This window comes from Cavia porcellus, unplaced genomic scaffold, assembly GCF_034190915.1.
Source record: "Cavia porcellus strain 051 isolate PalLab524CR breed Dunkin Hartley unplaced genomic scaffold, mCavPor4.1 scaffold_24, whole genome shotgun sequence".
Taxonomy (NCBI): Eukaryota; Metazoa; Chordata; class Mammalia; order Rodentia; family Caviidae; genus Cavia; species Cavia porcellus.
The window spans coordinates 21,161,305-21,444,097 of NW_026947507.1; the positions used below are offsets into that span (position 1 = coordinate 21,161,305).

Below are 282,793 nucleotides of genomic sequence, written 5' to 3' on the forward strand. Positions count from 1 at the left end.
ACCCTGGTATCTGCCAACTAGCATGCTTTCATCATGCCAGTGAGTCAGCAAAAAAGAAATCACTTTAGCAGCTAGTATAATCAGCCTTTGTTAAATGGGGAGCTTAGATTTCTGCATGAAATATAACTCACAGGAATTATTTGGAAATTCAGGGTCTTTTGGTGATCTCTTGCCAAGTTATTTCAATAAACTGAAAAATTCACCAAAGATAACTAAACAAATACAAGGTAACCAGGTGTTCGCATCCCTCATGTTGCTTCATGAAGTACCAGAAAGTTCATCAGCTGAGTGAGCCAGTAAAGTCAACTCTCTGCTAATCTATTAGGTCTAAAAATGTGCCTCATGATTTCAACTTTATTCTTTAATTACTAATACAGTTGACTATATTAATAATATAACGTCTTTCATATTTTAGTTCATGTTCATGAAATATTTCCATATCTGTCTTTTATTGGGTTGTCAAGTTTTTTTTCTTTTTATTTTTTAAAGAAACATCTTGGCTATCAATAATTTAATTATAATGTTATTCTTCATACTTCAGTATTAAATGTTCTTTTTTTGTTTTCTCTTTGTTCATTTTTGTGAGATAGTTGTTAAATTAGAATTTACTCAAAAGTACATCTGACATTCATGGTTATATACTTTGTGTTATCTATCCTATTATGTAAACTCTTATTTTTTCTTTCCCATATTTATGAAATTTATTAAATCATTTATTTTAACATTTTAAGTTGTATGATTTTGTTATTAATTTGTAACTTTTGTCTTAGGATCATTTAAAGCTACACATTTTTAATTGCAGTTGTAGCTGAATTGCTTGTAGTTTTATAATTCTTAAAATACAAATATTTTCTGATTTGTAATATATATCTTCTCTTAATTTTAGTTCAGATATAAGCATTGTCTTAGAAGACAGCATTTTTAAGTTGGTAGAAACTTACTAATAATGTATAGTGTGCTCACTTTCTGTAGATGCCCAATGTCAATTTAAAAGTAATGCTTACTACAAAATTTTGAAATGCAATGTTATGTAACTATCCAACAGATCAAATTTGCTAGCTGTATTTTGAAAATTTACACCTTTTCTTTTAACCTGATTTTTTGGCAGACTGGTCAAACTGCTATATTCCACTAGATCCATAATTTTTAAAATGTGTTACATGTTTTAAACCTATATTATCAGAAAATTTGGAAATTTCACATCTTATTCAGGTAACTTTATTCATTATTTCAATATGTTTTGCAAGTAAATATGTCATTTTTAAAAATTTTGTTGAATATTAGAACGCCTATATATTTTTCTGTTTCTTTCTTTGTTTAGTATTCACTTGGTGCTCATTCTTTTCCTTTCATGCTAGCTTTTGAGACCTTCTTTTTGTCTTTAGTATTACATAACCTATGCTAGTCTAATATCTTATAGTTTAGTATTCTGTAGTCCTGAAGTCTTGAGAAATTTTGTTTATAAGTAATTTTGTTTATAAGTGTTTAGAATAACCTTTTCATTAAAAATTGTTACAATATTAAAATCATAACAGTAGGTAATACTAATTTTGTTCATATGTCAAACATGTTAAACATTTGTTATATGTATTTTAGAAGAGTGGAACTACTGGAAGATAGTCAACTAAAAAGCATTTTGCCTGTGGAGACTTCAAAAGATTCTTTGAAAACTAATGAAATTCTTTATAATTATAAGGCTTCTCAAGGTACAAACATTTCTGGGTAGAATGAATGATGTTTCATTTTAGCCTTATGGAAGTTTTTGATCTAAATCAGAAAACCAAGATGTGAAAAAAAATGGATAAAGACTACACAGAATAAATCCAGAAAACTCTTTTTACTGAAAAGCTTATCTACTAAAGATTAAAGGGGAGCTTTTTTAGTTGTCTAACTTGAGAGGGTAGAAAAATGATAGTAATTTATTCTTTCACTTAAAGAGAAAACAGTAAGAGTACCTAATATGTCAATTTCTCTTTAAATTTAATTAAGAAAAAACTGTGTGAGGAAGATTTAAAAAATATTCTTGACACGTCACTGAAACAAAGGAAAAGTTAAGAGACTTAAAGTAGGACTTTCAGAATAAATAAACAGGAAATTTTGGGAAAGGCTAAAATTAAAGGAATGAACATTTAGATCTTGCCCAATAGTAAATAAAAATTCTCACTACAAAGCTCTAGGCATTCATGTTAGTTTTTTACATTCCACTACTTTGAAATATCACACCACACCACACACACACACACACACACACACACACACACACACACACACACACACAAACCTTTCCTATCTTTAAAGACAAAATTCAGTGTAAAGGGCCATCGGAGAGAAGAGACAGAGAAAGAGGTGAAGAAGTAAAGAGAGAGATGAAGAGGAATAGAGAGACTGAGCTATGAAATGACGAAAACAAAGATCCACCACATGATTCTGTATGACCTAAATGTTCTGCTGCATTGTTAAATATGTAAGACAGGTTTAAAAAGTAGACAGCACTGTAGCACCCACAGCAATCTCTTGAGATTTCCCACTTTTATCATTTGAGAACACTCGTTATGACTAAAGGAAGTTAAAATTACACCGGTCAACGTCATTTGCTGACCAGAAGCTGGCCAGGCTTATATCATGAGAGGATTCTAAAAGCAGCTGATTCTTCTGTTCTCTGCTTGTGCCCATGTACAACATTGCCTTTGTTTCAAGTGAGTGGATTTATTGTGGATTCTTGAATTTCTGTGTAAGACCTAAGAGATAGGGTCATACCCCAAAAGACCCGATTTTACTAAATTCTGCATTTTGCTGGAAGGAAGGGAGGATCCCTCCCACCTGGTTCTGCTACCCAGTCTATCAGACCTCTGACTCTGCTCATTCTTATCCCTGAAGCTTTCTTTCCAAATCCCCCCAGTAGCAGTTTGGGCTTTACCTGCTCCCTCCGCGCTCGCTCACCCCGCCCTGTAAAATGCTGGGCCCCTCCTCCCGCTGTAAGACGCCTGTCACTCAATCCCGCTGTGCCGTCGCGATTGGCCGAAGAGGCAGATCGTCTAGCCCCGCCCCCGCCCCCCTTTACCGAGCTGGGTTTTTCCCAAAGGTGAAGAGTGAGATTCAGACGAGCGCCTCTTGGAGCAGGTGGACACAAGTATCCTCGGTTTGGCTGTTGCAGCTGTTCTTCCTCCAAACGAGGGGTGTGAGCCAAGAAAAGACAAGCATTCTGCCCCGGTTGATAGAGCTCCAGTGAACTGTTGCTCAGAACCTGGGCACTTTAAACACCTCATTTCCCTCCTTTCCCTGTACACATCACCTCACATGTGTAACCCCGTGTCTGTCTTTGCTGCTGCTTGCTCAGGACGGTAGAAGGGAGTTTGAAGCAGCTGGACCAGAGGGTCTCCCAGTGCTGCGGGGAGCTGTCCAGGGTACCGAAGCATCGCAGGCGCTGTTGCCACCTCCACCGTGCCAGGTTAGGCTGCACATTCTCATTTCTGTCTTTCTGATTTCCCATGCCCCGGATAAGACTGTTTTCAGGATCGTAAATTCCTCTCCGTATCATGGCCCACGACAGACACTTTCGGACACGAGTTTCTGGATTTTACTTCTGGGAAGCGACACTGTTACTAAGGTAGGTGCATTTGTATATTTAACAGTTGGAGAACTCATTAAGCCCATGCATTAGGATGCAACCACTTGTTAATTGATGACACACAGAAATTCGTAATTCGGATTAATTTATTGGAAGTATGACTTAAATTTTATTTTTTTCTAAAATTTTTCAGAAATCTATTGAGTCCTCAAAAATAGGTGATTTTCCTTTACTTTTTTTAAAAATGAATTTTATGTAATTTGATATTACTCTAGAAAAATAGTTTCCAAAGCCTAGATTTTGTTTTTCACCTCCTGCTTTTAGAATTTATAAATGAATATTTATTGTTTTACTTTCTTTTTAAAAGTTATGAAGCATTTATCAATTTGAAATGAGACATTATTAACCTTTAAAAGGCAGAGATAAAGAATATGAGGATTAACTGATCATATATATTCTGAACATTACTGATATATTCAGGTGTTAAGTCAAATAAGGAAAAACTATGGGCCTTGGAGGTACTATTTTCTAATGATCTAGTTCAGTAATTTATAAAAGCAAGATCACAAATCCTTGCACATGCTGTAATTGAAGAATTAACTTTTTGAAGAAACTCTTATCATGACTCTAGTAAATTATAAAATTATTTCATGACATGTCATGTTGTATTATTTTCCAATAGCATTAAATAGTTTTTTTTCTTTTTAACTAAAAGAGGATGCCAGAGTCTATACAGATAATTTGACCTCTGTTCTTAATCAAACAATGTATAAAATCAAAATAATATTCATACAGATTTTTAAACCCCCAATATACATTTTATTATCACCCCAGAATTACCATATAATTCCCATTTGTATGACTAACAAGCCTGTCAAGAGGGTTAAAGTTAGCTGATAGTGTACATTATATAAGTATATAAGTATACTTACTATTTCCATTTGAGATATGTGAATATTTTTTCAGTTAGCATTTTTTTTATTTCTGGATTATTTTAAAAATCATAATGCATCTCATAAACCATATTGGAGAATGTCATAATATTTTGATATACTTGTATAAAAAGGATGTTGTTCAAAAGGTTATCGTAACTCTTGTTAGTGACTTTATTCTGAAATAAGGTTTTGAGCTACTTTGAATCACTATATTTTCAATAAAAATATTGTAGCATAATTAAGTCAATTTACAATTTACAACTGCCAGAAATTTTACATTTATTGATCAATGTGTAAAGCTTTAATATTAATGAAAATTTCATGGAATGCCATACAAAGTTCATATTGTGACATTGAATTTTTACTGTAATTTCTTTAATATTTAATGATAGGAGACAATATGCATTCTTAATAAAATCATATTACTGTAGTTGATAATACTTAATAACTAAAAGATTTTGACCAAGACAATTTGTTCATAGGGGTAATTCACCATGGTATTTGTTACAGTATACTTCTAGATAGTCATTTTCATCTCTGTATCTTTGGATTTGAGTAATTCTATTAAAATTCACAAAACGATATTTTAAATTGATGGCCACAGTAAGAACATCTTCATTAATATGAAATGATTTCAATTAGAAATGCTTCTTATGGGCCTGGAATATAGCTGTGTGGCACACATGCCTGCCTAGAAAGCACAAGGTCCTGGGTTCAATTCCCAGTACAAACAAAAAAAGCTTTTATGACCAATACAAACATGCAATCTGTATGAAGGTAATACATCCAATGTAGATGTTTGTGTAATCGGGAATTTGGGATTCAAGTGTTCTTGTTTCTTTCATAAATCAAGTCAGACTTTTCCTAGATTAGTCTTTGATGAAAGTAGTTTTATCATTCGATGAAGAACTTTAACCATATGTAAAAATTATATATCTTCACTTTCAGTGATGGTCCTTGAAGCTTGATTTGTTACAGTAAAGAAAGAGAAGCTCCTTTATTGGAAAGGACTTACAAATTAAATGTCTTTAAGAAAGCTATTATTTTTCGTTGTTTATTAGTAATATATTGATTATTTAAAAAATGAAAAAATGAAGGTAAAGAGTATTTGGTGTTAAACAACTTGCTTATTTGTTTTTAAATTTAATTTAAATTTTTATTTTGAACTTTTGTTTTTACTTGGAACATAAAATTTATTCATATTTATGGGTCATAGTGTGATGTTTTGATAAATGCGTACATTGTGTAATGATCAAGTCATTACACAATGAAATTTAGCATATCAACAACCTCAAATATTGATCATTTCTTTGTAATGAGAACAAACACGATATTCTCAAATTATTTTGAAATATGTATTGTAATATTGTTAATCACACTCATCCTACTTGTTTATAGTACACCAGAACTAATTCCTTTTATCTAACTGTAATGTATAAAAAATAAATTTTTGACTAGACAGTATGAGGCAAGAATAATAATCCCAAATCACCAATGTTTATAATTAAATTATTTACTGGTATAAAAATTCTTTCATAGATCTTAAAAATGTCAAGTTTTATTAGGCCACATATATAAAATGCACACAAGTAAATTTCAAATTTTCTACATAAAGAGTCATCAAGGGAACACATTCAGGTGCATGGATCACAAATCACAAAGTGGAAGTTTCTATGTCACAGAGGCAATCAGCATAACCTGTCTCAGGAGTTAATCCTCTCTATATATTTATTACCAGCCCAAAGGTAGTAACTTCCTTGACATATAAGTGTATAAAAGTATATATTTCAGTCTCTTTTATTTCACTGAACACTATTTTATATAATTTAACATATTTCAGCATGTAGCACAAGTTTATTCTCATTATGGTATGATATTCTGTTATTGAAATATATCACAATTAATTCTTCCAAACCCTCTTTACATATTTTTTAGTTTCTTTAAGTTTTCCTGTGATTATGAAATACTTGCTAAATCAATTCCAAAAGCAGAAAAACTGTTAAAATTTCACTTAGATTCATTATTCCATTTGTTATTTAAACAAATTATGGCATATCATTTCAAAAATTATAGTTGCATATTCCAGAAATCATGATAATTAGAAACAAGGCATTTTCTTGGTTTATTTTAATAGGTGTTCATTTTGGCAATGAATCTATTAGTTTTGTTTTTGTAATGTTTTTGAGGATGAGAGAAATAATTTTTAATGCTTTGGCACTGTTTTCAAATATAACGTATTCAAGAAAAATGTACTTTAAGAAGTTAACTTTCACTATGATGATGATTTGTAACATGCAGATCTAGAAGCAAGAATCTGTATACTTTTAAGAATTATACAGCATACAATTTTCTTCCTTTCCTGTCTGAAAAGTCATACTTTATAGAAGAATTGCAGCCCAGCTCCCTAGTCAATCCCTTTAGCAGTTTAGCCAGCACACTCAGAATAGCTTGCAAAGTATTTCCTCCAATATAAAATTTGCTCTCCCCACACCATGTAAGTATGTACAAGATAGATCAGTCAATACTTGTTTCGTGTATAACGTTAAGCGATTTAATAAGATTCATTTACTAAATTTTGTGAACACACTTTTATACTATGCATAGTCAACTATAGACGATTAGGAAACTTCCAAATTTCCATCACCAACTTTACAGTCCAGAGAAAAAAAATGCAAAGTGTCAAGGGTCAAGAGAAACACAAATTACAATGCTTTAAGGAATATGAAGTAGAAAAATTATCAAGAATTTTTGGTGCTTGTGTGGAGCCATATAATACTGTTGCTCAGTGGTCAGAAATGAGATGTAAAAGACTATACTATGAAAAAAATTACATAGTTAAATGATATATTCATGGATAATGGTGATGATCAAAGTTAGTGGGAGAAATTCAGTGTTTCCTTTAACACTCTAAAGTATTCTAACAACTTTTGAATTGGTTACATAATAAGCCTGAAATAATATAGAGGAGTAACAACATATTTTCACAATTGATATGGATGAAATTTAGAGCAAGTAATTTAATTATAGTTGGATAGTCATTATTATAGGAAGAGCCCCATAAATTATAAAATATCTCTACAAATTCCTTTCCATTGGAGATAGTTTATCTCAAAATTAGTTGCTGCAGTATAAACTTAAAGTCCCAGCCATTCAGGAGGATGCCTGGAACCCAGAAGTTCAAGGCAGCTCTGGGCAACATGGAAAGAAATCATATTAAGGAAAACAAAACAAACTAAAAGAAACAAAAGGCACGATATAGTTGATAATATTTGGAACAGTAAAAACTATGCAAGAAATGAGACAAAAGTATAAGAAACTTTTAATGTTTGCTTTTTAGTGTTTGCTTTAATTTGAAAACTGACATTTTATTTAAAAAGTAATATCTTTTTTTCACATGTCAAAGGATTTTTTCTTAGTACATGTTTGCAGTATATAAAATTTTAAAAAATAACTAGAATCAAACAGAAAAATTAGATTGTTGGAAGAAAAGTAGATACTGAACTTAACTCGTGTTTTGAATTTGAAGTGCTAGCTCTGTGTTCTGCCACCAGTTAGGAAAAAGAGATCTGCATAGACTTAACTGGTAAACTTTAGATTTTACAAACAGTTTTAAGAAGAAACAATAGAAACACAGTTGAAAATGCATTCCAAAGAAATTAAGTAGAACATTTAAAGTAGGATCAAAAGAAGTAGTCAGAGACCTCAGAGCTAAGTGAGACTGACCATAAACAAGTATAAAGTAATAGTTTATCATAGTTTTATATTAAGTATCACAAAGACCAACTCTTATAATTAATGTATCTATCAATTTTCTATAGAACTTCCATTATTTTCAACTAGTATAATTCAAATTCATTAGTCTATAGTCTACAACTACAGATGATAAAGTTTAAGCACTTAAATTTTCTCAGGTGATATTAGCAAATTATTCTTGAGGAAGCTGAATATTTTATATCATAAATCATATAGGACATTACTCTCTGATCCTCTCAGAAAACTATTCTCCTATTCTTTTCCATACAATTGCATTTGTTCTTAGATTAACAGTACTTCATGGGAAGGAATATATACATAGGCACAGGTATACATTAAAATGTGTTTTATGTTTTAGTTTGTGGTTTTGTTTGGTTGTTATTACCCTGTCCTATTAGGAGAATGGTGAATGTCTAGCTTTGTATGGATTAGGGAACTGCTTAACAAAAGAGATGCATCACCTCCAGAGAATTGTGTCTGGAATGAAGGCAAGAATTCTAAGATGAAACCAACTGCTTAGCAACAAATGAAAATTGTGCGAAAAAAAAAAAAAGCTGTGTAGTCACAGAAAATGAAGTTCTTCTAACAACTGCATGGTAATAACACACATTTTCAGAAAACAATTTTCAATGCTCAAACACAGTCAGGAGGGAAAAAGTGATAGAATGGTATTGCTGTATTACAATACATTTCTAAATTTCCTTTGGAATCTCCATACTACAAATTCTTCTACTATAAAATATTATTAGTATTTTGTGGCAATTTAATGGCCAAAACTATTAACTTTAGTGGTACAACTAGAAATGCCATGATATCTAAAGGTTACTCATACTTTCTAGAAATACTTATTGCTAGAAAAATTTCCCATACAGGTGATAAAAATCAGTTATGACAGCATGAAAATATTTGCTATAACCAATCAGGAATTATGGATAAGCCTCACACCATTCTAAAATCATTGCCAGCATAGGATGATGTGGTTTAAGATGGTGGCAACTGGTTCATTCAACATTTTTTTTAAATTTAAAAATCTTTGAATAATATTTCTAACAGGTGGTCATCCTTAAACTTCAAAACTTCCCAGCAGTGAGGATATTATTACCCAGAAGGACAATATTCACCAAATGGTTGTAATACAAATATAATTCTAAATTTTCCTGGCTAATCCCATAGATACCCTCATAATACATTATACTTTCCTTTGTGAGTTTACACTTACTATGACATTCTTTTCTCATAGAAATTGCTCACACTATATGGTTGAGGTATAGCTGGAAGCACTAACATTTTTCAGGTTAGTACTCCATGCATGAAGCTTGGATGTTTCAGCTTCATAGTTCTGGAAATATTCTAAAAGAATCTGGAACTTTGGTAGGAATATATGGAGCACTCATTATGTTCCAGGAGGTATGCCAAGTACTAAGAAACAAGACCCTAACTTTTAATAATACATCACTGGAATTAAGGTATGACAGAACTTTCAAATTCATGATTTAAGTTTTATGCAAATTTTCTCTCCCCAAATTGTAACTCTTTTGGATATAGGTCACTTCTGAGCTTTGTTTTACTTCCCTGCGGTTTAATTCAATTCCGTGCATAGAGCACACAGAAAGCAAAACCTCAAATTGAGATGAGCTCTACCCATTTCTCTTCTTTTCTTCTATATTGATGAGTATTAATCTCAGCATCTCTTCTTTTACCCACAACCAGCACTTTTATATTTTTAATTTTGATCCAGGAATATATTCTATATTTGTTTATGTACTTTCTATATACCTACGCTTTATACATTAAAAAACAATATTTTTCCTCATCTCTTCAAGAAAATAAAAGTTTCTACCCAGGCATGTTGAGGTGATACTGCACAGAATAATGTTACTTTTCCATCATGACATTTCTCAGGTTAAAATTGTATAGTTTTACCGTTTGGGGTCTTAAAAAGGAATCAATCACATACTGTATTTCCTTATTTTGTGTTACCATAGTGCTTTGTTAAGTAAACAGAGCTGAACATAATTTATCTACAAAACTATTTAGGACAAGTTAATCCTAAAAGTCTTAGAGAATCTTAGAAATATCTTTTTTCCATAAATATATATGGTTCTCAGAAACTACTTGGCTTCCTATGAATAAATTTCGAGTCACCACCCCTCTTTACCAATGTCACTGAGAGCTGACTTTCATAAATTCATACAACTGTTCATAGCAAAATCTCATTTCCAGTAATTTGTTATAACTTAGATTCAGCTGTGCTTTCATTTTTGAAATTGGACAAGTATAGAAGTGTATAGTCCATTTCAAAATTAATTCATAGTTTTGCTAAAACAGTATTTCAACAGTTAGTGTGTAAGTGATTCATATCCCAAGTGTTCGGTCATTACTGGAGTATTTTCTGTAGTTAAAACCCAATTCTTGGGAGGAGTACAATAGCATTCCCAATTCTATCTCTGGGCTTAACACACTATCTTATACACCAACAAGACCACTAATTTTTGAAACGAAGCATTGTTTTTTTCCCAGATGCAACATAACAATTTTAAATATAAAATACTCTTCAGGCATATCAAAATACTATGCTATCTTTCTTTTTTTCTACTCCTCTGGAGAATATTGATGAAAGATTTGGAGTAGGCTCTTTATGATTAATTTTGTTTGTGGTAATATACTTCTTAGTCAACTCTATCTCCTTTTTAATGTTAAATTTTCTGTTTTCTAGAAAAATTGTACCATTTTGTCTATCACTTCACTATTCAACTATGCTTCACTTATTTCTACATGAAATACCTCATATTCTCTACTATTAGAAGCAATACTGAGCTTTCATTGTTCTGATAGCTTCTCATTTAAATATTGGAAAAATTATAAAACTTCATATGGTAATGGTTGTATCACTCACTATTTCATATGTAAATATGTTGTTAAATCAGTATATAACTTTTTATTGCTGACTTTTTATATGGCATGTACACTGGGAAGAGAAAGCATAACTAAATGAATACTCTAATTGCTAGTGAAATAAATTTCAGCCAAATATTAGTGTGCATTCTCAAGATAAACTAGTCAAATCTCTATTGTAGCACCTTTTCAGTTCATGGAACAAAATCACTGATAAAGTTTCAATTATCTAGATAATTTGGGAAACATCAGTATTATGTCATCTTTAAATATTGTTTATTCATTTATCTGCATTTAATAATTCAGTTTCAAGACAATTTGACAATTGTTTTGACACTTTCTTAAAATAAGTCATGAATAACTACCAATATTTGTAATAATTATAAATACTAAGAAAATGAATTTCTTTTTAGAATCAAAAAGATTATAAACGTCTAATGAAAAAGAATGAAATGTAAGTAGTCTTGAAATGTTGCTGGAAATAGCAGAAAACGGACAGAACATTTCAGGCACAAAAAGTATTGCTAGCACAAGCAACAGTTTCAATGTGAAGTGGAAGACATGGTGAAATTTGTAGTGACATTTCTACCACAGGCTCCCCAAACTGTCATTTGAAATAAATTCACACCTATACTATCCCAGAACTAGTTTCCTAGGGACAATTTTCAGAATTCTACAGTGTTGGAAAATATCAATAAAAAATTTAATCAAACAATTATCTCTACTAGAAAGCATTTCTTTTTCATTACTAAATTGTAAGGGAAGAACATATTTTCAAAAACTATATTTACTTGTTTGGTTAATTTCTCTATATATTTATATATCTGTATATATTTATATGTATGATAATTTCCATCACTGAAAAATCAGCTCATTCTGTATATTAGTAGCATAATTACTAAGATTTAACTAACCATTAAACAAAATAAAAATTCAAGAAATGATTCAGTTTTTCATAAATTTATATTATAAATGAAAGTATACCTTCATTTATAACGAAGGAATAAAGAAGGAAGCATTGATAAAATCCTAACCTCAAGAATATAAAAATAATGTACTTACATAAATGACTTCTTTATTAATAGTAAAACTAATATACTTTAAATGGTATTTCTATTACTAATTGATTCATTTTAAATGAGGCTTATATTTAGTCTATTAAAATACTAAGAAACTTATTTTTGTACAATTTTTCACTAGTTAGTACAATTAACTGAACCTTGTATCCTTAATTTGCCTACTTTTTTATTTACTGGGAAACATAAATGCAACAGAGGACAATACAGGTTGAAGTATTAGAAATCTCTCTTCTGCTTCACGCTGTTACTTCATAAAGATTTCTAATACTTGAAAAGATTCTGGACTCCTTTCTTCCCTCCTAAATCCTTAGAACTTAAGATAACTCTTCCTGCAAATCTTAAATAGAATCATCAAAGACACCAACACTGCTGCAGATCTCTGCTGGTGCTTACTGAGACGACAGCAGAGAATTATATTTTATAGGTAGCCTAAATATAACCCGTAATAATACACATGAGCTTAAATTTTTGCTCTACTTCAAAAGCTCAGTATGTATTGTTCCCTATGTGTTTTCATAGTCATTACATTTTTAATTCAGAAGGCCAAAGATTACACTGGAGAAACTTAATTAATTAGAAATAAATATCAAATTTCTGGAGCAACTAAAATTCAAGATTAAAAAGTACTAAAAATATGAATTTATGCATTTATATGAAGTAGCATATTTTAGATACTTTCTAAATTAACTAATCTTGCATTCTATCTTTTCACCACATGCCTTTGTGTGCACATATGATAACAGTAGGAGTTTCCAGAGAAGAATCAGGATCAAATATCAATTTTCTCCTTGAAGAGCTGACTGATCTTTCTTAGATCGAGTGACCATATTTAGTACACTACCTTTAAATTATATGTAGAATTGTGTAAATTAACAGAGTATATTTATAAAAATGTAATTATCCCTCAAAAAATATATACTTAGCATTACAGCTATGCATTCATTTTTAGCTTAAAATCAGTAGTTTTTATTTCAAAACATCTATTTTTATTTTTAAAATATTATAGTAATAGGTGTGAAAACTATTGAACTGGCAGAAAATAAAGTACAAAAAAACCGACCCTATATTGCCAGATTAGAATAGATTAGGTTTATTTGTGAGTAACAGGAAGTATATGATGTCATTAATTTACAAAGTATTTTTTCCCATTAATGAAAAGAAAAAGAGAAAATCTGTGGACCTGAGAATACTTCACTGGAAGAGGAATTTCCAATCCTTTTATCTTCTTCTTTTGCCATTTTTAATGTGAGAATTCTTCTTTGAGCTCTGAGTTAGAATGCCCTGATTCTAGCCCTCATAGTGGCTTTCTAGCCATTAAAACAGAAGAGATTTATTTTGAAAAGCACTTCCAAACCGTTACAGATTTCTGTTTCTCTGTTATGTTTCCATGGGAGCAGGTTCTGTTCACTCAGCTGTAAGTCCAAATGCCATCCTTACCTTCTTGGCAGTGCCTGCAGAGGAGGGCAAGGGTCTGCAGATCGTTTTGTATGCTTCTCTGTGGAACTCAATCTTTAAATGTATCAAAGGGAACTATTATGCGTGGGAAGGAGCATGATCAGATTGCATTTCAGATTATCATCTGGGAAGTAATAGGGAAAGTCAAGAATACATGTTGGTTGCGAGGAAGGGGAAAACTGGTGTTGGAGATGATAATTCATGGTTGATGCAATACTGCATTCAGAAATGGAGAAACTGGTGTAGCTAGGAAAGTGATAAAAATGTCAAAGCAACAACTTGTCCACTAATTAGATGCTAAAAGGAGAGAGAAGTGTGAGATCATAATATTTATAATATGATTTTTAGTAACTGGATGAATGATGCCATGTCAAAAGTGAAACATGAAATAATAGTTGCATAGATAAGAACCGTGAGTTAAGTTCTAGATTCTTGCCTGCATATCTTCCTACAATCGTCTATTCATCTATCTACGTATTTACCTATCTACTTCTATCTTGAATGTGGCACCTATGAGTAATCCAATTAATGAAAAACTTAGATGGAAATGATATAATGGAAATGGATAACTAAAGAGTGCAGGACCTGGAAATAGGTGAGACCGAGTGGCTAGAATTCTATGGCAGTATTTTCCAACACTTTTCATAGAAACGGTTCACGTATGGATGTTTCATCCAGCTGCAATGAACAACCCAGTCTGATCACTTGTGGGGATTCCTAGTCTTTGGGGTCCAGCTGCCTTAGCCTCTGCCTCACACTTGAAAGCTCAGTTTTGGATAACAGCACACCCTGAGGCATGCAGAAGAGGAAAATTCTTCATGGCACAGAACTTTGCTTTTTAATCAACACAAGAACCACAACAGTTTTGGTACTTCTTAGAACTACAAACTATAAATTTTAACAACAATTTCCTGCATCGGAATTTGTATTCTAACAAGCTCCCCAAGAGACTGATAAGCACATACATGTTTGAGAAGCACTGTTCTAAGAATATCATCTTCTGAGATGTGAGAAGAAGAGAAATTATTGGGGGAGGGTATAGTAGATAAGAGAAAAAGATCTAAAGGAGGGTATTATCTCAAAAAACAAATTGAAGCAAAACTTTCAAAAAGGTTATCAATTTCATTAAAATGCAATAGAGACAAAGAAAAATATGGACAACTTATTGCAACTCTTTTCCAGGGTGTCTTTGATATAAAAACACATGTATAAACGTGTTAGCACAATAATGAATGGTGGGTTAAGGAAAAAAAATAAATATAGTAGACTACTTGACCACAGTAGACTACTTGAAAAAGAAAAGATGAACATAGTTGAGATAAGAACTTCGTGATACTTTGTTTATACAATGGAAGGGAACTTGGGGCAGGGCACACATGGGGAGCCTGCTCAGGTTTGCAGTGAACCTAAAACTGCTCTTAAAAACAAAGTGCACGATTGTTTTTTAAATGGAATAAAATTTTAATTTGTTTACCATCTGGAGGGAAGAAGTTAATGAATTGGGAAATGATTAAGAAGAGATGGTAGAGAAGAGATAGGGCAAAGTCTTGAGAAAAAAATGTAAATGAAGGATTCTACAGGCAACAGTTGAAGAGCAGAGTTGGAAACAGAAAAAGTCTAGCTTTTGAGGCTAGATAAAAGGAGGTTATGTAAGCCTGGAATATATGAGGTTATAGGTACAGGCTTTTTAATTTCATAATTCAGTAACCGAATGCTCTGTATCTCTTTAAATTAGGAGGCAAGATCATCAACTGAGATACAGGTGAACAGTGAAGCAGACTGGTCAAGGCTGATGCAGCTAGGCACACAGCAGCACAGATGGTCCTCCTGTGCTGCTTACACTGTCATGGCATGGCTGAGCTGGGGCCTTCTGGACTGCTCAGTCCAGGCTCACTGAGAATGATTCACCCATCACTCTGAAAAAGATGGAGCTGAAACTCAGAGATAAGATCTTTGCTAAGCTCACACTAATTATGGTAATGAAGGCATAGAACCCACACCACCTAATTAAAAACAATATTTATTCATTTTTTTAATGAGCAATGCATTAACGTAGGGTAATAAAAGTGAGAAATCACTTGTGAAATCATGAAATGCGACTCAGTTACAAATCGCAGTAGGATTTTTGTCTCGTCTTTTCGCTGGGGAAATATGAGACTCAATTTCAAACATTTTAGGCTCTTTTCATTATTCAATACTTGAACATCCAGGTTGGCAATGTCGTTATATATTTTCCACTCACACTTCCAAACTATTTTCCTTTTCATTTTGAAATGGTTAGTTTCTTCCTATAAATTATCGTCGCTAGGGATTTTGTTGTACTTTACTAAAGGAAAACAGTTTCTGTCATTGGCTTAGGAAATCACTTCTATAATCGAGAGGTTGTCTGAGTCCTGTTGCTTCCTGGGAAATGGTAAACATTTTCTCTAAAAGAGGCATATAGATGGGAAGTTAAATAAAGAAAAAGGAAAGAGTAAATGACAGAAGAGAAGAGGGATGAAGCAAAAGAGGAAAGAAAGGTGAGCTGGTAACTAAGCTGTTGCAATAGCTTTAAATGTAATGTGAATATCAGTGATTGTATCTTTTGGACCTCTTCTCTGTCTGAATTTTTTACAAGAATATAATCTAGAAAACATTGTGAAGTACAGCATTCAAGGAAACTTGTGTTATACTATACTTATAGCTACATTTACTTTTTTTTTTTTTACCATTTTCAATCGTAAATACTTTTTTGCTTTGTTATTTGATTTTTCCTTTTGTCCTATGCTACTTCTCTTTCCCTAGAGATGGGCAGGCAGAGGCAGAGCTTCCTGAATCACAGAAGAAAACGCTTGGGTTGCTCTTTACAATACTTACCACAGAACCCTTCCTTTTGGAAGGCAGCGTTATCTTAAATATTGGTGAGGTGTGATAAACATATAGAGGGAAGTCAAAAGTTAAAAAAATTATTTCAGTGGAAAGCACATGATCATTAATCACCTACAAAATACTGACCCTTTTGTGGGACACATATGTTCCATCCTCTTCCACTTTCTGGAACAGTGTACGTTATTGTTTGCAACAACTGTCATGAAATAAAAAGAATTGCAGTGTGTCTACCTTCACTCAGTGACTTCTGACGTTTCCTTGAAGTCACAGTGACCAGGAGAGGTAAATGTTTTGTGTCCATTCAGAATATCCAGGCAGTTAGGACTGGACAACTAAAAGGACTCACAAAAGAGAACTCCAGAACTGCTTCAGAAAGTGTCAAGGAGAATGGAGTGAGTGTGTTCAATGTGAAGAGGAGTATTTTGAAGAAATTTAATGACGAGTTTTATATTGTAATAAATTTTCAAAAATTAAGTCTTTACCATAGATTTGTATCAAACTTCATGTAGTTATACAAATGAGAATATCTGCCATAATCTGAATAGCAATGTATTGCTGATTTAATGCTACTTATGAAAAACATTTATTACGAATTTTTTAATATTCTGTATACATCATTTTTATACTAACTATAACTCCACTTTAATATTATGTATATATCACTGTTTTCATCCAGAGATTCTAGAGTTCCTTGCTTTAAATGATCATGCTTTTTTTGTTGTTTTGTTTTGTTTTGTTTAGGTACTGGGAACCAAACTCAGGACCCTGCACTTGATTGTCAGGCTTTTATATCTTGAATCTTATCAATTTGAGAATTTTTAAAAGTGTACTTTATTCATGCAAGAAAAAATAGCTGAAAATAGACAGTAAAGTGTTCAAAATAAAACAGCATTATAGGGTTATTATCTCTTTTGTAAATGCTACAGTTGAAATCTGAAGCAAAACAGTTATTTCAATTAGTATTGGTCTTCTTTAACTGGTCAGATTATTTTTAGTGTGTTTTTTGAAGTGTTTCCTTCCCTTTTTTGTGTGTTTGTATAGTGCACATAGTGTCAGATTAAAATGAAATTTCTGGTGTTTTTTTTTTAAACCACATTTGTGAAAATTTTAAAAATCAAATGTGTACAGTCGAAAAGTATTTTGTCAGACAAGGTTAAGAAAATAAACACAATTCTTGATCACCTTTATTATCTTTGCTTTCATATAATCACCTTGAAATTATCACTAAAAGAAGTTTCTGAAATTGTATTTAATGATATTTTTATAAGTTACACTCCTTAAGGTATACTGCTATTTAAAGAAAAAATGTTATAAAGAAGAAATTGAACTTTAAATGATCCGCTCTTTATCAAATTTAACTCTAGGAAGACTCAAGAAACCATAGCAAAATAGTACCTAAGTGTCATCTGTTCATCTAAATCCACACAAAATATTATATGAAATAGTTTTTACCTCAACCTCAAAGTTTCTAGGCTAGTAGAGATTATGGTTTAGAAATACGTCCACAACATGAAAACCAATGAGTGGGCTCATAATAATTCAACAGAGAGGGGGGCTGGGGATTTAGCGCAGCGGCATAAGCACCTTCCTTGCAAGCAGGTAGTCCTGAGTTCGATCCCTAGTACCGATAAAAACGAAAAAGACCAAAAAAAAAAAAAAAAAAAAAAAAAATTCAGCGGAGAAGGAGTGATTTCTGTCTCAGGTAACCAATGAAAAGCAACACAAAAGCATTACAATTTAGCAAAAGAATTTATAAAATTCCCTCAAGCGAAATGCTGCAATCAAATTCTGAATGATCAGGCCACACGCTCAATTCTGAATACTGCTGTTATTGCTCCTATAATGCCCTGCCCCTTTTCTGATTAAAGGAAATACTGCAAGGCTTGTTACTTCAAGATTTCATCCTCCAAATTTTGGTTTGTTTGGTAAACTAACATTTTGTAAAGTTTGTTATCCAACAGCACACCATAATGTAGTTAGAACAAACTGGTCATTTTTCTATTGGAAAAATAAAATAGAGGTGGTAAAGACTGTACTCTGTGTGTGTGTGTGTGTGTGTGTGTGTGTGTGTGTGTGTGTGTGTTTTATCTGTGTTGAATAAATACAACTACCATAAGAATATTTCAAATGATAATTTGGGGTGAATGGTCAAGAATTAGGCTAACAGAAGTCTTAGGTAAAAAGTCTTAGAATATTCAGAGAGACAAGAAAACTCTTCTTTTCCTAAAGGTAGGAAACAGCAGCAGAACTTTTGGGAGATATTGTATATGCGTCATCTTAAAAAAATCACCTGCTACTTCAGTGATTTGAGAAGAGAGAGTTAATTAATATAGTGAAACGTATTTCTCCGAACAGATACCGCTGTGAATATAATTGACGGTTTCAGAAAAGCTGTGTTTGTAGCTGATACTATGATAGATGTGTAAAAACCACAAATTTGCATTTATAATTTAGAGTGTAATCATTATAAGCACTTAATTAAAATCACTTTAAAGTGTTTATGTAAATTTAATTTCACTTAGTTTTAATTACTCTGCTAATACACAATTAGGTTTTCAGAACAGAAATTCAGATAGCAGGTAAATTCCAACCTCTCTTTGGCCATCACTACTGTCTTTGTTATTTCTTTAGACATGATGGAAATCATTCAAATGTTTCCTATTTGATTATATCCCATATAACATACGGAATATAAAGGAATATTGAGGTTTTTTTCTTGTAGTTTTTAAAATTAAAAATGTTTTAATTAGGGGAATCCCGTATTCTGTGCATTTTTTTTTTTTTTTAAGGAGAGACTTCCACTGAGAATTTGTTCTGTGCCTCTGCATTCTGTCAAACACTCCATCCCAAAAAGAGAAGTGAGCCTCATGTTCAAAGGATTAGGAGGGAGATCTGGGGAGGCCAGCCTCTTTCTTTTCCTCTTTCCCTTTGGACTTTAATGTGGGGTTTGTGTGTATATTCCCAGCGCAGTATTAGGAAGTCAGCACACTCTCAGATATCAGACACTTGTGACCCCAAATTTTTAACCCTTTGTTCCAGAATTTATGTGCACGTTAGAGAAGCAGCTAGCTTTGGCTCTCACAGATGCCAAGAGTACAATAAAATATTGTTTTCTGCTTGCTACCTTTTCACTTAATGGTATGTCTTTACTGTCTGTTTCATAGAATGTGAAATGATGTTATTTGTACTACAACAGAAATCCAAATACAGATTATATTAGATATTTTAAAAGCACATTAATAATAATTTTACAACTGAAACAATTAAACAACTTTAACGATTAATAACAGTGTCGTTTTATGTTCTTTCTTATATAGCCAATAGTACCTTAAACAGTGCTGGGTCATTGTCTTAGTTACTTTTTACTCTGCTGAGACAAAATACCTGACACTGACACCCAAAGTTAGTGAAGGAAAGGTTTATTTCTTACAGTTCTTTGAGGTTTCAGTTGGCTGCAAGTGGCAGAGTAGCATTGATGGATGCCATTCATAGCTGGCTACAAACAATAAGGCGTTCAGGCAAAAGAGAGAGCACCCATCTTCTTCCTGCCATTTCATGTGTGCTGGCTCCACCCCTAGGCGGGTATAGCATTCCCACAACCAATCCAAGCACTAGACAACAAACCAATCACAAATGCTAGATTGGGTCAAGTCAGTAATTCATGAGGTTTGGGAGCCACTGACAAAAACCATGACAGTCATAAAGAAAATGACTTCATATTTTAAATAGAGGTAATTAATTTTTTTCAAAAATTTCCATGTAAACATTCACTATGCAAATTAGTGTATAAATTATAATATATAAGGTAGTTTTTGGAAACATATCCATCAATTCTTGATACTTGTAGACATCCTAAAATTTTACTAGTAAGTGTGGTATCTATTCTCAGTTTAAATGAAGTATTACTGGATTACTTGGGTTTCAGTATGCTATTTACACTAATTGTCCATTTCCATTTCTTTTTATAAGTTCTTTATTCATATCCATTAGCAATTCTTTCATGGATTATTTTTTGTAAGTTTTTATACTACCCACATATTAGTGCTTTGTTAGTTATCTACTAAATAGGTGAGCCAGTTAATTTCTTCATGATGTATCTTGTCATGAAAAAACTTGATTATTAATGAATTACTTCAATGATCATTAAATTTGAGCCATATTTTCTAACCCTGTCTTTAATCTATTTGCTTTTCCTTCTTCCAATATACAAATATTACATTTGTGCACTTTTTGTGTGTGTCTATGTGCGTGTGTGTGTGTGTGTGTGTGTGTGTGTGTGTGTGTGCTTATGTGTGTCTGTGTCTTACTGAGTCAGAGTCTTACTGTGTAGTCCTGTTGACTTGAACTCACTTTGTAGCCCAGGATGGCCTCAAACTTATGCAAGCCTCCAGCCTCAACCTCCCAAGTGTGGAGATATGCATCCATTATTGATATCTACACTGCAAAATGAAATGGTTCTAGGTCCTCATCTTATCTGACCCATCCGTGAGTGAGTGGCTCATCAACCCCTTTGATGATATACGTACTGTGACTGGTTTCCTGGACCCCACAGTCCACTGGTTTTCCTCCTGTCTGATTTATTGCGCTTTCCCATGGGCTTTGCTAATTTCTTTTCTATTTCTTTATCTGTTTTCCATTGTAATTGTCTTTTTCTGTTGTCTAATTCAATTGTCTTTTCATGACCTGATCTATTCTAAGACTTAATACCATATAGTTTGTGGCAGGATATGTGTATTTTGACAACGCTCACTGATAAGATTCTAAGTATGCAGTTACTTTTGTGAGTCTGGAGTCTGAGGAAGGGTATCAGGGTATCTTCTCAGGTTTAAAGGATAGATTATGCTCTGAGCATACAGATTTAATGCTAGCACTGTCTTATCTAGAACAACTTCCAATCCTGCAAACTCCAAAGCCCCATCCAGGTGTACGTTGTTTTTAAACTTTTATATTTCATTTTTACCACACCTTTTTTGTATTTAGACATGTTTGGGGATGCAAATACTTACCATTGCTACAACTGTCCATGTATTCAGTGCAGTGACTCTTTGTAGCCTGGGAGAAATAGGCTGTACCATTTAAGTTTGTGTAAGTGCAGCCTATGACATGGCTCGATGATGCATTTCACAGACTATCTCCCTGCTGTTAAACACCACATAACTGAGTACACTTCACCAGTCAGCCAACATAATTCTTTACAGATGAAAAGTGTGTCATGTCACATGTCTTCTCAATGCCTTAAAATCTTCCATCACGCTGAGTAAAAACCAAGTATGTCACCACATGCTTTGGTGCAGCATTTAACTATTTGATCTGCTTTCCCAGTACCCACTTCCTTCTTTGTTCAAGTCTCATAAATTCTTTCTATCTGGTGAGTATTCAGGCATGCACTGAGCATAGAAATTTATGGCTAACATATTCATATGCCTGGAATAAGTACTTCTCTCTCGGGTATTCATGTGGTCAATTCTCTAATATCTTTCAATGCCTAGATAAAATACCATTTTTCTAATAAGGCTCATCCTAACTGCTCCATTTAAAAATATAATACATTTCCTATATCCCATCACTCTTGATTGTCCTTTGTTCTGTTCTTCTCTCACATTTTTTCCAACATAACCTACATATTTAACTTATAATTTGTCATGCTTTTAGTTCTTTTTATTTCATTCTGCTACAATACAAAATCCATGCAGTAGAGGCTCATTTTGTTTATTGCAGAATTCAGATCCCAGAAGAGTTGTGTCTGAAATTCTATACTTTAAAAAAATATGTATTTAATGAAGAAAATGAGTAAGTGTGGTTATTGAATAAAATCAGCCTTTCTTTTTTGACTCTGTTTTGCTTATGAAGTTCTCTTTTATACCAAATAATAAACAAATTCTTCTATATTTCTAATCCTTTCCTTTGAAATCCTTTTCAAAGTAAAATATGCATGTGGTTTAAAAAATAAATGGTGAAGAAGGAATTTTAATTCTGTTTACAGCAGTCTTTGGTTCTTCTCTCAAATTTGGTTGTGCTTGTTAGAACAACCATTTTCAAATGCTTTTGTTTTCTTTACCCTGATGATCATTTCCATAAATCCAAGTAATGTTTTTATATTATTATTGATTCACATTTTCTTGTATTTAATTTTATAACGTTTCTGTCTTACATGTTTCTTTGATATACATTCTTCTCTCACACTATTATTCCAATTTTTTTGTCTTTGCTCTATAGTCCCAGACTCACAGCATTCCCTAACAAATCGCTTTCTTCAAGTTCTTTAAGGCTTCTGCATAGGTTTCATCTCAGGAAATTACACTGTTAATTTTCTAAGTGCCCTCAATTCCTTTCATGATTGTATTTCTTGGTTACTTCCTTATTTTCTTCAGCATATTCTCAATGGCTCTCCAAAAAGCATTTATGAGGTGATTATTCCATATCCTGTATTATGACTGCTTATTTGTTTTTCCTTTGATTTACCTCATGCCTGGAATAAGGGGTTAGAAATACTGAGTGAAATAACTTTTTTGACACTAGAGATTGACCCGAACTCCTCACACCAAGCTTTCTCTCAAACACTTATTTATTATTTTGAGACAGTGTCCTGCCTCAAACACTTTTTATTTATTATTTTGAGACAGTGTCCTCCCACTTTTTATTTATTATTTTGAGACAGTTGCCCAAGGTGGCATGGAACTTCCCATCCTCCTGCCTTGGATTAGCTTTGATTACAGGTGTGAACCATCACATCTTGCCTCATCCAGAATTTTTTTGTTACCTAGAATGTTTAAGGTTTTATTAACTGAGAGCACCCTCAAAGCTGATTACCAAGTTACAGCCATCCCAGCCTTTTGCACTTTACTTTTTTCTTCAGAATTCTTAAGGGCATTTTGTCATGTCCAATGTTTAACAATTAAATAAAAATAGACTCATTTATCTCCCAGTTCAACCTTCATTCAAATTAAAAATACTTGCTTTTTAAATATTTGGAATTTATTTTTCTTCATGGTGTAAAATAAGTAATTAGGCTGTATTACTGTTTTCCGAAGATTGCTGAGCATTTACATCTTGAATTTGTTGTAGTGATTATTTCTACCTGAAAGAGTCCTCCCTTAACTCCGTGTTCAGCTCACATTCTAATTTCATAGAAACTCTTTATTCATCTTCCTACCCTGTAAAGACTTGTACCTTTATCTTATATTTACAATATTGGCTAATTTCTTTGGAGAACTTAGAACCAAATCTAAATAGTTGGATAAGTTATTCATTGGTTGTTGTCTGTGTCTTCTACTATAATGTACATTGATTGGCCACGGAGACTTTATTGACATTTTTCTCCATTGACTCCAAAGTCTTAAGTATTTCCAGACGTGTATTTTTAAATATGTACACAAATATGCAATGCATAAAACATTCATACATACACATATATGTTATTTATGTGAAGTAAAATTTGGAAGCAATACTTATTTTAGAAATTTATTCATTTTATATTTCATAAGTCTTCCATGTTTTTTGTTTGTTTTGGTCTAATATTTTAAAAACTTGATAATTTTTGTTATGGGGAGTTGCACAGTTTTCCTAGAAGGCTCATATGTACAGTTGTTAGTATAATAATATATTTGTATAAAATTATAGATTTAAGTTTATAATTTTAGTTTTATATTTTAATTCTGTAGATTAAACATAAGACCCCTTGCATTGTAATACTCTATCACTGAGCAACACCATTAGTTATTAACTTTATAATTTTAAGTCTAATTCTTATAAATGTATAATTAAAAACTAAATATCTCACATTATGAAAAATGATTTATTGAAAATGTTAAAATAAGAAAAAGAGCTAGAGAAATGCTAAGCACCACCCAAGAAAAAACAGATGGTAGAATGGAAGAACAGAAAAAGAGGGGAAAATTGTTTGATGGAGAAAATAGAGAAAGCATAGAATACGTGAAGCAGGTTCAAAGAGATTACCAGGAAACTAAAAACTCTATCAAAAACTGGCATAACAGCTTGAAAGAAACTAAGGACAGACTATCTGAACTGGAGGGCAGATTTGTAATATGTGAGAATGAAATGAAAAACTTCTTAAAAGTAACAAAGAAACAAACAGAAATAATACAAAGACTAGAAGATGATAAGAGGATCCATAACTTAAGAATTAAGAACATAAAAAAAGAAGTAGGGACACAAACAAATGAACTACAAAAGCTGCTCACAGAAATAATCCAGGAGAATTTTCCTAATTTAGCAAAAGGTAAAGATACTCAGTTGTATGAAGCATACAGGACCCCAGCCATCTACAACCCAAACAGAGCAACACCCAGGCATATAATAATAAAAATTCCAGAAATTCAATACAAGAACAGAATATTAAAAGCTGTCAGAGACAAGAAACAGACCACTTACAAGGGAACACCCATCAGAATTACAGCAGATTTCTCTGCACAAACCATCAAATCACGAAGAGCGTGGGGGAAAATAATTCAAGCTTTGAAAGATAATAATCTCCAGCCAAGATTGATATATCCTGCACAACTTTTCCTGGAAATTGATGGAAAAACAAGGTGCTTCCAGGATAAAGAGGAACTAGGGGAATATGCAACCACCAATTCAACTCTACAGAGACTACTGCAGGATATTCTAAAAAAGAAAAATACAAAGAATCCAGAAATAGTGGCAGAGAGGCCACAATGAATGGAGCAGAAAACAAAATGAAGAAGACAAACTGACAACTAATGATAGAAAAAGAGCTCAACAGAAATGAGGCAGAGAAGATTGGATGATAGGAACAGCTATTTTGGAGAAAATGACATCTTAATAGGTAATACTGAGTTAGTATCATCTTGTTTTGAAGTCTCATCAAGCTTTTGTTCTTCTGTCTCTATTGGTCTAAACAGGTTGTATCTTATTGGGTTTTATTATGTATGACAGTATAAGCAAAAACTTTTAAAGACAAGGAGATTATACAGAAACCATTGTTCATTTTCTGTTAGTTGATTCTAAATACCCTGTAATGCTGTCATTCTCTTAAATGGTTTTACATTGTTTTGATATATTTGATGCTACAGTATATGAAGTTATACTCAAAGATTTCAAGGAAAGAGACAATATGGTAACTACTTTTATGTCAGGATTATCTTGTGGTGAAACACTATTCTGCTCAAATTGTTATGTTTTGATCTGCGCTGTTTTGCTGTTATGCCCTCTTTTATCTCAATCTCCACTTCATTATTTACTTTTTTATTTTTATCCTTTTAATTAAGGGAAAAATAAATAAAAAATAGCAGGATATATTATAGTAACCCACTTTGACTTTCCATTATCTTGATTTAAAGCCCTGTATTACTCTCACCATCTTGTTTTTGACTATTCTGTTTTGCTTGATAGTACCAGGTTCGAAAGTTTAGGCAACAGCTGTGAAGATAGTGAGATTCATTATGACGCCCATTCTGGTTGACTATTATCTACTTTTGAAGACCTATAATGTCTCCAATGTTTTGGTTTTGTCAGTTTTGTTCTTTACTGTTTTGTTCAATTTTATTATAACTGATGATAGAGGCAAATCTATTAGAGATAGTGGGAGGCATTATGGTAACCATTGTTGATCACCTTGTATTATGCTTTTACATTATCTATTATGGACACCCTTTTGATTTGATTGACTTTGTTCTGTTATGTCACATTTGGTTCTACTCCCTTCCAAAAAAGTAATAAGAACTGTGGGAGCAACAAAACACAAAATGTGTAATTGTCATTGTACAAAAGAGAGGAAAAGAAAGTGCTCTAAACGATATAACTGCATGTATATTTAAGTGTATAAGATAAATAATGATATCACTGAGTTTTGTTGGATCCTTGAACAGAACTGTTTGCAGTCTCACTGTTGGAATGTCCACTTTACAAGCTTTAATTTTGTGACTTGAACAATTATTTCTAAGATGACAATATGTAATCCATTAACTAGTGATTTCCTACTGTTTATTTTTTTCTGTAAATCTGTATAACTTATACCCTTTCTCTGCTTTTTTTTCTCCTTAAATAAAATTTAAAAAAAAAGAAAGAGAATGCAATTCCAAGGTGACTCAAATGGTTGATAATTTGAGAAAGTTTATTGTTACAAACCTTCAGGATTCTTTAGTGTCTTTAGAAAATCAATTTCTAGCTTCTCTAGCGTGAATAATCAAAAAGAGAGTAACCTGCAAGTAACAACACATATTGTGACTAAGGAAAGAATTTTGATTCTATTGTCGTTAAGGTAAATAACATTCAAGAGGGCAGAAATTTGTCTCCACCCTGAAGAGTTTCAAGAAACTTAAGTGAGAAACCCAAAACATAAACAAAGACCAATATAAAAGATGAATATTAGGATATACTTTTTCATATGAGAAAGGGTCAAGAGATGGATGGAGGGGGAAGGAAAGAGAAATAAAGGGGATGAAATAAAGAATTAAAATGTTATATTTTAGTACCAACTGCCCACAATAATGTAATCATTATGCAATGCAACTTTTTACTAATAAAAAATAAAATCTGAAAAAAAATTAAAAAGAAATGTAATGATTTTCAAAAATAGTCCAATCACTAAGCATGGCATAATCACAGGTCTTTGGGACACTGAGACAACAAGGTTGCAAATTCAAGGCCAGCCTGAGAAACTTAGTGACTTAGCAAGACTATGTCTCAAATTAAAAAATTGTTACCAATATAGCTTAGAACAAAAGTTCTAGGTTCAAATTACCAGTGCTAGACAAAGAAACAAAATAACAGTGAAAATAAAAACTTATCAGTGTCATCATTAAGAAATTATTTTTCTTTACAAATAGTACCAAACTAGGGCTAAATTGTGTGTGTTATGAGTTATTTATCTCTTAGATTCTTCTACCATCCACTGCTTTTAAAGTTATTATACCATACTTAACTCCCACCTGAACAACTGGCATTTTCTCCAAATAGGGATAGGAAGACCAAAGTCTGTAATGTGATTTACAAGAACCTGAGTAATCTGGTATCCATAGTACTCTCCAGACTCACTTGATATTATGTTGACATTCTCTGTTCTCATTCTAACACCATTAACACACTCTTAGTCTCTTGCATTTCCTGTGCTTTTTTGCATCTCAGATCCTAGAGTGCATTCTCGAAATTGTTATCTGTCTAGTCAATCTTTTTGTGTCTGAAATCCTGGAGTACTATCTTAACAACCACTGCCCCTACAACTTTACATTGAGTTGCTGTCTTTTGCTAAAACATTTTCAACCAGAAATTGAATTCAGTGACTGGGATGTGTCAATCAGGTTTTTTCTTCTATGACGTCAGGTCTAATATATGACTAAGGAGTCACTGTATTTCTATGCTTAATTTCCAGACACATTACTCTAGCTATCTGGTCTCTGTTACCTGAATTAGCTTGAGTGCATTTCACCATATTTTAATTCAAATATCCCTGAAAGAAAAGTAATAGTAGCAGAGCAAAAGACAAATTTCGACAGGAAAATTTGGCAGTTTTTTAAACATGTGTTCTGTTCACTGTATCATTTGTTTCATTAAGTGTATTTGTGAAAAACGTGTGCCACTTTTAGGTCTCTTTTTATGCTGATGAAAAGATGTCTGGTTTGCCATTGGCCTATTAGTTGCTGCCAGAAAAGAAAGCAAGATAAGTCTCCTGGCTAACTATTTATCTGGAACCTCAAACATTGTACCAAGATGCCTTCTGTTTTATTATCTTGCACACTTATCACATAATAGAAACTATTAAGTGTATTCCAATAAGTTCAATGTACTCTGAAACATTAATTTAATTTTCTTTAAAATGTCATTTCATCAGTACAAGAAGCTACAAATTAGTGAGTTAATTAGCTGTATGTAGCCTTTTATTTCTCTCAGCTAAAACAAACTGACATCAAACTATAAAGAAATAAACTATTACCCATGAGAACAACTTTAATGAAGCTATAAAACTTGTCTCAAACATTGCTAATATAAAATACCATGAATTACTAGGATTTCAAACATAGCATTTTGAAAGTGTTTCAAATGATATTTGTCCCAAAATAATTTTGTATATAAAATATATGACATAAAGTTTAAAAATAAGAAATCTCAAATGATTACATTAACTGAACCTTTGCCATATATTTTACTGAGTATATGACTGAATACTCTTTCCTCATCCTACCCTCCATAGATGACCCTATATTCTCCTCGTCCACAAACACAGTTTTACTCAAAGGACATATAACTCATGGCTAGTGGCTGACACACATATAGATAACCATATTAAGTATTTATTTATTCTAACATTGAATTTCGATACTACTGAAATATCAAGCCTGGTTAAAAAGACAATTATAATATTTCTGTTTAGAAACTTTCCAACTCCAACATTAAATAATAATTTTCATAAAACTCTGATGATTTACAGTTCCTCTTTCAGATTTCTGTACCTTTTTAAATTTATTTTTTTGTCATTTCTTATTATTCAATAGTATCATTAATAACTTGGGCAGAAGACAGAAGAAAAGAAATGTTGGACTTTCTCTAAGGTTAAGCATGTACTCAAAGCATGATTACTTGGCTAAATGAGAATTATTCTGATGCTTGACCACTCCCTTATTATATTTAATTCATTACAAAAATTTAGTTATATGTATGCTCTGAACTGCTTCTGAGGTCTTAAAGCGGTGAAACAGTCATGACTTCTGGTTAAATAATAAACCAAAAATAGCATAAGTGATAGAGATTAATTAATAAAAACTTTAAACTGACTATTGCAGTTGTAACAAGTGCTCTTAATGAAGGGCATATATTTGAGACATGTTAGCAGCATTTGCAAAATCAGAGATGATAGTTAAGGATTTCTGACATGATGCTTCAGTGTAGGTCATGAGGATGAATGAGCTAGAAGATCAATGAACACTACAAAAATGACTAGAGAAAAATTAAACCAGATTAGCCACAAAGAATACAGTGATGAATGGGTTGGATTATAATAAAATTATAAAGAAGACCTAAAAACGATGGATATGTAAAATAAAGAGAAGAGTCTACAGTTATCAAGAGATTTTATTCTGAGAATCGAAGTTAACTTTACAAAGAGCAGGAGTAATTTGGATATGACCAGTGTCAGATATTTAAATAGAGACATCAAGGAGGTAGTTGAACATAACAGCATAGTTCAGAGAGAGAAAATTGATGCATGGTTTGTAAAATCTAAGTATTCAGTGTAATTCATATCATATTAAAGTTGTAAGACTGAGTGAAATCAGAAAGGAAAACAATGTAATTAGAATGCTCCTGAAAGTTTGGCGGTAAGGTAATAAAGAAGAACCCCTCTTAATCTCATTAGAAATGAGATAACTTTAAAATAATAATCGTATTTCAGTTAGCACATTGCCCACTGAGGCAATCATCAAGATCCCAGTGGCCCATTACTTTTTAATTATATCTGACTCTTCAGAGGTATTTTAAAATAGGCCTTTTTATATTCTTCCTCTTTGACTTCCTTTTCAATAATTAATACCAAACAGTCAACTAAGACCTAATTCACTGCTGTCTTCACTGCAATCATTCTGTTTCCATACAGTATACTTTAGAATGAAATACTTGAAATGAGTATTCTACATATTCCCAATTGGCCCAGTTTCTTTAGCTCTACCTGTATTGAAGCATGATGAAGTGGGTAGCATGCTCGTCACTCCATTTCATTTCTTATTCATCAATCTGGAGCTTGTGTTACTACAACACAGCAAGTCTAAAATGAAAAATATATATATTTTTTTTTTCACAAGAAAGTATACCCTGCAGGACTGGTTAATGGAGCTCTAGAATGCATAGTAAACTCTCTAGTATACTCCAAACCTTCTCTGCTGCAGGAGTCTCTGCACTGAATTGTTCCCCCAGATGACCCTTTCCCCCAGTAGAAACCAGTTGCTGCAAACAGATGTACAGAAGCTTGCAGCCAAGATTTGCCATAACCTCAAGTAATTTTACCACCTACAATTTCATATTTCTCTCATATCTTTAGGAATATTTTTGAGACACAAACAGCTTTTGAAAAATATTAAAAATCACATAAAGACATCTATATTTAGTGGTCTAAATCACTTCCAAAGATGAACTCACTTGATCTTTTGTGAAGTATTTTTAATAAATTTTGATGTTCTATTCCAATATTTAATTGGTTTGGTCAGTCTTTAAGACATTAGTTTGTGAACTTTCAAGTACTGTGTCTTTATATAAATAATAGCATAAAATATTTGTTAGAAAATTCACTAATGGAAAATTATTTTAATTCTAACATAGTTTCCAAGAAAAATTAATAGTAAATGCAATACATGTTTTCTTTCCTTCAAATTATTTTAATCATTAACTTGCATAGTCAGTGAAAATTTATATCTGAATAGAAATTATTTCAAGAGTATGTTGGTCACTAAAATGATTAACTGCCTGTGTGTGTACATACTTTTCTGAAATTATGTATATATGCATATAAATTTTAAATACATGTATAGTGAATGTTTTTCTACTTAGAACTCTTCTAGGAATGCTGAAAACTTTGATATGTATCAGTAATCACTGCTGAATAAATAAATGAATGAGCTTCTACTCATAACACTCTTTCCATTTATAAAATGCAGTTTTGTGTAGTCCCATCCCTGGTGAAAAGTGCCATGATCTTTGCATAATATATTTGAAAGCAAATAAACTTGGAGATAAGAGAGTATTTCAAATGGAATTCATTGAGACTGATAACAGATCAAATTTCAGAATGCAATTATTGTAATAGACTAAATCCTAGTTTTGAAAATATGAAAATAAATATGACTAAAATGTTAATAACAATGAAAGACTCATCGAGAAATGACTGAGAATTATTAGTCATATTTAAATGACTAATAATAATAATGTTTTTATTACTTAGTTGTTAAAAGAGAATAATTAATGAGACTAGGGAGGGCTTCATAATAGAGGTTGAAACCAAGAACTTGTTTCTGTATTTGGTGGCAGAGGCTCACGAATGATCTCAAGTGATAATAGTGAATTACCTTGCCTCTATTCAGATTTTTGGTGTACTTGGAATATAATAGTTGGAACCAACACATAATTACTACTTTCTCTTCATGGTATCAAAAATACAGAAATATTCTCAGTAGAATTACATCACATTAACCAAATAATATTTTCCCATATGTTTATTCTTTAACTACACATCTCTGGAGTTTAAGGTGTTTCAAAGAAACATGAACACACACTACAGAAAACACAAATATCACATGCCGTTATCATTCCAATCTCTATCTTTGCTTGAGTTTAGAGCATAATTAAGAAAAAACTATACAAAATGTGCTATAATTCAGAGCTACTATTATAGCAACCACTCAAAAATTTAATACTTCATTCATCATTCTGATTCAATCATCAGACTGTAGTAGTATCACTCTGCAATTCATACATGATTTCTTAGCATGAGATGAGAAGATGTGATGTTTAGGTTTCCATATTGCATCTTAACTTGATATTAAATTATAATAAAAATAAATTGTTTTAGAAATTCATCAAGAAAAACTATTAGGAAAAGACTTCTTGAAACATAAAAACTTATGAATATAAAGGTTTAATACAGAAATTTTGTGTGGATATCCCTAAAAATTAAAATTACATTCATTTTGTTGATATTTGTAAGCCAGTGGGAATCTCAGTTCTACTTGTTTCTTAGTCTTTTTTAAAAAAAATGCTATATATTACTTATAAGTGAAAAAATGAGTAACAAAAATTTGAAATGAATTAGCAACACAGTATATTGTTATATATATTCTTTTTCTCCTGAGAGAAAATTATTGCTTCATTACTGCCACCAGAGTAATAATCACATAGAATTTCAACTGATATTCATTCAACTAATAAATTTTGAATTTTCATTTTAGGGTTTTATAAAAGCTGCCGTCTGTGTCCTTTTTGTCTTTATAGTCTAATCTTGACATTATTTATGAAAAGGATGTAGTTTTAAAAGCCTACAAAATACTATTATGAGAGGTAGAAGTACCATGTGAGTGAATGGTATTATTTACTGTAAGGAATATGATGCTTTAAAGCAAATGCATAATAAAACAAATATAAAAAGAAGTCTAGGAAGACAATGTTGGGGACAATACAGAAAAAATTGTGAGGATAGGACTTCTGTAAATTTTCTCCATTCATGCAGTGCAGAAATGGGCAATAGTTGAGAAAATTCTGCTTTCTCAGAAATCTGGCAATTAACTTTCAGCTTGTAATAATTCATGAAGTAATTCAATCAAGAAAAAACATCTGAACCAGGCATGGTGGTGCATGACCATAATTCCAGCAGCACTTGGAGACTGAGGTAGAAGGAAAGTTGTGAGTTCGAAGCCAGCCTGGGCTACATAGTGAGACCCTGTCTCAAAGAAAAAGAAAAGCAAAATAACAACAACAAAATCAAAAAATAAGTAAAGGAAAACATCAGATTCTTGGTAGGAACAATGGAGTTGCGGCACTATAGTTTACTCTATTTCGCCCGCCCCATAGTTCAGATTACATTGCAATCCAGTTGTGTTCCACTGCAGGACAAAACAACAATCTGGCTGCCACAAGTACAAGGATGAGCTTGGATAGTTGTAAGATCGTTCTTAGAGAACATCATGTACTGTTTGAAGCTTACTCGCTTGCTTTTTTCCTCTTCTTAACCTAGACTAACATGGAGTTTATTAAAAAGGAAAAATCCTTTTTCTTGGAAGACTCTATCAGAAATACTTAGAGAAAATTTCTTAACCATTATTTCAAGTAGTGTATGCTAGTGAAAACAAACATAGACTAACCAAAAACATTAAAAGGGAAATCAGTGGAAATATGTGTTAATGGGGTTTATCAATTTAGACTTCACAGAATTGCTTCAGAGAAGTCAATTTATAAAATAAAATTTAAAACTCTCAGAATAGTAGGGGTATAATTTCCAGAGTTGCCTCATGATATGATATGGTATGATGTGATTTAAAATGTCCAGTTTTTAGTGAAAGTTATGAGTTACATCAAAAGATTACCTACATATCTAGAAGGCCAAATATATGTATAGAGATTGAACAACTAAATTGGATGCTCCCACTTCATATATTGAAGTCCTAAACCCTAATACATTAATAGGTGATTTTATTTAGAGTAAGGTAAACAGGGTACAATGAAGTCATATAAGTGGTCTTAAATTTAGCATAAGGGATAACTTTATACGAAGGAGAGATGAGGCTAAACACACTGATGGGAAAGACCAGGTGAAGAAATGGAAAGCTGGACTTCTACAGCCAAGAGGGGAGGTCACCACAGGACACTAATCCTCCTGACGTGTCAGTCTCAGACTCATGGACTCCAGAATCAAGAGAAAAAATTGTTATTAAGTCACACTATTGTTGGTATTTTGATGTGACAATTTTAAGAACTAACTAAAGGGTAGTTGCAGACTCAATAAAACCTAAGAAGACCCTCTCAGCTTTGATGGGCCTTTGGGCCCTGTGCAAGTAGAGATAAACAAAATTATCAAGAGCCTGATTCAGTGTTGAAAGTACTAAGAACACAGAGCCCACTGCAGCACTAGAATTGCAGCCTAAAACATTAAGATATTTCCTTCTCAATTGATAACTGCTATAAAGTCAGAAGATATTTCTATGATGGCATATGCAAATCAATGCAGACTTTGCAGAATTGGTTCAGAAAAGTCAGTTTACAAAATAAAGCAACAAAATCCCTAGGAATAGTAGGGGTATAATTTCCAAAGTTGCCACATGTAATTTGAAATGCTCATTTTTAATAAAATTTCTGAGGTACATAAAGAAACAAAAATATATAGTCCATTCACAAAAAGAAAAACAACCAATGGAAACTCACCCAAGGAAGCAAAGACACTAGAATTTCAAGAAAGTAATTTAGCTCTTTAAAACTCATTTAAAGAAGTAAAGGAAACTGCATCAGGAGAACAAAAAAGAAAGTGCAACAAATCTCACCAAATAAAAAATATTAACAAACAAAAATTATGATATAAATGAAAAAATAATCTTGAGGTTGAAAAGTAGAGTAACAAAAATTGAAAACTCAGTGGATGATAAGCACTTCATTCCTATGAATGCTATACAAATATTCCCCCAAACAATATGCATTTATTCTTTCACAGTTTGGAAGGTAAGAAGTCAGGGCTCAAAATTAGCTCTGAGGGCTCAAAAACAAGTATAATTCCTTATCGCCAAAGGCTCCAAGGGAGAGTCTATTCTTTAAGTCTTCAGGCTTCTGGAGACTGCAGACATTTCTGTGGCTGGTTACTGTAACTTCTGCCTGCATCATGACATTGTCTATCAGGACAACTATACCTGGATACTTCTTCCTGCATAGCTGGCTGATCAGACCAACTCCTCCATCCAGCCCGTAAGGAGAGGCTTACAGCTCAGCAGGTCCAGTCACTTACTATTTTAATGAGAGGAGCCAGAGCTTTATAGGTAAATTGATATGTTCCTTTGTAGGAAATGTAGAAGCTTATCTTCTGATAACTAGAAAGGAGAGATTTCACAAACAAAATAAATGGTTTAGAAAGCTCCAACTTTCCTTTATAGTAAAGGAAAAGAAGTGTTACCTAAAACTAGAGAGGAAACCAGAGACCACTGAGGTGGTAAAGTTATTTTTATTTTTTCTTTTCTTTATTATTAGAATATTTTACATTAGAACAAACTTCTAAGTAATCACAATGACTGGGATTTGGGCTAAGAAGTTAGTAATAATCAACAATAGAAAATCATAAAAAAATTTTTTAAAGGAGCTTATAATATAGAATCACCAAAAAAAAAAAAAAGATACAGGAGAAGCATTTGTTTGGGGGAAAAAGCAAGAAAATAGAACGAGAGCCACTGAGGAAGTAAGTCTGGTTGTGCCCACAACAAACAGATCCACTAGCTGTACTGTTATATGATACTGTGCTTTTGGAAATACCATGTTTGCATTATAATTTTAAAAGTATACTGCATGTATTTTTGTGATAGACAAATGAATGTTGATCACTGAAGTCCTATTTTCACCACTAAAATTCTGGCAGGAGAAATATAAGCAGTTTCATATTTTGATGTTGACACGTTTCAGTGGTGACCAAAATATTTAGGGTTTAGCAATATACCAAGTTGAGTGACAGAGCCAGGAGAGTGTGACAATTGTTTAAACTCAGGGAAGCAATATTGACTTGAACATATGAGGTTCAAATAATGTGTACACTCAAACAGCTTTATACTAGTAAGCAAACTCTATGTAGAGAAAAAATCATTAGATCTCAGGTAGCAGGCCCAGGACTTTCGTGTTTCAATTCAGTTAAAAAAGAAGTAGGAAAGCAGAGCAGTCACAGCATGGTTTTCTAGGAGGACTGGCTGCAGAAAAAGGAAAACACTGTAATCCAAAGAATACAGGAACACTTTATCTGAGCGGAACACAGATTCTAATAACATCACAGCTAGGTGCTCAAGCATTGTGTGTTAACATCTCAATCTTGACACACAGATTCTAGACTTTATGAGAAGTACTTAAATAAGTGGAACGTTAGTCAAATCTGAATGAATTTAAAGGCACTTTAACTGAAGTGAGGAATATTATTTTTAATCCATTGCATGCACATTTTATTCATGCAGAGAAACCGTCACAAAAGCTAAAAGACGATTTTCCTCTCCTTCCAAAAAAGTAGCAAGTATATTTTCTAGCCGACTTTCATATTTTCTTAAGCCTCCAACACTTCAGATATTTAAAATTTTTTCAATAGGTATAAAATTTGAATAAACACCGACTTTGAAAGCCTTCTGTCTTTGGGGTAGACCTTGTTTCTAGCATTAACACGAAACAATACCATCTCAAAGAACTGTTTGAACAGATGTGAAACATTGTTAATTTGGCTAGAAACACAGTATCTGTCTAATTGTTATAAAGTGATTATATAATATTTGAAGTTTTCATCATCCTTAAAGACATTTTGACGTAGCACTTTAATTTTATTTTTTCAGGAAGCAGTTATTAGAATAGTGCTTGTAAAGACTGTCATTTTGTTCTCATCTGTAGTTTGGTTGCCACAAAAGAAACGAACAGTGCAAGATCTCGAAGCTCTCCAATGTCACCTTCAGACTTTCTGGATAAACTAATGGGGAGGACATCAGGGTATGATGCAAGAATCAGACCTAACTTTAAAGGTAATTATTCTGCTACTTCAGATAATGTTTAAAAAGTGTTTAATGTGATACATTTTAAAACTCTTTCCACCAGAAATTCTAATATTTATTTCCATCAACTTTCAAATATTTTGTTAGTCACATATGTATAGAAGGAGAAATCTAGTTTCATCTTCAGAGGTTTTTTAAAGATGTTCTCTACAACAACAGCATTTTTTCCCTTTCTAATAATTGTAATATTTATTACTTCACCATTTATTTCAAGAACAGGCACGTTCGTATACGACTTTTTAAAAACTTCTCCTGTCTGTTCCACAACAAACTTCTTTAAGGGTTGGTTAAAAAAAAAGCTTCTTTAAGGACTGGTAATAAACAATGTCATCTTTTTTGCTATTTTTTATGGTACTGGAATGGAAGCCAGATCTTAACACGTGCTACGCAAGCGCTCTGCCCCTGAGCTAAACCTCCAGTGTCTTCTTATCTTTTTAAAAGATTCCATGTTGTAGAGAATCATTTCTTCAGTTTACTTAATGGAGAAGAGACTAAATCAAAAAGGCCTCTTTTACTGTTTAAAACATTTTACTACCTAACAAATATTTTAATTGAACTTTTAGGAAAGTTGATAAAAACCAACAAAAAAGGACCACTTTTTATTCTTGTGTTTAATACAATGAAAAACAGCATAATTATACAATGAATATTTGACCTATCCAGAAGCATAATATATCCTGGAGTTGAATTTTAGGATAAAAAAAATCAGAATTTTACCTCTATACCTCAATTTACTTAATCTGTCTTGAAAATAATTTTAGGCAATAGAGATGATATTCCATTGAATTTAGTTAAACTATTTCATTGTTTTTCCCAATTACTATTCATTTTCCTTGTCTTGTGAGAGAAAAAAAAGAATTGTTAGTAATTGTTTAACAATTAGAGAGGAATAATAAAGGTCAAGAGGGGCTAACAATGAAAAGATAGTAGTAAAATTTGTTGGTAATTTATGACAAAAATTATGAATTAGATTGCTTCCATTTTAAATATGTTTTAACATTTAAATTGTAGGTTTCATTTTGTTTTGAAACCTTCAACCACAAATATTTTTAAAATAACAGAAATAAATCACTGATTATCATGCTGTGAAAAAAAAATGATACTGTCTTTGGGGGTATAATGCACAAATAAAAGAAAAATATCTCAGTTTTAAGATTCTTTATGAAATTGAAAGAGAGAATTATCCCTGCCATTAAGTTAAGAATTAATTTTTAATTGATCTGAAAAACTGGTTGTTACATTAGTATATCACAAGAAACATAATTGATAAGTAGTAGATTCATTATAGGAACTCTATAGTCAGGAACTCAAAAGTATTGCTTTTCTCACAGAAAATTAAAAAGGAAAATATATTATTTTTAAAAGTCAGTGAATATTATAAAAGCATATAATCTTAAAATATAATTTTAATGCAATATAGATAAATAAGGGGCCTTAGTGACTTTTCTGTTTGGTTAGAAATTTTACATCTATTTTAACATTTCATAAGTTAACAGATAATGTAAATTTTAAATCATTTATAAGACCAGGAATTTCTACAAGGATTTGGTCTTGCCTTAAATAAGTACTGATTCTTTTCTGAGCAAAATAGGTTCCTTGCAAACAAGCTGTATTCTGTTTGTTCTGAGGTCAGTAGATTCTAATATAAAAGATTCCATTTTGCCAGTATCCTTAAAGGGGAGGAAGAATTGATTTTTTGTTTTTGAAAATGTTACTTTGTATCCTCAATATAGAAACAAATGACCTTTCATTTGATTAAAAAAATGATAATATCAATTATAAAAGCAATTTACAGCCCTATTTTATAGCTAACACTCTGTCCTTTATCATCTTCCAAAAATCAAATGTTAATGACTGCAATACTCTCATAACTTCATCTCTAAATTAAGAATATTTTGTTTACTGAATAAAATACAATAACCAATTGAAATGAATGTGTGATTACTTGTTTTGTTTATGGTTAACATAAATTTAAATGCTAATGAAATAAATTCAAATGCGTGATTAGATGAAAGGACAAGAAAGATCAGTCCTAGTGCAGTCAGGAACCTACCTAGCGATCCATCTCAGAAGTGGGAGAGAAACATATCAAATACAGAAATATTAAATGAAAAATCTCTTCCCATGATAATTTTCTTACTTTTTCTTTTTTTTTTAACCAAGGACTTTTGTAAAGTTTCTTAAAGAAAAATATATCTTTTAAGTTGTGATCTATTTATGTATTTTAAATGTTATTAACTTGTGCCAGGCAAAAATAAGAATTATTCTCTTGTAGCACCATAAATTGGTCATGAGTGCACAGAGGACAGTATCTTCTCTCAAATGTTACTTTAGAAAATAATTAAACATGAAATAAATATAAATATATTTATAAATAAGTACTAATGCAAATTAAAACAGTTTTGGGCCTAGCACACTAAAATTTACTTTGTTTTTCTAACAGAATAATCCTCTTGTACTTAGAGTAGTTTCGATGTATTTAAAGATTTCTGAGAATCAGATTTCCCCTATAAATCCGTTCTGCCTTAAGGATAATTTGGTGGGGGTATAAAGAACTACTTCTAGCCAGGCATGTGGCTCAGCTGCCCAATGCTTGCCTGGCAAGAGCAAGCTCACGAGTTCAATTACCCAGTACAACAACAACAACAAACCTACTTCTAATTGTGTTGTATGTTAGTTATGGGTAAATGTAATGATTTTTAAAACTGTTATCAAGAAGGCATTTGTATCAGTCAATGTTTTACTAGAGAAACAGATATAATGCAAGATATACAGATGTATAAGAGATTACAAGGTTGGCTTACGATGATGGCCAGCCACAGAACTGGATGAGGAAGTGTGCAGAGGGGTGTCTGCACCCTGGAGATTACAGGTTTCAGTCTAAGGTCTGGAGTTCACTCTAGTGTCCTCTGCAAGCTCGCATCAAGAGGCTTATGGGTCTGCAAACAAGAGTTGAAAAGTCTACACCAGAAGGCTGAAGAATCGGAGGCAGATGCTGAAGTCTGGCTAGATGTCAGTAGATGAGGTACAAGCTGAAGACAAAGATAAGCTTCTCCAAAGAACAGAAGCCAGTTCATCTTTCCTCATTTCCCCTTCACACTGTCCAGCCTAGGGCAGGTTCTCTGTACCCTAGGGTGTAGAATTTCTGAGCTTACTCCACGAAGCTTCTAAAATTCTCGAGTTGACTTGATTGATCAACCATTACAGTACTTTATTTTTGAACTGGGGATAAAATTCACAACCTCACACCAGCCAAGGCAGGTGCTTGTGCCACTGAGCTAAATCTCCGACCCAACCATTAGAGCGTTTAATAATGACAAATGGTTCTAGAAATGATCTGGAAGTGTGCTAATAAAGAATTATCAAATAAATTTTCAGAGTTCACTAAATCACTTATTCACTCATAGAAATTAGAATTTTGCCCAATTATTATTTCAATAATTGGGGCTTGAAGAGAAGTGGTTTATGGAAATAACTATTTCTATTGTAATATATGAAAACAGTGAGTAGATGCCAATATTTCTTTCTTGAAATTAGAAAGCAATTAGTTATAAAACTTTTGTCAAAAAAAAAAAGAGTGACAAGGAAAGAAACCAACATATCACTGGGTATAAACCACAAACTGTAGAACTCTGATCAGGACAACTCAGTATAGCCGGTGGTGTTACTGATGTGAAAGGCTGGAAGGACAGGCATATTAAAGGGATTACGAGAAGACCCAATAATCTTTCTTATAAAGATTAGTCTCTATAATTCATTTGATAGATAGAAGCAAAATTATAGATATATGCAAATCTTTCTCTTTGCCCCCCCACCTCTGTCTGTCTCTGTCTCTTCTTTCTCTCTGTCTCTCTTGTGCCTTAGTACTTACAATTAAACTTTATTTCTACTTTTCACTCCACAAACTAAAAACAGTAAGAAAAAGTAATAATAGGAAATGCTTCTTTTTTTTTAGAACAAGAGTGAGCTTCATATATTTTCTAACTATTTATTAATCTTTAAAAGAGCAGTGATGATTTAGGATCATTTTAATTTTACTGACAAATTGACTATGAAGTGTGTATATCCCTTTTCTCCATAGTTTGCTCTACTATTGACATTTATTACTATAATTTTCATAATTGTTTGGCCAACATAGCATATTATTATTCAGTAGAGTACATAATTAGTGCTCATTTTTTATAGTATACAGTTTCAAAATATATTGGAAAATGCATAGCAACATGGTTGCACTATTTCTATATCATGCAGAATAATTTGTTTGTTCTTCAAGACAGTTTTTTTGTGGTCTTCTTGTCCTTTTGAGAGGGCCTTTCTCTGCAGTTCAGGCTGGCCTTGAGCTCACTTTGTAGCCCAGGATAGTCTCGAACTCACAACCATCCTCCTGTCTCAGCCTCCCAAATGCTGGAATTACAGGCATGTACTAGAACACCTGACTTGCTTTAGGACGTCTTTAAATCTCTAAATGTTCTTCTTTTCTTCCCTCTCAATTACTCCAATGCTTGACAACCCCTGGACTTTATTTTATCTCTAGAATGTTGCTTTTTGGATAATACTATGTGTCTTTTCTCTCATTGTTAAAACAAAATATCTGAAATACATTAAACAGGGAAAGATTTATTTAGTTTATGGTTTGTAAAGATTCCGTCTGTAATCCTTGGGCTCCAAGGCAGAGAGGCACGTGGCAGCGAGGCTACATTTCATGGTGGTAGAAGACAGCAAAAGCAACAAGAGCAAAAGAGGACGAGCAAGTCTCTTTTCCTCCCTTATACTGTATGCTGGTTACCTGCTGTCTGGCAGATGTAAGACTCACACTCCAATCCCAGCACTAAACAGTGAACCAGTCACAAAGTCTAGATTGAGCTGCCTCTGAAAATCTCATCCCCTGCGACGACAGGAGGCTCTGGGGAGACATGCAGACACAAACCACATTATGTAATTACAAATACACAGTAATGGCAGAATTTTCATATTGTTTTCTTTCACTTACCAACATGCTTTTAAGGTGCCTCCAAAATTTCTCATGTCTTAACAGTTCATATGATTTTTGTTTGTCTTTTTCATTTTTATGGGTACCGGGGATCGAATTCACGACCGCCTGCTTGCAAGGCAGGTGCTTATGTCGCTGAACTAAACCCCTAGCCCCAATAGTTCATATGATTTTATCCATGAATAATAATCCACAATAAAATTTAAATTAATTACATTAAAGAAATGTACATGGCTATTAATGTATAGAATTCTAGATGTTTGTAGATGTTGCTCAATTACATTCTTATATTTAACACTCTAAAAAGTCAAAATACATTTTTGTTTTTGCTGCTTGGCACATAGCCTATTATCTTCTAACTCTGGACACTTTTCTTTAGAAAGATTGTTGCTTATGCTAGCTTTTGTTTGTTTGTGATTTATTTCTAAAAAGTAACTCTTCTTTTAAAAGATATATTTTCCCTCATCATCTATTTCTAACACATTTCCTTCATCTTTTTCACCTTGTCTTGGTTACTTTTTCTTGTTGCTGACACCCAAAAGTAGGGAATAAAAAATTTATTTAGATTGTTGTTTTTGGAAGTTCCAGTAAATAATCAGCTTGTTCCAAGGCAGGGCAGCCCGGCACCAGGGCAATACCTCAAAGACAATAGCCAGCAAAAGCAACCAGAGCAAAAGAAGAGAAGCACAAATCTGTTTTCCTCCTTTATAATGTTCGCAGGCCACCCACACTCCAGGGTCAGTACAGCACTCACAAAATCTCCTTGCCCTGCTCTTGCACAGGATGGGGATGTTTGCACAGTAGGAACCCTGGCTCCCTGCTGAGTCTCTTAGTTAAACTTCTAAACTTCTCCAGGTGACATAATGCATCAGCCATAACACACTCTTTGTCCTTTTCCTCTACATGTAAGGTGATACTCCTTCAAGTCAATGATTTAATAATACATGTTACTTTATGTTTTTTAATGCTTAGGAAGACTTTAATTTTGTAATTGCATTTTAGTCTACTCACAATCCTTTTTCTCTTAAGCCATTTCTTTAAATAAGAAGTTGTGGTAGTTGAGTCACAAATATCTAGGCAAAGGTATGTTGTCTGTTTTGTGAAAAAAGTATAATGTCTAAAACTATCAGTGACATAAAGCAACAGTTTCTTTCCTGAGTTTTCTGATTGCATCTGTACATGTGTGTGTGTGTGTATGCACGTCTGTGAGAGAAACAGACTGAGGGAATAGTAGTGGGAGAGGAAGAAAGAAAGAGGGAGAGGGAGAAGAAGGAGAAGGGGAGGGAGAGGGAAGGAGATGGAGGGTACAGATTGTATTTCTGGGTGTAGTTTCTTCAGTTTAGTTGAGAGTTGAGTTTTGACAAGGTTTTTGTCAAAACAGAGAAAGTATTCATTTGAGGGACTGACAAGTGGTATTTTTTTCTAATTGTCATAAAGTTATTTCTCCTTTTTCAACAACAGGAAGCAATGTGTGTTGGTGTGCACTTGTAGCTCTAGCTATTCCATGACTGAGGAGAAAGGACGACTTGAGTTCTTAAGTTCAAGACCATCTTGGGAAACATAGCCAAGAGCCTGCCTGAAAAAATATCCATAGGTTTAAATACCAACCCAACAGTTCTCATCAGGAATACTGAAGACAAGAGGAAACTAATAGACCAGGGATGATGGCCTCTTCCTGCCGTGCTTTTCCTTTTCTGTGCCTCCTTTCTTTCTCAAATGGTCCTTGCCTTCACTGATGTTAGACTTTGTTACTTCATTTGTCAGCCATTTTCATCTAACTTCTATATTTTATGTCACTAAGCTAGAGTGTCCTCCCATACATTTTGTATTATAATTTTATTCTTATTTTTATTCAGGAGCATCATCTTTAGGTCTCCAGAGAGAAAGCTGTGCTCAAGTCCTTCATCTTGAAATAAATGCTTCTTGGTGTCATTTGGACTAAAGCGATTTTAAAAAATTGAATACCAATGAAAGTAGGCATAAGACTATCGAGTCCTGACCTAAATCCCTGGTTTTCCAGATGAGTGTATGGTGGAGATTAAATAAAAAGAGACAAATTGTATGATTTTTAGGGCTCCAGGATGGTCAAAACCCTTTAGTTGACCTCATGACTCTGAGGGCTATGACAAAGAGCTCTCTGGATCAGCCCATTTTTATTAGGATCAAGGACAAAACGTGAGGAAACAGAGGAAAGCACAGGAAATGAGCAGGGCCTTGGAAGTCACTTCAAAGACTTCTCCAAGAAGTAAATTAAGCCAATTTAGGAGAACAATCTTATCTCCTAGATAACATGGTAGGATTGAGACTCCATGTGTGAGATACCTGCAGCTGAGGTCTCTATTTACTTAATTAGTGTTGGAGCCAAGGTGTCTTCAGCTGTGGCCTTATCTTGCCCTCTGAGGTATCTCTGGCCTCACAGGCCACTACAGGCCTCAGCCAGGACCAGTGATTCATAGAGGTTCACTAACTATGAATCAGCTCCCATCACCAGGCAAGGGGCCGAGGCCTAGAACAGACTCACAGACAAACATAGAAAGCCAGTTAGTTAATTTTAAATCTTGCTCAGAGCCGCTTTGTAGTGGTCTCCAACATAAGACAACAAATAATTATTTTACTTTAATATTTCCCCTGTAAGTGCTGGATTTCACTTCTTTTGCTTGACTCCTGTCTTTAGTCTTCCATCTGGTCTCTTCCAAATTTTAGTTTATTACTACATATGTGTAATACATAAAGTATACACTTCTTGTGGGAAGTTGATGTGCATATGTAATTTACCTTAATTTCTTTTTTGAAAATTCCCTTTCTCTTCCCTACCTGCTGACTTCCTGTCCCCTGCCCCCTTTTTTGGTATAAGGAATTGAACTCAGGACCTTGTGCTTGCCAGGCAGGCACTTCTGCCACTGAGCTATATCCTTTGGTCCCTCTTGTCCCTTTCTTTAAATAAACGTTTAATAAATTTTAATAAATGTTTTCATTTTCTTATGCTTGCACATTCTATCTGCAGAATGACAGTCATAGTAAAACTCATTATCCACATTTTTTCAGGATAAACAGCATTTTAAAGGTCTTCTTTATCTATAGCTGTTCCTGTCCATCAATACACTATTGTTCTGGAATAAAAGTCACAATTACTTTTGGAAAAAAACATGCTTTCTAGTTGCATGTTTACATAATAAAAGGTCATTTTGAGAAGAAATATCCTTTGAATAATAAAACTTTCTGAAACTATAAATGTTCGTAGTTTCAAAGCTGGATTCTAAACTCTTATAATTTTAGTTTTTGTGGGATTTTTACTGTTTAATTACTCTTTCTATAGCAATTATTTCTTTTTAATTTTTAAACAATCTCCATCTACTACAAAAATTGTTTTCCCTGGATTACTTTAAGGCAAGATGGTTGATCTAATGCCCTAATACCTAAGTATGTACTATAAACAAGAACATTCTTCCAGATAACTATTAAAACACGAAGTTAGCATGAAGTTAGTGCTAGTGTCTAATTTCCAGATTTTCACTGAAATTTTATCAACTATATAAACAGTGACTTCATTACAAAAGGATCCAGTTTAGAATCACTGTCTCCTTCAGTCTGAAGCAGCAGTTCATTTTTCTGATTTTTTCATGATCTTGGTATTTTTAAATTATTTGTCAATTATCCAGCACAGTGTACTTCACTTTCCATTTGTCTAATATTTCAAGACTTGGTTTAGGTGCTACATCCTGGCAGAAATATCACAGGTTGCATCTCTTCAGATAGTAGATAATGTTGATTTTTACAGTTGATGACATTCATATTTGTATTGATATAAATGTTTATATTTTTATTTACTTCTCTGTTAGCTGCTGAAGACTATAAACTTGCATAACGTATCTCTAATTTCATGTATTTATTCTACCAAGTTTCCCTATTTCCATTCTTTCATCGGAGAGCAGGAACCTGGCTTCCAGCTACCTTTAATACAATTACTTCTTCAACCAATGTGTAGTGAGTCTTTCTGATGGCTGCTACTCCCTCTGATGCACAAGTGCCCTCCTCACTATGGTGCAACCCTGAAACCCTGCTCAGTTTCATTATTCTGAGTAGAGCACAGTTCGTCTCAAACTCTGCATTTGGGGTGCCCCCACAGTGATCCAATTTTCATCCTTCTCTGGTTCTAACATGCTCCCCAGGGCTGTCCTATGGTGGCACTTTAGAGCTCACTCCTGGAGTTTAAATCCCAAACCATGTAACATTTACCTATAGAAGTGCTTCCCTCCTGCTGTGGATCAATCACACTCCCCTCTGACATCTTTGGCACAAAGGCCTACCGTACCCTACCCATCTAAATCAGCTTAGAAATGCATTTCTAGGAAAAAGAAAGATTTGAAAGAAATAAGAAAGGGAGAGAATGAACTGAATTCTTCATTCAGTTCTTAATGTACTTAAGTAATTTTAAAACTGGGTTCAAGATCATCACATATATTGTGTCAATTAAAGATTTAAAAAATATCCTTTCTTGTGACTTGTGTGCACCTACCTAAAATCAAAATAAACCTACAGATTGAATTATTTTTAAATTTAATCTTCAATTTTATCCTGTATCTTTAAAAAAAAACCTAACTCTTTGATATACCATTATGTTAAGGGAGGAGAAAGGATTGAGGAAGCAAGGAATCAAAATATACCATGTACAGGTACAAATTCTCTATGGTGAATATGATCAATAGGAATATGTACAGTTTGCCAATCACAGTTAAAAATAATAATAATCAAATTTTTAAACACAAAAAATCCTTAAAGTTATTCTTATGAACGTTTGAGTGGTATGTTCATTAGATTATTTGCTAGCTTGGATGTGTATCTGTCTCATGAGCCCATTTTCCTAATACGAATGTTGATTTCCTCGCAGAGCATGGCAACGTACTTTGGTTTCCACCTTCCCTTTATCTCTAAACTTAAAAGCCATGTTTCGTTTAAGGGACATTTAAAAGAAAACCGCTGCTGAAAACATCTGCAACTACTGTTGTTTGCTTTTTAGGGCAGCCATGGCTAATGCAATGAACAATTTGCCATATGGATGCGATAGCAGTTATTTTCTCTGTTGCTAAACATAGTAGTATATTGAATGGATATAACAGCTTTTGCCTTGGCATACAGAGCTAACAGATTGTCAAAGAACTGCTAAGCAGGTGTTCACTGTGATGGCAATAGGAGATTTACAATCTTTTCTGAGCTTCTTTCACTACAAAAATTTTTAAATACATATGTCAATAGCTAGGATAAAAACACTTCTCCAAGCTGCTGTGTTGATTTGAAATGAACCCAGAAGCGTCAAAAGCAGAAGCCAGTACCTATAAAACACCATGGTGCTGTGACTGTCTCATTCTATGTAATCTCCATCCGCCTGTCCATGGTCTGGTCTGCTCTGTCTGCCCTGTACATTACTCTTTTGTCTAACTCTAAACGTTTGCCTATTCATGCATCCATTCCAGTGGCATGTTAATTCCTGCATTCTCGCAACAAGAATCTGTAAGGGCTCCACCGAAGTCATGAAAAAGTTTTAAAGAACCTGGTATCATATTGATGAGACATCATAATATAAAACAATGACTTTTATATCCAAATTGTTTATATGTTAATATATCAAAAATTAATTTTAAATCATTTGTGCATGTATGTTCGTGTGTGTGTTTTTTCAAGACAATGTCTCTTATTTTGAATTTCAGAATTAGGATTTGGTGCCCAAACGCATGACTCTACTTTCTTCTGAAGTAGATAATAAGCAGACAAATGAAATCCAACTAACACTTGCCTTACATATGGGCAAAAAATGTCTAATAACCCAACAGACAATACAGTTTATACAAAGCTGACACATTGAGAGTTATTTTACTTGAACACAAAGTTTATATTTTGAAAACAGACTAATAAGTCACCCACCAGAATGATGAGGCATCCTGTCCCCAATTATTAGTACAAGTCTAAATAAATTACTTATCTGACCTCTGCTATTCTATAGAAACATTATTTTCCTATATCACTCATTAACCTTTCCATAAGAAACTTCTGCTCAACTATGTCTCCAGTACTATATTTAGAAAAAAAAAAAAACAACAAGAATATCAAGGTTTTTTCCTCAATATGTTATGGAACAATGTTCCTTTCAGAAGCTTGCGGAAATATCAAGGTTACATCATATAGCACTTGCTTGCAAAGAACAGTAACTGTACCAGAAATGACATTGCCAATTTCAAAATCCAAAAGTATATGCTGAGCTTTTGCCTCCATTTTATTATTCATAATTTTATGGATAATAATTAAATTCAAAAGGTTGAGAAAAAGTAATAGAGAATGCCACAGCTTATCTTGTATTAAATGTTCATAGCAAATTAAAGTACAAAACACAAAGACCATTTTTCTTGCTAAATTAAAATGAAGAAAATCATTTATCCCAACTTTTATTTACTTCAGCCTCATCAGAGATTACCTTCTGACGGAGCTAGCAGTTGTTGAGTCACAGCTCCATCTTGGGTCATGTTTCGTAACAAGGAAGTATCATCACCATAATTTTATTAGATGGTGAAGCTATGTAATAGCAGTGCTCTTGTGTTTTCCCTTTTGTAAAGGGATGTAAACAGAGCATGATAGACTTTATTTAAAGCCAAATAATGTTCCCCTGATCCATATTACAGTAACCAGCAAGAGAAAATAGACTTTCAGTTAGTTGGGAAAGCAGGAGACTAACTCCTCCAAAAAAATTACTTGTTTTAGCATTTCAAGAATACCAGTCTGTATATATTTTTAGAGTTCATTATTTTAGTCCTATATTGATAACGAAAAAATACATTTAACAGTGCATTGTGACTTTGATGTAATAAAAAATATCATGGAGCAGAGAGCAATTTTATCTGTCCCATAGAGTGACACAGAAGATAATCGTCTCACCTTACCAGTAATATGTAAATATAAACAACGAATGGAGACTTTTAAAAGTCCTGCTCATTTTTAATCAAATAATTATAGAACCTCCAGCATGCAAGATTTTTCTCAGCTTTTTATATTCTTATGTGCTTACTCTTCCTATTTAGAAGAGTTTACTTTTTATATGTTTGAACTCTATGTTCTAGAAACATCCATGTTTAGCAAACTTCAGGCTCTGAAGTATCTAGCATCTACTCTATCTCATTATTGTTGTTCACCAAATTTATTATAAGAAATCTTACAAAACTTAGATCTTGCATTTTTAATGCTCTTCTCTATTTTTATATCTCTAAGCATATTTTTAGTTAATCTTTAGTCTTGTTCTGGTGATCACAGATGTTTCTTACTATGGAATCCCCTATGCCATAGTTTCCAAACATTGTTGTATATACCCATGATTTGGGGAGCTTCAAAAGTACAAATATCTTAGTTCCATTCCATACTAAGCACCTTATAGATGAGACATTCTCTCTCAGTGTACATCACTTGTCTCAGAGAACTATGAATCTAAGATTTTATTTTTTAAATTATTTTATTGGTTTATTTTATACTTCTACCTCAAATGACATTTAGAGAAGGAGTAATAAATAAAAGAACTTGGGGCTCAGTGGTATGGCACATTTCTACCATGTGTAACGCTCTGGGTTCAATGAACAGCAACACACACACACCATAGCAGTGTGTGCACGTGCACACACACACACACACACACACACACACACACACTCACATGCAGGGAATGGAAGGCATGAAAACTGCGCATTGCTTATTAAGTAAATATAAATTGAAACCTCAAGAAGAATTTGTAATCTAAAATTTTCTATCAAATATAATTATGACTATGAAGTCATAAAAAAGGACATATGTGAACAGAAGACCTCTCAGAACTTCACAATATTATGCAACTTTTGTTAAAAATTAATGGAAAATACATTCAAGGAGGAAGAAAAAATAAATCAAATGAAGAAAAGAATGGAGACCATGAAAGAATAATCTCATGAAAAAGCAACAGAATCAACTTCCAGTATGATGTTTGGGAAGTTATGAACGTCAAATGTAGAATGACTGCTTTGCAAAAAATTCTGTATTGTAAGTCCAAAGGAAAAATAAAGTTGAGAATAACTGATGAATCTCTACAAATGAGAAAAATAAAGTTGAGAATAACTGATGAATCTCTACAAATGAAACATAGTGCAAGACATTTCCAAGTTTATGAATTAATTAATATCGCATGTGGTGAAATCTGAGAAATCTTAAGAAAATGTACCACAAAAAAATATAATCATAGTACCTTATATAACTTAGCTGGGCATAATAGTTACACTGTATAATGATGTAAACAGTGAACATTTATCTAACAAAATAAGAATTTAACTATATTGGGCAGTGGAAAGGTAGAAAAAGATTTATGGACTGGGGGTAAGGAATGATGCATGAAAAAAGATAAATCCTTATCTGATATGTGAGTATCAGAACATATGCCTAAAAAAGGAACAGTACAGCAGCGAAGTAAATATGTTGTGTGGGGAAATTGAGAAATACTCAATGAACTTAAATTGGTTAAAATGATTTTGTATAAATGATTTTGTATAGAAAGAAGGAAAGGGAAAGGTAAGATAAAATGATACTATGCTTTTGTTCTAGCAAATTCTATAAAATAAACTTACCTCTAAATTATGTTCAAGTAACAAAAAAGTTTATATATTAGGGGGAAAGTCAACAGAAACTATCCACAAAAGGGCTCATAAGTTGGATTCAGTAAAATGGGCATTTACAGAGCCATTAAAGATACCTACACTAAGAAAACTGAGATCAAGGGAAGTTAAGGGATTTCTATCATAGTTTATGTCACTCTTCAAAGGAGCATCTGAACCTTGAGATTTTCAATCCATATTGTTTCATGGAAAGATCTCCTTCAGTTTTGAGTATCTGCATGCATATAATTAAAATCCCTTTTTAAAAAGGCCACTAATGAAAGCAAATGGATTATTTGAAAATTATTGTAAATAAGTATTCTAACATTATTGTTTTAATTTCTGTTTCAGGTCCTCCAGTTAATGTCACATGCAACATATTCATAAACAGCTTTGGCTCTATTGCAGAGACAACTATGGTAAGCATGGTTACTCATAACATGTTTTATACCGGATTAATGTATGTTCACATTAATGGGAACTTTTTGTTGATTTTACATAATTAAAGGATTAATACAATGAAATTAATAAATAAAATCAGTGGAAAGACTAAATTGTAATCAACTATAGGTAATAAAGTTTCATTTAGAAGTTGTAGGTTATAAAACACTTGTAAAAAATAAGATAGATTTTTTCCAGTGCAACAATCTAATGCCAAACCACAAAATAAAATTTTGCTATGTAAATTATTGCTTCTTCCAAAGTACTTTTATAGTAGATATAAGTAATCAGTAAATACTTTGATATTTAATTGTTCTATATTTTAACAAAGTTACTTATGCTACTATTTTAACTATTCAGTCGGGTCAATATTACAGCTTCTATCTAAACATTACCCCCAAAACCTCATGTAATCCTAGATGGGGCTTTTTGGAGTTGGCTGCTTTGTGAATATGAATTAAGGATGTGCTATAACTAAACTGGTTCATAACTAAGCTTTTATAACTAAACAGTTATAACTAAACTGGTTCTGGATTGGATAAGGGGAAGGTCCACCCTGGCTGTGAGTGATGCCAACAAAAGGCTTGTGGCTCAGGTGAAATAAAAGGGAAAGGGAGGCTTGCTGCTGCTGCCTCTTGCCCGCCTTACTGTGGACTATTTGACTTCTGTGATGCCCCTCTGCTGTGCCGGATGTCTCTGAGTGAGCCAGCTATGGACTGAAACCTCTATAAACTGTGAGCTTAAATGAAGCTTTCGTCCCTTAATTGTGACCAGCCGGTATTTAGTCCCAGCAACAAGAAAAGTAACCAAGGCAATTACCTTTTCAAATGAATAAAGTATTTATGTGAACAATATAAGGATTTTTATACCTAGATATGAAAATACTACTATATGCCTTAATATAACACTATAATGTAACAAGGAAGATTGTGTATAGTCAAGTTATTAAAGCCAAATAAAATAAAAATGATTATTACATACTAAATGTATCTTAAATTTTCTGTTTCTCTAAGGATCACATTGTGTTTCTTCTTTGGCCAAGCCTTTATTGAGCAATATAGCTTAGATAAAAAAGGAAAAATAGATACATGAAACAATGAATATTTGTGAAATTTCCTAGTAGTTAACTTTTTTTGAAACTATGTAAGATTGCTTATGAATTATCTATAATTGCATTCTATTTCTAAATTTAGAAAGGGTAATTTGCTTCAATTTTCAAAGTTGATTATAACTAAAATATGATATAATACTTAAAGATTTATTAGTTTTCAAAACCATTATTAGGGAATTATGATCATCTTTGCAAGTTTCAGCATCCCTCAATAATAAATTTTCTAATGGAGATAATTCATATGCAAATTATTGTGTGCAGGTTTGTGTCGGGGGGAAGAGGATTCCTCTCAATATGAAGACATTCAGGCACTGTTTTCTTTAAAATTCTGTTCCTATAATATAAGTAGTGTTTAATTATTTGGAAGCATTTTTGTGAGTCTGTTCAAACTCAGGTGATTATAATAAAAGGATTAGTGGAAAAGAACTAAACTCACATTTTAAGCATTATATAGATTTATTATATTTATAACATATAACATGAATGTACATGCCTGAGTGTAAATATGGACAAATACCTTTAACTTGATTATATTACCACAGTGTAATTCTGGTGCATACATATCTTTAGAGTGGTTATAAACTTGTTCAGGTTTGGTATATTCTAGATTATGATTGAATATCTACTTTTGATTTGTATCCCATATTTGAACATACTCAGACCAAATCATCCAAAATTGAGAGAATTACTGTTAGCTTTGTTCTACCAGCTCCCCAAATTTACAATCCTTGAAAGATTCTTATTTTAATTGCTTCTGCGTAGCAATTCCACTGATCCTATAAAATCCTAAAAGCCTTGAGATGATTTTCTGTATTTCTCTTTTGTGAGATTACTGCCGTGTAATATTTTCAACAAGCAACAGTTGGGAAGGTTTATAGCCTCACACATCTTTCTGGATCAGGGGGAAAGGATTTGGAACAAAGGGGCCTCATGAATGTCAGTTTCTGGTTTATGTTCTTTATGAGATCGTTCATTAGCCTAGCAAGGACATTGTTGTAACGCGCAGTCTATGACTGTTTCACCAAAATTTCTTCAATAATTTTAGAAGACTTCCTTTATAGGATAATATTCTACAAAAATCTTGCAGAAAATTGCTGACATACTCCCATGATGAACCTTGATGAGTTTTATTTTCTTTCTCCAGCACAGCAACTCTCTGCATTTTTATGTATGTTATCATTACGTATATCTTCTGAAATCATTTTAGCAACATATTTCACTGTCCTCTTCATAATTCATAGCAGCATAAGAAGCATTAATTAGCACCCCATAGTTTAAGTACCACAGAATTAACCATGTCCATCTTAGTATCCTTCTTTTCATTCTTTATACTCCTAAATATGTGACATTATATCCACCCAAATGGTAAGATTCAGTATTTGTAAAATTTAAAGCCTGTTACTTAGAATAGCTTTGATATAGTGTCCATTCATAAAGAATAGGGAAAATTGGAACTCCTGCCTGGCATATTGATGAATGTCTTTAATCTCAGCACTCTTGCAGACTGAGGCAGAAAGACTGCAAATTCTAGTCTGGTCTAGGCAATTTAGCAACCTAATGAGAGCTTGTCCCAAAACAAAATATAAAAAATCTTGGTTAGAATATCTCCAAAAGAAATTTTGTAAAATGTTTTCTTCCTCTTGATTAATTTAACTTTTTCCTGAGATCCAACATCACATCCCTGTAGCCCACAGCTTTGTTAATATATTTAAGTTCAGTTTTACATGAATATATTTTACCATATTTTTAAATCACATTCACATTTCTTACACTGAATATGCTTATTTCTGTTCTTCAATACAAATTGCCAATTCATTCAAGTCTATTAAAATGAAGTTTTGTTAGCTGGGATGGAGAATGTCCCACAAAGGCCTCAGGCACTCTTAGGTGGGCTTTTGGGAGAATGGTGGATATTGGGTCCCTAGAGCTAATGTGCTGTGAATGGATGGGATCTGTTGGGAAGAGGCAGGTCGTTTGGGGGCATGATTGGGAAGGATGTCTCTCCCTCCATGGGTCTTGCTTTCTCTCTCTGCTTTCTGGTCACCGTAACATAAGCACCTTTTCCGTGTTATGTCTCCCTGCCATACTGTTTCACTTTGGAGCCAATGGATGATGGATTGATGAATCAAAATAAACCTCTCTTCCTTTAACTCATGGATATCAACGACCTGTCCCAGTGACTGAGACATGCCTCAAATTATTTATAATCACTCATGAATGTTTTTGTGCCTGAGAAGTCATACATAACTAAAACTAAATATTTTCCTAATGTATAGGTGTACTTAACAGTGATCTTAACTAAGTCTTCAGGATATTTTAAATTCACTCCTCTGGTCAAACCTATAACCTGTTTCATCTTCTCAGTTTTTAATAACAGCTCAAATTCCATTTAAAGCTATTATTTGATACTTTCTCTAGAAGATACTCTGTTTCTGAAGCCATTTTATCAAATTAAGTAAATCCAAATTTTAATATACTTTTCCTCTTCCTGTGCCACTTTTTAAAATATTTATAGTGGGTTTTTTGATAGTATAGGCTCAAATTTCTTTTTATTTGTTAAATTCATCCTTTCCCAATATTTGTTGATCTAATTAACTTCATGTGCTAATCATTCTCACTTGTGTACAGTTTTATTTATTCTTAACATATAACCATCAAAAATTTTATTACGTATGTTAGCGAATCTTAACTTGTATATTTTCCTTATATTTGAATCATATGCCATCAGATAGAATGAGACTCTAAGGACTTAATCAGCCTCCATTATTACAAGTTTACAATTTTAAAGTAACTTTACAGTTAAATGATTTAAAATCTCTTGGACACCTTAGTCTTTTTAAAAGTTAACTTAAATAAGAGAACTAGTTTTCTAACATTAAAATCATCTTCTTTCTCACCTGCAAATATGGACTGAGGGACAGAGACACATCTGTCCTGCCTTTTGCACATGCAGTGACAGAAGGAGCCCGTGATTATTTCTATAATGGAAAGCTTATGATTTTCACACTCAGTCTTAAATGAAGCCTAACGATAAAAATCTAGGTTGAAGGTGTAGATAAAGCCTGTATGCTAGGGTAAAGCATGTGTGAACCTGACATCGCTAGGTGTGGTGGCACACACCTGTGATCTCAGCACTGAGAGGCAGAGACAGGACTGTGCCAAGGTCGAAGCCATCCTGGAATACACAGGAAGACCCTGTTTCAAAAAAAGGGGGGTTCTTTAAAAAATTCATGTTCAACAGCTTAGGCATATATGTGTAGCAATTATTTCAAATTGACTGCATTGGGGCTGGGGATTTAGCTCAGCGGCATAAGCACCTGCCTTGCAAGCAGGTGGTCGTGAGTTCGATCCCTGGTACTGGTAAAAAAAAAAAAAAAAAAAAAAAAAAACAAAAAGTCTTTAAAAAATTGACTGCATTGGCCTAACTGTCCAATTTCAAGAAACAGGTGAGTTGCCATTGTGACATTTGTTAAAGCTATAGAATTGCTTTGCTATATGATTTAAATCAATATTTACTTATTTAGTCATTAATTTTCACCACAGTCCAAAGCATAAACTTTTTTAATAAAATAAAAAAGGTCAGTTGCTTTAATGTGATGCTTTTCCAGGTGCTTGTATACCTAGATAGATGCCTGGTGCAATTTGAAGAAGTTATCTAAGGGTCCTGTACAAACAGTATGATATTTCAATTTTCCACACACGCGATACATTCACATTTTAGTTGCTACAATGAGCAAGTACATGTAGAAGCTGCTTTGAATTATTGAGTCAATAGATTTTCCAGAGATCAGTGAGAAAATTAGGCATAAAAACTGATTGCATGTCTGTATATATTAATGAAGTCTTTAAACTATTAAAGATAATTTTTTAAATTTTTATTCAAGTTTTACACATACAATGATGCACTGATAATAATATATGTAACAGAAATATACCTATCACTACCTTGAGAAATTAGACATTATCAATAAATTGAAGTTCACTGTTAATAACAGCCCACATTATTCCTTCTCTACTTTCACAAAGAGAGGTTTTTTTGGTACCAGAATCAAACTCAAGACATAAACAAGTCTGTATGTATTACGACAGAAAGCAAATAACCTCCTGACTATCCATATAACATTTGTAATTCTTTTTGGTTTTGTTTAGATAATCGATGCTTAAATGTATGGACTATTTTATTCATTTTCATTTCAGTATTTTACAATATAATTATTGAACATTTAGTAATCAAATGTGTGTGTATTTAAAAGATATTTATCAAAATACAGTAAGATGTTTTTAAGGAAAATATTTCTACTATTCATAAAATTAATGAAATATTCACTTGAGATCAGTGCAAGTATCTTTTTTGTTTTGTTTTTCGTACCAGGTATTGAACTCATGACTTTTTACTTGCCAGGCTGCTGAGCTAAGTCCCTGGCCCCCAGTGCATGTTTCTTTATTCTTAATTAAAGGTTTCCTCTTAACATATTTGCATAAAACACCAAAAGCACTCACTACAAAACAAAATTTGCATTTCAATTTATTCACCTTTGTCAGTTACCTTCAGCTGTGTTCTTGGAGGCTGTTAAGTTTGATCCTGAATACTATATGTTTTCATAAAGATTATATTTTTAAATCTTTGAAGTGATTTTTATTTCACAATACTTTGGATCTGCAAGACATTTGCAAAGGTAGTACAGAGAATTCTCCTAAAATTTGTCTCTAGTTTCCTGCATTTCATTTAAGCACTTCCCATGCTCTCGAAATATGATTTGCTATACTCATTTTATGTATTATCTATGTCAGTCCTAGATTAGTCATTTCATTTCTTCAAGGATTCTTGATAGCTACTGAGGTGTCATTGGTTCTAAGTCTTCTCTAAGATAAAACTTGGAAATATGTGTGATATATTTTTAAAATCTATATTCCAATCATTTCTTATTGAAATATGGGCAAAAAACACATTTTGAAAAACTGACACATATCCTAAGCTTGAAAACTTCATTCAATAGTTCTAACACTCTTTTGCCAACACTTTGTGGGTTTTCTTGGAGAATAAATCTCTTCATGCTAAGAGCTCAGTTGTACTTTCTTTCAAGTTCCCTTCAGCCCCTCTTCTACCTCATCATATAGGTTGAAAACTCCCATACAGTGATGAATAAGACAATGAAGAAAGGTCAATTTTGAGGGTTATTTTTTACTTGAAAACTGTAATGTTGTCCTGATTAAGAATGGTATTAACGGTAGGTTTGTCATAAATGCTCCTTATCAGTTGAGGAAGTGTTTTCTCCCACTACATTTTTGCTGAATATTTTTTATTACAAAATGGCATTACATTTTATTCACTACTATTTTAGTAACTACTAAAAGGTTGTATGAGTTTTCTTCTTTGTTCTTTTAATAGTACAGAAAATACTTATGGATTGTTAAGTAGCAAAGTATCCTTGTACTCCCTGTATAAGCTTCATGGGATCATAAGTTTTTGACTTTTCTACATATTGCTGGATTCAGTTTTCTAACATTTGGTTTAGTATTTTTGTTACCATCTTAATTTTGAATATTGTAGATTGCCTTCATTTTCTTACAATATTAAAAATTATGTATGTATGTACAATATCAGTAGTATACTGGTTTTAAAAACTAGTTAGGAAATGTGCCTTTTTGTTCCTCTGTCAAGTAGTTTATGCATAATTAATGTCATTGTCATTCATTTCTTCAACAAGTATTTGATGCCATCTGGGACAGCAATTTTATTTGTAGAAAGGTTTTAAATTATAAATTACATACTCGATTGGACACAGAAATCTTCAGGTTATGTATTAGGTCAAGTCAGCAATAGTTTGGCTTTAAAGAGATTTTTCTAGTTTCAGAATCTTTATCGTATCTTTGGGTGACTAATTCTTATTACTAGTCACTTATTATTAGTTTCCTTTTATAAATTTACAACTAGGTGCATTTTTTGTTCAGTTAGAGATTTTTGCTGCTTTCTGAATCTATGATTAATTTTTATATTCTAATAATATTATTTCATTTTATATTTTTGTTATTTTTTAAAACCAAATATAGTTTATACATAATTATAGTGCCTGTACTTCAATCTTTCTGTCGGATTTTTTATTCTTTTCATTTATATGTTTGTGTTCCATATTTCCATTTTTAATGATTTTGATTGGTAAATAAATTCCTGAAAATTCATAAATATCTCTAACAATCTACATTTTATACCAGAGCATTTGAGATTCTGCACTCCATGTAATCCAATGACTTACATTAAATTAAATAATTCAGAGTCCATGGTGACATTTTTTGTTATACTTTTTAGCTGTGGAGAAGCTCTACTTTCTCCTGATACTGATTTCTCAAGTAAACTTCAAAGATATCCTATTAATTTATCCAATTTCTTTTGTCTCAGTTTTCCTTCTCAGTATTTTGTTTAAAGCTATGGCCATCTATTTAAATTTCCTGATTATAGGCTTTATAAAATAGTATATTTGTCATTGTTCCATTAGCAACTAAAATAATGCTCCTTATGAAGACCACTATATATAGGTACTCATGTGCTTTAACAAAAACTTTTTAAAAGATGACTTTACTATTGTGTCCTTAGAATAAGTGGATAGCCTGTTGTTTTTACTGCTACTATATTTGTTGTTGTTTCTGCTACTATTATCTTTGCTGTTTCTGCAGTACTCGGTACCAGTTATTGTCTTATATGCAAGAATCTCTAAAATATTTCTTATATGGTTAGTTATACAATTAAATTAATGTTGGCTAATATTAATCAAATGATCTTTATTTTTTACTCAGATCTTCATGTGAATGTTACAGGGTTTTGTAGAAAAGTTATTTGTTTTTCAAACTGTGTTGATAAAATATATTTTCATGAAAAATGCTATTTTTTATAAATAATTCTCTATAAGAAATTAGAGCACTTAGTACGTGGTATTTATGGTGGTACAAGAATAATTTTTAAACAAAAGATATTAAGCTGTATTTATCCCCAACACTGAGAAGTTTTACTTGTAATTTTTTTCATCACAATTGGACAGAATTGTGTAATTTGAAGAAAAGTTCCATTTTTCTGCCCTTTTGTAATATTTACCAAATATGAGTCCTTGCTCTTTTCCTATTTGCAATTCATAGTCACTTTTTATGAGTGTCATAACAGCACCATTCAGTGACTATTCGTATTGTCCTTAACATTTATTGACTCAAAAATCTATTCCATTTCTTTTTTAAAATAGCCTGAAAGCACCCTGAAAACCTTCTAACATTGACATTGTATCTGTTAACATCTTGTCCCTCACTGTTTTATTTTTCTTAGAGTGGTAGTTGTAGCCAAACCAAACAAAGCAGTAACTTTAATCTGGAAGATTTTTAATTCCATGCTTGAGTAACCAGTGATTGACAGCATAAATGTGCTCTGAACTGTCATTTATAAGCATTAACCATTAATGGGTTTGGTGATGGAGGTGGCTGCATGAAAATACATACGAATGCATCTTACTCACCTAGGTGACCCTATCAGAAATATGAATAAATCTCTATTTAAAGTATTCATACACAAGATCTTCCTTATAATGACTCTGTTTCACAAAGGTACTGTCCATAGTTCTACCTCAGAAAGGTAAACTTTTGTGTTAAGAATATTACAAAGAATATGATTGTGTGGTTATTTTGCCATGTTGTTAAGCAAACATATGTTAAAAAGCTTATTTCCAAATTTATTGCGCAGTGTAATGTGAAACAAAAATATTTGCTAATGACAGCAAAAGGAAAACGGAGTTTTCAGGGTACTTTACCTCTATGGTTTCCTCTCATTTATTGGGCTGTTAATCTGTAGAGTTTCCTTTTGATAAGCAGATTTAGAAGTTAATTGCATTGTCTTTTGGCACTAAAAATATTTTGGATGGGTAAAAAGAAGGAAGATTCACTTAATTTAATTTTCCTGTCTATTCTAAAGGTTAATTTATAATGGAAAGTGAGTACGACCTGTAAGTAGATCTCTCTATGGGAAGATTCTATAGAGTACTTTCTTACCAACTCAGTCAGCCACTGTGTTGACCACCTAATAACACAAAACAATCAGATTTTCATGATCAGTTCATAGGAGTGGTGTTCATCATCATTATTTAGCATTATATACCTTTTTGTAACAGAATTTGGGTTTCCTGAAAGAATACCCTCTAAAATATCATTTCATCCTCTAAAACAGACAGCAGGATTGGGAATTGCATTCCATAAAATGACTGGCATTACTCATAATTTTTACTTGTCACAAATTTAGCACGTCAATTAATTTTAAGAACTTGGCAACCAATTTGAATTTCAAATAGCTCTGCTGCAACTGTGACAGATGAATGAGGTAAAGTTAACACTGAAGCTCTCTAGACCAGTTTAATAGCATTTTTCAGTTGCTGGGATGAGACTACCAGTCTGCCTACAAAACAACAATCCAACTTTCTTTGCTTCAGAAGGGCTCAAACAAACCAGCATGATAGGGACCTAGGCCTGTGATCAAATGCCCTGAAAAGAGAACAGCAACAGGTAGAGAGTGTGAAAGGGGTCTTACTATTTAGGAAGTCAATAGAAAATGGAAAATTTCTACTGAAAATGTACACACACATACCACAAACAAAGACACACTCACAGATTGCTCACACAACCTCTCAAATGAGTGTACAAGAAAAGTTTAAATAAAAGAGACAAGTGGCATGATTTTAGGGCTTGAGGAGAATCAAAACTAGCTGAATTTGAGATTCTCTGGGAGTGAGACAAGAACTTTTCTGAGTGGCTTGTGTTTATTTGGTTTTTAAACAAAGGAAGGGAACTGAGCAGGCTCTTGGGAGTCAGTACAAAGACTTCCCCAAGTAGTAAATTATGGTAATTAGGAAAATGATTTATCTCCAGGTTGGCATTCACAGCAGCAGTGAGATGCCTGCAGCTGCCATCTTTATCTAGTTAATTGGGGTGGAGCCAGGTGTCCTCAGCTGTGGTCTTATCTTGTCCTTTGAGCCACTACTAGCGTCACATGCCACCACAGGCATCATCCAGGACCAGTACTCATAAGGATTCACTTACTATATGAATCAACTGCCCTTCTCCAGGCCTGGGACAGACTCATAAATAAACATGGAAAATCAATTGGTTAATTTTAAATCCTGCTCAGAGTTGCTTCATAGTGGTTTCCATCAACACACTAATGTATCCCTAGAAAATGAGTTTTTGTTGATATAGGGGGATAAAACTTCCAACCTACTCTATGTCCAGTAGAGTTCGCTTTCTCTAAAATCAAAGAATGAATTTTAGGACAATGACAGTTAGGAGTAGAATATATTTATTGAGAGAAAGAAAGTTTCTGTTGAGAGAGAGCAACAGAAGGGTTCCGGAGTGGGTTGCCAAAGACTGTCTTTTCTCGGGACTTTTACAGAGTAAAATCACAAAGTGAGATGGGTCAAGGTGGGGCGAATCTGGGAACTCCCAAGGTGGGCAGAAGGTGGGACAGAACTACGATTAACCAAGGTTAACTGCTCAGGTAAAATTGATTAAATAGGGAAAATGAGGAAGTGAGTCAAGTAGCAAGCGGGCATGCTTAAAGAGCAGTGACTCTACCTGTAGGGGGTTGGACTGGTGAACCGTGGCTTCCTTAGGGCGATAGAGACCTATTTAGAATATCAATCCTTAGGATATGGGTGCATTTGTTTGATCTTTTGTCGGAAGTCTGGCCCACAGTGAGAGGTGTCTGTCTCCCCTTCAGTTGCAAGGTATCTGCTCTGCACTGGCTTCTTTGAGGACCTAGCCCTATCTGACTGCCTATAAAATTTCCATCTAACTCAGTTGCTTATAACAGTATTTGGAAATTTGATTTCCAGATGAAAGGACAATCATGTTTTCTCAGTCTCATTGAGGCGGCTTGATAACCTAAACTATTTGTTCTATGAAAAAGAAGAAACAGCATTGCTAGCACCAACAAATTACTATAATCCATGTCCAGCTTCTAAAAATGCTTCCTTAGTAGTTACTCAGACATCCTAAAGACTAGCAAAAGCATAAATGAATAATCTAGTCAAAATTATAGCCCTGGGTTAAAAAAAAATTATTGGGTTGAATTAATAAGAATTAATATTGTAGCATATACTAACATTAAATACATAAATTGCAAATATTCACAGATAAGTCCTGGACCACCTTCATCTGTGAAACCCATCCCCTTTATCTGTAGAGATTAATGAAATATTATTTTTCTCTTAAAGTAGAGACAAAGTTACAAAATGTTTGCTTCTCCATTCAGTCTTTCAGTCCTCTGGGACTCTTCTCTCTCCAGACCTTTGGAATAATGAAGAAGTCCTCCCTTCTTTCTTCCTGTGAACTCACACACATCTCCTCCACAAACACACAAAGTGCCCCGGCATTTCACTGTCTATCACAGGTAATTTAAAAATAACCAAATTCATCTCTTTCTTTCTTTGAGGTAATTTTGTACACTTTAGATTGTGTTTTCACTGCTTCTTTCCTTAATAGAATCATTTCTTACACATATCAAGTAGTTTTTTACTCTCCGAAACATTCAGTGATCATTTGCTGGGTGAATATGACCCAGATCATATGCTTTATATACACATTCCAAGAAGCAGCTACTAAAAAAGCTAAAAATGTGAATTCTAAATATATTTTTCCTTGTAACATACTGGAACTAGCTATAAAGATAATTGCTATGCCTCATTCCTCCACATTAAGATGATTAATCAAAAGTTGACAGCAGACATGAAAAGAAATGAATAAGTCTTACATTCATTTTTCTCTTCAGCTTTTTCTAAAGTGGAATTTTCAACCACATTTTTTTCATTATGCCTCCCTAAGGAGTCTTTTCATACATGCTTTTCCTTAATTGCCCTACTGAAGTTTTAATACTTCAGTAACACTGCATATTTTTATAGACCATATATATGTGTGTGTATATATATATACATATATATTTCTGAATTGTATGTAAAAATATCAAGAAATATTTTCATAACTGAGAATTTATTTTTGCTTCCTTAAAAGCAATATTGTCCAATACCGAGAATGTATACTCTGAAGATCTTAGTTTTAGGGGTACATATGAGTTAATTCACTCAAAGCTAATATTTTAGCTTTGAGGACAAGTTTATGCTTTTAACCATGTGCATAACTATTAGCACACATACAGGCTTGACACCAAATTATATTCTTTTAATGTTGTGTAAGATATTACTTTCCAGAGTTCATATATGTACCTGTACATACATACTTCCCAGAATAATTGTAAACACATTTAGACTTATTTCAGATTTATTTTCCATGCTGATAAAAAGAGAAGATTTGTTTCTTCTTTCTTTCTGTGATATCTGTATTTCTACTGCACTTGTGTAATGATGGTTAAATCCTATCTTGCACTAATTGATAAATTGTTTTAAAATATTTCCCATTGAGTTTATTCTTCAAGTCTGTTCCACTGGCAATAAATACAACATTGCCGTGATGGTTTCACCAGAGGAAATTTCTAGAAATGTATAATTTACTAAGAGATAATGTGGGAGGGGAAAGGAAGAGAGGAAAGAGAACCTTATTCTGAGTAAATTGGTGTAAAAATTTTTTTTTGCTAAGGAACTATGCGTTAGGCCCATGGGGGAGAGAGGGCCCCTCTATGAGATACTTTTAAGTTTTATCTGAAATTTTTTTCAATAATTAGCATACAAACCTATCTACTAATAAAACTTCTAGCCTAGAGATAGCAAGGCCTTTCATTTGTCAGCCATAGTATCAATTTAATTATTCAGAAAAAGTAGTTTCTTCCATAATGAGCTGTGCAAATATTGCAAGTCTACTAAACACATGATTTTCCATCTACAATTAAAGGTCACTGTAGTTCACATAAGTTTCCAACTCAGTCACAGTTATAACGACCATGCCTAGCTTGACCTAGGACTGAGTAATACTATTTTTTTATCTGTTACCTTTACAACTGTCAGCACCACTATACTTCGGGAACTCCTTTCAGTGGTAGTGTGTCTAGTTTACAGAGAAAAGCATCATGGCACTTTTTAAAGAGATGGCATATAATCCTCATCCAAAAAGACACATGAGACAAAGAATCATGAGAAATCCCTGGTTTGCAGATCATGCTTTAATATTGCGATTTGAGTATCTGCACTAGAATCAGCAGAAGGAAGCCCGTCTCTCAGTGCTCAAATCCTCCCTGCCTAAGGCACTGTTATTTACTGCTGCCTTTAGTACTTGAATTATGAAGTCATGAACTTAGTTTCTAGTGAGCATTAATGAAAAATGCCTTTAATTTTGGCAATGATTACTATAGATCACAAGTATACAGTCCTTTAATGAATTCAGATATGCATGGCCTTCAAACACAAAAATATCAGTTGAACAGTTCAAAATTTGTGTTCCTGAAATTACCTTAGTGACAAATAATGCTGCGGTAGGAAACTAGTAGTTGTAACTAAAACCATATCAGTCATTACACAGGAAGGGATTTTCGCCTAAGAATCATATGTTTATAAAAATTAATGGAAGGCTAGAAGAAAAAGATTATACCACATACTGTAGGCAAAGCTACCACTCCTGCTGAGTTAAGAAGATGGGAAATCAGAAAGCTGCTCCAAGAATATTTGGCTACGATATTTTGCTGAAATCAAGGAATTAAAAGATTAACATAACTGAGCTACAGTTATAACTAAATCATTTATGCATATTCCTGGAACATGGAACTAGTGACAGAAAATGGATATTCCATTGACACTACTGAACAAAAACTCAGTGTTAACCTATCACTCCACTTGAAAGCAGAAAGCTGGAATGAGCAGACCACAGTCCTCCAGAATTACATCTTATTAGTGATTCAGAAAGAACATCAAGATCCATAACTGTTCTATTTTTTCTTGTGAATGCCAGCCTTCCAAATGAATATTGAATGCCAGTCTTCTGCATAGACCACAAGTATCTTCAGCTTCCAAACTTGTCTTCTCGTTTATCTCTTCGTGTAAAAATTAGAAGCCAACTGTAGGACCAATAAAATTTCCTGTCACAAAACTTAAACACTAGCCCATATGAACACTAGCATTCTTAATAATATATTGAGACATATTACTCTCTTTCTACAAAAGATTAGTTCCCAAATTTTTTCTAAATCAAGTATGGAAGTAATTTTTCTTTCTTTTTTACCTTCATTGTCATCTTTTTTTTTTGTGATCTCTTCCTTTAAATATATCAATTAGCTGCCTTCCAAAAATTATGCTTTTTTAAATAAATTATCCTTCTTTTTTTCATAATTCAAATAGTTCAGATGGTTGTACATGATCCTATTCTCCAGTTCCTTAATGATTGCATTTAAATTTTGAAAGTTTCTAGGATAATTGATAATTGCAATGAGAAGCTTAATCTTTAATATTCTTGACCTCTTTATACTGTCAGTCATTATTGTTTGATCTAGAAAATTCTCTTGCTATAACCTCTCTGACAGAGCCAATACCTAATTTTCTAATTATGATTACTCCTTTCTAAGTATTTTTTCTTTTTATTTCTTGATTGCTGATTATACTCTGAGTTTAGTCTGAGGCATTGTCTTGTTTTATGCATCCTGTCTCTGGAACTTCAGCGCCTCTCTTGGATTTATGTCATCTAAGTATATGTTGGTAATATTTAAAACTTCTATGGCTCAAAGGTAAGGAATGAGAAAGTAAAAGAGCAAATTTAAGTGATATTGGGACGCAGTATCTGGAACAGCATATCATAATGCTTAAAATGAAATTAACTGTACAGTGACAGTGTATTGTAGCTAATAAATTTACTTCTCACATATCTGATCTGATAATCTTCTTCAATTTTTCAAATTTCTAAAACTCACCATATTCAAATATGTTTCTTTACCTGTGCACAATCTCACTGAATCACCCAGAAAACTGTACTCTTGTTCCTCTTATATCTAAAATTGTCTGTGAATCAAAAAGTTGAGTATTTTTCAAATCTGTCACTTTTTCACTGCTCTACAGATCACCTCTCACTCTCATGAAAGCAACAGTCACAGAATCTAACTCAAGTATTGCTCGCCTGCCAACCCAATCTCTATTGTGCAGCTATAGGGATCTTTCCAATATTCAAATAAGGTCTTATCATTTTTCTGCCCTCTGGGGGCTCTCAATTACTTTCTCTTGGAGCAAATTTCATATATCCATGATTTTCCTTCACCTATATAATCTGTTTCATCTTAAAACTAAACATTTATTTCTTTCCCCTTTCCATCTCCCAACCCACTCCTCATCCTAGACATGGCATGTGAACTTTTACTGTTTTCAACCATACAACATATTATCTTCCCTCTAATACTGATAATACCTGTGTTCAACTTTCAATCTACTCCTTGGATTATAATTTTGGCTTCACAAGAATCAGTTATCTCAAAAGAAATAATCACAGCAATTATCCTCCAGTAATTTATATCTGTCTGGAATAGGTAATAAAATGCCAAAAGACAGATTTTAAGAGGTGTCATTTATCTGTTGTAAAAATGAGACATTACAATTTACAAATAAGTCAAACTGCAAGACTCATTTTCAATCTACCTTCTTGTACTTTCAAAACAAGGAAAAAACAAATTTCTGGAGAGATATATATCTTCTTAAATTTCCTCAGGAGTTTAAAAATGTTTTCCCCTACCAAAGTCTACAGAGTATTGAATTCAGAGTGTAATATATTTTTTGTAATTTTTCCCCTTTCCTAGGGATATGTTATTTACCCTTGACAATTTTTAGTACCACAGTACATTTACTGTGAAAAATGTTATAAAACTTAATTCATTCTGAGCGTTTTCAAGTTGGAACTAGCTTTTGTGACCTTATATTTCAAGGCATATTTCTTAAACCAGTTTACTAAAAACATTGAACATACATTCTCCTAACACCAAATAAATTATGTGAGCCCCTGGTCCATATGTATGCAAATATGGAACCACTGATTCACTGTAGCTTATCAGCTTTCTAGCAAATATTTCTTAAATTTTAAAATATATTAAAATAAATACCCATTTGTTTCTTTTGAAAACAAAATTGTTCTCGTATATTGTGTTTTATCATATTGCTTTGTATTATTTTATTCATTTATTTATTTTTGGTACCAAGACTCAAATTCATGACCTCACACTTGCCAGATAGGGGCTTGTGCTGCTGAGCTATATCCTGGGCATACATATTGTTTAATTTTTGGTATCTTTTATATCAATATGCTTACAAAATTGTACTAGCATATTTATAGCTAATGTCTATCATTCTGTATATCTGAAGAATAAGAAACTTTTAAATTGAAAGCTGAAAAATGTCTATATATGAACAAATCATTTCTTACATCTTTTAGTTTGATTTTTAAAAATTTATTTACCTATTATTAATATTATTACATTGGTTTATTTTAAAGAAGAATTAAACACAACAAAACACAGCAGAACACTGGAAAACAATGTAAGAGACATACATTTCAAAGCAAGACAATCAGAGATCTTCACTATCGTATTATCTCTTTTTTTCTTCCAAATAGTTGTCCATATCTTCACGTAGAGAGAATTCACACAAAATAACATAGTACAGAACTGATCTGAACAAGATGGGGAAGGCATTTTAGATCTTCAAGATCAGACAATAGGGAAGTCAACAATGGCTGTCATGGTGTCTATCATTCTCTTCAAAATAGCTGTCCATACCTTCATATATGTTGAAATTAAACAAAACAAAACAAAACAGGCTAAAATCACTCTATGCAAAGAATAATAGTATTGCTGGATTTCACCTCATGATGCTATGGAATCAGCACTGGGTACTGTAGTGTCCCTTTTTCTTCCAAGTAGTTGTTCATTTTATCATGTGTTATATGATCAGTTTTCATAAATTGTTTATAGGTTCTACACATGCATGAGTCTCTACATGTATTTCTATTCTTCCTGTATTAGAGGTAAAATAACAAAGCAAGATAAAAAAACTTCCTAGAAAAACATGAAACGAAAAAATCATATAAAACCACAGTACAAGGTGATCTACAATGGTTACTGTGTCGTGTCTTGTTGTCTTCAACATAACTGCTTATATCAGGCATAATATAATTGAATATAGCAGTACATAACATTATTAAAAGCAAAACATTGCAGACAGTGTAAAACTTCAAAAACAGGTAATAATCAAACCAGAGTGGATATCCTAGTGAATCTTGTCATCTTCAGTGTAGTTGCCTATACTCTCAGACTTGATACTATCAATAATAACAGTTTTGAATAAAATCTGTCAATACAAAACAGTAATCTAACAAACCAGATTCAACTAAGATGAGTCATGATAAAACAGTGTAAGTTATACAGTGCTTCAGATTAAGTTAAATAGGAAACTATGGATGATTACAGTACTATATCTTGCTATTTTAGGAATAGCTGTCTGTGCCCTCAAATCTAGTACAAGTAGACAAACTGGAACAGAATATAATCCATCTAAACAGAACATTGTGAGTAATGTGGGTTTTAAATACTGATTCACTATTAACAATATTCTCTGCCTTCTTTTTTTAGTCTATTCCTACCCTTTAACTCTCACAGAGTGCACTGTGCATTTTGGGTCCCACCAACTCTCTCAGTTTTTAGAATGATGGCGGGGGGCAACTTGCTATTTACCTAAGTGGTTCTGGGCCTTTTCACTCCTGGACTTGATCTTAAGTTGTATTTCTTGAATTCTGTTCTTAGAATCCATAAGACTAAAATAAGAAAACATGATTCTAAGTTCTTCAAAAAAGTATTGGCACAATTTGCCATTGAAAACAAAAGAAAAAATAAATATTGAGATATACTCATATTTTAAACAAAAATTAACCTATATTAGACTACAAATCCATGCATGAAACTTGAATTTTTAAATTTTTAGAAGAAAACAAAAAATGGGAAAAAAGTATTTAGGAGCTTGACTTAGAACAAAGAATTCTTAGATATAATACCAAGTATGATTTAAAAATGAAGATTTAAAAATGGATAAATCAAGCTTTATCATAATGAAACTTTTACTCTATAAAAAATGTTACAATGAAAAGAAAAGATAAGCTATGATCTGTGAAAAAATATTTGTCAATTTCATATCCATAAAAAGAAATGTATCTACAATAAATGAAGTATTGTAAACATTTAATAAACATATTGATCAAGAAGGTTTAAGCAAACACTTAAATTTGAAAGGTATGTAAGCCAAGCGTGGTGGCACATGCTGGATCTCAGCCCACTGGGTGGCTGAGGAAGGATTGTGAGTTTGTGTCCAGCCTGTGCAATTTACTGATTTAAAAACAAGCTGTTTTCACAAAGTAGTTATTCAGAGCACAAGATACGAGCATGACAAATTCTCCAATCAATAATAGCACAAACCTTCCCTTCCAACAAAGAGACACTAATAGTACAGCTAATGGTACATTTTCTCCCTTGTCCCTCTCTTCCTCTCCCCTTACCCATCTTCATTCCTTTTTCATTTAAATGATTTCTCCCCTCTTCACAATATCTATTATATATTTTAGACCTTATTTAGTCTTTCAGCTTCTCACACCAGAGACACAGTATGATGTTTACAAATGTGATCTGACTTATTTCACTTATAATATGGTCTCAAGTTGCAAAAACTGACCTATAAAAATTCCAAGCTTATTGTTCTTTGTGGCTAAGTCATATTCCATTGTATAAAAATACCATACCTTTTTTCCATTCCTCAAATAATGAGATTTTGGGTTCTTTCCAATATTTAACTATTATAAATTATGTTGCTGTAAACAAGGATGCACATACAGTTCCATGGTATGATGTTTTTAATTTTCTGAGATGAGAACCAGAAGAATAGCTGGGTTGAGTGAGACCTCTAATTCTAGCTTTTTGAGGAATCTCCATACTGATTTCCACAGTGGTTGCACCAGTGTGCACTCCTGCCAACAGTGAGAAGGGTTCCTTTTTCCCCACATCACTTCTATCGCTTATTATTGGTTAATTTCTTGATGTTAGTCATTCTTTCTTGGATAAAATGGAATCTCAGGGTTGTTTTAATTTGCAACCTTTGAATGACCAGTGATATCAAATGATTATTTGCTATTCATATTTCATCAGCTGAGACATGTATTCATTTCAGATGCCCATTTTTTGTTTGGGTTTTTGAATTTTGAAGTTTGAATTTTTTCAGTTCTTTATATATTCTAGATGAAAGTACTTTTGTAGTTGTTTTAGTGTGTGTTTTTTTTTTTTTTGAAGTCCTCTGAGGAACAATTGGCTAAAATTTTTTCCCACTCTATGGGTTGTCTTTTCACTCTGTTAGTGGTTTATTTTGAAGTGAAAAGCTTTTTAATAAGATGATATCACAGGGGCTAGGGATTTAGCTCAACAGCATAAATGCCTGCCTTGTAAGCGTGTGGTCAAGAGCTCAATCCCTGGTACCAGTAAAAAAAATAAAATAAAAGTCTTTAAAAAAATGAGATCACAGTTGACTGGAGTTTGTTTATGTGGCTCCTCATTTTGGCTTATCACAGTGTCAAACCAACTTGTGTCTGATGCAGGGAAAGCTGAAAGTCTTAAAATCCTGGTAACCTCTAATGTTACATCATTTATTGCTAACAATGTCCTATTTTTGTCTTCCAACACACAAAATACACATACCATTTCCTTCTAGTCCTTGTTTTCTTCTGCCATTATAACTTTCTCTCAAAATATAGAATATTAAATAAAACAAATGTAGAATATTGTCATCAAAACCAGGTACAAATACTAATGAGGCTTCAAAGTGATTTCTTGATAACATTTTTTGTGAATCAAAAGACCATGAATTTAAGAGACAATTATTCCATTGGACAGTCAATACACAGAATTGCTATGGAACAAGTGCAACACAAGCTGTCATTCAAAAAGAGGCCCTGATATGGATGGAGTTTGAGCCCTACTCCCAAAAACAATATCCTGAATGCCGCAAACTTCAGTGCTGAAATCCTGAATGATCAAAATCACCTGTCTAAATACAGTCTTGAAATAAAAAATTCTAGAGAATACAAAACAAAAACTATTTAAAAGATTTATTTACATTTTTAAAAAGAGCTTCATGAGAAACATAAATACACAACAGAACGCTTCATATACCACATCGCATAATAAAACACACCACATATATATCTCTTTTTTGGCAAACACTAAGGTATTCTGTAATGATGCAGCAGTTATAAGCAGATGAACAGTATTTATAAGTAAACAGTTCAAAAATGAAATATGTACATATCTATCAATACAAATGATCATTATGTGCATTGAACTTTGTAATTGCAGTCCTCTAAAACAATGTAATAGACAACAAAAGTCTTTGATGAGCTAGACCCGAAACAGAGATAAATCTCTGCATGTGCAGTTGTTCAAAGAACCAAGATCTCAATAAATTTTATCTTCCAAATGCAGATGTGTGCCAGGGACATCTCTTTATTTATTGAGGATGTCTCTGTTTTCTACATATGTACACAAAGTCAACATTGGTAATGCACTTTTGTATAGTCAAATTTGCAAAGGAGCATTTAAAATTATTCCAAACCCTCTAAAACTCGTTACACAGTTTATAGCTACAGTATTGGAAATGATCCAAAGATGAAATACATAACATAGCAAACTAAAAGAAATGCTGACAGTTTATACAGATCATCTGCCAAATGGAATGAGACCAAGAGATGGAAGGAGGAATGAGATGGAGGGGAAAGGGATTAAAAGAGAATTAAGACATGTTGCATGCACGTACCAACTCCTCAGGAGAAATGTAATCACTATGCACTGCAAAAATAGACTAGTAAAAAAATGAATAAATAAAAGTGGCAAAAAACAAGTGAAATAAAGCTAGAAAAGAAAATTCAGTGTGTGAAAGAGTATGTTAGAAGGATAAATTATGGGCAAAAGCACTGAAGAGCTCTGTAAGAGCTGGCCAAGTTTCATGCTCATTACATTTGAAAGTCTACCATCAAAGCGAACAGTCGCTTTTTATCTTTTGGGTTTTGATTCCTTTGGATAATACATGCGTTTTCATTTTCCTTTCTCTTTTTTTCTTATGGTACTGGAGCACACACGCTACCACTGAGCCTTGGTCACTTCCCACATCGCACTGCTTTTTATCCCACCTTGACCACTCTGACTCATACACTAATCTCCTCTGAAAACACCCTCACAGGCAAACCCCTAATCCCTTTGCCAGAAGATTTCTAGGTGTTATATTCAGGCTGCCTAACACTGTACATGTATCCTGCATATAATCAAAAGCACTCCCCACATTCAGCTTTCTATTTTTCTTATAAAACCTTCTTAATATGAAGATTTTCCCCAAGTGGGATTGGGGTTTGCAGAATTTCAGCATTTGAGATTTTACTCTTTCAAATTTTTGATTTTCAAGATTTTAGAATTTAGAGATTTTGGATTTTAGAAATTTGGGTATTTCAGTGTTTAAGTGTTCATATTTGAGATTAGAGATTTCAAGACTGAGTCTTTTGTGCTTATCATACTGATGATTCATAGGAATTTTAGATTCTAGCAGGCATATCCTTCCAGTTAGATGATTAAAGCTCACTCTATCTCCTAGAAAGTGATTCTTTATAGATTTTGACTTCACTACCTGGGTTTCTTACTCATGTTTGACTCTCTGTTAAAAAAAAAAATGATCCATGTTTTGCTGTTGAATAACCTTATCCATTATCCCATAGAAAGTTGGGACTTTGCATTTTAAACTACCCTTATTATTTTAACTGAAGCTGAAAGACTATGATAGTCTAATTCTCTTAACATTTTGGCTGCTCCCTGTGATTCTTTACATCAACTGGAAATCAAGATTCTGTTGCGTAATACCAGTAACATCCTTAAAACCTTTAATAAACTAGTTAAAAAAATTCATGAGGCATCTTTTCAGTTTTCTTGAATCAGGAAGAAAAGCATCATGGCTACATTCTTGAAATCTTTACCCTAAACTCACTAAACAGTGAAGTGCAGTTTTCAAAATTTGGCTCAAAAATTGTCTTGATCAAAAGCAGCATTTCATTCGTGGAATTTCTTATTTCCACACTACTGAAACGACATTTCCTACTTGTCTACTACCACAGTGTAAGTGTGGATTTTTCTTTTTCATTCTTTTGTAGCATTTTTTTTCCTTATCCTTAAACTATAACAACGATCTCCTTAAAATCTTGCAAGTTTCTGCCTGCTTCCTGGTGCCAAAGTCAATGGCACAAATTGAAATTTGTTTCTTACCCGGGTATCTATTTCCAGTTACCTAGTTACATATCAGTTATTGCTGTATTACAAATTCTCCAAAAACAGTGGTTTACAAAAACATGTTATTGTGTTTCTTAATGCTGTCATCAGAAATTTGGGAAGTAGTTTTATCTTCTACATGATGTTGACTAAAATTGATATTTTTCATCAATGAAATGGACCTAGTAGCTGAGAAAAAAATAATCTGCCACCACAAAAATCACTTTGTTTTTGATATAGCCTCATTTACATTAAGCAGTATATTATATGTTATTCTGAAATACTTTGAGAGCTCTTGACTTGAAGGAAAGTTAGATTTTGGAGTTTTTTTCTTGACTTGTAAATCAGTATCAGTAAAGTCACTTAATTTATTCCAAGTGTTCTGATCAGTTAAAATAGTTCTCGGACCATGAAAGCACTCAAGCACAAATGACAAGGTATTTTACAAAGAAAATAATGTATCAATAGATTAAAAAATAAGCTAATAAAAACTATAATGTGAAAGTAGAATAATCATATACAATTATTTCCAAAAGTTTTAGCAACAAAATTGTGCTAAATCTACTCAAAGATTTACATTCAATAAAATACTAGTATCTTTGGGAAGTTCTATAAACTTCACTGGAACATAACACTGCCAGGTTGAAGATATTTGTGTGAAAGGTAAAAATGCATCAAAATATTATAATTTATCTTTTAGCTATAATGATTTATTAATTTAAAATGCTTTCAAATATATATGCACAATCTCAAATATCTATAAATATAGAAATATTAAAATAAGTGAAGTCTACCTGAGAAATAAATATCTACTGATTTACTATATTTTCCTTGTAATGATGGTTTGGTGGATTATATACATGTTATTAAGAGAAGCATAAACTAAATTTTCTTTTTTATTTTAAAGTGAATAAAAAAGTAATAAAATAATACAGAATTTCAAAACAAGATGATAGGAAATTATTGTTGTATATTGTTGTCTTCAAAATAGTTGTTCAGATTGCCAGATATAAGCATGCAGAACTGATCAAATAATATAAGTACTATTTCTTTCAATGAACTAATAATAGAATGAGTAGTACAATTATCTTAGCATATATATTTTTGCATATGTATGCATTTTTTTTCCTTTCCTTCTTTTCTCCTTTCTCCCATCCAGAAGTTTCTTGTCCTTTCACAATATCTGTTGTACCTTTTGGATCTTATTTATTATCTCAGTTTCTTATTTATTTATTTATTTATTTTGGTCTTTTTCATTTTTATCGGGTCCAGGGATCGAACTCACGACTGCCTGCTTGCAAGGCAGGCGCTTATGCCGCTGAGCTAAATTCCCAGCCCCGTATTTTCTCAGTTTCTTAAGTGACCATATCACTTGATGGAGAAGCAACAAACTTCATCTGTAATTCTCAAGCATTTCCATAAGTGAGGCTGCAACACTCATTTAATGTTTTTTTCTTTCTTTTTTTTTTCATTTAACACTTTCTAAACGGAAGTGATTTTTCTGCACTTTTACAATGCAGTGAATAGATTCACACAGCTTCTTGGTTAATATCCAAAACAATAAGCAGATAGTTTAAAACTATCCAACTTGCTCAGGAGAAAATATAATTCCAAAAACAATTTCATCTCACTAGAAATTTTCCAAACTGAACATTTTTCTTTTAATTTTGAACTTTTAGCATTTCATAGTTAAATGATTTATACTATTTAAGTTCACATGAATAGATTCCCAATGGATAATGAATAGTTTAAATTTCTGAAAATTTAAATATTAACTAATATTTAAAGTTATAAAAAATGTCATATTGAGAGGAATTTAAATTATTCTAAATAGAAATGGGATAATTTAATTTGCATGACCAATTTTACTACTGAGGACAAATGTGGAAACAAATCCTACAATAATTCTTTTCTTATATTTCCTTTGTTCATGTTTATGAAGCCATATCTCTTCACAAAATGTAAGAGCAGATGTATTAAGAAATCATTAAAATTGTGAATAAGAGTCTGAACATTACACAAAATAATAGATTAAATATAAAATGTATACATGTACATAACTAAATATCCTTTTATCTTTTAACTGAAAACACTTGAAAAATTTGATTAGTGTTATTTTCTTCTTTTGATAAAATTAGATGAGACATAGGCTCAAAATAAATCCTTTATTTATTAATTGTTCTGCAATAGTAGCTCTAAATTACATAAAACATTAAATAAGACCTAGTTGATGGGAAATGAATAGAAATTCCCTGACATGTGGCTATTGGTGAAGTGTATTTGTAATTCAAGATGAAGCTGTTAAGTCTTTTAAAATGTTAAGTATCTTGAAACATATATGTAAGACAAATGTTAGTGGATTTTTTCTTATGAAGTCCAAATTATGTCTAAAGAATTTAGTTTTATACCTGAAAATTAATATCTTTTGTGTGATATCAGTTATTGTTTTCATCAATGATGATGATGGAAGATTTTGATGGTTATATATATATATATATATATATATATATATATATCAGCAAACATACACAGCATTCCATTTTGAAATCATTTATGCATTTTACACACTTTACAGATATAACACTATAAGATTCTTCAAATTTCTATAAACAAAGGATCCCTATGTTCTTATATATATATATATTAAAAATATTGTAAATACTATGCTAAGTGAAACAAACCAGATGCAAAACGTCATGTATGATTCCACTTCCTTTAAAAAAAAAACCTGCAGCTTGCTTCAGTGTTCATTTAACTTTCAGCAATGGAGAATTATTGTATTTTTTAATGTAAATACCACTACTAAAAACAGAATACTATAGACAGAATGATATCTTTTGTTTTCAAAGACTATCAGTGTACTAAAAGGTGGTGCAGATAAAAAAAAAGCAAGGTGTCTCTTGGCAAAATTTCGGAGTAAAGTTAGCAATGTGATCCTGGAGTTAACTTGGGCTAAACTCTGTAGCAGCAAGAGCCACTGTGAGCATTCTTGGGGCAAACAAAAAAATTATCTGATACAAAATATCCAGAATTGGCAAATCTATCAGGACTGAAAACAGATCAGTGGTGTTTTGTATTGGGAGTCAATTACTGATAGTTACAAAATTCCCTTTTGGCTGAGAAAACTAATTTGGAATTAAATAATAGTGATGGCTACACAATGCTATTGATGTCACTAATGGTAAATATTAGGTGCATTGGTCATATTCATAACTTTTATAAAAACTACATAATATTTATCAGTTTATATTAGACATTCAAAGAAAGACACTAAATTGGAAGAGCTTTAAAAATATTTATTCTATGATACTGCTAATCTATTTTTTTAAAACTGTAAAGTTTCATTCAGTTTTCTTCAAAAGTTTTCTTCCTATTAAGAAATTCTTAGCATACAATGCTGATTTGAAGAAGAGTGTTGTGTTGATTGACAATAAAATGTTTTGAAAACCAAACCATACTTCATTTTCCCAAAGACTGTCATTTTATGATCTAAGTCATATATTCAGTATTGGAATAATGATTGTTCAAGGAAAGTCCAAACAAAAGCATATCAAGCCACATATTACTAAAAATACAAAGACCAAAGCTTATATGTAAATTATTATGTTAATTTTAACACAAGAGCTGAAATTAATATCAAGTAGCAATAAAATTAAACAAGTGAGCTGGCTCAGTGTTTTGAAGTAAGTGGGTCTGTGATATAGATTTCAGGTGATGGAAAGAAATAATGGGGATCTGGTTTCAACGTCTATGTTACCTAAACTAGAAGACACATAAATCTTCTTTTCCTATTTGGTGTAACACAAAAGGAAAAGCTTAAGTATTGGTAAGTGGGCAGCAAAGTGATGCAGGGAGTTGAGCCATTTTTTCTCATACCTGCAGGTTAGTTGACGTGACTTGCTGTGGAGAGTTATTCTACCTGGTTTTCTAGGCTGATGTCAAGAAAGCGATACTTGGTCATACAATCTGTGATCAAAAAGAACTTGAATAAGAACATGGTTGGTCATCAGTGATAGAAGCATATGGTTATGCAAGTGGGATTTTGTGGATCGCTGCTAAGAGAACAAGTAACTTGCTGCCTTACAACCAAACAACAGCATAAATTACTATTTTTCACAGCTAACAAGAAGCTACTGGAGAGAGTGGGCCTGATCATATGCTTAAGCCCAAAATCAGTTGTCCCAGAACTGAATGAACTATGTAAATGGAAATAAAATCCTAAATTCTGAAAAAAAATGTTCATATAGTCAGGATCTCTCCAGAAATTCTTAAATTGGAGTGGGAGTATTAAGCAATGTTATGTAATATCTTTAATTTTCAATAAGAATTGAAAAAGAAACTACTGAATGAGAAGTAAAAGTATTATTTCATGGATTCAACACTTTATGTTCTATCAATACTTCTTTTTTGTTTCTAGAATTTGTATACAATCAGGTTTCTAGAAAAAAATTTAGTTTAAAATGGTTCTTCATTTTTAAAGAGAATAAATATATGAACAATGAAGTCAGGGGGGATGTGAAGTAAGCATCTCAACCCTCCAAATAAAGTAAGGTTCTTTCCTGTTGGTTTAGTAACTGAGCATGAAAAGCTCTTTCCCAATAGGTCCTTATTTCAGAATCAGAGGCCACAGACAACTACCCTCCTTGGGTAGGTTCCTAGAGCAGATGGTATAGACAGCATAGGGATTTTATAGAAATGGTGTTAAAAGCAAGGATTCCATTATTATTATTGTCCTGTGTTTTGTGATGGATGAAAACCTGTGTTTTGTGGTTCTTCAGAGGTGGACAATCTAATAAAAGTAAACCAGCAAAACGCATGTTAGGGAGTTTGATAATTGTTCTTATATCTTTGATAAAGATGTATTATTTTCTGATCATTTTAAATTAACCAGGATCACTGGGTAGGACATCTTAGAATGGTTAGAAATCTGGGTTATTTTTCTATTTGGCTGTAAATCATTATTTTTCCCTTAAACATTTTACACTTTCCAATTACTTGCAAGGAGAAAAAAAATATTGTTAGAAATTCCTTGAAAATTGTCAGTGATAATACATATATGCAAATCAACCTAGAGATAGTTTCCTATCACTATTGCAACAAATAATAACAGATCTAGTGGTATCTTTTGAGACAGTCAAGTCTATCCACAACAAAAGACAAAGAATTCTGCACTATTGCTACTTTGGAAGATAAATGTGACACCTAATAAGCAGAGAAAAATAATAGCTGGTATGTAAGCAAAGTAAATTAAAATGGTTGGGTCTAAAGACCATCGTGCTAAGCCAAGTTAAAATTTGAAGTTAAATATGAAACAGTTCGTTGTTTGAAAAGATAAGATGGATACAGAATAATGGTGTCAGTGTATAAACATTAATCAAAGAATATACAGAACTGTAATATTCACTACAGATTTTGAACTTGACTTATCTAGAACATAAGTGATCTACTTCATCCAATACTGTGTAAGTAGGCTATGTGATTGCTTGACTCCAACCTAAAATTTGGCAAATGGCTACTGAAAAAATAATATAATAAATGAAAATTGATTTTCAGTTTATTTATATATCTTTGACCTTACTATTTTTCGAGAAATCTAGAGAAATGAAGTTTTCTTCAAATAGCTGTATTCTATGCTAGGGATTTAGCTTAGTAGCATAGCACCTGCCTGGCAAACATGAAGTAATGAGCTCAATTCCCACACACACACAAAATTTTTGCATTAATTTTGATTGTCTGCTTGAGACATTCAAAAATATAAGGAGAAAGTTATATAATGTCATATGTGGCATTTGTGTCCGTATGATGTATACAAACAAATACTACATGAACGCCTAGGTATTAATCTAATTTTTGTATAGACATAGAAATATATGTAGTTAGCTAGCTAGAGAGCTAGCCAGGTATAAAATTTGATTGATAAACACAAATCCAACAGAAGGAAGGAAATTATGAGAATAAAACAGCAATAAAATAAAGAAATTGTGAAAATAAAACAATAATAAAATAAAGAAATAAAAGTTCATTCTTTGAAAAGATAAGACGGGAAACCCCTTGGCCAAACTAATAAAAATGAAAACTATGGGTAAAAAAGGCGATACAAAAGTAGATAATACTGAATTATAGTGGATTATTAGAACTATTATGAACATTTAGTTTTCTATAATTGGAAAATCAAGAAAAAATGAATACATGTCTACACACATATGACCTGACAAAATTGAACAAGTGATATAAAAATATTAATGAATTGATAACAGGCAATGAGATTGAACCAATACAAAAAATCCCTCAAAGGAACATATACTGCTCAGTTTTACCAGATCTTTAGAGAAGGACTAACACTAATGCTTTTTAAACTATTTCAAAAAATAGAAATGGGAAGAACAAATGGTACCAAGTTCATTCTAGAAAACTAGTATCACATTGATATCAAAATCAGATGAAGATACAAAAAATTATTGATATATATCCTTATATGTATAGATACAAAAATGATTAATAAAATTCTTACAAACAGAATTCAGAACATTAAAAACATGACATACAATGATATAGTTCTCATCCAGAGATATAAAAATGATTCAACATATGTAAACCAATGAATGTAATACATAACATAATTAGACTGTGTAAAAATCAGTAAAAATCATCTCAATCAGATGCAGAAAATGCACTAAGGAAATTCAACATCCTTTCATAATAAAATCCCTAAAAAAATAAGAACATAAGGATCTGAATATAATGAAGCCTATGTATGACACACGTATAGCCAATATTATAATGAATGGAGAAAAACTGAAATTATGCGCTGCAAAATTGAAAATAAGACAAGGTTTTCACTTTCATCATGTCTGTTCTATGAAATTCCTGAAGATCAAGCCAGTAGATAAGAGAAAGAAACAAAAGGAATACAAATAGGATAAACAAAGTCAAATTTTTCCTGTTTGTCGGCAATATTTTTCTTATTTGTTGACCCTTATTAGAAGACAACCAAATGATTTAAGAAAATTTTAAGATCCAATAAATTCAGCCAAGTAGCAGCCTACAAAATGAATACAAAAGAATTAATAGATTTTCTATGCACCAGTAAGGCAAACACTAAGAAAAAATCAGAAAAGAAATTTCATTCATAATATTTTTTAAAAATAAAAAAGACAAAAAAGAAAAAGAAAAAAATAAACGAATAAATCTAATCAAGGAGGTGAAAGAACTCTATGATGAAAAGTGTAGAACATAAATGAAAAAAAATGAAGGAGACATGAAAAGAACATTAAAAGGCTATGGATTTGAAAATTTAGAATGTCTAAAATAGATATATTATGGAAAGGGATCTACAGACTCAGTGAAATTCCCATCAAGATTCGAAGGCCGTTTTCATTTACTAGAAAATAGAATGCTAAAATTTATATGTCATCACAAAAGATCTTGAACAACTAAAAAAATCTTGAGCAAACAGAACAGTACTGGAAGCATCACAATGTCTAATTTCAAATTGCACTACAAATATACAGTAAACAAAAACAGTATAGTAGTGGCACAAAAATAGATGTATAGACCAATGAAATAGCACTGAAGATGTGGAAACAAAGCCATACAGCCCCACTAAACTGTCTTCACCAAAAGATCAAAGACATGCCTTGAAAATTCTTTAACAACCAGTCCTAAAAGAAATTGAATATCAATATATCGAATATTGAAACTGGTTATCAGTATGTAGAATATAGGGAGAATATTTCTCTCCATAATAAAAATGAAGTCAAATTGGATCAAAGACATAAGTATAAGGACTGGAACTTTTAAACTGATAGATGAAAATATAGGACAAGCAGGTAAGTCATAGGCACAGGCAAAGACTTCCTGAAGAGGACTCTACTAGAACAGGAAGCTTCAAAATTTACAAATAGGAGTACTTCAAATCAAAAATCTGTTGCACAACAAAGGAAATAATAAAGTGAGGAGAAAGGCTACAGAATGGTAAAAAAATCTCTCCTAACACTCCTCTAATGTCCAGAGTAAACAAAGAAATCAAAATACTTAACACAAAAAAGCCTAATTAGTAAATAAGCAATAATACAAAATAAAATAAGATAAAATAAGTAGACACTTCTGGAAAAAGTACAAATGGCCAATAAGTACATGAAACATGTTCATTTTTTTCCCCTGAGGAAAATAAAGTTCAAAGTTATATTGAAATTTTCCATCACCCTATCAGAATGGTTATCATTAAAAAAAAAATGAGTCCCAAAGTTCCTAATGCCTATTAGCAAAGGAATCAACAAAATGTGCACATATATAATGGAATATTATTCAGTTACACAGAAAAATTATATCAATTTCAGAGAAATGGGTGGAACTGAAGACCATTACACTAAGTGAAGTAAGTTAAAATTGGAAGTTAAATATTGTACTTTTTTCAGATAAATAATTTTTAAAAATTAATTTAAAAACAGTAGGAAGAGGATCCGCGATAGAGGAAATGAAAGAGGAGTAATGAGATGATCAATTAATATTATATGCATATATGAATATACTAAAACTAACTGTGTTCTGTATAACTATATACTGATAAAAACTATGTACTGATATACTTTTATATATATATAATTATATATAACTTATACCAGTATATATACTTATATATAAATGTATAAATGTGAGTATATATTCTTTTATATACTGACATGTAACTATATATTGATATTATAAAAGGACTGAATTGAAATGATTCCTTTCCTAAAATTTTCTGTAAAATGTGTAAGTAGGAAATTATATTCAACAAATTATCAGAAAGGATTATGGAAATTAAGTTAGTTTTATTTATTCTCTTTTATTTTTCCAAAATTATGCCAAAACTTCCATTTTTCATTTTTCCAAAACTATTAATTTCATAGAACTTGCTATCTTAAACATGAGAAAATGAGTCTTCTTTGTAAAGAAGTATGTATGATCACTTTTGTAACATAAACACCTTTCAAGAAAATTTCACTAAATGTATTCTGCATGCTTTTGAGTAGCTACTAAAAGAAGCAACTTTAGAAAATGAGTGAGAAGGTTAAAATATTTTACTCTGCGTCTAATAAAAATCCAACATCATTATTACAAAAGAAGATAGTATAAACCCAAATCTCTCGACTGTTCTGTGATAATTTCTTTGGAGCTATATAGGCCTCCAAAGTATGTAGCTCATTGAAGACTCATGAAGAATCTTCTAACCAGAATGCCTGTTTTAGATATTGAGTAAAGACTGCAGTGTATGTATAGTTTTCAAGAATGTCAGTGGTTCTTGTTACAATTCAGAGAAGTCCAAAGAACACTACAAAAGAATTCTAAACATTTTTAAGACTTTATTTCTTATATTAGTTTTAGGTTTACAGCAAAAATAAGAGAAAGATACCAACATTTCCATATATTCTTTGACCTTACATATGAATTGCCTCCTCTTATCAACATACATGTTTTACCAGTGTTGTTTAAACTGATAAACCTACACTGATACTGTGGGCCCTTGGAAAGACTTTAACTCTCTCCCTCTCTGTTTCCTTTTCTCTCTGTGTCTCTCTGTCTCTCTCTCTCTCTCTCCCTTTTTCTTTCAGGATTACAGAGTAAACATCTTTCTTCGCCAAAAATGGAATGATCCTCGTCTTGCTTACAGTGAATACCCTGATGATTCTTTAGATCTCGACCCATCCATGTTGGACTCCATTTGGAAACCCGATCTGTTCTTTGCCAATGAAAAGGGTGCCAATTTTCATGAAGTTACTACAGACAACAAACTGCTAAGAATTTTCAAAAATGGAAATGTTCTTTACTCAATAAGGTAAGTCACACTTAAAATCTTAATTTCAGAGAAGTAGTATTATGACGTAATTTTATTGCTATCTTATTTTGTTTTACTTTTGGAGAGAGTTTTGCAAATTGTTTTAGTGACATCATTGTTTTACTTGAATTTTTTTAAGAAATATTTTTCCAAATATGGTTGATCAATGGTACAGTCTCAGTACCTAGATTCAGAAAATATGAGTAATTCTAAAAACATAGTTTTTAAGCAAATAACTCAGGAAAATCTTGGCATTAGTCAGATTAGAAGAAGCCTTAAAGGAAAATTGAAAGTAGCTGAGTCATACATACGGGTAAATTTTTTATGCATTTATGTATATTACCGCCCTTAAGCATTCATAGGTGAAGAAACGTTAAGGATGATTTCTCTGGGATCTATTTGATGTAGATAACTTTTCAGTATGTGCATTATTTTATCTTGGGGCTTCCATGATCAACCTTTTACATTTTTACTCTAATATCCCATTTTTATCCTTTCTAACATACTGAAAAGTGGTGATATTTTGATAAACTTTAAAGAAAGTGGGAAAGATATTTTAAAAATCAGTGTAGTGAAAGTGCTCAAAAGGAAATAACTGGGATAGGGGAGAGGAGAAAAGAAAGAGGGGAAAATGTTCTATATATCCTTGTGTATACATATATGTGTGTATAAATAGATACAAGATCTGTAGCTATACTACTAACCTCTGTTCATCAAAAAGAAGAATTATGTTTTCCTAGTCTGATGGTTAGATCATTTTTTATGCCTAAATCTTATAATCTGAACAACTACTTTCAAGATAACAATATGAAATATAAAATATATTAACTATTTAATTCCTTATTTCTTTTTTAAATTCTGTATAGTTTTGTCCTTTTGTTTTTAAAATTAAAAAATAAGAAATAAATTACCAAAAATATAAAGTAGCAAAGCCAAACGCAAAAAAGAAGAAAAAAATTGGTAGTATATAAAAATACACACAATCAAAGTGTGTATCACAATCCCTAGGAAAAAAATCTCATTTGCATTTTATTGATTCCTTATACATTTCGCAAGAGGCCACGCAATATTTAGAAAAGCATACAATATTATACTAATAATGACCAAGTATAAATATTAATTATAGAATTTCTTGACATTGCAACTTTAGAATTTATTCAATTCTTGCAGTTCATTAAACATCAAATAGGTATAGATTCAATCAGTCACTAAAAATGCTACATAATTATAGTAATATATTTGTATAAATAAATTTGTGTACATCTGAAAAATCCAATGACTACAGTAAGTATTTTCCACAGTTATTTTCTTAATTTAGTTTAATGGTAAAAACATGAAGTCAGTGGCAGAATTCATGTCACTTTTTTAGAACAGACAGAACAAATTCTATTCATAGCAAAAGGCAACTGTTTAACTTTTCATGTTACCAGTAACATTTTTTTAAAGGATTTAAGGTAGGCTTAATATTTAGTCTTTAGGCTAAAATTAACTCGTTGTGCTTCTCTCTTCTTCTTTTGTTCACTTTTCTTCTTATCAGGAGTGAGAAATACTTGGTTTTAACATTCTCTTCCTAATATCAAAGATGTTTATGTTTTGCCATGTTATAGTAAAAGATACATTAGTAAAATGAAAATTTAGTCTTAATACATCAGTTATTTTGAAAAGTCTTTAACAGAGTAGTTTTATAAATAACATTTCATTCTATGTCTGTTTCCTAGCTCTTCATTCCAACAGAGTATGCCAGGGTTTAGTTTTTATATTTGATGTAAATGTGTTTACTTTTAATATACTTACTGCTTCCTAACAGTAACAAGATGATATCAGTCTGCAGTGAACTGACATTTTAACCAATTTAACCATGCTAACACATGTTAATATTACCTGTGTAAGTAATTACTAACATAAAGGGGGATTTTAGATTCCCCCACTTATTAAGACCTGTGTCTCACACAGATGGAAACTTAATAGTGATAACCAGGTCTAAGCAAGAGGACACTGAAACTTTTTTAAAAAGTAATCAAGAAATAAGTCTCATAGTAAGAATTTAGCTTCTGGAAGGTAGAAAGTTATACACGTTTACATTGTACGGAAGTAAAACTAAAATCCATTGACACAGTGGCTAGGACCAACTTAAGGAAACTCTCAAACATGGACAAAAAAAATGCTGGCTTACAGACATTAGAAGCCAAAGAATACACAGGTGAATTCCTAGGATTGTCTTTTTGCCTCATATATTTCAGATTCTGGCAGCCTGGATAAATCAATAGCTACAGGAATAAAAAATGTTTTAGGAAAAATGTTATTTCTCTAGCCAGTCTCACACTGTGTTAGAAAAGGGGCAGCCTAGCAAGAGAGAAAACCTTTAAATAATTGCTCTATTTCAGTCTAATACTGCTGGGAAAAAGTGTGACCCCACCTCAAGTTCACACCCAGGCCATCAAGCTCAAGTGAAAGAACAAGCCTGGGCTGCTAGTCTTGCTAAGCTGTGACAAGGCATCCCACGCCTGAGCAGTGACGCTGCCATGGATAGAGGGACCTGCACTTTCATCCCCACTGGCTTGTAATGCCCCTCCTATGTGCAGTGTCCCTAGTGACCACATAGAAATCCAGCCCCACCTTACAGAAATGAGACACTCTCTCCTTCCGTTTTTGGCATTTCCAGAGTAGTCTAATGGAGAGTCAGGACCTTTAAACCATCCAGCAGTAATAAGATCTTTCCCATCCTGGTGTCAATGGAGACCACGCAGGAAGCTGCAACAGCCAGAGGCTTCCAGGAGCCTCTCTCCTCACACAGAGCTAATTAGGAAGCTGACTTCTCCCGCCTAGAAGTAACAAGGTGCACCCCTGCTTTGTCTTGATGGAGCAATGTCAGAAAAGCCCATTAAAATAGAAAATTTATATGATCCAGAATTTCAGAAAGTAATATCCTCCACAAAAATTGGTGCTTCAATCATAAAGACCTGAAATTCTCAAACTGAATAATAAAAGACAACCAACTGATGCTAACATGAAATTAACAAAGATATGAAATATTTGACAGTAACTTTAGCCATGATAAAAAGCTTCAGTGAGTACTTACAAATACACTTACTACAAATGAAATATTGGGAATCTTCAATAAAGAAATATAAATGGTATAGTCAAGTGACAAATGACAGTTTTAGAACTTAAAAATTCCTCAGGAAACTAAAAATTTCTAAAATCATCCAAAGAATAACCTTTTATATATAGAGGAAAAACAATTAGAAATAGAAAATTTTCTTCAGAAACCATGGGGACCAGGTTTTTTGACAGAAATTATGGTGATCAAAAACAAATAATACTTAGCTTTCAGGTGCTCAGAGAAAGGAATTCTCTTCCTAGTGTCTTGTACAGAGTAAAAATTTCCTTTAAGAATGAAGATAAGCTCATGACATTCTTAGAAAAAAGAAATCTAAGAAAATTAAGTCTGAAAGCATGGGTACGAAGTTTTCTAGCGGTGTGGATGCAACTCAGTGGTGCACGACCTGCCTGGCAAATGTGAGGTCCTGAGTTGGATTCCTGGTACAAAGGAAAACAAAGTTTTCTAAACAGAAAGAAATGCTAAAATGAGAAGCATAGAGATAACAAAAAAGGACAGAAGAAAAATATGGATAAAAACAATGTATTTTTATTCTTATCTTGGGTTTTAGACATTATACTTAATAATTGAAGCAAAAACTTAAACACTAATGTGAGGGAAATCAAATAATAAATATTAAAATATTTTTATAAGTACATAGTGAGGAATTAAAAAGAATAGTTAATGTTTAGTGTTGTATAGCATACATATTGTGATCAAATGACTTTCTATTACCTGGAAAGATAATTTGTTAACGTATATAAAATATATTTATCCAGTTCATTAATTCTATTTTTAGGAATTAAAATTATATACATATTCAAAACAAATGAATTTATAAAATATTCACTGCACCAATGAAGTGGCAAACAGAAACAGAACAATCAGCATTATGTCCATTAATAGAAACATGACTTCATACAGTAATATTCCTATGCCATGAAACACTGCATAAGACAGATCTAAATGTACTCACAAGAACAGCCAATAGACAGCCTATAAAATATGCTGCATATCAGATATATGTGAGATATGTGAGATGTGTGGGAAAATTAAAGAGAAACATTTAGTGATTTGTATTTAAAACACTTCTAAGCATATAAGCCTAGTTGTGTACATAAAAGATTCATATGCAGTCCTGAATTGCATGCCATTTTTGTCAACGGTTGATCACATTTATGATAGTGATCCCATAAAAATGATGAAACTGAGTTTTCATTGCCTAGTGACATGGTAATTATTATATGATCAAAACAAAACACATTGCTCATATGGCAGAAAGACACTGGAGCAAAAATTTAGCACACTAACAACTGTATAAAAGTATAGTACATATGATTATGTACAGCAGCTGTGTGGTGAACAATACTATCTAGATTTGTTTAAGGCCGTGTGTGTGTGTGTGTGTGTGTGTGTGTGTGTGTGTGTGTGTATGTGCTGAATATTTAACCATAAGTATTTTTGTGTTTGGGAAATGTCAATATGAAGACTGTAGTACTAATATTTTAGTTTTCCCTTCCTAATTAACATAGCAGACTATAAAAGCTAAAGGACTTTTTGTGTGGAGTTTCATGTTCAGAATATTTCCTCAAAACTTAAAACAGTTGACTCAGTCCTTCCTAAATGATCTGTCAAATAGAATGAGTCATTTAATTAAGGAGATTGTATAATATCAAGATTGACACTCTTCTAAAGTTAGTTGCTCTAAACCTAGTGCATTACATTAGCAATTATTAAAGAGCATTTATTATATTGAAAGTTAAATAACTTCGCTATGATAAGTAAAATCTTGTTACTATGTCTTTTAGAAATGTTCAAGAATGTTCTCCTTAGAGCAGAGAAATAGAATTCAATTTATGCTTTGTATAAATGACGTTACTCATTATGAATACTTCATATTTCTTCTAATATGTGGGGAGAAACTATAGAATAATGCAGAAGTATATCTTTTGGTTTGCAGTATGAATTCAGATGAAACAGATGGTCTCTCAACTCCTAGACTTTGCTATATCCTGGCTCACATGATAAAAGAAAAAAACTCGTTTTTTGTAAGTTGTTTTTGGAAATCTCACAGGGCTTTGAAATCTTCAAATGCATCACATCTTCAGTCTCTTTGTTAACAAAAATTGTGCTTGAAAAAAGTCTTGTTCAATTTACAAATGGAGCATCTGTGATTTTTCATGTGAGATCTGGCTTTCTTGCATGTTTATAAAAAGAAGCAGAATGTCCTGGAAGTGTGACCTATTGAACTGAAGCGTCCATCTGTATTTCCTCTTTAATCCCCCTAAAACAATGAAATGAACTGAATAAGAGATAAAAATGGTATTAATACAGAGGAAGATGAAAGTCCTGGAAAAGGCATCATCAACAGACAGACAAGTTTAGGAAGCTTGAAAATGAATGTTTGTGAAAATTGACCTAATCCGTGTATCAGAAACCTAAGCCAAAATGGATAAATCTCAGAAGAAAAAAATAACAAATATCTTTGAACTTCCAGAAATTTCAGGCAGCTAACTCTTTTGAAATGAGAACTAGGAAAGAGCTTTTGAGAGAGTGGAGAATTAACGTAAATTTTATGAAAATAATGAACCTCTGTTCCAAATCGCCTTACCCATGCCCTTCAAACTAACAACTGCCTTTCTGCCTTTTGACCTGGGCAGACGATGTTAAAATGTTCCTTCAAAAACTTCAGGACCAAGGACTCTAGGTACAACTGGTGCTTGTCATGAGCCGTATGAAGAAAATGAAGATGATAGGAAGACCCTACATGGAATGGTCATAGAACTAGGCAACTCTACATGATGAAAGCCAGACCTAATATTCCACTGAACAGCAGACAGAAGAATACATCTCTGGAGAAAGAAACTAACTTGCTCAAGAAAAAAGATCTACAGATGCTGACAACTGAAGAAGGTTTATTATCATGTCATTCTATAGTTAAGACCATTATTCAATAAGTATATACTATAAATTGAGATCCTAACAGTGTTCATTGCCTCATTCTTATAAACAGACATTTGAGGAAACTTTATTATTACTTTAAATCAAAGAACAGAAAAACAAAATAAAAAAGTAAGAAGAAAAGAAAAAGAAAATTTAAAAGAAATAAAATATGATTCAAGAAAACACAAGAATCCGAACAAAGCCAGAAAAGAGCCCTCTGGACAATTGAGACAATTGAATTTCATTCAATGAGTAAAATAGTTTTAGGAAAGAAAAAAATAAAAACATTCATAATTCATAGTACTTTAAGAACAATTAGTGATTTAAAAAAATGAAGTTTTTGCAAGATAAAATGAAGAAATCATCCTGAAAATATACCTTTAGACCTTGGGGTGTTTGAAGCACTAGTTAGAATATAGAAACTGAGACACATTAATACTTTAAAGAAAATAAAATGTTATATAAAGACAATAATTATAGTAAACTACAAGCTCAACTATAAATAATTACATATTCCTAACAAGTAAACATTCAGTATTTAACTATGAATATTCGTATAATAATTTGAGAATTGATGAAGGGCTAACTATTTATGGAATGTGATATAAGGGAAATAAGTTTCTATATTTCTCCCATAGGAAGCTAATGGTAATTTCATATCTATTAAAAGCCAAAATGATATTGCAGTATCTTGCATCTATGATCTTAGATGGTAGACAAACAGCTAAAGAATAGTTACCTCTAAGGAGATACAGCTGTAATAATGAACGCAACAAGCATAAAATTGTTTTTCAATGTTTTATAAAACTTTTTGAACTTTTAAATTATGATGATTTTAATTTAAATCTCATTTTAAATGAACACTTTTCAAATGAGGGGTTTCAGGCCAGACAGATGACTCCAGATTCTCAAGTTTGGCATCTTATTTACCTTGGTTTTAAAGTCAGTCTGTGTCTATTTCATAGATGCTGATAGAAGATGCAAGGCTCCCGCTGAGCCAGAGAAACAGGATTTCATTACTCAGTGAAAGTAAGCAGCAAGAATATGAACATATTTGCTTTGTTTCTCTTTTGTTCTCCAGTCTTGGAACAACACAATGAAGTGAATGTAGCATACTATGGAAGACAGAGTCTGGAGAACTCACTGCTTTAAATCAGCCTTCTCATGGTTCACGTGCACAATATTGCCTCATCTCTAGAAATTAGGACCTGAATAAACCATCTTAAGAAATGCCTCAGGAAGGAAGACAGGAAAAAGGAATGAAAAAGAGATGTATCTTGTATAATATCAACTTCCCAGGATGAGTGTAATCATTATGTACTCCAAATATATACTCCTAGAAAAATTGGGGGAGGGGGAATGCCTCCTTTAAAACAATATCAGGTCTTTGCAGTGTTGTTAGTTATCAGCTGTGATTTGGAGAAGTCTACTTCTGAAAGACTCATTTTTCCTTGTGTAATATAATAATACTAATACCTTTAAACCTGAAATAGTAAATATAAAACATTTAGCATGGTGACAGGGGTGTAACACATACTAGTTTGTATTCTCATCTTTCCAAAAAAGAAAACAAACCATATACACTCTAGTGTTTTCTACAAATCAGCACTAAATGGTCTCTTCCAAGTCTCTACAGTAGCCTCAGTTTTAGAAGTCTCACCTCTAAAATGGAGATGAAAAGATAATTATCATAACATCCCAGAAGCATATTATAGGTAGTCACATTATATACTCCTTACTTGACTGGTATAACTAACGCTTTCAGTTTTCTATTACAGAAAAATTACTGGTTTAAAAATAAAATAGCAAGAAGAAAGTTTGTGTCAAACACATAATGTATAGTAACTTCTCAAAGATTGTAGTAATAATTCTAATTTTATTTAAGCTAAAATAATTTTAAAATTTGATTAAAAAATATATTTGTGCAATGCATTTTAATTTTTGAACGTTGACAGACAATATTTAACCCAGCGAATCAAACTATTTTGTAAGACTTTAAAAAAAAATTCTGTTCGGTCAAGGGAAATTCATTTGCATTGTTATAAAATACATGTTGTAAGCCAAATTTGGCATGAAAGTAATTGTATATTTTTCTGAGGTGCTATATTTTACTCTTTTCAGATTCCTGAGGACTGTCATTGGTGCTGAGGTTGTTTTGCTAATATATTTGAGCTGATAATATTTATGCTTGCCTTCCAGGTCATATGACAACAAATCTCCAGAATTAGTACATCGAGAGTAATTCTAATCTTCCTCCTAGTTCTCTATTATTCTTCCCTCTTCTATGACATATTTATTAATTATAAAATAATTCATGATAAAATGAATTGCTCAAATATACAAAATGTTAGAGAAATTTTTTAAGTTTAATGACATTTCTCTAATTTCTTTTGGAAAAATTGTTACTTATGTATGATTTAACTCACATTTTAATAACTAATGGCATAAATAGACACAAATACAAAATATAAAATATGTGTGACTTCATTAACTATTTTTCAGAAAAATGTTCCAATGTTTTTGAGAGTCTAAAGATTAAGAGCACTAGAACTATACTCCCAGTGCTGCAAATTCTTCTCTAATAATTTCTGCTTTGTATTGCGAGGGAAGTTATTTAACTTCTAACTTTTTGTCTCTGTAAAATAACATAATATTGTTTACTTGCCTCTTAAAATATAGTATAGGATAAATAAGTTACTACAGAGTGCCTACTGTCACAAACTAAGCACTATAAAATATTAGTTACTATGATATTACAGAAAATAGGTCAAGATATTAAATGCTAGTTAGCATACTATTATCTTTATTATACCAAATTTAGAAATATTAGAAATGTTCTAATTTAGAATGATGATTTTTTTGTTTCATAAAAAGTCTACGATGGAGTTAGATCACATTTTAAAACTCAATTAGTGTTTGAGATATATATCAGACTATGAGCAATGCTTTTTTTAATGCAGTAATAAAATTTTAATAATGTCAACTGTCACACTAGATGATATTCAGTTTTTAAAGCATCACTACCTCACTCAGCCAAGATTTCTTAGGGAAAAATAAGAAACGCCACATCCTGTTTATGTGTCTTGTCTCAGGAAAAGGAACTTTGTGTCCTTCTTTCACAAGAAAACATCCATTTCAAAACAGTAGAATATGAGTAATTGTCTCTTGGGTTAGTTGTCTTTTGATGTGGTCAAATCATATCTTCAATTTATATGTAATGTTTGATGAAGAAATTTAGTATCACATGTACCAAGTTGACAAATACTTTTAATTAATATTCTGTTAAAGAAGCAATCTTATAGTATCCTGAAAAAAAGTCAACAAACAGAGATTTGTTCAGGATATGATTTATTACAGGAATTCTACAAACTCCGTTTTTCTTTGCCAAATAATTCCTTTCAAGTAGTATTTTTTTAAGAATTACATAATGACTCTCATTTTATGCCAAAAACATAGCCAGAGTATGAATTTGACATCACATGCATGGTGAGAGTGTGGAGAGGATTCTGAGAATTCTACTTACTTTCACACAAAAGGTCACAGAAGCAGGTGTTTGAAGCTAGCTGGCTGAAAGCCTTGGGTGTTTGGAAAATTGTGTGAACATTACAAAACATATGTCCACATATTCCTCTAATAAATCTTTTAAGAGGCAGAGAACACACTGCCCACTTAATTTTACAGCTGCCTTTTTAAGAGAATTTTGTAAATATACACAAGTAGTCAAAGGATGGCTTACCCTTGGAGAATCAGGAAGAAAACGGAATTTGAATATTGAACTCTATGTATTATTTTTGTGTCACAGCTTCTGATCCAAATGAATTACCAAAGGATCCTCCAAGGACACTTAAAATTCAGCAGCTCCTTTTGTCTGTCTGTTTATGTCTCTCAAACTATGTTAATTAGACCTAAGTCACCAAGATATTCACTGTGGAATACAAATCAAGATAACTTTATGTCTGTGATTGACATAAAAATGACATTTTGAAGAATGAAGTTATATTGAGTAGAATTTTTTCTCAAAGCTTAAATAATTCTTATGTATGATTTAATTCATTCTTCTTTGTGCCCAAACTTCAGAATTTGGGAGAGAGTAAATTGAGGGAGTCTAGGAGCTATGGAATTTACCACTAATCATTAATAACTAATATTTATTGATTATTTCTTATGTGTCAAGCACTTGTCCAATCATGTTATATATTTATCAATGCATGCATTACTCCCAGCAACTCTACAGAGAATACTATTATTAACTTAATTTTACAGATGAGAAGTACTATGCATGAGGTCACAAAGTTTAGGCAAACTAATCAACTTAGGATACACAGTAACACTGAATTTCAGTATAAATGCTTTAATAAATGAGGTTAAGAGGCTGTCTAGAGAGCTCTCAGAAAGGAAGCTTAGTTGAAGAATGTTGTATCTGCCTCTCCTGCCCTTCCTCTTTTTTCTTGTCTCCTTTTCCTACTCCCCCAAACAATTTTGGTAATACGCTTTTTTTGGTACTAGAAATCAAACTCAAAACCTTACATTTGCCAGGCAGGCACTGTGCCTCTGAGCTATATCCCCAGCTTAATACACATTTCTAATAAAAAATATTTCAAGAATGATTAATTATCTGGAATACCAACATACAATATACCAACATACAAAAACCCTCCCAAAATGGAAAAAAAGCCTTTGCAATGAGCAGAGCCTACTATCTAGGTTAAGCTTTATATTAGTAAAATAGGAAGTGTTTGATCAACGTAGAATTATATCGCGGACACTAGAGGGTTTGTTTCCTAACTGATGAGACCTAGTGAAGTGCTCTGCTTGCAAACTGGGAACCGGATTCTATTGACTGCATTTTCAAGCTCCCAGGTTCACTCCAGTAAAGACTGCTGGCTATTCACTGGCAACTTGCTCAGTTATAAAGTTGTCATAGAGGATCATTTCTCTGTACCCAATTATCCTACATTTAGCAGTCCAATTCCTCTTGTACACTTCCCTCTTAAAGATCTGCTAATGGAATTTAGTGGAAAATGCATCTTTTGACACTATTAATTTTATGGAAACCACCCTCAATCTGTCTCTTTTAACTGCTTTTTTAAAACTGTGCTCCTCTGACAGTCATGGTCCTGTCTAATGGAATTTAAAAATAAATTATCAATGTATAAATAAACACTATTCTCGGCCTACGCCCCTAAAAAAACTCTACATTGGTGAATAAAGCTATGGCTATTTCTTCATACCTAAATCAGAGAAAATGTCATCCGAATGGATGTTTAGTCACTACCAAAGCAACAAGGTTTATGCTAAGCAACTGAGAATTCATATGATGTTATAAATTTTCCTTAAAAATAATTACTTTGAATTCTTTCAGATTAACGTTAACACTTTCCTGCCCAATGGATCTTAAAAATTTTCCAATGGATGTACAAACATGTATAATGCAACTGGAAAGCTGTAAGTATGAAAAAATTACTTTTTATGCATACTATCAAAATACAGTAAATAGAATTTATGACTTAATCTACTTTACAATTTTTGCTCACGTTTTTACTGGATAGACATGTACTCTTTTAGTGAGTGTTTAAGTCAGTGCTATGAATACCTGCACTCTATACTGTGGAAAATAAACAAATTAAGAAATTAGAAATAAAAGTCTTTAAATTTGAAATAAAGTATATATCTCAATACACATAATTAAGATTAAAGGATAGTGAGATAGTGATTTTTATGTCTTGAGTCCCTACCACAGGCTAAGCACCTGTATAAGAAACAATAAAAATACACAGTGAATGGCTAAATTTTAAAAACGATAACAGTAAAAATACATTGATTTTAATCTCCCTGAAGATTCTTCCTGTAGCTCCAATGCACTCTACCATTCTTTCCACTCTGTGAAGCACTTCTAAAAGCTCTCCCCTTTGCAATATGTGGCCAAAAATATCGTGAAGGCTGCTGCCCAGTGCTGTCCGATGGCCAGGCAAGGCTGTTGAAAAATGACAGTGTCCTCATCCATCTCATTCATTGGATCTGACATGTTGCAGCTGAAGGCTCTTTTTCAAAGTCTAAATAGCCTTTCATACTCATGTAATTTCTTATATTTCCAACCATGCAGTAATGGTCAATCAGAATATAGAGTTACTGTGATCCAAATTTATAATCAGCTGATAATAAACTATCCAGTTCCCAGTTGTGCTTCTTCCACTAGATAGTATTTATGGTTTTCATTTTTACTCTGCTGAATATATTATGCCATTCCAGGAGAATACTCACCTTTAGCACTGTCTCAGAGATTTATCCAGTTTTTCCATGCTCTGCTAAAGGCGTTGAGAATGAATCCATACTTATCGCTGATTTTTGTACTTATAAATGAAACTTTCAGATGCACCAATGTCTTCAAAACACGTCCATAAAATCAACCCTAAATTAGAGTTCATGCTTGATTTTATGCTAAATATTTCTTTCTTGGAGCACTGGATCAGGAATATGTAAAAATCAGTTTGACATCTTTGCTGAGTAAAGGCTGAAGAGGGAGGGATCTTCCCAGTGAGACAGGCCCTGCAGTGTGGTGGAGGTGTCACTAGATGGCGGGCCCACCTTGTAAGGAACACGACGCATGGTACCCTGGCCATCCACTAGGGTTTTCCTGAAGAGAGTAGAAATACCTATTTCTCTGATACAACTTCTGCTTAAAATGTAAATAGTTTGTCTTTATAAGTACCACTTAAAGAGTAAATATAGATGTGGATAAAATGCTAAAGTAAATTAGAGGAAAATAAGGTAATTTAAAATTGGGAGGGCTATCTAGCATTAAAGAGGAACAGAGATGGAACATTCTCAGCAGTGTACACTTTCAATTGCACTATGAAGAAAAGTAATTTGAGGACAGGGGTTATTGGGTATCTTGTATAGCCAAAAACCAGACCAAAATAAAACACATGTAAAGCACTTGAGTGGTGCTGTTCAGGAATGAATGAACTGTTCAAGAATTAAGGGACAACAAAATTGGTCAGTACTTTGACTCTTAAAGATTAATTTATCAATGAAGTGAAATTTGCAATAGTTTAGCAAAAATATTAGAAGCAGAGACAAAATGAAATGATGTATAAGGTAGAAATTACAAAGATGTGAAAACAAAATTGTTTAAAAGACAAGCACAGACTATTGTGTTTAGCACATCAGAAAATTGACAAACATTGATTATGTCATAAGCTACAAAGAAAGATTCAGTAAAATCTTATGAAATTTTGAAGCCTTAGTTTTCACTAAGTGTTTTACATTTCAACACAACTTTGATGTATAGTTGTTGCCCGAGATAAATGATATCGAGTGACCTTCACAGTGAACATAAGTTAACTACTACACAGTCATTAATCTAACTACGAGGATGATTGCATTCGTTTACTGAACTTCTGATTCCATTGCATGATTCTTTTTTAACTTCATGAAATAGAAGGCTATCATTTCAAAAGACAAAACCGTGTTAGTATCAAGGTTTTATTGGTAAATGTATTTGTAATCTTTGTTGGCCAATAAGAAATAACTAATCAATGATTGAATAAGCATGCTGCCCACCTACATTATACTAGCAAAGGAATTTACAAATATGTATCTAGTATGAGGGTTAAGAGAAAAACTCAAGATTCTGGTTTTAGCTTTTCATTTACATCTCAAAGAACATTTAAAAAGTGTCAATTTTTCTCCTAATTGAAATGAGACATGTAGAATTTTGTAAGCATGGAAAAATTATTGGATAATCTATCACAGGCATAATATTGAATCAAACATAACATAGGACACATAAACTATGGTCACATCTGCAATGGGCCTACTTCTGTATGTCATATCAAAAGATGACAGCAAGTTTGCGAGATAGTAGATAGTGCATAATAAAAGGAAAAAACACCAATATGTAAAATTTGAAGAAAGTTTGATTATTTAGGATTTAAAAAAATTTTAAATGACTCAGTAAATTCTATCATACTATCTTCCACAAAGAATGCCTTAAATCCCTAAAATTATCCCCAAAATGGGATAACCTTGAAAAAATACAAAAATTTTAGAAGATTTTTGAAATATAGCTTAATGAATTTTCTGTATAGAAATTGCTAAAGACAGAGGATATTTTTGTGGGATTTTTGGAAAATAAGTGACAACAATAGATGGAAAATTTTTACTATTGACTTTTCCAGCTTTATTTCAGAACCAGGCTTGACATTACACAGATGAGTTACTCTGGGAGCTTATGCTAAGCTTAGCCAAGACAAAAAAAGGGTTGGTGATAATTTTCACACTTATTTCCTAATAATCTCTATTCTTATCCAAACTCTTTCATAATTTAAATGTTTTCATATTGTGCAAAATAACGTTATGCTTTTTGTATCCTAGTGTGAAGTATGGATGGTTATTGTTTTCTACGTATTTGTTTATTAAATCCTTGTCATTGCAGTGTTAAGCGAAACACTCCCACAACAAAAAATATTCACTACTGAAGTAGCTACTTATGAAATGAATTTTCCTTTAACTATTAAATACTCCATTCTACATAAAACCAGTAACGGTTATCTTCTAATCTGTCTACACTTTTGTAAATTGAATTTTTCTGATTATCAGATATTTTAACTGCATGGCAATATACTAAAAATATGATAGAGTTACCAATTTCATAAAAGATGTTCCAACAGTTTTATATCAATTATATGTATTATTTGATTGAATCCTACCCATGATATAATGAAATAGGTTTTATTTACAAAATAAGGTTTAGCAATTAAACAACTTGGCCAAGATCACACAGCTATAAAGTGGACAGAGGAAACTGTTAGGTTTTAATTACTTGCAAATTTCTTGCACAAGTGTTAATCATCTTTATCTGAATTCTGAGAATTTATATACAGTAATTATGGTATTTTAAAGTTATTTCTGCAAGCTAGGCATATACTTGCTTTCTTCTATGGCAAGGGTAGAGCTCCCTTCTTTTCCTATTTCCCCCTCCCCTCACTGTCTTTCTGTGTATTAATAGTGGCCCAAACTAAGACCTACAAACTAAGCCTCTCTCACTCAGTGGCAGTGCCAATCATTTTGTCACTCTTACAGTCAAAGTTTACAGGCAGTTGCAAAATGCTCTTTACTTAGGCTGTAAGTAGTTAGATAATACTACAAGTCAGCACTATGTCCCCTTTCTGTATTTATCCAATTGGTTCACTTGAATAAGTATCAAGTATTTTATTTTATGTTATTTTATTTATTTTACTATGTTTTCATCTATGGTTTTACCCAATAAAATATTATCCTGTTAGGTTTACTTGACAATTCTACTTTGATGATACATGTTTCTCCTGACTATTCATCAAGGGAATTAGACCACATACAATTGCTCATTCCAAAAAGGGAAGGCTTTAGGAGACTCTGCTATGATGCACTAGATATATTCTTGTTTTATTAATACAGAAAAAAATCAACAATTGCTGTGTCTGTCATCTACAAATCACTGAAATAGTCATCAATAATTGGTTATCATTAAGTTATTTTGAAATCTTTCTCATAAGTATAGCAATAGAACCAAATATCTTGTTGAGAAAATTACTTGTGCTGTCATTTAATATTCTGACAGAGCTGCTAATGAGAGCCTGACATCACAATGATAGGACACCGAACAGGACCTTTCCTTCGTGACCCTAGTGGGAGTTCTGATAGGTCACAGCTTCCTCCTGACTCACTTGCTCACAGACAAAGCTTATTCTAGAATTATATGTATTTATTGCTCGGCTTTGTTGTTTCTAACTCACTGAATCTACCTGTTAGTAATGGACTATATTCTCAGTTATTCTCTTAATAGCTTTGTAATTCTTTATCGCTCAGTTAAGACTGCTTTGCTTCAGCAGTTTAATATATAAAATATCTTCATGGCCTGTAATTTCATTTTTCTTCAGGAAGAAAATGCAGATTAAAAAGTTAATATTTTTCTTCTTATCCCCAGTACTCCTATCCTTTCCTTTTACTTACAGAATCAAGTGATCCCTTTCTTGTTTGTAATTTCAGTTTTCATCTGAGTAAAATGCATTGAGAAAATCCTTTTAAAATTATTTTGTATCCTTTATTGCTTAACTAACATGAAATAATGTTTATTTATTTCAACTGTGTACTTTTTGACACTAATAATGCCAGTATAATCCTAAAGAGAGAAAAAGTTATTCTCTTCCCTCTGCCTAAAATGTGTTTCCTGCAGATTTAAACATAAGTTGACCCTTCGCATCCTTCCCTCAAGCCATTTCTGACCACCTTGTCACAATTAGCTCTCTACACTCCTGTTGCTTCCTATTCCATTATATTATATTTCCTTCGCTATGCGTGTAACTCTGTGAAATGGCAATTTAACTGTTATGTTTACATTTTTATTACCTGCTCCACCCAACTCACTATATTGGCTCTCTCAACTCTTTTTATTACTGGAAAAGTTGGTTAAAATTAAGATAATCCTCTTTTTATTTTTTTCTTGTTAAATATGGTAAATACAAATGGCATGTATTCTACAATGAAGTTAATATGGTCCTATTATGATCACAATTAATCTGAAGATTCATTAAAGAGAACATCAGAATGGCTGCCTGAAAACTTCTTTTTGCTCAGAGTATCCGGGAAGGTGCCCATAACAGACCCATGAACTTTTCAAGGATTCACTTTCACTTCTGTGTAATACCCCAGTGTGAAATCACAGTAGTTTCTTAACCTATGCCATACATTGACAGCTATTATATTAAAGAAGCGGTGCAGGAAAATGTCTTCTGTCTTTCCATAAGAAACTATATAAACTATAAATATCCATTAAATTTTCAGAGGCTGAATTGTCTCTTTCATAAAATAAATGCCATTAGATCCCAGGAAAAGTCACCTCAACTCCAAGAATCCATAAATTATTTGAACACGCCAGATCAAAAGTCTAATATGTTAATTTAAGAGCATAGCCTCTAGAAACCATGGAAGATTCACAAAAAGGATCTAGAGGAAAACAAACTCAAAATCAGTAAACAAAAACAACAATAATTATCTGTAGTAGAAGTCAAATATAAAACTACCCAAACTAGAAAATAAGAAGAGAAAAAGAAAAATATGTGAAGAAAAGTTAGGGGATAATTATTTTAAATAAAAAGACACAAATGGTTTGGTAGAAGAGCTGCACGAAGAGGTAAGTGAGATCTGCATTGCCACCTTTTAAAAAGTCAAAACCCAGGAATTTATCACGATGGAAAGAGCTTGGGGTGCTTACATTTTGCCTGTCCCCGTGAGGCAGGCATGGTCAAAGACTTATTGGCAGAGTGATAGCATCCCTCTCACATCCTCAGAGATGTAGAAGTCTGTACAACATTTAAAGAGTGCCTTGTCAAATGGAAAGACTCTGAGAAGTCCCCAGTGAACTGTTCCTTCAAGTGCTCGGCCCCTAGAAATTCATTGATTTTTCTGAGTTTTGGGTAAGAGCAAAAAGCAAAAAGCCAGATGCATATTTAGGGAGTGGGAAATACAGTTAAAGTTGGCAGAAGTAAGGGATATTCACATTTAACTCTGTTAAAATTCTATTTTTAAAAAAATGTATTAGTATTTTTTGCAATACTTAATGAATACATTCATCGTGGGACTTGGTAAATTACATGCGTTGCATTTTCATCCTTGTCCTTCTCTTTATCCTTCCCCCGCCTCTCTATATCCCGAGGTCTCTCTCCCATCTCCCAAGGTCTGCCTCCATGTTTCAGGTCATTGTATCTTTTACTTTGCACTTTAAATAATTTATACACTGGATTTCTCAAGTGATATTTTACTGTATCTGATTTATTTCATTAAGCATGTGATCTCAATTGTACATCCATCTTCCTACAAATGACACAAATTTATCCTCTTTATCACTGAGTAGTACTCCATTATATACATGTACATATATAAATTGTTGATTTAAAATAAAAGAATTATTGACTTAAAATAAGTGTAATTTGTGAGTTATAAATATGAGAGGTTTCTGCAATGTTTTTGTACATAAATATGATACAAACATATTGTAAGTAGAAGTTAAATTTTTCAAGAATGATAGTTTTTCTAAAACAAATAATAACCTTACAAATTTTCTCATTATAGCTATTTTGGAAATGGCAAAATATTAGTGAGGAGTTAGGACACAAAAAATGGAAAAAAATTCCCTGGATGTGTTTACAATAGTCATTTATGATTACATTTGTATTCTCAACCTAAATACAATCACTGATTCCATAATCTCCATGGAAAACTATTTATGATATATCTGCTAAATGCAAAATCTCTCCTGGTCTAGAAATAGGTTTTCATATTCATATTAAATAAATCAGCATATAATTATCAATTTATGTTAGTTTGGAAATTTAAATTACAATATAGTTGGACGATTTCATAAAAATTATGTTAAAATTTAGCACGTGTAGTTAAAAGAATATAAACTTAATTTAAACTGAGAAGTTTTAAACTTCTTGTTCATCTGTGATAAACCACTTAAGGTTTTCAAATAATGACTTTTCAAAAATAACTGAGCTTTTTTGATATGGTATTCCCATCTAAAAGATATGGTATTTTAAAACATTCTAACAGCAAGGGTTACAGTATTTCTCACAGTAATGTCTTAAGTCCCCTATAAAACTATTTTCCAGAGTCATCAATAATTTTGAAATGTAACTTGATTTTAGGAGATGAAACATAATTATACAGTCTAATTATTTAGATATTTTTCTGTTTGAATACCATTTTCATTTTAGTTATATATATTATGTTTACTTTCTGTTCCATGTAATAGTCTGCTTTGGCTAAGTTTTACTAATAATCTGCTTTGACTAAGTTTTACTAATAAGTAAAAATATATAAATTTTAAGTGTTAGTACATCTGAAAGAAGCAACATGGCTTTATTCATATGCTGAATTATAAATTGATAATTTATAGTAACCTCTGGATTTCTGCCAAAGCTAAACCCATTCTGTTTTTCTTATACTGTATATTAAATATGAATTTTGGTGTTTGAAACCTGCCCATTACCATGATGATTACCTTCTTTTGAACCTTCAATGAATATATGCAATGTTAAGGAAACATTAATTAGGAAAAAATAATTGCTCCAAACTTTTATAATTTTATTTATTTTTTATAATTTTTTTCCTGATATTTAAACTATCAAATCATGTTCAAGCTTAAATTTCATAGCACTGGTAACCCTAACTTATGGCATTCTCACATGCTTCCAAAAATCAGAATCTTAAGTGGGACTTCTTGCTAAGATATAGACCCATCTCTAGGATTAGTTAGGCTTTGGTTCTTACTTTTAAGTAACAATGTTGAAATATCAGACTTCAAAAACCCAATAGAATTATCACAGGATCTTTCCATTCTCTACTCAGAACATTGTAAACTTTTACATATTGGTTGATTGATTTGGCCCACGGTGTCTTTGTTAGCACTGGGGACCTATGAAGAATGATGAGATTTCACAGATTTGAGCAGATATGAAACTTCAGCCTTCAGAGTGGGGGACAGACATGAGATGTTCTCCCACAACCTGAAGTTTCATTCAATATGAACAGCTATGAAGAAAACAAGACATCATAATAGCTAGTGCTGATTTAATATCATCTTGTTTTGAAGCCCCACCAAACTGTTGTTCTTCTGTCTCCATTGGTTTTATCATGTTGTATCTTACTGGATTTTATTATATGTGATAGTATAAACAAAATTTTTTATAGGCAAAGAGAAAATATAGAAACCATTGTTTGTTTTCCATTAGCTGGTTCTAAATACCCTGTAACACTTTCATCCTCTTGAATGGTTTCACACTGCCTTGATATGTTTGATGCTACAGTATATGAAGTTATACGCAAATATTTCAAGGAAAGAGACACTATGGTAACTACTATTAAGTCAGGCTATCTTGTGGTGAAGCACTAGGTTACTGAAATTGTTATGCTTTGACCTACATTGTTATGTCCTCTTTTATCTCAATCTCCTCCTTTTTAAAAAAATTACTTATTTTTTATTATTTTTTAATTAAGGGAAAAATAAAAAATTAGCAGGATATATTATAGTAACTTTTTTGATTTCCTATTAACTTGATTTGAAGCCCTGTATTGCTCCTACCATCTTGTTTTGACTGATTTTACTCGGTTCTGTTTGATAGTATCAAGTTTGAGGGTATCCACAATTACTTTGAAGGCAATAAGATTCACTATGACGCCCATTCTGGTTTGACTATTATCTCTTGAAGTCCTGTAATGTCTCCAATGTTTAGGTTTTATTGGTCTTGTTCTGTACTATTTTGTTCAATTTTATTATACCTACTGATATAGGCAATTCTTTTTAAGGTAGCAAGAGGCATTATGGTAACCATTGTTGATTACCTTCTATTCTGTTTTTACATCATGTGCTGTGTCCATCCTTTGTTTTGACTGACAGCTTTGTTTTGTCATATTTGGTTTTATTCTCTTCCAAAAAAAAGTAATAAAAACTATGGGAGTAAAAAACTAAAAATGTGTAAATGTTGTTTTACAAAAGGAAAAAAAGTACTCTAAAGGATACAACTGCAAGTGTGTTTAGGTGTGTTGAGATAGATGATCATATTACTAAGTTTTTGTTGGATCATTTAACACAACTGTTTGCAGTGTCACTGTTTGAATGTCCACTTTGTAGGCTTTACTCCTGTAACTTGAACAACTATTTCTAAGATGACAATATGTAGTATATTAACTAGAGATTTCTTACTGTTTTTTTAAAATTCTGTATTACTTGTACCCTTATACTATTTTGGTTTTTTTTTTTCTTTTAAATAAAAAAAGTAATAGGCTGAATCCTCTAATTGACTATAGAAATCCAAACAACTAAAACATCTTTTCTTCATTAAAATGGGCTTATAAACAAGTTCTTTTCTAATGTTAACTGAGTTTTCTCACAAGACTTTTAAAAACTGTTTATTTAATTGTGTCAATTGTATGAAGTTTTGAGAGATGTGAACAAACATGTTGGGGTCGGGGGGCTCTCAAAAAGAATATTTAGGAGTTATTAGTTATATTTTCACCTTTATCTCCACAGAAAAAGGGAAATCTTAAATCACCGTTATCTATTAGTGTCTCAGGTCTTCAAAAAGAAATTTAAGCCAAGCACATGTAAGATAATTGTTATAGGTCATTTTACCAGAAGGCTTGAGACACAATATAATTATTAAAAAGGGATGTAATTATTTAATTTAGTACACTTACAACTCAAACGAAACCACATGTCACAGCATGAGTTTTGGCAAAATAATTCAAATTAAATGCACAAATTAAAAATAAAGAGGTTTTACTTAAATGCACTTTGACATAACAGTTGTTCCTTGTCAGGTCAATAAAATTTACTTGAGTAATATTTCTCCTAGCAATGCTCGGCATGTGCCAGGAGTGAACAATTTCTTCTTTTTATTCTTTTTAATTCCTGCTGCAGAGCAAGAACACAAGAATTTGCAAACTGGGTCAAACTAGACATCTCTGTATTTTGACAGTTTTTGAGAAAGCTGGACCAAATCTTACTCCAGTTTACTTTTAAAACTAAATGTGCATCTATAACTTATTTATCTGTATCTAAACTCATTTTGAGCTAAAGTACATTCTCAGCCCACAACCCCCTTCTATATAATCCTTTTATATGCTACTATCCATCTCATAAAGTATAACACGATAACCTTTTGTTTCTTATGTAGTCCTTTAAGCTATTTTGAACTACTAAAGATTATCTGCTTTTAATATTGGTAATATACTTAAATGATGCCTTCAAAGGCAAGCCGTTATTTCTTTGTCTTTTCTTGTTTTAGAGCCATAGAGTGTTTCTTTAATGAAGCTGGTAAAATTTAAATTGCAAGACTAAATTAATATGTTTCTATTTGAAATTTTTTTCATTACTATGTGTTTGTGGCACATAATGAATACATTAATCATGGGAAATTGGTACATATACATACTACATCTTGATCCTCTGTCTCTTCCTCTTCATCTCACTCTGTTAGAAATTAGAAAAATTGAATAATTTTCAGCTATTGAACAATTTTCTCCCATTCAAACTAGAAAAGTTGAATAACAGAAACAAAAACAGTAACATATGCATTAGCCTCAACTCAGTCCTGCCCACTAATATTATCTATTTTTCTTTGCCTCATTACCAGCTATCTTTTATTCCCTTTATCTTTCTTCTATGTAATTCATGTGCAAGCGAATATACTTGCATATTTATGCATGTATGCATGTAGATATATATGATATATGATTATAAAGATAAAACATTTCAAACAAAAATATATGAAGTTTGGAAATATTTTTACATCAAATGCATGCTAACATTGTCTTTGTACTTCAGATTTAAGGTTAATTATGTATCATTCTATTTTCATCTCCCTGTTTTCTCAAAACCCATAACTGTTTTGTCTGTAGAATTTTTCAAACTTTTGCTCAGTTCTTTTTGAGATCATCCTTTCATTTTCATTTTTATAAATTATTGATATCATAACATTATTATTTCTCTCAAGTACAAAAAGTACAATATATTAAAATATACTATCATATACAATAAAATTATATTTTCATGTAATTATTATATAGTGTATGTATAATGTATAATTAAATCTGGTTTTTTAATGAATTGCTTTTATACATATCAATATTACCAAAAATGTCAATGTACTGTAAAGCAGAATTTTGATAGCAGGTTACATATACATTTTAAATACATTTATTTTTGTGTCACTCTTTTTCTCAATAGACAGGAATCTTTGCCATAAATTCTAACTAAAAGGCTTTTCTTATTGATTTGAAATATTTTTATCTTAAATTTCTTAAAGCCTAGTCTGCTTCTAGGCTCTGTTAGTAACATCTGGTTAATTTACAACTCTTAAAACCATTTACACACATAGTATTTACATATAGAATTACTTGCATAAGTAACCTTCTGTAAGGAAAATCTTCTTTTTTCTCCACAACTATCTTTGCCATCTACGTATTTTAAATTCCAGATTAACTTCCAATTGAAGATCATGTAGAAATTTTCATGTAAATTGCTTTAATATGATGGATTAATGTGGCAAAATATATTCATAAAATTCATCTTTCTATCTAAAAGCACATTTCACTATGTTTATGGCAATCTTCTTTATTGCCTCTCAATAAAATTTAATTATTTAAATTCTGCTTTTGTCTGTGGCACATCCCTATACTGACATTCATTTATTATTCTTGATAACAAAAATTTTGTTCGTGTTGATTTGAAATTAGAAGAAAACATTTAAAATATCTTTTCTAAGTGTATAAGATTCAATTTTTATTTTACAGTTGAGAAAGTGTTCAGTGGCCTAAGGTAAAGAAATAGAGTAGGAAATACTGTCAGTAAAATACAGAAAGAAGTTCTTAGTGACAGTGTTATAAAATAGAAATTTTTCCAGAGTGAGTGCTCAGAGGAGGAAGAGAACGGAAAGGAGCCTGTTTAGGGTCCTGAGGGCACAACAATTGTCTCATCAGGTTTATAATCAATAGAGACTGAGAACTGTGCCCTAAAATGGTAAAAGCTTCAGGGACCTTAGGGAGGCTTCGAAAATGGAAGTGTCCATGTTGTGTTTCTTTTTAGAGCTTCTGACAGAGAATCTCGCACTGTGGTCTGAGCCAAAACAGGCAGCCATAAAAAAATAATACCCTTGTGGGGTGTTGAGATAGGTTAGTGGGTAAAAGCAGATATTGGGGGTGTGGATAGACAAACCAAGTCAATATTGCTTCTTGTTTTCTTTTGTGGTGTTCTGTTACTTGAAATAGGTCTAAATGTCCTCGTCCCATAAGCATGTAGCTGATAAATTCAACTCCTAACCAATTCATCGTGGCATTTATAATAGAAACTTCCATTTCCTACTATTGTGGGAGGATGTCAGAACTAAGGCCGAATATGAGGACTGCTTGGATTCTGTGGCCAAAGCTCTGCATTACTACTGATATTCCCTGTCTGGAAACATGGAAGCACAGAGATGCCAAGAGAACTGACCATGCATTTGCCGTTGGTATAGGGCACAAGCCCAGACAAGGGCCAAACATTCTGAGTGAGGTGTAGAATACACTAGCAAAACATCATGGGCAGAAGGGGCTCATTTCTTTATATTTCCTTCAGGGTAGTTAAGCTTTTCCATCTCATTAGGGTGGCCACAAAATTTATTATCAAAGTAAATATAGCACAAAAAGTAAGAGGATGACAATCCAGTTTTTCAAATTACTGTAATGTGTTATTATTTATTTTTATAGGACGTTTTATATTAGTGGATGAGCAAAGTTCTAAAATTATTTAAATACAATTCTTTCTAAACACATAGAGTTAAAGAAAAACAATTTGCAGTATCTTTAAAGTTGTAATATTTATTATTAAATTTGTCTTTGTTTACACTATCTACTGGCCTTGTTGTATACACAATACATCAAACTGAGAAAATGTTCTTTTCTTGACTAGAAAAAAGAAAGAAAAAGAGAAATACTGAAATCCAGAAAAACTGAACAGCACAGACAGTGTTTCCATGTACACCAGAGTTGCACTGATATGTAATTATCACCCAGAGTCCATGATTTACATTAAGGTTAAGTCTTGGTATTGGACAGTCCATGGTTTTTTGTCAAATGCTACACTGACAAGTTAGGGACCCACCATTTTATCCTGCAGGATAGTTTATGTGTCCTAAATCTCCTACCCTATCTCCGTTAGTCCCTCCTTCCCTCAAATCTCTAGAGGCCACTGATTTTTAAAAGCATTTTCTTGATAGATTTGCCTTTTCTAAATGACATAAGTTTGGAACGCACAGTATGTAGCCTTTTCAGATTTCCTTTTTTCAAGTAATAATATGTACTTAAGTTTCATCCACATCTTTTCATGATTCATTGATCATTTACTTTAAAAACAAGATTTTTTACTTAGATTTTAAAAAAGATGTACATAGCAGTTTTATATTTATATCAAAATTGTAAAGTACAGTGTGTTCACATACCCTCCCCCTATATATTTATAACTTCCTATTAACAACATCTCACAACAGAGAATATAGTTATTATTATAGCTGCGAAACCTACATGGATAGATTATAATCATAGTCACCCAAACCTTTATACATTAAGGTTTATCCTACAAGGTTGAAAAAATATATTTATATTTTATACTGTTATACTGTTTACAGTATAGAGTATTTATACTGTTTTAAAAATCCCTGCTGAAACCTTTTCTATTCACTGATCATTTCATATCTCTATTAGTTTCCTTTTTCCAGAATGTTTGATAGCTAAAATACTGGCAGTCAATGTAGCCCAACTGCCTTATTTGTTTAAATAAAATGTATTTTAGGGTTCCTACACATCTTTTTATTGTTTAGTAGCACAGTCTTTTTTACAACTGGGTAATATTCCTTACAGCTTATTTAACTATTTATGTTTTGACAGACAACTTCATATTTCCTTCTAAGTTTGGGCAGATATGAATAAAATTGCTGTAAACATACAGACTTTTGTGTGGACTTAAGGGTTTTTCTCCTTCTCGAGACCTACAATTTCTGGATTGAATAGTAAAAATGTTTAGTTTTGTGAGAAATTTTCAAATTTTCTTCAAAAATGACTGTATCAGTGTTGCATTTCTACCAGCAATCAATGTGTAGTCCTGTTATTCCACATCTCCATCAGTGTTTGATTTTGCTAGCACTAAATTTCAATAATTTTCACAGGCATTTCCTGGTGTCTCTTATTCAAAACTTTTCAATTTGCTGATGACATATAAGATTTTTTTAATGATTATAGATACAGTTTTCCTGCTATGTGCAGACAACTCTTAATGTGTATATTTTACTTGGGGTTAAAAACAAACCCCACTATTTTTCAAAATAATTTATAATTTTATCTAAAGACATGGGGAGAAAATGATAATTGAGGAGTTTGCGTTAATTTAGAGGGTGAGGAATGATTCCTGTAAAAAGTATAATTCATTCTTTTAAATATTTCAAACTTCTTTGGTATATTAATTGCATATATGTTTTAAAACTTTGCCTTAGGGGCTGGGGATTTAGCTCAGCGGCATAAGCACCTGCTTTACAAGCAGGCAGTCGTAAGTTCGATCCCCAGTACCGGTAAAAAGGAAAAAAAAAAAGTGTAAAAACTTTGCCTCAAATTTAAAAAAAAATACATAATTATGTGTCATGACTGTTTTCTAGGTTACCTACAAAAGAATATTGCACATATTTTTTTAAAATTATAATTAAATTCATTTTAAGCACCCCATTCATCGAACCTATTGAAAATACCATAAACTTCAGGCTATCCTTTCCCTTGTGGGGTTAGGCAACAGTCTTGGTCGGTGGGGGTCTTAACAATGTCTGTTAGGCTATAATTACCATAATGTTGCTCCCTTGGCTGGGATAAGCACAACCATGGATCCTGCACACAGGCTATCACAATGGTACTGTCCCGTCTGGATTAGCCACAAAGATGACCTTCAAGAAGGGAGCACTTCAGATGCCTTTTCAAAAGTTCTTCAAGTTACATCTTCTTTTGCCAGCCCCACAAATTCTCATGGTTCTTTTAACGTTTCACCACTCTTCTGCTGCTACATACAATTAAAATAATCATTAAATGTTTTTACAAGCTTAAATCTCTTCCTAAGTTTTATCTTTGATTACCTTTATAAATTTTATGTCTTTACAACCATACTAAATATTTCTTATTCTTTTATTTTATAGTCATTTAATTATATTTGAAAGGCTATGTTGAATTATATCAAAGTTGAAGCTTCTTTTGACTAATACATTGAACATCATATAATATTCCTGACAAATGATCACGATATTCTGCTGGACAGAAAATTCTTCTTTACCAATCCACAGTCAAACAATTTCATATACTTGTTTAATTACCTGAATATATGTCTTTGTGTTTTCTATTAATTTCCTATTTTTATCTTTCTCTTTCCCAATAATTTTCTGAGATTCTTCTATAATTTCTTTTCTATATGTATTGTCTCTCTTTTTAATCTTGAATATTCAGTAACTTTAATTATCTGTAGAAAGGTGACTCTCAAATCTATACCAATAATTCTGGCCTCATGTTTAATATGTAGGAGCATAATTTCAACTATTATTCATACAGGTCAAATGTTGAACTTCTTAACATCAGTACAAATATCTCCTGTTATCATCTGAGGTTTAATGTGACCCAAAATGAGCCCATCACATTGAAACACACACACTCTTTTCCCTCTGTTTACCTCTAATTGAAATATTCATGCACCTGCTACATGCAACATACTAATTTAGGGAAGAAAAATATTTCATGGTTGAAAACTAGTAATAAAATAGTAAATTCCTTTCATAAATTTTAAATTCTAGGAGATAAGTTAGAAAAGTAAAAACTCCAGTGAATATATACAGTGTTAAATAAGAACACGTATCTTGGAGAAAATAAAAAGGTTAATAATAGTAGGCTTAATAGTAAATGTATCTTATTAGGTGGTCACTGAAAAGATATGAAATGTGAGATATAAGAAACCTGTGGCATTGCTATCTGTTCATAAATTAGCAACTAAAAATTTCTGTAACTTTTCGTTGCCTATAAAAATAAAACTAAGTGTCAATTTTGAAAAAAATGATCTACTGAAATGTTAACTCTAACATATATTACTAGTGAACCAACACAGAAAAAATAAAAGGAATTTTGTTTTGTTCAAATTCTCAGGAAGGCAAATAAATCTTTGATGTCTAAGACAATAGTACTTTAAAATGTAGTTGCAACATGACATTGAAAACTTTAGCAAAGAAATTTTCATACTCTTACTGTGAAATTAATTTATTCATCTTGCCCTTTATCTATGCATTGTTTTTAAAATCATGCTTTGGTCTTTTGGAGAATATAAGTTTAATGTGTTACTCAGATTTTCCAAGTGTATTTCACTATACAAAAACAAAACATCACATCCCACATCCGTTAATATCACCAATGAGCTCATCAAAAACTCTCTAAGTTTTGGGATATTATCAAATTCATTGTGTAATGACATTTTTCCAAAATACTAATTTTCCTTTAAATGATCAAAATCTATTATTGGCAACAAATACTGACAGTTATTTGGTGTGTTTACCTCCTTCATGTTCAAGAAGATGGTCTGCCAAATGCCCAGGCATAATAACCACAGCCTGACAGTCAGTTTTTCAAGTAAAAGTGATGTTTCATTAACAACAACAACAAAACTACAGCTGGTTCAGCTTGCAATTCAATCACATTGGTGCTATTCCTTGGAAGAATCATCATGCTATAAAATTCAGTTCAATTTTTTATACAGACTTCCTAATTTGGATTGTAAAATATTAAACATGCATTTAAATACCGGTCACGATTTAATAAAATTAATATTTCTTACTGCTATATTAAGGATCAAAAGGCATTTTTATATAAAGTGATATTGTTCTTGTTGCAAGATATGTACTGCTTAATCAAGGATCAAGAATGTTCTTAAATAAAAATAGTATTGTTTTTATGAGAAATAGAGCAGTAAAGGACACCAGCACAATCCGATATCATTCCCTTTATTTGTGCTAAAGCAATAAAAATATTTCTGTTATTGATTTTTCTATATCAAGATAAATGTCAAAACAATGAAAAGGCAAGGTATATCTAATTATGACTATAAAAGAGATTTTAACCTTGTGTTTTCCACAGAAGTATTATGTAACAATGATATATATGAAAAATAATTGTTGTAATGTCAGTCCCTTGCTCAAAAGATTCCCATTGCCTATTGTCACTATCCAGGTTACTTAGACAGGTAGCACTTACATCTTTAATCCTAGTGCCCTTGAGCCTAGTATTGCACCATGAATCAATCTTAATATCGCATACTCTAGATTCAACCACCTCTGAAAAAGCCCACCTCTGACTGCATCAGTCATTTGTGGAATATCTATAGATAAATCATAATATTCTACTCCTGATTCCCCTGAAGACTCTTGCTTATCCCTTCATGCATCTCTAAGAGTTGCCAACATCTTAACAGTTTTAGCATTGCTAAGAAGTTCAAGTCAAAAATCTCCTCCGAAATTTAAGGCAAACTCTTTTCTGTGAGCTCCTATACAAATGAAAAGAAAGTTAAACACTTCCAACACCCAATGACACAAGATACAGGTTTCTATTTCAAAAGTTACAAGCAGAAGAATAAAAAGTAATGAGATTAAAGCAAGCCCAAAATCTAGCAGGGCAAACATTAAGTCCTATAATTCCATGTGCAACATTTGAGGTAATTTTTGGCAAGATGTGATCTCCAAAGGGTCTCTACCTCTGTGGCACTGCTGGTGGTTGTGGCGCCCATGGATTCTTCCTTGGACCCACCCTGTGAGCTCTTTATAGTTTTCCTCCAATGTTATTGGCTTCTCCAAACCTCTGAGGTCTCCCCTGTACTTTTGGCTTCACACTCCCAGCTTTAAACACTGTCCTCTTAGAAGCACACTAGCCTTTCAACCATCCTCTAAAATCTGGGTGGAAGCTTTCCTGACACACAAGTCTTATATTGTTCATACATTTAAAACCAGTACCACATGAATGATGCCAAGGTCTGCTGTCAGCTGGAGCAGTAGCCAGGCTTCCCTCTCACTTGGCTATAGTGCCTGGATCACTGAACACTCTGAATCTCCTTCTGAGGAGCAAATTGTCTAATGTGCTGCTATTCTGGAACATGGTGTTTTGAGACTTCCTTGTTAAAGCAAAGTCTCTCCCTTTTGCAGTTTTGAGGCTTCCAATGGGGAAGTCCTGGTGCTTCTAGAGATGCCTTCATCTTCTCTATTCTCATGTTCCTTCTCAGCAATCAATATCTCCTCTGCTCTGTCTTTGCAATAAACAACTTTACTGGAGTTTCCTTTCCCACAACATTTTAAATCATTCTACTTGGCTCTTTGTGCTTGATTCTCAACATAAATCTGGCTAAAGGCCCCAACAGTGGCCATGCCACTGCCCTAGTATTAGACTTCCTTGACATTTCTTCTGCAAGATTAACTAGTTAATCACCCTTAAACTGAGTCTCAGGTAAAATCTCTGAACATGAAAAAAATGCAGGCAAACTTTCAGCCAAGGTATAGCACCTATCATCTGGAGTCCAGAAGCCAGTGCAGTTCTCCTTCCCAGCAGAAACCTCTTAAGCCTGGTCTTTACCAGCAATCTTTCTATCAATATTCTGTCTAGTCTTCTGAGCTCTGACCAGAAACTCCCATCAAGTACAGTCTAAGGCACTGAAGCCATACTTTTTCAGCTGCATTTCTGAACCCTTTTTACATGGTCAAGTATAGTCACAGCAATGACTCACTTCTTTGGTATCCAATTTTGTCTTGGCTACATTTCTCTCACTGCTGTGCCAAAATATCTGACAACCAAAATTAAAGGAGGGATGCTTTATTTAGTTCATGGTTTGTACAGGTTTCAGTCCATAATTGGCTAGCACCAAGGCAGGATGGCATGGCGAATGGAGATCACAGAGGAGGAAAAACAGTTCATATTAGGCAGAAGGTGGCAAAACAACACAGGGACTACCCTACAGCTCTTTCCTCCCTTGTATCTTACTGAAGTTACTTATGGTGGGTAGTTATTTAAGGGCACACTTTTAATGCTAGTGCCCTTGAGCCTAACACTGCACTATGAATTAATTCCACTGTCAAACACTCATATCTAGCCACCTCTGAAAAAGCCCCCTCCTTGACTGTATGAGGTTTTGGGAGACAGGGACATCTAGACACAAGCCATAACAATTTCCCACTAGGAATTTTAAAAAACCAAGCTTTTCATTCTAAAATGTACATTTTACACAACCTTATATTAATTATTCTGCTCATTTCATATGCTGTTTTATGCAAATTGACTCCATTCTAAATATAATGAATAAAACTATTACTTTTTTTACTAACAAATTAATAATTTTCAATTTCTTTCAAATGAATTTGCTGTTTCTTTTGCCCAAAGTGCTTCACCTTCCCTCACATTCTTTGAAAGCAAATAGGTCTTATCTTGCTTTCAAAGTCTAACTCAAGTGTAATAAGATACTTTGCATAGAGTTGATGCTTAATAAATACTTGTTGAAAAAATGAGTGCTGAACCATTCATTTACAGATTTCACCGTAGCTATCATGAGATTATTGCCTGAAGTTAATGTCTGAATAAATTATTTTTCTTTCTGAAGCTTATTGTAGCGTAAGGTGATTCAGCTCACTACTCTGATCTCATCAATCATTTGGTACTCTTCAATATTCCTAGACTTCTATAGAGATCTGTCAGCCAGTAGCATAAAGATATTAAAACATTTTGAATTGTGTGGAAAAAATTGATGATTTTAAAGTTTTTTGAAAAAAGTTTCTTGACCTAATACAATTAGTTAACACCCAATAAATCATTGCGAATTAAGAAATTTCCTCTGATCTTGACCATCTCATTATTTTCCTTCTGATTTCAACTTTAAATATTGCATAGATCATAATGAGGCAAAATAGTCTAATTAAAAATATCATGTCTAAATAATTTAGTGTGAATTATTATTTACCACAAAAACAAGATACATATGTTTCTATAAATTGGATCAGAGACAAATTAGAGCTTATCTCTGAGGGACTTTCAGGAAGCTAATTTGTTTTCACAGAAGAGTTTGAGAAAAATTTAGATTGTTAAAACAAAATGAAGTTTCAACTCACATTTCCTTTAATCTAAATTAGGACAAAAATCTCAGTATTTTACCTTCAGTGATTATATGAATTTTAAAAAATTTTAAGCATCTTATTTGATACCAGAGAAAAATTGGCACCCATTTTACTATTTTTAGATCACTTAGAAGAAATGTTTACCTATTTTCTTTCTAGGTAAAATGGTATTTTAATGGGCATATTAAAGGACTTGTGATTATTATCAATGAATAATTATTAATTGCAGGGTTTACTGAAATGCATTCTTATTTAAAGCAAGCTATTCTTGTGCTAAATGCAACATTATAAAATAGTACTATTGGTTTCCATATATATTCCAGACCCAAAAATCAGACAGATCTTCAGTCTGAATGACTTTATAAACTCTAACAAACAATGCTTGCTCTGTAACAAGCCATCACATAGATGTTACTACTACTATAAACTTTAGCAGCAGAGTCCCAGATAATCTAAAGAGGTCTGGTCACTGATATTTCTGCCATCGCCATCCCCAGGATATATAAGGCCATGCTGTTAGACTTGCCCAAGAGTCAATGAGAAAAGCAGATAGAGTCACAACCACTGCAACCCCTTAGATTCAGCTTTCTATGGAAGGTTCGTTCCCAGATACCGAGTGAATGAAGCTCCCTTCTCTACCCACTGCCCTGCACTGCCCTGAACTGCCCTGCAGTATGTGTTTATAGTTCTCATGGTCTTTTTTTCTAAAATGCAAGCTTGTTTTCAGGAATAATTGTTTGGCACAGGTTCCCTTGTAAACATCTTCATAGATAGGAACTTTTCTTCCTTTGATCACTTGACTTAGTTTACAAATCATAGCATAAGCCTCCTCCTTGCCACCTCCATGGGAGTTGTGCATCAAAGGACTCATTGACAGAGTGACTGTCATCCTGCCGTTAACTCCTAGCCAGTAGCTTTCAAGCATAAGTTTCCATGATTTCTAACTTGGAGGAAAGAAATACTAAAATTCTGCCCATTTAAGCTACCTCCCATCTAGATAGAAATATGATAATACAGTTTACTCAACATTGTTGACTTATTAAAAATTCATTAATTATAATCTGAATTCACTGATAGCATATGCAAGAATATTTTTCCTCCACAAACTGTACTTCAGGTGGATTTTCTTTGTAAGAAAAATAAGACATTTTTATTTAAAACATAATTTTATCCATTTGGGACTTGGAACACAGTGGCAGATGCTATAAACTAAGATAGCAATTAAATCAAGAAAGGTATCACGCAGTAGTTACACCCACACACATACACACAGAGAAATGTTATATTAGTTGAATCATTTTCTACCTAGTGTTAAGTTTTGGTTTTTATTGAAATAGCTATGACTAATTTGACAGAAGATGAGGGAAAAAAACCAAATTGGTTAAAACCAAATTTTAATTGCAGAATTAATGTAATTGCTCTTATTCCTTAAACTTCAACCTGTCAATGTGATATTTTTCATCTACATACTTCACACTACACTTTTTATAACCTGCTTCAGTTCCTGACATTATTTGACTAGTGTTCCACATTTTCAAACTGGAATCAGGTAATGCATAGTTTAATCGACAAAGGTGAGACAACATTGCTATTTTGTCACCTTGTATGACTACACGAGTATTGTTTTTCTTTTTTTTCTTTTCTTTGAACATCCTTTTCAGCTATTAATATTTATTATGTTTTGCTTAGTTGGGTACACAATGAATGATCTAATTTTTGAATGGCAAGATGAGGCACCTGTGCAAGTGGCAGAAGGACTCACTTTGCCCCAGTTTCTGTTGAAAGAAGAAAAAGATTTACGATATTGCACTAAACATTACAATACAGGTAGGGGGTTGATTATTCTTCTTTACACTTACAATTTTTGAATTTATGATACACAGAGGTTTACTAATTGTACTGCTAGTTTAACTATTTCAGCTTTATACAGCTCACTGTTTTCCGTAGAGACAGATCAGAAAATAGATGCATTTGAACCATATGGATGCATTTATTTATTGCATATTGTTATATAATTAGCTTATATGAGATCGAACAAATGCTTGGTGTCTAAGTTAGACTTGGTATTTAAGTTAGACTTAATTTTTGTGAAAAACCCATATTTACATAGAAATGATTCTCAAAATGTTATGCTTATAAAATAAAAGGAGTTGCTAGTGTATAAAGGCTTTATTTGTCAAAACTTCGTTTTTGGTCATATTTTTATGCACTTCAAGGCATTTTTAGCTAAGTACTTCCTACTCAGGCCAACACAGGAACTTTGTACCTCTCAGAGTAAATATCAGATGTAGTCACCAGCACTAAAAATTGACAGATTCATTATGACTTGTACATTTATAAAATCTACTTACTTTTCTTAACTGTATGTAGCCAAATAGTTAACCTAGCTATATATATCTGATTACTATAATTCCGCTGAACTGCCTACAATTAAAGCATCTCTCTAGTTTGATGAATGCATGGCCTTCATCAGCATCTGTCTGTTGCTCTTATCATTTCATTACAGTAAACTATGATTCATTTTGGCCTCAACATTTTCCAGAACTCTGATCAGATCTTTTACTCTATCAAGTCACTAGCCTTCCTCTTTTTTAAACAAATTCATAATATCTGTTCAAAAAGTCCTTGCCACTTTAATGCAAGTAGGTGATAGACATGAGCTTATTAGGGAGTTCAAGGTTAACCTTTTTAATACAAAGATGACAGGCAGGCAAGTCATTTGCTCAATCAGCTCTCTAAGGATAGCTATTCCGATACATTCCTTTTTAGGAAATGCAAAAGTCTCTAGAGTCTGGATAGTTTTCAAGAGCTACCTCAAAAATCCTCTTGCAAATTTGGTACCTTAAAGCAAATGAAATTTATTTCCTCATAGTTCTAGGGGTTCGAAGTCAGAAATCAAGCTGTCAGTAGAACCATACTTTCCCTGGAGACTCTAAGGAACAACCTCTCCTTGCCTTTTCTAGTTTCCTATTTCTGGCAATCCTTAGTATTACTTGGATCACAGACAAAACTCTGCCTTCCAAGTTACATGATATCCTGCTTTTATATTTGTGCCTCTGGGTCCAAATTTCCCTCTTCTTACCAGGTATCAGGCGTATTATATCAGGGCTCTCTTAATCCAGAATAACTTCATTTTAATTTTAGTACATCTACACATACCTTATTTCCAGATTAAGTCACATTCACAGTTTCCAGGTACATATAAATTTTAGGGACATACATTTAAGAGGTGAAGCACTAAGAGGTAAAGCAGTAAAGATTATCCTAGATGAACTTTTATGCAATATAATTCTAGGTTCTTCCTTAGCACAAAACAAATTTGCATATTTCACTGGAGTTATGCATCATTATTACAACTTAGGAAACAACCTACATTTACTTTAAGCAAAAAATTGAACAGGTGTTTTCTCAGATGGTATCACAGAAATTTCATAGCTTTCCTATCCAGGAGGTTAAAGTACCATAAATTGTTAAAAATTATGAGAGGATAAATATATCTGGCAAATTCCTCTATAAGGTAATTCCTATCCAATAGTAGGTAAAGATACATCTTTATATTCCTTATGCAAATGGAAAAAACAAAAACAACCCTCTAGGTTTTATGAAAAGCATACTTAGAAATACATTTTCCTAATAAAATACATTGGAGTTAAAAGTTCATCTACAAATGACTGCACAAAACCAAATGCTTTGCTTAACTTCATTTACTTGTTCATGGTCCAAAAATATATTTTAAGTTAGGCACCTACAACCTAATCTCCCCGAAATCTCTTGAAAACCTTTTACCTTTCTTCTTCTTGCTTGATAATCTATTGCTATGATGCATAGATGATGGATTTCTTTTGTAGAAATGGTCTCTGTTTTTATCTCAGAACCACACACAGAACATACATATGTATCAATGTGTACACTCACAGAAGCTATATATATGCATGTATACAGTTGTAAGAAATCTACATTGCTCACAAGCAATGGTATATACACATGTATGTAAACTTTTACTTCTAAATGATTTTTATATAAATACTTTTTAAAATACAGCAAAAATTTATTTTTCTGGAGAATTATATTATACTTAGAGAAATCATATCCAAGTGTTCAGTATAATTGCTACTAATTATATCATGAGATTATTTAGTAGATAATTTAACAGTGATGTCTTAATATATTTCATTTATTGGTCTATTTCCTTTATTTTTAATGAAAAATTTTAAATTTTCATGTTAAATATAGCTTTAAATCTCTAAATATTTCCACATATTTCAGTAATCTTTAAGGCTGCTATATTAATTTGATAAACAGATAAGGGAATCATAGGTGGCTTGGACATATTTCTGGTTGCTAGACATCGCAAAGTGGAATCCAGTTGTCCCCAAGCTTGTGAATATCAGTTGAGACTTAAATTCTAGAATCACAGCTACCCCATCCCTGTATCACTTGTGCAGTCTTTTGGGAACAAGTCACCTCAGCAGACCCATTCCCCTGAACCATACTTAGCAAGATACTGGCACTCTTCCTGGATATGGGCCTTTACTATTGTTCTTTTATGTTTGAGTCAGAGAATGTTACATAAAGAGAAGGCTCTTAACTATCTGATTCATCTTGCTCAAAACAATTAACATGAAAAAGAATAAAGCCAAATACTAGAGGGAAAAAATTTTAAAGGAAAAGTAACAAAGTAATAGAGATAGCAGAAAAGGGATTGAAACCAGAGGATAAGCAGAATATCGATTTAATGATAAAATATTGACTTCTGTTATCATAACAGAAGTAAATAACAGATAAATAAAAGCATAAATAAAATGTGTAAATGGATATAGTAGTGTGTTTTAAATTTATTCTCAAAGTTACTAAAACACACATCTTGTTTCATTGTCATTTAAGGAACCATTTGTCTTTGCTTGTATTCATCTATTAACATTTATTTTAAAATAAATGCAAACATCTCTGAATCAACAACTTCTAGTTCTAAATAAGTATTAAGAAGCCACAGAAACAGGCAATCTGTAAAAATAATTGATATGGTAAATGTATATTTCATTGCTTATCTCAGAAACAATCACTACCATCAAATGAAAATATAGTCTCAGTAATTTCACATTTAAACACTGTTCAGTGGTGAAGTAGAAGGATTATATAGTACTTCCTAAAAGATGTCACTCTCTTTGCAAAGCTTCTAGATACTAATAGAAAGTCAGAAATAAAATTTGATTATGTCATTTGGATTTCTTCAAAATAGTGGAAATTTTTAGGACAGAATCATTATGAAAATTAAATTATGATATTTGATGCCATATGGAAAATATTTTTTTACTAATCAATGTGTTTATTTTATGACTAACTAGGAAAGTTTACTTGTATAGAAGTACGATTCCATCTGGAACGGCAAATGGGATACTATCTCATCCAGATGTACATCCCCAGTCTCTTGATTGTAATTCTATCCTGGGTTTCATTCTGGATCAACATGGATGCAGCTCCAGCCAGGGTTGCTTTGGGAATAACGACTGTGCTGACCATGACCACACAGAGTTCAGGGTCACGAGCTTCCTTACCAAAGGTAAGTTCACTAAAAAGAAATGCACATATTTACACATATCCTTATAGAAATATCATAGTCAGATCTTTTCAATAGCATTTATATATCATTAGTGATTTTAAAAACAATATATTACCAAGCACAAAACATGGAAAACATAAAAAGAGAAGGAACATATTTCACAAACCAATGATATCTGCTCACCATACTTTGTGGGATGTTCCCCAAGTATTTAATCATTAGTAACAGTCTTGATGGGCTTAATGTCACATATCTGTAATCTCAGCACTTTGGAAACTGAGGCAGGAGGATTATTACTAGTTTGAGGCGGCCTGGGTGAGTTTAATACCATTCTCTACAGCACAGCAGGATCCTGTCCCAAAAAATTTTTAAAAATACTTTGTACCTTTGTACCTACAAGTTTATATAGACACTGAACTATATATTAAAATAATACATAGAAATATATAGGTAGATATTATAGAATATAGGAATATATTTATAGATGATATAAAGATTTTAATGTAGAAATATACTAAATATTTATTTAAGTGTAATTTACATGGCTTTTTAAAAGTTGACATAGTACCCCATTGTATAGATGTGTTATGATTTCCTCCCTTTTCCAACTATATATATATATATATATATATATATATACACATACATATATACATATATACATACATAGATAGATGTATAAACACACATGTATACACATATAGCTTTACACACACATTTCACAGTATTTTTTACTACTTATATTTAGAACTGGAATTTTGGCTCTAGTATCTGCAAGTATTGATAGGAGTGGGCAAATTTACCTCCAGCAAAATATGGCAATTGCTGTCCTAGAAACATTTGTATGAGAGCCTGAGTGCTGTTTCTGACCAAATATAGTATTAATCATTTTTAGAAAAATTTTTCTCCTTTTTTTTAGGGGGGGTAACCATATATCAATTGAAAGGAAAGTCTATCTGATTCCATAAATTTAGTCCTTGCTGAGACTCTAGAATTAAAATCAAACTAATTGTGCCCCCTGTAATGTTTTTAAAAATCCTATTATTTCCTTTTATAAGATACACCGAGTTAAAGAAGCTTTTCTCATGCATTTAGCCTCAGAAAAAAGAAATTATTTTCTTCTTATAACTTCTAAAAATTCATTTTATCTAATTTAAATAACTTAGTAAATCTTCAAACAAATATCACTGCTATTTTCATTTAAATGATATATTTCCATGCAGTAAAATTATGTTAAATTTTCTTGTGCATTTTATGCTATATACTTTCTATTCCACCTAAATTATAAATGTACAATCATGGTTCCATGAATTCTTTCCATGAATTGTATTATATGATTATTTTTTTATATTAAAATGCCTAAATAAGGGCCTGGGGATTTAGCTCAGCGGCATAAGTGCCTGCCTTGCAAGCAGGCCAGTCATGAGTTCGATCCCCGGTACTGATAAAAAGGAAAAAGACAAAATAAATAAATAAATAATGCCTAAATAAATAAAAGATAGTCTCAGGATACTTTATCACTAAAAGGTCACATTGTATGGGAAGAACATGATATTATGCAATATCCACTTTCCTCACTAAGATTTAATGATTGTCTTTCAACATATATATTTTTATTAATAGTCGCATTTTCAAAGTACTCTGTAACAATTCTTACTTTATAAAATATTTTCAATGTGAAAAATATATTTATGAGATTATAAGATTAAGCTTTCAGTGTTAACTTATATATGTATAAGTATCTCAAGGACTTACATGATATGAGAAATTCCATAGTCAATTTGTAAAGGAAATTTGCTCACTTATCTTCCTCATGAATTAAACTAAAATAAAACTCACTTGCTCTGTAAATTGTCAACCAGAAAGAAAAGAGTAAATTACATACTTTAAGAACTTCTATGAAGCACAGCAGAAGGCATTTATACATGGAAACTACTATTATGTCAAAGAGAAAGGAAATTTTGTTAGAAAAAGCAGAAACAAAGACAGCAATAAACTTAAAAGACAGAATGAGGACACACATTTCAAAAAAGGAAAGAAAAGTTTGGGATAAATTCATACTTTTCTCAAGAAATACTAAAAAATTGTTAAGGTGTTTATTTTATTGGGATTTCATAGAAGAAAGAAACTTTATTTATTTATTTATTTATTTATATTGTTTTTGGTATCAAGAATTGAACTCAGCACCTCATGCTTGCCAAGCAGGTGCTGTGCTGCTGAGCTATATCCCCAGACCAGGAATAAACTTTAAATCATGAACTGAAGTATATACATGGATGTATAAATGCAAAATCTATTTCTATTCATAGAAACAGCAGCCACTCAAGCACAATGGGAATAGTTTAACTCTCACATGAAAAGACCTGATTGGCAAAGTGATAATAGAAGCTGACCATGTACTCTTCAACTATCTTATAGTTAAGTAATGATTAAAAAAATACTCTAACAATATATTGTAGTCAGCTTCTTAAGAATTACAAAGCTGAAATTTCTCCGATATCTTGTAGTGCATTGGCCTCTGTGATGTCATCATGAATCAAGCCTGTCAGCCCAAAGCAGACTCATATGACTCATTTCATGAAACTTGGAATTACTTTACATTTCTGCAGAGCCTGCATCATGTGGTCTGAAGAGGGGGTCGTATACACCCTATTATCAATACTGTTTCAAGATTATATAACTTTCTGAAGATTTTCTTATATTGGATGCCTGGCAGTGATTCTGGAATCACCTTATAAAATACTTTATATGGAATAATTTACAGCCTTTGCTAATGGTTAGGTTTATTTTGGCTGCAGTATTAACCAGCAAAATATTTTTAAAAGGAATAAATACTCTGCTTTCTGTATGAAGATCAGAAAGAAAGAGCAGAACCAAAAGGAGAGAGGTTACCAGGACAGTTAGTATAGTGCACAGTAGACGATGCTCTGGCTAGATTGGTAGCAGCCAAAATACAGTGCCACAGGAGGATTTGAAGAGATGTAGATATTTTGGAGAAAACTTAGTTGGAGGTAAAACAGACAAGATTTGCTTGTGCATTGCATACTGAGGATTCAGAGATGTCAGGAGTCCAGCATGATATGAGGAACAGTAACTAGGCAAGAAAGTAGCAGTGACAATTATCACCTGGGAAAGCTGGAAAAAGATTATCTAGGCTTCTATTTTTGAACATGTGACACAATCATGTAAACGTGCAAGAATCTAAGCACCTTTAAACTTCTGAGTAAGGACACTCAAAGGCCAGACTTTATGAATACACTGTAAATGGTCATGAAGCAGATCAGAGGTGATTTTTTCTAAAAATGAAAAGAAATTCCAGAAATAGGAGAAAAGAGTGCATTTGGGTCAGCCCTTCTCCTCAACTGAAATTGACATATTTACCCAAAATTCTCCCTCTCTTCCTGTCCCAGGAACATCCTTAACAGAACAGTTAAGAGAGTTTGATTAAAGGTAACACCCACTCATCCTAAAATTTTCCCTTAAACTTTCTGAGATTTCCATATTATTTGACCATTTATTTAAATATGGAAAAATAATACTCCTTAGGATTAGGTTTTAACATGGAATGAAAATGGAGATGGTGTATTTTTATTAATTTTTAATGTAATTTGATTTATCATGATATGAGTTAAAGCCTTGGCACTAAGAGTTACAGATTTTGTTAAATATGCAGATAGATCAGGCTAGAGAAAATCAGGAGAGAAAAGCTCTAATATTTTTTGGAGGTTCTCAGTTGTCTCACTATTATCACAGTCTAATATAAGGTCCTCGGCATTAAAAGTTGTTTGATTCAGTTTCGTTGCACTTATTCTGCATAGCATATATTCCCCCCAAATATCAACCAAGTCCCTTCTTAGGTGTGCCAGGGATTGGCTGAGTTGGGGTGCTCCTGATTCTAAACTGAGGTGTGGCTCAGTTCTGTTCTCTATGTCTTCTGTCTTTTCCTGAGAGAAAATGTACAAAAATGAGATCAGAAACATGCAAAGCCTTTGGATAGAAATGGCAGAGTCACTTCTCTACTCATACCATAAATTATACCAAATCAATTTCGCAAACAGTGTTACAGGGAGGGGTTCTCCATCCATAGGAAAGACTTGGAGAAGAGAAGCATGAAAAGCTTTCAAACAAATAATCTTATCTACTTCAGAGTTATCATTTGCAAAACCTTTCTTAATGCTTTCTTAGACCATAATGTGGCTAAGAAAAGACTCAAGAAAGCCAAAAGAGGAGGAAAAAAGACATGAAGGCAGCATGGAGAAATTGCAAAGAAATTCGTGGGCTTCTCTCACTTTACCTCTGTCCCTATGGCTGACTTACAACACAGTTACCAAACATTAAAAAATCAAGCACGTAAAGAAAAATCAAGCACTAGAAGTTTCAAAGTTGACTAAAGATTTCACAGAAACTCGGGGAGCATACAGTGTATGCAAATTGAAAATTCTACACTAAAAGCTGTTTATTGTAAACAGTTACTTAAGGTTGTACCTCAATTCCGCCCATTTCTCACATTAATTTAATCTATGATACAGATCAACAGTAGTTTTTTGAGAGGACAACTGGACTTTTCTCTATTTCCATCCACAAGCTAAATCAGAAAATAGTACATTTTGAATGAGTATCAAACAAGGATTTAAACACAATGCGTGCATTTAAAATATTTACTAATGCTAAATTCTTAATTTGAAAAGCAAGAGAGTATTTAATTTTTAAGACTTTTAAAAGCACTCTAGAATTACTCTTTTAAGAACTGTATTTTCCCAATAAAACTAAATTAATAAAAATAATTTAAAATTCCATTTATCTATCTACAATATAATGAAAATGTTGGTTAGAAAATATAATAAACATCGCTTCATCACAAAATATAGAAATGGTTACAACTACAAGAAAATAAAACAGATGTGTTGTATGTTATATTTGAATATCATTAATATGTTAGAAGCATTTATATAAGATCTAACAGATAAGATAGAGGACGTGAAGAAAAATGGAAGACATATATTCCTGTTTTTTTAAATGCGATAAGTGAACATATGTTCTTAATCTTCTCAAAAAGGGACAGTACCTTTTGGTTTTAAATAGAGTTAAGTGGTATACATTTGCAACAATGTAACTGGGTTTATAGGAGCAGCATGGCAATCAGGTTTTCTTGCTAACAGAGAAATGAACAGCTAAAACCATCAGTAATGTTTTGGTCTGCACCATTTAACTATACTTGAAATGTCAGAAACCCAGAAGGCTGAAGCAGGAGAATTACAAGTTTAAGACCAACCTAGCCAATTTAGCAGGATCCTATCTCAAAACAAAATAAAAAGAATCAGGGAATGTAACTCAGCATTCTTTGGATTTTGTTAAAAGTATTCTGGCGCAATAGAGAAACAAAAGTACAAAATTAACAGGTTTATTTAGTTGAGGACCTCGAAGGAGCACACAGCCCATGGAGACTGGGCTGTCTCCTCCCACAGAGAGGCAGAGGGTTATATGACCTCTGACTGAAGTGGCTCAGGCAGTGGATACTGATGACATGTGAGGAACCAATCGGAATTCTCTGTGTGTGCAAACAGGAAGGGGAATTGCAATTAGGGCTGAAGAAGAAGCAGGAAGTGGTAAGCGTTTCCACTTTGGCCTTCTGCCATGTTAGACCACTGCCATAACAGTACAGTAACTTATACTAGGGCAAGAACCTTTCAGGTTTAATCCTCAAGATCAGAAAAATTAACAATTTTTACTTATTCAAAATATGACAATATAATATCACTTCAATCAACCTGAGTACTTATTTTCTTCTGTGAATAAGTATTTAATAAGTAAATTTATCTTTATAATATGCTATTTTCATATGGGCAGTATACATAATTAACCCTTTAACAATGTGGGTCCTACTAATCATATAGTTCCATATATCCTTATTTAGGAAAAAGAGAAGCAAAGGAGAAAGGCACAGAAAATAAAAGGATCATGTATTCATAGCTTCACATAATGCTTATGATACTGTACAATTTCATCACTAATATAAACACTATCAACTTTGTGAACAAATATTTCCTAAAAATTAGTGGGTCCAGTAGAAAAAGGAATTAATATCTGTGGTTGCATATTTCATTTTTCTATGTTTAATAGATTTACAGAAGTACATTAAGCTGAAAAATTAACATTAGACAAACATTTTACCATAATTGATATACTGTCTATATTTTCTTAAGGTTCAAAGAAAAATTCTGAAGTCTCAAAACTTAATATAATGGCCTTGGCATCAAAGTAAATTTAAAAGTGAGTTAAATAAACAATTTTGAAACTATTTTACCTAAAAATGTGTATACTTCATTTACTATATTCATGATCTCCTAGAATACTACTATAAACCCCTAAAAGATAAAAATAAATATAAAACTGACCCTTTGGCAATGAAAAAAAAATAGCAGTCCTAAAATCAGTGTTAAAGAGAATCTTACAGGCAGACTTTATGTGTCTTCCTGATTCCACTTTGTGGTTATAAATAAACCTCTGCAACTCTAGTCAAAAGGAAAATCAAGTATACGATCACAATAAGGATGATGCTACAGAAATACAAACATCCTGCATAAAAATGCAGTGGGGAGAGGTCACAAATACAATTTAACTTTGACTGATTAAGTTAAAAGGAATAATATATTACGTAATCTCAATTTAATATCAAGCTCCAAAGAAGTATTCCTCGTGACAATTACATTTATTTTAGTTTCATGTAAGTGCTAAATATAAGAAAAAGTCATGTATTACAGAATGAAGAACAGTAAAACCCGGTAACTCAAGTCAAAGGCTGAGACAACTGTGTGACCTTTCAAATTCTTTTAGCCTTTTTCAGTCGGACTTTCCTTCCCTGGTGACCAGACAAGTCAGTCAGGTTCAGCTGTAGAAATACTGCAGCTTTGTTAGGGTATGATTCTCTATTGCTTTTATCTGTTAAATTTCGATGCAAAATAGATACTGTGTTACAAGGCATCGTTCATTTGTTAAAGGTTATTAGTATCAAAGTCAGGATGAATTTGATGTCAGGACTGTGGAGTCACCCTCCAGGGTGATAAATGTCAGAATGTCAAAGATGACAGCATCCTGTCCTCTCTGATTCACTGCCTGGTGCCAGGAGCTCTCCTTCTGTCCTGTCAATGTCAGCTTCATTCCATTTTAACCTAGGTTTTAGAAACATTGTTTTAGTCATTTCTTCTGTTCTGATACATCTTTCTCTGGCTTTAGGTAATAATATCTGAAATGTCTTTGAGGTTAGTTTTTTAAATTTTATCAGTATATGTTTCTAACACATGAACTTTGCATTTGTCTTAGGGGAAGGTGTGTGTACATACCATGTCTTGATTCATTTTTATTCCCTTCCCCATCCCCTCAACACGATTAATATTATCTTTCCCATAAACATTACTAAATGCAAAATTTTACACCAAGGACACTTATAAAGGTAAGGATATTACAACATGTGCTTAAGCAATGAAAAATGAAAACTCACAGAGAGCTGAAATAAAACCTTAGAAAACAAGATCTGACAGAAACAGAGAAGCAGCATATCTCACAGAAAAACATTTACTTGTATGTCTGAGTTACTTGCTGTTCCACAACCAGAATTATTCGTCGTGTTTTACTTGACCCAGAAACTGGAGGAATTCAGGAAGATGCTCATTAAAGAAAGAATAGATAACCTGTTCAAAAGGCAGTTTAGCTAAATGAGAGAATTCACTATGATTTCTGTAACAAATCTTTTTAAAAAAGGTGAATTTGGAATGAGAAAAATTGATTCATTTCTAAATTGCTCCTAAACTTTGTGTTACAGAGTACTCATACCTAGTTTTAGATGAGACTTTTTTTAAGGTTGAAACTTGCACATTTTGGTTTAATTTGCATTCTTAAATTTAAGCAATGATGTTTGCTTCTTTTTTCTGTTTGTTTTTCATTAGTGCATATTTGTAGTCTGTAATGATTACATTCCTCTTGGGGGTTTGTATATGTACATAAAACATCTTAATTCTCTTTTCTTTTTTTAATCTTAGAGTTCGTATTTTACAGTTACTAAATGGACTCTGGTTTTTGTTTTTTTGTTTGTTTGTTTGTTTTGTTTTGTTTTGTTTTTTTCCTTCAGTATGAGGAATTTAATCCAGGGCCTTTTGACCTACATCTTAGCTCACTCATTCTAGTTCCTGTACCTTCTTACAATAGATTTTCTTACATTTGAACCTGATACCATAGCTTTAGGAAATCTTTGGCTGAAAATCAAACAATAAATTTTATTTGTCTTACCCTACCTATATTTTTTTCTGTAAAGAAGTAAATTTCGCTTTTTAATCAAGTTGCTTTTTGCTACTTAAGGTAGCATGAATAGTGATAAAATCATAATTCACACTTTTTTCTTGGCACAGAGCTAAACTGAACTCTCCCTGCCCACTTCCTCTGAGGTGGCAACAGTGTTGGGCAAAACTTTCTGCCTTTACTTGACCTAGAAACTGGGGGAATTCAGGAAGATGCTTATTAAAGAAAGGATAGGTTACCTGTTCAAAAGGCAGTTTTGCAAAACTAGGCATCTGATAAGGCTGCCTCTTTTAATGCCCTTGGATTCAAGGTCCATTATGGGTATTTCTGCCTGGTGAGTTTTGAATGAAGTGATTTGTGTCCTGCTAGCCTCGAGCATTTCTTAGCACGCAGGAGTTCCAAGCTCTAAACTGAAAACTCACAGCTGTCTAATAGGAGTGTTTCGGGCAAAGGTAATAGCTGGAGCAAAGCTGCAGAGGCCAGAGGGAGGTTATTCATTGCTTTCAGATCCAAAATTTAAAAGAAGGAAATTTTAATTAGAACATGATAAGCAAGTAGGAAGGTGGAATAAAGTGGCAATTATTACTGCATAAGCTCGGAGAGATCTTCGCGGACAGCTCCCATCTAATTTAGACCCTTTTAGCCCCAGTCCTGAGTCCCTCTATCTCATTTCTCTTTCAAATACTGTTGATGACAGTGATCTCTTTTACACATTTGAATTTATTGTACGTATACTTTGCTTGAATGTAAGTTCTCTTAATGGATCTTGGCTGTGTTGCTCATCCATGTACCTACTGTATCAAGAGAAGGTGGGTTCGCTGGTTGTATTCAATGAATATTCAATGAATATTTAATGAAAAAGTAAAAAATAAGAAAAGTAACTTTGCACCTAATTATAAAGGACTCTAAAGATTTAGGCTTTAGATTTTTTTTTTTTTTGCACTGAGAATCAAACTTATGACCTTGCACTCTGCCAAGCAGGAGCTGTTCCACTGAGCTACATCCCTGGGAGATTTCAGGCTTTAAATGAATGAGAATAAATGAAGAGCTTTAAATCAAGGGCAATATGATCTTGACTTGTTTTTGAAAATAATCACTATTTTGTCAAGGATGAATCTGACAGACTGGGAAACAGTATGTCTTAGATCAATGTTCTGGCAGTATGAAAAACACCAAGAAGGTATAATTTTTCACAGGACTGGATCTTTGATATGACAATGAGAGGACTCTGGGATTGGAGTGCAAATAGCTACAAATAGAATGAAGCCTTTTAATGAAGACATAGAGGAAGTTGTGCTTGTTTGCTGTTCATTTCGGGACATCTAGTACAGACATAGAATTCCTTTTTATTTAAATTTGAGTTGTGAGATACCCAAAGGGTACTGTCAAGTAAAAACCTTAGAGCTAATTAGTAGATGTAGATTTGAGAGTTGTGAGCATATAAGAGGAACAGCATCCACAGAGATCAGAAAGAACCCAGGATGCACCCAAAGAACTCAGGAAAGATGAGCATAAAGCAATGGAATGGGACACCCACAGAGAGAGAGAGAGAGAGAGAGAGAGAGAGAGAGAGAGAGAGAGAGAGAGAGAGAGAGATCCAGAAAAGATAGGTTACAGACACCAAGGGAAGACAATGCTCATAGGAGGTGGCTGTCTTTGCAGGACGTACATCTCCTGTCAGTGCATCTCATTAGTAATGCTTTAGGGTTTACTTCCACAGTCTTGTAATCTGAGTACTAACAAAGAGGAAAAACATCCTTAACATAGAACTCCAGCTCCATCATGCAATGTGGAACTTTTGGCCAGGGAGTCAAGAGGATGCACTAAATCGCAGTGATATTGCCCCAAAGGAAGTGGAGAGTGGTGGCTGACAAAAGTTAACAGGAATGCTGGAGTGCATTCCACGGTGAGGGTTGTATGCATGTGCTGGAATAAGAATTGGTGTCAGATTTATTTTGAAATTACTAAGGCTAGGATGCTAAGTCATACATTTGCTATATTTGGAGAGGCAGCTAAAGATGAGAAAGGCATAAAATGTTTGGTGAAGGGGTTCAGAAGACAGAATGAGGAGAGCAGGACATTAAGTTCAGTACTTGAGCTGTGCTGATAAACTCAAATGTTTCTGTGCCTGTTGTCAGTGAAATATTCACTGAATGAATCTGAAAATTATACTCTCTTTGGTACTTAATATCGTACATTTGGCTGTTAAAGAATGTGTATATGCATTGAGTCGTATTTCCAAAAATGATGTGCCCAAAGGCAATGTTTAATAATGCATAATGAAAACTGCATTATGTCTATTAAGACTGTATATTTTTAGTGATCCCTGGAAGTTTCTGGCAGAGTTATAGAATCTATAAAATTTAAATTTGTACTTTGTAAAACCAATATTTGTTTTCCTTTTGTGCTAGAGATTAAACTCAAGGCATTTTCCAAACCACATCCTCTGCCCAAAATTTACATTTAAAAAAGCATTTCACACATGGAAAATCTATTAAAATTATAATACAGAAACTTAGCAAACATTACTGTAATCATCGGATCAAAATTTTGTACCTCCTGATTGGGTACATGGAACAGGGCATTATTGGGGAGGAAATCTTACTTTAAAAAGCAAACCTTTCCTTTCTTTCTTGAAAAGAAAAAAATAAATAAATACACAAAATAGTTATACTAGTAGTTGTTATTAGTTCATGGAAAACAAAGGTTTGTGCCTATATTTGATCAATTTTTCATGCCTATTTCTTTTAAGATGAGCAACTACTTTGAACATAACACACAATGTCATTGCTGTTTTACAATCTTATATTGAAAATTTGTTTCATTGATTTTGTTTTTTCTTTAAAATAAAAAGTAAAAAAAAATTTAAATAAGTAAAAAGCAAACTTTAAGTGAGTCACTTGACAAAATAATTGGCTTTTATTCAAAAGTATCACAAAAAAGCAAGGAATGTCTGAACAAATGTTCCACAGTGCAGACTAAAGAAATATGACAATGGAATGCCAAATATGATCCTGTATTAAAACCTGGGCTAGACAGAAAAGTAATTAAAATAGCATAGGGCTGGGACAGTTGGAAAAATGGGAATAGGGTGTTAGAACTAGGTGGTAGTGTGTTATCAATGCTAAATTCCTGATTTTGTTGAGTACACGGCACCATGTCTGTAAATGATAACCAACTGAGTAGGGAAGCAGCACATGCATACTATACATCATATAATATAGTATAGTAAATAGTCAATTTTTTTGATACTGAGGATCAAACTCAGGACTGTATGCTTGCAAGGCAGGCATTTCTGCCACTGAGCTAAGTCTGCAGCCCCCCCCCCCCCAAGTCAAATATTAGCAGCTGAAGGAGTTGAAACTTTCTTTACTATTCCTATTACATACTGGTAAAATTATTTCAAAGTGGGTAGGAAATAAGCATCTAGTGCATTAATAAATGCATTAAAAAATAACTTTAAAAATCAATAAATAAGATAATAAAATTAAAAGCATTCAAAGTAAAAGATTCATAAAAGCATAAAATTAAAAAGTCATCAGTATTATACGTTTCAGTGTTACATTATACTTCAAGCATTATATTACCCTATCTTTATCTTGTGTATTACATTTGAGCTAATGACTAATTTGAAATATATATAGGTATATATATATTTATATATACAAGTTTTAAATGTAAAACTATTACATACAAATTGCAAACTCTGCTGAGAAAGCCTTAAAAATTGTTGATGTTCTTTTTTATTTTAAAACTGATACATACTTGAGACTAAAAGTCAGAAAGTATCAATTTTGTTCTCAAAGGAAGCAACAATGTAAGCCTATTTGGAACTTCTTCTTTCTTGGCCAGGTTTCGTATGTCAAAGCCATCGACATTTGGATGGCAGTCTGCCTGCTTTTTGTGTTTTCCGCACTTCTGGAGTATGCAGCTGTAAATTTTGTGTCAAGACAACACAAAGAACTTCTGCGATTTCGAAGAAAGAGAAAGAATAAGGTAAGTTACTGAGGACAGTGGGTTTGGTGGAATATCACTTTTATCTGGAACGTGATCTTCTTTGTATTTAATGGAGATGCACAGGAAAGAAATCTAAGGACTGACAACATATTTCTTATTTCTTTCCAGTTAGAACTTTAAGTATCACAGTAGCTTCAGGGAGAAAATGCTGACACCTGGCTGTATTCTAACAGGGTATATGGTAGGATGAGAGCCATATCAACCGATCTAGTATACTTCCAGGAATATTATTTTTTTTGCATCAGTGAATGAATTAGATCATCTCTTAACCCATAATGCCAGTGTTTCTAATGTTTTTACATGATACACAACAGATACAATTAACATTGTTCCTCTTTCTGAACTAATTCCCTTGTTTCCATAGAATATTCTTTATTAATATCATGATTATAAGTTCATACAACACTATGTGGTCTCTTTTATGCATATTTTCACATTCTTTGCTATTTCTTCATAAATATCATAAAATGCGCAATCAAATACTAGCCTGTCTTACTATTATCTGATAAAAGAAATTTTATTTACATCTTTAGGAAACCTGAAAAATTGTAGATGTAACTTTCTAACTGGATTTGGAGGCCCAGAATTGTTTATTTCCTTCTATTAAGCCTTGTAATGACATTTCTTTTCACCACCTCTGGGTTTTGACCACTCCCTTTCCTTTTCTGTAAGATAAGAATTTCTCTTGAACAAAAATCTCCAGTAAATTTACATCTTCTAAAGTTAATGTGCCAACTGACACTATAAACACAAACGAAATTTTAGAGCACCAAAAAAAGTCACCTTTCTACCTTATTCCTCCCTTTATTCATCTTATAATGTATCAAACATGTGGTAGGAAGTCTAGATGAAAAGTATGGCACACGTCTTGTATAAACAGGCACAGTTTGAGAATTCAGACACGTTCTATATTCATGAGTCACCACGTCTACTAGAGAAAGGAAGAGATGCTCAGTTGTGGTTCTTCTGTTTTATAGAATCAGCCTTACCAAAATTCTGTTTATTCATCTTATCACATATAAGAGTGAGATAAAGTATCTGATGCTCTTTATTCTTTAACTTTCAGAAAGGCAGAAAGATGAATTTTCTCAGTGACTAATATTTTGGGCAAATGTAGAAACACAAAAATATTAACCTCTTATTTTCTAATCACTATTTTAAAATTCAGAAGGCAAATGCAATGAATATAAAAAATTCTGAAGCACTTTTTAGTATAATAAAGTTCTGAAGCATAGAAAGTTGTCAGTTCTTCGAAAGTTCAATTCATATTTTGCATATATGAAAGTATTAATTGATACATGCGGATGTTAAAATGTTATTTGTGATTAAATTCAATTGTGTAATTTAAGTATATATGACTTGATTCTGGTTTTTCAATCCCTTCTGGTTCACTTTACCTTCCCACAGACAGAAGCTTTTGCATTGGAGAAGTTTTACCGTTTCTCAGACACGGTAAATTGACTTTCTTAACTCTACATGTAGGAATGTGATCATCAATAAAAAGCAGATAGCATATTCTGCACCTAGACAGTGTCTGGTGGGGAAAGACAACCTCTTTCATGTGTAAAACCACACAAATACCATTTCCCCTCACCTAAGAAGAAGACTCACTTTTTCCTAAGAATTTTGTTCTTATCTTCCTTCATTCATGTAGTCAAGTATTTAAATACCCCTAATGTAGCATGTATAATTAATTTAAATCTACCAAAGCCAGAGATTTGACCTGGGAAATTGTGTATCAATAGTCTAGCTTAAGAAATAAATTTTCTATGGTGAAATGTACTTAAAATGTAGTTCTCCAGATGATTCCACTATGTGGCCCAGTTAGGAATCCCTTCCATGAGCTGATCTGTGTAACAGATGATCTACCCAGTGTTATTATAAAATACTAATGTTTTATAATACATATTACTTAAATTCTCCTTTGAATTCTGTCCTTGAAAAATAATTTCACATAATCTATTTCCCCTTACTTGATTATATTGACTATAAAATTTTATTTGCGTAATCAAATGTATTATTTGCAATACATACTGATACAATAAAAATAAAGATATATATGTTACACTACAAAGTAGAGAGAGATACAGAGAGAGAATCTGTCTCTTTAGAAGACAAAATTATGCACCCAGTAAATAACAGTTAATAGTAATATAAGCTAAACAAAGAAGATATATTCTATTAGTTCTTGCTTTACAAAGAACTCTGCATGGACAATTATTTTTTTTAAAAAAGAAATAATATATTCACTATAAAGTACATAAATCTCATTTACTGTTTTAACTAAAAAGTTTAGACAAATCGTGGGATGGTTATTCTGAGTTTATGAAAAATATTTCCTTCAACCAACAATTTTATGAGTTCATCAAATTCATCATACTTTGATTATATATATTTTGCTTAGAGATAACAGAACACCCTAAAATCTTTAAACCAGCATTGCCAAAATGAGTCTAATAAAAGCTGAGATTATGCTTTTTATTTTCATAAATATTGGTTGATATGAATTTTCCTAAGTACTCCACTTTGGCAAAATAGGCAAAATAAACGAAAGTGCCTTACTATGGAAAGTTGGAGACCTCATATTAATAAGGTCTTAAATTAATATTATACAAGAGGAGACCTTATATTAATGCAAATATAATCCTCAGAAAGTCATAACTTGACTCAGCATTGTCTTAGGCATTATATAAAATGTTGATACTTTACTTTGTCCTATTAAAGCATCAGAGAATCCTTGGTCGATTGTTAAAGAATGGAAGTTTGCTGTCCTGTAGATTTCCCCACCCTACACTGTTGTCGCCTGCTGCGTGCTGATCTCCCACTGCGCCATCTCATGGATGCTATCCCAGTGCTGTGTGTGGGTGTCTGCATGATGTGAAAGTATGTTGGCTAGAAGTTACTATCCTCGTATGTCATTACTTGATCTTGGAAGCTTATCAAGTCAACAAAGTGTTTCTGAACATTTTATTTGCTGAGATGGATGAAATGGGATTGCCTTAATGCATTTCATGTAGCTTCCTCCACATTACGGCATAATAATGCAATGGTTTTCTGAAGGAAAACACATTCACGCATTTTTCTAGTAATTCTTCCACCTAATATCATTGATTAATTATTACCTGTGTGTGCAAATGAAATTGGAATTGCCCATTAGTTCTTCATTAGGAAATGATGATCAAATTTATGCCTTTTTAGGCATGATGATTATCTTTTTAATAGAGATGTATCATTGACTGTCTTTAGTTACTATAACTATTTGCTTGTCTATTTATATGCTATGTTACTCAAAACAACTTCTAAGGATAATGAATAAGCAACCTGCATATCCTGTATATCTTGTCAGCTCTATATTCTTAGAACCAACATGCACGTACACCAGGTTGGTTGAAAGGATAAAGATTTGTGGTTAAAAATAATATGCATTTATACATACAAAGTTATTCTAATGCCAAAATATCCTTTAAATATATAATATATTTCTGACATATTTTCTGATAGATACCTGAGAAAAGTTAGTTTTTCAAAAATTTAAAATCAAACAAGATTCTATTTGAATGACATATCACTGGTTGAAATTTTAATCTCATGAAACAAAAATTGTAAGATTATAATTACCTTCTGCAAACAACTATCTAGAGTTCATGTTAAACAGAGCTATTTATTAAAACCATTATATCCTTTTTGAAACATCTATTTATAGTAATGATATTCAAAGAAGTAATGTAATATATTTAAATTCAAATACATTATAGTGACTTCCATCTAAAAGTTAAATAAAAACTCAGCTTTTTTACACCTGGCATTGATAATTTAATAGCATACCACTTCGTAATTATTATTTAACACTGTAAATAACATATCATGCTAGAAATATATAGATTTTTAAAATTCTATTGATTTCTTTTTTCTTTAAAATGTTTTAATTATATTTTCATGATATTTTAGCAAAAAATTCATCTTTAAAAAATTTACATTTTGCCATTTATTATCACCAAAATATTCCTAAATCTAAGTTCAATATTCCAATCATAAACTTGGTTAATTTGTACCTAACTTAGACAGCATTTGTAATAAATGTAAAATTCTCCTGAAATTACATTTCAAGTAATTTAAAATAAACAATTGACTTGCAAGTGCGAAATATTCTTATCCTCATCTGTAATAGGATTATTTTAATACTTATACATCTAAACATTATAGAAATTAGTATACGTACATGAAACCAATATTTTAAACTAATGTATTAGAAAAATAATATTAATTTATTTAAATTTTCATCTGATCTCAGACTGTTCTAAATGATGAGCATGCTTCCCCCAAAATAAGCCACTGTTAATTTTACTAGCAACACTTAAAAATCAATAAGCTTTGCAGTCATATAAATGGAAATTAGTAGTTCAATTTCCTCTTTCTGCTACTTGCTCATTTGACAATAAAATTATACAAGCAGTTTTAAACAAAATCTTTGCAGTAATCTATTTAACATTTAATTATATATAAAAAAAAATTCCCCCACAGGTTTGTACTAAGAGACAAACATTAGCATAAACATGATCTATTTTACCCTGTTATGTCTTACAATTGGCTTAATCCATACTTCATGCTATCTCACGTGCTTAACGTTTTGGGACGACTCGGTGACAGCGTTCACCCCTTCGCTACTCATACACAGGTATGGCTTTTGTTGGCAGTGCTTCGTCTGGATGCTGTGTTAGTTCTTATCTCACATGTGTATCAACATATTATTTTGATGATAGAAATAAAGCAACTACTGAAAAACTATATCTACACTTTTGATTTTATATTTTTATATTCCTATTTATAAAACGAATTAAAATGAATCAGTGTTGGCCATAATTCTGTCAGTAAAACAAAAAGACACTTAGAAAATTACTTATTGTATGTTTTGTGTATAAATTTATAGTTCCAAATTTAAAAAGTGATAAAATGTTTTCCTATTTGAAAAACTGTACATAACTAAATGGCTTTTACATTTTTTATTGTCTACCATTAAATTACTTTGAGCACAGTGACAGTGTTTATATCTGGATAATTTCAGCCATGTCTTTAATTTTTAAATGAATCATATTATTTAATCCATTTTTAGTTAATTCTGAATTTATTAACTACCTATATTTAGATTTATGAAATGCTTCAATTTTTATGAGCTTCAAATATTGGATAACACAGTGTCTTTAAGTAAAAAAATATTGATAATTGCTTTTTCTGGCATACAGTTCATTTGAATTTAAACTGAAGGCATTTCTAGAAACTTCAAGTATCCAACAGGAATATTTGACTACTAACAGAAAAATATTCCCCTTTTTCTAAGCATAAATAAATATAGTTATATGACTAAGTTATTCAAAACTGAATTAGGTCAGAAAAATTAATTTAAAATACATTTCTTATTGTATTATTAATATAATAGCATAATATAATATATTAATATAATAACCAGCTATGAAAGCTTCATGGTTTATTGTTTAGGAGCAATCTTTCAAAGAAATACCAATAAGCCAACCACTGAAAAAAAAAATCCCGTGCTACTTCAGTGACCCAGGGATGTGTGCTGTCTTTCATTCCCTGACTACTACAGAGAGCAGACTTGGCCCTGTGACAAGCTTGGTCACTGCCTGCCAACAAAACTGAGATCCTGTTTCTGAGTGAGCAATTACGTGACTCCACACACATCATCTCATGGATATATTAAAATGTTCTTTCTATTTCATGAAACACTTAAGATGCTAAAGATCTTAAAGGATCTTAAATTTGATTAATATCCTTGATTGCATAAATTACATCTGTAAGTCGTACAGACTTGTGAAGCTAGAGAAACGAGGCAATCTTTGGATTTTTATGGTCTTTACATTTCAGTGTGACAGTGCATGAATCCAGTGCTCCCTGGGGAATAGGCCACTGAGAACACCCATTTCCCATAATACTTTAATGCTGCTTGGTTATTAGGGATTTAAAACATCTGACAGTAAAAATACTTAAGTTATTATTAGCATTTTTCTTTATATCGTTTCTATAATGATTATTATAAACAAATTATTAATTCAATAGTAACAATGAGTGTCTAGATGTATCTTCTAGCACCTTATAAAAACCTGCTAAATATTAAAGTAATATTTTCCTGAAGTAAGAAACTAAGATTCAGTAGTTAAATTGCTAAGTCAAGGGTATCCACATTTCTGACAATAAATGATGAATCCATGAAACTGCTTACCTGTAATAAATATTTGCATTTTAAATTAAAATCTTAAATTTGGTTAACATTTTATTTTATATTTATACTATGTACCTATGGTTATACAAAATAGTTTAAAACTATTTCCTATGATACATATATTGTTCTAATTCAAATACCAAACATTAATTTTAGGCTACAGATGCTCTTTGATACCTTGGTTTCTACCACTGCCAGAAAACAAATAACAGAATATTTTAAAGATAATTTAGTATAGAGATTAAAAGCCTTCTTCTTTTCAAATACAAAATTAGGAGGAAAACCACTGGTCATAGATTTGTTAGTGAAATCATACTCCAAAAGCTTTTTTTTTTTTTTTTTTTTTTTAATTTAAGGAGAAAAAGAAAAAAACAGAAAAAGGTACAAGGAATACAAAATTTAAAAAATAAACAATAAGAAATCACTAGTTAAAAGATTACATATTGTCATCTTAGAAATAGTTGTTCAAGTTACAAAACTGAATCACATAAAGTGGACTTTCAAACAGTGAGACTGCAGTTTTGTTCAATGATCCAAAAAACTCAGTAATATGGTTATCTATCTTATACACTTAAACATATATGCAGTTATAACCTTTAGAGCACTTTCTTTATCCAAATGCTTTTGAAAACAATAAAACACACTTCAAATATTGAAATATGTATTTGTCCAAAGACCATTTCCTGAGATAGTCTAGCTCTTGAACAGAATTTTCAAAGAGCAAAGATGTAGGTGTATCCTTACCTAGAGCTGTGGGATTAGATTTGAAAACAGAAATTATATAAAATTGGAATAGTACAGAAGTCACAGCAGAAAACTTTCTTCACAAGCAACTATTTAAAATACAAATTTGTAAGAGTTACATAAAATTCAAAACATTGCATCACTACAAACTTAAGCTGACTGAGTTAGCAGTATTTTGCACCTTGGAAATGTCTGTATCGTAATCAGCAGAGTTTGTTGGAAATGCAGATTCCTGTGACAACTTCAGTGCTAATGAGTAAAAATCATACGAGACCCAGAACCTTGATTTCCTCAATCTCTTTCTCTGATTCTGGACAGATGTTAGATGCAGACCACATTTTAAGAAATGCTGTCTTGGCCTAGATTATCATTATTGCGAACATATAAAACTGTGTTATTTTGCATCTGTTACAGGCTTTCATGCTGGGCTAATGCTACGTGAAAGTGATTTAAAAATATAAATATTTTATGTACTATTAAAGAGCAATATCCAAATATTCACTGTCCTTATTCTGTACAGCTGAATAAGGTTACAGCTTTGATAAGGTAGTCTTATTTATGAGACAGAAATAAGCTTTAAATTCATGTATCATTTACTTAGTTTTACAAAAGATAAGAAGCAGGAAAGACAGAAGACAGAGCGTCCTCATCTAGGAGGAGGCCTCAGAGCTACCAGTAGGTTAGACTGTTTCCCTCACCACACAGAGCTGAATGAAATTTCAAAAAGCTAGATAGAGGATCACGAGCCCCAATAAGCCCTCAGAACATGCTGATGGAATCGTGGGTCCAGAACAGTTCTATCAGGTAACACAAAGACAGACTTGTGAAGGGGGAAGACAGTTGTACAGCAGCACTGCACCCCAGCTCTACGTGTCTGCTGTCAGCAACCAGAACCTTTCTGAGTCATTTTTATTACTGCACAGACACACGCGTTCTGCACGCTGACCCAGGGGAGCGGTCAGCCTTTCATGTCCCGGTTGTGTCATTTCTCATTAATAAGTACTCTAACTGCTTATCCAATATCTACTTAAACCACCAGTCTCTGGTTGAATAGGATGTAGTATGTCTTTGCTATGTTTTGCTCTTTGGCCCATTTCATGCACTGGTTTTGTTGGTGACCTATTTTTGAAGAGCACAAAGTGCTATAAAATTACTTCTTCTAAACTCTCAGTAGTATTTTCATCTGTAGCCTTTGTTACATTGTAATTAAAGCTCAGAATGGATGTCAATTTCTGCCAAAATTCACTGAATCCTCCAAGAACCCTAATTAAGGACTCAAATGTTTCATCTTCCAACAGTATTTTAGCACTTGTCTTCAAGAGAGTCAAGTCAGTCAGGTGTGGTGTGCACACCATCTGCAATCCCAGAACTCAGGAGGCTGAGGCAGGAGGATTGCTCGGAGTTCAAGACCAGCCTGACTATGAAGCAAGAATCTGTCTCAAAAGGAATAAATAAATAAATAAAATAATTTAACCCCAAATCGATTTTCAAGAATAGTTTCTCTAGTAATTTAAAGTAAGCTCTTATCAAACATTTAAAGTAAGTTCTCAGCCTTACTTGATGACAGAGGAATATGTCTTAGTTCTGCATACTGCTGTATAGCCTAACCATACCATGGCCATCCTCACAGCCAGTCCCAGGCAAAGTCTAAGGCCCCCCAGGAACAGTGTGGGCTACCATATGATTCTTTCCCATTTGTCCTCCTCTCTCTTGCTAACTCAATCTGTTCTCTAGTCACCTTATACAGTGGAGCCATTAGAAGTCCACAATGGACCAACCAGATTGTAAAATGCTTCATGTTATTTTTCTCACAGTGGACTCCAGAAGACACAGAAGTTTGAATTCTCATGTTTGTGAGTTGTCCATAGTGGCCTTAGACCAGGTTATTCCCAGGCAGTAGACCAATATAGCTAGAACCTGCATCTTACCTAGATTAATTTGCCACCATTACCTAATCGCATGCCACTTAAGTCTCTGAATTCTCCCTTTCTCCTCAGAGAAAGAGCTATCATTTATCATTATAGTGATATCAGTTTACTTCTGAGTGACCTGCACCAAACTGCTTCCTCTTAGCATAATGCAGAAGGCAGTTTCCCTTAGGGCAGGAAGAAAGACTACAGTTTGATCTGTTTCTCATGAAGGCACATGGTGCATGACATTTTTAAAGACTGGAATCAAAATGAAAACATAGGAATACATCAGTGAAATCCATCAGTCACCTCTGCCTCCTCTGTCGTGCTGAAATAATGGGTGCCATTGGTGGAACTTTTTATTTAGCACAAATATTTAGCGGCCCATCTAGATCTGAAAAATATTATTAGGATGTATCTAGCTTTTCCATTGGCCAGACAGGGTATTCTAGAGAGAAATGATGAGAATTAGCACTGCTGCCTCTACAACTTTTTTCATCAGTGCTGAGAATTCCCATTTTCTTCCTGGACTCTTATGCTACTTCATGTTTACTACAGATAAAGATTAGGTGGTTCTAAAGGCTTCATTTTCAAACGACCAATTAAAATGTGCCTAAGGGATGATCTGCCAAAAATTAGTGTCAAGCTAGAAATGGCAAGATCTTTCCTTTGTGTCTCATACTTTCCAGTTAAACATTTCGCCAAAGGCAAAACCTCCTGTAACACATCACACTCTTTTCTCCTATGTATGTTCTTTGGTGTGGGCATGCTACTTATTATCATAACTAATCACTTTGCCTCATTTCCTGCCTTACCAGCTTCTGATTTGCTCCTCATATTACAGTCTTATCCCTTGACAATGTTATTATGTTTTGCACTGATATCTAGTAATTCCAAAAGCTTTACTAATCTTGGTGATCCATCTTTCTCCATGGTATAACCTTGGAGTCCCTCCCAAAATAGCCAAGACCGCGGTCTTCAAGTCAGTCTTTTTTAGCTTCAAATACTTTTAACCGATGGAGTAAATTTAGCAACCTGTGTCAGTGTCTTTTGTTCCCATTCCCCACTGGCACCACTGGATTTAACTTCTGAGATGAAAGGAACAGATCTAACAGGGCTCCTTAGGGGAGGCAGCTGCTGAAATTGAAACAGACTTCCGACCTCTCAGCTGGCCATAAATGTGCCAGGAAATTGCTCACAGGAATCTCGTCCGTTTTCACTGTGTTCTTTTTGTGTCTTAGCAGCCAACTAAGGAGAACTAATAGATTTACCTCTGGTCGTCATTTTTCTTCTGAATTGTCTAAATTCTCTTCCCATCAGAGAAACCCAGTATGGATGCTGCAAGAGTGAGTCTGACCATGAATATGTTTGCCCTCTTGCTTTCCCAAGAGAAGGGCCACATACATAAGGGACTTCTGTAACCACAGTTTGTGTACCAGAGTTTAGGTGAGAGGATATGGCCTGGGTCAGTTCCTTTTGGATTATTATCTATCCAGTCTAGGTTTGCTGCTACACATAACTCATCAGCTTTTCTCAAAAGGATTATAGCCAGGCACTTGTAATCCAAACATTGTTGCTTGGGAAACTGAAGCAGGAGGATCATAAGTGTGAGAATAGCCTAGGCAAAACTACTTTGATGCTTCAGTATCCAAAAATACATTATTAGCTCCCAGGCCAATTAATCTAAAAATTCCAGGGAGCATAGATTCCCTATGATCAGCCCACACTTCTCAGCAGAGGCCTGATGTTAACTCCTCACACACAGTTGGTTACGTAGGAAGATACAAACCATGTCCTCTGTGCTAGAGCTGCTTTATCCAAATAGGTACCTGCTAGTCAGATGTGGCTACTGAGAACAAGGAAAATCAAATCTCTGCACAGAAAATGCATTCCAGATTCCAAGGACCTAGAAGGAAAAACAAATGTAAAACATCTCATTTTTTTTTAACTTTAAACAAATGTTGAAATAATATTTTGGACATATGAAGTTATATTTTATAATTAAAATTAATTTTACCTGTTTCTTACAACTTAACAGAAATGTAAAATTTTAAACTACACATCTTTCATTTGTGGCTTACATATTTTTCTGGAATGGAGCTGCATTAAAGATACTACTTTCTGGTGTCATTTGCCCAGGTTCCCTTGCTGTTTTTCTTCCCTCCAAATGATTTCAGCTTCATTGAGGACTGATTAATTAACAGGAAATAGGAATTAATTCCTTCATGAGCTACTGTCTCCTGAAATTTTCTCAATGATCATCTGACACTCTGGCAGAGGACAAATCTATGTTCTCCGGATGCCAGTGGCAAGGTTTAGGTCTAGTTATTTTCTGCAGTTTTCACTACCTATAATCTAGCATTGATGAGCATCAGAATCTCACCTGAACTCTCATCCAAAGCTTTTGGCCATACTAAGCCAAAATAAAGGATCCTAAAGTCTTATCAGGTTGTCTCCACAACTGATATCTAGGGTTCAAATTGTTACCCAGAGTCTCTAGATACAAAAAAGGCTTTAACCTCATATTAAATTTATTTAGCCCTAGAGGAGGATGTTATATAGGAAACCTATTAATATCTTCACTGCATGGGACATGTGGCAGTTTCCCAGGAGCACCACTTCTTTTGCTCCCACATCCACAGCATATGCAGGTGCAAAAGTCAAGGCGTGAGTGATTGCCTTGACACAGAGAAGTCAAAGCTTTTGCTTTGAACTAAGTGATCAGACACATAGGTCAAAAGATCTATGGGCCTATGTGCATCTCCACCAGGTCCCCTTGCAGGTGCAGTCCTGCTCCTGGCAGACTCCAATTCCTCTTCAACTTAACTCTATTGTTTTCAAGGAAATGATGCTATAGCAATCAGAGGTCATTCTAAGAGTTCTGCAGCAGCCCAGGTCTGATGTTAACTCTTTACACACAATTGATTATATAGAAAGTCATAAAATTTTAGTTGTTTTCTAAATGTGTTCATTGTAAATGGATTCTCTCCACTTTGAGTTGGGCGGTTGTGGTCCCTGAGGGTTTTAAAGTAACCTCTCCAGAAAAAATGGTTAGAAAGAAACTCAATTCTGCCTTAGAATTATAAAAAGTGGAATGCTGAAATCTTAGCATGTTGGTGTAAATTTTCCAACTGTTTCAACTAACATAGCAACAAGATAGTAACACAGTAAATGTTAATCAAGTTATATTTTGCCCTATTTTAAGATGGAATTTTTAAACACATGGGTTGATACAGTTGAAAAGTTTTATAGTACAGGACAACATTCAACTGATTTTCACACAAAATAGTACAAATTACCCAGCCGATCTACATTTTCTTTCTGTAGCACAAACACCAACATATTCAACATATTATTCAATTATAAGCATCTTATTTTGGCACTTAGATGACAATAGATTAATCTCTAGTATACATATTTTTTGCTCAAGACCCTGAAAATGTCAATGCGATCAGTAAGTTTGCCACAAAATGTTCATGAAAGCCAAAAAGACAGCAGTTTAAATGAACAGACTCATTAGAAAATACTGGAAATTATTTCCAATTTTTGACACATTACAACAGTCGTCACCTGTGATTTTCAGTGGTAGCTCGATTTTCAGGTAATTATCATTTTCAACTCACTTCAGGCTTTTTCCCTCTAATTTCAATTGTTTGTGTACACCTTCTGATTGAACTGTTTTCCAGTACTTATATGGTTCATATTTTCAAGTGGAATGCTTATATTCATAATTTTAAAAGAAACTATTTTATACATCACTGAATCTGCTTTGGTTATTTTCTCACTATTAGTTTCTAAAACAGCAACTTTTTCACTTTCATACTTAAAGTGTGCTGCTGAATGAAAACTATGTTCACAGACCTTAAGTAGTTTTCAAGCTTTTGAGTCAATTATTTGTCTTTTATATTACTAAAAACAATACTCAAATAAGAGAGATTTAACTTTGTAAAATACATTATTATCTTTCAATTTCATATCCTTTTCATTGGTAGCTATCTACTGTCTCATTTAAAATGAATGCTTTAAATTTTTCACCAGTGAATTCCATTATAAACTTTTAAATATCCTATTTCACTAATATAAGCATATCTTATTATATATTTATAGAATAATTGTTCCTTGAAAATTTTATTTATGTATATAGAATATTCTTATTCATTTTTATCACTTATAAGTAATTACATATGATAAAAGAACATAATATTGTGAATAAGTTTATAACAGGTTTATTTTTTGAACACAAAATAAACTAATTTCAATTTTAACCAAACCAATGTACCTGAAAAGTAACTGTATAAATGAGAACATATAGGTTTTCAAAAGGGTTAGTGTAAAACAGGAATAGCATAAAGTAAAAATAACAAAAACCAAGGTATGTTATTGTGCTAGATTGTGTTTTCTAAGGAAGTAACTTAGAATTGTAGGAAACAAGTATTAAAAACTTGTCTCCATGCTAAAGAAAAATTCAGGCAATGACCCTGGAGTTTTTCCCCTGTGACATAGTGCAATAGTACATTTAGACAAATGTAAAAAACATTCAGCATATGAACATATACGATACAATATATTATTAGCTTTTTTCTTCTCACTGTGTAGATATACAACCAGTATGCGGATAATATCAAACTTTAATTTTCCATTAAAATGCATCTTTCAAGAGATTTATATTTATTAATGGGACATATATATGATGCCGGAAGATAAATAAAACTTCAAAGGAAATAAAGCAACTCATCTACAAATGCTTCAGTTATCTTTCCTTTTATTTGTGTAAATATATATCATGTTGAAACTCAAATTATGATTCTCAAATGTCTAGGGTTCAAATTGTTACCCAGAGTCTCTAGATACCAAAAGGCTTATTATATATAGGATATATATATATATATATATATATATATATATATATCCTATTCCATTACTAAAATATTACTATATATGTCCTATTCCATTACTAAAATATTATCTTGCATTTTCTTTGACAGGATGATGAGGTGAGAGAAAGCCAATTCAGCTTCACAGCCTATGGAATGGGTCCATGCCTGCAAGCAAAAGATGGTGTGACTCCAAAGGGCCCAAATCACGCCACCCAGGTAATGCCTAAAAGCATGGATGAAATGAGGAAGGTCTTTATTGACCGGGCCAAGAAGATTGACACTATCTCCAGAGCCTGCTTCCCATTAGCTTTTCTGATTTTTAACATTTTTTACTGGGTTATCTATAAAATTCTTAGGCATGAAGACATTCATCAGCAACAAGATTAAGTTTGTGGGGCATTTAAACACTGACATTCAATTCAGAAGAGTTTCTTTACCATAGGTGTGTGTATGTGTGTCAGGAACAGATTAATATTCTTTTCATGGATACCAAATATATATTATGAGAATTTTATTTCATATTAATTCAAAATAATCTAGATTTTGTTTTCACAGTAAATCATGTCAGTGGAATCTTTTCCTGCCAGTGTGTTTCTATGTTATATATTACCACATAGCAGTAAAGATGAAAACTGTGGAATTTCTTGACTTTTAATTAAGTGATGTTAAATGTTAAAAAGCAAGATTTGCACAGTAAATTTTATGAAAAGATAATAAGAAGATGATGAAGATAATAAAGGTCAGTAGTTTGAAATACAAAACTATTTTGTTATACTTTAATTACAAATAAAAATAAGCAGACAATTCAGTGGAAAATTTACTTCTATTAATGGAGGATTACATGTAGAACACTATAGAACTACATACATAATGAGAAATATTTTTTAAATGGAAGATTAAAGACTCATTGTTTAAAAAACTAAATTCAGTTGCTTAGAATATGAAATTTCCCTCTGTGGAAAGTTAAATGACTTATGAGATCATGTAGCATACAAAAATCTACTTGTCTTAAACTTTATTTCTCTAGAAATGCTGATGGAAATACTGAAAACATGGTCATTTTTAAACAAGCGTTATAGTGATTTATTTTTAATAACTGTCAATAAAAATTCAAGCCAGTATCTTCACTTTTATTGGATTTTTAATAAGCATTCATCTCTGCGTGATATCTAATGTTTATATCTAGTGTTTTTATACAACTGAAAAAAGTGCAACAAGGTATTCGTAGTTTAAACTTAGACTTTAGAATGTTAGATAATTAAATTATTTACAATTTTATTAAATGAATTCAGTAGAAACAAAAATGGACTATTTAAATTTTTTTTTTAAATTATACTAGTTTTTCCCATGAAAACTATGTGGGTTCAAACTGTCTCCAACTATAAGGACACATGATTTTAATTTTAAATTATATAAATAAATCAACTATATAGAATAAAGAATATTTTAATATGACTGAACAATTGTATTCAAAATATAAGTCATTCACATAATGGAAATAATATTAGATGAAATTTTTACTTAAAATGAATCAATAATCCCCTAAGATTATTTCAACTATAATGGGACAGTGATTTGTATCATGCATGTTATTAGGTGAACATATATAGCAAAAATTCTCAGTTAAATTAAAGCAGTCTTACTCTTTTCCAGTTTTGTTATTTTATGCTATTTTAAAAATGTTTCAGAGTGCTTTTTAGATATTATAATTATGATTAGATGTACTAAATTAAAATTCAGTGTGCCAGATTATTTACAGAGAAAAGTTCACACTATAAGCAGTTAGCTCAGATATAAGAAAAATAAGGCGGTTTTTTTTTTTTTTAGCCAGATAATACTATTTTCTGAACTTCAGCCACTCAAATGAAAAGCAGAAACTGCCATTTAAAATTTAAAAACTTTTCAATGCTTCTATCCTTTATTCAAATGTAGATTTTAAAAGCAATTTTTAAAAAAAACATAATGTATGTACAGCAGTTTTTGCTGAGAAAAGGGTAAATTCTCTTTTTTGAAATTTAAAACAAGAGGTAAACATCAACATGTTTGGCATTATATACAAGTGCTACAACTGAGAAAATTGCTACCATGCACTCTATTTATTTTGAAGATTACCTACCCAAAAGTTAGCTGTGTCTTCAGCTGGTGTCTATGAACTAAAACCATGAAAACATATTCTTGTACTAAAGATTAGAACAAGATATGTTATTTGTGCTCTCTGACAATTAGCTGAAGAGTTTAAAGTATTGATAAACTACATTGTCTCATTACATTTATGAAACAGCTGACTACATTTTATATATTGTACAAATCGAAACTTTTAAATTTTTGAATATTAAGTGAATGCTGCCAGAAACAAAAAAAAAATAATCTAATGAACATAAAGATACATATTCTCAAGAGAAATTCAGATATCACTTGCTTTCCTGAGAATATCAAAAGTATTTCATTTTTTAAACCAGACACTTGAAATATAAAATACCAACCATGAGAAAACCTGTCAATAAGAACCTGTTGATACTGTAGAAATCTCTTTATCCCAAAAATATTCTGCATTTTTAGGCATAATGTTCCTTGCCCATATATATCTATCACTGCCTTCTTGCATTAAAAGATGCTTCACTTATAATCAATAGTGACAAGGCACATATGGCTGAATCTAAAACGTTGAAAGGAATATGTCCCTTCTAATGATTCAGACACTTTAAACTTGGAAAAATTCACTGTAGTTACTATCTTGAATTGGTATTCATTGCAACTAGCTCTGTGTCAAATCAAAATATTCTAATGTAAGCCAACCAGAAAACCACTAATGGTGAGAAAATTTTAAAGTGTGCATAAATAGTACGAGTAACTATTATACATTTAAATTGGAAATTAATGTACATATTCTGATGCATTTTCAAATAGCCGTGTTAGAAAGTATGTGATTTTTGTTAAAATATTTTATATCAACTTTTGAAAAGTAATTATGTACCCAGACTATTGAAATATTTGTATCCATGTCATGTAAGTTTTTAAGAAAGCAGGTACTAGGTATATATTTGCTCAAACTTCTATCTTTTCCAAACATTAGAGTTGAAATTGAAATATAAATGAAACCTAGAACATCCTTTACTACTTGAAACAGATGCCAGAATCATTAGAAATAAGAGACTCAAGGGTCTTTAAAATGTCTCCAATCTTTGCAGAAGTTTCTCCATGCATGACACACACGTCAAGAGCCCATCCAATTCACCTCATCTTACTCCATAATGAATTCCTGTTGAATGGGTATAGTCAGATATCTTTTATCTCTGTTTTGAATTATTAATATTCAAGCATCTATATACACCTGAATGGCCAGGATTTAATGAAATATAATGAAAATTTTAGAAAAAACATATAAAATAAAGCAACATGTTTAACAGCAAAGAGCAAATTGTTAACTATTTTTATGCGGTTGCAGCATTAATAGTTACACTAGTTGGAGAAAATTGGGTGTATCTTCTTTATATATCCTTTTCATCAAGATCATTCATCTATCTTACTTTTTTAATTTTTATTTTTCTTATGTGTCTTCAAGACATAATTGTACATTCTTCATGGAGAATTGGTGTGTGTACATAACATAATTCAAGCATTTTTCATCACTTCTCTCCCTTTCTCCATCTTTTGGTCCCCTCCCCTTTTGCAAAAGGTCTATCTCCTTGTTTCTTGCTGTCTTCTACTTTTCCTTTTAATTTTATATTGTTGGTTTCTCATATAAGAGAGACAGTCCTATTTAAGCTTGTATACCATATCCATTTCACTTAACATTATGATCTCAATGTATATTCATTTTCCTACAAATGATTCAAGTCTATCCTTTAGGGCAGAGTTGTACTCCAATGAGCATGCTTTTTTAAGACATAAATTTCTATGCTTAATATGATGTACCTCTGTTTGCGAGTTACTTGACAGAATTAAACATTATTGTAGGAGCTTAAATTTTCCTTTTATTCATAATGTACACATTCTAAACTGATTTGGGAGAATTGGGACTTGCCATATTTAAAATAGAAAATAGCATACTTTCAGTACTGAGAGTAGGAAGGAGACAATATTTAATTCACTGTTGTCTCCTAGCAACAATTTGGGATATTGGAAGAGCAAAGTTCTTGAAAATGAAAATATGTCTAATAATTCTTAGTTACTAACAATCTTTGAAGTCATAATATCTCCACTCCAAACAGATTTCAGATACTTTGACACACTGATAATCCCATAAATCTCGAGGTTTACTATCACATAACACTTGTATTTCTCATCTACTTGATGTTGAACTAGCAAAGAAAAGCAGCCACACCAAATAAGCATTATGAACACGTAGTCAGTCAGTTTTCATTGGTGCTAACGGAGCAAAGATTAAAATAATGGGCTTTATCAGTATATTAGGAGAGTAATTGTGGTTTCCACTCACGTAAGCCAGTTTAATTTAACAGTCTATTCAAGGCAAATATAATCAATGAAAATCTAACTGAAGAAAATAATAATTATTTTGCTTTGCTGAGTGATTAGTCAGGAGTTATCTTAATGACGCAGAGAAAATTGTTTTTAACTTTAGAATTGCAAGCTTGTGCTTTAGATTATAACTACTTATTAAACACAGTGATAATAATTGTATTTCTTGCTTGATAATTTAGGCTTTCAGTTGTTTAACTAGACTATTATATTGCCTTTGTTTAATTTCAAAACTGAGTTACAGGCTATTACAGAAGTGCTGAAATTCTCAGCACAATCCTCTCTAGCAGACTACAAACTTAACTTGTATTGCTAGTTACTGACTTTATACGCATTTCTGGGAAGGCTTTATTTGCAAAACCACACAATGTTTTAAAAGTTAAATTTCAAATATCCTTTAAACTGGATTCAAAGTGGTCTAATATGCTCAAAAAATATTGAATTAGTTTTTGGCACAGCTTTTCAAATAATTCAGACAAAACCGCTTTCATTATCTGAATCTACCTAAATAATGGGCAGTGGAAATCTACAGCTGCAGAGGTCAGAAATCTACATTAGACCTGCATTCTGAAGATGACACTCCAGGCCACTATGCTTTCACAATTCTTTATTGCATCTTCTATTTGGGGCCACAAAACCATTCGCAGCACTGCAACAATAATCATAACCATCTTATTGATCAAACATAATAACCTTTATCTAGCCACATAGTCACTCTTTATATAACAGGAAATTACTCACCTACCACTTGAAACTTAAAATACACACTCTTTTTTTTCTGGCTTTTTACTTTAGACCATGACGTCTATTATTGAATCATTTTGACTTTCAAATGGATGCCAAAACTGATAAGAAGAATTATTGTTTGTTTATAAAAAAGCAACCTGATGCTTTTCAACACAATATAATAAAACACATATGTATATGAACATAAAGATTCCTATCTTGGCTTAATGCAAATAATATATCCACTGCTATATTTATTCTTTATACAAAGATGCATAAATATTTTTATTTTCTTACCCATGTACTGCAAAGACTAGCATAATACAGCAATCTCAGTATGTGTTTACTGTTATATAATCCTTACATGAATAAACACATACACAATTAGTTTCATTAACTTTAAAATCAGGCTTTTGGCCCAGTTCTGCCATTTCATACTAATTTTAAGAAATGAATTTACGCTGAGGGTGTGGCTCAGTGACACAGCACCTGCCTGGTAAGCACAAGGTTATGAGTTCAATTCCTGGTACCAAAACCAACAAAACAAAAGAATAAAAAAGAAAGAAAGGAAGGAAAAAAGAAAATACAAAAAAGTGAATTTGCATAAGAAGACAGCTGTTATGTAATCCTTTAGGGGAAGAAGTGATGTGTATTCTTCCATAGCAAAGATACTTAGAATTCATGTAAAATGTAATTCCCTACAATTTAAGCATAAACAATGAAAGGAATATATCCTAGAAAAGCTTCTTCCAGATATAAAAGCAGAAAACTCTCAAGTTAGTATCCTGTCTTCTATTTACATTTTCGTCAATGCTGCTTGATCTCAGTTCACTCAGTTACACACACACACACACACACACACACACACACACACACACACTCAGTCATGCTAGGTATTGTGATCCTTCAAATTAGAAATACAAAAGAAGTCATCTTTCCTAACCAAAGGCCTTAATCAATTGACCTATTTTACAATGTAAATGACTCTATGTGGGAAACATGAATAATGCTATCACTTGATTTGGCTATGACTTCATTTTGAAGCCACAATATTTTATCTAAAAAATTCAGAAACAAAGCTATCTAGATCAAATCTTGTTTCTAATTCTTAAAGACAGAAATCTTAAACACCACTTAGGGGTTAAGGGTGACTGCCTAGCATGCTTAAGCTCTGCATTTACTCCTCAGTAAAAAAGCACAACAATAACAGTGATAATACCAATGACAGTTACTATGTAGGCTACCTTCGAAATAACTATGCCAAACAATCCTTCCGAAAATACAGCCAGTGGAGTTTTTATCATCTTAGATAGAGTTTTCAATTTTTAAAGTTCATACATAAGCAAGATAGAAAGCTAACTTTAAAATCAGGAGACACTTTTTTAAAAGGTGTTCAAAATTTTTAATTTTTTTTAGTATACCAGAATTCCACATATACACATGCATAAAGGATTCTAATATACAAACAGAATTCAGAACCGTGTGTGTGTGTGTGTGTGTGTGTGTGTGTGTGTGTGTGTGTGTGTGTGTATGATGTGGATCTGGAAATATATAAATACAAATTCCAACATAGAAAATTATGATTCAATCTTCAACCGATTAAACAAGTATTAACTGAGCAACTTAGGTGTGCTTGGTAGGCACAGTGGTAAACGCTGAATTCAGTATCTTGCAGGGAGTCATGAAAGTCTGCCTTATCGATGGTTTGCTGATGAAAGGACTGACATGAACACAGACAAGCCTATTCCAAAACCACTCAAATTAACACAAAGTTTTGTGTTTTTTCAAGCCACCTATTTTAATTAACTTTCATTTAAATTATTGGAGTTAAAAATACTCCTTTCAGCTTTCCAACGAATGTTAAAATCTTCATCACCATATTAGCTATGTTCTCCTCATACCCATACATATCATACGTAGATTGTTTCCTCGCTGAGGCCAGCCTGTTCCACTGTGTCATAATTCTGTATCATTAAAAAGTGAGTCCTCAGCATGAAATTATTTTAACTTCCTAAAAACATTTAAGCCTATTCCATTCTTTATCATGCATTTTCTAATATCTGCTACCTACATTTAGGCTCAATCAATATATTGTTATTCAGTCATCTATTACAACTTTTAATCTTATTTAGACAATTCATTAGGTCATTTTAAGTATTAAACTATAGGGAGACATTTTCAGATTTATAAAATATATAAATGTAAAATTAATGGTCAGCCAGATGTGGGACAAGCTTGTAATCCCAGCACTCTGGAGACTGAGGCAGGAGAATCACCATGAGTTTCAGGTTAGCCTATGCAGTAAGTTCTAAGCCAGTCTAAATTACATATAAAGACCTTGTCTCAACAAAATAAAATAAAATAAAGTAAAATAAAATAAGTCTATTTAGATAAATAAATACTAATAAAATATATGTAAATTATTTGCAGTAACTTTAAACATCTTCCTGTAATTTAGCAATAATTCCAAACATTTATAAGTACAGTTTGGATACAAAGATGCTATACAAAATACTACAAAGTATTATTAATTTTTTAAAAATCAGCTAGGATAGGCATATTGTAGGGTAAAGTATAATAAACATATAGTGAAATAATTATGCTGTTTTCCTTTGACAGTTGATTTTTCTCTGGGGTGATTTTAGCAAATGCCCCTCAGGGAAGCCCACTTACACACATTATCTAGCTTGGTTTGGTAATGTAGGAGGAAGTGAGGAACTGTGGATTAAAGATAAATAATAAAAGTCAAATGAAAAGCTGAGCTTGTTGATGTGTGAGTAATTTTTGTGCTCCTTCATTTTCATCTCTATGAGTTATGTGATAGCTTATTTTAAATCTGCATTTTAATCTATGACACGTACCCATTCAGGGAAAAAACAGAGTAAAATACTTTGACATTCTAAAGTTATTATATAACATGCTATGGGAAAAGATCAAAAAGAAAATGTGCCAAATACAGTGTTTCCTTAGAGTATTTTAACATAGTATGTATTAGTGAGACAAGGTGTTTAAAAGTCTATTCTCCCCAAACTATGTTGGTATTTTGTGATGTTAATCATTTTTCTGTAAATCAAAAATGTGTCTTCCTCGGCTTGATTCTGAGTCTGTCTTCTTGTCCAGACTGATGTCTTACTTTTACAGGAAATTTTACTGATAATATATTTTAAAACTTGTGCACAATTTTGTTTTTCATTATATTCCTCTTAGTTCAATTCCATAATTAACAAGCTGTCTAACCAGTCATTAATTCATGAACATTATATTGTGTATATCATGTAACTGGAGATAGTTTTATCAAAATTAATAAAAATTAAACTTTTCAAAAATATTCATATTCCTGTCCAATTTTTAAAGAACAAGCTTGATCAAATAATATGTTTTTCTAACAACAATCATTCTACAATTCTGTTCTGATGGAGACTATTACATTTAGGATTACAAAAGTCGGTGGTATTCAGAGAAGACACAAAACATGCACTAACAAGATATTTTTTAAAATTAAAATATCTATGCAGTTTATTGTAGAAAAGGAGGATGGCACATGGAACTTCTCTACTGAGGGTACAATGAAAGATGTGTCACTAACTGGATAAATTATTTGATGCTATTGAATTCACTCTTTATGTTTGAAATAGTTTCCTTTAAAATTTGTTTATTGAATAAATTATCAGTTACTCATAAATATTATTTTTTTAAAAATATTGTTTTATTCTAAAATTTCTTCTTGTATTTCCACCCACACAGAGTGACAAAGTTTAGTAATTATACAATAGTAGATAAATAATAGAAAATTTAATGAATAAGAAATTTAAGATGATATTACAGTGTGGTACTATTGGAGACCACAACGAAGCAGCTCTGAGCAGGGTTTAAATTTTACTAATTGGCTTTCTATGTTTATCTGTGAGTCTGTCCTAGGCTTCGGCCCCTTGCCTGGCCACAGGAGCTGATTAATAGTGAACCTCTATGAATCACTGGTCCTGGCTGAGGCCTGTAGTGGCCTGTGAGGCCAGAGATACCTCAAAGGGCAAGATAAGGCCACAGCTGAAGACACCTTGGCTCCAACACTAATTAAGTAAATAGAGACCTCAGCTGCAGGAATTTTACTCCTGCAGGCGCACTCCTACCGTAAATGTCAACTCAGAGATAGGACAGTTCTCCTAAACTGACATAACTTGCTACTTGGAGAAGTCTTTGAAATGACTCCCAAGGTCCTGCTCATTTCCTCAGTTTCCCTGCCTTTTGTCCTTGGTCCTAATGAAAGTGGCCTGATCCAGAGAAGTCTTTATCTTAGCCCTCAGAGTCTCGAGCTCAACTAAAGGGTTTTGACCCTCCTGGAGTCCTAAAACCATCTAACTTGTCTCAATTTATTTAATCCTCCACCGTACACTCGTTTGGAAGATCAAGGATCTAGATCAGGGCTTGATATGGTATGTTTTCTCATTTTATAAGTACTTGTAATTTACAGATAACAGAGCTCTACATAATTTACTGGCACAAAGTTCAATAAGATTTATACATTGAAAGTTCCTTGATAAAGTGGCATTATGATTTTCCTTGATGAACTGGCATAACTGTATGAAGGGTTCATATCATACCAGCAGCAGAGACACTTTTACAGGACAGCCCCAGAATCAGGTAAAGTCATCTGTTAAGTCCAAGTGCTAGAAATAATAGACATTTAAACAAAACACATATAAATAAATGCCTATGCTAAAGGTAAAGAGAAGTTTAACAGTAAACTGTGATTAAAAAAAAATCTTACCATTAAGGTTTAAAATATTTCTTTATTCTCATTCAACATTTTCAATATCACCAAATGAGTTACTTTGTTTTGTATTATCTCAGTTACTCTGGCTGACAGTTGCTATCTTTTCTGATGAACTCATTTGCTAAAAACAATTCTTTGTAATTTTGTGAAATTAGCATAGTTAATTACCCCTGCATAGAATGTTAAATCAGAAAACAGCCAGAGTTATGATGATTATATATAGTTACATATTTGTTTTTCTTGATGTTTCTTTTATTTGACACCACGTGCTAACAAACCTCAGTGGAAGCTCTAACAGTATCTGAAAATTCACTCAGGCACACTGTTGAATGGAAGCAGGGTTTTAAAGGAAAGATAGCACTCTCTCAGAAAAGCAGTGCTAGACATAAATGAAGACAGCAAAGCAATTTTTAAGCAGGAACCTTTACAGGAGGGGGAAAGAGACCTCAGTGTAGAATTAGGCTCCATTCTGACTAGTACAGGACAAATCTGACAGCAGACAAGTGGGACTCCAAGAGCTTTGGTGCTGGAATATCACTATGAGGAAGCCTCACGCTAAAGGGGATTCTGGCTTAAAGGACTCAACGTGATTCTTGCTGAAGACATCTGAGATAGCAAGATGTTAGTGGTGAGAGAAAGAAACTTGATCAGAAGTGGGAGATTTGCACTGAACTGGCCCTGCAGGTTTCTCTCTAAACTGAATAAAATGGGCCAAAGGCAAAACGCAAGTTCAGACCCAATCTAAAAGAGAGAGCAGGGTAATGTGACTAAAGTTAGGTTGAGAAGAAAACCTTGTCATCATCTGTCATCCACTGTGTTACCAAAGAAATGAGTGCTCTATTATCCAAACAAAGAATCTTTGTTAAAATTCACCACAGGGTCAGGGATACAGCTCAGCAGCATAAGCACCTGCCTGGCAAGCACGAGGCCAAGTTTGATCCCCAGGGCCAAAAAACAAATAAATAAAGTGACATCTACTTGCTGTTGTATGGCCATCAGCATGCGTGGTTTTCTTGCAAGAATATCTTGGTCAGCTATTCATAAAAATATCACTCTTTGGAGGTGATGTCAGACTCCTTTTCCTTCTGGAGAGAGAAGTAAAGCAAAACAAAACACTTCCAAATTATCTATTACAAAACCAATATATTTATGAGGTCTGAAACAATACTTTTCTACCCCTAATTAATCTCCTGCAAACTGACCTTGTTTAAAATACTTATTGTTTGGTAGACCGCACTTACAATTGTAAAATTTTATATCTTATTTCACTAATCAAGGAAAATTGGAATATAAGATAAATAGGAAATAAACTGAACTTATTCACAGTGTCAGAGTACTTGACACCGAGTAGCAAAATCCAAAAACGTACACTTATTTCACAGAAAGTTCATGAAAAAGTTTAACAGATACTTGCAACACTTGCAAGCAATATAGCGTCAATCTATTATATGGCATTTAATAAATACCTGGATTGAATTGAAGCTGTCAGTACAAGTGGTAATAATATTGCTTTCTCATGTTAAGGTTATTTCCTTTGTTCTGTTCATTATTAGATTTTTTTTTTTTGAGTCTTTACTGTGTTAGGCCACAAAAACCTCAAGGAGTGGCAAATGAAAATATCCTCTCTTTTCAGCAAAGCAAGGAAGGAAATAACATCTGCAGGAAACATGTCGTAAATAAGAGGCTTATTTTTCTGCACTTTGTGTTCATGCTTCTCCTATGGAATCAATAATCTTTAAAAAGGACACAGTTCTTTCTAAGATGATGCCATTCAAATTGATGCTTTGTGTATAGTAAATCAAATTATATTTCTTTTCTAACTTTGGTTTAATTGTGTGATTTTTTTTCTTTTTGAATGTAAAAAAAGAATCGTAGAGAAGATGATACAATCTTTGTAATTTACTTTAAATCAAATCAGAATGCATCTACTGATGTTGAATTCCTTATGCCTGAAACACCTTTTTTTTTTTTAACATTGTGAATGACTAGTAATTAACATGTTGGGATAAATGAAAAAGATGTTATTTTAAATTACAAAGAGATACAAAAGGAAAACATGTTCATATTACCTAATGGACACTAGAAACTATTTTTAAAATAAAACTTACAAAGTAATAATTATATGGTGGTAGGTAATGTTGATAGTATATTTTTTACTGTGCCATTGTTATTTATGCTAACTATGCTGACCTTTCAGTGTGTTTTATGTATTGTATTCTTCAGCAATACAGTGTGGATGAGCTTACATGTCATTATTATCATGCTTAAATCCTTGTGATTAAAATATTGAATTCTCATGACTCAGAAATATAAGTAAAAATGATCAGAGACAATAAGCAGTTCTCTATTGTAATGTCATTATTTTGTTCTCCTAAGTTATTTCACTAAGTATTGCAACTACTAACCCCGTACATTTTGGAAAATTTTCACTGAGAAAATAATTACAGGCAGCAACATACCACTTGCTCAGTATACTTAGTTTCAAACAAGTCTCTTGAATTGTCTGAAGGACAGTTACTCAACTGTCATGGTGTTGCATGTCTGTGATCGCAGTACTTGGGAGGCTGAGGCAGGAGGCTTACCAGAAATTCACTGGCCTACAAGTTGGAATGCATAGTGAGACCCTGTCTCATAAAAATAAAAAAGAGGAAAGAATGAAAAAGAAAACAAGGTTATGATTAACTTTTTTGGCTAGAGTGGAGTTTCTAATTACTTGTCAATTAAAATTTTAGATTACATTTATTACACAACAAAAATAATGTTTCCAAATATTACTTTTATCATATAATTGTAGATAAAATATAAGCCTCTTTGTGACTGAACCACAAGATGGCTCCCTCTTATTGGTTTGGGATTTGCAAATGTCCTGAAAAAAAAAAAAAAAAAAAGACCAATTTTACCGACTGAGGGTAATATTCTGCAATAGAAAATGAATTAAAGTGGAAAAAATATGTGATGAGTCAGTATATTTTAATAGCTTCATTAAATGGAGCTGTGTGGACACTTTGCTCACAAGTAATGAAATGCACACTGAAGGCATGAGGTTTTGTGCTCAGCTCCACCTACTAACAATCATAGTCACTGCTGAAGCCAGAACTATTGGTGTTTGAATTATGGTAAGAGGGGCTGGATATTTAGCTCAGTGGCATAAGCGCCTGCCTTGCAAGCACGTGGTTGAGAGTTCAATCCCCAGTACTGATTTAAAAAAAAAAAAAATTACAGTAAGAAAAACTGCAAGAGAAATATGCAAATCTTCTTTTAGTGACAATTTTACTACAAAGTTTGCAAAAAAATGTCACTACAGCATAAAATTTAGTCAGGCATGGTGGCACATGCCTGTAAACCCAGCACTTGAAAGGCTGAGGCAGGAGGATCGTTGTGAGTTCAAGACCAGCCTGGACTACAAAGTGAGCTCAAGGCCAGCCTGAACTGCATAGTGAGACCCTGCCTCAAAAAGACAAAAAATGCATAAAAATTTAGGTGAGTATAAAATATAAAACAGGAGTAGAAAAGGAATTTTAGTGTTGCAGAGGGAAATTAATCCAAATACCCATTTTGTCTTCCAAGTCTATTTTGATTTCATTACATTTTCATGGAAGAAATGCTTAAATGACTGAGATTCATGCTGTTCTCATGGGCCAACTTTAAGAAGTAAAGGATACACAATACAGGGTATTAAATGTTAATTTTGAATTGAAGAGATCATGTAAAACGATCTGATCATCATTTACTTCCTTTGTTCATGTTCTAATTCTCCATGTTTCATTTTGTGTTAATTTAACTGTCCCCAACTGACCCGAACACCAAACATATAGAGATACATAACTTGATATGAAAAGTGAGCAAGAGATCATTCTTATTTAATCTGTTCATCATTCCAGCAAATGAAAAACCTCCATTTTAAATACTGCCATTAAGAACTTAACTTCATAGGAAATACAGCATAAGTCTGTCAAACCATAAGAGAAATAACCAACCATGGAATAAGATCATGCTTTTGTTCCAACTACAGGTCATGCTATTTGCTTTTTTTTTTTTTTTTTTTCATTATACGATTTGAAATCTATACTTTCGAAGTAATAACTATCTTAATTGTGTCATTTGTACTACAAAGCAAAGTGAATTTCTGTTTTCACTGGCTTTTCATGGGAGAGGGAGACTTTCACCTCATGACTAAATTGTTTTCAACTTCATTTTAATACTGAAAATAAAAACATTTCAATTGTACATTTAAAACATTTCTTCCATGGTTGTCTAATTTTAAAAAGCATTTGGGAGAAATTCTTTAATTCATCTCCGCCATTCCTAAGACTAATAAAATATACTGTAAATCAATATTTATTGTATGCAGTAAAATAATAATTTAGGGAGAAAATGTAAATATTCTACCATCCCAATTTACAGTAACTGATAAACAAAAATTGATATCATCTCTGAAAAGTCAGGCTGAGTCAACTACAATTGTAATACAGAAAAACATGTATTGGAAAAAGAAAACAGACACGAAATGACTTAAATGTAAGACCATTCAAAAGTCAGTCTGAGCACTTTGAAGCTGTTTGATGTTCACCCACGTGTATTTTGCAAGTGTTTATTCTTTAATAAATTGATAGTTGTTTTATTGTCTATTTGATGTCCAGTATAAGGCTCAGACTATTAATTTACTTTAATTTCTGCATATTTACTTTAAGAGAATTTCCTTAAAAGATGGCAGCTTATAAACATCTTTGCAGTCATTTTCAAAACCTGGAAAGCAAGCAGGAAGGCAAAATAAAAGTGACAGTTGAAATAAGTGACTGAGTTGAATGAATAAAATAATTTTATATAACTCTGACAATTTAGCAGTGATTATAACAAAATTAATAAGCCAAGAATTTAACTGAAGTGTTCTAAGACAAATGTGTTGCTTTCTTTTGCTTCTTCTAAATCTGTTCCTGCTCTTATCAATCCCAAATTTTAGAATTTAGAGATTAATTAGGCTCAGAGTTCCTGCTCAGTATGTTGAGTAGAACCAGAAAAACACACTGTGAGGAAAGAAAAATTCCACACTAAGTGAGACAATTTGTTCACATAAAAATCTAAATTCTGGGAGTAGTCTAGTTACCTCCAGCTTGGGTTTGTTTTCTCTAACAATGTCTCCTGAAAAAACTACAGGTGAAACACAAAGAATGCTTAAGGCAAAAATGTGTAGATTCACTTTTGTTATAAATGCTAAATGTCACTGTGTTCCACCTACGGCTGGACTTACTGTATCACTGAGACATTTGTCTAGCAGCAGTAAATGTGACTACACAAGAAGCCATGAGCAAACTGTTACTCATACACAACAGGAGTACTAGTTTCACAGCTTTCGGTAAATGAACTGAGTAAACTAAAATTTAATAATAAGGATAAAGAAAGATAGAAAGGTACTTGTTCTCCCTAAGTCATATCTTTCTTCCTAATTTGTATCTTTAATACCAGATGGAAGTAATTCCTCTGTTTGTATATCATCAATGTAGTTAATTGAAAAATATTGATTATTTGCAGATATTGAGACATACAAGGTTATCATGATGATCTTATTTAGTACATTCAATTATTTGCTTAATAAATTTAAATATAAATATTCTTACAGTACCACAGCACTAATCTGCTTCATGGTTATTCCTCAGACTCTCCATAATAAAGAGAGTTATATTACCTTTTCAAAATAGAAACAATAATGAATTTCAGTGGGTCACATGCTTCTCTCCATCAGAATTCATGATTCTTACATACACCTCACTTCTAAGAAGTTAACCATAAAAGAAAATATCAGTGATAATATAATAAGAGTTTAGAATAAATCTTTAATGTGATTGAAGACATAAAAAACAGAATAGCCTTTTCATAAGACAAACTTTGAGCTCTAATATGCTAATCAGATTGTTACCAAAATTATCAACATTCAAATGTGCAGTTATCTAAATAAATTATTACAATTTGTTCTACCTATTGTTACCATCACAGTTGTTAATTTTGTTTCATTGCTTGATGTTCTCAAAATTTTAGCACTCCAGAATTTTTGTTAGTTGGAAAAACTGTTTCTAATTAATGTAAGCTTCTGATTCATTGCCTTCTCATTGAAAAGAATATTTGCCAAAGCAAGCCTGCCTGTACCTTTGTGAAGTTCTAACATATTTATGAACAACAGGGATGGAATCTCCAGCACCATTCTGTGAAATGGGCCGAATGAACACAGGAGCGATGGAGACATGAATGATGATGCTAAGTAAAAGAATTACTAACATTTGCAATATGTTTCCTTAGTAACAGTTTCACAGTTCAGCAACTTAATTCGAAAGCCACCTGCAAAATTCTGAACATTTTAATCCTTTTGCACTTATGAATTTTAATAGGATATAAACAACTTTAAACTTCAATTAACATAGCTCACATAAGACTACTGGATATATATTGAAAACATCTGTGATATATTCTGGGATCTTGTTGAATTATATAAAAATTCAGTATGATAAACAAAAGTGAGATGATAGTCATACTCAAATTGTTTCTGATTTAGTATCAATGTAATGCTTTATACTTTGCATCTGCCATAGTTGTATGGGAAAAACGAGGTCAGTTGGACGTTGCTTACATATTTTGAACTACCTCACACAATTTCATATAATAAATAACCTAAAGAAAGTGAAGAAAAATATCTTAGTCAATAAAGACTTTAACAAGGACAAAAATTATGAAGGAAAATGTTCGCAATGATATACAACAAACAATGGCAATAATGTGTCAGATGGACTACTCCGGTCCCTGGAGGCTAAGTGTGCTATGTCAGTTCACATCTGTGACTTAGAACTCACAGCATGCAAAGGAAATATTAATACATACATGTACCTCTGTGAATCATTGTTATTCCCTATGATGTTACCATATAGGATATATGATACATGATATATGATATGTAATATATGTGCTTCTCCAAATAACTGATAGTTCTGGAAAGACGTCAATCTTTGATCTTCTTCTATAACCAGTAATCAGTACTTCATCACTCGGTACCTCATAGTACTTTGTTTCCTTTGCATAAATAGACCCAATGATATGTATTAAGGATTTATATGCCTACCTTCAAGAGAAATAAAATTACTTAGGAGATATAAGTAGTAAATTATAGAGTCATAGATATATAAATTTAATTACTGAAAATACAAAGTAAATTCTACAACAAAAGGTTTAAAAGGCAAAGTAGAAACTGTTAAGAACAAAAACAATGGAAATATACTTCTAAATTAAAATTCCGGTTATATTTCTAGTAATAGATAATATCTAGTAATAGATAGCACCAACTACTTCGGGCATATTTTTTAAACCTCTTTTTGCCTTCATTTCTTCTAATGTAAAATGTAGAAGTTTTCAAAATTGTAAACAATTAATGTATCAGTATTTTAAAAATTATAAAATAATGCTTGCTAAAATGAAGTAAAATCAGAGTTTTATTACACTCAGGTTGCAAGGAACAAAAGTGCACTCAGATTAATTCAGATAAAATTTTGCTACACAGATACAAATAAAATTATGAAAAAAATCTTGGCCAGTGGAATGCTAACTTCTAGAAGACGATAGTTCTGATGTTTGTTTCTCTACCTAGAATATGCACTTGGCCCATGGCTATGTACTTGCTCAGTGCTTGTGAAATCCATAGTGAATAAAGACCATAAAATCAGTATTTCCAGACACTGGAAAATCATCCCAAGTATGCCACATCCAAACACAAGCAATAAATAGCTACCTGATTACACTCTTAACATTCTGTGTTTAGGACTCAATGTACTGTTCTTGGGAACTAATTCAGCTGTTCCTGTGAATCATGTTAGAGTCTTCTCAGCTTGTTCTCCAAATGCAGTAGCTTCTCCTGCGACTTTCTCCACACTTTCTCCACACTTTCACTTCTGCTCCTACTATACCTGCTGTTGCCATTGATAGGTCTCATAGCTAAATCCTTAATAAGTAAAATTTAATTGATTCAACTGGTCATAATACAACTCACGTTGCTTTTATTGGGTAGAGTTTTGCATCAAGCCTACCTCTTCATCTGCCAACTCCTTAATAAACTGGCTTAATTTGATTTTCATAACCAACACTTGTTTCATTAGCTGTGGCCAAGAGTCATTTAATACATAGACTGTAAAACTAAAGCATGCAATTGTGTTAAAAAAATTAAGAAGACTGTAACAGTGTCATTTGTTTAGAAGTTTCCTATAAAGAAACCATAAACTCTCAAAAATTTACTTGTCTTATTCATGAAAAATTGATATAACTTTATAAGTTCATTTGTGAAAGGGAAACACTGTAAAGTATTTTAAATAATAGCATTTTATAAGATTCAAAAACTTATATGCAAAAGATATAAATACAGATGCTCCTCAACCTACATAAGTTAAAATGTTAAGAGCTTATTTCACATATATGAAGTACTACAAACCATAGCTTAGCAACACAATACATTAAATATTAATATTCCAAAGATCAATATTATAAATTCAAAGTCCAGTTTCTATGAAATATGTATCATATTTGCATCAATGTAAAAGAGGAAAGTTACAAGTTAAAGATGAGGAACGATCCTTGGTTCAAACTCTAGAGAAGTTGTAAGACAGAATAAAATATCCATTTAGGAAAATTTCATCTTTTTATGTACCAGTGATGTCACCAAAATAAAATAGTCTGGGTTAAAAATTATAGAAATAGCCACAAATACCAGGGTTGCCTCTTTCTCTGTGGTGCCCCATTCTTGTACCTATAAACCTTCAAACACAGCCTATTATGGAGTATGAAGTTCTTATTCCCAAAGACAGGGACCACAAATTAAGTCCAGAGATGACATATATTGCACATTTACATAAATTATTAATTACACATCATAGTTTCAGTACCATTTATTCAAACAAATCAAAACTTAAGATTTATTTCAAGTTCAATTTTCCTTCAAACTATTTCAATTCCAATCTTGTTTAAGAGTTTCCAATTTAAACTTCTCTAGTACTAAGCTTGTTGCAAGAAAAACATTGTTGTTAAGAATGAATTGATACATACTTGTCTTACTGTTCTCCTACCTGAGATGCAATACCTAACGGCCACAATTTAAAGGAAAAAAGGTATATTCGCTTCACAGTTTGTAGAGGTTTCAGCCCATAGTCTGCTGACTCCAAGGCAGGGTGACATTGGCAGAGGGACATTTCAGAAGAGAAAAACCTCACGGCATGCCAGGAGGAAGTGGAGAGATACCGGGGTGGAGGAAGGGAGATATAGCCTTCTAGACCACTTGTGACCAGTGTCCTGCTTCCTTTGACCAGGCTTTATCTCTCCACATCACATTTTAGCTATAAACTCATCAGTGGGTTATTCCACTGATCAGTACCACATCACCATGATCAAATCAGCTCACCACACTCCCACATCTAAGCATGCGAAACTTTGGCGGAACATCTAGATATAAGCCAAAACATTCTGCTTAGGCCCCAAAAGATTCATGTTAATTCCTTTATACAAAATGCACATAGGTCATCTCTAAGAGTTGTCAAAATCTTAACAGTTTCAGCTTTAAGGTAAAGTCCACGTCCACAGTCTCCTCTGAAGTTTATGGCAAACTGTTAACTATGAACCCCTGTTTAAAAAAAAAAAAAGATACATTGTTGACATTCAGAAGTACAGAGTAAACATTCTAATTCCAAAAAGGACAGATAGAAAGAAACAAGGCCAAAACAAGACCTAAACCCAATAGGGCAGACATTAAATTCCACAGTTTCATGGGCAACACCTGGAGCAATCTATGCCAAGATGTGAACTCCCATGGCACCGCTGGTGGTTGTAGCCCTCAGGACTTCTCTCTTATGCTAGTTTTTCTCACTCCTTATGGCTCTCCTTAGACATCCATGTCCCTGGCTTCACCAGTTTCCTGGGTATTCACAGCTTCACATTCTGCCATCTCAGGGCACACTGCCTCGCCTCCCAGGCCTTCTTCTGAAATCTGGGGGGATCCTTCTAGACTCTCCAACTCCTGTGTTCTACATCCCTATAAAATCAGCATCATTTGCAACATACAAAGGTCTGCCGCCAGCCTGAGCAGGAGCTGAGCCCTTTTGCCTCTAGCTAGAGGTTAAGAGGCCTCTGAGTACCTGAATGGCTGAGCAAAGTGGACTGAAGCCAGAGGAACTAATTCCCTTTCTCTAAGCTGAAACCATTCTACCCTAGTCTCGATCTCTGTGCTCTCACTCTCCCAAAGTCTTTAGACATGAGCAAAATGCAGAAAAATTTTCTGCCAGAACAAAACACACATGGTCTGGAGTTCAACAACCAACACAGTTGAACTTGTTGTTCATAATTGAAACCTCTCAAATTTGATCTTCACTAAGTACATTTCTATCAATATTTTGGTGCTCTGAGCCCTAACCAGAATCTCGCATTAAGCTCAGTTTTTTAGAATTCTAGGGATTCTTCCCCAGTCAGCATCTCCATACCTTTCCAAACTCCTCCTGCAAGTCAGTTCCAAAAAGATCTGTACCATGTGGTCAAGTAGTGTCACAACAATTACTTGACTCCTAGTAGCAATAGCTGAATGAGTTAAGGCTCACCAAAGAAACAGATTTAATACAAGGGCTTTAAGAGGCAAGCTTGCAATGGGCACTTGCAGAGTAATATGTTCAGGAAAACAAACGGACCATCTGCCCACTGGAGAGCTGGAGGGTCCAGTCAGAAGGTCAGAGATGTGTAGATTACTGCAGACTCACATGTGAGCTCATATCAGGAAGTCAAGGTGCCAAATTGGAAGCCTGAAGAGTCTGTGTTGAAAATCTAGGGAAAGACATTCCAGGATGATGGCACAGACTGGAGCTCCTCCACAGAAGCAGAAGTGAGGCTTCTCTCTTTTTTATTCCATCTGTGGTACAAGCCTATGGGTTGGTGCCACCCACATCCAGAGTGGGTCTTCCCTCCCCAATAAGTCTATCAGCCAGCCAGAGCCAGAACTGCGTGAAACCAATCAGCTAGGCATTTCTTATTTAGGTTGACATCACAATCAACTGTCACAGTACTGAAAACACCACACCTTATTAGTCAAAAGATGTATAGCTCTGTTCAATTTTATTACGTGTTTACTGACACATAATTCACATAGGTTCCTAAAATGTGTAACTTACTGGAGTCTAGTGAGTTATAAAATTATTGTTTCTACCGTATTTTCTTATTCTAAAATGAAACCTCATGCCCATTATCAGTTTCTCTACTCTGTGTCATCACTTTTTTCCCCACCAAAAACCACTGATACAGTTCATCTCTGAGTTACAAATGAATTCTCTTCCAGGAGAACATTCGTAATTTGGATTCTTTTGGAGGTCCAAAAAAAAGTCTTTGATGCTTGATACACATATATAAAATGTGAAGCATAAAAATACCAAAACACATACCAAAAATACTGGACAGTATCACATGACAGAAAGCACACAGCAGCACTGCTGTGACAAGGTCCAGCAGACACATGAGCGGCCTCTACAAGTTTGCATCTACAAATGTGTGTAGTGCAAGGTCCATTCATACTGATATAAGTTCCCGACACAAATGTTCGTAATTCAAGGATCTGCCAATTGCTGAACTTTTGAAATTCGTACTTTCCTATTGGTAAGCACTTTTTTGTAGAGAAAATCATATAGTAGCTGACCTTGGTGTATGGTTTCTTTCACTTAGCAAAATGTTCCTAAGGTTTATCCATGATGTAGCATGTATCAGCATTTAGTTCTGTGTTCTGACATAGAATTTCATTATATGGACACTACTGCTCTTGTTAATATTTGTTATAGAATTTGAAAAATGAACAGAAATGTTGAGGACACCCTAGGTAGAGCATTCTCCTGGATAATGTGAGGCAGGTAAAAAGCACCATCTATAAGAAGCATGGTTCAACTATTTGGGCTAAAATGGCCAATCAATTCAGTTAGCAACAATTTAAGTGGCTAAAATTTAAATAAAAAAAACTCATCAAAGAAAAGAATCAATTTGGACATATAGCATTTTAAAGATGCCATCCTAAATTATAGTTGATGCTGAGTCTTTGCATACTTTTAGAAAAGTTTCTATCTTGTTTTCATTACTATTTAAGAGTCTTTAGCTGATAACATGACAATTTGAGCTATTACAGTCATCACATTATTTCAGATTGATTTGGACTCCATATATTACTCAAATTACAAAAGACTTTTGCATTCGGCTCTCTAAAACATATTACTGAATTCGAGGTATATACTGCACATTATCCTAGGTAGAAAAACATCCAGTACTACTTGGCATGAATATTGTAAAACAGTATCTTCTCATTGTGAAGTACTGAAATTATATGACTTACTATGTGAATACATTATAAATACAACATAATTAAAACTCAATCAACCTATCTAATTTGAGAATGGTTGTCTTGTTTTTGAATTTTTAAAAATTATGTATTATCATAAGAACATATTCGAGTCCTGCTTTGGGAAATGTTTTCAAAATGTTTGTCCTTTTAATCTTCTCAGATAAGTATAATCCAGTAAGAAAGTAAAACCATATTATTTGAAAGGATGAAAATTTCAGTGTTGAAAGGTAAATCTGAAAATACCTTTTGATATGGTTATAAACATATAGAAGTCTATAGGTAGCAAATGTAAATACCAAATTTATATATTTCAAGGACTTCACTGTAAATATAGAGAAGTAGTCTAGAACACTGACCATAGGTAAAAATAAAAACTATCGAATTTAATATGAAACAAAATAATATGGTTTCTCTATTCATTCCATAGAATTATTTAGTGAATTTTAGATCTTAAATCAAAGCTTTAGAATAAATTCTGTGAATCACTGTATTTATCTACATCATATCTGACTTAACCCTGAGTAATTTTACTTAAATTTGCCTCCCAAAAGAACTACTACACTTACCAAACCTAATTGGATACTTCCATGTTTTGATTTCCTGGGTATTGCCAAGGCACTACATTCAATTTAGCTCTCTTCTCATCTCACTGCATATTATTATCAAATAATCCCACACACACACACACACACAAAAAAAAAAAAAAAAAAAAAAAAAACTTCAATTATCACCAATGTAATAGTAGCTCTCCAATCAATATCAAGAACCCAGGCCACTATCCTGGTTCTCAAACTCCTCAGAGAATGCCTCAAAAACATATTAAAGCTGTTTCTAGTACCAGAGTTAACATTCACAAAAATATAACTTCCTATATTTGCTAGCTCTCAGACACATCACCAGATTGGTCACGTACTTTTTCAATTATCTGCAACGTCTCACTTTCAGCATGTATCTCACAAGTTAGTCAATAGTTGAGTATTTGATTAACGTGTCTAGTCCCTCTGTTAGTAGTATTGATCATATGGGTTTCTTAATCCTTTTTCATATGGGTTCCAAACTGGTTTCCACCTCTCAGATTTTATCACTCAATGAGTTCAAATGTCTAGTTCCCAACAGAATAAATAAGTCACACTGTGATCATATACCATCACTACTTTAAAAATTCTCTGGCAGAACTCCATTTCTGACAAAAAACTTAGAAACTCTTTCATCATCTGGAAATTCTCTTACTCCAGCCCTTTCCCTTACCCAGATCTACATGCTCCAGATACATTAATTATTTACAAATTTCTAAACATTGCCATATTTCAAATAGTTGGGCCTGGGGATTTAGCTCAGCAGCATAAGCACCTGCCTGGCAAGTATGATGTTGTGAGTTTGATCCCCAGTACCAAAATAAATAAACAAAAATAGAGTCTTTTATACATACTATTCTCTGCACCAAATATATGTGATTAACATTATGTTACCACCTTACAGGACTCAGTTCCCTTTAGAAAATATTATTGAGTTCATTATAAGTGTATACTGAATATAATGAACCCAGGCTTTTATTGTGGACTATTTCCTGATTTCCAAAAGATTCTTTATAAACTTCTACTATAATACCTAGCATCCTATATTACTATTGCTTTTCTTAAATGTCACTTCAAGTTTATGAGGTCCCTGAAATCATATTTTAACAAAATCAACTAAAACCTAGTGAATACTTAAGAAATATCTTTCAACAAATAAAATAGTGTACAAAGTAAAGAGAACACAGCTGAGCCTCAGAAATGGTAGTAGTATAGTACAAAATTCCCACCTCCATCTTATGGGCAATGTTGCAGAAATTTACTGTTACATATAGAAAGCAGAAAAACAAAATTTTCCATATGTGTGAAGAAATGTATTTCCATCTTTGATTTAAGACATGAAAACATAAACAGGTTCTAAATGTAAAAATGTTTTCATCTACCTTTCTAACAGAATAAAGACAAAATTTAGAGACGAAATTAACAGAGTAAACTACAAAATCAGTTGAGCAGTAATATGTCCATCAACTTCTATGGGCACACATTTATTTTAATTTCATTAGGCACTTTTTTGTCATTAAAATTAGCTAATGTGTTTAAACCGCCAAGGCTCAGTATTTCAAGCATGTTGACATTTTATTATGAAGTTAATTGTATTTCTGATTCAAATTTAAATTAGGAATATTTTTTTACAGAGTGAGACAGTTTCATGCAAACAAATATTCTTACATATATCTTAAAAGAAACCTGTGGCATAGTCTCTTCAATACTTAGAGAACTATAATATTCCACATTACTTTGGAAATTTTTATTTTTGAGGTAAGGTGCTTTTTTCCATAAAAATCATAATACATCAAATGAATGTTAGGTCTTTTGAATTTTAACATATACAGTAGTATACATAAAGAGTATGTTCCAAGAAGAACCAATGGATGTACGAAATGACATGTAGCCCCAAACCTCATATATACAATACTATGTTTATTTTCATAAGACCAGAACTTTATTTTTTCATTTGAATGGAAGCACTTTACAGCTTTACTTTGGCATACCCAAATTACTAGTATCACCTCTCTACACTTTGGGACCATTGTTTAGTAAGTGTTTCTTGCACATAAGCGCTGGGATACCACAACAATCAATCAAACAACAGAAGACACTCGGACAAACTTACAAGGCTCAAATTGGCATCTAAGATCAGCATGAACAAGAAAGCAACATAAATAAATGAGAATATATACATATTTATATATTTATAAAACATAGAAGAATATATATATGTATAAATAAGAACAAGAAGGGGGGAGGGGAGGAAGGCAGGAGCAAATAAAGGGTAAAGAGAGGAAAGACAAGCAAGGAGGAGAGGAGAGTGGAGAAGAAGTGATAAGGCAGGCAGGGGCATAAATATATAATAGATCAGAAGGAAATATGAAATGAAATGACTCCTGGAAGATATGTTAAACGCTCTGGTATTCAAAAATACCAAAAGGAAGAAAAAGAAACAGAAAAATACAATATCCATAAAATTGAGGAAAGCATATAGCACACATACAGTGCTATACAGAGACCTTAATAACTGAGATAGTTTTCTGGCTGCTTCTCTGACTTGCCCTACTTGATTCCTGTTGAGCTAGATGTCTATCTCACCTACAATTATTTAATGCACACACCCTCCCTCCAGTCCTCCCACACCCCGCTAGGCTTACACATAAAAGGAAGTCATAAAACAACAAGACTTGTTCCAATAAACAGACTGGGAGACTTTAACCTGTCTCTCTTATTGTTTCCTTTGCCCTGTAATTTTTGGCTGTGAGTCTTGGCTTTTAATAGTATTTGCCTCTATTTGGTTGTCTGGCACCATCCTTTTTATCTTACTGGGCTTTGACATTTCGTGACGTTCCCCCTGTAAAATGTGAGATCCCACACTGCACCAGAAGCCGCCCTCTGCTTCTGATATCTTCACAGTCATGTGAAGAACAGGGGCAAACTGAATGACTGGCAAAGAAAACAGTATGTGAAAATTTTTCAAGTAGAAAATAATTTTATATGTTCTAGGAACTATTAGTGCATCACTGTTAAGATAATCAACAATGTGCAATGATGTTAAAGAACAAATCACCATTGTACATTGCCAATAAAAGAATAAAATAAGTAAACGAAATAGGGATTACCAGGGTAAGAAAAAAAGAAACAGAATTGCTATGTAAACAATTATCTGAATTAAAAATTAAAGTATATGTATAGACAACATAACAGACAGAAATTTGACAGAAAAGAACAAAATGAAGAAGTTGGTTTTATATACCAGCAACACTCTATGAAAATATTATGAAAAGATCTTATTTGTGATAGTAGCAACATAATGCTTCTGGCAATACAATTCACAAAAGATAAGTAGACTTCCATATAGAAAATTATAAAAATCTTACAGATGTGCTTTAAAAAATTTAGGTAACTGGAGAATGTGTCAGGAGGTTCAGAACTGTAAATCTATCAGTTTCTTCATAACTTTAAAATCCAAACATAACTTCAGTCAATGTATATGAGAAATTTTACATGAAACTTCATATGTGAATATAAAGTTCATTTGAAAGAAAAAAGCAAAAATCAAAAATAACCAAGACAATTATAAAACACAGATAAGCCAACCAATAGACAGTATTCTAAATTCTCGTTCCGGTACAAGCCCTTACCTGAGAGTTTCAGAGGGTCTCAAATGATTACATGATAATGCAAGATCTCAGGCAGAGTCTCGGAGGCACTGAATCAGTATCCACACATTAAAATTTTTTTAAGTATTCTACTTATATTTATATTGTCTTTCGAAGCAATGATATAATGCTCATTATGGATTCCTTGCATAGATTTACCCTTTTTGATTTTTTATTAAAATTTGAGTACAAGCTTTTAGGTTGATACTTACAAGTCCTGTACATAATTTCCTTTTTTTAAAAAAAATTATGTGGTATCTTTTGTATTGTCAAAAATCAAATTTAAGATTTGTATACACTCATTCCTTAAAATGTACAAAATCATGACAAGTTAAAAACGTTGCAGTACATCCCACCATATTTAATGAAGGAGTATCATTTTATCTAACAATTCTCTCCTGGGAGTCACTTCTCAGAGGAAATAGAGAGAAAACAAATGAATTCTTCTAGATATTATAGATGTAAATAAAATATTGAGGAAAGTTCTGGGCAATCTTTAAAATTTGCTATAGCACATGCTTCTTTCCTTTGTTTCTCTATTTCCTGGTTTATTTTTGTGATTGATTCTCTTACTCTATTTTATAGTAACAATTTCCTTGATAAAATTCTATCCAGTAGGTCTTCATCAATTTCCAACTCTGTCATTCTCAAATCACGATCTTGCAGTGTGACTCTGTTCCTTCTGTCCTTCTTGCATTAGCACACAACAGCGTGAATGTACTTTTTCTCTTTTGTATTTCCTCTTACTAGCTTCCTTCTTATTCTAACAAAGGCATTATTTTGCTTCAAGGTGGCTGGAGAGTCCTAATAAGGAATGTAAAGATGCAGAGTCAACATTCAGATTTTAAAGTATAGAATAATGTTGATACTAAAATAAGATTATAGACTTAAATGAAAAGCTTAGCCAATAGACATATTTTCTTTAAGCTCCCCAAAATACAGCATAGCAAAATCTGGTCAAGCTGATGCTTAAGAATCCAGTAATCCAGGGATATATAAAATCCCATGAAAGGTTGCAGAGAATGCATCTCCCCCCAAAAGGACACTTAAGTATAAGAATTATTTTGAGCTACAGGCACGTGAATAGCACGAGACAAAAGAAAGGTATTTTAATCTCCCCTTTTCTCCCTGAAAACAAAAGATAAAACCTCCCATGTAAAACATGCTATGCTTATATCAAGGGAAAAGAATATTCTTCAAACAGGAAGCTATTGACAAGAGACTTGTACATAAAAAGAACTTACTACAATAATTCTTATCTTATTTTAGCCTTTCCACATAATTTAGTTACTTTTCCACAGTAGCATCATTTTGTCCAATCTAATATAAAAATCTTTAGGCTTTTGCAACATCTTTGGGTTTTTGTTTTCTTATAAAGGTGCTCATCTCACACAAAACTTAGATTAAATTTGTGTGTGCATTTCGCCTGTTTATCTATATTCATTTAATTCTCTGGCCCAGTTGGGACCCTAAGATGGTAAAATTCTACTCCCCATCCCTACAATAACACATCAGACAAGGAAAATCCTTGAAGTGAAGGAAAAGGTGACAGGCATCCCTTTCTCCTTCAGGGTTCTGTGAAAGTTGCAGGAAGGCTGAGGGACGGGAACAGGCACGTGTGTAGGATTCAAGACCCTTAGAGGTGAATTTTCTTGGGAGTGTACAAGTTAAAGGAGAAACTGAAAGCAAAGGGCTTTTTGGTGTCCTGCCATGTAAAACTCTGAGTAGTGTACTCCTGTCTGCTGTGCATGGAGACCTAACCCACGCATAGCACTTAGTAAATGAGTAAAACTGAAGCCCTGGTATGAAAAAAAAAAAAAAAAAAAAAAAAAGAAGAAGAAGAAAGAAAAAAGAAGGAAAAACAAAGAAAGTTAGCATCTCATGTGACGCTTGACTTCCATGTGTTATTAAAGGGATCCAGACTACGTATGGGGAAAACAAAAAGGCTGAGCATCAAGCTATTGCACTGGGAGATAAGAGGAGTTTCAGGGATAAGCCGTGAATTCACCTGGGGGAGAGTGTAGAGGTCTCGATGCTATGCTGAGGAATTCAGCTAGAATCATGCATGTGATGGGAAAGATCTGCACTATTTCTTAGAAGAGTTCTATGTTTTGATTCCTATTTCTAAATTCCTTAAACTCAACTTGGCCACTCCAGCATCCATATCAATTTTTGAATTTTCCATACTTTTCATGGCCTTTTATATTTGTATCTGTTTAGTTTTTTGAAAATTCGTTCCCTTCTTCAGTTGGCCCGTGTATCCTAATTCTTTGAAGTCCATGTTCTTGTGTACCACAAGGAAAGACTTGCTAAATTACAAGTCTTAGTGTGGAATAAGTTTGTTGAAGATTGCAGGGTAGCAGCAGGAATAAGGAGAAGCGCAAACTGGGCAAAAAATTTTTAAAAAGAGCCTTTGTAACTCTTAAATTTAAGTTTTTACTGCATATTTTGTCATATCTTGTATTTTGAGTGCCTTTACTGGATCCAAAATTGAAACAGCTGGTTGACAAAACATGGTAAAGAAAGGATGGAAATACATCTTTGAGACATGAAAGTGAGCAGACAGGAAAAGTAGAAGCTACAAAGAAGTTAGAGAAATAGAGAGCAATGCAGAGAAGACAGCAAAGCAGTCTGAAAGGGATTTCCTCAACAATGAGCACCTTAGAAATGCATGTCCCAAATCATGCAGCCTAAAAATTCTGAAGGATGTTCTAGGAACAAACAAAGAAGCCAACAGTGATAATCCATCTAATAGAATAAATGCACCAGGCAGGGTGAGTAGTTAACAAGACAGGAAAAAAAGGAAAAGCAACAACTAATTTATGCAATGACAAGAATAATTCAGTATCTTTCAGTAATAACTCTTACTGTGAATGATCCTCAATTTCCCAAATTAAGGGCACATATTGGTCAAGTGGATCAAAAAACAAAGTTGAACTGTATGCTATATACAAGAAATACATTCAACTCTAAAGACACACATAGACCAAAAATGAAAAGGTGAAAACAATGTTCCACGCAAAGGGGAATACAAAAGCAAGCAGGAGAAGCTATCTTATTTCAGACAAGATAGACCTCCAGGGAAAATATCAGAATAGGTAAGGAAGGCAACTATATTTTGGGTAAGGGAACATACTTCACCGGAAGAAGAGCCAATTATTGGATATACACTGGTACACTCAGCTTCATAAAGCACTTACTGGACATAAAATATGAACATAAACACTGGAGGAACTCGGTACCTTACTAGAGGAACTCAGTGCTTCACTGCCAAAGGTACAGGTTAAATAGACAAAATACTGACAAAAAAATCACAGTTGAACCAAAACTACAAATAGATTTAATAAATATCTGCACAGTGTTCTACCCCAAAACAGAACACATGTTCTTCTCAGCAGCATATGGAACTTTCTCATAAGTGGAACACATATGAGCTAGTCCATGTATACATGTATACATGTATACACAGAAGAATCAAATTACCCCATGCATATTTTCAAGTCATGGATCAGATCTATGGGAATAAACTGCAGATTATGCAAATGCATGGAAGTTAAGCAATACTCTTGTGAATAACAATGAGTCAGAGAGGAAATCAGGGATGAAATTAGACATTTCCTAGATTCAAGCAATAATGCAAGCACAATTTACCAGAATTTATGGGGAACAATGAAAGCAGTCCTAAAATGTGTCTCATACCTGTGAGAGTCCACCTTAAGAGAAAAAAAGCAGGTCAAAATATATAACTATTTATGCACCTGAAGGTCCTAGAGAAAGAAGAACAATTCAAACCCTAGGCTAGTAAAAGAAAAGAAATTATGAAGAGGAGAGCAGAAACTGATGAAACAGAATAAAATAATTAAAAGAATCAGTGAATCAAAGAGGTGATTCTTTAAAAGAAGAAACACAATAGACAAATCCTTTGCTAGTCTTACAAAAAAGAAGGAAAGAAAAGACACAAATCATTCCACTTAGTAATGAAAAAAGTGAGATTAATAGATACTACCAAACTACTTGTTAGTAACTATTTGAAAACCAGTATTTCAATAAATTGACAAATCCATAAGAAATATATGGATTCCAAGATACATATGAATTGGCAAAAAGTAAACCAAAATATATAAAAACTGCATAATCAAATTACAGGCAATAAAACAATCAATACTGAGAAACCTATCAATAATAAAACCCAGGACCCAATGGATTCACTGCAGCATCTGAGGAAGGTAATTTAAACAATTCTGAGATTCCGTCTTACTCCAGAAAGAGTGGCTGTCACAAATAAATCAAATGATAGTAAATGCTGATGAGGCTGCAGAGAAAAAGGAATCCTTTTACATTGTTTGTGGGAATTTAAAAACCACTATGGAAATCAGTGTAGAGAATCTTTTAAAAAATTAAAGCTATAAATTCCACTTGTGTCAATGTCTTCTTCTAGATGTCTTCTCAAGAGAGTTAAAGATATCATATCACAGTGATCTATACATATCCATGTTTATAACAACATAATTCATAATAGTTATCATGGAAGGAATGTAGATGTCCATCTATGGATGAATAAAGAAATTGTGATATGTCACAGTGATATATGATATAATATTACTCTGCCATATATATCATTTTGCCATAAAGAAGAATATGCATGTTGAAACTAAGTGAAATAAATAAAAAACACGAGTAAATATCATATGGTTTCTTTCCCAAAATACAAGTATACAGAGCAAAATTATAGATCATAGGAAATAACAAAATCTCTTGCAAAATGAAAGGGGATCAAGAGAGGTATAGGAGTGGGAGGGCAAGTAATGCAAAATGATGTGACATGTAAATGTACCAATGCCCATGAGGACTGAAATCATTATGGACTGCAGACATGTACCAAGATGGAAAGCAAAGAAACAAAAAAAGAAAGACAGACAGACAGAAAAGGAACTGTGATAAGAACAAAGATAACTGTATGTGACGTGAGGGAAACCAATGGGAATGTGTCTCCTGACGCACATTTTTAACATTTAAAAATTTGCACTATTTTTTTCTGTCACACCAAGCAGGTTTATCCAACATGATCTCTCCAGAATTTATCTCTAATTACTTTTAACCAGCTCTCTCCTTGTCCTTTCTCTCTCATCCCAAATTATATTCATTGGTCTATTAAAAGTGTGAGAAATCACAATCATAATGGATTCCCTAGAAATTGACTGGTATTCATTCCAATAGGAACGGTAAAGAGGAGAAAAGAACATAAATCTGCGGCCTGTCAGATTCCTTCCTCTCTGTATCTCCAGAGTTTCATCTGCTTCCCTTCTGTTATTGAGCTTAGGGTTTTAGACGAAGGCTCATATCCATGTTTGAGAAAACAGACTAATGAGAAAGTTCATCGGAAGTATTGAGTTTCATAATATATCGGTACTATATAACTGCATTCTTTAAAATAAGCTGACAATTAATATCATATGGTTAGAAAAGCAGAAATGAGGAAAACAACAGATATAATTTTTCAAGGACAGATATAAACAAAAATATTTTAAATCATTGAAGTAGCGAATATAGCTAGATTTTCACCACACTAATACTAGTCATTAATGCTGGATACATTAATTTAGATTTCAAATGTATCAAAATAGTTAAAAGTCTTTTTAATACAATATACACTTAATAACAAATTATGAGAAAAATAATGACAACCAGAAGAAGTCTTCTTGGAGAAAACACTCCTTAAATGGATAAATACTTCACAAAATCTTAACATTCAATGTATTTGAAATCTATTCTCAAAAGTGTACATGTGGAAGGAACAATGAAGCAGAGGAAGAGGAAGAGCAAAATAAAACAGGAGAAAAACTGGACTGACCAAGAAACCAATGGCAATGTTCTCGGCAGGAAGACCGGTTTAAAATTTTTTATTTCTTTCACCATTTACCATATTGTTTTGCTTTGTAGTTTAATAAGAAAGTATAAACCATTACAAAGATAAAGGGTTTAAGATAAAGAAATGTGAAACTAAGCAGAAGTTCTGTCCTAAAAAAAAATTAGAAAAATAAGAGGCAAAAATGTATGGCTGCATTCTGTTCTCTCAAATCAAAATTATGTGTCCAAACCCACCGGGCACCCTGAGTTCCACAGTAATGAGCCCTGACAGACAGCAGAGGCCCATCATCAACCCCACCAAGCCTCTTCTCTGTCTTTAAAAACAATGAAGAAAATACAGTAATTCTCATCTGGGTTGTCTCAGGTACTTAGAGAAATTATTTCCTAACAAAATTCTATTTTATTTTCTTAAAATACGTGCAATTTAAAACACATCAACTATTTAAAGATTCCCTTTTAAAAGTCAGGGACACGAAGGTCATTGTGAGAACCAAGTATTGAAAGACCATGGATAGGTTTAAAAAATAGCAAGTAGAAATCAAAATATAAAGTTATAGAAATGTGTGGAATTACACTTAGGGGGTCCTAATCTATTCTATTCCTGACTAGCATTAATTTACAAGACTTTTAAAAATGAAACCATTTCTTGGTAAGGAGAAAAAAATGCTGTTTCCATAGTTAGTCCTACAAACTGTCAAATCTAATGAAACATACCTAGGGGCTCTTTCCATGGGGACAGTTTTATCAAATGGGCAAGATAGTTTTACAGAGTGTAGAACAGTCATGATTTTCTCAATATAGCAATTAGTGCCATTTTATCATAGATAGTTGTAATCTACACATAGGCAAAAACAAAAATATACTAATAAAAAAGGTAGAGAGCTATTTCTGCCCTATCAGTAAACCTGACCAAAAGATAGGTAAAATCAAATTATAAACCATAATAGATGCATACTTTTACAAAATGAGCAATTAACATTTATATGTGGAGAATAATTTTGTTCTTATTATCTCCTTTTGTACAATTGTTTTGGTTTTGTAATGTTAATGTTCTTTGAAGACATTGCTCTGAGAAATATACATATATGTGTTTAAATTTCATTCATTCCAATTTCACTTTAAAAAATGTATTTATATACCCAAAAATACATTACAGAGTATGTAAGTGGGCAAAGCAACTGAGTTTTGAGTTCTCCTATTTGAGAACAAACAAAGTTATCATAGAATCTTATCATTACTGAAGGTATTTTTGATGTGTTTCTTAGGCAACAACACATACATTCTTATTTCTTTATCTGTAAGTCTAAAGCTCAGCTCTTCCATTTTTGTAGTATTGAGTATATGAGTAAACTAAGGAAACAACTCAGTAAAGAGATTTTCTTCTCCAAAGAACTGACTACATGCCATTCGTGAGCAATCATGGTATACAGCTCTGGGAGTGACCCAACTTTAGGGTAAATTCTATAACACTAATAGCTTTTTTAAACATCTTATTTCCTTTATTTTTAAAATTGTAAAATACCTTGAAATTCTTGTGTAACAAATATATGTGCATAAAGTTTCTAATACATAAGTTAATAATACATGATATCTGTCATTATTTAATTCCTAAAAATTAACAAATTTTATTCTGGTTATTTACATACCAAAACAAAACACACTCAAACACATATGTCTGTGTACACAATATACTCAGATGGAGCCATATTACAAAGATCATAAAATGCATGCATTTATGTTGGCAAAACATATATAAGTATACTGCATTTAGAAATAGCTTCTGTTTGGATTTTTGAGGTGAAATAGGTATCCTAAATATTTGGCAACAATAACTAATGTCATATATATTGTGGACACCAAAGCAATCAGGTTTAAATATGAGAAATAACAGGTTTTAAAAATATGTGCAGAACATGCTGCAAAATAATGTGGGATAGCAGTCTTGATGGTTATTAAGTGGAACACAAAATATTTTATGAACAGTATTTCAAAGTTTTGCAAATCCATAATTAAAAGTTAGTTAGTCTAACAATGTCAAAACAAAAGGATAGACCAAAGCTTTCATAATTATGGACGCTTAATGTGTGAAATTATCATGAAAGAGAAGACAAAAATTATCTTTCTGTGGATCCTGCAGCTTATTTTAAGTAACAACAAAGCAAATTGTTATGTAACAGTTGTCAAAGATAAAGCCACATACTGATATAGGAGAATAAAGGCAGATTTAGTGGTAACTACAGGAGCAGGGTAAAAGGTGCACGATAAACTAAGTTCAATTTCAAGTTGTGCAAGGTTTATAGGATGTTTCAATGGGAGGATGACTAAGGACAAAGCCTAGGGTAGTCAGAGAAGTGAAATATGAGCAACCAGGTTGACCATGTCAATACCATTAGGTCATTTGTCTCTGTGAACTGGCACTCACTTAAGTGTTAAGAAAATTTTGAGATGCACTAGTAAATTTAACAAATTTTATTTGAGCAAGACAAATGTGTTATAGCCAGGCAGCATTCCAGACTGAAGATGATTCAAAGTGTCCTACAGGAATGCAGTTTACACTTATGGCTACAGAAAAATGTAGTAATACACAAAACCAACCTGAATGGCTGCAGTGGGAATTTGGGGTTTGTATTGTTTTGTTTTGTTTTGTTTTTGGTACTGAGGATCAAACTCACAACCTCGTGCTTGCCAGACAGGTGCTTATGCTGCTGGGCTAAATCCCTGGCTGGACATTTGCTTTTGAGGGAGTTAAAGATATGGTATCTGAAAGTATATCAGATTCATACTGACTATTTCAGGCTGAGCTAATTCCACTGCAGAAAGGGTCACTTGGCCTGCCTTTTTCCAAACATGACCCAGTAAGCTAATGTATTTGGGGCAAGGAAGGATGATGCTATTTTTGATGAAAATAGTCTTAATCACCAGATACTTGTATCTAAAGAATATATAAACTTGAAGAAATAAAAAGTACAAGAATTGGAAAGGAAGAAGCAAAATTATCATTATTTGCAGATGACATGATAGTCTAGATGGAAGATCCCCAAAACTCCAACAATAGAGATCTAGACTTAATAAGCAAATTCAGCAGCATAGTTGGATACAAAATCAACAATCAAGAGTCAATAGCATTCCTGTACACAAAAAACAAACTCACAGAGATAGAAATTAAGGAAACCACACCCTCTACAATAAGACTCCCCAAAAATGAAATCTAATCTTAAGAATCAATCTAACAAAGGAAGTAATAAATTTATACGTTGAAAATTACAGTACTCTGAAAAAAATAAATCAAAGAACAATTCATAAAATTGAAAGATATCTCTTGCTCATGAATAGGAAGAATCAACATTGTGAAAATGGTCATACTCTCAAGACTGTTACATAGATTTAATGCATTCTTGATTTAAATATCATTAGAATACCTCACAGATCTGGAAAGAACATTCAGAAAATTCATCAGGAACCAGAAAAGACCTAAACTAGCAAAGGCAATCTTGGGCAACAAAATCAAGACAGGAGGCATTACAACCCCTGACCTGAAATTATATTACACAGCTGCTATAATAAAATCTGCATGATACTGGCAAAACAAAACAATCAGACTTGAGGATCAATGGAAGGGAATAGAAGATAAAGACACAACTATAAGCACACTCAGCCATCTTATCTCTGATAAAGGGGCCAAACATGTTCACTAAAAGAAAGATAGACTCTCTAATAAGTGGTGCTGAAAAAGTTGGCTTTCCACATGCTGAAGACTCAAACTAGATGCATACCTAGCACCATGCACTAAACTAAAGTTAAATGGATCAAAGATCTAAATATTAAGACAGAAACACTAAATCTAATGAAAGACAAAGTATGTAGAAATCTTGAGGACATAGGCAGACAGATCATGAATAAAAATCAAACTACATGGGAAATACTTCAAAGAATCAACAACTAGAATCTCATCTTATTAAAAAGTTTTGCACATCAAAGAAATAGCCAACACAGAAAAAAGAAAATCCATAGATTGAAGAAAAAATTTTGCCAACTGTCCCTCAGACAAAGGACTTCTATCTTGAATATATAAAGAATTGAAAAAATTAGGCCCTCCAGATTCAATGAGTCAAAAAATGGGCATCTAATCTCAGATGCATTTTTTCATATATGTATTTGCCATTTGTATTTCTTTATCTAAGATGCAAATGGTAAATAAATATATAAAAAATGTTCAACATCATGGGTCATTCAAGAGATGCAAATTAAAACAATAAGATATCATCTCAGTCCAGGAAGAATGGCTAACATTAAGAAATCAACCAATAACAAATGCTGGGGAGAAATAGGAACCCTATTCCACTGTTGATGGGAATGTAGTCTGGTGCAACCACTATGGAAATCAGTGTGGAGGTTCCTCAAAAACTAGGATTAGAGGTTCCATTCCATCCAGCTATTGCCCTTTTGTGTATTTCCCCCAAACAGTTGGAAACATCATACCACTGTGATATATGTGCAACCATGTTTGTATCTGCACCATTTGTAATATCCAGGTCTAATAGACTCGCATGTGTAAACACCATGCTTACATCTCACTAATGTAAGAAAATGAAAAAGTAAATAAGATCCAAAAGTTACAATAGATACAGTGAAAGGGAAAGAAACTGCTCTAAGGGAAATTACATTGATCAATTTTGCATGCCTGCATCTGGTAAACTAAACAAGTATTTTGAAGATAAACATATGCAATATAACAAACATCAGTAAATTCCTATCACCTTGTTTTGAAATACTGTATACTATTGATTTTTTGTTTTTGTTGTTGTCATTTTGCTTTTATTGTTGTTTTTGTTTGTTTTCCTTTTTCGTGTTTTCTCTTGAAAATAAAAAAATTAAAAATTACAGAACAATTTTATTGCTGTGTTAAAAATATAAATGGAAGCATCACACTCCAATCATTTTTTCAGATGTCACTCACATGTGAAGAGCTCCATGATAATCCACTTTTTATTTTTTTCACTCAGTTCTTGCATTAATTGAGTTACTAAATCCAGCCAAAGTTCACATACGAAGTAAGGGAAACGTAGAGGGAATATCTGTCTTCCCAACACTCTCTATGGATGTAGACTAATCAACTAGTAGCTTATGGCCAGCTAGTGCTTGACTGCTGTGAGTGACTGAGGTTGAGCAGCTTAGTTACAATGGTATACTTTTAGGTTAAGTTATAAATATTTTTACACAGTAAGCTGGGGTAGAGTTCACTATGCAGAGAGACTACTTGGGTCAGACTCCATCACTCAAGTATAAGTTTTAGTCTGAAATTAATTTAATGTAGTTAGATTTCTAGTATCTCACATAGGCTGAGAAACAAGAGTCTTCTTTTGACAATTATGTTTCCAAGGAATGGCGTTTGGGTCTTTGGGAAGGCTCCTCTCGAACTGTAGGAGAGGTTACACTATGAGTCTCAAATGGACAGAGGAAGGACCTTAATTTTTAATATGTTTTTCTTTTTCTTAAAAAATTGATTTAAGAAAGGGAAGTTAGGGATTTATAGTCCAGTGTTAAGTGGAACAAACAGTAAATGTTTTGGTAGTTTTGAGTTTTTGCAGACAAGAATTCAAGGGGAACATGTAATTCAACCATTTTAAGAGTTTGGTCAAGAATAGAATCTTTGTCAAAATTTGCTTAACCATGACATTTCAGCACACTCTGAGTATACACTAATGAAGTCAAGCTCTAGTTTTAGATCATACATGAACCTGCAAGTTTTACTCCATTCTGTAGTATAATTCAATTTAGCAAATTTCTCCATAATTAATAAAAGGAAATAGGAAAGGAAAATGGGGGTAATCATATAAAACAGAAACAATCTAACTGTCTCTGGACAAAAAGAAAAAAAACCTATTCAGTCATTTGGTTTCTGAACACATTCTTATTTATGCATTTTTCCACCACTGTGGAGTATCAAATAAAGAAACATAATCTCTACGTCCAAAGGCCCACATCCTCAAAGACTATGGTTGAGTTTATCTTTGAAGAAATGGACAGATTTCCTCAGTTAGAGAGGCAGACATTATGGTCATTAAAATGAGAAATCTCATCACACAGTCAAAGGAAAGTACAATGGTAACCCAACACTCACAGATCAAGAGTTTGCAGAGATGTAGTCCTTTATTACTAAGTGTTTTATAACTTATTACACAAGCCTTTAGAGCCAGCTATACTTGTCAACTAAATGAATTTAGGTGATGATCCATAACAAGAGAAATAGTTGAATAGTCAAAACACACTACAATATTAAGTTATGAAGAAACCTAGTGACTATTAATTCTAAGTCTGACTTTTAGGATAATTAAATGGGAATGATCTAGACCTCTACAGCAGTGACTGGAAAAGCCCACACTGAAGCCTCAGGTTCCCTGTCCTCACTTTCTCAGAACTACATTGCTCTTTGTTAAAATGTTTTACCTTGGAACAGTGGAGAGTAATCCAGATGGAAATGCTGAAGATGATGAAAATTACCAGCTTGGAGAAATGTGATGCTGTGCATTGACATTCACCAGGCCCAGGGGGGAAGGGAGAGGGAGACCCTAATTTCACACTGGGCATCCCTGATGTGTTTCATTCTTGGAAGAAAGTATGTCTATTTACCTGTAGAACCAAGAATCTGCAGATTGAGAGAAGTTAAAATTGAAGATACATACTGAAGAGCTATCTGTTTATAGAAAAGATCTATAAAGTCACAAAGCGAAAAAGAATCTTCAAAATCCACATCTCTTTTTCATTAAAACAAAACTACAAATCAAATTTTAACATATTAATTTAGTAGATAGGCAATTATGCATTGTAAAAGTATCATCAAAATAATTCCAGTTGTGACTTGGAAAATATCACTGAAACAATCCAGCAACATCAATAATTTAATACTTTATTAACAAAAATTAAATTCAATGACCACTAAAAAGAGCAATATTCTGAATAAAGTCATATCTTTGGGCTATCTTGTCAAGGCAACCCTTGACATTTTACCATACATTTCTACTTTTAGTTTTTAGTTTCTAGTCTACATTTTCAAGTACAAGAGGTTATAAGTTCAATTCTATAAGCATTTATTGAACTGATAGTATTTCCCAAGTAATGAAGATACAAAAAAATTAAAATCATGGCATCTGAACATAAGCTATTTTGTTTTATCAGCCAGTTTTTTTTTGAATGCACACGAAGTCTCCAGATACAGTTCTGGTACATGCCAATATGAGGATAACAGTAAAAAAAGAAAAGCTCATTACTGAAATGTTTACATTGTAACAGGTTTAATTCTTAATTTTTAAATGTATGCTGCATCAACACAGGAAGATGAATATTCTTATATAATAATTAAGTAATAAAAGTCTGAGTTAAACAGACTGCCTTCCCTAAAAATAGTATATTGTTTGGTGATCTCAATACTAATGTCCTCGAAATATAGAAAGGAGGCTGTCAGTTGGTGTTACGTAATGTTGACAAATTCTTACTCAACATTTGTGTACATTCAGACCATATACAAACCTTTTTTAAGTTTGTCTTTGGAAATAACATGGTATAATTTCCAATACTGTTCTTAAAGTGGTTACTATTTTCCACCCATATTCATATCTTCCCCTTAAAATATGTGTAGCTTTCAATCTTAGGAGTAACACAATTTTTTAAATTCTCTCTAATGGCTTAATATGTATAATATTGTTTTACTACTATATATGTGGTACTTCTTTTGGTAGTCCTTTAATTCTGATTTCAGTATCACTTCTGGACAATTTTGACAAGGTTTTCAGTGAGAAAATACAACACTATTGGAAAATATTTGGCATTTAGTAAATATTGTGTATTATTATGCTACCCTTTCCTTAAATTCTAACTGGATCAAACCTAATTATGCTTTTAGAAAATGTAATATATATTAACTCAAGACAGCAGTCAAGGGAAAATTAAGGAATAAGATATGCAAGGAGTACTTAAAAGATTAAATACTAAGAAAAGTATTAAAATGTGCTAAATACTAAATCCCTTCAAATCCCTAAACTACACAATAAATTATCATTATGAGGGATTAGCGTCTTGTTTTGTTCTTTTAGGTTTCTATTTTGATGAATTTCATGCTTTGAGGCTTGCTAGAATTCATTTCCTGTTTTTCCCTAACTCTTTGTGGACTTCTTTTTCTCTATCACTGTATGTGGTAATGAAATTCACAAGGTTCCAGCTTCAGTGACACTTCTTTCTTGCAGTAAAATGAAGTTTTGATTCTTCAGTGAGTTTTTTCTCTGGTGCAGAAGGACTCTTTGCTTCCCTATATTTTTTCTTTGGTCTTGCACTACTCCAGAATTTCTCCTTTTGCTTCTTGACCAGATATGCACATGGCCTATGAACCCGTTAGTATGACTTCTATATAATTAGAAAATGTGCAGTTAAACAAATCATAATATTCACTGCCTTTATCTGGAAAGAACTGTAGAAAATGTCTGAGAAGAACCTTTGTGGGAATTCTCTCAAATGACAGTCACATCCTTTTCTTGATAGGATTGTGAGTTCATGTATGCATATATTTTTCAAAACTTACAAACCTATGATGCTTTATGGTTTGGGGATTCCTTCTGCTAAAGAAAGAGGTGGGAACTGAAAGTAATTCATGTATACTATAATTTGTGTAGTGACTACAAAACACTAAAAGGAATGAAAATTCTTAGAAAAACATTTTTCATAGATGGGAAATGCTTTAATTACACATTTGGCTTAGTCACAAGCATGTTTTATATATGCACAGCACACTCTTGGGCTAACACATATTCTGTTCTACCAAATGATTATGATAAACCTGGTTAGATAAAGGAATGTCAGCACAGACCAGCATACTTCCACCATGAAGACTCTTTCCTTAAAGAAGTCATATTTCATGCTTTTCAATTGTGACTATAAGGTGGGCATGGTGGCACAAGCTTGTAATGCTGTCAGTTAGGAGGCCGAGGCAGGAGGATTGATGCAGGAACAAGACGAGCTGGGCTACAAAGTGAGCTCAACCTGAACTGCACAGTGGGACCCTGTCTCAAAAAGACAAAAAAAATGACTATCAAAAGTAATCAGATGGAATCCAAAGTTATTAACAAAATTAATTCATATTATTTAAGCATCTTTCATAAATGATGACATTAGAGGACTTTCTGGGACAATGCCTTGAATTCCATTATCCAGTTTTGTTCAGTTGGCACTTGTTTGCTGCTAAAGGCTTGAAACTTGCTCAAGATGAATAATGGGGCATACTACAAAACTAAACCATAGCTGACAGCGAAAGCTCAGGTTAAAAAGGAGAGGAACCCATGCATTTAGTCTTGCATTCAATGTCCAAATAAAAAGTAGTAATGAAGCCAGTGTCCTCTTTTGAACAGTCTTATCATATCATTTTGTGAAAACTTGCCATTGCATTATAAAAAAGCCAGTGTCTAAAACTGTAACTGGTTTTAGCAAATAATACTATTCAAATATTTTTAAACGATTCATGTACACTATCTGCTATAAGTTGACAATTTTGTTTTCTCTTATGAAAAAATTTAAGAGAAATTCTGGACTGCCCAAGGCTTTATAATACATACATTAAGGTAATCAGTATAAGCAGTGCTTTAATAGCAACAGTAAGTAGTAGGAGTTGAGTAACAAACCTGGTTCTTCAGAAGCAGATGCTAAGATGACGCATCATTTGCAATTGATTCCTTACAGAAGAAATCCTAGGAGTGAGCAAAGAAGGAGAGGAGGCAGGTCAGAGAGCAGGGGGAGTGGGTGAAATGGTAATCACACACATGAGTCCCACAATAGGTGGACTTCTACCTGGTCCAATCAATAAGCCAGAATGTAAGCTACACCTCAAAATTACTCCAACCTGAGGCAAGGAAGCTAGGCTTGCAAATTTTTATGCCCAATAGTTATATTTAAACAATAGCCCAGGGGAAAAGCACAGGATAGAAAATTTCCAGGTGTGTATGTTCTCTGTACTTGCTGACAATTAACTCCAATGGACCCAGTGTATTCTTAGAAAAGGAGTCTCAGGAATCACCAAAGCACATTACAGGGCTTATTCCCACCTCTCAGAGAAAGGATAACAGGTCGCCTGAGAAACATGAGTGAAACAGTCCACTAAAACGGGATAATACTGTGGTAATGTGATTCACAGACTTAATTCTTTTCATGATTCTGGTTGAAAAATTGAACTGTACAAGAACTGAATTAATTTCAATGGTCAGGTTTAATATTGACCTTTTGGGGAAATTTGATTCAGTTCTCAACTAATTTGGCTTGTGAATCCATGGAAATAATTAAGTTCGTGAAACTAAGTACCACTGTATTATAAAGGAACAGGTTAGGAAAATGATGCTTAAGACGATTACTGCTCATCAGTTAGTAACTCGTTTTGTTGCAATACTCCACTAACCAAAAAGCATATATTCTACATTTCTATTTTTTTCTTTTTAGTGATTAGAAAATATTCTGTCATGTGCATTAATTTATGTACTCATTCATTTGATCACTTTATTTTCTTTAAAAAAACTGAAAATATCTTTTATATACTTTTTTACTCTGTTTTGTGCTGCTGAATTTCACAGACTGGGTATTTTATGATGATGGAAATGTATTTTTCACTGTTCTGGAGTACGGAGAGTCTCGGGTCATGGGGCTGACACTCAGTAAGGATCTTCTTTCTACATAATTCCACTTCAGAGAGAGGAAAGGCAAGAAAGGCAGGGAAGGAGAGAACCCCTGGAAGGGTTGCCTAATCTTTTTACAAAGATAACACTTCCACCACAGCAAAATTAATTCATTCTAAGAAGGAAAATCCATCATGACATAATCACTTCTTAAAGTTTTTACCTGCTAATACTATTACAATAACAATAAAACCTCAATATGATGAGCTGAGCTTGTAGCTCACATTAAGACACTTGCCTGCAAAGTTCTGAGGTATACTCCCAACCACACCCCACAGAGACATACAAACACACACATGACACATTTCAACTTGAGTCTGAGAAGGAACTAACATTCAAAGAATAATACATGCATTGAAAAAAATTGTATAGCTATACGGAGTAAGGAAAATTGCTAATATTGGGACTAACAGATGATAGGTGAGGTGGATTGAAAACTGATGGTCAACTTAAACACCAGCTGAACTGAATCAGTGTGGTGCTGAATGTAGACGGCCCAACTAAGGATTGTTCTCAGCATTCAAAGGAGACATAAAGAGGAAAAGTTGTTGCTGCTATCTGTTGCTGTTGATTCTTCTGTTGCTATGGGTTCTCCTGGACAGCCTGCTGATCCTCTTTCCTAAAATGAACTTGGCTGTTCTCATCAAAGGAGCTTGGGGCCTTATCACTGCTGAAAATGGCTGTGGTTCACTTTGGGGGAGCTCTGTTCCTTACTTTGAACAATTGTTCCTGCCTCCAGAGAGGTGGATGGTGTAGTTCAATCTCCAGAAGAAGCATGTCATGCTGGCTTCCTGATATGAACTCAGCTGTTCTCATCATTGGAGGAAACTGGGACACACTGTTGCTGAGGATGGCTGTTGTACTTTTTGGGCGAGCTCTGGTCCTTACTTTGAGCATCGCTTTCTGGCTCGAGTGAACAGATCCTTCATCCCATTGGCATAGACTTTCTAACTTGCACCGTTGAACTTTGGCCTTCCCAGTGCAGGTCTGCAAAACAACTTGCATGAACCATTGTCTGGCTTTTCGGCCTCCAGCTGGACTTGTAGGGGCACTGTCATAGACTCTAGGTCTTCTGCTGGACTCATACAGTACATTGCTATGGAATCCAGGCCCTCAGTGGAATTCCCTAGGTCTTTAGTGTGTGGACAGTTTGCCTGCATTTTCTTTGTATTTGACTCTTGGCTAACTGTTATAAAAAATACTGTAAATTATGTAACCCATATATAATTGTTTTCCTTACAATCCCTGACTGCAATAGGTAATTTACATTTTCATCTTTGTAGCTATTATCAAATTGTCCACCAGAAATATTGTACCATGTTAGTCTCTATCAATGTATAAGAATATCTACTTACCAATATCTCACTAAAATTCACCAGTTTAAGTAGATCATCAACCTATGCAACTTTTGCCTGTCTGAAAGTTGAAAAACATTACATTACTCATTTAATTCATACTTATTAATGGAGTGACTAAACATTTTTGCCTGCATTTGTTGGACATTCATACAGTTTTTTGTTTGAAAAGTCATGTCCTTTAATTACTGCCTATGATTTTATAATCAGTTATTGATTTGGTGCCTACTTCTATACTCCATTTTGCTAGAGTAGCACTTCTGTAGTCTCTAGAAATAAATTGTCATTTCAGAACATGTCTTCATTAGTGGCAGGGCTAGTACCTACACATAATTTTTGTACTTCAAATTTTTTCTGTATATTCTTATAAATCCAAATTTATAGGGAGAACTCTGGTATTCACTTGATTAACAAATTAATGTATGAATAAGTTATATTTTTAACATTTATCTTTGCTATTAGAAGAACTAAACCTTTACATTTGCTAGAGTATTTTTTAATTAACAACTCTGTGGAGTTTTAAATTTTATTCATAGCTATCCTCATTTCTTATTAAATATGTACAATGTATTATCTCTTGCTTTACCTGTGTAAGAAATTTTCTTTCATAAATCATGTGATATTTATTCATATTTAGAGTTTTTATATTGACAGTAATTTATTACCTCATCTTTTGATTTTCATATATTTTATTTAATTTCCTGAATTATGGCCCTAGTAATATTAGTGTTTCCTCCGCGGTGCCTGTTTTATACTGCGTTTGATGATTAAAAATATTTTCAGTTTGACTTCTAAATTTATCTTCTATTTATTATTTATGAATGTAAACTCTTCTTACTTTTGATAATTTTTCCAAACTTTTCCAGCATGCCAACTAAGAAAACAAATAATATCACAGTCTTTAATTTGATGTAATTACCAATATAAAAAAGAAATGAAGCAAAATTCCCACCCTAACAACTCCTTTAATTGTCTCAGAAGTATACTATAAATAAGCTACAGTCCAAAATCTTAATTTTGTTGAGGTAATAATAGGTTTCATGTTTTACTTAAAGATACCATTTACGTTGACCATTTCCTATGAGTTGAGTGCCTTTGGTCTTATATTATTAAAATCTAACACACACCTAGCATGGTGATGCACCACTATCATTCCTGCACTCAGACAACTGCTGCCAAATCTGAGGACAGCCTGAACTACCTAAGGAAATCTTGTTTTAAAAAACAAATCAACAACAACAACAACAAAAAAAAAACCCCACATTCACATACAGTCTAGCATTATTTGAATCCCTGCTCATTTTAAGCAGAATGCTGTATTATAAACTTTCACAAAGCAATTAACAAAGAGTTGTGGTTGCATATAGTTAAAGGATAAAAGATTTGTTTAGAAGTTTTGAAAGAAGTTAGCAGAAATGATTCAGCAGGAGCTGTCATTAGTTTTACACTTTGCTCTTTTTCCCAACATGCCTCAGTTCCCTCATCTGTGAAAATAGCCCTACCTCGTTAGTATTACTATCATTTATTCCTTTAAATAATTTGTATCAAGAACTTAGTGCCAGTTATGCAGTTGGATAGAAAAAAGTTTCTAATAGTCTAAGCACAGTAGAAAAAATGTGGATGACAACAATTAATTGAATATTTCAAAATAGCAGAAATGATATTGAAAGTTCTCCATGAAAAGAAATAATATGAATATAGTATAATGATAGATATGCTACTTACACATTTGATTAATACCCATTGTAATGAATATCTTGTACTAAAATATTACACTGTATCCATAAATGTATACAATTTCTATACAATAATTAAAACCAAATATATATGTTGGTTCCTGGAAACATATTGATAAAATAAATATTTTGCTTACTTACATTGTTCAATGTCGTGAAGGAAAGAGATAGAAAATAAAATATCAAAATATACTGTGGTATAATAAGCACAATGCCTAATGCTATGACAACAGTTATCTAAAAGGAAAAGAAAAAGGAAGGGTTAGAAAAACCTTTCCATAAGAGGTCATTCTTGTAGGTGATCAAGAACTACTTAGTGAAGAAAAAGAAAATCTTCACAGGCGGGCTACCAACATGGGCTAAGATGCAGGAATTAAAGGGCAACAGATAAGCGATCACCAGTAACTGAAAATAAGTAGAAACCTGAGGAAAGTCATGATACGTGACTAGCCCAAGGTATTATCAAATATCCGCTTTAAGAAAATCACACTTACCAGATAAAAAACAAAATAGTAATAAAAATCAACTCAGACCTAAAGACAAAACTCTCAAAATCTACTGATAAAATTAATTAGGAATCTGGGTTTTGGTCTTCAATCTCACTTTGCAAGCAGAGATTTAAACGTGTAGGGTCACAATACTCCTGGAAGAACTTTTTGTAATGTACATAGTGAGTGTTTTATTTTCTGGAGTAACTATTCCATAAAAATGTATGAAATATAGGGTGACTTAAAACTAAGATATTGTTCAAAAGCATCCAGCTTAACTTTACTATAGAAGTGATTTTTACTTTTTCTTACCAAAATGGTGTTATATAACTATAGTATGTGATCATGATAAAAATCCCTTGTGATTATGCTCTATTCCCAGAGCACTTATTCTTTATTCTTTGAGTGCTCACAGATTACTCATCTGAAGCACATTCACCTGACAAAGAACTATTGCCATATTTAAGTCAACACAGTTTCTGATTACAAGCTCTGACTATGTGCGCCCTTTTCCCTTGAAGGCACACCCAGACTATAATGTGACTCACTCACTGGAGAAACTGCTTAAACTCACCCAGCATGAAAACAATATAGCTTGACACCAGTGAAAAACTAGCCGGAAATGTGCAGAGATGTCTAGCTAAGCAGCTGAAGAGTACATTGTCCCAATAATACAGACCAGCTGTTGGGAGAGTTGACCAAAATGAAATATGTATAAAACTTGACCTTATACATGTCTTTGAGTGATAGATAGCTGTGGCCACTTATATTCTTAGTCCTTCACCTTTGGACATCTTTTCTGGGAAATAATGACTAAATGGGAGACATTACCAGCAATTCGTGTCACCAGGTAGTGGAAATGTTAATGCTGGATGAGAGAACAAGCAATAGGGATAACTATTAGCAGCGTCAGCTTGTCAAAAATATTTGAGTGACTTATTTAGGTCACTGAGGATCAATGGCCGTGAAATCTCTGCATTAAAGACTGGCTCAGACATGAGTTTTTGGACAATTATCACATAAGGACATGGTAATATTACATAACAAAATAACCACTCTCACTTGCAATTTCAGCAGTGTAGATTAGAACCAAGTTTATGGCCTAATTTAACCCATACTAAATAGACATTTTTTTTCCTCCACAAGGAGCTAGAAAACTACCTGATAATAACTATTTGGTGAATGACAGCACAATAACAATACTCAAATCTTGTCAGATACCAGACACTGACACAATGCTTTAATAATAATAAACCAAATAATTCTAGAAATAACATCAAAAGAAATTAAAATTATCTTCACTATGATCCAGTAACATTTTCCTATACATTTATTTTAAAAAACTGAAAGAGCTTTGTGTAAAAAATTCAATCTCAGCTGTACCCATTAGAGAAAAAGCTCATTAAAAAGTTACATATCTAATTCCATGAAGTGTTTAGATAAATTATGTCTCATCAATTAGATAAACTACTACATAGACAGAAAAAAGATTACAGTGATTACAGAAAAATAGAAAACTTGCATTATTTCTCTTAATTGTATGCAATATTTGTGCATAAGAATAAATGAACATGTAAAATGAAAATTTTAATTAGCATATTTAGGTTTATTGATAAGATTAGTTTTAATTTTTAAGTAAAATGGTCTCTGATATTGTTTTCTAAGTAGGTGATTTATTCATCTACTTAAATTGAGAGTGTTGATTTCACTTTTTATGTACCATGTTCAAATTTTTCAGTTTCCTTCTCTTGTACAACTGGGTTCCAGAAAGAGGAAAAGTTGCGTCTTTTTACCTACCAAAAATGAGTTTCAAGAGTGCTTGAATTAACTGACTTACCAATAGCCTAGTGATGGCTGCAATCTTCTTATATATCCCCATAAGTACGTACGAATGCACAAATGCACACACACACACACACACACACACACACACACACACACACACATACACACAAGTTGAAAAAAATGTCCTCCTCGCTGAAAATGATAAATGCAACCCTAAAAAGTTGTCTTTGCTTCTCTGCCAATGAGTTCGCTTGGACATACATAAAGTTGTTCACAGGACCCAGAAGAAATGTGACATGTCCACATTGCAAAACATTCTCAGTAAAGATCACAACTGTAGGAAGTTCATTAAGATACCAGCCTCAGACTTGTGACTTTATGAAGAGTACTTTGATACTAGCATGCATATGGCTGGCTTTTCATATGATGGCACTTTTAGAAAGTTTAATTTCACGGTGTTCCGATGTCTCTCCTGATTAAATGAAGTATTTGAAAAGAAAGGTAAATTAGGGAAAACTAGAAACCAGGATATTTTTACAACATTGATCAATGAAACAATGAAATTTAGTCAAAGTCAGAGATAAGAATTATCCTGTCTATAATATTTGAAAAATAATATACCATTTTTTGCACAAACTTCTATATGAAAATCCAAGTGACTTTCAGGATTCAAAGCATTTATGTGACAAATGTCTTGAATCAGATGAAGAACTTAATAATTGATCTGAAGCAGTTTTTAATCAATATTAATATGACAGAACCAAACACAAAAGACATTAATACATTTTTTTTTAAATTTAGTATCTTCTGGTTTAGAGGTCCTGAAGTGAGACAATATGATTTTAAGTGTTACAATTTTCCTTTGAATAATCTAAAATAGTTATAAAATGACACAACATATGGGAGGAAATAGATTAAAGTAATGTTCTTAGATAGTAAGGAGGCACTGTGGAAGCTGGCCACAAATTGAGGTCCAATATTTTGCAACTAAGGAAAGTCTGAAAATGTCACATTTAATCTTCCCTGGGGAGTATTTCCTTTCTTACCAATCCACATAGATACTCATCTTGAATTCATGACCTAGACTTAAAACTCCCAGGAGTTATGAGTGCTTATTGTCTCTTTAACAGGATGGAAAGTATGAGTGACAGAATGGTTATCAACTAATGAATCATGGCTCATCCATGCCTTCTGTAGAGCTCTGTGGCTTTGGTCATGTGAAAGAAAAAAAAAAAAAAAAAAAACACGGAAGCTAACAGTGGTGTCCACAGCCCCTCATCTTAGTAAACCCAAGTCATTGTGAGGAAGGTCTCTGGCTGAACTCCAGATGCTGAATACCACTATGTGCCAGGATTCTTTTAAGCAACTTAAATTATACACTACTAAAAACAAATCAGTACTTCTTATTCTCCATCAATAAAATACTATATTAAATCATGACTGTTATAACTCCAAGAAACTGAAATAGAGAGATACTAATAAACTCATCACCTGACTTAAAATTCTCCTTTATGTCCAGCAGTCTCCTAGGCCTGTGTGTGGGTTTTTTTCACTTCAATGTATTCAGCTTTCAGAAGATTTTACTATTGAGTTGAGGTACTAAAATGACACTGAATATTGACATAAACACTTTTCTCTAAGTATGAGTTCTTAAATATGTTTTTTCCTCAACAAGAAGTGATAAGAATAAAACAAAAATTTTCTCCACATTATTTAGGGCTTTTTCCACATTTCGGTGATTTGTTTTTATTCGCTTTTTCCTTTTATCCTTGTGTGCAGTATCTTTAATTTCTTAGTTTTGCATAATTGTGGAGTAACGTACTCCAGAGTCCTCTGTGTATCACAATTTCCTTTTGATGCAAATATAATCAAAAAAGTGTATGCCACAGCCACACCAACCATTTTAAATATTAATAAAGTATATCTAAATTCTCAAAATCTCAACCCCCTCCCCAAGATCAGATACTATAAAATCAGATATCATCAGAATACTTATGAAGTCCATAAAAATAGTACTAGCTGTACAAACTTTCATTAGAATGCTTTTGATTCCAAGTTATAAAAACAAAAAAGCAGGCCTAAAAATCCAGATGATTTATTAATTTATGTAAGCAAAGACCAAGGGAGGACATACTTTGAGCATCATTTAGTCAAAATTATTTTTCTATATCCTGGTAATTGTCTACAGGCTCCACATACACCTCCATATGCCAGTGTAGCCCTTTTAATTTTGAGCAAGTCCTTGTTAAGTTCCCCGGGGTGTCCCTGAAGTTGAGATCCTCATTTTCTTACCTCAAGTACTGTGGTTATAGGTGTGTGTTTTGTTCTGTGTGCCCTTCTTCTGTGGAAGAATATTGCACTTGTGGTATGATCTGTCTCAGTAATATCAAAGACAAGACAGGGTAAGATGATTCTTAAAATCATCTCAAAAAATTCAGATTCAATTGCAATTGATTCTTTCTTCATGGTATGCTTACTTCTGGTCTAATTCCTGGAAATCAGTTGCAGATTGGTGTATCACTGAATTTCTCATCTGTCCAGGAAATGCTCACTGTGATAATTACATGCAAGGTTGCTCTGACTGGCTTGGAAAAATCGATGCTCACCTCTAGAGTTGGAAAGATCTTGGGAATTAAATCATACTGCAGCCACACACAGAGGAAAGGACAGAATGGATGTAGGGATGGTAAACCCAACTTTTATTTTGATTCAGTTGCAGCTATAAAAGCACAGAAGGCAACTGAATAAGTATTTTTTTAAAAAATTAACATGATATAAGAATAAAATATTCTAGTAATATTAATAGGTGACAACCTAAATAAGTCACCCAAGTTCTTACTCTATTGTCCTTTTAAAAAGTGAGTTATAATGGAAACAAAGAAGGATAAATGAGTCATTTGTAGGAAAATGAGTACACTTTGGGACCATAATGTTAAATAAGATAAATCAAACCCACAAGAATAAGTAACACATGATTTGTCTTATATGGAAAATTCCAAAGTATGCATAAATTTTGGAGCAAATTAAAAGATAGTAACAAGATTGCAAAAGAGGAGAGCAAGAGATGCAGAGAAGGGAAGGAAAAGAGAAGCAGATGAATGAAAACAAAATTAAGCTCTTATGAAAATGCACCCCACAATGAATGTGATCATTCTGTACTGCAAATCTGTTTTAATAAAATAAAAAATCAAATTCAATTAACTGTAAGTTGAACAATGTATTTTCTATTGTTCTTTCATGTTGCCTGTCAAAATATTCACATTTAAGTCTTTCATGTCATAATTAATGAATCAGCTAACTCTCCAAAGCTCTGAAATATTTGGAAACATTCAGTTAATTTGGAAGAGGATTACAAGTCCATACTCCCTAAGAGCTTCTTCAAACGAATATAGAATATCCAATACAATGCATTTTTAGCCAAGAATAACTTTAAGATATCTCTGTTAGTACTTGCCTTCAAAAGAATCTCTTCAACTCTTCCACACAGAAAGTATAGTACTGTGGAAGAGTGTGAGTCAGACATTTTTATAGACACAGTTTTAAAAATTATCTAGATGGAGGAAATTTTGTAGTCCACAGAAAGTTAAGGATACACAAAATACACATAGAAGCAGTCATGTATACCTGGAGAGGAAATCTGTATGGAGAAATTGGGAGGCCAATTTCTCAAACGTGTTCATCTAGAAATAAAAAAACATGCTGGAGTGAGTCTGAATCTTTATTTCTTCCTCTAATGATACGTTATCCATACTTAAGGCTTCTTATTTTGCTTAGATGTTCATTTAATCTGAGCCCAGTGAAATTCTGGAAATGCATATCATAAAAGAATATCTATGAATTCAAATGCCATTATGCTTATGGAAGAATCTAAATACAAATAGGATATAATGAAATTAACATAACTGTTTGACATTTGTTGCCATTTTCTCTATGACATCATCCAAGTCCTTTCCAGATTTGTTGAGGATTGTTTCATATGTGTCACTCAACTTCACCTCACACAATCATATCTCCTCCTGCAAATCCATATTAAACTGGTGACCCCTGTGCCAACACAGCCAAGGAGAACACTTATGGAAAATAGCACTTTTTCACAAGCGTAACATCTCAGATTTATAAAGCACTGAGATCTCTAAGCACAAAGTGCAAAACAATGCATTCATTCTTCCTAAACTTGGTACAAGTAAAAACATAAGTCCTGGACTTTGAAACAGACTCAGGGTCAAAACAGTGCCTTCCTATTTATTAATTGCTTAAGAACTGGCGAATTGGATAGTCTTCTAAGCCTCTGCTATCTTATGTACAAAATGTAAAATGGATATTGATGAAATGATACATTACTATCAAAATGCATAACACAGTACCTGGCACTTAGCAAATGCTGGCAAATAGTACTCTGTACTGAGAAAGGGTGTGAGGCCAGAGAATGTTCCTTTTACTGTAGGGCTGGACTGAAGATAAGCTACTATATTTACCTTTTATTATCTCTTCTAAGATAAAGTTTCTTAAATCGTCTCATATATAATAATCTTCTGACACATGTGCAGCTTTCAGATATCCTCGGTTTATGCTTTCTGTTTAAGTTAGACTTACCAGTCTACAGATTTAAGTTGTTGAAAACCACAGAAAAATGCAGGTTATTTTAAAATTCTCTGTGACAAACGACCAGGAGTAATGACCATCATATCATGTTAACTTTTAGCTTGACTACCTATGTTTGAGACAGAAGATTAGGGTGTGGCAAAACTGGCTAAATTAGTAAGTGTGATCTGTTAATCACAAAATCCAACGACACCTGAGCATAATGATTCCCAAAACCCTGCACTGAACTTCTTGTGCAAACTTGAGCAGGTTTTCAGTAGGGTAATCTAGACCTGACATTAACCTGAGCAGTGAGTGATACAAAAACATAGTCCATACTGAGTCTTTGCCACTGTATTCTTTCTTGCATAGTGGTTGCCCTCATGCAGTGGCATGTATTTCTTTTCTTACTTTTATTTGGACCAAATTCACTCTGCAGAGCTTTTTTTTTCCTACCTTTAATAAAACTTTGCTATCATTTGAGATTCTCTTGACCAATTCTTTGCTCAAGACAAAAAGAACCTAGAAACCACCTCCAGAAGAAGACTCCAACACCCTAAAATTCAGTAACAGGTTTACATCTCAACCTTGCTACTTATCTTCTGTGTAACCTTGAATAGATTAAACTTCTTTGCATAAAACCTGTCACAATTTCTATAAAAGGAAATGATACTGTTCTTTAGATTTAGAGTACGTACTTAGTTGATATTTCTCGATAGATAATAAATAACATAATTACTTATATTAGCTACTCTATTTTAGTGAACTCTCTCTCAGACAAGGGCCTCTTGTCTAAAACATATAAAGAATTAAAGAAACTCAGACCTCTGAAATTCAAAGATCCAATCCAAAAATGGGCATCTGAGATGAATATGCAATTCTCAGATGAAGAAATGCAAATGGCAAATAAATACATGAAAAAATGCTCATCATCATTGGTCATTAGAGAAATGCAAATTAAAACCACACTGAGATACCATCTCACTCCTGAAAGAATGGCCAGGATCAAGAAAACCGACAACAAATGCTGGAGAGGCTGTGGGGGAAAAAGGAACTCTCCTGCACTGCTGGTGGGAGTGTAGACTGGTACAGCCTTTGTGGAGATCTGTCTGGAGATTTCTCAAAAAGTTGGGACTGGAAATCCCATTTATTCCAGCTATTCCACTTCTAGGCATATTCCCAGAAGAACTGAAAGCATCATACCACAGTGATATATGTGCACCTATGTTTATAGCAGCACAATTTGTAATCGCCAGATCTTGGAAACAACCCAAGTGCCCATCAACTGAGGAATGGATAAAAAAGTTGTGGTATTTCTATACAATGGAGTATTATTCAGCTATAAAGAAGGATCACATTGAGATATTTATCAATAAATGGGCGCAGCTTGAGACCATACTCATTAGTGAAATAAATCAATCTCGCATGTGTGAATACCGAATAGTTTCCCTAATGTAAATAATGATTCAAATATATAAAAATATGTGGTAATCATGATTCCCCATTAGGTGGCCTTGAAGCCTTATAAAGTTTTCACTCATTAATTAGAAAGGCTTTATTCTGGGCTTCTTGATATGAAAATATTTGAAGCTAGAGTATATGAAGTTTTATCCAAATATTTCAAGGAAAAAGACACTATGGTAACTACTAGTAAGTCAGGTTATAAGGTGGTGAAGTACTAGGTTGTTGAAACAGTCATGCTGTGACCTCTATTGTTATATTGTTATGTCCTGTTTTATCTCAATCTCCCCCTTATTGTTTCAAAAAAAATTATTTAGTCATTTCTTATGTTTTTCTTAATTAAAGAAAAAATTCAAAAAAAATTAGGATATATAAATAGTAACTCTTTTTGATTTCCTATTAACTTGTTTTGAAGTCCTGTAGTACTCCCACGATCTTGTTTTGACTGATTAGACTCTGTTCCATTCTATATGATAGTATCAAGTTTGAAGACATAGGCAACTACTTTGAAGACAATAAGATTCACTAAGATACCCATTCTGGTTTGACTATTGTCTTCTTTGGAAGTCCTGTAATGTTTACAATGCCTAAGTTTTATTGGTCTTGTTCTCTACTGTTTTGTCCAACTTTATAATATCTAATGAGATAGACAATTCTTTTTAAGGAAACAAGGGACAACGTTGATAACCATTGTTGATAAACTTGTACTCTGTTCTACACCATGTGCTATGTCTATCCTTGGTATTGACTGACAGCTTTGTTTTGCCATATTTGACTGTATTCTTCCCTCCCCCCCCAAAAAAAGTAATAAGCACTAAGGAGTAATAAAATCCAAGATGTGTAAATTTTGTTGTAAAAAAGAGAGGGAAAAAAAAAAAAGAAAAAGAGCTCTAACGGATATAACAGCAAGTGTGTTTGGGGGTGTTAAATAGCTGACTTTATCAATGTTTTTGGAACATTGAACACAGCTGTTTGCAGTCTCCCTGTTTGAATGTCCACCTTGTGTTCTTTGATACTGTGATTTGAGGAACTATTTTCAAGAAGATAGTGTGTAATCTACTAGCAGGTGATTTCTTACTGTTATGTTTTTATGTTTTGTTTTGTTTTGTTTTGTTTTGTTTTGTTTTGTTTTGTAGTTCTGTATTGCGTGTACCCTTACGCCGCTTTGGTTTGTATTGTGTTTTTCTCTTTTTCCTCTTAAATAAAAATTTAAAAAAAAAATATATATATATATATATATACTTTTATAGATTATAGAATTACCTTGCTAATAATACGCACAATGTTCAAAGACATAGCCCCTCAGTTCTGTCTAGGAAGGTAGAAGAAATTAAAAATAATACTATCAGTGTCTTCATATCTTTCAAAAAATACATTCTTGCTCATAATTTTATTCCATCATTCAAGACTAAAAAAATTAAAAGACTTCATGAATGACTTCACCCTGGCCTTTGACTTGTCATAAGTATTAGCACAGAGGCCAGGTAGCCAAATCACTACCAATTCCATCCCTGTGAGAACCTTGAGCATCAGAGCAACACCAGAGATTTTCCTGTGAGGTCCTTGCAATCCACTTCCTGCAGTTGCACTAAAGACACTGGGATAAGCCAAAGCCAATTCAAACTGCCTGCTGTATCAGTATAATACTTCTCCTGTATGGATCAAATTAAAATTTGGAAGAACCCATTAATGATTTAAAATGCTTCATTTCATCGACTGACTGGAAAAGATTTCTGTCCAGTGCTTCTTAATAGAAAATATTCTAGCAAAATTCCATTTAAGTAACAAAGTGGTATTATTTTGTATTATATTACATAATACTAATTTAATCAGGACAAAAATCATAGAAAAGGACAAGCATAAAACTGACAATTTGAGTAACAAATCCAATGAGAGTTCAAGTTTTATCTGATTGGAATGTTAAAGCGAAACTATGGAATGCCTCATTCAAAATTAGTTTTCTATGGTTGCTGCTTGGTGTGTGTGTGTGTGTGTGCGCGCGTATGTGAAGATAATATAATTTAGTTTTGTAATACATGGCAAACACCATGGTACAAGAGGTCAAGCTAAGTTTTGATTTTTGTTTTGAGAAGACTCGAGAGAATATGGAAGAATATCTCAATAATATCCAATTTTTGAAAGCACATTTAAGTTTATTTTTAAAAACCCATTGAAAGCCTTCTTGAAAAAGTCTAGCCAATGAGTTCAAGTTATTTTAAAATATATTCAATTCCTAGAAGGTTGTTTTAAAAAAATTTATGTTAACCATATGAAAACTCTGAATTAGACCACATCAAAGTTAAATGAACTTATGTTTCTATTTACCAATGAATTGAAATGGACCAATAAAATTATTAAAACATGAAAATATTTTAGCTTGATGCAAATTGAGCTAAATATTTTGTTAGTTCTACATCACTATAAAGTAGCCAAATGTTTATTTTAAATACTTCCTATTGAACTAAAATGAATTTTCCTTAGATTTAGACCAAATATACTTCCTTTCCACAACTCTGTATTTCAGTAACAATAGAAGATAATAAAATTCAACCAATAACATAGTCTTCCTTTTTTTCTTTTTTGTTTTCCTTAGTACTACTCTGGTCATGAAATATAGGAGTCTGAACAAAATACCCATAGAATTTATTTTTCTTGCCTGAAGCTCTCTCTACCTTTCCTGGCATTTCTGTTTTGCTTATGCTTCCCTTTCCCACTTACACGGAACTCTTAAGCTAAATCAATTAAAAAATATCCTTCCCTCACACATTCACTAATTTCAGAGTCCGCCACTGCCATGTTTTTATTTCTACAGTGGTCAGTTACCACACTTACCTAAGCCCACAGTGGTGGCAAATTTATGCATGTTAGTGTCCGTGTGTGTGTGTTTAAAATGGCAGATTCAGTATAAAGGGTTTGTTTTTCTTTTTTTTTTTTTTTTTTTTCCTAAGCCAAAACCTCAGTATTCAGATTTAAATGCAGTGTTGGCATTTTGCAATAAATAAGTGGGTTTTGGATTGCAGTTTGGCCCTTGGTCCCTAAAAGCATCACCATCGCTAACTTAGGGTACCCACTTACAAATAAGAAAGTGTTCAGACTCGGAAATTGTAATTAAGAAGCATAGCTACCCTGTAGTGCCTCTGTTATTTTTCCATCATACTTTGAAATACTTTGACATACTAAAGAAAGGACAGCACAGCTAATCAACTCTGGCTAATTTAATTTTACTAATGAAATTATTATATTAATGAATTCTGAGCTACAAGCTTCATTCTCATATTTCATTTTTGGTAACATTAAGAAATTTAAGTTCAAAATGTATTTGAATAAGTGTATTCATGGAAGTATTACATCTGATAGGAAGAAAACTGGAAGCCTTGTTTTCTAACAAAGAATAGTTAATTACCATGCATAGTGGTTCATGTCTGTAATCATAGTTACACAGGAGACTGAGGATTGTAGGGAGTATTTGTAAGAGAAACAGATTTAATGCAGGACACAGAAATTTACAAGATTAGCGAACAATATTCACCCCCAAAGTCAAATGTAAAAGAATGCAAGAGATCTGTCCACATACTGATTGTGCAAAGAATACAGGCAAAGACCTGGAGCCCACGGCAATGTTCTGTTCAAGTCCAACCAAAGGTGTAGAACCCAGGGCAATGTCTTATGTAACTCTTTATCAGGAAGCCAAGGAATCCGTGAGGGAAGACTGAAGGAATTGAACTGGAAAACCCAAGAGCCGGTGCTGGAAGCTAGATAGTCTGTTCGGGCAGGCTGAAAAGCCAGTGCTAGAAGCTTAAGAATCTGCACCAAGAGGTAAGAAATGAGGCAGAAGGCCAAGGTGGTGACTAAAGCTTCTTCAAGCAGAACAGCAGGCATTTTGGCAAAGGCAAAGACTGGAGCTCTGCTGAAGACAAGAATCAAGGCGCCTCTAAAGAAAAGCATCTGGAACAAAGCTCTTCCGAAGAAAATCAGTTGAAATTCTTTCCTCTGGTTCTCTTTTTTATACTGTTTGGACAACATTCCTCCTTAAAGTGAGTCTTCCATGTCCAAAACCATGCTGACTCAATTCATCTGAACATTCCCACTTAAGTTGATGATCAAATAACCACTCACTGAGGAAGGTGTATCTCGAGTTTGAACACTGACAACCAACTTAAGGATAACACTGACAGCAAATTTGTCTCAAATTTTTAAAAGTAAAGTAATGAATAATCAGGATTTAGCTTAGTAGCAGAGTACATGTCAGCATGCTTGAAGCCCTGGGCTCAATCCCAAGTACCAAAAAATAAAACCCTAAATTACAACCCTATATTATATGTACAATAATGTGTAATACAGGAGATACAGCTAACATTAAAATAAGATCTATATAAAATATTTATTCAATAATTATGTTGAAAATATTAAAATTAAAAAATTTAAACTAATATTGTAGCTATATATGAAAAAACCTGAGAGGAATAAACAAAACAATAATAGATTACTTTCTGGTGTTGCGAATGATTTTTTTCTCAGTTTTAAGCACTGTGTGTTGTGTGACTATAAATAATGCAATAAATAAGGAAAAACACAGCTCACTTTTTGTATTTATATATCAAATATTTTGTATTTATATGTCAGATGGTGGATAACCTCACTTAAAAACACTGAAACATCACATGGTTTTGAGTCAGTAGAAAGTATTCGGTTATTTGTTTCACATTAACAGCTGGAAATCAAGCTTGACATGGAAATTTTTATATTCACCATCCCTTGATCCTACTTCAGCCTACTATGGCCCAGAGGATTTTCAAACCTGGGTAGAATTTCTTGGTAGTTTCCAACTAGAACCAACTTTTTGAATTATATGAATTAGCACTTACGACATGCAATGCAGAAGGAAAACTCAAGTCTTTTACTTTAGAATTTGTCCTTTTACTCAATCTGATGTTTACACAGTGATAAATTTTCCAGTCATGAGAGGTCCTAGACACTGTCTGGTCTACTTTTTATGTTATTTGTTGTGAAACATATAACATCACACTTTTAAATTGGTTAGAAGTTTAAGAAAAATCAAGATAAATTCACTGTATCAAACTACTGCTATAGACAAGGAGATTATACAGAAACCATTGTTCATTTTCTGTTAGTTGATTCTAAATACCTTGTAATACTGTCATTCTCTTGAATGGTTTTACATTGCCTTGATATGTTTGATGCTACAGTATATGAAGTTATACCAAAGATTTTAAGGAAAGAGACACTATGGTAACTACTATTATGTCGAGATTATCTTGTGGTGAAACACTATTTTGTTTAATGGCTATGTTTTGACCTGCACTGTTTTGTTTGTTATGCCCTCTTTTTTGTCTCAATCTCCTTTTTATTATCTACTGTTTCATTTTTATCCTTTTAATTAAGGGAAAAATAAATAAAAAACAGCAGGATATATTATAGTAACCCACTTCGATTTCCTATTAACTTGATTTGAAACTCTTTATTGCTCTCACCATCTTGTTTTGACTGATTTTCCTCTATTCTGTTATGCTAGATAGTACCGAGTTTGTAAGTCTAGGCAACAACTATGAAGACAATAAGATATATTGTGACGCCCATTCTGGTTAACTATTATCTTCTTTTGAAGTCCTCTAATGTCTCCAATGTTTTGGTTTTATTGGTCTTACTCTTTACTGTTTTGTTCAATTTTATTATAACTGATGATATAGGCAATTATCTTTAAGATAACAAGAGGCATTATGGTAACCACTGTTGATCACCTTGTATTTTGTTTTTACCTTATGTATTTTGTCCATCCTTTTGATTTGACTGGCTCTGTCCTGGTATGTCACATTTGGCTTTACTTTCTTCAAAAAAAAAAAAAAAAAGTAATAAGAACTGTGGGAGTAATAAAATCCAAAATGTGTGATTGTCATTGTACAAAAGAAAGGAAAAGAAAGTTCTCTAAAGGATATAACTGCATGTATATTTAAGTGTATACGATAGATAACCATATTACTGAGTTTTGTTGGATTATTGAACAAAACTGTTTGCAGTCTCACTGTTTGAAATTCCCTCTATATGCTTTAATTTTGTAACTTCAACAACTATTTCTAAGATGACAATATGTAATTAACTAGTGATTTCCTACTGTTTATTTTTTCTGAAATTCTGTATAACTTGTAACCTTTTTGTTTTTTTTTTTCTTTTTTCTCCTTAAATAAAATTTTTTTTAAAAACTACTGCTATATAACTTTTGCAGAAATATTTTTATCATGCACTGATTTACAGAAGATCCAGGACTAGGAAACAACAATTTAATAAAGAGATTTTAATATGCTATACCAAAAATAAGTTTTGTGAAACAATTATACTACTATTTTTATTTGTTGTTGTTGTTATTCTCACATCATTATTCCCATTTCTCCAACTGTGGACATGTGAACTAACATCTCTACACATAGTCTTCTTAGAAATGAAATAAGTAGAAAACTGTGAGTTGCTTGCAGAGCAAGAGAAAAAGTGTAGCATTATGAATCCCACCATAATTTTACTATTAGCATGGTTTTAAATATAAAAATTTAAAATAAAAATAGATGACAGTTACAAATTCCTTATTCTTCAACGCTGTTTTTATCCGACTTTCACACCAAAAAACCAAACCAGAGAATCTGAGGTGACCATATACCACATGATGCATGAGTAATCTTTGCAGATAAGACTGGACCTGAAATGTACAAATAATTGTCTGTTCATTTAAATAACCTACTTTTATTCTATTTTCATATCACTTTTATGTTATAAAACATCTTTTGCTGTCACTTCCTGTTCTTATTTAGAGAATTGCGTTTCTTATTTCCCTTCCTAGCACGTTTGTATAGATGTTTAAGTTCTATTTCTACCTAGCTAAGTAGGTAATAAACATTCTCTTAAAACAGTGCCCTCAGGAGTGCTTCTTTCAGTGTGCTCTATGTTCTGTTATATCCTTAATGAACAGTGACTTCTGTCAACTGTCAAAGTAAAGCATGTAAACCCTGCTTCTCAGTGCTGTGACTTGAGCCCCTTCCAGGATGCAAGTGTTACCTAATTCTATAAGCTGGATCTAGTGTCCAGTGCCCCAAAACATGGTGAACGACACAGCACAGTTGGGCGTGGTTGGGGACAAGGCTGAAGAGGCAAAATTACATTGGTCAAGTCCTGATCAAAAGTTCCCTTTTCCATTTATTTTTCTATAAACTTGCATAACATTTTGGGCACAGGGGTAGATCACAGAACAGAATAAGACAGGCTCTGGGGAAACCTTGAAAAACATCATGAAGTCAAGAACATCAACTTTATTAATAGTAAACTATCATTGTATTTGAAATAACTCTCCTTTGAAAAATCATTTAGGTTTCCAGAATACCAGATTTTAGAATTCTCTGATTCAATGATTTTTAAAAAGCATTCTTCTGCTTTAGATTTCTCCCTAAAACTTAGGTTTTCAGCCATTTCTTCATCCATAAATCCTCATGCTTTAATAATTTCTTTTAAACTGAATGAAAAACAAATTGTTCATAAAACAACCTGCTTTTTAGTTTCAACATTTTCACCCTTCAACTTTAAAGGTGTTATACTAGAATATCATACATATCTGAAACAGTGAAGTAGGAATCTAACTCAAAGCTTCCCACACATAAGGAAATCTCAAATATCTGGCCCTCTTTAATAAGAGTACTATACATTGTAGTATACTCATACTTCGAACTATGTTTTTTAGGTGTATTAGGGGTCACTCAAGAAACAGAAGAGGGCCGAAGATTTAGCTCAGTGGCATAAGCGCCTGCCTGGCAAGCATGAGGTTGCAAGTTTGACTGGCAGCAAAGGAGAGAGAGAGAGAGAGAGAGAGAGAGAGAGAGAGAGAGAGAGAGGGAGAGAGAGTCATCTGTCATTAAAGTAGAAAATAAGCTTGGCATGGTGATTCAAGTTCGTAATTCTGCAGTCTGGGATGCTGAGGCAGAAAGACTACAAGTTTGAGCCCAGCCTGGGAAACATTGAAACTTAGTAAAACCTGGTCACAAAATAAAACAAAATTTAAAAAGGACCCGGGATGTAGCTCAATGTGAAGATCTTGGTTTTCATTCCCAGACCCTTGGAAAAATAAATGAATAAAAATAATAACTACTATTATTACTAAAAAACAATTTGTTCACTAGGTATAGAGTTGTTAATTAGGTCAAAAAAATAAAAAAGAAATTTGAAAATATTATGAGAGCCAGTAATTACAAGAAAAAGTAGTATCTTCAGAACTAGAGAAACAAAGAGAAAACTTAAGAATTTTTAAAACTAGGGAAACAGATGGGGATCCCAGAACAGAGAAACTCAGATTCCTAGGGCAGAGACACTTGCTCCTCAGCTAATGTCAGTGCTCCTGAGCTTGCCGGGTACTTCCACGGCCTCACGCTCCTTGGCTGCTTGTTACCAAAATCTCCGAGATGGTACATGATGCAGCCGATCTTGGCAATGTTGTGAAAGCTACAAACTGGGTTCACTTGCTATGTGGAAGAACAGGTGTCCCTAAGGTAGAACAGTCATTAGGGTGACACTCACCAGAAAGGCTAGGATTGACAAGCCTGGAACAGAACCTGCGATGGCTAGCCTGGAACTGATATAATGCAACAGACTGCAGGATCAAAATTGTATGTAGATAGTAGTTCCATTGCCTCATGCATATTAAAGAAATGAAAAATCAAGGCCACAAAGTTCTACAGTACAAATCATAGTTTACATGATTTGACACAAAGTTACTAACTCACTGTCACAGTCAATAAAGAAAAATTATTATTAGAAAATATTTTTAGGGGGCTGGAGATTTTGCTCAGTGGCATAAGCACTTGCCTTGCAAGCAGGCAATCATGAGTTCGATCCCCGGTACCGATAGAAAGGAAAAAGACCAAAAAAAAAAAAAAAATTTAAAAAAAAAGAAAATATTTTTATTAAATATCTGAGGCATTTGAGGACTGAATAATTAATTAACCCAGATTTTCATGTACTGAATATTCAATTAAAAGCCATAATTTTCAGATAAATATAAAATGCAAATAATGAAAGACTTTATTTGCAATTATTAAAATTTAAAAAGCAATGCTCAAACTACTAGGAGTTGATAGTATCCACATAAATTTCTAATGGAATCTAAATTGTTGAGAGAAAATAACTTGCAAATATTTGAAGGAAGCTCACAATGTTTAAAAACATTTTTTGTCAGTTAGTTTAGATTTATATCATAAGACAAGAACATCTTTACACAGTGATTTATATATAAAGAAAATTATTGAAATATTACAATGATACTTGAAAACTACACAAATTTTCAAAACTAGAGCCATAATAAAAATATAATTTTTCTTCATACATTAAAATGTATTTACTGTGTCTTCAATTAGTATGCATCAAGGCCAAAGTATAACACTAAATAAAAATCAGTACACGTTATAAATACAGAGCATGGTATTATTAATACAAGCAAAATGTTCACTACAATCATATTAAGTAAAAGAATAGGCAAAAAATTAAAAGAAAATATCTTTAGTATTCTTAATTTTGGAAATTTCAATCTCTTCATTTTTGTTTATAATTTTTCAGGTTTCTACAATAAACATGTAAAATTTTATAATCCATCTTAAGAGTTACTGGTCATCAGCTGGAGAGAAACTTGATTATATTGTCTAGGAATTGCTATTTTAATCTCATTGACAGTTCTACATTAGATGGGAGTTTTGGCCTATTATGTTTTATTCCATTAAAAAAAAATGATGAGAAATGTTGTTATGATTTAAATCTAGAGTATTCCTCCAAAGTCTCATATGTTCAGAGGTGAGGCTTTTGGAAGGTGATTGGATCATAAGGGCACCATACTTATCAGTGGATTGATCCATAGATGCTTGCATAACTAAATGCACTCTTAAGATTTGGGTTTTGGTTCTCAGTGCCAAGCCATCCTAGGTATTAGAAAAGCTACAGTGCAATGAGGCCCAGGCACTGCTCAAACTTGCTGCAGACATGATGTTACCCTATACTGTTTGACTTCTGCTTCTTAACTGCCATGACATGGACATTTCCTGTGTATACTTTTCTGCCATGCCATTTCTGCTTTGGAGACAGCTAACTAGAGACTAAAACTCTAAACTGTGAGCCCAAGTAAACCTCTGGTCTGTTAAAATGTGGATATTGGGCATTTTGTCTTAGTAACAAAAAGGTACCTAAGACACACTGACATAAATATGATATGGTCCTTTATCAGTATGCAGATTGTGAGAGTTGTGGGGTCAGAGAAGCTTCCACCCAGATTTCAGAAAATGGCCTTTGAGCCAGACACTATGTCCCTGAAAGGGTGGAGTGTGAAGTCATAGAGTACAGCCAAAAATGCAGTTGAGGCCCCACCAAGTTGGAAATTTCAAGAATGCAGAATGTCTGCTGGGAAAGGCAGTAGCGACAGCCATCCAAGAAAGGCTATGTGGAGTAAAACTTGCCATACCAAAGACTGGGACTACTGAAACTGTATAGAGTCTGCCTCTTGCCACAATTTGTTCTGTTACCTGAATATGGAACTACAAATTTTAACACTTGTCCTGCATTGTTTTGGTCTTATTATGCTCATTGCTTTCTTTCTCCCTATCCCTCCCTTTTGGAATGAAAATATTTCCCCTGGCAATTATATGTTGACAATGTTTAACATTCTTTTTTATTTTCACAGGGACTCACTGCTAAGAGTTTTATCAACTCTCAGACTTTAGACTTGAACTTTCCAGCAATGCTGGAGCTGTTAAGACTTCAGTGTCTCTTAGAAATGGAAGAAATGAATTTTTCATAATGAGATGGACAGTGGTCTTGTGGGGTCCAAGGACAGAATGTTACAGTTTAGATGCAGACTGTCCCCCTAAAAGTCCTATGTGTTCAGAAGTGGGACTTTTTGGAAAGTGATTGAACCATTGAGTCACTACACTCAGCAGTAAAAGGTTGGTCCCCTGATGTGTTCATAGCTGAATGTGCTGATAAGAGGTAGGGCCTGGTCAGAAGAAGTGAGTTGAGCAGAAGAAGTTGTTGAGCATGACTGGGAAGGAAATAACCTACTCTGGGATCCTCACTTGTCTTTCTGCTTCCTGGATGCAGGAAGTTGTGAGCAGCTTATCTCTGCTAGGCTGTGTGCCATGCCATTTTTGCCTTGGAGCCAGCTGACTATGGAGCAAAATCTCTAAAATCCAAAAGCCCAATCAACCTATCTTCCTCTAAGTTGTGGGTATTGGGTATTTTGTCCTAGCAATGAAACTGTGACTAAGACACATCTACATAAAAATGATAATATTTTTAAAATGAGGAAAAATAATATAGCTCATAAAAATTGAGATATCACTGATATCTTTATATTAGTATCAGAAGCAAAACTTTCAGATACCTATGTTTATAAAAGCAAATAAATCATGATAAATTAATGACCTACCAAAATTATTTATAGATTTTTCTACCATTGATGACATTTGATTTTTTTCAGATTTCTTTTTTTAAATGGCAGACAATATTTTAAGACGATGAATAACATACTTTGGTTTTCTTACTCTCAGGTGAGCCTCTATAGAATAGAATAAAGAATTTCAATTACCCAATGATTCTAAGGACAAGTTCCAGCAATTATACAGAATTTGTCAATGGAATGACAAAAATAAATTATATGGGTCCCTAATGAAATGTTATCTCATATGTATATTTTATAAAGGCTCCATGGGTTTCTTTACAGAAAATATTTTCAGAGAAATGTTTTTTATAGATTCATCCCCACCTATAACCCCAATTTAAAAAGATAAACATAGTTAAACTGCTAAGGACAGATTGTAACTAATAACTATTGCAAAAGAAAAGAAAGTTCAGAGAAAATTGAACTCTATTTTGTACAGAAATAAATGAGTGTTTTCAAGGTAGAATAAAACAGAAAGGAAGAGGCAATCAAGAGCTTACAAAGTAAAGGAAGTAAAAATAACAAAGGGTTAGTCACTGTGAGTGACTAGGGTGGCCGTGTCTGCTAGCTGGTAGTTACCAAAGTTAGGAGTGTCTCCTCTCAAAGAAATGAAGAGTGCCCTTATACTCAGGTGTTGGTTAAAAAACACAGTAAAAAATTTTGACAGTATATACGCCACTTCTTTTGCATTGTTACAAATACCTGAGGCAGGCTAATTTTCTAAAGAAAATGAAGTTATTAAGATTATTAAAATAAAGTATTATGTTACTAAGGTGAGGGACACCAAGCCATTTTGAGTTATTGAAAATTTAATAGTTTTGACATCATTTTTGTGGCCTAGTTAAGTAAAAGACTCTGACTTGCCTGCTGACAGTTTGTCATCAGACTCCTGTTTAAAATATGAGTAGGGAACCATATTGCGATCTCTGGTATTCGGGGGATGCTGGATCTGGTACCTAATTCATGCATGGTAAGTGTAGATTGAAGACATTTACTAGAGAATCTGCAGCACAGAGTTGAAGAGTGTTTTGAGCATAATCTGCATTTCTACAGCTACCAGTCATGTTTTCTATAAACCTAGAAGCGGTCCAGATAAAGGACTCTAGGCTTACCCTAGTTTGAAAAAAGAGCTGCCCAACAACACTAGAATTAGGAGACCAATCAGTCACCGTGAGTCTCCCAGAGGCCAAGGGCAGAAGCCGTAGTCATAAAGGTCTAGCTGAGATGTATACTGCCTACACCCTGGAACTGCCAGTGGGGATTCTCAATAGGAGACCTCTTAAGAGCTTCCAATAAAAAGTCATCAGCATTTGGAATCGGCCACACAAGTGGATTCCAAAGCGATACATGTGCCAGTCAATAAGAAGCGTTGTTTGCTTTAACTCACATTTGTTATCCAAACCTACTCTTATATCCAATTATGAAAGGTCAAAAGTTGGTTGATGAATGAGAAATTAGATGGATAAAATTAAAATAATATTTAAAAGTGGGAAAAATTTAAAATAAAGAGACAAGGAAGCATGCTGCATAAACTAACAATATCCTCCTTCATATGTCTGGTTTCCTGCACAAGAATAACCTGGAGAAGAGAAAATTTACATCTAGTAAGAGTTTGACAGTTTTCTATCAGGCTGTACTTTCCATCCTTTGAAAAAGTGACACTACTTATTAATTCCTGAGAATGACAAAAAAAAAAAAAAAAAAAAAAAAAAAAAAACTGTGGCAAGCTCAGGAACAGCAAGAACAATCTGACAGGTTAAGTTGAAAGAATCATTTAGGGAGAAGTTTCTTTATGGTAATGTCTATTTGCGTCTTGCTGTGCTATAAACTGGTGACAAAAGCATCATAAATAACAATAAAATTTTCAAGTTATGAATATGATATAAAGAAAGAAAAGAAGTTTATGCATCAAAATATTAAACAAAATTTATTCCGGAACACTTGGTAAACAACAACAGAAAATTTCATCAAAGGAGATATATTTTGAGGAAATACACTTGTTATAAAAAATATTTGTTTATAAAACTACTGTTTTCATTGAGTTCACACCTGTATAGAAGCGTGCATTTGCCAGGCAGGTACTCATGCCACTGAGCTAAATCCCTGGCCCAAATCTGTATTAATGCAAAAGATTAGGCTCGGTCATTACAAGTTTCAAAAACAACTTTAACTTATTCATATAAAACAAATCACTTGTACATCTGATTTAAGATTTCAGAGGAATTTTACATTGGATGACTGAGTAGAACTGTCAGTTCTTATTTTTTTCATCTGTATCTTGAAGGGTAAATAGGTTATTTAAGTATGATAAAATTCTCTTAAATCAGAATATAAAAGAGCATAGATTTCTCCACTTCTCCGGAGGAGAATACTGAGTAGATTGTGTGATTCCCAAAGGCCAGGGAGGAGGTAAATCTGTGCTGCATACAGGAAAACCTTAACTTTCAAAAAGCAGGGAGATAAAGAAGCCTGAGGCTCTGAAGCTCAGACTTGTGTCTTTCCTGGAATTCAAGCCTGGGTCACTGAGCTCCTTATAGAGAAGAACATGTCTATGTTTGACTGCAAAGCAGAAGACTTTCTGAGTGATACACAACTGAGGTGGTGATCATAGTACTAGTGGCAGAAGTAGTATTAATAAGCATTTTTGAGAAACATGCTAAAGAATTTAAATGCATTGTCTTACTTCTCGTTACAGTGCTGTCAGGTACACAGTATCCTTTTAACAGTTCTAGGCCTCTTCTGTCTTATACCAAAATTCATACTTATACACTGTACTGGTGCATTCACTTTTAACTCATTTAATAAAATTCATTATGTATCTCTAGCCATTACTGTCACAGTGAGGGAGTAAAAAAGACAGCAACTGTGCAAAATGAAGCTACATTTAGGAGGTTTGGACTATGCTATCTGTAAGACTCATGAAAACACTGGAAAAGAATTTAGTGGGTTAATCTGTTGCTGTCACCCTCCGTGCAGTTTAGCTTGCTCTGACTTGAACTGTCTTCCTCCCCACACACTCCTTTATCTACCATGTGATCTAACTGCAGGGTTTCTCATCACTTTATTCACTGAATCTTCCTCGTGTTTCATCACAGGTTTCCAAGAAGATAATCAAAGATTATGATTCAAGGAGAGTCTTCTGATTCTGAGCTGGGGACTCACTAAGTCCAAGGCTGGGCTCAAAATTGTGCTCTTAGTGCATCAGCCTCCGAAAGTGCTATAATTATAGGAGCACATTACCACACTAGAAAGTAGGATTTTTTAGACGTTTTATTGTACTCTAAGCAAAGTGTTAACACTCCATAGCATCAAACCATAGCTCTGTGCTCTAGATTATCAATATTGTCTTTGACATTTGAAAAAACAGATGTTCAAAAAGTATCCTGCTTTGGGTCACATAGCTGGTGAGATGAGAGACTGCAGGAACCCAGGAATAAAACAAAGCCTACCTGATGCCAAAGCATTATTTCCCCTGCATGAAAAAATATGAGTTGTTTATTATTTATGGTTTATAATAATGATAAATACAGCTGATTTCAATAACAACTTCTTACTTTCTCCTTCTGAAACAAAGGGACCCCGTGGTTATGTAGTTAGATAATATAGTCATTTCTCTATTTAATAATTTTACTTTTACTAAACTAAAGTTTTAAACTAAGTTAACTAAACTTACTAAACTAAGTTTTACCCGAATTCAAAGACAAACACTGGATATATGTGGGGTATGGGTACTGCTCCAGATAACTCAAAGTGTTATCAAGCAGGAAGCATAAGCCGATGACACACAGAAGACATGTAATCTGTACAGCCAAACCCCAGTCAAGTCTACCAGCATTAACAGATTAACAAAGGACATGAACTGGAAATAATCTACGGAGAGGAAATGCTTAAAATACACTTTTAAAAAGACCAATAAAATGCCCAGTCTGTTAAACGGTTGGTTTCAATGGGCCTAAATCATGCAGTTGACAGAGGTTTCCTTCCCCCAGACTTTCCCTGGAAGAAGGTCCAGACCCACTGTTTTTGAGGACACATAGCCATGGGTACTATTACAGCAGTTCACCTCCAACTTGTAAATCATAAGTCACCCAGTAAAATCAGCTATCATGTAGATCCCAAATAATTTTCCATAACTAAAAACCAATTGCTGCACTTGTGAATAATGTCGTTCCTTAAATAAAACTTATATTGGATGTGGGAAGGAAACATTAACGACTAAACTCAGGTCCTAAAGAATGGTAGGAAAGTAGACTACCTCTGAACTATGTTTCTAGCCATTAACCAAAATTTTTTGGTCATAACATTTAAAAAATACACAGATTGAGAGGGATGTGTTAGTGCATGCCTGTAATCCCAGCATTTGGAGGCTGAAGCAGGAGGTTTGCGATTAGTTCGAAGCCAGCTTGAGCTACAAAGTGAGTTCAAGGCCAGCCTGAACTGCATAACAAGACACTCATAAAAACAAAAAATTAAATAATAAAATAATAAAAATACACAAATAAAGACATAGCACAATTTTACAAAATGAATCTACCATGCAACCAATACCCATATCAAGAAATGAAAAAAATTATTAGAACTGTATGTCAGTTACTATCTTCCCTTGATAATCATTACCTCAATTTCTAATATTGTGAATTGTTTGTCTTTCAATAATATGCAAATTGAGCTATGCAAATTGTACTCTTTGGAGGTAAACTTTTTCCATTCTACATTGTGTTTTAGAGTATTATCAGTGTGTTGACTATAGTAATAGTTTATTCTTTCTTTTTGGTACTTGATATTCTATTCTATGATTACATTATAATTTATCTAGACATCACATTATTAATGATCATCTTTTTTAACAGTTTTAAAACAAATGGAAATGTTAACATTAATTCATGCACATATGTTAGTATATTCTTTAGAGAAAATTGTTGAGCTTAACCTTAATGAGTACTCTCAAACAGTTCTCCAAAGTGGTTTTGTACAATTTGCCACTCTATCCAGCTCTATTTGAAAAAAGTCACAGTCCACATTGCCACCAATGTTTGTTATTTCTAGTCATTTCAACTTAAGTGTTTCTGCCTTGTGCTGTCAGATAAAATATAAGATAGCCCATCATATTTGAAGTATTTGGGATGTAAATATACAAAAATTGCATTATCTAAATTCAAATGTAGTATGTATAGGAGCTCTATATTTGTTAAATTTTTTAACTCTCTTCTGCTATTAATTAGAGATATTTCACTGTGGTTCTAATGTACACTTACCTGATGATCAGTAGGGTGAAAAAATTTACGAGTATTTTGGTCATTTGGATATCCTATTTGACCTGTTCCTGTCTTTTTCCCATTTTTAAATTAAGGCATCCAATATTTTTGTACCAATTTCTAAGAGCTCTTTCAATATTTTCTATTTATATTATTTGTAGGATAAATGAGTTGCAAATCTTTTCTCCCATTTTGTTCTTTGTGAAATCTCATAAAATTATCTTTTGATGAGAAAAATTTATGATTTTAATATGATAAAATTTCTTAATATTCCTTTACAAACAATGGTTCATGCCTTATATAAGAAATCTTTTCCTTGCCTAGGAATAAATAGATCTGACTTTGAACTGATCAACAGATGGTTTTGGAAGGAGGAACTCCAGTGAGGAGGTAATATAACTGAAATATAATTTGATGTGTTTAAACTTTTGGTAAATTTATTGATAGTTCAAAGAAAATATTAGACACATAAGATTTTAGAGATTAATCTGTTGATAACTAGGCACCAGATGAGCTGTAAAGTCCAGGGCTTATGAAACGAGAATGAAAAACTAACAGGAGGATCTCTACAATGAGTTCAGATAGCTCATACAGAAGATTCTCTCTCTCTTGCTCCCTCTCTCTCTCTCCCACATTCTCTCTCACTTGCTCTTTTGCTCTACCTCTGCCTATACACAAACAGTAAATATAAAAATAACAATAAGTAAAATGTGAATAAATGCAAAAGAAAATATAATTAGTTAAAAGATTTTTCAATGCATTGCCCTGAAATAATTATGGACATTTGATTAAATCAAATTATTATTTAAAAGCAAAAGCCCTAGTGATTGTCTAAATTTATATAACATTTCTTAATTTAAAAATCACAAACATCTTTTGTTTCTTCCTTTAAATACCATGGCAAGAAATTATACCTTGTTCACCTTTTAAAAAAACTACTTTTCTATATTTATTTAATTTTATTAGTACACATTTATAGTGTATAATCACTATATTCATTATGAGGAGTTAATATGTGTACATACTACATCTTAATTTTTCTATTCTCGTCTTCTACCTTCCTTCCCCTCTCTACCCTTTTCTTTGCTTTTTGGTCCTTTTACTGTTGCGCAAAGATTTAGCTCCCCATTTCCTATTATATATCCTTCTATATTTTAAATTAAATATTTTTGTAGAATGCTTCCTGTACTTTAACGTTATTTGTTGTTGGAGTTTGTGTCTATGGGACCGTGCATACGACTTTTCACAGGTGGCTGGGCCTAGAGTGTGCGATGCTAGGACTGAGGGTGTGTGATTACTAAATTGGCCTGCTGATTGGTTTGGCATAGCTCTGGGTAGGATTAAGGGTGCCCCGGGGGTGAGGGCTACTCATCCTAAAGGTGGGTACACTGAGTAAGATAAAAGGGGTAGAAAGAGAGTTGCTTTGTTTGCTGGTCACTTGCTACTTGCTCACTTCTGCCTGCCATGAACAGTTTCTCCCCTGTGATGTCTTTCTTCCGAGTCACCTTGATGGAACCAGCCAGTTATAGACTAAAACCTCTATAAATTGTGAGCTAAATAAACCTTTTCTCCATTAACTTTGAGTGTTGGATATTCTGTCTCAGCAATGAGAAAAAATACTAAGAAACTGATAGAAGTTAATCCTTCATGTATGGTAGTTTTTCAAAATGTATAGTAGCCTAGGAATAGAGAGAAGATAGAGAATTTGTGGAGATTACACGGACCTTGATTACTTTAAACTATCCCTCATTTACATTTCTTAAAAGCTATTATGGTTTGAATGTGACTTTTAAATTCTTGTGTCAGAAAAGTAATCCCCTTGTAATATTGTTTGGAAGTAAGACTTAATTGGCAACGTTTGTAAGTCACTGAAGCCCTACCCTGGTGAATGGATTAACAGTGTGTCTTTATTACCTTTCTCTTTTTGCTGAGACAAAATAGCTGACACCTAAAACGAAGGAAGGGAAGGTTTATTAAGCTCACAATTTGTGGATGTTTCGGTCCATAACCAGCTGGCTCCAAGGCAAGGTGGCATGGCACCAAGACAACACTTCAACATGGCAGAAGACAGAAAAAGCAACCAAAGCAAAAAGTCAGGGCAGCACTGTTTCAGCCCCATATGGTAAGGAGGCCACCCCTGCTGGGGCAAGTGTAGCACTCACATCATAGCCCTGCACTCTTCTTGCATAAGATGAGGCTGTTTACAAAATCAGGACTCTGGTCCTGTTCTAAATCTCTTTATAAACTTCTACATTTCTGAAGTTGACACAATGTATCAACCATTACAGTCCACCGATTGACAACCAGACACATTTCTTTAAACCAATTTCCAGATATATAGACATACTTACTCATATCATCTCACAGCTTGAACATTATAACACAGGTTTAACAATCTTAAGAACCAGTATTACCACTATTATATTCCATTAGAAACATAATACAAACTATAACAAAGATTTTCACCAGTACCATGACCTTGGACTTTTTTGTCTGCACAACTCTGAACTGGTAAATTACTATTTGTAAACTACCTACTCTTGGATAAATACTATTTTAACACAGACTAAGACAAATGTGTAATTACATGTAAAGTTCAAAATTAAGATATCTTTCTTAAAAGCTATAAATTAAAAATTAAAAAATCAAAAATTTCAAGGAGATAGGCACATTAATTATTATGAAGTGGTGTATCTTTTTATTCTAAATGTTACAAAGGGATGACACAGTAAGAGAGATGTGCTAATCAGGTTGCCATCACTAGAAAAATGGCGTATTAAGATTAAAGAACAAAACACAGTGACAGAAAAAACATATCTTGTGCCTTGGATAATTTGAAGCACATTTTCCAACATTTCCCTAGCTATTTTAAAGAACTTTTAAAATATTTTTAAAGTGTTATTTTTAATTTTAAAAATGGTTTTGATCTTATAAAAATATGATGGAAATACAAATCAAATCGTTGCTGTTTTATGCCAAGTAATACTCAGTGGCTTGAGTTATTTTCATTTATAATTGGCCAACATTCATGTTGGTTAACTTGGCGTGACTTTTAGAACTCTTTAGTTTTTATATGATGGTGCCACAAACTATTCCCATCAATTGAACCATACAGATTTAAAATCTGTCCAGCCAGTTATTGTCTGTTGTTAGTTCAGTTAGCTAGAATTCAATGAAACAAAGGCTTGTGGAACTCAAACAGAAAACATCAAGATACCATCAAATTTGTAACAGATTTCCAAAGTACTACAATATTCTGGCTTTATCAAATGACAAGGAATCTGCAAACAGAAGTTAGAACATTTATTTACACATTAAATGCCCAGAACACTTAGTGTCTGGCATGACCTGTCCTTCCTTTGATCGGAAACATATTCTGAGTTTGTAGTTTCAAGATGCTGGCTTTATAGATTTTTGATCAAAGGCTAGCGTGTCTTGTAACATGTATTTGACCTCGGTTTGGCCTATTTTTTGTTGCTGTGAGTGCTTGTCTTCATTCACCTGATCATATCTTACTGTTGCACTTATATTGTATAGTTGTTTCAATATACAACTATATTGTTCAAAAAATGTCTGGGAGTCCATATTTATCCCAAGCCTTTTTTGTAGATGAATAAATAATATGTTTTCTATATGTTTATTACTACTTTAAATGCATAACTATGTTGTTATTACTCATAAAGCAGTGATTCATGTTAAAAGTTTTAAAAGTTATAGCAGAAAATTATCATGTGTTATGGTCAGGATGCAAAATGTCTCCCTCAAAAACTCCTTGTGTGAGTTTGGTTGGCACCTGATGGGCTTTTGGGGTGATTGAATAATGAGGTCTCTACCTTCATCAATGGACTTATTGAGAGGTTGGACCTACTTGGATGAGGCAAGTCACGGGGGTATGGTTGAGAATGTTGCATCTTGTCCCCATTCCCATCCAGGCTCTTTTTCTCTCTCTCCTTTTCTGCTACCTTAAAGTGAGCAGCTTTCCCTTTCTACCTTGATGTTCTGCCTTATCTAGTACCATAGCAATGGAATCACCCTACCATGGATTGCGATTGTGAAACTCTGAGCCAAAATGAATCTATCTTCCTTTAAATTCTTTACCTCAGGTATTTTATCATAGTAAAGGAAAGCTAACAAGTACATCGTGATTTGTTCATCTTTTAAGTAACTGACTCTTAAAACTGATTTTTTGTATACTTTCAAAGATCCTGAAACTTGTGTTACTATGTTTAGACTGTGTCATACCAAAAATAATATAAAACAAACATAGGAGTGAGAAGTCTACAGAAGCACTTAGAAGCATATCATCCAGAAAAAAAGGTTAAAGTATTACTTATAATGATTTTGTTAGTTTCAGATAAGATTATATTTGATTTTCTATTTTAGTCTGTTTTATTCATCCAACTGTTTCAACAAGTATCACATTGCTCTGAACATGAATCTAAACTCAACCAAGAAACCTAGGTGGACATTCATCCCAAGAGCCTCTACACATACTTCCATATAGTCTCCTAAATGGAACAGATCTGTGATCCAAATACGTTCCAAAGTTGTATCCGAAAATTATCATTAAAAAGCTGGAATTTTGTCAAGTGGGAAGTGAAATGTATGAATTACATCTTCAGTATAAATAGGTATGCAATGATATATAAAACAATATTATAACCATGATTTAGTTTGATAAGTAAACTAAAGGTTTTATAGTTGAAAGATAAAAAGAGATGCTTGATTAATGAAAGTAGATAGAAAATAGTTTCAGTATGTGTTCACTTCAGCAGTACATATACTAAAGTATTTTCAATATTGAGGCTATATCACAAAAGCCTGAACAAAACATGTTTGGGGAATTCAAGATGGTAGGCAACATGCTTGCAAGGAAGACATGGAATTTGACAAATTTACCCTCACTATTTCACCTAGGCTAATATGTTATATCCAACAATGATTTTACAAAGCATTCTATGTTAAAGTAACTGAAAAAAAAAAAAACCAGAATTATTTCAGATCAGAAATATCCTTTTAATTTCTTTAAAGGATGCAATGTTGATGTTACAGAAGAGATACCTAGTTGTTTTCAGGTCAGTGAGAAACCTGTTCACCAATAAAACTAGCTGTTTGGAGTTAGAGGGGAAGAAGTAATCAGCAACTAAAATTTACAATGAAGGAAATTTGTGGGGGAAAAATAATTAGAAAAACACATTTCTTTAAAATAGCAAAACTTAACTTTGAAACACAAAATGGAGGAAAAAATTTTAACAGAATTTTCAAGGGCCTCTGATGCTTTATTCAGTAGTCATCAAACTTGTCAGAGATGTCTCAGAATCATCAGTGAATGAAGATTTATCTGCATGACAGTGATTAACAAAATGTATGCTAAAAGTATGGCCCTCTTACAAAGGGACACAGAAATTCAAAAAATCATTAAGAAACCTACTTTTCCACTGTGTATGTTGATCCCTATAGAGGGAGACCTAAGAAGGACAGGCAATGCAAGTGAGTTCTATAGTTTTTACAAGACATAATAATAAAATAAAATTCCATCATAACTATTTAATTAAAGAACATGATATAAGAAAGACAACTCAGTAGCATACATAGGTATGGGTTTAAAAAATTCTGGTAGAATTTTATAAACATGAATTTTATATGAATTAAACTACTTTATGAATTAAACTGTTACATGAATTAAGCTATTAAAATATAATTTTTATGAATTAAGCCATTTATAAAATTCATGTGGAATTTAGAACTTACAATAGCCAAAGAAACACTGTAAAAGGAGAGCAAAATTGGAAGAAAAAATACTTAATTTTAAGATAAATCTACAATATGTAAAACACTGTACCAAGAAAATTCATATAGATAAATATATCAATGGTATGTAAAAAGTGTCCAAAAATAAACTCATACATACTAATTCAATTTTGGCAATGATGCAGAATATTTCAGGCACAAGGATAGTTTTCTTGAAAAATGATTACATGGTCATTGCATAAGCTCATTTTAAAATAAAATATAAGCAAACAAATAACAAACACTGCATTTCATATTGGTCATCATTGCAAAAAAGTAACTCAAAATTGACCTTAAGGCTATAATTTTAAATTATAAAACTTCAAAATAAAAAAATGGAAAAAAATCTTTATGACTGTGTTAGACATATCTTTTCTAGTCAAAAACGCAGTCCATGAAAAAGCAAATTGATAAGTTTATCAAAAGTAAACATTTTTGCTCTATAAACATGACTGCTTCAAGTAGGAAAAGGTAGGTACAAAACCATAAAAAACATCTGCAAAAAATAAAAAAGGTTAAAAAATACATTTATCATATGTGATATAAATGTATAAAACATTCAAAGCTCAATAGTAAAAAAGCAAACTCAATTAAAACTTAAAGTTGGAAAAATATTTGAACTGGAAATTTTCCAAAGATATATGGTTGTTGTAAGGAAGGAAAAATCTCCTACAACTACTTAGTTCATTAACTGGATCTGTGAATTAATGTGACAAAAATTGGCAGGAGAATAGAGGCCTATGTGCTTTCATTGACGTTATTTTATGTCTCCAAGGTCTTCACAGAAAATAGGTCAAAACCTAGAGGTAGTCAGATCCAGAGTCTTAGCTATCATTTTAATAAAGGGAAATAAATTGAGGAGGAGTAACTAAGGAAAGGAATACAGTACTTGGGACTCTTCAAGTGGGTAAAGTAGGAGGCACATGGCAGATTAGAAATGTTTAGTAAGATTTTTTAAAAACTCAGCTCTTTAGGACTCTAGATCCAGAGATGACTTATCTGCAGGAACAAACCATATTTGGTCTAAATCAAACATGAAAGTCTAATAAACATTTAGCCTTTAAAAGAATGTTATTGCTATATTACAGATAAAGAATTGAGACATAATATAATTAACAAATAATCATCAAACTGTTAAAAAAAGATTTATTATGCAGATGAGAAGCATTAGGGTCATTCGCCTCTTCCAGTCACAGAAAATAAAATCTCTTTTAGTATATGTGCTGCTGAAGAGAGCACTAAAATCCCCTTAAAAATGGAAATTTTTGTCACTTTTATAATGGGAACATTTTCCTGGTTTTAAACATTTGATCACCCCAAGCATCACTAAACAGCACATTTAAGTGCTAACTATCCCTGTCATCAATGGGCTGGTGTCATTTCAACCGGTCAATACTTTTGTGCACAAGACACATGCATACATCTGCTTATTTGTTTCACATTGACTATTTTTTGCATACTTTTTAAATTCAGAACATCGTACTCACCTTTCATATTTGTTTCTAGTGAAATCAAACAAAAAGTGCTGGTTATTTTCTTTCACTAATTCATGTTTTTGTGGAAAATAACATTGTTTTATGTTACAGTCTATAAAAACTTTTATTTTAAGTATATTAGTTATAAGTTTGAAATTTTTCCAGAACTCAATGGTATTCTCTGATACAATGGATATGTTTGGGGCACAGACTGAACTGGAGGAAGTGTTAAAAGATGTCCAAAATAAAAGACTGAGAAAGGGAAAAATGTTAGAGATCAGAGAGGAAAGATCTGTGCTATAAAATGGAAAGACAGAAAAGACATATCTTTGTTGTCAACTATTCACAATACAGAAATAATAGAACTTGAATGAAGAAATGAAACTAAAAATTTTCCAATAGTGATCAATGATTACCATAATTCTATGGACGATGCTGACAGAGTTGATCAACATCTAACAAGTTATCTTGCAAAGGGTTAGAAAAAATATTATAAAATATTTATGCATCTTCTGGACCAAACAATATGGAACTCCATTATTTATTCAAAACAAGGGAATCAAAAAGTCATTTATAATTTAGATTAGGTCTAATAGATCAAGTAATTGAAAATATGGGATAGCAAAATGCCAACCAGGATAGCCATCATCAATGTCTTGACCATTACATTTAGTGGCACACATTTTATTGAAGTTACACCACTCAGAGGAAAAAAAAAGAACAATCACAAGACAGTGTAAAATATATTGTTCCAAGAAAGACAGTAATGCAATAAGAATTTGGGAAGAAACTAGATACTATTGTCCAGATTGTAATGGTGGACTGTGTATGTAATGTATAATGACAGAAAGTAGATCAGTGTGTGCCTGGATATATAACAGGGTTCTACAGTCTGGACCTAGAGAAGTCTAATAGGTAGGAGTATGAAGCTTGATGTTTCTGCCTTTTTTGTTTTGTTTCTTTTATTATTAAATATTAGGACAGATCCTTGCTTGGCTCTGCACGTAGGCATGTTAATCACATTTTTTAAAGACTCCATTATAAGGCTTACTAGCCTAAATTGTTCTAGCCTATGTCATTTCCCTTCAGGAATGGGACAATCAGTAAGAGGAACTAAAATAACTTTCAAGATTTGCAAGGATATCCAATTGCTTGCTTTCACAATGTCCATTACCACAGCCCTTGGAAAGATGTCTAGAAATCTCCAGTCATTGTCTTAAAACTCCAGTCACCTGAGATTCTAGGAATAGCAAAGCCTCACAGACAATCCTATCTTGGGGATCTCTCTTAAGCTGGAGTGATTATCCCATGAAAGGAACAAAGATTCTCCCTATGCAAAAGCAGTCATCTCAGGGAAACCAAATTGTCTTTCAAGCTGTAATAATTCCCCTGGATTTAGGAAAACAACACTGAGATAAACACCCACCAGACTCTATTCAACCACTGCAGCATATAAAATGGGATACTACCTTTTATTTAAAGTCCATTCTGATCCTCTTCATCAGACCACATCAGGTCCACTGGCTGAGGTACCTTCCCTATTTCTTGTAATTTCCTTTGTTCAAGCCTGGCTTTGCAAAAGCCAGTTCTAGCTACTTTAGCTTTTAGCAGTCCAAACAAAAGTCCCTTACTATTTTCTCTTACTTGCCAATTAAAAAACTTTCACCTGTAAATTTCTGCTCATTTTCTCAATCTTTAAAGCAAGGACCTTCACTAGCAGGCAAAAGGAAAGGAAAAGGAGGAACATATGGAGGAGAAAATTCTAAGGAGGTAAAAGAAAAATTTCATAGGTAAAGAGATGCCTCGCTATATTAATTGCAGTAATATTTCACAGCACATATACATATAATATCAGCTATAAGTGTAGTGTACTGTATATCAATTAACCCTCAATTGTTAAAAGAAATAGGCAGGATGCAAAAAAAAAAAAAAAAAAAAAAAACCTCTCCAGATTACTTTTCAAAGTGGGAAGAGGAAGAAAGTCATAAGGAAATAATATCATTTCTATATTCCTGTGGGTGGTATAAGGGCAAATACAAATTAAAAATAAGAAGTATATTTCTTCAAGCAACATCTTTTCAAAATGTAAACATCAAGAAAGAGATGGACTGTATCTTACAATTATGATGGAAAGGTAAGAGCTTAGCTTCTGTGGACAACTTGTTCCAATTCACATTGAGAAGTTATGACTCCTCCTGAGTAAAGTCAACAAAGGGAGTTTCCCCAGTTACCATGATAAAATTAGAAGGAATTGCAATCGGGTTTAATGCTCATTCAATAATAAAACTGGTTTATTTTTCTACTGCCTTGCAGAGGACTCCAGGTAAGACTTTGTTTTCAATCATAATGGACATACACATTTGAGTTGGAATTTCTAACTTTCAATTACAATAAAAGCAAATTTAGTCATTTGTAGGGCATTGTCTTCCAAGTTAAAATTATAAAACAAAAAATGTCTTCTAGTTTTCCTACAGAGTATAACTATTGAAGAAGAGTCAAGTCTCTTTAAAAGGGGTAGTAATAATCTTAAACTGTGTAAACATATTCCCTTTACCAGCTAGCTGAGTCTCTTTCCGTTCACTAGATTCATAGGACACTCATCTAATTTTGATGTTTATGCTTGATGTGCAAACATTTTGTTAAAGGAAAATACAAAAGAGAAATTAGGAATTTGGTTTTATTTCAGTTCACTTAAGTCTTTCTATTTCATCTGCTCTAGAATAACTCCAGTTCTGTATTGAATTGGGCCTTATGGAATATTTGTTATTAACATTAATATTAAAATATTAAGAATTTTCTTGATTTAGTGAAAATGCTATTACAGGTGTTTGATGGATGTGATTTAAGTTCCCAAAGAATTTTGCTTTAAATTGAAAAAAAAAAAAATATAGGAAGTAACTAAACTAGGCAGTTTAATTTGGAAACTAGCTCTTAGAATTAACAAAATCCATAGTAAATACACTTGATTTGTTTTGAAAGCAATTATAAAAATAAAATGAAAAGTGAACACCTATTCTTTGTTTTGTTTATAGACACAAATATTCATGTGTGTATTTATACACACCACCGAAATTAATCATCTACCCAGTTTTCTTGTGGCAAGCTAAATGCTGTTTTCAATTGTCTAAATTTCCTGATAAGATCGTAGTGGAGTCAAAAATATAGCCCATAGCTTTGACTCAAGCTATTCAAACTTAAAGACATAACAAATATCAGTTCCATGACAATCAGCTGAAAAGCACATATTTACGGTGCCTCAACTTGATAATATCTTAAGAGTTTATGGTAACAATTGAAAAACATAAAATTATTTCCCATTGTAATACATTTCATGAGTAATATATTTTTAATTTATAGTATTAATTTTCAATAACAATATCAATTATTTACCATAAAATAAATAAAATTAGAAACTGTCTTCCAAAAATCTCTGCAAGTATTATTAAGTCAAATTTAAGTGCAAAAAAAAAAAATCACACATAAATTTGTCTCATTTGGGGCAGCATAAAGTTTCATTAAATTCAATTCTGTAAGTAAAGTTAAATTTTATTTGGAACACACAAAAGTAGACTAATAGGAAAAACTACATATTTAATAATCATTTATGGTGATCAATCACCTAGATCAGCATTAACAATTCGTATTTCATAACATTATTTTATTATTTAATTTCTAACTAAATTATCCTTAACAGTCTTATAAGCTCCTGACTACCCTCTGGAAACAATAGGGCATTTAAAAATAGTGCAATTTATAATTTAAAAACATATTTACACTTCTCTTCTTTTACTGTTGAAATAAACCATTGCTTTTAACAGTTCATTAAAATTTTCCCTTTTTGTCTTATTTTTAATTAATTATATATATGCATAATGATCACATTCATCATAGAGAATTTTTTCCTATACATGATATATGTGTTTTTGATGCTGTTTGTTTGTCTTTTTGAGGCAGGGTTTCACTACGCAGTTCAAGCTGGCCTCCAACTCACTTTGCAGCTCAGGCCTTGAGCTCACAGCTACCTCCTGTCTCAGCCTCCCGAGATGTGCACCACCAGGTCTGGTTTTACAGGACATATTTTCTTCTTTTTTTCACTCCCCTTTCTTCAACCCCTCTTTCTCCTTATTTGCAAAAGTTTTGTTTCAAGTTTTTTTTTTTTTTCTTTTCATTTCCTTCTCCCCTTGCTCCTCCTGAGTTCCCCTTCCAATTTAAACATTTTCTTCCTACTTTACAATATCTATACATTTTGGTCTCTACTTATGCTTCTTAAATTTAGTTTTCTTAGGACCTATTTCAGTGTACAGTGATTTCACTCATGGCGGGGCGTTGCTGCATGTGCATAATCTTAATGCTTTCTGCATCCCCTTCCCCTGCAGTCTGTCCCTCTCTCTCCTCCTCTCTCCATCTCAGTCTCCTTCAAAAGTGATATCGTTCATCAAACTGGGGAAAACACAGAGGAACACTGAAGGTATATTACTAAGTGAAAATCGTCAGTTGAAAAGGCTGTGTACTGTGTGATTTCTGCTATAATCTGTTCTAGACAATGTAAAATGTAATGAAGGCCATAGCAAAGTGAAGAGTTAAAGGGAAACATAGATGGAGCCCAGAGGACTTTTCAGAGCAGGGAAACCATTCTGTGAGACAGTATAAGGGAAAATGTATGTCATTACACACATGCGGGGTAATTGAAAGATAGAGTGAATGTCTATATTTAAAATAAAAACCCCGGAATAGCCAAAGACAATGTTGCCAATAGCTACGAGATAAGCATGTTTGGGGGGAGCATTTTGACAAAGAGTAAGCAATAAGTCTTTTACTGTAATAAATTTTTAAGCATTCATGTTTTTATGATCACTCTTCATTGATATGACACAGACATTTCTGTGAATTATGAACTTTATACTTTGTCCTCATCCAACTTGTTCACCAGCTCTAGCACAGTGTGACTCCTGGTTCTTCTCCAAAGTCAAAATAACTTGAAAAGAAAATGCTTCAAATCAGTTCAGGGCATGGAGGCACCCAATCTGCACAACTAAAGATATGAATGGAATCTCCAGTACTGCTTCAGAAAGTGTCAAGAATGATAGGATAAGTGTATTTAAACTGAGAGAGCGTATATTAAGGGTATATATGGCAATGTGCCTGTTAGTGTTAATTTCTTAAAGTTTAAGCATTTATCCTATTTTTATCACATTTTGCATGTGAAAACACACAGAATGTGTGACACAGAGTGAACACTAATGTTAACTATAGTCCTTTTTTCTATGTCTATAGCAATCATGTGTCCTTGTTGGTTCATAGATTGCTACAAATGTACATCAGCATAGGACATTAACTGTTGGGTAGGCAGACGGATATGGGTGAGAGAAGACATTTAAGAACTTCTTACACGTTTTGCTATGAAGCTAAAATTACTTTTACAAAATCAGATCTTTTCAGTAAACATCTAACAGTACTGCATTCCATCCTATCCACTTTCAGCAACTCCCAAGGCACTTGTTTGCTCAGTCTACACACGCTGGTTATTGAGCCCTGCATAAACTGCTTAACTTCCAAGAGTGTCTATTCCCTCACGGTCAATTAGAAAGGCAGCTGATCATTACTTCACAGAAAAGATTAACTACTGACACTTCAAAGCACTTTTACCAAGGCCCAGAAGTATTGGCTGCTCCTGACTTCCTAATCACTGTCCCTGCAGATAGGTGGTTAACTCACACCTAAACCAGTGTTAGAAAATAGCTGTGATGAGTGGTGAATTACTGTTGCTTTCTTATTACTTTTATAACTAAAAATGTTGTGAGCTGTTAAAACTTATATAAAACACTTTTATTTTAAAACACATGAAACCTAAATAAATTGAAATACACTTCATTGGATGGGAACTAAAAGAGAAAGGAAAGAAACAAGAAACAAGGTGAAAAATGGAGAGACAGAGGCAGAAAAATGGAAGTTGCATGCCATACTATTGTAAAATAGAAACAATAAAAGAAAAAATGAGCAATGGTCTATACAAGCAGACACAGTCTGGAATCTAGAAGAAAAAAATCAGAAATTTGTAGGTTATGAATTAATTTAGGTAATCAATAAGCATTTACGTAGTGCTTATTATTTCTTTGAATCCAAAATATGTGTAGGACCCAAGCTATGCAAGAAATACAGTAAAAATATAAAAAAATAATTATAAACTAGAGGACAGTCTATGGTAATCCATGTGGGAACTACAAAGAAGTTATATAGCTCAAGAGAATTAGACAAAGGAGGCAAAACTGCCCTGTTAACCAACTCCCTGACATTATAACCTGAACAACATCTCATATTCACACAAAGATGTGACTCACTGCCTCTTGTAATATTTCCATCCTTTCTGGCAGGAGTAAGGCTTGACCTGAAAACTGGATGGGATGAAATATTATAGGAAGCAGAATCTTTTCAGAGTCATTCAATTATCACTAATTTACTTCTTGGAATTTGATGCCTAATTTAAGAAAAGACAGATTCATCCATACTGTGGATCTAGTTCCATTTTTAATTCAAGGTTGCCTAAGCCCACAGACCTGAAGCTAACAGATATTTGATACTTTTTGGCATAAAAGAACAATACTGACATGCTGAAAGAAATAATTCTTGAGACAGGCGTGGTGGCACGTGTCTGGCTGAGGCAGGAAGATTGTTGTGAGTAAGAGGCCAGCCTGGGCTATAAAGTGAGTTCAAGCCCAGCCCAAACTGTGTAAAAAAGAAAAAGGAAAAAACTCAACCAATTCTTCGCCAGACGAAGAAAAAATTAAAACAGTCATCTTAGTTAAAGAATCAGCTGGAATATACAGTGGTAGGTTAATGGAATCCAAACATTAGAGGAAGCAATAATTTGTCATAACTTATAAGAACAAAGAAAAACAACTAAAAAGGAGGGATAAACGACCTGACAACTTGGAGGAACTAGGAATATAGTTGCTGAGGCCAATAAAATCCTCTCTTGTAGTATCTTTTTCATAATCATACTTTCCCACATTTTAGTTTGTATTAAAAGTGGGTTTTCTACACTTTTCCAGAATCATGATCCTTTTATGATCTTTGTTACGTAAGTTAATACAGTTTATAAGCTTTTAATATATGCTGGAGATGAACACAAAGAAAATTAAATCTAGCCAACATCTATGAAATGTTTGCTGGCTTTAAACTTTGCACTTATTATAATATTTGGCATTAAGCAACTTCCTTTATCTCTGAGTTGTTAGATTTTTAAGATACTTCAAACTATGACACTGTTGGAAATAATGTTCAAGATTCTAAATAAGAAGAATAACAGAGTAATTCATGCAATTCAACATAGAAAAAAAAAACAGTACAATTCCAAATAAGAAAATCATGTACCATGCACAACAAACCTAAAGGTTATGTGTCAAATTAGAAAGCTGAGATAAGGTTTGTCAGCATTTTAATATTTAGGGGAAACATGTTTCCTTCACAACAGCACTGAATCCATGACACATCTGTGTCTATTACAATGGTGTGATTTGAACATGTTCCTTTTCTCCTTAAACAAGGTCAACTGCATTTACAAATACCATCCTTTATCCTTATAGATAAAAACACTAAGATAATATTTGCCTTCTTTTATTTAAGTAAATAGGTTAGTGTAATACAAATATTTCAAAAAGCTTTAGTCACTAGTTTTGTAACTAGGAGAGCCTTTGCAAAGTATGAAAATGTGCTTAAAAATACCTGTGACTGACCTATAAGCATTCATCACATAGTGTAAAAGTACAATTCTATTGTCAACAGTGTACTAATTCCAAGCCAATACAAACCCAGACCAGAATCCTAACAATTTATATGTTTAAAATTTGTTTTAAACAGTATGTGTTTTTATTCTCCTAAGAATTCCAATATTCAATATAGTTGTTCAAGCAAAATCAAAAATTAAATGGCATTTACTTACTTTGTAATAGAAAAGTAAAGATCTAGAGGTGTAGTTCACTGGTAGAATACTTGCTATATGATGGGAGGCCTTGTGTTCAATTCCCAATACAGAAGGAGAGAGAGAGAGAGAGAGAGAGAGAGAGAGAGACAGAGACAGAGACAGAGACAGAGAGAGACAGAGACAGAGAGACAGAAATGAGAGAGTTGGCATTCTGTCAGATAATAAAAAAGCTGAAAATTTTCTAAGTGGGATTTATGCTATTACTAGAAATTGGAATCTAGGATTAATAACTATACAGTTAAATAATTTAGAGCCTAGATGTTAATTTATGGAGACTAAACTTCATCTTTTCCTGAATGTCTCCACTTTGACAGCTACAGAATAGTGCCTGAAAGTTGTTTGTATGCTAGTTACTGCACAGTAGAGGTATGTGTTTATTACTTCCTGAGGATTTTGCATAATGATTTCAAATCCATCCTTTTAAAGATGTACATTATCAAAGAGTCTTGCCATTGCTGCCTGTACAGAATTTTCCATAAACAACAACAGAAGAGGGTAAAAATGGAAGAGTGGTGATCAGAAACTGTCCTGGTTATTTTTCTCTTGTTGCTAGGATACAAAACCAGACACCCAAAATGAAGGAAGCAAAGGTTTATTTAGCTCAATGTTTGTGGAGACTTCAATCCATAATCAGTTAGTTCCAAGGCAAGGTGCAGTTAGCTCCAAGGCAGGGCAGTACTTCAGGCAGCAGCAAGCAAAAGCAACCAGAACAAAAAGGAGGAAGAATGAGCCTCTTCTCCTCTATGACCGGTGTAGCACTCACACCACCTCTGTGCCTTTCTATTGCATGGGCTTAGGATATTTACAAAGTAAAGATCCTGGCTCCCTGCTGAGTCTCTTAGTTGAAATTTCTAAACTTCTCAAGTTGACACAATGAACTGTAACAAGTCCACCCGCTTGTCAGCTTGGCAACCAGACTCATTTCTTTAAACCTCTTTCCAGGTACAAAACATGCTTATTCCTATAATTTCACAACTTGAACATTGTAACACAGGTTTAACAATCCTTAAGAATCAATATTAAGTCTATCAACATTATATTACATTAGAATCACATATTTTGCTCCTGTTCCCCCAAAGACTCATTCCCAAAGTCCTAACATTTTCAGCATTGCTAAAAAGTTCAAGTCCCAAGTCTCTGAGATGGAAGGCAAACCCTTAGCTGTATAACTCTACAAATGAAAACAGAGTTAAACACTTCCAATATGCAATGGCACAAGATAGACACTTTCATTCCAAAAGTTACAAATAATAAGATATAAAAGATTAAAACCAAAGCAAGCCCAAAATTCAGCAAGGCAAACATCAAGTCCTGAAGTTCCACATCCAGCATCTGAAAGACTCTACGGCAAACTGTGAGCTCCAAAGGGTTTGCCTGACGGCTCCACTACACCACTATGACACTTCTAGTGGTTGTAGCTCCCACAGTTTCTCTTAGTCCCACTTTTCAGTCTCCTTGCAACTTTCCTTAGATGATATTGGCTTTTTCAACCTTCTGGGGTCTGTGCTACATCTTTGGCTTCACACTCAAAGCTTCATGCACTGCCCTCTCAAGGGCACATGGCCTGCCTTTCCAGGCCTTATGAAACCAGGGTGGAAGCCTTTTTAAAGAACTCTTGCATTCTATATGCATCTAAAACCAGCACCATGTGATGATGCTGAGGTCTATTGACAGTTGGAGCAATAGCAAACCTTTCTTCTCTCTTGGCTGCAGAGGTCAAATACCTGGTCACAGGGGACTATGAATCCAATTCTGAGGAACCAACTTTTTATGCTGCCACCATTCTGGAATGTCTTAACTCAGTGGCTTTCTTGTCAAAGCAAAGTCTTTCCCTTTTTCATTGTGGAGCTGCTTTTTGAGACTTGCTGCTTTTTGTGATGCCTTCAGGCCATCATTTATATTCTTCTGTTCCTTTCCACCAGATTTCTTCAGCTCTGTCTTTGCAGCCCACATCTTTATTGGAGCTTCCTTTCTGACCAAACTCACAATGTTTTCAGCCATTCTGCTGGGCTCTTTGCTCTTGATTTGCAACATAAATCTGGTTAACAGCCCCCAATAATAACCTTACTACAGCCTCAACATTTGACTACCTTGAAATTTCTTCTGTCAGGGTAATTAGTCCACCACCCTTAATCTTGGTCTCAGGCAAAGTATCTGGACATAAGCAAAATGCAGACAGACTTTTGGCCAACCCGTAACACACATCATCTGGAGTCCAGCTACCAATACAGTCCTTCTTCCCGGTAGAAATGTCTTGACCTTTCCAAACTCTTTCCACAAGCCATTCCCAAAGACTTTTGAACTACATGGTCAGGTATAGTCACAGCAACAACCCTACTTCTCTGGTACAAAATCCTGTCTTGTTTACTTTTCTCTTGTTTCTGGGACAAAATGCAAAACACCCAAACTGAAAGAAGGAAAGGTTTACTTAGCTCAATGTTTGGGGAGATTTCAGCCCATAAACATTTGGCTCTAAACCCAAGGTGGCATGAGCCTGGGGCAACACTTCAAGGTAGCAGCCTGCAAAAACAGCCAGAAGAAAATGAAGGGAGAATAAGTCTCTTCTCCTCCCACATTGTAAGCAGGCTACTCCCCACCAGTGAGGGCCTAGCACTCACATTACCTCTGTGCCCTTTTCTTGCACATGCTGAGGATATTTACAAAATAATGACCCTGGCTCCCTGCAGAGGCTCTTAGTTTATTTTCTAAACTTCTCAAGTTGACAGAATGTATCAACCACAACAGTTGCCAAATTCGGCCTCTCTGAATCTGGAATTTAGGCACTGGAAAATAACAACTTTTTTGAACACAAAAAGAGAAGCAGATTTCTGGGAATCCATATGGAACTGACAGAAAAAAAAAATTAGAAGTTACAACAAAGTTAGAAAGATGGTCCACAGTACAGAACAGTACAGAAGGAAATAATTTGGACTTTCCCTGGTGCTTGTGGCAATAATTGGGACTCTCTACCCTGAAAAGGGAACAGGCTTTTCCCAGTGTGATAAGCACCCAAGGCTGGGAGATCCAAGGAGAAACAGCAGTGCAACCCACAGCCTTTCTGAAAGGGAAAATCAGCATTTCTCTGAGTGGACTCCTATACAGCAGGCAACAGTGGGCCAGGGATTCAAATGCAGGGGCCCACCATATCCCCAAAGAGTCATATGCTTGGTCAGGAGCCATTTCAGGATGGCCTGAGTTTTAAAATTGAGGATAGAAAAACAAATTTCACTTCACAGCTTCCAGTGTTTCCCTCCCACAATAACTATATGAAAGAGATCCATGGGAGGTATCTGCAGACAGAGAATGGGCTAGATCAAGAGTGCCTCGCAAGTTTAAATGCAGGCCTGGAAGGACATGGGCAAACCATTTTGGTAAAAGCCAGTCCATCTAGACTGTCTCCAGGACAGCTGGATCTGAAAGTGCTTGCCAACATTAAAGTCTTTCCCTGCTGCCTGCAACCAGAATAGATCTGAAGTCTGAGTAGCTGCTGTGGTGGTAAATTAATGGAGGTCAGCTTGGGTGGGAATGTCCAGGTCAATGGAGTTAGCATGGTTCTGGAAATGGAAGATTCTAGGAAGCCACTTAAGGTGGATTGTTGCCCGAGAATGGTATAAAAGGAGAGTGAGAGAGAGGATGTCATTCTAAATTCCCTCTGCTGCTGATTTACATTCTGGCTGCTTTTATTCAGAGCTTTTCTCTTTGAGCTTTGGTTTTCCCCTTTGCCAAGCAAGACTGCTGTTCTCTTGGGAGGAGCTCTGAACTTCACATTCGCCTTGATCCTTGTCTCCTCGCTTTTTTAAAATACATTTTTGAGCCCTACATTCAATCTGTTCTCTTGCAAACAGTGACCAATTCACCTTCCCTATCCAGCAACATGAGCAAAGACCCAGCTTGGTATGGACACTACCAGTCAAGGCTAAGAAGAGAGGTCTCTAAAATAGGCAACATATCTCACAAATCCATGGGCCATAAGGGTAGACAGAGAGAACTGAGGGTTGCTGGATTCCAACACTGTGGGCACTAAGAGAATCCAGTCATTCAAAAATACTGACAAAATGAATTTTATGTCTCTAATTTTAGACCCATTTTCTTTTCTCTTATTTCTTTTTTTCTTTTTTCTATTTTGTATTCTTCATATTTTATGCTTTTTTTGGTATCTCCTCTAGATGTTTTTTTCTATAATCTTTATTTGATTTATAAGTATCCATCAACCCAATACTGCAAACTTATTCTCCCACTTTTGGGAGAAGGCCCGAGAGAGGTTTCTGCAGGCGAGGTCCCAAGTTTAAAGAGCACATATGTGAAAGACATCAGGGATAACAGCAGAAGGCCTGGAGCAGAGCAGAGTGCAAGAGTGCAAGAGCTGCCTGCATCTCCATTGTATAACATTTAAACATTAAGTTTATTGGCACATTGTAAACATATATAATTATATTCATCATATGAAATTTGTAGCTGTGTATGATATATTTTGAATCCTTTTTATTCCAACCCCCTTTTCTCTATTTCCTCTTTCCTTCCCTATTAATAAAACTTTGTTTCCATTTGATCCCTTTTTTAAAATAAATTTTCCTTCCTGCCTTTTCCTTTTCCCCTCCCTGGTTCCTCTTTCCTTTTGAATAATTTCTTCCCATTTCACAATATCTTTTGCACATTTTGTTTCTTGTTTACTCTTTCAGTTTCTCACACCAGGGGGACAATGTGATATTCACAAATGTGAATCTGATTTCTATCACTGAAGAGTATGGTCTCAAGTTGCATCCTCTTACCTAATTTTCCTTCTCTATGGCTGAGTTAGCACTTCATTGTATAAAAAGAATACACACTTCTCAGATGAAAAATACAAATGGAAAATAAATATATAAGGTTTCCTAAGGGTTTATCAAGTTTATTTAAACTTCAAAGGACCAACTCTTTGATTAGTTGATTCATTGTATTGTTTTCTTAGTCTCAATTGAGTTAATTTCTGTTATAATTTTCTCTCTCATATGAGCTATGGATTTGATTTATTCTTCTTTCTCTAGAAATTTGAAGTTCAAAATTAGGTCACTTGAGCTTGATCTGTTTTCCTGATGTGAAACTTCACCACCATAAATTTCCCTCATAGGACTGCTTTCATTGTGTCCATAAATTCTGATGTGTTGTACTAGTGTTACCATTTAATTGTGTTTAATGTTTAATTTCTTCTTTAATTTCTCCTGTGACCTATTGATTATTCTAGAGGGTGTTATTTAATTTCCATGTGTTTATGGAGTTTTGTGGTTTATTTTGCTGTTGATTTCCATTTCCACTATGGTATGATCAGATAATATGCATACAATAATTTCAATTCCTCTGTATTTACTAAAGCATGTTCTATGGGTTAATATGTGGTCTATTTTGGAGAATGTTGATGTGCAACTCAGAAGAATGTGTATTCTTTTGCTGAGGAGTAAAACTGTCTTAGACATATACGAAGGCCATTTATTCATAGATTTGGTTTAGTTCTGATATTCTTTTGTTGATTTCTTGTCTAGTTTTTCTATATAATTGTAAATTGGAGTTTTAAGTTCCCCCATTATGGTTGCTCTGATTGCCCCCATAACAGTGCTAATTTGACTTTTCATTTCCATTTATATTTATGTAGTTGTGTGCACTGGTATTTGATGCATATATATTTATGATTGTTATTTCTTCTTGGAGTTTTCTTTTTTTTTTTTCTTTTTTTTAATTTTATTTTGAAAGTAGTAAAATACAACAGAACAAGACAGAATAAAGTCAACTAAGATCCTACACTGAAATTGGTACAGAACTTCACAGCAGGTTATCGGGATAACGGTAAGAGGTATCACAGTATATTTCATTATCTTTACAATAGTTGTTCTTTCAATCACGTATATCAAAATAAAATGAAATACAGAACATTATAGAACTTATCAAAACAGAATATTGAATAGAGCAGTACCATTAATCAGAATAGGGCAAAACAGTAATAAAAATATTTGCTTTCAAAGAGATGGTAGAAGGAAATCCCCCTTATTAGCTATGATCAACCTCCAGGAGATGCTCAGATTTCTGGTTCCTATTTGTAATGAGGGGGTAGGGGGTGGAGAAGAAGGAAGGTAGAGGAAGTGGGATGTTTGACTTTAGGCTGTGCACCAGTAGGTTCATTATTGCTTAGCAGGGGGGCAGGCTGGTTGCTTGGTTTCCCACCTTTGTAAGTTCCAACATGGTGTGGATCTCAGAAGACACTGGTGGTTCTCCCCCTGGAGGGGCTACAGTCTGCCACACTGCAGCCACTTACAAGTGAGGGGAACTTCTTGATTGGTTTCCCAGGGTCCTAAGTTCCAACTTGTTGCGGATCTCAGGAGATACTGGTGATTCTCCCCCTGGAAGGGCCACAGCCGGCCACACTGCAGCCATTTACCAGCATGGAGTTTTCCCTTAACAAGTATGCGGTGACCTTCTTTATCTCTTTTGATCAGTTTTGGCTTGAAGTTAACATTGTCTGCAAATAGACTAATCACCTCTGCTTTTTTCTGGGTTCCTATGGCATGGAATGTTTTCTCTTCTTCAATTTTCAGTCTATAAATTTCTATGTGAATTATGCTTCTCATATGCAACATAGCACTGGATCTTGATTCCTGATTTATTCTGTTAGTTTCTTTTGATTGTCTCACTAGCTGAGACAATTTACATTGATGGTTATAATTGATATGTATTGGCTTATTTTTTTGTATTATTTTCATTATTGGTTCACTATCGTTTCTCTTATTTAATTGCTTGCCCTTCCTGGTGACATCTTTCTATTGGTGTTTCAGTTCTTCTGGTCTTTGTTCTGTCTTTCCAATATATCCATCAGTATATTTTGGAGAGCTGGTTTAGTAGTCATAAATATCTTCAGTTGTTATTTGTAATGGAAGTATCTTATTTCTCTATTGATTCTGAAAAACAGTGATACAGGGTATATCAATCTGAGTTGCAGTTTGTTTTCTTTTAGGGCTTGAGGTACCTCCAAAATCTCCTTAATTTGAAGATTTATGTAGTAAAGTCTGCTGTGACTGTAGTGGTCTTTTCTTTATAGGGGATTCATTTCTTTTCTCTAACAGCTTTTAATATTCTGCTTTTGTGCTGAATTTCTGGGGCCTTGATTATTATATGCCATGGTGTAAATTTACTTTGGTCATGGCTATTTGGATTTCTATGTGCTTCGCATATTTGTATGTCCGGTTCTTTATCTATATTTAGAAAGTTTTCTGCCACTACTTCTCTGAAGAGATTTTTTATTGCATCTGTGCTCTCTCCAGCTTTCCCATAGGCTCCAACAATCTTATGCTGTTCTTGTTTGATTCTCCTTGCAGCTGCTAGATTAATTTTTGTGGCTTCTTGCTATTTTTCATGGTGATTAGGTACAATTCTGTTTTGTACATCTGATACCGTATCCTTGCCTTCATTTTATTTGTCACCTATACTTTCAATTAAGTTTTTTAATCTCCTGGATAATCGTAAGAGCAAATTCTACAGTTATATAACAAAATCTAACATATATCAGGAACTAGCATGCATTTTTTTCCCTTTGTAGAGTGAATTTTTCCTGCTGTAGGGTGAAGAGACTTAGGAGGGATAGTGTACAAGAGAAAGAGATGAATGATGTCAAATATAGTAGAAGCATGGCTGGGAGGCAAAGATAATTACCCAAATTTTGAGAAACTGGAGAACACAGGAAAGAATGATTGAAACAAAAAGTGAAAGAGTGATGAAGTAAGCCAGAAGGAGAGAAGACAACGCACACTCCCCTGACAATATACAATCAAAAGAGGTATTTGAGGAAAGAGAGAAAGAAGGCAAATGGAAGAAATAAAAAAGAAAGTAAGAAGCTAAAATAGTGAAAAACGAAAGAAAGAAACAAAGAAAGAAAACAGGAAAAATGAAAGGCAATCGAACAAAGGAAAAGAAAGGAAGTAAATTTCCTCTGATGTCCCTGGTTCCGTGGTAGTGTCCAAATCAGATCCCTAAAATGTGCTGTGTCCTACAGGCAAGTTTTCAGTAGGTTTTGTGGGGCTGATCTTCACCTCTGGGCATGAAGGCTAAGCATGGTTTTCTGTTCCTGGAGTTCTCTCCAAGCCCTTTTGTATAAAATGGGAGACCCACTTACCTGTTTCTATTCTGCATGTTTGTGTGTTGGGACATAAACCCAGTTCACCCAATTTACCAACTTTGGGTCTTATTCTCATTGCTGTTTCAGACTTTTCCATGCTTCTGGTCCTGCCTGCCAGAGTGCACCAAGCTAATTTTCTCTCACTGGTATTGCTTGCATATATTTCCACACTGGGCCTGCTTTCGCTAGTCCTTACTCCTTGTATGCCTTGTATAATTCTCTCTCTCTCTCTCTCTCTTTTTTTTTTTTTTTTTTTTTTGGTACTGGGGATAGAACAATCACCCTCCCAATTACCAGGCAAGTGCTGGAACCATTGAGCTAAATCCCTGGCCCATGCCTTGTATAATTCTTATAGAAGTTTTTGTCTCATATTTACGTTCTTGCAAGCTAGCCTCACTGGTGCATGCATAGTTATTTACTGCTAAATCATAGTGACATAACTATATCACTCTGTGTGCTTGTGCTAGACAATGGGGCCACATCCTTAGGTGTCCTTTGATGTCCCTGAGCTTTGAAGCAATATATGTGATGTGGTTCCCTACATCCCACGCCCTCAAGGATCAGCGGTATATAAATGTAACAGTCTATATGAAACAGGGCACAAATACTTCCTAGCATTGTAGCTAACAAATCAATAACCATGAGGTGCTGAAAAACCATCTTTCTCATCTGAGAAGTATAACCCATGAGCATCATCAAAACTGGATATTTAACATTCAAGGTTTAGGCCATATGGTGAGTAATGTCTTTAATCTGAAGGGCTAGGTCTATTGTCCTGTCCCTGATTAGATGCTATTTCTAGTGGCCAACCATTGCAATATCTGGTGAAGGCAGCTGCTAAGTCATTTCCTGGTGACAGAAAGGACTTATATCCTGAGCCATGATATCCTACATGGTCAACTTTTTGATCAGGCTCCCATGTTCTCGTCATAGGTTGGTACTCCACAAGAGATGATGTCCTTTGTGTCATTCCTGAGTTCCCCAAGTTTCATTGCTGTGTTGTTCAAGTTTGCAGCCAGATTTCCAGTCCCAAAAAGATGGCCTTACTACGTGTGTACATATGTAGGGGTCTTTTTTATGTATCACAGACAATCATACTGCTCACAACTATACCCATTTGCTTGACCTGCCTGTTCCAGTTTCAAATCAGAGTGCTTCCATACTGGGCTGGGCTGTCTATTGTGGGATTGTGTCATGGCTAGACACATTAGTATATCTGCTGCCAACGAGGTTTCCCTCTTCCTCTTGTACACAGGAACTAAGGGTTATGTCCTGTAGACAGTTCTCTCAGATGCATTCTTGGGCCATGTACAACATGAGTTCCAAACCCACTGCCAGTTTGGCTTCTAATGCTCTAGCCAAGAAAGAGGCCTATTGTTGAAGGTACATTCCACAATGCACAAGAGTGGAAACTTACACTACCCCATTCCTGAGACAGGTTGTTCGTGTCCATACCCAACCATATACTGGTTATTTTGTCTGTACTTAATTGTCTGTGGTTCTGTGATTCCTCACAGGCATGAAGAGCAGCATATAACACTGCTGTCTTTCAATCAGGGAGTACTGGCTCTTGATTCCCTTCCACAACTGTGATCAAAACTTAAGAGGTGCTTCTGCTCCCTTTGCTTTTGTCATAGGCCCCAGCCAAATCCATCATTATTGACACTGATGGTTAGGATCAATGTCAGGGTAGGGTCAATAAGTCAAAGGGCTTATATCTGTGCAACTGCCCTTTTTCAAGTCCTGAAAAGTAGCTCCTCCTTTGCCTTTCCAGCAAGTACATTCCATTGTGCCCCTGCAGTTTTGGTCATCTGGTACAATGTGCACAGCAGGGTAGTAGATGTGGTATATCTGCCAAAAACTTAGCAAGCCCAAGTACACCTGTCACTGGTGTACTGTTGTGGTCTGGTCTTACCTGACCATATTACATCCAAGAATTTGACATACAAGCTGGTTCCCTGGACCTTGTCTTTGCCCATGACCCACCCCCATGACAGCAAATCTCCCTTCAGCCTGTGAACAGTGGCTTTTAAATCTGAAAAACAGTTCAAGGTTAACATAATATCATCAATACAAAGCAGTGCCACAGAGATATTTCCATGACGAAAGAGTACATCAAGAAATCAATGAGTCCCAAACTAGCACTACAAAAAATTCTCAAGGATATTATACAATAAGACAATGCAGTCAACAATGCCAAAAAACTCTAATCAAATGAATGCACCAAGCACAATGAATAATTCAACTGAAGAGCCAAGTGGGTTGGGGTATTGAACTAAAAATAGGAAAATAATGCAATGACAGATAAAAGCAATACCTTCCACAGTAAGTCTCAAAGTAAATGGTCCCAGTTCCCCACTCAGAAGATATGCATTGGCAGAATGGATCAAGAAACAAAACCCAACAATAAGCCCTATTAAAAAAATTCCAAAACTAAATGCATGGATTAAAAATCAAACAAAAAATAAAATATCATGCAATAAGAACTGAGAATAAAAAAAGAACAACACTGTTAATTTTATACAGAATTAATTTTAAACCAAAACTAAATGGAGCAGGGAAACCAGGTCAATTCATAGTGGGTAAGGGAACAACTCAACAGGAAGAGATAACTACAAATGCACATGTGCCAAACACCTGTAATCTCAACTTCATTAAATAAACACTATTGGGTATAAATCTTAGGTAGACACCATCATAATTATAATGGGGTAACATAATACCTCACTATCTCAAATAGACAGATAAACTAGGCAAAATATAAGAAATATGAGAGTCAAACCTTTAAAAATATGGACTTAAGAATATATGGAGTGAAAAAAAGAATGTATAGAGTGTTCTACACACACACACACACACACACACACCATAACACACATTCTTTTCAGCAAAAAATAGGACTTTCTCCAAAAATAGAACCACATTCCAGTTATTGCAAAATATATAATTAAGTAAATGCAAGAGTCCAAATGCATATTATCAGATCACAGTACAATGAAACTAGAAATCAAGGGTAAATCATGGAATTATGCAGGCACACTAAACATAAATAATACCCCCTTGAATAATCAATGGGTCACAGAAGAAATTAGATAGTTCTGAAAATCAAACACTAATCATATACAACATAACACAACATAAGAAATACAAGGAAAGCAGTCCTAAAAGGGACAGTTATAGCTGTGAAAGACTATCTCCGAGAAAAACAAGAAACTCAAGTAAATAACCTAATAGTGTATGGCAAGATTCTAGGAAAACAAGAACAACCCAAGTCCAAAAACTGGTACAAGGAAGGAAATTATAAAGATCATAGCAGAAATTAATGAAATTGAGACTAAAATGTATATAAGAAATCAATGATTTGAAAAGCTGGATCTTTGAAAGTTAAACAAAATATAAAAACCCCAGTCATTCTCACAAAATAAAATGAAAGAAAATATTCAAATCAATGGAATTAGAAATGAAAAAAGCAAAATCACAATAGACTCTGTTGAAATCCAGGTGATAAACTATGCAGAAAACCTGCACTCTAATCAAATGAAGAATAAAGAAGTGGCTAGATTCCTAGACACACATGTACCACCAAATCTGAACCTAGGACACATAAAAATCTAAACAATCCAATATGAGGTAGTAAGATCAAAAATTTAATAAATAGAAAACTACCACTAAGAAAAACCAAGGTCCCAAAGGATTCACTTCTGGATTCCACAAACACTTTAGGAAGCTCTAACACAATAATCCTCAAACCCTTTGAAGAAACTGACAGGGAAGCAGTAATTCCAATGTCATTCCTAGAGGTAGCACTACCCTAATTTCAAAACAAGAAAAAGATCCAACCAAAAAAGATAACTACAGGCTAATCTCTTTACTAAACACTGAAGCAAAAGTCCTCAACAAAATACAGACAGATAGTATACAACAAATCACAAAAGTTAGACATCCCCCCAAAAAAACATCCAATTAAAAATAAGCTACTGAAATGAACAGACACTTCTCAGGAGAAATACAAATGTCCAATAAATACATAAAATCATTTATCATTCCTGGCCATTAGAAAAGTACAAGTTAAAACAACAGTGAGTACATATCTTTCTCCAGAAAGAATGACTATCATTAAGCAACTAGATAACAAATGCTTTTAAGGCTTTTGTGGGGGAAACTATTCTTCATTTCTGGTGGAATGTGAATTAGTACAACCATTGTGGAACTCAGTATAGAGATTCCTCAAAAAACTAAAAAGAAAAATGTCATTTGACCCAAGTGTTTCTGTTCTATTCTTCTCCCCTTCCAAAACAGAGAAAGCCATCACATTACAGTGATACCTGCATATCCATGGTTATAGCTGAACTGTTCACAGCTGCTGAATCTTGGAAGCAGCCTATATTATGTTCAATAACAGATAAATAGCTAAGAAAAGTACAGTATTTATATGCAATAAAGTACTTTCTGCCATAAAGTAGAATAAACAAGTCATTTGTAGGAAAACGGATACACCTTGATCATCAGGTTAAATGAAATAAATGAGAAACAAAACTTACATATTACATGGCTTCTCAAATCATAATTAGAGAAAAATAAAAAATCGATAATAGGAAAAGATGGAAGAAATAGGGAGGGAGTATAGGAAAATTGGAGGTGAAAGGGAAGGGAATTGAGGGGACATCAAAAGAATTAAGATGTGCTATGTACATGTACCAACTCCCCCGATGAATGTAATCATTCTGTACTGCAAACATATATTAGAACAAAATTACCAAGTGTCCCCTCAAAAAAATTGAATTCCCTCAAAATAAAAGATCCAATTAGAAAAGGGCAACGGAAAAGAACAAATACTTCTCAGAAGAAGAAATGCAAATGGCCAATAAATAATACAAAAATGGTTAACATTCTGACCATTAAGAGAAATTCAAGTGAAAACACACTGAGATTCCATCTTCTTTAGAAAGAATGGGCTAACACCAAGAAATCAGACAACAAACTGGTGAAACTGAAGTGAAAAATGGGCAAAAAAGGAGCACTTCCTCACCAATAAGAGGGAAATCAGTACGAAGATTTACCCCCAAAACTAAAACTAAACAGAACATTGGACACAGCCGTTTTCCCAAGAGTTGAGGACATCATATTTTAGTAATAAGTACATACCCATGTTGATAGCAGCAAAGTTTTAGAACAGCTAAACCTTGAAAGTGACCTACAGGTCCAGCAACTGATGAAGTAAATAAAGTGTGGTGTTTATACACAATAGAGTCATGTTCTACCATAAAGCAGGATAAACTTGAATCATTGTCAAGAAAATGGATGTATCTTGAGGCCACAATATTGAGTGGAACAGTTGAAATAAATCAGACACACAAGTTTAAATTAAAGATTTATTTTATAGGAGAAATCCAAAATATAAAGAACAAAAGGAAAGACAGATAATAGAAAACGGAGACAGATCTTTTTGAAAAGGTAACGGGACAAAGAGATGGGTAGAAAGAGGAGGAAGGAAGGGAAGGAGATGAAAAAATAATTAAATGTTTAATGTACACATACCAGTTCCCTACAAGGAGTGTCATCATTATTTACTGGAATCACATTCTAATAAAAATTGAAAAAAGTAGAAAATTGGCCATAAATTCTGAACATTGATCTCTCTTCATAACTTCTGGTTTATCGTTATTTTACTATGTAGTTTTCCTCGTTACTGACAGGAATAGCAACAGGAATTATAAAAATGATTTACTCATAGAGAAATATTTTATTAGTAAATAATTTCTATTCAAATCATAATTTTTAAAGAGAGATCAAGGAAAATCTATGAAAGCAATCTTTGTAAATATTGTCTCTCCTTCCTCTGTGAGTTGTCCACACCTATTATTTACTTTGTGGATGAACTCCTGAAAATTAAAACTCCCAGCCCTAAGTGCTGCTGGTTGTTTTTCAATCCTGTGTTCTGGAATAACAAAATCACTTCAATAGTATAAAATAATAAATATAATTTTAAAAGTAAATCTTATACAAAAATCAATGTTTTGTGACAAATTGCTAAGTTACCACAATAAATGTTAATTCATAGAATGAATTCTTATCACATGGAACAAATTCTGTGATCAGAATCATGGAAAGAATTGAGTTTGTGAATTGAGGTACCACCATATTTCTCTGTCTGTTTGTTTTGTGTAATACTGTTACTAACAAATCTGGGGTACAGTATCTCAGCCATGGCACTTAATGCCTTTTATACTGTTTCCTCATATAAAAAAATAAAGATAATAGTAAGATTTATTTTAAAGGGAAAAGCAGAGCATTAAGACAATAATATATAACATACTGTGTAAAGCCAATAGCATAGATCTTGAAGCATATTGTGAACAAAATATTATTTTGTTTTTATTAAATTTATGTGTCATAAATATGCATCATATACTATAAAGATTACAATTACTATGTAATATATTTTTGTGTGCTACATGTAACGTAATTTTTATGTAATACGTTTCTGTGTAATATATATAACATGTAATTACATATGTATACGCACAGTGTGGCAAAAACATATGTGCACACTTTAGGAAAACAAAAGCTTGTATAAATATTTTAACATTAAACTTATTGAGACATCGCAAGATTAAAACAAGTTAACTTTGGCCTCTACAATTCAAAGAGGTGCTCAAAGTGGTGGCCATTAGCTTCCAGATATTAGTACAGCAAACTACTGCTTTGGTAACGCTGGTCATTGAGGTGGTTACACAAGCATTTTCAACTTCTTCTCTAAGGGCTGGCAGTGTAGTGGCAGATATATGTCCTCCTCTAGGTTCCCTTATATGAGGGAAGCACCATACGTTAAGAAAACATCATGCTATTTGTCTTTTCCTGAAGTGAATATACATGTTTTGGTGGACTCTATGTATTCAGCATGAACACACTAAATTTGTTGCAAGTGTTACTTTTAGTGTGATTTTCATTATTGCTGTTTCTTTCTCTCTTGAATAGCATGTGCCCATCTGGTTATATGTGAGACCTAATTGTGTTTGCAAATATTTTGAATATTTTAAGTTTTACTCATAGTAAACTGTGAGCTTTAACTTTATTTAAAAACTCAAAATAAAACTGATTGAAAATATCCTTATGTTACATTTTGAAGGTTTTTCCAACTTCAATTACAAAGTAAGCAAACTATATGAGGAAAAATGGAAGTTTAAAATAAAGAAAATTGTAACACTGAGTATATGAAACAATAATCAGCCTTTTTCGGGGTAATTTCTATCCAAACACAGCTATTATTATAGTCCATGTCAGTATTTCCTATTATTGGGTTTATCACAATAAAACTGATTTTGAATACGTAGACATGTGATATTACTAAGTTTATAAAGTATATGGGCAGGAATTTGGAATTCAGACTTTTCTTATTAGCAGTGTGTTTAATATAGTTGGAAGAGTTATAAAACCATTACTTAAGCTATCATCATGTAGCCATTAAAGGTACATTTAAAGTTCTCCCTGGACAGGAAGGCTAAAGTGGAATAAATGAGGAAATCCTCCTTTTTAAGAATATTTATATAACTACAAACAACCACAGTAGACCTCTCTTCTATCTTTTTAATTAAATAAACAACCTGCCTGGGAAAGATACGTATCTTAAAGATTGCAGATACTGCACCTTCTCTCTGTGGAGCTCTGAAAGCAACAGGAAATGAAAACAAATGAGAAGTAAGCATTAGCTTCTGGCAGGAAAGTTATGCATCCGGATTTCAGACTGCATGAAGGGCAAAGATCGAAAGAAGATAGTCGGAGGGAACCATTTTAGCTGAGAACAATGCATTATTTTGTGTTTGACTAATCTACACAGAATGATTCCAACATTCCACATAACAAACTAATTCTACTTAATGAAGAGATATATTCCTAAAAATGTATAAAATCTAACTATCACACAGTTTCTTTTGTACAAGAAACCTTAAATACAAATAAATTAAAGGGCCAAATAAAGGACACGTAACAGGAAACAGAGTTAGATGATTTAGAATAAAGGAGACCAAGAGAAGCAGAGAGGGGACAGGAAGGTGAAGGGGAGGGGATGAAGAAAAATTAAGATATTTTATATATAAGCATCAACTCTCTGCGATAAATATAATTATGATGTACTACGAATTTTGGTACTAAAGCATAAATTCCCTTAGCCAGACATGGTGTTGAACACCTGTAATCCCATTACTAGGCAGGCTGAAACAGAAAAATCATCAGCAATTGAAGACCAGCCTGGGCTATATAATGAGTTTTGAGATCAGCCAGAGCTATATAAGGAGAACTCATTTAAAAAACAACAACAACCACAAAAACCCATATGTATTTATTTTAACTTTTTAAAACTGTTATCACATCAAAAGTTGGTAAGTGGACTAAATGAAAGAATTTTCTGAATTTTTCCTTCACTTGCATTTCATACCCACATAGTGATTCTAGGTTTATTTTCTCTGTCAACATAAAGGAGGGCATGTAAGGTATCATTACAATGTTTATTAATTTACTTATCTGTATTTGCAGTGCTGTGGAGTGAACCTATAGACTTTGACTGAGACATATCCCCAGCTCTTTTTGTTTTTTTGTTTGTCTGTTTCTTTTCTTTCTTTCTTTCTTTCTTTCTTTCTTTCTTTCTTTCTTTCTTTCTTTCTTTCTTTCTTTCTTTCTTTTAAAACATGGTCTCTAAACCACTATTTTCCAGGCTGAACTTAAAATTGCAATCTTTCTGCCACAGCTTCAGAGTTCTAAAATTATAGACATGCACCTCCCTGCCGAGCTGGATGTTTTGTATTAAATCTGTCTCACAATCACCAGTCATAAATCTATAGCATAGCTTTACCTGTGTGGAAATGGATGATTTTGCATACTGTTGGACTGTGAAAGGCCCTTGCAAAACACATGTTAGAATTACCACTCTATCATTATTAAGAGATGGGGCCTTTATGTGATGATTAGGTCAAGAAGGTTTTGTCCTCATGAGTAAATTAGTGTCTTACTCAAGGGAGTGGGTCCTTTTTCACAGGAATGAGTTCCTGAGAAATAGGATGAGTTGGCCTGATTTTGTCTTTTTTATATTGTGCATGCATATTTGGCCTTCCACTGTGTCATGAGTCAGCATGATGGTCCTTGTTACATGCCAGTAGCATGCTTCTGAACTTTCCAGCCCTCAGAACTAGGATCCAAATGAACATTTTGTTCTTTATAATTTAGACTCTCAGATATTCTGTTACATCAAAACCAAATGGACTAAATACAAATACAAAAGAATTTCTATACACTCATTAAGACAGGTAAGTTCTGAGTGAAAAGTTTGAGATCCAGAAGTATTCTTGGGTTTTTATATTGTAGTAACAAACTAATTGATGGACTTCACAGAAATAGGAATCTGACTGAGGAGCAAGGACATTTTTTAGAAAGTCCAGTACATAGAAAGAGATAACAAAGTATCTGGAAAATACTTAACATTTCCTTTTAACTATAAATACCAATGACAAATGCACTACTTAGTACTTCATATACAATGCCGTAGAATTTTACGTTCTGATCTGGGAAATTAATTCAAAATGTATCCATAGAAAATGACAAGAAGCATAAAGGTTCAGCACCTCATAATAAGCACTAAATGTAAATGCTGAAAATAAGAATATTTGGGCAAAACATCATTCTTGGAAGCAAATACTTCCTTTCGAGTATTTGAATGAAAAACATGAGAAAAAGGGACCAGAGTTTTTCTGTATCATCCCAGGGGATAGAATTAGAACAATAGGTCTTTTTACATTAGGAAATACTTTCCTTCTCAACATAACAAACAATATCATTGCAATTTCAAGCTAGTTCACAAAAGAACAGCCGCCTGGTGTGGTGAGATTGACAGCATTGAAGATACCATCTGGATGAAAATCTTGAGAGGCCGTCCACATGGTCTCAGCATGGGAGGAAGAATATTAGCAAAGCAACTGCATTAAGATGGTGATGATGTATTACACTAAAATTCTTTTACAGCAGTAACACTATTTAAGGAAGAACTCCAGAGCTGCATTTCTCCCAGTTTAATCATACGGCTGCAACATGATTGACATAGTGGCTAACTGATTAGCCTGGAGACGTTTGTCTCTAAATGAAGTCCTTCTGCAGCATCAGGTTGCTTTGGAGAAACCAGTAAGGATTGTTAGTTGGTTTCTCAGCGGTCCTGTTTAGCCTGTAACTACACCCATGGAAACACTTTCTGATCACCTTGCAGAGCCTGTTTGGGCTATTGCTAAACAGGCTCTTAATGAAGCAGCAGGTCTAAAAGGTTTATTATATATTACCTTACTCAAAAAGATGGCAGAGTCTAATATGTAACTTTGAAATCTCCTATACATATTTTTAAAAGTTTCAGAAGAAAAGGTATTTTAGAATTCAAGGTTTTGAAGAAGGTTAATAGAGTCTGCTCAAAATACTTGAGTCAAATTTTAGTGGTATATTGGGAGTGTTTTAGCTGTTATGTTCATATTTGCTGCTTGTGTTTCCTTTTTGTCCTCCTGGCCATCAGGTAAGGGATTATGGATATATTTTTTCTCACTATCAGTATTGCACTGATTCCCTATCGTCTTGCTGTACATAACCTATAAATGTAAATTGCTAAGAAGGTGGATTTCAGAGAATTACACTTCTTTTGAAAGAAGTTTTTTTAGGTAAGAGAAATTGCAGGAGAGAAGGAGGATTCAGGAACAGTAGACACCAGGGCAAAGTCAGATTGATTGTAATTCTATTTCTCTAGCTCAGCATGTCAAAGTGCCATGCAATAGGTAATCATTTGCTACTTCTTAAACACTACATTCTTATAAAGGAGAGAGCAAATATACAATTGATAAATGATAGATTTTCACAGTTTCCTTCATCTTTATTCCAGTTAGCTCATATATGCAACGAAGTCCTAGGTAAATGCTTAAAGAAAGGTAGATACATGTCTCCTCACCAGCTTTAGAGAGATAGAATGTGCTAGAGTGGTTCCTAGTATGATACACATGTTGTCACCCATTGTTAAAGGCTCTGTCCCACTGTGGTGGAATCATTAGGAGGCAGTGGCCTAGTGGGAGGACCTTAGGTCCTTTTCAGGGCATGGCTCTGAAGACTATGAGACCCTAGTGTGTTCCTAGTGTGTTCCAAAGTGAGCATTTCCACCATGTATGATGCCTCAACAGAGGCTGAAAAGACACAGCAACTTGGTCATGAATTGAAAATTTTAAAACAATGGGTCAAAATGCAATGTTTTTCTTTAATTGTCTTAGATACTTCATTATAGTAATGAAATTGATTTAATACTCTAATGAATGAACTTTAATATAGGAAATCTTAAATACTTGCATCTTTTAGTGCTTATCTGCATAGACTTTATGATTGAATATCCTTTGACATAATTTACTTAAGAACTAGACACATAAATGTATCAGTGTTCCCTCTTCCCCTAAAATGGACAAATATCACAAAGTTGATATGCAGAACACTTAAACACTGTTCCACAATACTTACCTCCACAGCATATTGAATTTGTGACCTTCTATATAGGTGTTTGAACAACTAATGATGAATTTGTATCTTTTAATTTAAGATCTATACACAGGACAACACAACATTTCTAACTTTAGGGGAAAAATATCTGTTAGATACCTGCAGAAAATACTTTTGAAAGATAATATTTTCAGTATCAAGAGTTAATGATTTCTTGATTTCATATTGATTTTGCTTATGTATATGCTGCATATTATCTCCAATGTGCTATAATTAATCTGCCTTAGAGTACAGGATATCTTTTAAAGGAACAAAGATACATAAGAAAATAGCCAATTTCCTTTTTTTGATTTCTGTGAAATCAAGATACAGCACACTATGTAAAACCTACAGTATTCTCAATGGCAGAGCAAATTAACTCAACTTTATATCTAACATAAAACAAAATTAAAGTACAATAATTCATACTTAAAATTCATAAAATATAACTAAATGCCAAAACAATTTAAAACTTGCATGCAAAAAATTGTAGAACTTTTCTGTTTTATCCTTTAGTGTTTATTGGTTGCATAAGATGTCAATATTAGGTAGGATCTACTTTTTACTACTACAAAATTTAAAATATTGGTTGAGCTACAGAAAATAAAATATTTATTTACAGCACATTTGAAAAACAAGGACTTATAAATAAGAAAAGAAAACAAAAGATATTCTCATCTAAAGTATAACCTTTGTTCCCAGTTTAGAATTTATAGTTTAGGCTATTACCAGGGTATAAAGTTTGATTTGCATAGCAATTTACTCCTCTCATTTATGATTTTAATTTTTCTACTTATGGCATAACTTATTTACAGCATTAAGCTCAATTAAATTTGGTTTCTTTAAGATGTGTTAACTTTTCATCACTATGGCACAATAATTGATCAAAATAACATAAAATAATATACATTTTCTTTGGCTCAGTTTCAGAGGCCTCAGTAGATGATCTTTCGCTTCCATTGCCTGCGAGGAAAGATAACACTATTGCAGAGAGGTTATGATAAGAGCAAAGGTGCCCGCCTCATGTCAGCCAGGATGCCCAGAGACTGAGACAGAGTACCAGTGCCAGAGATACAAGATACAACAAAATAAAGTCCCCAAGAGGACCCCACCATCACATATGCCCCCTCAGTTTGGCCAGGGCTCCTTCGTTTGCATCAGTTCCCACCAATGCTATCTGATTGTGCATCCATCAGTGCAGAAGCCCTCTGATGAGGTTAAAGTCCTCATGATCCTGCACCTTTCCAAAGCCCATCCTCTGCGTATATAGCCTTTTAGGTACAAATCATTACAAATGTTTGCTAGGAGACTCAAGCAAGCAATAAGGGCCAGGGAGGCTGGAGAACCACTAGTAATGACACCTGAAAGTAACTAATAAACCAAGTTACTTCAGTTCAACAAATCTAATGCCTAACATAGAATGTAGGCCAAATATTTGCTGAATAAAATAATCTGCTAGAAAACACACACATCCCACTACTTGTTAAAATGCAAGATTTTTATCAGATGAAAGAATCCCAGAACATCCAAGCTTTTGATTTAGAATAACACCTAAAGATAAATGAATATTAGAAAAAAGCTCAAAATTGTCTTTAGAGCCATTTAAATCCTAACTGAATCTTCAGTTTGCACAGACATCTGCATAAATATGCAATGTATCTTCAAAGAATATTCTTATTGCAGGAGAATCCTAGAAAAATACCCATTTTTCTACATTAAAATAAATTTTTTGTTGATGAGTTCTACCGATGTGGATATTGACTTTAACAAAACTAATGACACTGTACTACATCCTTGAACTTGATACAAATGAAAATGAGTCCACCAGCTATGATCTAAGTAACTTCTTTCGAGAGTGATTAATGAAAAAGGTATCCAAAACATTTCACCAGAACTCCTTAAACCATGGGCATTAAGAACAAGAAGAGAGTGTAAGGATGTTACAGGAATTCACAGTCACAAGGGGTCTAATGGAACATGACATGTGAACTAAATGTGATGTAGTATCTTGGGTGGGGTATTATAAAAACGAAGAATCAAATGGAACATTACAGTAAAACTCAGGAAAGGCTGAATAAGTAGCAGACTTTATTAATAACAATGGGTCAAATTTTGCATTACTTACAACAGATGTACCATATGAATGCAAGATGCAAATAACAAAAGAACCTGGGTATATGCAATACATGGAAATTCTAAGGGAACTTAATCAGACTCAATGTGATGTATAAACATCATACTGTCTCCTTGGTGTGAGAAAATGAAAGAGTGAATAAGGACCAAAATGAACAGAAGACACTGTGAAATGGGAAGAAATTTTTCAAAAGAGAGAAGGAACAAGAGTGGGGGATGGGGAAAAATACAAGATAGTTTCTCTACTAGTTTCTTTTAGTTCATTGAAAGGAAAGATTTGTACTAATATCATTTGGAGAATTTTTATGCCCACATCTTGTAGTCTGAGTAAATATTTTGAAGATAACAATATACAGTATATTAACTATTTTTATTCTCCTATTGTTTATTTTTATAAAATTAAAATTAAAAACTGGAAGAAGAATATAGTTGGTTAAATAATAAAGTATCTCTATAATTCTGAAACTCTGTTTAAAATATAAAACTTATTCATGAATAATAGCACACATCTTGTAACATCAGCACTTGGGAAGCCGAGTCAAGATTTCAAGTTCAAGGCAAGTCGTGGCTAGCTGAGTATTTATGAACTCAGTGCCAGCCTTGTCTACAGAGTGAGATCCTATCTCAAAAACAAAATAAGATTTGTGTTATTATCTGTTTGGATATTTTGAAAGAATCTTTTTAGTTTGTGTGTTGTACTTGGAATACTACTTTGAAGATAATGATACAGTGTAATAACTATTGTTATCATCTTGTGAAATTTTGTGTCATTTTTAATAAAATATGTATTTGTGTATAAAACATAAAATTTACTTTAAAATTGTTCAACCATTCAATACATATGCAGATATGAGACTTAGCAAAGTATTCATCTAAAATCTTACTTAAATGAAGTTTAATTCTAATTTTTCACACATGGGCAGATGCATAACACACACAAAAAACACACATCCTAACTGGAACTACTCTGAGACTGTGTTAAAGGATATCTATTTGTTTCACAGAGTAGATTTGCTTGTTAAGTTTTAAGGCTTTTTAGCTAGCAAATAAGTGTCCTATAATTTCTCTTCAGTACACAATTCTTTCAAAATAGAATAGCTGTTTTGTAATTACAGAAACAAAAGCTCACTGATCCTATCTGTGCAATATGAAGCAAATCTTTCACAACTAAGGATACCAAGAAATGCTCAGCCCTGGGACGAAATTTAATAAGCACTGTAGCACCAGGCATTCCAGTGGGAATTAAGGTCATCACAAGCCTTCTCTAATGACGTGATTTAGGAAATTTATTTCTTCATTTTATTTGGCTCATTGCACAGAACACATTTTTACACTATATTCAATTCATATGTTTTAATTAAGAAAACAACATGTTCTGTCTCAAAGTAGACCACAAAACAATTTTACAATTATCATTTATCATTAAAGGCTGGAATTTTGGTTCTTATGTGTATTTAAAATTTTTAAAAATAAAAAGGTTCCTCATATCTAGCATATATACTACGGAATAGCTCATATTACATGTATCCTGAGGACAAAAGGAACTGACAGAATTGTGCGTATCAGTTTTTTAAGTTCTAGAGCCCATTTTTGCCAAATTTTGAAAGTACAAGAAATAACTTGAGCCACTCACTCTGCATTATTATTATTATTATTATTATTATACTATTATTATTATTATTCAAAGCATGAGTAATGATTGAGTCTTTCAGAAGATCTGAGGCAGATGACAGTTAAAGTTATAAGTTTCTCTGTGGTATTATTGTGTAAGTTAATACAGAATTATTACTTAATTACTGAAAGTATTAGGTAAAAAATAAGACCTTTTATGTTTTCAAAGTTCCCTGTAATGACCCTCATTATTGGTTTAAGTCAAGGGTGTGAATAAGGAATTAGAGAATTAAGCAGTTAAATGAAATGTCAAAATGACTTTTTAAAGGGTGTCTTATGTAATTTTTAGTTTTATGTCTTTCATTCTCTTGATTATAAGATCACATACATACTTTCATCCTATGAATATTCTTTGTTTTCAGTCAGTTCACATTTATATACTAAAATATAGTTGGAAACACAAAAATGCAAAAAGACAAAGGAATTACCTGTTAGCTAGAATCATTTTAATATAGTAAATAGAAATTTACTTAAAGGAAAAAATAAATAATATTTTTATACATATTGTGTATATATGTGCATGGATTTACAATTGGATGAACAGTCTTAAAGCCATTTTATCAGCTTATTCTGGCACGAAACTGAAGATCACATGTTTAATTTTATTGTGTGACAGATGATTTTCTTTTACACGTTCAGACAACACCCCTAATGCCAGCCATATGGGTCACAAACTGATCATCACTGACAGAAAAATAAGTTAAAATGCAAGCATTTGGGCCCTATAAAGTTGTATTTGTCTATATAGAACAAGCCTTCAAATTGTGTTCACTTTTCTATTTGTTATATGCCTAGCATATACTGCCAGTATGATACCGGGCCATATAATGAATATATAGAAGCAAGAGAGTCTTCAACTGACTATATAGAGGGGAATGGATCCCAAACTGCTGAAACTTAGAAACCAAAGATGAATGATTGTTCTGTTTAGACACAACTTTACCTCCTAGAACACAGATTAGAGGTAGTACACCCTAAATGCTTAGCCAAACAACTGTTTACCCTCATCTACAGATAATTCTCTCTTTTTCTGCTGCATTTCCCCTCTGTATGTTTTGAGATTCTTATACCTATCTATAGCAATTGTTTAATTTACTTGCCTATAAATCTCCTACCATATTATAGCATAAGCTTTCCATGGGGATGAGTTTTTATCTCCCTAGTTTCCAGTGTGATATTTCACATATTGTAAGCATTCATTGAAAATGTTGAAACATATGGCTAAGAGAAAGAGTCTAATCTGCAGAGACTATATATATAGTACATCATGCTGAAAAAAAGGCAAAAACAATTTTTAAAAATCACTGGATGCCAGGGCATTAGGTAGAAGGATGGAGGCATGAACAGGTGAAGCATAAAGCATCCTTAGCACAGTGAGACTGCTCTATATGACCCTATAATATGGATTATGCAACATCAAAACCCAGAGAACTGTATAACACAAGACTGAGCTGTAATGTAAACTATAGCCACCAAAATATTTCCATATTAGATCACCAACCATAACATATGTGCAACCATATTGAAACATAATAATAAGGAAAATGTACAGAGGAAGAGAGTGTGAAAAAAGGAACAAAAGTGTGAACTTGGCTCTTTCTATGAATTTAAAACAGTTGTAAAAATAATACCATCCACTTAAAAAATAAATATACTTAGAAGCCAGGATTTGGGTTCAAGTAACTGAGCAATGCTAAATTCTTCCTCAAACTTGACAACTGTCAACAGAATATTTAAAAATTCTGATCATCAACATACTAAGATTAATCTGACCAAGATACAGTTTGAATTTCCTAGATTCTTTACCTTTCTGACACACTGCCAATATTTTTACTTGGCAAGGCAAGCTTCTTAAATCTTTCCTATTTCCAAACATGTTTTTCTTGTCTTCAGCTATACCATTTCTCTGCTAATGTTAAAGCATACATGTAAGACCAGGGATGTAGCTCAGCAGCACAGACCTGCCTGACAAGCATGAGGCCCTGAGGTCGATTCTCAGCACAAAAAAAATTCATAATAATATTAATAAAGCATATGTGCAAAGGGAGGTTTCATATTTTATTAATAGTATTTATTTGACGAGTCTATGCAATTTTAATTACTTATAGTAATTGTACTTAAATCATGTTTTTATTCAACCCTATGACTGTTCGTTTTCCTATAAAAGTTTTAGAATATTGTCCCAATGTATAATTTCAGCTATTGTGTACTCAACAATATTAAAGTCAAACCCTGAAATAATTACATCTCTTAAATTGTAAACTTATCAGGATTAGGAATGGTGGTACGTGACTGTGATCCCAGCACTTGGAAGGCTGAAGAAGGAGAATCACCATGAGTTTGAGGGCAGTGTGGGTTACATAAAGTGAGTTTAAGGCCAGCCTGGGGTACATAGTGAAAACTTGTCTTAAAAAATTAAATCTAGAAATGGTAAATCTATCTTAGATAGCTTGCTCTTACAATAAAATTTTTGTTTATATACTAAATGACAAGGTTTGTATGTAGAATATGAAATACAATAAAGACTACTACATAATTCCTACCATTGTAGAGATAACATTTTTTGAGTGAAACAGATAAGTGCACTGACAATTATGGAATAATTATTTCTACAGTGACTGGTAAGGTTTTTAGTGAAGAAGTCCATCCCCCACCAATAATGCTTTTATTGTCAGGCAAAGACACTAACTAGAGAATTAGAAATACCAGATAAAAAGAATAATTATCAAGAGTGGAAGAAGAAAAGGCAAAGAAAGATGACAGCTAGTACAATAGTCCTAAGGTGCCACATTTTACAGAGATAAGGATACAGTGGAAAAAGTGACTCCAGGTGCAGATGCAAGTAAGAAAAACACTGTGGTGATGTGGGGGATTTCAAGTATAAGAAATGAGCACTGAGAAATATGCATTAGGAGAAAAGTGATACAGTTAGAATGAATGTTCCTAAGGGAATCAGTACAAGAGATGACACTAAGAAGGGATGTATTAAAACTCAGCCAGGCATGAACATTTAAAAGTTGATACCAACTGATTACCAAAGGAGGAACTTTCAATAAAAAAGCCAAACAACTTAAAAATCAGAGCATACAGAAACAAAATTTAAGGCAAGAAAATGTGTCAAGAAAAGATCAAGAGGCTCAGATGCTGAGGAGAAGTGCACAATGCCCAAGACTCATATGTGCCCAGATGTACTTGGACACTGTGATTTTCTTTAAAAAGATAGCATGCATTGTTCTCTTTCTCTCCCTGCAGAGGCTGTCATCCATCTTTCATTAATGTCCATTATTTAATCATCTGTTCAAATATATTTGAAGGGCATATTATGTCACAATAAATGTAGTTCTTTAAAACGAGAAAGTAGACAGTTTCTGGAAGCTGAAGCATACCAATGACAAGCAGATGAAAATCTCTACCCTCATGGAATATTCATTTGCAAAGTAGAGAAAACAGACAAAAACAAGGGAAGAAAAGAGCAAATTTTAGTGTATTGAAGAATGATTGCGATGTTATGAATTTGAGATAATGTATTACCATCAGTGACAAAACGAATGACTCATTATGAGATCATCGTAGTTTAGCAACAAAATACGCATTAGACCACTATGTCCCTTAAGACATTTCTTCAATGCTGCTGGTGTTTTTAATTTATCACATTTGGTTTTTTAAAATTCTTAGAATTGCAGCCTTTTTATCTGCATTGTCCATATATGCTTTCAAGTTGTTCGCTTTGTCTTTTAGAGTCATTAGCATATTAGCTAGAGTTGTTTTAATTTACCAGTTTGATGATACCAATATCTTTGCTGTATGTAAATCTAGTTAAAATGCTTGCTTTGTGTCTTCAAACTGTGCCCATTTCCTTTTAGTTGCCTTTAATCTATTCTTGATATATCGTTGGATATAATGACTAGGTAAAGAGAATTGCTATGAATAGGCCTCTGCCAATATAATCAGAGGGGATGAGAAGAAAAGCATTCTATAGTCCCCTAAGTAAGTCGCAGTCTTTTAAAACGAGTGTCTTTGGAATGTGAATTTCACAGGTAGATAGATAATTCTAAATGGCTAATGTTTTCCTTTTTCAAATCTTTAGGTGGTACAAGACAGCTATAGTGGACTGGACTTGAGTATTTCCCCTCCTCTAAGTCATTTCTGGTCTAGAGAATTCCAGAGGGTACATGATTTCTCTACAGTACTGGATTTTTTACAAACGGAATCCTTGGAATGTTTCAAAATGGTTTCGTTTTCCCTCTCCCTGCTGGAAATGTAATGAAATCCTTTTATTCCTGATACTGTGAGTACCGCGATGGAACACAAGTTAAATCTCGTGAAAGTTTGGGAATCTCCTCTACATCTGAGTCCACATGGATTTGGATTCTCAGACTTGTCCATACTTAGCCTTTAGCAATTCATAAATTAGTATTTAGGCTTTCTTGCCCTAACATCAGTTTCCATGGAAATTTCTGCTCCTATAAACTATAAGACAGTGTATTTGCCTGTCTCTACAATTGGTGTGGAAATGAGCAGTGATTTTCCCTGTGACCTCACTTCCCCTATGCTCTACGAAGAAGTATTGATTTGATTTAGTTTATCCAGATTTTTATTTGTTAGGACAGAGGGCTTTTCAACCCTTTAGTTTACTTTTTATGGTTCTTTTTTATCTAACAAGTAGTCACCTTGCAATCCCATAAACCTTAAACACTTATACATCATTACATTCAGAGTAACAGATACTGGGTATCTTGTGGCTGCTAGGCATTAGAGTAAGATTCTCAGTTTTGTTTTATTAGTATAACCAAAAACACCTGAAGATCTTATGGTAACTGCAGAAGCCCAAGGACTCTCATGTACCCACGGGCAAGATAGAATACAGAAACTCATTACCCCTTACTATTTTTAATAACCTGGGATTCCTTCTCAGTATTTACTTATTCTAATCATCCCATTACCACCACCAACATCCATATACAGTTCTTTTTAAAGGCATTGGGGATTGAACTCAGGACCTTTGTAATGAGCTACCATCCCTCTACTGCCAAGAAAAAAAATTTTTGACAGAGGGTCTCACTAGGAGGATGCCAAGTTGTGATCTTCTTACCTCACCATTTACTTTTAATGATCCTTTAAGTCTTCTTTCTACAGTGAATATTCACATCTATCCACTTCGCATCATCAGTGCTAGTGCAATTTAGGACACCTTTTTGATAGTCAACTGTAACTTTTTAACTGGGGTCCCCTGTCCACTCTTGTCATTTACATCCATCTTTTCATAGTAACCATAGCGGCTACCTAAAAACCCAAATTATATCATGCCTCCTTCTTTAACATTCAGCGAATTCCCAGAATAAAAATCTCCATACTGGTTGAGTGATAATTCATTTTATAAGCCAAATATTCTTTATGTACAATTATGGGCACAGATTTTCAACTTGAAAATACAGTTTATATTCAAAAAAGGAAAAAATTATGGTCAATGATTGACTCATACAGTACATGTTCAGGGGAAATTGTTTCCCAGACACTGAAAAGTAACCATGTACCTAAAGTCCAAAATTCTGTTTGCTCGTATTACTTGCAGTAAGACCGTAAGGGTAAGGTTGAAGCCATAATCAGTACTTTAAAAGTTAGATGTTATTAATAGAATCTGGAGGAGACTGATTGAAGTACAGAATGTACTTTTTATTTAATTTCCTGACTATGCAAGGTGAGTGGATATACTCCATACTGGTATTTTTCTTGGAGTACACATTGTTGCCACAGCCACAGTTTACTACTATAACCTAAGCGGCATTTGTTACACAGTCAGGAATAAAAACAGAGAAATGGGAAATATCATAGTTGAGGAATATTTTACATCTGTCATTTTTCTGCAGACTCAGCTAGAAATGATCTTTGTTACTTACTGATATTTCCTGCCACTGATGTAAGTAATGCAGCTCTTCCCTGGGCACAGTAATGCCAACACAAGGGAACCATGCGTTCCTATTTCTTTGAAAACCACACCTAGATTTTAGTCAAGCCATTTCTAAAGTTTAATTGCAGTATAATTTATATGCTATATATCACACATAAAGTTTAAAACTATATTAATTTTATGTGTAGCATATTTAAATCCATGAACCTATCATAATCATGCTAGCGAGCATGTCCATCACCTCTATAATTTTCCCTTTTCTAATTTTTCCCCACCCTCACCAACTCTCCAGGAAAACAGTGGCTTTCTCACTTCCTAAGTAAATTAGCCTGTGTTTTTTTGCAGTTCATATGATAGGAATCACAAGTGTTTACCCTTTATTTTTATATTTTCCTTCATGTTACATAATTATTTTAAGATTTATAACTATTGCTAATGTGAATAATGTATTTTATTACTAAGTAGTATTTTATTATGTGAATATATTACTATTTTTAATCCATTGACTGTTAAAAAACACTGAACTATTCCTAGTTTAGCACTTTTACCAAAAGATTCCTGCATATTTAAATAAAACTTGAAATGCTTTGCAGCGTTGTTATACTTGAAACCAAAAGTTTTTTTCTTGAAATTTTTAACCCGTCTCTGAATCACATAAAAAATTTTCAAATAAGGTCACAGTCTACTTTGAATTTGTAATGGATATTTTCATATACATACTTAAACAGAAAGCATATCTTAGAAAATTCCATGCACCCTTCTCTAATCTTTTCTCATTATCACCCATAATTTGTATTTTATCTGTTTGCAACATATTATTGTTAATTTATTTAATTTCCCAGACATCCATCACTTCAATTATGTATATTTTTAGAATTTCTAAAATAGAAGTGCTGTCTCACAGCTCTTACAGCTATCACACAGTAAAACTATTTTAAAATATTAAAAGTGGATCAGTGAAATGAACTGATCATTTATTGAGTAAGAAATATAAAATGCCAATAAGCATGTGAAAAGTATTCAGTCTCATGAGCATAAAGACATATAATCCAAATAAAAACAACTATTCAAATATTTGCTCAAATTTAGCAAGAATTTAAGTAAGTGACAGTATTAAACAAAAGGGACTTTAAATTAATTAATAGTGTTATTATGATAACAAATACCTTTCAATTCATATGCAAGTTTTAATAACTATTATAACTGTCATAAATAAAAATGATAAAACTAGCAAAATGTGTATATTTTGTTATATGTATATTTTGTCTCATTGTTATATAATTATAATTAAAATTTATTTACTTCTATGTTTAAATATGAACGATTTATTTCACATATTGTTAGAAAAATCTTGTATATTTTGGCAATACTTTGTCAGTCATAGTATACTTTAACCAATATTCAGTCAATTATGTCCTCTTTGTAGGCTTCATTATTAGATAAACAAAACATTTAAAATATTATGTTTACAAAGGTACAATCAAAAAATTATAAACTTGCATTTTTCAAATAACTTAGAAGGCTACAACTGCTAAATAAGAATATGGACAACAGTTTGAATAATACAGTATATGTAACATGAAGTATTAAGAAAATTAATTTATAATATTACATTTTATCCCTAAGAATTTTTAATTATGATAGCTACACTGTATTTATGTAAGAACACGTCCTTGTGAACTCAAAGTATGGGGTATCATGTTGACAACTTATTGTTAAATGACTCTAAATTTTAAGAATTCTTGTAATATTTCTTTAAACATTTGTCTAAGATTTAGGATAATTTAAAATAAAAATTTAATAAAATTATTACTAAATTAAAAAACAAATCAACTCATAAATCAGATCTTTAATGTGATTGACTGAGTCAGTTCACTGTCACAATAATTCAGATTATGTCCCTACATGATTTTATAATAAATTGGCACAATTTTAATCCCAAATCTTGTCAGTATGTTTTCATCTTCAAAGAATGAGCAAACTCAGTGATTCACAGGATTACATATATTTTACTAGATATAAGTTTAACTATATATCCCTTATGAATCAATTTGTTCAATCTTACATCTTCAGAGAGATATGTGGAATTTGTTAGATATTTTAAAACATGGACATTTTGTCTACTAAAAATATTTTATGCCATGTACTCTATGCCTTTTTTATATTCCAAAATGCAAATATGCTGTAAAGCAAAAATATTGATAAACCTAGAGATTATTAGTGTGAGCTACGTGAACCAGACTCAGAAAGACAAATATTGCATGCTCTCACTAATACATGGAATAAAAGAAATAAAATGTGCTGAGTAGGAGGTAAACTAACTTTAAATAAAAGGAGGGGGATAAGGGGCAGGCAAGATAGTGTAAGGGGAGGTAATGGAGTTGGTTGTATGACCAAAATACATCACATGCATTGAAACTTCTCTACAAAATGTGTGAAATTGGGCTTGAGGGTGGGCAATGAATAAACATGTTGTTTGCAGTTACACATCTGCCCCAAACCATAGTCTATATAACCGATATGCATTAATAAAAAAGTGTAAAAATGCTACTGTTGAATGTTGTCATTCCACCACAATTCGGGAAATGTATGCTAATCTCTTCTTCAAACATGTTACTCCTACCATCTTTATTTGTTTTGTTTTTTTGATGTAACCATTTGTACATTTCTAGACTCTGACGCAGGCAATATCTGCCTCCAAGTTCATTCACAGAAGCTCTTTAGTTGCATGGGAAAATTGGGCATCTAAAAATATCATTTGTTAGTATTAATAATCAATTCATGCTAACATAATCTATATGATCTTTAAACTTCTAAAATTCTATAACCTTCAGACAATGTTTATTTTTAGTTCAAATAATTGTCTAGCAAAGAAAACTGTAAAAGGATTGTATTGTAGAAGTTATAGCTGTGCAAGTATTTACTATCTTGTTGTAAATGTCTGAGCTACCTCACTGCACCTTAATAATACAGACATGGATATTTTGTTTAAAATACTTTAAAGAGCACTTTTATTAATGTGTCTGTCTCAATTTCTTTCCTGTCACTGAGATATCACACGCCAGAATTTAAAGGAAGAACTGGGTGGAATTGGCTCATGTTTTTTAAAATTTTGTTTACTGTCAATTGGTTCCAAGAAATTTCAGGGGACCTTGATGAAAGAAAGCTGCTCACATTATGGTTACCAGGAGGTAGAAATCAAAGAGAACTGTGGAGGAGATGTGCCCTTTGAGGTCATACTCCAAACAACCTGCCTTTTCTAACTAAGACCAATCTTGTAACAGCTATGAATTCATCAGTTGATGCATCCACCATAATCTCATCAGCTTTCAAAAACATGAGGTTTCGGGGAGATACCCAGTTCCAAACAAGTACATTTCACCCATAGACCCCTAAAGATTCATGTCTGTCTTATTACACAAAATTTATTTAGTTCATCTCTAACAGCCAAGCTTTAACAGTTCCACCTGAAACATTCAAGTCCAAAGTATCTACTGAGATTCCAGATGAGCCCCTGTAAAGATAAAAAAAAAGTTAAACATATGTTTATTGCTTGTATCTCGATGTCTCCCCAAAGACTCATTTGGTCTTGGTTGGGGTTTCTTGGAGGTGACTTGATCCAGGGTGTATAATGTTGAGAACAAGAATGTGATGCTGGAATTGATTCACAGTGCAACACCAGGACTGAATGCCGAGTGTCCCTCACTCGGCATGAGTGTTACCTGCTCTAAGAGTGGGTAGCCTGGATCAGATATAATGGACAGAAGAAGGTCACTGCTTGTCACTTGTCTCTTGCTGTCTACTGCTTTTGCTGCCTTCTGCCGGCCATGAATTGTTTCTCCTCTGTGATGCCACCCTGTATTGGAACCAACTATGAAGTGAAACCTCTACAAACAATGGGTCAAAGTAAACATTTCCCCCTGTAGCCTTGCATGTTGGGAATTATGGCTCAGCAATGAGAAAAATAAATAAAACAATATATCCAATATAAAATGCACAGGGTATACATTTAGACCAAGTCAGGACCAAAACTTGATAGGGCTAATATTAAACCCGGTAGTCCCCTTAATCACACCCAGGACAAGTTGTGAGCAGACGAAAAGTCCAAAGGCTTGGACAATCCCTCCTCTATTGCAACGTGCTCTCTCCCTTATAATGGTTCTTGGCTTTCCTCATCAGATGGTCTATGTTCTTGGCTTCTCTATTGTCTTATTTACTATCTTATTGCAGGCACAAAATACTTGACACAAAAAGTTAAAAGAGGAAAGTTTTATTTTAGCTCACAATTTGAAGAGGTTTCAAATCTCAGTCAGTTGGCTCCAAGTCAGAATGGCATGGCAGAGGGGAATGGCAGAGAAGACCATGCCAGGGCAGGTAGGAGGCAGCAAGCCTGACTTCTTCCTGTCCACTTATATTCAATCTTGGCTACACGACTATTGGTGCCACCTATACTCATGGTAGGGCTTCCCATCAGCCACACACTAAACCAATCAGCAGACTAATTCAATTACCATGCCCTTAATTCATATTCACATACCCTTAATCCACATTCACACCTGTAGATCCAGCCACTTCCAGCAAGTCCCATGTATGAGCACAAGAGGTTTTAGTGGGGACATCTAGGTACAAGGGATAACATCTAACTTCCTGGTATCTTCACTGCATAGTAGGCTTTGATCTCACGGCTTCATGCATTGCTCTCTCAGGATAAAACTGTGGGGTCTTCTGAGTCTTTCTTTGAAGTCTGAGTGACAGCCTCCCTGACCACACCACTCTTACACTTTGCATTCCCAGAAAACCAGCACAAATGGATGATGCCATATTGACATCAGCTTGAAAATTAGGCAAGCAAACTTGGATCATGACTATCAAAAACTCTGAGGACAGAATGACTGAGCACTGTGAAACAAATCACAAGAGATTCCCTATGTGGGAATTCCCACAATTCCCTATATGGACTTTGTTGGGCAGTGCATTCTGGGAACCCTTCTCAAAGCAGTGTCTTTTAAAGCAGTTTATATTCATACTTTCATACCTTTATCCAGTGAAAAGTAGCATTTTGCTGATTCCTGAGATGTCTTCAAACCATCTTTCCTAGTATTAATCTAAGCTACTTATACTTACTCAGCTTCTCTTTAACATTAATCTTTTCAGCAGCTATTGTCTCCATGGTCCAAACTCTGTAGGCTTCCTCTCTGATAAAATTGTTCACTTTTTGCAGTTGCTTTTTTGCTCATGATTCTCACTTTAAACCTTTTTAAAGCAACAATCAGCACTCACATCACAGCTTGATCATTTGGGCTGTCTTGATATTTTCCTCTGTCAGATTCATTAATTGACCACACTTGATCTCAGTTCCAACAAAGTTTCAGGACACCAAAAAAGAAGCCAAATTCAATGGTGTTCCTTGTTCCCAACTGAAACTTCCTGAGCCGGGCCTTTATCAACTGCATTTCTATCAGCATTCTGATCCTACCAGAACCTGACCAGAATCTCCCATAAAGCTCAGTTTACTGGGCTTCTTTAGCCAGTATATCCAAATATTTCCAAACTCCTCCAAAAACTAGTTTCAAAGAGTTCTAAACCACATGATCAGGTATACCATAGCAACAATTTATCTTAGTTATTTTTCCATTGCTGAGACACTTAACCTAACACTTAACAACAAATAGGAAAAGAGATTTATAATTTATAATTTTTAGAGATTTTAGTGCATAGTTGTCAACTTTAAGGCAGAAACAGCATGACAAAGGGAGCAGCAGAAGGAAGTTGTTCATATTTTGGCGGTCAGGAACTAGAGAATAAAAAGAGGAAACAGGGAAGGATATACATCCTTCAAGATCAGTGATCACTTCTTAACAACATGTTAAGCTTTGAACTCAGTGAAAAAAACTACTGATAAGCATAGAATTCCACTGGTCTAATCACCTTCCAAACACAAGAGACTTTTGTGATACCCCAAATCTAAACCATCATATTCCCCAAATATATATATATATATATATATATATATATATATATATGTGTGTGTGTGTGTGTGTGTGTGTATACACACACAATTATATAGCCAATTGATATATATATATCAATTACAACTATTTACTTTCATGAAATTCTTTAAATCTTGTGTCTTTCTTTTAATTCTACCAATCTTCATATAGTCCTTTGTCAATGTCACTTACTCAGAGATCTGTCTTCACAAGATTTCATGGAATGCACCACCCACACAATTATATGCCAATTCTGCATGCCTCTTTTTGCATCACTTATCATTACTCGCAGTAATTTTGCTTTGTGTCATCTTCAAGTAGAAAATTAACTCTGTGAAGATTAGGGGTGCTGCTAATTACTGATCCAGTCACAATACAAATACCAAACAAATATAATTTGAAACATCCCTTTGTACAGTAGGGACACTGAAAAAAATCAGAGACAAAATAAAAGCCAAATGTGAGCAACTAGAACGGTCACACTGAAGTGTATAGAATGGATATTAGCCTTGGCTACATGAATAATAGCTGAAGGTTTATTATACCTGCATCCTGTCCAAGAATTTTCTTTCTCTATTAGATCCTTATCTATAAAAATTATCCACTTTATTTTTAATTTTTTATTTTAAGGAGGATAAAGCAAAAGATAGAACAAAGAAAATCACATCAGAACAATGCAGGCAAAACAGGACTTCAAAACAAGACAACAGGATATCAGCAGTAGCTACCATAATGTTTCCTGTTTTCTTCAAAATAGTTGACCATATACCCACACACAATAATATCAAACAATAACAAAATAGTATAAAACCATTCAAAAGAATGAAAGCATTACACAACTTCAAAACCAGATAATAGGAATGAACAATGGTTACAATAATATCTCATTTTCTTCAAAAAAAGTTGTCTATAGTATCATACATAATAAAATTAAATAAAACACAATAGAATAGAATCAATCAAAAGACTAAAAAAGCATGATATGACTTCAAAACAAGATGATAGTAAATCAGAAAAGGTTGCCATAATATCTTGTTTTCTTCAAAATAGCTGTTCGTACCATAATACATAATAAAATCAAGCAAAACAAAATAAAACCAATCAAACAAATGAATGAAAGTATTACAAGACTTCAAAACAAGATAATAGGAAATCAATCATGATTACCATAACACATCACATTATGTTCAAAATAGCTGCCTATACCATCAGACAAAATAAAATGTAACAAAACAAGACAGAACAGAGCCAAACCTAACAAAATTGTGAAAACAATTACAAGAGTTCAAGCCAACACAATAAGAAATTAACAGAAGTTACCACCTTTCCCTCCCAGGTGTTTTGTTCCCTATCACTTTTGCAATAACTATTTTGCTTTTTGGATCCCATTAACTCACTTTGCTTTTTATGCTAGCGTTCATTTATATGAGTTCAAACTGTTTCACCCATGTACATGATCTCCAGTTACGTCCATTTACGTGTAAGGCATTCGAGATTATTTTACTTTATAGCTGGGTAGTTTTCCATTGTATGAAAATACCATATATTTCTTATTCGTTCTGTGGTTGATGGGCAAGTTGCCCTTGCTTTTTTTCTGGTCTCCTGTTGCATGGAACAATTATTTTTTCTCCTGTGATTTTCAGTCTATGAATTTCCTTTCCAATTAAATGTGTTTCTTATACACAGTATATTGATGGGTCTTATTTCTTGATCCACTCACCCTGTGTTTCTTTTTACTGCTGAATTGAAGCCATCTACACTAAATGGTTACAGCCAGCATACATTGGTTTTTCTCTGCCATGCTGTCCTTCTGATGTTGGCCCTCCACTTTTTCCATTCATTCAATTGCCTGTCTTTTCTGCTGCTGTTCCTGGGACCATGGACCCCTTTATCTCTCTCCAGACTATCCTTTAGCACTGTCTGTAGAGTTAGTTTGGTGATCATGAATTCCTTCAGTTGTTCTTTATCATGGAAGTATCTCATTTTTCCATCCATTTTGGAAGATAGTTTTGCCGGATACATCAATGTGGGCTGAAAGTTGTTTTCTTTCAGGATTTGAAATACTTCACTACAAACTTTTCTTGACTTGATAGTTTGTCAAGGTATACCTGTTGTTAAGTCTGCTGTAATTCTGACTGATTTTCTTTGACAGGTATCCTGTTTCTTTTTCTCTAACAGCTTTTAGTATTACGGTCTTGTGTTGAATTTCTGGGATCATTATTATATGTCTGGGTGTAGATTTACTTTGGTTATGGCTAGCTGGAGTTCCACATTCATTGCTTATCAGTATGGCAGATCCTTTTCCCGTGTTTGGGAAGTCTTCTGCTATTACTTCTGTATATGGCAGATCCTTTTCCCATGTTTGGGAAGTCTTCTGCTATTACTTTTGTAAATAGACTTTTAATTTCATTTGTGTTGACTTCCGCTTCTTCACAGATACCTATCACTCTTAGATTATGCTTCTTTGAGTCATCTTGCAGCCATAAAATTATTTCCTTATTCCTTGTTATTTTTAAGAGCTCTTTCCTTTCACAATCACTATCAACAATCCTATCTTCAAGGCTTGAAAGTCTATTTTCAGTCTCTTTTATCTTCAGTTTTTGATTGACTTTTTAAATTTCCTGGATAGCTTTTTGAATCTTTTTCATGCATTGTAATTCCTTTCTATATTGTTCACTCAGATTTTCCATCATTTTCCTATGCCCCTCTATTTTATCTGTCTTCTTTATATATACTGAGCAATTCTTTCATTATGTTTGTGATTTCTTCTTTTACCTGAGACACTATTTATGATTTGATTGCTTTTACAATCTCATGAAGTTGTTTCTTTACTTTAATTGCTATCCTCTCCAAGATTTCAGGTATGTGACTTCCATTTTTTTCCAAGACTGTATCTTCCAGACTTGTTTTGTGTGAGCTGGTGGTCTGAGATTGTGTTTTGCTCTTTCGTTTTGACATTCTCCTGAGTTACTCTCAACAAGCTGGTTGTGGCCCCCCAGGCACTTCCCTCCACAGTGCAGAGGAATGGGACAGGCACCTGGGTTCCTCTGACCCCAGATTTACCTGGAGGTAGCAGGATGTGGTGCAGGCTTCTCCAGATCTATGCAGCTACCCTGGGGCTACACTGGGACTTCACCAATGAACAGGTATGTGTGGAGGTGGGGCTGTTTCTCTCAGCCTGAGAGTGTCTACACTGGGACTCCCATCATAGTGGCAGGCACACAGGGGTGTGTTTGTCTGATTCTTCCAGTGGGTGATGGCTACCTGAAGGAACCTGTGGCCTCCAATGGTGGCATACAGGTAAAAACTATCATCTTTAATTGTAAAGTAGGACTTTGTTATTGCAAGTGTCTCAAATATTTTAATAGTATTTTCTTATTCTGGCCCCTAGTTGTTAAATCTTTCTTATGTTTTCTCTGAACTTTCCATAAACTCTATTTTAAAACACTGACACTAATCACAGAATTTCTTTGGGTAATAGAAATATTGGGATGTCAGGTTATTCTAAATTGCAATGCACAAATCAACTCTCCTTTTAGATTAGAATTTAAGAGAATCATACTTTTACTATTTTTGCTTGATTTATATTCAGGGACTCAAAATTAATTAATAAGGAAAGTCAAACATTTTCACATTTGTTCTTTCAGATAAAAATGGCAAAATAGACATGTCGGTACATATGGTTTCCACTAAACAGAAGGCTGAAACAGAAAAATCTCAAGTTTTTGGTCAACAGAGCAAGCTAGGAATAACCTGTCTCAAATTATAATTAAAATTAGAAAAGGTTGAGACCATTGTGCATTGGTAGTATATGCAAGTTTCCGGGTTCAATTCCCAAGATAGTAAGGCTCCAACTTACAGAGATATTCAAACTGCAAATTTTTACAAATATGAACAGATTTCACATTATGAACATCAGTAGATGTGAACAGATCACAGAAGTAGCTCATGTGTCTGCAGACACTGTCACAGTCTTGCTGCTGTTTGCTGACTGTATGGTCAGTGTCCAATCAGAGACCAGGATGTCTGGAAGAATAAATGGTAGTGATGTGAAGGGGACTTCTAGAAAGTGCAAAGCAATAACCATGAAACAAAAGTGAAAATAATTGAGAGAGTGAATGAGGTAAAAAAAAAATGGTAAACATCACTCATTCTTATATTGTATTGGCATCAAATATGTGTAAGACTCATTTTGTTGGACTTATGAACAAATCTGACTTATGAATGTTCTCCTGGGTGGAATTTGTTAATAAATCAGGGGCCTACTGTAGAAAAAAGAGAGTGAGAGAGGGAAGGCAAGATAGGAGAAAGGAAAGAGAAAGAGAGAGAGAGAAAGATTAAGCAACAGAGTTTGACAACATATACTGCTCCAGGAGTATAAAGCTTTACTCATTTTCACTGGATTAGATTTTGTTTAAAGTTAGGACTTACATTTTCATTTTGTAAACCTCTGCCACCCGACACTAATCTTTGACTCTAAAAGAATCATTAAATTTAACATAAATTGAATTGAATACATCATCTGATTTATCCAAGATAGATTCCAATATATAGTTATGTAATAAATAATTTCACGTTATTCTTTACTCTTTTTTATTGGGCCAGAACTTTCTCTTTACTTCTTAAATTTCATTTGTATATACACTTTCAATTCCATCCTTTCTTGTACATCTAGTTATTTAAGATAAAGGACAGCCTTAACCTGCCATTTTCCAATTCTAATGGCCATCTTCCTATTTCACAGTAACAACTGAGATTATGTTTATTTACTCATGACTAAACTTAAATTTCATTATACTTACTTTTCACACATTTTATTAGCTCTGCTGCTGTTGCACCACTACAAAGTATATGCGTTTCAATTTTATCTGCTTATTTCACCTTCCTTTTAACACTTTGCTAAAGTTCAGTCTCTTGAAATGAGTTCCACCTTTCATTTCTTGTTACTAACATTTAATGATCTTCCTCAAGCTGTGCTAAGTAGTTTCAGATACATCTTATCATTTAGCCCTCACAATGACATTTTCATAAAACCTATTGTAATAAAAATATTAAAAAGTGACATAAAAAATAAGTAACTTGCCTCTGGTTGCAGAACTAGTTAAGTGGCAGACTAAGCTATGTGTTCCTTCCTCTATTTAGGAAGACTTCCCTTTTAGTTCTTTCTAAAACTTAATGCAGAAAATGTTAATTAGCACTATCTAAACATGTAATTACCTAATGGTAAGGATTTATTTGCACTATAAAATTCAAAAAATTGCTTCTATCTATTATTTTGTGTATTTGTGAAAATTTTTTTCTACAAATATTATTCACTCCAGCACAAATCAGAAAAAAAAAATGGTAATTGATCATGAGCAACAGACTATTTAGCAGTCTCAGTCACAGAGCAGAATAACGCAGTGACGAGGTATAGGATGTCTGGAAGAATAAATGGTGGTGATGGCAGTAGTGTCACACTGGTCATCTCCACTAGTCATCATTACTATAACTCAGACAGTGTAACAGATATCTCTCTTGAGTGTATCTGGCATCTCTGTTCCCTCTTCCCCTTTTTAAGTTTGGAAAAAATAATAGTTCTAACTTCATGGCATCATTTTAGGGAACAAATGAAATAGCATGGTAGCTTTTCAATATAGTATCTATTACAGAATCAACATTTTTTAAAGGTCAACTAATGTTGTTATTGCCAACATCATTACTACTACTATCATAATCATCACTATTTTGGAGCTCTGGAAAAGTAATACACATTTAAGTAATCATATCATGTCTCTATATTCCTGAGTATAACAAATACATACTCTTCCTGATCTAGAGTGAAATTTTTGTGTAACTTTCATCACTTCTAAATCCCAATATTATTCATAGATAATAAAAATGTATTCTCTTGGAACAGTTGCTCTAACTTATAGGGATGATCCAATTAATACTAACAGACTTAAAAGACACTGACCGTTAGCTGTTTTAATCTACTCCTCTGTAAAAGAAATAATAATGATAATTAGAACAGATCATAAAAAACAGTCTCTATTCAAGCAACAGTTCTGTGGTATCTTCTTTGCCAATTCTACTTTATGGTAAACAATTAGCATTTTTAGTAGAAAACAACAAATTACTCTGCAGTAACAGTTTAATAAATTAGTTTCTAGATAGCTTAGAAAACTATTGCATAATTTCAACTCTAAACATAACAAGACACAAACACAGAAATTCTGCTAAGAGAAATTACCTGGAAAACTCAAAGGAGACACTAGTTCTTTCTCTGGAGTAAGCAGTCACTACACAACCTTTTGCCTCATGTATTGTGTTTTACCACATCAATCCCAATAAGATTCCTAAAAGTATTGCAATGGTATGTGGTAGAAACATCCTATTTTAGAGGAAAGACTTTTTTCAAATGAGTGATCTGTACATTTTGCCTAAAGTTACTCAAAACAGTGAAGAGATACCCAGAACAGGAAACTGGATTTGTTAGCTTTCATTTCATTGTACATAAAGAAAATATGAAACAGCAAGATAAACAAATGAGGACTTAGAAGGAGATGCCGTTTCTTTCCTTTATTCATAGCTGAATGGCCTTAAAACAAAACAAAGCAAAAATAAAGCAAGATTAGGCTAATTTCCAAAATATCTCATCGTCAAAAAAATTAGCAATAATGCTATGTTCTACACAATGAAACTGTAATAACTGGCCTTATCTTCAGCCTGGGTCACTGGGAAGACCTGATCTTAGGATAAAACCAGTCCCACCCAGTATTACAGAGTTGCCTTTCCTAGATAGGCAATGTGCCTCCCAGTGGAGGGAGACTGATTGGGAGCAAGTCACTCGCTGTTCATAGCAACTTGTACTCCACACCTCCCCGCTCTGCCTTCTTTCCTTTATTCTTTCTTCTCCCCTTTCTTCTTCTTCTTTTTCTTCTTCTTCTTCTCTTCTTCTTCTTCTTCTTCTTCTTCTTCTTCTTCTTCTTCTTCTTCTTCTTCTTCTTCTTCTTCTTCTTCTTCTTCTTCTTCTTCTTCTTCCATTACTTCTTTCTCTCCTCTGTGTCTCTTTCTCTCCTGCCTCTCTTGGTCTTAGTCTTTCTCTCTCTCCATCCCCCTCTCCCTCTCCTCTTTCTCTCCCAACTCTTCCAGGCTGATCTTTTCCCTCTAACCCCACAGGATACCAATTTTTCTTGCACACTTACAGTTAAAATTGTAAGATCGATCTGTGGGAATTTTTCTATCATTAACTTGCAGAATTACTTACCTGGTACAGTATAAGTTCTTCCCTTTGTAGGTTCAAGGAGTTGACAGGGCTGGGGCTGTATCTCACTGGCAGAGTGCTTCCCTAGCATGTTCAAGGCTCCACTGAAGTTTGGCACCAATTAGGAAAACTCAGTTCCAAGCATGATGCAATCAAGCCAGCATATTTATTCAGAAGTAAAAACTTTAAAAAACAATTTTGGCTTTAGAATACAGCTTTTAAAAAGATAATCTAAGTTATTTTATGGCCAAAATATTATTAATTTTTTAAATAATACTCTGTTTTGAAAAGTAATGTCTGAAAAAATAGACTTGTCCCAACTTCCCTTATTAGTTGAGCCGTATAGCAGTAAAAGATGAAAGGCTTCTCTGATCAAATATAGATCCAGAAGTCCCCGCATGATTCAAGATGAATGAGAAAATGTTTATAAAATGCACTCTGATAAACTATAAAGCACAAATAATTAGTGCTGCTTGTCATTTTTAGATCATTTTGAAAAAGCCACTACTTAAAATAAGACAGTTCTAGGCCAAAAACAGTCATGTAAATTCCTTGTTATCCTAAAAGTTAAGCTGGTTGTCTCCATTTGAAATAAATGTGTCTGTTAGAGGCCTCTGACAGAAAGATGATCAGTTTGGTTTCCAAATGTGAACACATAGTATTTCTTATAGTTGTCTTATTTGATACAATGTAACAGAGACACGCATTACAAATTTCATAGAATTACCAAATGTTTCCAACCTTCATTCTTTTTGTCTAGAGATTTTAACTATTGTGTTAGGAGTTTACAGATTCCAAGAACAGCGATTTGATTGAACCACAGCAATCTATCTTCTGAGCTCCACCTTTTCTAACCCACACTATCTGGCAACTCCTATCATCGTTCACTTTACCCAGGATTTAAGTAGTTCTGATAGTAAGTCCTACACATTCACAGAGTGCATAAGGAAAAGCAGCAAGAAGAGCAGGATAATAAGGGAGCCTTTGGGGAAGGAAAAATAACTTGTTCATTCAGGGCTCTCCAATGTACCCTGGAACTACAGATGTGAAAACTGAGTGTTTGATTTTGTGAATACTTACATAGCTTGTTCACATCCATCCATACTAATGAAGATTCTCCTGGTTTCCCAGTCATGCTTCCTGTAAGGTTTCAGATCTAGTTTTTGGTTGTGTATTATAACTGTTAGAAATAAAAATACATTTACTGGTTAATAAGTTTTGGCCTTAATCTATAAAGACCATAAAACTTACCACTATAAAAGTCCAAACAATTTATAGAATGTAGAAAACAACATATTTAAAAAACTGTCTTGGCAATGGGCTTCTGAAAGTTATCTGACCAGCTACTGAAGAGCAAAGCCTACTTTACATCTGTAGAAAAAAATTCTCAAATCACTAACTACTATTAATGTGTTAGCAATATAATCACATTCTACATTCTAATCTTTCTTTCACAAAGGACTTTGGTTGTTCACTTGAATACACTGAGGTTTGGGTCAGTTTTCCTAGGACTCTCCTAAAGTCCTCTTACCTAATAAGAGCTCTGGCTGACTACACACAGAATGAATGGTGTTATTATCTACACTATACATCAAAGGTCTACAAATGTGCAATCCTCAAGTGCAGGAAAATTACATTTCTTTCTTCTCATCATATCGTGAAATTTGAAGAGACTAATCTGATTACTGTTCTCTTACCAAGAAGGTTAAATTGCCAAATAGAATAAAGGATCAGTCCTAAAAGGTTTTCTAGGACACTATCCAGAAGCTCAGAAAGAATAAATAACTTCCGAAAGATGAAAGAGTTCAGTCAAGTACAAAGAAGTTTTCTTTCCAAAATTCAAAAACCAAATGTATAAGCTAACATTTAGCATTAAACTCAACTTCTTTTTCATTATTATGTAAAGTACAATAAACTCAAACACAGAAAATCCAGATTTGAATGAGTGATTTTCCCACAGGCTTTATTGGCATTCTTCCTTCTGATTCTGTCCTGTCAAGCTCATTCTTGTGGTTGGTATCATAATGGAGTCTTTGATTCCTTTGCTACTATCACTCAAAATTCTTGAATTGCTTTGCTTTCTTCTGAACACAACAGATTCTATAACAATTAAACAGATTAAGTGCATTTGTTTCGCCTTCCTTGTCTTTGACTGCAATTCATTCTTTAAGTGCTACTAGGATAAATTTCTAATTCTGAGTTGTCTCTTCAGTTTTAAAAGGTTTTCAGTGACTTCCAGTTATGAGGGAGTAAAATCTAAACTCCATTTTCATGGCTTAAAATCTTCATCATGCTTTTCTTTCTTCTCAGTTCCATATTCTGTCATTCCGATATGCCCACGAGTGTTCTAAGCTTTAGCCTTTCTTTTCATTTAATTTAGTGCAAGCAGTGCTCTCCCTTTCTTCTAGAAACAAACTTTCAGATCCATTTTGGAACTTTCAGACCCACTTTGCAGATTAATTCCCTCAGACACGTGCTCTAGTATATGTGCCTATTGCAAATTTTGGCCCCTCTTAGCCAGATCTTAAGCTTCAAAAATGTAGAACTATTTGTTTTATTTACCTCATGCTTTCATATTCTAGTGCAGGACACATCTTTCTTGGTGTCCGAAAAGCATTTGCTGAATAAATCGTGCAAATATCATATCAACATAGCACGTTGAATAGACATTATTTTAGGATAGTTATTAACAACTGATACCAGCCAATATTGGAACCAAATATAGCAGTTGCTGTGATACCACATGGCCAACTGGTAACTCTTCAGTTCTTCTTTGGAGCATTCAGTTATTCTCTTCATCATCCAATTCACGCCAGTCACAGGACAATGGGATGCCTGATCAGTCTTGAAACTGAGTCAGTCTATAAGTTTCCCCAATATGCTTTAATCAATAAATAAGCTTCAATTTAAAAACTATAAGATCTATGTGTCATGGAATAAGTTATGCCTGCCCATTAAATTTTCCCATTGAAGTCCAACTCCAAGAACCTCACAATATCACTGTATTTGAATTTGGGGCCTTTGAAGATGTGATTATATTAAAAGGAAGCCAGGAAGGTTGGCCCTGATCCAATCTGGCAGTGTCCTTTGTATCCAAAGAGGGACACCAGGAGCACACGTGCAAAGGAGAAAAGATCATGTGAGGATACGACAACAGGCAGCCATCTGCAAGCCAAGGAGACAGGCCTCAGAAGACAACAGACCTGCCAACATCTTGGCCTTGGATTTCTGCCCCCACAACTGTGAGAAACAAATTTCCATCTGTAAAGCAGTAAATCTTTGGTAGTTTCTTATGGCAGCCTCAGAAAATTAGTACAATGTTAAAAGTTGGGAATATTACATTTGTATGCTGGAGTTGAACATCTAATGTTGTATTCTGGAGTTGAACATCTATTACAGTCTTTTTCTATTTTCACCTAGGTTTTTAACTCTAGTAATTAATGTGGTGATGATTAAGAAAGATCCAATCATTTAACAGCTCAAAAAGTTCAGATACATGTAGTAACTATCCCATGATGATAAACTGACAAAAGGGGAAAGACTTCATGCGAACCTATATGCATTGACATTGGAATCACATGATTTGAGTCTGAGCCCAGGTATAAAATTAAATTTCAGGGTGTGGCCTTGAGTCAGGTCACTTTTTCTTCTGTAAATCTCAGTTTATCTGTAAAATGTAAAAGAAGCTTACATCCATAAAAAATTAAATGGGATATTACACAAAAGAACAGAAATGTAATAGATATTCAAAAATAGTCACTCCCTGTATTGTAGCTTGTGTTAGTCTCTTGCTCTGTTTTCTGTTGTTATAACAAAACATGTGAGGCTGTATAAAGCAAAGAAGTTCATTGAGCTCATCATTCTGGAATGATGAGGAACTGCATCTGATAAAGGCCTTCCTGCTGGTAGGAACCCTACAAGACTACTGAGATGTCATAGGCGTTATATTGTGAAACAGAACAAACAAGGTCTCACTTCCTTCTAAAACCACTAAGGAAATCATGAGGTTTCCACCTTCATGACGTCTTCTAACCCTAATTATCTTCTGATGGCCCTACCTTCAAATACCATTAAGATATGACTTTGGGGATTATGTTTCCAAAGAATGAATTTCAATAAATATCCAAACCATAGCAGATAGCAAACCCAAGACAAAAACACAGATCCTAACATGAGCAAAAAATATCTTCAGCAGTTTTTTTTCTCTTGGTTTTATTAAAGAACAGACCTTTTTATATTGATTTGCTTATGATCATTTAAAAGTTAAATAAACTTACAGCTCTCAAGTACATAATCTTCAATGTAATTAGAACACCTTGTTCTAATTACATGGATGTGTGTGTGTGCTTACAGGGAATTGTAATGGCATGGAATTTGAATGAGAAATCAAGTTAAGATGCAGCCATCTTAGGTCAAAACTGAGCTAACAATGTCCATTGTGTGTAAGAATATATATTTGGTCAAAGAATTCTGATTTGAAGATAAGTCTATCAACTTATAATTATTAAAACAATAATTAATCAGACATGGCTAAAAATAACACTCAGCCACAATTATATAAAAATAAAAGGTTAATATTTTCAATAATATTCTATTCAGGAGCCAGCCACCGCTTCAATTAAAGCCTTCTCAATCAATTTTCTAGATAAGTGACCTTGACCAAATTCTCCAGACTCCCCAAACCTGTTTTCCTCGTGTATTAAATAACCACAATAATAATGACCTCATGGTTTGCTTGTAAATAATAAATACAATTATACAAGTACAGTGTTTAATAAAAATAATATTTATATAACATTTGACAAGGGGCATTCATTGGTCTAAACTCTTGAATCATATTTATTTTTTCTTAGTATGGTTTCCACAACAACTTTATGAAATTGCTACTATTATTGTCTTAATTTAACTTACAAGGAAACTAAGGCTCAGAGGTATTAAGTAATTTGCCCATGGTTACATAGCAAGCAGGGGTTAGATCTGGATTCAGATCCAGTCAGTCCAATTCCCAAAACTGTGCTTGTGACTCTTATGAGATGCCTGCCGAAGGATAAAAGTTCAAAGAAATACTTGAATGCATTCAGAGACTCATCATTCCTTTAATTGTACATCATTTTACTTGTTTTCATTTTAGGAGAACTTTGTTCAAAAAACTAATATAATCTTTAAATTGGAACATTTTCAGAATATTATACAAGTGATAGTTTCTAGGGTTTAACTTTGTTTTTGCTATGAATTACATTTTTAATAACAAATCACTATCATGATGGCAAATTATCCCTGTTATAAATGAAAGTAATACTCTATACATAGAAGCTGAGAGAATCATATCAAATATCACAGAGGAGGGGGAAATACATTTATCTGGTAAAGAATGCACTTTTGGTTTTTAGGATACTATGTACAATGCCTTACAGATATTTTTGCTTGGTTTGGGTTTTTTTTATTTTTGCTTGGGGCAGATCTGGGAATTTAAGATCCTTAAGCATCCCAGGCAATCACTCTATCACTGAGGTCTAGCCCCAGATCTTCTACAGATATGTTTTAAGAAAAATGTACTTTTAAAATAAAACATAACAAAAACTTGAAACATTTTTCTCCAAAAATCATGTCAATGTACGTTGCTAATCTTAGTGTTGCATAACAATATAATCATAGTATATGAGAAATCTTACTATCTCATTAAAATTTGCCACCGCTATTGAACATGACTCAAATGTATTTACCTCATCCAAAATGCACTGAGTGCACACATCCATCTATGCTGGCAGATATTCAAAGAAGCAAGCACGTGCCTCAGTTAAGGCACACAGATGATGTAAACTGATAATAACAGTAAGACTGGCATTTCTGACAGACAGATTTGAGAGTCAGTAGGAGAAAGGGTGAGGAACACAGGAGAGGAAGGATGAGCAGGTAATAAATGGTAAAGGCAGGAGCAGTGAGATATTTGCAACTGAGTACTTCCTAGACATACATGAGAAAGGTATGGGGTGCAGAACACCTCATATGCGATGTCCTGGTACTTCAGGAATTTTAACAAGAAGGATGGCTAAGCATGATCAGATCTATGTTTAAAACTTCTCTTGGGATGAGTATAGAAATTGAACTAAATCTAAAACGTTGGGGGGGGGGCAAAGAAATAATTCAGGAGTCTAACTGTGGTTGCTGTCATAAGAAAAAGTAGAGTAAGGTGGCTGGTAATAGAGATTGAAAAGGAACGGATAAAGGAGTATTAACTTTGCCCAGCTCCTAGCCCTTCCTAGGAGCACAAGAACCAGTGTCTATTTTCTCTCTGACACATGTGATGTTACTCCACCCCAAGCACTGTAATAGTGCTTTACATACATTATTTAATTGCTACTCTACTAATAAAGAGTCTGAAGCTCAAAGAACAGAAGCATCTTGTCTGAGGTTATGCAGCTGATTAGCAGCGGAGAGGGGTAGAAACATTTGCTCTTCAAATCTTGATAGTTCGTCCACTCACCTCCAAAACCCCTTCCTGTTTTGTCAGTTTTCACTCTCCTGGACACTTGCCCTTTTAATCTGAATTCTGCCCTTTCTTAATAGATATAACTTTTTGCTATCTTGTCTTCCTCACAACTATCTGGTCTGGTTCTTTTCATGTAACATTTGTCCTGGAATCTATAGCAGTATCTGTCTTGTTAGCAGTTATTTTCTCTTTAAATTTCAATAATTTCGGTTTCTGTGACTTCTAAATTTACCCATATTAATTGTTGTACTGGAAAACTCTATTTTGCCAATGTGTTCATGAAAGTATTTTGGACTATTAATCATTTCATTTTTCTCAAAATTATTTCTCCCTGAAGTTCTAGGAAACACCTTTTCTACCAAGCTAGTTATCCTAGAAGTTCCTTTTATATCTCTTTTGCCAGGTCCTTCAGACAGAAGGCTGTTCCATTTCTCCCATGTTCCCTGCATGCCAGCTCCTTCAGTTCTCATTTCTTTTCATTTATTCACACATTCATTCATTCATTCTCTTTCTTTTGTGGCGCTCTGTCCACCTATTCTTCACATTTCATTCCTAATTAACACAATAAAATATAAATACCCTCCTGTCTTAATTTCCTCACATTTTTTCAAGTCTTAATTTCAAATCACCTTTGACGACAAGTGTGGCTTATCAGCAATACATAGTT

General features: G+C 33.3%; 1 protein-coding gene across 4 annotated transcripts; it reads left to right on the top strand.

Moving 5' to 3' along the window:
- The first annotated feature begins 3,053 nt into the window (after window positions 1-3,053).
- On the top strand, window positions 3,054-158,791 carry Glra3 (glycine receptor alpha 3). Of its 4 annotated transcripts, XM_023564833.2 has the most exons (11): window positions 3,054-3,607; window positions 36,621-36,748; window positions 50,774-50,841; window positions 82,842-83,065; window positions 94,471-94,553; window positions 116,531-116,668; window positions 120,187-120,401; window positions 132,546-132,689; window positions 134,118-134,162; window positions 146,585-146,692; window positions 158,086-158,791. In XM_023564833.2, the coding sequence occupies exons 1-11, from the start codon at window positions 3,537-3,539 to the stop codon at window positions 158,182-158,184; spliced, it is 1,323 nt and encodes a 440-aa protein (XP_023420601.1). In that variant the 5' UTR covers window positions 3,054-3,536; the 3' UTR covers window positions 158,185-158,791. The 4 variants fall into 4 exon arrangements, with proteins under 4 accessions (XP_023420601.1, XP_063090809.1, XP_013007079.1 ...); XM_063234739.1 differs by lacking the exon at window positions 134,118-134,162; XM_013151625.3 differs by lacking the exon at window positions 158,086-158,791 and having other exon boundaries at window positions 146,585-154,635.
- The last annotated feature ends 124,002 nt before the right edge of the window (window positions 158,792-282,793 follow it).

Bases quoted from the DNA above. Each gene is read 5' to 3' on its own strand.
- Glra3 (XM_013151625.3), top strand. From the start codon at position 3,537: ATGGCCCACGACAGACACTTTCGGACACGAGTTTCTGGATTTTACTTC. The intron at 3,608-36,620 runs GTAGGTGCATTT...TCTCATCTGTAG, and splicing joins GAAGCGACACTGTTACTAAG to TTTGGTTGCCACAAAAGAAA. The intron at 50,842-82,841 runs GTAAGCATGGTT...TTTTTCTTTCAG, and splicing joins CTATTGCAGAGACAACTATG to GATTACAGAGTAAACATCTT.